The 288,358-nt window shown below is 38.0% G+C and overlaps 6 protein-coding genes across 11 annotated transcripts; 2 read left to right on the top strand and 4 right to left on the bottom strand.

The window, feature by feature from the left end:
• Positions 1–86,369: 86,369 nt before the first annotated feature.
• STK31 (serine/threonine kinase 31) lies at positions 86,370–133,076 on the bottom strand. 2 transcript variants are annotated; one of them, XM_088150685.1, is made up of 24 exons: positions 131,308–133,076; positions 131,179–131,231; positions 130,816–130,914; positions 124,043–124,117; positions 121,964–122,122; positions 119,581–119,933; positions 117,075–117,270; positions 116,161–116,276; positions 114,292–114,451; positions 112,787–112,909; positions 109,159–109,338; positions 107,869–107,985; positions 103,758–103,877; positions 103,323–103,454; positions 100,713–100,814; positions 99,310–99,390; positions 98,757–98,882; positions 97,825–97,950; positions 96,978–97,064; positions 95,374–95,523; positions 94,073–94,198; positions 93,472–93,540; positions 88,104–88,226; positions 86,370–87,819 (listed from the first exon to the last, which is right to left on the bottom strand). In XM_088150685.1, the coding sequence occupies exons 1-24, from the start codon at positions 131,336–131,338 to the stop codon at positions 87,799–87,801; spliced, it is 2,925 nt and encodes a 974-aa protein (XP_088006811.1). In that variant the 5' UTR covers positions 131,339–133,076; the 3' UTR covers positions 86,370–87,798. The 2 variants fall into 2 exon arrangements, with proteins under 2 accessions (XP_088006811.1, XP_007425777.3); XM_007425715.3 differs by having other exon boundaries at positions 88,104–88,335; positions 131,308–133,062.
• Positions 133,077–135,996: 2,920 nt separating this feature from the next.
• On the bottom strand, positions 135,997–151,024 carry FAM221A (family with sequence similarity 221 member A). The gene is made up of 7 exons (XM_007425717.3): positions 150,754–151,024; positions 144,059–144,232; positions 142,907–143,097; positions 141,754–141,960; positions 139,281–139,394; positions 139,108–139,196; positions 135,997–138,393 (listed from the first exon to the last, which is right to left on the bottom strand). Exons 1-7 carry the CDS (start codon positions 150,816–150,818, stop codon positions 138,322–138,324), a joined length of 912 nt encoding a protein of 303 aa, XP_007425779.3. The 5' UTR covers positions 150,819–151,024; the 3' UTR covers positions 135,997–138,321.
• A 3,641-nt stretch (positions 151,025–154,665) lies between these two features.
• On the bottom strand, positions 154,666–156,793 carry LOC103048146 (Fanconi anemia group F protein-like). The gene has a single exon (XM_007425714.4). It carries the CDS (start codon positions 156,791–156,793, stop codon positions 155,753–155,755), a length of 1,041 nt encoding a protein of 346 aa, XP_007425776.1. The 3' UTR covers positions 154,666–155,752.
• A 550-nt stretch (positions 156,794–157,343) lies between these two features.
• Positions 157,344–162,180, bottom strand: CCDC126 (coiled-coil domain containing 126). The gene is made up of 4 exons (XM_007425713.4): positions 161,789–162,180; positions 160,452–160,649; positions 158,213–158,591; positions 157,344–157,519 (listed from the first exon to the last, which is right to left on the bottom strand). Exons 3-4 carry the CDS (start codon positions 158,448–158,450, stop codon positions 157,344–157,346), a joined length of 414 nt encoding a protein of 137 aa, XP_007425775.1. The 5' UTR covers positions 158,451–158,591; positions 160,452–160,649; positions 161,789–162,180.
• A 4,221-nt stretch (positions 162,181–166,401) lies between these two features.
• On the top strand, positions 166,402–188,597 carry TRA2A (transformer 2 alpha homolog). Of its 5 annotated transcripts, none has more exons than XM_015887658.3 (8): positions 166,402–166,603; positions 174,628–174,761; positions 175,619–175,787; positions 176,533–176,721; positions 181,411–181,526; positions 183,892–183,999; positions 187,509–187,576; positions 187,760–188,597. In XM_015887658.3, exons 1-8 carry the CDS (start codon positions 166,568–166,570, stop codon positions 187,768–187,770), a joined length of 831 nt encoding a protein of 276 aa, XP_015743144.1. In that variant the 5' UTR covers positions 166,402–166,567; the 3' UTR covers positions 187,771–188,597. The 5 variants fall into 5 exon arrangements, with proteins under 5 accessions (XP_015743144.1, XP_015743143.1, XP_007425772.1 ...); XM_015887657.3 differs by having other exon boundaries at positions 183,889–183,999; XM_007425710.3 differs by having other exon boundaries at positions 166,403–166,603; positions 175,619–175,778.
• Positions 188,598–209,091: 20,494 nt separating this feature from the next.
• On the top strand, positions 209,092–288,107 carry IGF2BP3 (insulin like growth factor 2 mRNA binding protein 3). The gene is made up of 16 exons (XM_007425708.4): positions 209,092–209,155; positions 213,217–213,394; positions 215,091–215,151; positions 238,841–238,889; positions 250,551–250,602; positions 250,693–250,756; positions 260,267–260,551; positions 262,289–262,423; positions 263,891–264,013; positions 269,787–269,922; positions 271,012–271,143; positions 275,097–275,216; positions 278,460–278,534; positions 279,973–280,104; positions 284,763–284,876; positions 285,410–288,107. The coding sequence occupies exons 1-16, from the start codon at positions 209,126–209,128 to the stop codon at positions 285,515–285,517; spliced, it is 1,794 nt and encodes a 597-aa protein (XP_007425770.2). The 5' UTR covers positions 209,092–209,125; the 3' UTR covers positions 285,518–288,107.
• The last annotated feature ends 251 nt before the right edge of the window (positions 288,108–288,358 follow it).

Below are 288,358 nucleotides of genomic sequence, written 5' to 3'. Positions count from 1 at the left end.
TTTTTGGAAGAAAACTGCTTGATGTGTAATGCATCTAAAAGTAAAAAAAAAAAATCTTTTTTAAAGATATGTTCAGAGAAACACTCTCCACCTGTCAGACATGTCCTTGGCAAGATGGGGAAATTTTCAGAACAAAAAGTGGCCCTAACATCAATGGATGGGCAATAGGACTGGATCAAACTTTTAAGACTGAAGCAAATTCCTCTAGAAAAAGTATACTAAAATGTCTTGATGTGTTTGCCCTCAGAAGTTAAAAGATAGTTTTTGATCTTGTTGAATAGAACTAATAAGATCTATCAAGTCATGAAGAAAAGACTGCCACCATACAGCCATCCCCATCATGCTATCTTTTTTGGGATATACAATGTCAACATTTAACATAGTTATAGTGCAGAGAGGGTGTAAGAAATAGTAAGCCAAAAAAATTAAAAGCATAACGTCAGGAAAAAAAAAGGGAAGATAGCTAAAACTATCTATAACAAACTAATTGTAACAATACCATTTCCTGTATCTCTCCACACTTTTCTACCCTTGCAAACCATCATTTGCTTCCATTACAGCTGTATGCTACTTCATACATTGCCTTTTGTACTTTAAACTTCCTCCCTCCCTCCCTCTCTCTCTCTCTGGATTTAATAACTCCACCCAATCATTATTTTTCCTCTTCCCTTTCCTCTCAATCTGTTCACTCTTCATATATTTTTATTGTGATTTGATTCTTACTCATTTTCTCCGTATGACCAAACCATCTCAGCGTATTGCTTATTTTTGTATTCAATCCATATTCATTGAGCACCCATTCATCTTTCTCCTGTAGCTTCTTGCTTACCACCCACACTTCTTAAGTACTCCAATCTCACTGCATTCAATGTTCATGTTTCTCTAGCATACCCAACATTCTCTTCCATAAGTAGGCAGAAGCACTCTTCTGCACAGCCATTTCCAGTTCTTTTGACAAGCATTCATTGCCTCTTATAGTCCATTACATTTCAACCAGAAATACTGGTCTTGTTAAAATGGACAACCTCCCTTCTAAAGGTCCAGCTAGCTCACAAGTCTTTTGATAGACAATTCAATTAAGCAGGAAAAAAAAGCATATAAAAAGCAAAGGCAGCTAAATTTGATCACAAGAAAAAAATACCTAAAATCATATAGAGGCGATACTTCTATGAAGCCAAGTTTCATGTTTTTAAGAACCTCTTGCCTGATGAAGACTTTGTAGAAACTCAAAAGCTTGCAGACTACTTTGCAAATCTTCACTTATGCTATTTAAAATATTGAGGCCTATAGTTCAGGGGATATTTTTTTTCATTTACTTTGCAAACAATCACTGGCATCTCCAGTTTAAGCAGTCTGGTAAATGGTGGTGGGAAAGACCTCTACCAGACAGGGCTTAAATAGTTAGAAAGTGACCCTACACTGAATTAGGCTACGTTGCTACTTAGTTCAGCAATCTTTTTATGGGCAATTTCAGATAAATAGGTAATGTAATGATGACTTTCTGTCAGGCTGTTTGGCTTATTCCACATTTCAGAGAATTTTGGGATAAAGGTTATGATTACAAGAATTAGCCTGAAAATAGATATGTATACATGGGATGTGTATCTGTCTGCCTGTCTGTCTGTCTATCTCTGAAATGTAGCAAAAGAAAGGAGTAACTTTCATGGACTTACCACATTTCCAACATTCTTTGAAATATGGTGCAAGACATGTTCACATGCTCATACTCATCACCCCAGAGTTGCAATGGAAAGATTGTTTCCATTTATGAAATACCCAGTGGAGGCCAGAGCACTGGAAACTGATTGTTGTTGTTGTTCAGTTGTTAAGTTGTGTCTGACTCTTTGTGACCCCATGAACCATATCGCGCCAGGCCTTCCTGTCCTTCACTGCCTCCCTGAGTTTGCTCAGTTTCATGCTCATTGCTTCAGTGATGCTATCTAACCATCTCATCCTCTGCCGTCCCCTTCTCCTTTTGCCTTCAATCTTTCCCAGCATCAGGGTCTTTTCAAAAGAGTCCTCTCTTCGCATTAGGTGACCAAAGTACAGTATCTGAGCTTAAGCTTCATTATCAGTCCTTCCAATGAGCAGTCAGGGTTGATTTCCTTTAAGATTGACTGGTTTGACCTCCTAGCAGTCCAGGGAACTCTTAAGAGTCTTCTCCAGCACCACAGTTCAAAGGCATCAATTCTTCGGCGCTCAGCCTTCTTTATGGTCCAGCTCTCACAGCCATACATTACTACTGGAAAAACCATAGCTTTGATTATGCAGATCTTTGTTGGCAACGTGATGTCTCTGCTTTTTAAGATGCTGTCTAGGTTTGCCATAGCTTTCCTCCCAAGGAGCAAGCGTCTTTTAATTTTATGGGTGCAGTCTCCGTCTGTGGTGATCTTGGAGCCCAAATAAATGAAGTCAGGAAACTGATACATCATCCCAAATGTAATTTCCCACAGAGGTAGTTCACACTGCTGTGAAACACTGAATATTGAGTATTTAACCAATGCTTAAGCACATGAGTCAGCCCTTAGACAAAAAGGGAACTATGGTATGAATCACAGGACATAATCAATTTCAGTTTATTTTCACTACAATTTGGGTTTTCCAGATCAATCTAAGTCCATTCTGCATTAGTACATCAGGCATTTAGGTTCATTTCATCAGATTTTCAGCAAATTAGGTAGAACGCCCATGTCCATATCTACCGTGGTTGCTGCACTTAACATTCCCCAATACATGCCTTTCTATGTATAAACTCTCTGAATATATACCTTTTTACATGAAAGTTCCCCAAATGTACACTTTTATGTAGTATATAACATTTGTTTTTTAAAAAAATATTTTTGCACTGGATATTAGAAGAATCGGCGAATTACATGTCTGCCTGTGCATCCCTAATTATAGCCAATGCAGTTTGATCTGATAATTTTTAAAAAAGTATCAAATTTTTTAATCAAAATTTTCAAACTTAGCACCAGGACATCCCCCCAAACATTAATGCTATGCAACCCCTGACTTTAGCGTTAGGTTTGATGACTGTTTTTACTCTGTTTTTAATTGTGAGCCCGCAATCCTGGTATTTCCTGGTGGCCTCTCATCCAAGTATTAATCTGGCCCAGCATTGCTAACTGGGTCAAGCTGGGACCCAGTTAACTTTGTCTAATCTTTGCTCATCTAAAGGAGGTATTCTCCAGCTCAGGTTTCTTGAAGATAGTACTCAAAATACTTAACCCACAAAAAAAGTTTACATTTTATTATAAGTTTATATCTGTACATGTGAGTACATGTGACAATCTTCTCAATCCTGCTGGAAATTTTGTGACTTAAAAAAAAAACTTCTAAGAAACCCAGACGAGTGTCTACACTGGCTGTCTCATTATCAAAGAAACTTGCCCTCATCCATGTCATGTGAATGCATTCACCACCAGCTCACTGAGTCTGTGCACAGTTCTGATAAAGCACTCATTAGATTTACCCTTTTCAAATGTCAAAAGATCATGGACTGATCTATAATAGTATTTTCATTCTGTTGACATTAGTTTCTGTATTTCCACTTTACATTTCCTTGAAAATTATCCAATATACAGTTTAGTGCAATGGAAAATCTTGCTGCTCTCTTGCAATCATTGTTTAATTGCACATTCCAATAATAAGATCTGGCTTTCTCCTGGGAAGAAGGGGAAGGAAAACCATTAAAAAAAAAAACCAGCCATAGAACAAGTTAGAAATTAAAATCCTATTTATTCTGATGTAAAGATTTTGACCTGTTCAGGCTGTTCAGGCTCTGTTCCTGGAGGAGTGGGCCAGAGGGCGGGCCGTGCTTGCCACGCCTGTGGGCCTGGCAGTGGTTGTGGAGGCGGCCCTGCTGTGCACTGTGAGCTCTTCACTGCTGGCATCTCTCCCTCTGTGGACTTTTTTCTTTGATGGGGGTTTATCAGCAGCTGTGTTGGAGGGAGAATTGGGGGGGCCTTGGCTGGCTGCTGGACCGGTTGGGCTGGTGTTTTCCTGGCCAGTGGCCAGCAGTGGTGGAGGACTGGGCATTGCTTGCGGGTGGTCAGCAACACTGAGGGATTCCAGTCATGTGCCAATGATGGAGGTCCTCTGCCTGCTGCAGTGCTATGTGACCCTGACGGCTGCTGCTGGAAGCTGTGCCCTGGCAGCTCTCCATCTGAGAGGCCAACGAGGACACTGGGACTCTGGAGGTCCAGGTGGTGGAGAGGCAGAGGGGATAACAGTAGAGTGGCAGGCTACTGTGGACCATCCCTCCCTGCAGAGGCCATTTTGCCTTCCCTTCTGCTAGTCCCGGTGAGGAAGAAGATGGCAGGGCAATTGTTGACCCTCTCATCGTGGATTCCATCTATCAGCTAGGTGCCTATGACTGTGGACTGTGGGTTTCCCAGTGAAGACTAATTCTCCCCTCTGGGTGAGAACCAGAAGAGGGGATTGGTGGGGTTGAAGTGAATGGAAGGGAGCCCTTGACCAGCTGGTGAGAACAGCAGGGGAGGTGTGCCTGTGAGTGGGAGTATGTGTGTGTGTGTGTGTGTGTGTGTGGAGTGGGGGAGATGATCACTGGGTACCCTGATGGCACTGAGAGCTAGCGAAGCTAAAGTGCCTCAGGGTGCCTGGCTTTCCCTCCCTGGGATGGATGGAGTTCAGGACAGTGGGAGGTCCCTGGCCTTGGGAACTGGGGGGCCTAGATTGGGGATGGTGCTGACTTTGTGGGGATGGGGGTGGGCCAAAGTATTATGGTGGTGATGGGCATGGGGAAATATGGCAGGAGACAGGGGGTGGGCCATTCTTGGGGAACGTGGGACCAATGTCTTATCCCAGTTTCACATTCCAGCTCCTTGGTCTCAGCCCCTGTACCCAGTCAGCAGAACTTCAGAGGCCCTGGCTTTTGGCTGTGCCTTCTAAATGCCAGGTTGTCTGTCATAAGGCGTTCCTCATTTGTGATTTAATCGTTGATGAGAGGGCTGACCTGGCATGTATTACCAAGAACTCGCTGGGTCCAGAAGGTGGGGTGGCTCTTGGAGATATGCCCAGCTGGGTTTCAGTGAGACCTCAAGGCAGGGGTGGAGGTGTGGCGATTGTCATCCAAGAATCTGTTAATGGCTTTCAGGGGTGCTGCACCATAGGTCACTGGATATGAGACCCTGTTCATTAAGTTGGGGTTTAGGGATCAGTTGAGATTGTTGCTGTTGTATTAGCCTCCCTGCTACATAGCAACCTTCCTGCCTGAGCTTTTTGCCTCCATTTCTGGGTTGGCAGTGGAGTTCCCCCAACTTATGGTCTTGGGAGACTTCAATCTGCCTTCTCTAGGAGTGGGGTCTGAGGTGGCTCAGGAGTTCATGGCCACCATGGTGGCCATGGGCCTATCCCAGGTCATCCAGAGCCAAACACAGGACAGTGGCCACACACCAGATCTGGTGTACCTGTCAGAGTAGTGGCTATGTGATCTGAAATTTGGGGAGCTCTTGGTGTCTCCCTTATCATGGTCAGATCATGTCATGGGATTCTCTAGCACCACTATCCATTGCAGGGAGGCTGGACCCATTAGATCAGTCCACCCTTGGTGACTGATGGGCCCAGATGGGTTTCAGAGGGAGCTGGGGGATGTACCTGCTGGTCTGCTCCACAGTCAATCTGAAGCCTTGGTCACTGCTTGGAATAGGAGGACAGCTGAGGCTTTGGATTGGATTGTACCTATGCAACCTCTCTCCTCTCATGGATCCTGTCACTCCCCATGGTTCACAGAAGAGTTAAGGGAGATAAAATGAGAGAAGAGATTATCTACATCTCTTATCTATGTGAGGCCTCTGGGTGAACTCATTCATTGCCATGGGATGAGATATCATTAGTACATTGATGATACCCAATTATACATCTCTACCCCTGGCGAATTAAGTGATCACATGGACATCTTAATCTAGTGCCTGGAAACTCTGAGGGTCTGGATGGAGAACAACAGGCTACAGCTGAACCCTGGCAAGACTGAGTGGCTTTGGGTTTTGGGAACTTCGGTTCTAGGACTATGCCATCTTTGGTGCTGGATGGGGTTGCACTGAGCAATCTGGGGGTCCTCCTGGACTCACGACTCCTGCTTGAAGAGCAGGTGGCAGTCATGGCTAGGAGAGCCTTTGCGCAACTTTGTATTGTGCACCAGTTGCGCTCATTCCTAGATCAGGGGCTTTGCTCACAGTCACTCATACCCTAGTTACCTCCTGATTGGACTACTGTAATGTGCTCCACATGGGGCTGCCCTTGAAGAGTATCTGGAAACTTCAGCTGGTGCAATATGCAGGAGCATGGGCAGTTGTGTGTGTTTCTAGAACAACACATGTTACGCCTCTGCTCCACAAGCTGCATTTGTTACCAGTCTGTTTCCAGGCCCAATTCAAGGTGCTGGTTTTGACCTTTAAAGCCCTACATGGCATGGGGCCAGGTTATTTTAGGGTCTACCTCTCCCTGATTATATCAGCCCATCCCATCAGATCTGGCAGAAGAGGCATGCTACAGGTCCCGTCAGCTAGGGAGCTACAGTTGGTGGGTCCCAGGAGGCAGGCCTTCTCTGCCATGGCACCCTCTTTATGGAATATCCTCCCCCCCGCCCCCCAAAGTGAGGGTGGCTCCATCCCTACTGATTTTCCTGAAGTCCCTCAAAGCCTGGTTATGCCATCAGATCTGGGGGCTCCAGGAGACCAGTGAGATACTGAGGTGGCTCCGTTGTCATTAACATCTTCTGTTCTTTCTTAGCCTTGTGCTTTTTACATTTTTTAATATTAACTCTTCTATAGTTTTGTTGTACGCCACCCAGAGATACTTTTTCATGAGATAGGCAGCCATATTAATTTGCCGAATAAATAAAATAAAGAAATAAAATTAAATAAATAAATAATCTCATTCAATTATCACCAACCATAAAGCATCACAATAAGGCGTATGAGCATCGAAAGTAAAATGGGAAGAGGGGTTGTCTTTGGGCTTCTTTGATTGGCATGCAATTCCATATTCTGTGTGGGTGGACTGCAATCAGTCTGCAAAGTACAATTTGTTTGTGACTCTGTAAACATCATATCAATAGACAATTGTAAATGGCCAGTATATAGAGATAAGATAGACCTTGGCCACAAAAAGTTAAAAGCTTACCTTTCATTAATCATGAACACTGATGTGCATTATCATCTACTGCCCAGATGGCTTGCTCACAAAGAATAGGAATTAAAGTTAGTAAGGGGCTCATTTCTGTTCTGATGGCTAGATTCAGTAACGGAGATAATACGTAAAAGGGAACTTTCCAGTAACTTGCATTTCAGAGGAAACACTGATCAAGAGAAATTGTTCTGTCTTTGGCATGAAGAGGGGGAGAGAAATTATATTCTGTTAGAGTTAAAGACCATTTTGCTGATTACTATAGCATCCAAGTATTTGAGTAATTTGATATGAAAATCAAGAGAGGGAATTTTTGCAATTCAAATTTGGTAGAGCTTAGCCTCCAAAATGTAGTTGGCTATATAGAACCATAGACTCACAGAAAGCTTGCTCCAAGGCCAAAGTAGACATGACTTTTTCTAGATTTTTGCAGTCAATATGTATGTTTTTAAAAATGCAGATAGGGCTTGGGTAAAGACATATTTGAAAAAATTACAACAAGTAAAGGAAGGAATCAGATCCTTGGTATGCTAATAGTAACTTCAGAAGAATGATTTTCTTTGGGATGAAAGCACAGGAAGAAAGAATTAAACCAGTGTTTCTCAAACTTGTAAAATTAAGATGTGCGTAAGAACATTAAGATGTGTGGAGTTCAACTCCCAGAATTCCCCAGCCAGCATGAGATTGAGAAACACTGCTCTTGATGGTACATGGTAGGAACTTCTCTCATTCAATTATCATCTGATATTAACTGGATACAAAACAATATTCCTCCTTCCTATACTAAGAGTACTCAACATGGACTTTTTTTCAAGTGTGAACTCTCATAGCCATTTGTTCTCAGTCATTTATTTATTTATCCTTCCATATAATTACTATTCCTAAAAAATGCAAGTACTTATAAAGGATCTGGCCAGTTTTAAACAGATAGGGTTACTGTTTGGAAATTTTAAATTTTGTATGCATTATAGAGAAGAGAAGGTAAGGTTTGGCCATCCTACCTGGCATGAATATAATTTACTGTTAAGTTTTATCAGAATCTAAGGGATTATTACCAAACCCAATACTACTGTGAGATTAATATTACACAGTGATAGATATATAATCAAGAATATTCTTGTTCTTAAGTAGAAACTTTGAACAAATGTATATCTATTATTTGACTGTTTTGTGAATTCCTCTTTGTGCTCATTGAATAAAATATTGGCAAGATGACTGAATGACAGCCAGATGATAAAAATAAATAGAACATATACTGTTGTTACTGCATTAAATAACAAAAGCCATCCAATATTCCACTAGATAGATACTGTTCCAACTGTAAATTGATCTAGTGGTAACATTTGTATTTTATTAAAGATCACCGTCTAAAGGGCAGTTTCCTCCACATCAAACAACGAGTATTGCAAGAAACATTCATTCTAAATATTGTTTCAGCGGACAATATTTTAAGCAGCAAGAAACTCAAATCAATCTCAGAAAAATGATAAATGGTAGCTTTTCAACAGATTTCAGTTTGAAATTACCTGTGGGATTGATACAACAGATCTCAGTAATATCCTGTTTTCCTAAAAGCTCTAACTGGCTGTATCTAATACTGTATACTTTCTTAGATAAATACTGTCTTTATCAAAATACAGAGCAGACAAATATAAAATTTACCTGCAGTATAATATGTTTTCATCACAAGGCCACCAAATAGAGCACACTGCTTAAACTAAAAATGCTAACTGTTCAGTTTTTATTCTTCATTGCCCAAGAAGGAGTGCAGTTGGCAAGGGCAAGAATTAATGGTGAATGTTTTATCCCATTGTACTAAGCATGCAAAGATTATGGTGTCATTGCTCTTTATCCCCTAGTATTTGTTTTTCTCATGTGCTTGTTTAATGGACAGATGAAGAATCTGTGGATGTGTATAAGAAAAACACACAGATAAAACTGTTACCAGATAGTAGATAATATTTACAGGCAGTCCCCGGGTTAAGAACAAGTTCCATTCCTAAGCCTGTTTTTAACTCGAATTTGTATGTAAGCCAGAACTTGTACTTATGAATGGGCTGCTTATTACTAAAAATGTTGGACAGCGTTCTCCTTCCTTGAGCCGATGAACTGCTGAAGCCATGTGATGTTTTCATGAACCGTTGAAAACCACTGAAAACAGGCTGTATATTAAAAACATGCAGCTTCAGCAGTTGATGAAAACATTGCATGGCTTCAGCGGTTCTTTGGCTCAAGGAAGGAGAACACTGTATGCCATTTTTAGTAACGGGCAACCTGTTCATAAGTATGAGTTGTCTGTAAGTCAGACATTCTTAACCTGGGGAATGCCTGTATCTATTGTTTTGGGGCAAGGAGAAGAAAACCTTTTGAAAATTGCTATCATGATCTCTCTTGTATTGTTTGGATCACCTTATCCTATGATATTATTTGATCATCTATTCAATATTATTAGCAATTCCGTTCAGCAAGAACCCATGTTTTCTGGGAAGTGAAAACTATTGAACAAAGTCCAAAATGAATACAGTATGGCAGAAAATGCTCCTCTTGATGCCACTACACCAGAAAAAAGACATTTATTTTCCATAACATTTAATCCATGGGGTGTAGCGGTCGCCTCAGAGTTCTGGAGAACCTGCATGAGAGTGTCTTTGGGGGGCTGATAAGTGATTAAGGGTTTACCTATTAAAAATACACTATGAAAAATGTCATCATACTAACATACATCTGCTTGGCTAAGTGGAAAAAACCAGTAAGCTTCTCTTTTACTTCCTGCAGTTATGCCCAGTTTGGATGCCTGCACAAGTGTGAGACCCTGGCAATGGCCAGATTTGGCCTCTTGAAGCCACCACTGATGGGATGGCAACCGGAATTGACATGGTCCTTGGCTGCAACCACCTGGGGAGCCTCTCCCACTGATCAGCTGGCCATCAGGACACCACTTGTTTCCCCATTATTAAGGAACCAGGAATCTGCAGCAGGACCACAAGCAGGAAGGAGAAAGGTGCATTACTTCCTTCTTCCTTTCAGTGACTTGCTTTTCTACCTCATTTAAACACAAGGTATAAGAGTTATATGAAACTCTTATATTAAACACAACAGGTTATTTTGAATGTCTTCAAAACCCTGGGAGTACAATTTTGGGCACTGAACTCAATGAATCTCATTATAACACTTTGTAGCATAGACTTCCTTTTACATCTACTTCAACAAGTTAAGAATTGACCCTGAAGATACTCCATGGAGAGCACAGCTCTCTGCTAAATGTACATTACAGTATATAAATTGTAACCTTTCTATATTGTGTAGGTGGGGCTGCAAGCAAATTTACACACATTACCAACTTTGGTGGCAAGGCCCAGTTAGTCAGTTCTTTTTGTCAAAAGTTTCCAAATTAGGAAAAATCACCAACAATCTTTCATGTGGTTTATGGGTCACATTTCTTAAGGCATATACATTGATGCAATATAAAAAAAAAAAAAAATCAGATCCTATTGTTAGCTGCAAATTCTCAATAACAAAACAATAGAAAGCTATAGTACATGATTCACTGGATCAGTACTATTTAAAAATATGGAAATACTGGCTAAAAATTAATATTAAAATTAAAAATTACTACTGCAGTGAAAAATAAATGTATTCAAATCTGATTACTATTTCTTAGCTAAATTAATATTTTCCTAAATAGATTATTTTTGTACAAATGTCGTTCTGGATAGAAGAATGTTTAATTTGCTTGTCTTTCTCCATAAGACTCCTGAAAATCACATCTGTATTCATATAAATGAATGCATACACACACACATATATATGCATATATGTATATAAATACATGCTATATGCTTGAGTATATAAACATAGATAAATATACATACAAACACACATACAGTGACTTCACATGCAGCAAGTCAGATTTGTGCAGCAGTTTCCATCATTTGCATAACTGCATAATTACATTAGTGACGTAAATCACCGCAATGCCTATTTTCTGATTCAGTGGACTTTCCTTATTAATAACAGACACTTTTTCTCACAATACATGTGTGTATTGCTTTCTCTCATTCTCTCTCTCTCTCTCTCTGGATGTTCCCCACCTCCCACCCCTACTTTTTTTTCTTTACTTTTGTTTTAGTCTTTGGTTTATAGTATATTTTTTATTCTTAAAGTTATACATTGATTTTTTTTAATTAAAAAGCAAAAGAAAGAAATGCTGGGAAGGATGGAGGGGGATTTGAAATTGGGTGTATGCGTATAAAGAATATGAAATGAACTCCTTTGGGCCAAAAAAGTTATTCATCCATGATTTAGTAGAACTAATCATATGTTATGATGCTATGATGCTTTTAATTTTCTTTCTTGCCTTCTGTATTGCTGTTGATGTCATGGCATCTACAATGTTCTTATCCCTTGAAGTAGAGACAACAGGTATTAATGCTTTCAAAGCTGTCAGTCAAGAACTCTCTTGCTTTTGCAATGCAAATAAGTTTGCATTGACTAAGCAAAGGTATTCAACATCAGTGAATTATTTTCTATTTCAACCAGAGCTGCCTGAATTTCATCAGATGGATTGGATGCTGGGTCTGGTTGCTATTTAGAAGAAAGATTAGGAATCATAACAAGGATCCCATTAATTCTTAAGAGCATGAGGGAAAGATACAAGTGAATATCTATGACTTAGAGAAAGTATTATTTCAGTCTGAATCAATATTGGTTCTCGAAATAGCTATTTTTATTTATTCTTTGCTCAGTGACCTTCCACAGATTCAGCTTTTACATCTGAGTTTTTAAAAATATTTCATTTCAAAGCTGAAATGCAGAGTTTACTTAAATATCTACTCTTATCATATATTAAAAAAACCCTGCACTTTAATAACATTAGGACAAGGCCTCCAGTACCCGTAAAGTTGTTTTCATCTAGTAGGCAAATATATGCACAGTTTGGAAAGGGCCTGGAAGGAATCTGCAGGTAATTCAATGAACATCTTTTTTCAACATAACTTAGAGCTGAAAGAAAGCAAATTAAGTGCATGGAATTAAATCTAAGATTTTTTTTAAAAAATGTAGACAATAGAAAAAAATAGATGTTTAACTTGAAACTCTTAGCTCAAAAAGGGAAATTAACACTTTTTTAAGCCATTGATGGATTTTTGTTCCAATATAACTGCCCTTAGAATTGTCTCTTCTAGTCCTCTGGTGATGTGCGATCAAAATCTTTTAGCTACACTTTACAATGTTCTGCTTGGGAAATTACTTGGAAATGTGAAGTAGGATGACATTGAACAATAGGTCAGACCTGCTGAACTTCAATAGTAATGTAGCAAAATGAATTTCACCAGGTGTAGCTTCCTCTTTCTAACCACTGAAAAATTTAGAAGCTTTGTTTTCTCTGACATTTGTGGTATAGGTAGACTTCATTTAGTGACTGCCTCAGACGGCGACCATTCACAGTTACGACAGTGATGAAAAAGTAACTTTCTGACCAATCCTTGCATTTATGATCTTTGCAGGTCTGTAAAGCAAAGGAAAGCTGAAGTACGATTGTAAGCACAGTCACAGTTTTACTTAGTGACCGCTTTGATCAAATTTTCAGTCCAAATTGTGGTCGCTAAACAAGAACTACCTGTAAGATTATAGATCTTATTGGCTGATTAAAGCATTCCTATGATCTTTTACTGATGCTCAGTTATCTTGGACTGCCTATATAAGTTGTAAATCTTGCAGACTCACTAAAGTTAGAACTTCTCAAAGCCTCAGTAAAGCAAGCATCAGAAAAATTTATTCCTGAGTTAAGCGTTCTTTGTTTGATCTGCAGAAAAGACACACTGGCTGCTCCAGCAGTACATGGAATTGTTTTATTTCCATACCACCAATATATTTCAGCTTTTAAGGTCACGTTAAAGCTATTAGCAGCATTTCTTCTATGATTTTAGCTTTATCCAGTCAGATTTTAGGAGTCAGATGTGTTGTGTATGTATTCCCTTTTAAATTTTAAAACATCAGCCAATTTATTTTGTAGATCCAGTGAAACATCCTTTTTTAAGTCATTCTCTTGGTCTGTCACTTGTAAATCCACTTTCCATACCATCTCTATCTTGTCAGATAAAATTTGTTCTACATCTACATTTCTTCATAACATCTTTTGGACATAGTCTCTCCATAGGAGCAGACATCATTACTGACATTGTTGATACTGTGGCTACAGTTTTATGACTCTATTCCTCAAAAGTCTCCTTCAGTATTTTAATTGTTATAATGTTTTGCATCATTTTGTAGGCCTGTATGTTTTTTCTCTACCTAAAATGTTTAGTCCCCTCTAGTGCCCAGTTCTTAAAATCATTAAATTACTTATCTTTATTATGTCTTGCAAAAACCAAAACAGGATCTATTTCTTATGAGAAGTTTATTCTTTATAATTAATTCCAATTAATTCCTTATTGTAAAAGTTTCAATATTCCAAATTTATCTGGACCCTTAGTCCATTTATAGCTTTCTAAGAACAAAATCTTATTTAGCTTTTTGCTATTTATTTCAGATTCTTTAAATTCTTAAGCTTATGATTAAAATTTTCTTTCACTCAGAATTGAAGGCAAACTCACCTGGTGTTTTCAAACTTGTCATTCCAAAGGTCTAATAGTTTAGAAGTAGTTATTGAACAATTTCTGAAAGTGATTAGCAAGTGAGGTTAGCAAACTTAGTGTCCTTTCAAAGGTGCCTAGTGCGATTGCGAGCAAGATGGCTAATCCTGTTGTCTCCCAGGGCTCAAACCTGTGGGAGACCACTGTCCTGCAGTCTCCTTGCGAGAAGCAGCCATCCGGAGCACACGTGCACAACCTCCCATCCTCTCGTTGTCTGGAGAGGTTCTGAAGAGCTGGTCTACTCACCAGCTCTTTGTTCTTTGCTGTGATCATCGGCTCTGCTTTTGCAGAGATGTCTACCATTCTCCTCCAGAAGCCTGAAAAATGGTTACAGGATTGAAGAAAAGGAAGAATCCAGTTTAGTCCAGTAATGGGTCTATGAGTTCATGTCTGTATGTGTGTATTGTGTATATATAATCAGAAAAACTTGATTTACATGATTAAGTAGGTTATTACTTTAAATGTCTGAACAATCAAATAGCAAAAATAGTGTTTTGTCTAAAATGTAGCTGTTTACATTTACTTAATACATATCCATTTGTTTTGCTGGCTTAGTCATATCTTGTCATTCTATTGTATCAACTTTCATACTCTTTTGCTGTCTTTTGGCTTTTACATTATAATGGGGCTAAACATAATCACACACACATAAACTCACATGCCATGTCCTTCTTAGGAAGCCAGAGATGTTTAACAGCCGCCACAAGACTTTTTGTCCCTTCCTCTATGTTATAACAATGACATGTACTGTCTTGGGATTTCTTACCTCCTTTCATGTTTTGTAACCCTCTGGAATAAATATATTAAATACATAAATTAACTTTCCTTAGTAGTTAATTTTAAATTATAATTTAATATTGCAGCAATGCTACACTAGCTCCAGAATGGACCTCTGCCTCAAATACTTACAATTTGCTTTCATGATATGTTCTTGCCTGAGGCTTGGCTAACTCTGAACAGCTGGCATGTAGCAGTTTAAATGGTGTTTGTAGAAAGATACAAAACAAAAAAGCTGTGGAGGAATACAGATGTGTCCTTGAAGAAAATATGTGGCATCCATTAGGATAACATGAACTTAGCCCAGGAAAACAGGAAGGTGTGAGAAAGAAAGTCAAGACTACCTCCACCGTGGCTCTCTGTGGTATAAGAGGGAGGGAAGAAGAAATGCTGTCCGGCTTTTAAGATTCTGTTATGATAACTTATATCAATAAAGTACAGTTTTTTGTTTTTGTGGGGGTTTTTTTGGTGATATTTGTTTCCTGACCTGGTCTACTTTGAAGGGCTGACAAAGGGTTAGGATGTGTATGCTTTCTTTTTACAGTACTTGGAGTGTGGAACTCCTTGTTAAATTTATTATATCATACACGAAATTGTGTGTCGTCTTTCACTGGACAATGATGACAGAGTCTGTTGTAAAGAACAGGATGTTGTTCCATACATTTAGCACTAGAAGTGCATTATTCTTTTTCCTGCTGATAAAGTGCAAGTCCTGTTTTACAGCATAAATGCTAGTAGGAAGTAAACGCAGTGAAACACATAAAAGAACCATTCTGTAATTCTGCACTGCAATTAAAAGAAAAAGGAAACAGAAACATGAGGAGCAAAAGGACAATCTGAAAACAATGTTCATAATTTGATTATTGCTAATGATATTACCAACTATTTAAAAACACATAGTAGGAGCATCCATCCATTCTAAAACTAATGGAGAAAAATGCCACTATTAATGATCATAACAGGAGTGTGTCATTAATACTTTCATTACCATAGCAAAAGTACGCATCAAAAGACTAGATGCATTCTTTTTTTTAAAAAAATACAATTTTGTACTATGAAAAAATTTAAATATTAACAGACGGGAACTGTATTGTAAAAGGTAAGGTAATGATGATCGCACATCCAAAGAACAAAAATGTATGAGAAAAGATACATTTATCAGTAAGTGGCCACCATTCACAGAAAGGAAAACCATGTACCCCTTCTGCTGTATCTACATAAAGTATGCATTAGCTATTCCAAGAGTGATTCCCCTATTAGTGCCCTGGTGTTATACCAATCTACATAAATGTGCCAATCCAAGACCAGTGCTGTTTTCTTCTGTTCCCATGATGCCACAGGCTGTCCATAGGTCTTTGCAAGTTAAAGCAATTAACTTTGAAAGCAAATTAGCTCAGATATTTTTGCGGCATTTTCTCAACTGCAAGGTAAGAGCAGTTGCCTATTGGTGGGAATTCCAACCTCATCCCACTCCTGGGGTTTTCCCTTTCCCTCCAGAAGTTCGCGATGCCATCTTTGCACCCTTACAATTCAATCTGGAGGTTGGTTCTGTTCGTGTATTTTTTTCTTTGCTGCACACTAAATGTTGCAAAGTCTCTCTCTCTCACACACACACACGCACACGCACACGCACACATGGTAGCTAGAGAGATTTTCTCTCTCCCTCTCTCTCTCCTCTCTCTCATTCAGCCACTAGAAGCTGAGGACAGAATAATGGCGTGCCAGCCAACCTGAGAGGCTCTTCAGCACTCAGGAGATGAGGATAAAAGGATATCAGCATGAGTGCAATTGTAAGGTGGGGAAGACAGAATGATGGGCATTGGTGATTGTGTGGAAACGCCCTCAGTACTCTTCCCTAGTCAACTGTCAGCAGAATTATAACTGTTATTCTACATATCTAGTTATTGGTGTTTCTGCTGACAACATACAACCTCTGCCTGGAGTACAAATGCATGAAATGGTCGTCATTGTTCTTTAATCTATATGTGCAGCAATTAAAACACATATGCACAAATTATTGTGAAAGAGTAGTTTAAAAATAGACTATAGAGAGAACATAAGAATGCAGTACACTGGGAATTACCTCAGTATGATTCTAAGAAACAAGCAAGATGTCAATTTTGAAAACAGCAGCTGCTGTGGAAGCAGCCCTCTTTTGAAAATTACTGGATGCTGCTCTTTCCCCATCATTAGCCTGCTTGTAATAGATGGGGCAAAGGGACATCCTGAGGCAGAATGCCCTTCTGTATCTCAGAAGGAAGAAAGAGTACAGCAGAAACTGAGCCTAGCTTATGGGAAACCATTGGAGAACAAGCTCTCATTACTTAAGAAAGTGGCACCCATACAAGCATTCTAAAACTGTAGTTTGTATAAATAATACGTATTTTCTCTGAAAAAGCAGAATATAAATGTAATAAGTAAACCAATCAATGTTTATGTATTTATTTATTTATTAAATTTATATTCTGCCTTTTCTCTGAGAGCTCAAGGTGGCTTAGATGAGGATTTCCTGAATGTTATCATCACGAGAGACAAGTTGACTGAAAGAGCAACTGGCCCAGAGTTGCCCAGGAAGCTCTGCGATCAGGTTAGGATCTCCATACTAACACCACAACCCTGTAGAAAACCTATCCAACTTAAAAGGTAAGCTATAGCATATGTCTTCACTTAAGTATCATCACTGGAGGCAGATCTAATGGGTGGTAACCTTCCTTGTAAGGTCAAAAGACTAGCATGACCCACACATTCCAGGTTAGTTCTTATTTGTCTAAAGGGCTTGTAGACTGATTCCCCATACCCATTCTTCCACCATATCATTACAACCACTGGAAGAAATATCTTTGAGATGAATGTAATTTGGGGACAAAATTTTACTTTATTAGTTTTATTGATCAAGTACTGTGTGGATCAGTTATTAATAAGTAACTTGCCTTTAACTTGAAGTAGTTACATTTCCTGTAACTTGAAGTGAATACCTTTGAAGTGAACTTTATGTCTCACAAATATAAACAGTTCTTTAGTAATTTGTGCATAAACTTCCACCACCAGGGGTTCATTATAAAATCCACTTAAACCCCCTTCCTCCTAAGATCCAACAAGCCCTACCTGCTAACCTTCCAAATAGCCTTAAAAACCTCTTTTTCCCACAAGCACTGGGGTATTGTAAGGCTCCAGCCCAGAAAAGTTCCTTGTGGATGTGTGGGATATGGTATAATTAAGGGTGCTCGGAGTTTCTATGTTGCTGGGTTTTTTATGTTTTTTACTGTTTTTTAAAATTGTTTTAGTGTTCTTTGTAAGCCGCCCAGGGTTATGTTGCATAAGATTGGCAGCTATATACATTTTTAAAATAAATGAATAAATAAATACAAATGACATTAGTTGATTGTCATGGGACTAAACTAGGTTGTACAAACTTAATATACCCAATCCCTTTATTGAAAAGCATCATTAGTTGCCGCCTGACTCATCAACCCTCTTAAAATGGTTAAGATGGGGGGCAGAGAGAGGGCAGAAAGGTGAACTAATATTTAGGTGTTAGAGTGAAGAAAAATGGATCTATAACTATTATAATTCATCTCCATTTAAGAGGTTTGTAAAATGCTATTTTTGAAGAGTTATTTACTTATCTATTAATAAAACACATTTCTAGGGCTGTCTAGCTCTAGAATGATCGCTTACAATTTTACAAAGAAGCATCACACATCAAGAAAGGTGACAGTCATCCAGAGGGAATGATAAAAACCTTGTTTCCCATACAACTCCCAGCCTAAAGGACTGCCAACCACCTTCACCCAAGGCCTAGAGGAAAAATCAGGTTTTCAAGCCTTGTTTAAAGGCAGGCAGGGAAGGGGCAGTTTGAATCTCTGGCAAGCGTTCTGCTAGATGACATTGTTTGATTGATGGGACCCCAGGCATGCCAATTCTGCCTGATCGTACAGGTTAGGAAGAAAGCTTGGGAAACAGAGGGCCCCTCAGATAACTGGGCCACATCTCATATAGACCACTATAGTTGGTAACCAGCACCTTGAATTGCACCCAGAAACCTACCAGTAACCAATGAGCTCACAGAAGTGTTATATGAGCATAACAAGCTTGTTCATAACTGCTTATGCCATCGCATTCTGAACCAACTGCAGCTTCTGAGTTGTCTTCAAAGGCAGCCCCATGTAGGCTCCATTTCAACTGTCCACACCCAAGGTGACCAAACCATGAGTGATTGTAAGAAGGGCTTCCTGGTCTAGGAATAGGTGCAACTGACACACAAGATGGATCTGTACAAAAGCCTTTCTGGCCATAGCTGCCAACTGTTCCTTGAGCAGGAGCTGAGAGTCCCGGAAGACTCCCAGATCATGCACCAACCTGAGGGGAAAGTACAACTCCATTCAGGACCAAAGGTGGAAAGCTGCAACCCAACCAGATTCTCAGCAACATTTCATAAAAAAGGGAGTTGGAGACTGGACAAAAATTGTGCAGAATGGTTGGGTCTAATGATGGCCTCTTGAGGACAGGTCACATCACTGCCTCCTCCTTCGACCAGCAGAACTATCCTCTCCTTCACATTAATCTACAAGGGATTTCTAAGAATTCAGACAGGACAAATTATACTTTACATTCTTATTCATCAAAAGGGGCAATTACTTAAAAAAAAAAAAGTAGAAGCAGCTCATGCTGGGCTGATTTGCTGACAATTATAATTTCCATTTTTCAGATACCTTAATAATATTAATCCTGCATTTCAGTTACTTTTCTATTATAGTATGTCAAAACATAATGGTTAATGCAATGACCTTGTTTGCATCTGGGAAAGAAGATTGGATATTAGAAGTAAGTACATAGAGGAACGTTTCACATATGCATTTTCTCCAGATAATCACCATACTTATGATTCAGTCGTTTTACTCAGTTTTGTCAGGCTGACTTATTTGCTCTTTGATATGACATTTGTCTTACCAGAACCTCAAACTATAGCTCAGCAAACAGATGTACAGTCTTTGCCAGTAATCTCCCAGATATCTCAAATATAAAACTAGTGGAAGCCTTGGAAAGTTTTTTTTTTTAAGGAAATATTGAGAAATTATCATTTATTAGAATTTTCTGAAGGAAACATCTCTCTCTAATAAATAAACTCTGATCTAAGAACTGTTTGCTGTGTATAAGAGTAAAATAATATAGAAAATGGGAACTGAGTTATTGGTTTGTATAGTTTAAATTTAGTAAAATAGCCATAACATGTATCTTAATTTATTTGATATGGAAGAATTGATATTGTACATATAAACAATCTGTTTTAATAAGATCCAGAGATCCTAGCAACATGATCCATACTTTTAGCTACCTGTACTTATCAGGTAGGGAAAATAATTGGTCTCTTCCAAAAATCCTTTCCATATTTCTATTTATGTGACACAACACCAAACTATGTGTAGTTGGGTGGGTAAACCTATAGTATTGTTTCTAGAGTTTCCATGTGATGCACACAATGTCCTGTTGCTCCTGCCATGTGGTAAAGTTATATTCCAATAGAGTGTTCAATCAAAGTTCAATCAAAATTGTGATAAAATAAATGGCAGTTCTTGGCAGAGCTGCATCAAGCTTATGGATAATTTTCCATAAAACTCAACTGTCAGGCTGCAATTGTTTTTGAGTATAGAAGACTCGATCGCAAATCTGAAATATAGCAAATGAAAAATCCAACTTTACTGATTTTTTAATCAAAGGAGTAGCTCCCAATCTATTGAAATGTATTGTAGGTTGGTTCCAAAAGAAGAGAATATAGGTAGCTCAGGGTTGAACTGTGGTGTCCTTGGTGCTCTCTGAGCTTGGTTGTTTGCTTGCAGACATTTCAGTACCCAACTAGGTAACATCATCAGTGCAAATGAGTATGGGATTTGCTCCCTGTTTATATATAGTAGCTTCCCCTGGCAGGACTCCACAGTTCTGGGTTATACAGATATATTCTCTTCTATTGGAGGTATTGTAGTTGCCAGTCAGAGAAACTGAGATGGAATATTCTGATACTTTTTTCTAATGCTGGGGGAAAGCTCCAAGATCTAAATATGCACATTCCCTGAAATCTCACTATAGATATCTTAGCTCAAACCATAAAAGTAGATGTGATAATCTAGGAATCAGACAGCCACTTCTACATCAGTGTGGGGTCTGAGAACACCACAAACTGGGATGATTATGTGCAGGTAGACCACATCTCACTACATGAGATTCATGTGGAAGATAGTTCCAGGGATAGCAATGTCTTCTTCTGCATCTTCTTAACTCTTGAGGATGACTCATCAGACACTTAGTATTGCAGGAGACCAGCTTTCTGGCCCTATCCACAAGGGAAACCTCAGTACAAGAAAAAAAAAATCAAATGGCACCTGAAAAATCAATGATAGCCTCTCTAATTAACAGCAATTTCACTGAGAAGGGGCGGACCTGTTGGCAAAAACCTAATAGTAAGGCTACTTATATCTTGGGTAAAGAAACATTTTGGCCTCAAGGGGAAGATACAGGTTGGTTTTGTGGGTTCTCTATGTACATATGCATGTGCACATGTGTGTGCTCAGAGCCCCACCTCACTAGGAATGGGAACAGAAGTTTTGAATCAAATCTGGAAAACATGGATATGGAGTGCATTTGAAATGGGCTGGGAGTGGGAGGAGGACAACATCCTCCAATCCTGCACTCAAGATGGTCCATACTGGTGATGAGCCAACCAGAAAGCATGGAGTTGCCCTCAAAGCTGCTTTTTTCTAACTAGTGAGCAGGGAACAGTCCCTAAAAGGAAAGGCAAGCACTAGTAGATTGGGAGATTGCACAGGAGCCAGCCAGCCCACAGGGGAATGATCAGTCAGGTTTTGCAGTGGCCAAAGTCTGGGCGCCTTTGCTAACCCACTACAATCTGGATTGGAATTTCTGAAGTTGGTTTAAGAAACAGGAGCAGCACTGGAGACAAACAGCTTAGGCTGCAGTGTGGAATTGCCTTTATATGCTTGCTTCAAGATGATTGCTGGAATAGCATCATGCTCTACTCATTTTGGTGCCCTGTATTCAGTATGATTCTGTCATAATGTACGAACTGGATTCCAACCAACCTTCAATCTTATCTATTCTGTTCTTCATATGAAGAAGAAGATCAACAGAGCTTCCAGGACAGAGATCTCTAGCTGGGATATCCAAGTATGACTTGGAGCACTTCGGTGAAGGCCCTCAGCTTTAAAATGCATAGCCCTTCTTTTCATAATTATTCCCAATAATTTCATTTCTGGCTCATTTTTTGTTTCTTGAAACATTTTTGTCTTTAAGTAAGGCATACAATATTTTATGAAAGAGATAAATGACTAAGATTAGCTGTCCCTAACTAGAAAAAAAGAAATATATTCTTACATTTTCATGTTTGAACATTTTGACAGCATAGAGATTTTAATACATTAATTAATCTTACCAAGATTTTGAAAGGCTTGGGAAATCTTTACACTGTGCAAAAAACAGGAGAAAATTTCAAAAGTACAATGCCACTACCAAGAAGGCATTCTCCTGGACAGATTGGCATATATAACCCTCAACTTGTCTTCATTGTGGATAATTATCTGCATGGCTTTTCATTTTTAAAGCTGTCCATGTCTTTTTCATTTTGGAAATCTTCCATTGCTTTTACAGATTATTCCATTAACTAGTTTTATACCCATCTTCCTCCAAAAGTCGTGGGGATGGGGTCAGAAACATGGTCTTCATATCATCCAGGCCTATATTTTGACATCATTACATGAACGTAATTGCATTGCAATGTTGCATGCAAGTACAGGTAGCCCTTGCTTACCGAATGCTCATTCAGAGACCATTTGAAGTTACAATGATGCCGAAAAAGTAGATTTATGACTGGTCCTCAAACTTGTAGCCATCGCAACATCCCCATAGTCACATGATCACAATTCGGGTGCTTGGCAACCAGCGCACATTTATGATGGTTGCAGCATCTTGTGGTCACATGATCACCATTTACGACCTTCTCAGCCGAATTCTGACAAACAGAGTCAATGGGGAAGCTGGCAGGAAGTCACAAATAGCAGTCACATGATGTTGCACTTAACAACTGCAGGTGATTCGCTTAATGGCTGCAGTTGGAACTGACATCTTATGTCGAGGACGGTCACGTGATGTTTCATTTTACAACTATGTCGCTTAGTGATGGAGTTGCCAGTCCCTATTGCAGTCTGTAAGTGAGGACTACCTATATATGCAGGGTAGAGCTTGCATTGTAACTTCACAACACACTTTTTGCCATTTTGATGAAATGTTGGCTTTATGAGAATGACCCTGGAGCCAGGGTAGCTGTCAGCATCCCAAAGACTGTCGCACCCTTGCCTATATTAATTCCAGACTTCTCTGTGATGGATAAATATCCCAAGATTCAGTATTATTGAGCCAGATCTTGTGAGTCTTCAGGTTGAAAATGCCAAATTCTAAAGAATCTTGGCATTTTTGTGAGATTTTGGTAGGGCTGCCTAAGCTGTTGCATGAAATCCAGCAACAGTGCCTGGACCAGAACAGGTTGCCAACCTGTGTTTTGTCAGTGATATATCAAAAGGGATAACTCAACATTTTTATCTGTTCAGAATCAGTGGCCTGAACGATTTATAAACTGAGGTTCTCATTGTTCAGATATTTCTCCCTTATGTTCATTCTCCATACCAATTTTTCCAACAGAGGAGGCTGCAGAGAAGGTATAAGGAAAGCCCCACTACAGGAATTTTGCTTCAGTCATAAAGAAAGGGTGGTATTGGTGTCCATATAGTTTTCTGGCACAACAAATTCTCTCACTAGTTAGAAAATTGTGTGTGGAATTCATCAGTAATTACTATAGGTCTGATATGGCTGTATTTTCCTATCATCATGTAGATGAAATATTCTGACAATGTAAAGCTGGCCTCAAAGTTTTGGTGCATAGGGTAAAATAAGTTTCATTTTTCCTCCATGGCTGAATTCCAGTAACTTAATTGTCTTATTGTTGCCTTTCAGTATCATGCACAAATGAGCCATTGAGCTGTATACCTTCTATCCAGATCACCTGGTGTTCCGAGCCACATGTCGGTTTTGCTTTGTTGCTAGTGGGGCACAGAGGAAATTGATAACAGTCTTTAATTGGTACAGTATATGGATCATTTATTATATAATGCTAAAACAAGTTATCTGAAAACTGAAATTGGGGGTGGGGACTCTGCAATTGACGAAACAAGTCCACAGATTCCAGGGAAAAGTAAATTAGGGTCATTCATCCAAGAAAGACAAATTATCCTTTTTAGGAACCAACAATAGGGGAGTGGGATGTGCCCTCATGTTTTGTTTATAAGCTTTGTGCAGACATCTGGCTGGCCACCACTGAGAATAGGAAACTTGATCAGATGAAGATTTTGTCTGATTACTTCTTTTGTTCTTTTATCCAAAGTGTTCTTTCCCAAGCCTCTATTTTCCAAATATCCTGATCCACAAATTCCATAATTCCGAGCCAGCATCTTTTTTATATCTAGGCATTTGACTATAAGGAATTTCTCACTGAAACTTTCTTCATGTGTAAGACTGCAGAAATGCATAGTTTTATATGTTTCCAAGATTTTTCACAAGGTATGTTAAGTTCCATATTTTCTGGAAAAATATTTTGTCAGGAGAACACAAATCACCTTCCCATTCATTTTTTCTGTGAGCTGGAGTAAAAGAAGAAACCATTAAAAGGAAGATTTGGGACAACCCAGGTCAATAGTCAAAGATTTATTTCAGGTTCAACCTAACTGCTGCATTTTCAGAGAACCCTGGGAAGAAAGCACCTGACCATAGAGAAATAATTAAACCCACAATATCTTATTTATCTGAGTGCTCCTGGCAATCACCCACCAATGTCACTATATACTATATTTCCATCCATGCAGCATAAATATCTATATGAGAGAACTCATGTTGGCTTCTTAATACATGCTCATGTGCACTGGCTTGTATGGAAGCCTATGCACACATACTGGTGTAAGTATGGCTTTATTTCTGCACAGTTGTACTGAGTGCCTACAGGAGCTGGTGTCATTTGAGTGACATTAGAAGGGGAATTATTTGGAGTTTTCCCATAGTGAGCATTCTTGATTCATAACATTGAGCATTGAGCAGCTAGGATTGAAGAGGAAGAATGCTTGAACATGAACAGAACTGTTCATTCAATTTGGGAGATTTCTGAGGATTTCCAATAATCAAGAGATTTCTGCTTGTGTTCAACTCATACAAGTATACTGTAACTCCCACTGAGTCCTTGATGCTAGCAGAGAGATATCAGAATTTGAAGTGGCTAGTCCATGCCTTTTCAAAGGTGAAGTCTTCTGCAAGTTGAGTTTGACAGAGGCATGTCCTTTTCTTGGCATTAAAATGGAAGTGGTTTGTCATTGCCTTCTTCTGGAATTTTTTAATAAAAATTCTGGACTAACCTACCTAGTGGTCTGCTACCTAAGTAAAAAGCCAGGTTTCATCTGATTAGATTTTTGAGATCAGCTAGGGAATGTCACTTAGCCTTACATGCATTTATCTTGATTAAGCTAAATGACCAAACAGGGTTACTCTTTCCAAATAATCCAAATGAAATTAAGCTCTAAAAAGAAGAAATGTTGCAGTCTGCCATACTATTATTTATTTCATTTGTAGATAATTCCCAACATCCCTTAAACCTTACCAGCATTCTCCCTACCCTGTCCTGTTTATGGGGTATACAACAAGATCACTAACATATAGATTATACTTTTTTGTATATAATTAAACTGGGTTGGGTCATTTAATATCCATTCATTGACTTTCAATCCAGTAAAGCTCTGACCTCAGCAAACAGAGGTTCCAGTGAATCCCATCAGTTTTAGATTGTATAGATAAAGATTGTTTCAAGGGAGTCGGATTTAGTAGGGTTTGGGGCCTTTTTACTATGACATCTTATTTGAGGTGCAACCAACATATATTCATGAAAACAGTTACAACTGACTGGTCTGTTTGTCAGATACATTAGACTAATAAATTTATATTTTCAATTTTTCAATATAAGGTATGGCTGTGGGTTGGTGGTGACCAGTGATAAAAGCTTGGAGTTGCAGGACAGAATTTCAGTAAATTTACTGCAGCAATGAATGCTGACAATTTGTACCTTGTAGGCATCATTTCTGTGAATTGATTCTGATAATATCCTAGCAGCTGACTCGAAGAAGAAGAATATGCTTATGTACTCAATCTTCTCATATGAGCTATGGAAACTGAAAACAGTGAACTCTAGGGAGATTATGGCTCCCATTCCTTAAAAAGAAAATTCAGGGTTACCCAAGAACTCCTGGTATATCATCCAGACTGTAATCCTAAAGTTTCTTTAAATACTAACTCCTTCACATTACATACATTTAAGAGCAAATTGGAAGCTCCTTTGAGGTTTTATTACTATCCTTCAAGGTATTATCATTTCAAATTCAGAAACTTAAAGCTTGGCTCAGGATGTAACAATGATATTGATGCAAATCCAACTGATGCAAATCCAACTGATAGTAGAGCTGAGTGCTTACATCTGGGAAACAATAGACAAGAAGGCCACCAAATGAAAGCCACCACAAGAAGGTCACCAAATGATCTCTAGGGAAATGCGGGCGGGACAATATTTAACACACAATATGTGTTTTATGTGTGTTATGTGTTTGATGTGTTCTATGTTTTTATATTTTTAAAGCTGCACTGGGGTGGCATTTAATTTTGTTGTACAAGTAGTAGAATGACAATAAAAATTTCTATTCTATTTAGTAAAGGCCACCAAATGAAAGCCACCACAAGAAGGTCACCAAATGATCTCTAGGGAAATGCGGGCGGGACAATATTTAACACACAATATGTGTTTTATGTGTGTTATGTGTTTTATGCATTCTATGTTTTTATATTTTTAAAGCTGCACTGGGGTGGCATTTAATTTCGTTGTACAAATAGTACAATGACAATAAAAATTTCTATTCTATTTAGTAAATGGATTGGCATAGTCTGTTTGCTATGTTATTCACTTATTTATTTCATTTCTAAATTATCCAACTAATCTCAGTTCCCTGGGCATTCCAAAACTGATGATGATAATATTCATATGTAACATACATTGTTACATATGATCAGTTATTGTTGTCATTATTTGGAAGATATCTCTTTCTACAAGAAAATTATACTCATTTCCAAGTAAATAGGTTTAGTATCAGGGCAAAACCGTATTTTATAGGCCCGTGTAAGGTGCTGCATCTTGAACAAGTATCAGTAAATTGTGCATACCTCCTAGTTGGTGGTATGTGGACAATAGTATAGTGGTTTGCAAGCCACTAGGTTAGAGATTCTAGTTTGCATAGAATGGCATGTGTATTCTTGCGTATATAGCATGCCAGCTAAAGGTATCAAAACTGACTAGTACAGCCCATACCATTAGTAACAAATGCTGCATGCAACAGAGGTAAAACTAATGTTGATAATCTAGTCTACACTTTCTCTAGTACTAAAAAACTTTATGTGAAAGCCTTGATTAGCCAAATCATGATGGATAGTAGAATTAAGTATTTATGGCCTATCAGGTGACGATCATGGCATATGGAAGATTGTAATTTGAAATATAAGAGAAATAAATGGTAAAGAACATAAATTAATGAATGACACAAAAGAAAAAATAGTTATACTATGGGTCTGTGAAACTAAGAGAAAGGGGAAGGAGGTAATACAGGTAATCCTCGCTGAATGACAGCGACTGGGACCAGAATTCCCATCACTAAGTGATACAGCCATAAAGTGCAATGTCATGTGACTGCATTGCTTAGCAATGGCAATTCTGGCAGTCCCCGTTGCCACTGTTAAGCAAGGATTAGGGGTCATTAAGTGAGGATCTCACATGACCGCTACTTGCCACTTCCTGCCGGCTTCCAACAAGCAAAGTCAATAGGGAAGCCGTCAGGAAGTCACACGTCCCAGCAGCTCGCAAGCAGGCTGATGGGCAGGTATTATAAAGTGCAGGCGGGTGGGGGAGAGGGTGCTGTGGTGCCACGCAAGCACAGCCAGGCAGGAAGGAGGTGCAGTGGCAGTGTGCAAATGTGGGCAGACAGGGGAGGGGTTGCTGTGCAGTGCAGGAGGGTGCACAGTGCAGGTGTGTGCAGAGAATTAGGGTTAGGGCATGCACTACAGAGTGCTGGTGGGGGGGCAGGCACATGCTACTCTGTAGCCAGGTTTCTCAGAAGAAAAAGCAGTGGGAGCAGGAGCAACTTAGAGGAACAACTTGCAACCTTCCTGGCTTCCCCATTGACTTTGCTTGTGGGAAGCCGGCAGGGAGGTTGCAAATGGTGATCATGTGACTGCGAGTTGCTGCAACCATCATAAGTGCGAGTTGGTTGCCAAGTGCCCAGATCACGATCACGAGACCATGGGGGTGCTGGGATGGCTGGAACTTTGAGAACCGGCTACAAGTACCACTCGTTCAGCACCATCGTAACTTCAAACAGGTGCTGAATGAGTGGTCATTAACTGAGGACTACCTGTGGGCCTGGATGAAGGTGATTTGAACTTGTAGAATGGAACTGGTGAATAAATACAGGGCACTGAAGATATAGTAAGTTCAATTATGAATGAAAAGGTTAAAATGTATATTAGAAAATGTGAATTGGTGTTATTTAGATTGCTGTTAGTGCATCTGAAAGTACAATACTTAGGTTGATAATAGCTGCATGTTACTCTATAAAGTTTATAGAGTAACACGCAGCTATTATCAACCTATATATTGTAAAAAGTATAAAAAGTTGTAAAGAGTATAGTCCAAGAGAAAAAGAAACAGTTAAGATTAAAAGAAATGAAAAAATTCAAAGTGATTTTGATGGAAATAAAAAGTCGTTTTGGAAGTGGAAGGTGGCGGCTAAATGAGGAATTTAAAATAATTAAAAATAAGAGTAATGAAATGTTATGGGATGAAATTGCAATGAGTTTCAGTTTCAGTTTCATGACATTTCATCACTTTTAAATAAGGATAGGGTTTGCTGATGGAACGGCTGTGCAACTTTGATGTATATGTGAAGACTGCGTCTGTGCCTGACAATTAGAAAAATGCTATTATTGTTCTCCTATACAGAGGAAAGGGTAGCAAGAATGATAAAAGTAAATAGGCTTGAATTGTGGAATGCTTTCATAAATATGGAGTTAAAGGTCGGCTGCTGAATGTGTAAGAGCGGACTACCGCAACTTGCTCTACATGGGGCTGCCCTTGAAGAGCATTCAGAAGCTTCAGCTGTTACAGAATGCAGCTGCACAGGTTGTAAATGGTGTCAGCTATTCAGCACATGTAACACTACTGCTTTGGGGGCTGCATTGGTTGCCAGTGTGTTTCCGGGTGCAATTCAAGATGCTGGTTATCACCTTTAAAGCCCTTCATGGCTTAGGACCAGGTTACCTGAGGAACCATCTTCTCCCAGCTGTTTCTATCCGCCCAATCCAGTCCAGCAGGATGGGCATGCTCCGGGTCCTGTCAGGCAAGGAATGTCAACTGGCAGGGACCAGGAGATGTGCCTTTCTGCTGTAGCGCCTGCCCTCCAGAACATCCTCCCTCCTGAGATTAGGATGGCCCTGACTCTGTTGGCCTTTCAGAAGACCTTGAAGACCTGGGCCTGGGGTCCCAAGTGTGTGATGGGCCCTGCTTCCTGTCTATGTTGACACTGATGGATTATAATATCTCTTGGCTGCTATTTGTATTTAATTTCTTTTTTGCATTGTAACTGTTTTATTTTTATGATTGTTCACTGCCCAGAGTCACTGGTTTGATGGGTGGCTATACAAGTCAGATCAAATCAAATCAATCTATCAGTCAATAAGACTGAAATAAAGCATGTATGAAAGTGAATGGAATGCTAAGCAAACGATTTAATACCGAACAGAAAGACAAGGATGCATGTTGTCCCCTAGGTTTAATACATTTGTGGATATATATGTATATATGAGGAATGGTTGTGGTAATGTTAGTGGCATGAATATAGCTGCATTTTTCTGTGCACCTGTAGTTGTGTTGTTGTCTTGGTATTTCAGTGATTTACAGTGAATATTGAAAAGATTGTACAATGCAAAAAGCAGCATGCATATAAACATTAATGTATCACAGATCAGTATAGTTGACTTCTCCCTTTGGGCGAAGTCCCTTCTCCCTCCCATCTCACCAAAAGCGACTCTGGGCAGCATACAACAATCAGATAAAACAAATATAAAAACAGCATGAAAAATATAAAAACCACTCCCTTCTCCCAGGAAAAAAGGGCAACCAACTGCAAATAATACATAAATGGCAAAACTTTAGAGCAAGTAGATAAATCAATGTATTTGGGTAGTATGTTTAACGTTTATTAACTATGGGAAAAAATAGAAGCAGGAGTGGGTGGGTTGACACTGCTTTAAGAAACAGCTTTGAAGAGGTGCTTCATGTGATGTTTTATATAACCCTATTATTTTACTTCTCTGCTCATGAAGACGCTATGACCTAAATGAACTTAAAATGCAAAACTACACATTTATTTATTTATTTATTTATTTATTTATCTATTTATCTATCTATCAAATTTATATAGCCGCCCATCTCACCAAAAGCGACTCTGGGCAGCATACAACAATCAGATAAAACAAATATAAAAACAGCATGAAAAATATAAAAACCACATTAATAAATATCATAAAAACCAAGATATAAACCATAGGGGAGGGAGAATAAAAATGGCCCCCTCAGCAGTGGAGCCATCTAAGCAGATGGCTGAGATTCTCAGAATTCTCAGAACATTCTCAGAAGGGGGGGGGGGGGGTTAAAAAAAACAGGGTTGGCCAACATTTCAGGGATGTAGAAATAGTTGTAAAATTACAAGTGGAATGATTAGAAAATAGAAAAGAAAGGTTAGTTGAGTGTTTTCCACTCAGGGCAATCCTTCATCAAAACATTCCTTACCTTAATATAAGATGGACTATAAAGGGCAACATATGTCAGGGGATTGGATGGGAATTGATTCATTATTTCTGATGTTCTAGCATATTTTCCTTATTTTTTTAAATAGAATTCTTTCTTATACTTAAACAAATCAGTTTAAAATACACACAAACACACAAAGTATGTGCATTTTCTAAATCTCCAAGGCAAGATGACTCACTACATCACAACCAAAGTACAATTTCCTTTAGTACAAAAATAGTAAGTTTTCTATCCCTCAAAATCATTAGCAGAACATCAGAGAACATAGAGCAAAATATACAACATTAGTCATTTTTAATCTTTTTTTACAAGTATCCTTTATAAGGTTCCTAAGTGAACAAATTGTAATAATTTGTTATAAGAACAAATTGAATTCTCCTGCACCTTAGTGGCTGTTTTTGAAGACAGAGAAAACAGTGAAGGCAAATGGCCATGAATTGCTCAACAGTAATCTGCACTTATGCTTACATTTATATAAGATAAAAATAACAATAACAGTAATGGATGATACAGGTAGTCATCATTTAGTGACTGCCTCATTTAGTGACTGATTGCAGTTATGATGGTGATGAAAAAGTAACTTTCCAACCAATCCTTGCATTTACGACCTTTGCAGGTCTGTAAAGCAAAGGAAAGTTCGTAAGAACAGTCACGGTTTCACTTAGCAACCACTTCACCTAATGACCAAGTTGCTGGTCCCAATTGTGATCACTAAACAAGGACTACCTGTTACTCAGTTTTCCTGGCTTTGCTAGACTAAATTATGATCTATAGTTGGAAAGGCAACATTACCTTGACTGAGGCCTAAATGAATAGGTGTTAGAGATTTGAATTCATCAGGAGCCCTTGTAAAAAGGTAGGCTCCTGAAGATAAGCAGAGTGCTAAAAGAATACAAAGTCATAAGTAGCAGAAGTAGCATTAAAAAGAAAAAGTTCATAATATAGTTGCCTTAGATGCAGAGAATAGGCTTAGCTCAGCTGTCTGTGAATACTAAGAGATATTCATTATATTTAAAGTAAAAGTAGATTTATTAAGATATACATAGGATAGAAAATTTCTGTAAAAATTCTGTAGATTTCTACTGAAACTACATTATAAGTAGAGAAGAACTGAGAGAAAAACAGGAAGTTCCTTATGTCTCCTAAACACAGAGACTCATTCAATTATCAATAAGCCAGATGAGAAACAGACAGAGAGGTAACCTGTGAAGACTCTTCTTACCTCCTCCCCACCACTTCCAATTTACCCTAATGGTCCAAATAGGCTCATAGATGCAAAGAGATGATACCGTCTCCAACTGCAGCATCAAATTTCTTTTATTAGTTCAGCAATCTGGTACTGAAGTTGCCCTTCCACTTCATTTATTGAAGAATAGTAAATGTTCAGGCAGCACAGTTTTGACTTTGAAAAATCGTACTATTTTTAATGGCAGCTTTTTGCCAGTGGTTCTCTTTGCAAGGATTTTGTCTGTTTGTTCTATGCAGAGAGCAGAAGGGCATAAAACAGCAACAGATGCCATGTGTCATTTTGGAAAATGAGCTGAAGTAGCAATATTTATTAGCTCTTAATACTTGAGAAGACATGAAAGCAGAATTGTTGATGTCTCTTTTAGGTGGCCAGCTAAAAGACAGTGAGCAGTCTTTTTTAAATGAGAAGTCTTTCCTTAATGTAGTGTTTCTGAACCTTGTCAACTTTAAAATGTGTGGACTTCAACTCCCAAAATTCTCCAGCCAGCCTTGCTGGCTAGGGAATTCTGGGAGTTGAAGTCCACCCATCTTAAAGTTGACATGGTTGAGAAACACTGCCTTAATATTACCTATGCCACTCAGCTTCAATATATGATAGAATACATTGGAGTGGTTTAAGCTGGCATTGTAAATGCTGGTGGGACATGTTCCATCTCCTTCTCTTCATAATACAGGGAATCCATTTAAGATTCTTTTTAAGTACCTTTCCTTTAGCATTCCTGGTCCCAGAAGTAAGCTAAAAAACCATACTCTTACAAAATGATGCATAGCTGAAACCAATGATTTTTTTCTTTTAAAAGTCAAGATTGCAAATAAGTTCAAAACTCATTCAAAGTTTTTCTGATATGAAGATGTCTAACACTTTTCATTCACCAAGAAAATAAATTCCAAGATAGACAGATTAATAGATATTAGATATAATATTAAAAAGCATAGTGCCATATTCTGAGAGAACATCAGAAATAGAAGACATTGCACATGTCCTGATCAACTGTCAATTATATGCCTCAGTAAGGGCTCAATACTTACAGACACTACTTGACAGAACCATATATTGGGTCTCTAACAAAAGATTAAAAAAAAAAAAAAGACCCTGATGCTGGGAAAGATTGAAGGCAAAAGGAGAAGAGGACGGCAGAGGATGAGATGGTTAGATAGCATCACTGAAGCAATGAGCATGAAACTGAGCAAACTCAGGGAGGCAGTGAAGGACAGGAAGGCCTGGCGCAATATGGTTCATGGGGTCACGAAGAGTCAGACACGACTTAACGACTAAACAACAACAACAAACAAAAGATTATCCTATTTCCTTCAGGGCACAAACAAATATGTAGTCACTAGAACTGCTAAGATTATAGTCAGGGCTCTCCAACAGAGAACACGTTTTATAGAACACATTGGGGTTGCGTGCAAAGGTGATGAATTCACCTAAACACATACTGTTTTCAAATTTTAATATTCATCTTATATATCTGCATTCTATTTTATCTTATACTATTTTTGTTGTTGTTCAGTTGTTAAGTCGTGTCCGACTCTTTGTGACCCAATGAACCATATCGCACCAGGCCTTCCTGTCCTTCACTGCCTCCTTGAGTTTGCTCAGTTTCATGCTCATTGCTTCAGTGATGCTATCTAACCATCTCATCCTCTGCCATACTCTTCTCCTTTTGCCTTCAATCTTTCCCAGCATCAGAGTCTTTTCAAAAGAGTCCTCTCTTCACATTAGGGGACCGAAGTATCTGAGCTGGGGCTTCATTATCAATCCTTCCAATGAGCAATCAGGGTGGATTTCCTTTAAGATTGACTGGTTTGACCTCCTAGCAGTCCAGGGGACTCTTAAGAGTCTTCTCCAGCACCACAGTTCAAAGGCATCAATTCTTCGGCGCTCAGCCTTCTTTATGGTCCAGCTCTCACAGCCATACATTACTACTGGAAAAACCATAGCTTTGACTATGCGGATCTTTGTCGGCAAGGTGATGTCTCTGCTTTTTAAGATGCTATCTATTTTATCCTACTTTTTATCCTTACTTTATCTTACCTTACTATACTTTATTTTATCTCACCGTAGTCTATTTTATCTTATTTTATTGTACCCCACTTTACTTCATTTTATTGTATCTCACTGTGGCTGATGCCTATGCTTTGATATGGTCAGGTGACTAATCAATAAAGTATACTCCTACGACTACTACTGTAGAACACCTCCACTCCAATATCCAATGGGCCTCACTCTGCTGGCCTTTGGAAAGGCCCTGAAGACCTGGCTCTTCCCTTGGGCACAGATTGTTGTGTGAGCCATCAAAATGTGTTAATATGTGTTTTGTGAATTATTGTGTCCAGTGCTTTAGGTATTGTGTGTGTTTCTGCTGGTGTGTGGGGTTTATGTTAATGATGCATTTTGTTGTTGTTGTTTTTAATGTTGTTAGCTGACCAGAATCAGTTAACAAGTGGGCAGCCAGATATATTGAATAAATGAAAGCAATCCATAAAAATATTTAAGTTTGCCGATTGCTCCTCCAACTGACACTGATAGTGCATCTTCAGCACGGCCTTCAGTAGTGAGCAACATCATCTCCTGGTAGGATACTATGTCATTCTATTATGCCTGCTGCCTGGTAGTAAATTATAATCTTGGAATTATTCTTCTACCTAAATTATCCTTTTTAAAGCCTTATCGTGGCAGTAACACTTAAATGAGACTATCACCAAAAGCAAAGTGTGTGACAAAAACACCCAGCGCTGTTTTTAAGGTAAAAAAAAATACAGCTTGGTTTCAACTCATACAAAGGTAATAAGCTAACATTGATGTTTCAAAAGATTTTATGAGTGTGAGGAAATGTAAGGCTGATGATGAGTGAGCGAACAAATAAGAGAGGTTCCTTTCCCCCAATAAATGAAATACATTATCTTCTCTTCATTGCATTGATGCACCTGACAGTTAGATTTGGCACCTGCTCAGGGAGCTTTTCAGTTGTTGTTGTTGCTGTTGTTAATGCTACAGAAAAAAGCATCCTTTCCTACCTCTCCCCCAGCCTTATATCACACATTGAGAGTAATTTGAGGTGAAAGGAATGCAATCTGCAGTATTTTGTGTAATACTTTCAGGCAAGTCATTTAACTGATGACTTTTGTTTCAAACACAAAAGTCTGAACTCATGATGTGCATATGCAGCTGAAGTTCTTTCTCTTGATTCCAAGTAATGAGATCCCAACAGTCAATTCTAACGTAGCAGATTTGTGAATTTTTCTTTTAAAAATTTTCTAGGATGAAAGCTATGGAGGTGGGGAGAACCCACTGTGCTGCAGCTAGGAGAATACTGACATACATACTTCTGCCAAACTGAAGGCATCCATCAATCACACCCAACTGATTTTGCACAACCAATGCCTCAAACCCCAAAATTGTCAAGCAGATGAATCAACTGAGCTGTGAGTCACTTCTTATCATGCCAAGTTTAGGGTTCTATGACAGTGCATTAATTATCTGTTCAGAAGACAAAGAAAAAGGATAATATAATACCTCCTCCAAAATGAAGGAGGTCGTATACTTTTACAGGAGATTAGATGATGGAAAACAGAAAAACAGATTCCAGCCAGATCTGTGTGATAAAATCCAGCTCTTCTGATTTCTGGTAGGAAAGGCACGTGTGGGGGTGGGGGAAGGAGGTGGGGGAAAGGAACACGTGATGGTGGTGGTAAATGTTTTGGCATCAGGATGCCAAGATTTCAGGAGAGCTTGAAGAGTCCAAATATTAAGGGGAGGGGTGTTGGAAGGTGCAAGGTGTCAGCCCCCCTCTAGTTTTGCAAAGGGGCCCTTGGGAGAGGAGGTGGAAAAGGGGAGTGAGAAAGGAAAAGCTGGATTTGGGGAACAAGGTGCTGGTGGTGCAGGGAGAGGGGAGAAGGCCAACTGACCTGACTCAGTGTGCAGATGTCATCTGTGTCCCTACAATGCATTTTGCAGTTATCATTCATGACAGTTTGATACATCACTCAAAAAGTTACATGCCCTTAAAAAGTACCCCAAAATAGCCAAAAAACCCCGCAACCTAAAAAGGTCAAAGGTTTGCACAACTGATCCACAAAACTCAAGCTTGGCCCAGAATCGAGTATTTGTGCAACAAAAAACAAGCACAGGTTTCACATTAAAGAGGTAAGTTTTATTCTTTATTTTTAGTTTAAGAACACTGTTAATGCATATATACAAGCCTCCACATGAAACGAATATAATAATTTTGTAACTTCTGGTCTGTATTTGAGCCTGAATGTGCAGGGGTTCCCTGAGGCCTGAAAGATGTTTCAAGGGTTCCTCCAAGGTTGAGAAAAGCTGGTTTAGTGCATTGTATTGACCAGCCTCTGAAAGGACAGACAGATACACTACTGTATTTTAAAAACATGACCCAAGATATCATAATACAATTTTTTAATAATTTTCCCATTTTTTTAGAAATGACAAAACAAACAAAATAATATGTAAATAAATGCAATGGATGTGATAGCTTGGGAGCAAGTATTGGTATCTTCAAAAAAGAGAAAAAAAGATTGTGCAAACTATAAATTAGTCAGTCGGACGCTGACATCTGGGATCATTCCAGAGCAATCATAAAAAGATTGATCTGTAAGCACCTTGAAAGCAGCGTAGCAATTGCAAAACCCAGAATAATCAATTGAAATTATAAGATAGATTTCGATTGAACATTGGAAAAAACTCCCTAACACTGAGAGCAGTTCCATGGGGGACATATTACAACATGGGTGCAAAAATGTCTTCATATAAATGCTGTGACTTCATCAGAGGTTGGAAAGCAAGTATGTAATGGTGGCCTTTGCCTGATACATCATTTGTCATTTTGGCATCACTGTGATTTGCCGCAGACACTGCTGAGAAATTCAACGGTGGAGCCAATTACCCAGAGATGTGGTAGACTCCTATATTGGATGTGTTCAAGGAAAGACCTGACAGCCATCTGTTGGGAATGCTTTAATTCCAGTACTGAGAACAGGTTTGGGCACAAAGGCCTAAGTAACCTATTGCAATTCCATTCTTCTTTTTCTGGTGTCTTGAGTCAGCGTAATTTTCTTGGCAACATTTTCAGACATTCTATCCTAGGGATGAGAGAGAGCAACTGACTCAAAATCACCCAGCTGGCTTTATGGCCAAGGCAGGACTAGAACTCACAGTCTCCTGGTTTCTAGCCTGGTGCCTTTAACCACTACACCAAACTGGCTCTCCCATAATTCCATGACTAAGCCCAAATGCATTTTAAAAAAGGAGAGGCAAGGAAAGACAAGCTATGCTTGCAAGTGAACAATAATGGTCATATAACTTGGGAGGAGGGACAGATATTTTCCGTAATTAAAAAAGGGATGGGTTTGGCTCCAATCTTCATGCCTGGTGGAAGAAGCCTAGGGGATTGTTAGATAATAATATGCCTAATCATCTTTGTCACAGTCAGTCTATCAACACATTTCTGACCATGGCAGAGCCTAAACAAAAGCCTGTGCCTTGCATATTGGGTGAGGTTCTCATAGAGCAACAGGAAGATAGAAGACAAACTTCATGGGGCTCTGGATTTTGCATCAGCCAAAGCAATATGAACCAAAAGTGGCTTAATCTTCTATTTCCTCTCCATAATGAGTCTGTCCACATGAATATTTTCCTCTTCCTTCTACATTGCTATCTGCCACTTCAAGAAAGCACATGCGTGTGTGTGCACACAAACGCGTGCACAGACACACACACAACCTGTCTTGATTTAGAAAAGTTATTTCTCCCACACTCCAGCTGATCATTGCCCTGAAACAAGGGTAGCACTTTCATTTGTTGCTGTCAATCCAATAAACCAACTGGCCTTAGATTTGCCTTGGCCTCCTGTCACTTTTGTTTTAAGGGTCATTTTTCGCATGGCTATTTACCCAGTAGGCCTGTAACCCTGCAAAACAAAAACCTCCTCTAACCTGGTGCTGTTCAGGTGTGTGGGGACCGTAACAGCAGAATTTCCAGGCAACACATCTGAAGGGCATCAGTTGCAGAAGGCTTGTCCTGTAGTCAGGGTACAGGGTCCTTTCAGACTTGCAAGATTCTGTTAATGTAACCTTACAATAAAGATAGAGCGAGCACTCCTGGGTGTGCTTCTTGTCTGAACTACCTCGCAAGGCTGACATCAATCTTGCAAGTCTGAAAGTACCCTCCCATCCCTCACTTTTACTCTCCCGAAAACTAGGGAGGGACCCTTTTGAGATGCTTTTGCCACCCCTCTCCTTCAGACTCAAATTTCATTTATTAGACTGTGGTCTAGGCTACAGCTCTTCCTCCTATCTCCCAAGGTCATTCCCACATACCATTACACACTGTGAACTGCAGGGGTGTCTGCAGCATACGGTCAAAAAGATCAAGAGGGCAACCACAACAGTATGATCATAACTCTGCTTATGCAACACACATAAAGAATAGGAGGAGCTTTGATCACACCACTGTGGGTGCCCTCTTGACTTTTCTGACCACATTTTGTGGACACTCCTACCTGTGACGCCATCCGAAATGGTTGTTTGTCCCTCTGGTGGCAGAAGTGAGCAAATGCAGCTGGACACTGATCTGCACGCTTCGGATTGTCTGCAGTTCATGCAATACTTTCAGAGCGCATAGTGGCCTAGACAAAGCAGGTTGTGTTTGTTTCCCCCTCTGCTCCTGTAGGAGGACCAGCATTGTGCCAAGTACCGGCTGCTGCTTCGGATTTTTTAGTGAGTGTCTCAAAAAAAGAAAAAGAAAAAAAAGAAAGAGGTTTCTGGAGTTGTTTTTCTAAACAGATTTATCCGTGTTGTGGTAAGATGATAATGACAATGATGATATTTAGGTTGGTTGGTTTATACATTTATTTATTGATTTATACTTCAGTTTATATGGCCACCCCCTTGGCATACAATCAAGGTGGCATACATTTTCATTACATCCATATAAAAATGTCACAATGAATAAGTAATAAAAACAAAACAGGAAAACATAAGACAGAAAGTGCCAGGAAACATTCAACCCAAAGGATCATGCCTCCCCCTGACTCAGTGCCTGGGGATAAGACCCAGGTCTTTATTGCCCTTTGAAAAGTAGGCAGGATCAGAGCCAACCAAATCTCAGGGGGATGTACTTCCAAAGCCGGGGGGGGGGGGGACCATCACAGAAGGCATGTCTCTTGTTGGCAAAGATCAAAAAAGTAATAAGATTTGGCTGCATAAATAATGGCGTGTGCATATAACCTTGGGAGACAGGAGGGAAAGCCGCAGACTGGACAACCAGCATGTAAAGGATATCTCACCCCACGGAAGGAGGGAGGGTGTGGGAAACGTTTCATAAGGGACCCTCCCTAGTTTTCCAGAGAGAGAGAGTAGAAGGAAAGGAGGGGAGAAATTCTTTCAGTCTTGCAAGATTCTGTTAATGTAACCTAACAATAAAGAATAGAGCTAATACCTCTTGTGATGCTTCTTGTCTGGACTACCTCACAGGGCTAACATAAGATCAGGTTCTGCATAAGAAAGGGGAATGGGATGTAACATCTTTATTATTTTATATCCCATCTTTCTTCTGGGAGAATAAGGCAGTGCACTTGGGATCCCTCTGTGTACAGTATCTCATAATCACTGCCCTCTGACATAAGATGGGCTAAGGCAGTGTTGTCCAAACTTGGCCACTTTAAGATGAGTGGACTTCAACTCCCAGAATTCCCCAGCCAGCATAGAGTTGAAGTCCACTCATCTTAAAGTGGCCAAGTTTGCACAACACTGGGCTAAGGGTTTATGAGTGACCCATAGTCCCTCGGGGAGCCCCAAGTACCAGTCCAATGCAATTCATTTCTGGGATCCTTTTTTCATGCAGCAAACTGTACCGCACTGGAACATTTTAAAGATTTGTTTCCATTTTTAGTATTTCATACTTTTCTGTTCTTTTATACATCAGCGGTCAACAAGTAACTGTTCATTTAAGCTGGGAAAAATGAAAAGAAGGGGATTGTATATTATTAATATTTGATGTGACTTATTTATTTATATTTCAAATTTGTCACTGCCCATCTCACTGCAGAGTGACTCTGGGCAGTTTACAGTAAAAACAGAATAAATATTAATTAAAATAAATAAATATTAATTAATTAATTAATTAAAATATGCTAAAAAACAAACTTCCTATATGATACTTCCAAGAGGTTGATGTTAATTAGATGTTAATAAATTCAGGGAGCATCATCAAGGCGCCAGCCATCCTCAGGATCAATTGTATCTTTCCTCACCCCACGCAAGTTGGCAGAGCCAAGTCTTCAATTCCCTCCAAAACATTGGGAAGATAGGGGCCCACCTCACCTCTGGAGGGAGAGTATTCCATAGGGCAGGGGCAATGGCAGAGAAGGCTTTCCTCCTAGGAGCCACCAGTCAACATTCTCTCACTGATGGGATCTGCAACATGCCTTCTCTGCTGGACCAGGTGTAATGGGAGTGAGATGGTCCCTCAGGTAACCTGGACCCATGCCATGTAGGGCTTTAAAGGTGATAACCAACACCTTGAATTGGACCCGGAAACAAACTGGAACCCAATTCAGCTCCTGCAGCAAAGGTGTTACCTGTGCCATCCTTGGGGCACCAAAGATTGGCCACGTGGCCACATTTTGAACCAGCTGTAGCTTCCAGATACTCTTCAAGGGTAGCCCCATGTAGCATTGCAGTAGTCTAAATGAGAGATGATCAGGGCATGAGTGACAGACTGGAGGGACTCCTGATCAAGGAAGGGGTGTAACCGGTGCACAACACGAAATTGAGCAAAGACCCTCCTGGCCACAACTGCCACCTGCTCCTTGAGCAGGAGTTGTGAGTCCAGGAGGACCCCCAGATTATGCACTGAGTCTGCCTGGGGCAGTGCAACCCTGTTGAGAACCAAAGATAGTAAACCCCCAGATACAGAGGAGCCTTCAATCCACAGCTACTCTGTCTTACCAAGATTCAGCTGAAGTCTGTTGTTCCCCATCCAGACCCCTACAGCCTCCAGGCATCGCGAAAGGGTAGTTACGACATCACTCAAATTACCCAAGATGGAGATGTATAATTGGGTATTGTCATCATCACTACCCCATCATGCTACCACCAGAGATCATCCATGAGTGCGACCAATGCTGTTTCCGTCCCATATCCGGGCCTGAAACCTGACTAAAATGGGTCCAGATAATCCGTTTCATCACCCCTGGAGCTGCAATGCCACCACCTTCTCAACCATCTTCCCTAAAAAGGGGAGGTGGGAGACTGGATGAAAATTGTCCAGTACGGTGGGATCCAGGGATGGTTTCTTGAGGAGGGGATGTGCCAGCGCCTCTTTAAAGACGACTGGAAACACCCTCTCCCTCAAGGATGAATTCACCATCACCTGGACCCTCCCACATGTCACCTTCCAAGTGGCCTTGACCAGCTAGGAGGGGCATGGGTCTAGTTGACAAGTGGTGGCATTAACAGTCTGGAGGACCCTGTCCATATTACAGCATGACTTTGCCTTTTATATATGGCATGAAATATTAAAAGCTGAGATCATTTATATCATTTAAAATAGGAAAATCTGTTACAAAAATGGTCTAGGACTGTGTTTAATTGTGAATTGCAGAGTGACAGGAAAGAAAATATATTACTCAGCAACAAGATAGTTTATAGAAGATGCATTGATGGTTGCTTTATGAAGACTTTGTCCACTACAAAGATATATGGATTTGAAGAAAATAGTAAAATATTCACTTACTTACCTACATTTGTCTCATTTTCTGTGCTTAATATTGCAAGTCACTTTTTCGAATGAAAAATATTACAATGTTTCTCCAAGCCATTAGACCTTGGGACTGATTTTCCACAGAAATTGTTTACAGTTGATGACTATAATGCTTTGTTAAATTTATATGAAGCAGCCTTCAAGTCATGCTTAACTATGTTAAGACTTCTCTGTAACATTTTTCCCCAGTAAAATGATCATGATGATTCAAAAATTAGACATTCCCAAACTCTTCTCTCCAGCCTGAATGGTGGTCTTTCTGTGAGGCAAGGTCCATGAGATCTTTTTTCTTCAGATTTTAAGCTGGGTGCTTTCCCCAGTAACTTTCCCCAGTAGGTTTACAATCCTCAGCTTTATTTCAAGCTTTCATTGAGATAATGCCCAGTGCCACCATGGTCACAAAATGCTTTTCAACTCTACCGGAAAGGCTCTATATCAACTTTCCTGTCCTTTCCTTTCAAATGTTAGGTGTAAAATAACAAGCCAGTTTCCCAGGATCATATTCTCCCTTCTTGTCCTCCCAGTTTGCTCTGTTTACAAAAGATTTGTGTTGCGTTTATAGTAAACTATACAAATGGAGTATGAGGGTGTGTGGTATGGAAAGGAAAGCACTAACTATTTATTTGTATGATTTGTATCCCACCATTTGTCTATAAAGCACTAGCCTTTACTTTCTTTTGGTGGAGAAGGGTCACTGTCATAGTCCTGTCATAGTTTTTTTAAAGGGACTTTCTTTGCAAAAAAAAAGGAAAAAAAGCTATTGGGCTGATATTCTCAACTTGCTCAGCTAGCAGGAAGGGTGACCTATAGAGAGAGAACAAGGTGTTCCATGGATGGTCAGTTCTGGAATCAAAGTCTAAGATTCATTAGGATCTACCCACTGGTCCAGCTGAAATGAAGTGAGATCAGCTCTGATTAGTAAAGATCATAGACTGACCACCCTTGAATCATTTCCTCCTGAAGCTTTTCAATTGGTCAGGAAGCACTTGGAAACATTCACACAGAATATCTGTCTCCAAGGAAACACACAGAGATGGGTTCAAGGGCTATATCTGTACAGACAATATTTCATAGAATTAAACAAAACCACGCTTCCCTAAGCTATGCCCAATCTGGCAAGGAATTCAGGAAATTTAACCTATTTGGAGTGGCTGAGGTTGAGGATATCTGAACAAAACTGTTAAAACAGATTTAATATTATTATTCTGTAGTTTTAAGGTGTTCTGATAGGCTGTAAAGTGGCTTTGGGCATTTTGTAAATAGAAACTCTGAGAAATTATTTTTAATAAATAAATAACATTGGCAAATTTGTGTCTGTTGAAGTAATCCAAATGCCAGGAATAGAGAAGCCCCTTGTCTTCCAGCTCTCATTTCCAAATATTTCCTCCCATGTAGGAGCAGATGTCAATGACCATTGTATAGCAAGGAAGCCAAGGGTGCAGGATGGTTGAACCAAGGTTGTGAACCTGAGAATATCATAAGCTAATTAATGTTCTAGTTTACCTGATTTATAACAGCTCGAAATGTTCCTGTGAATCAACTGATTTCACTTATTTGGAAAGTGTTTATTTTACGTAGTTTTAGAAACTCTTTTCCTCTGAACACGTGTCAGAGTTAATGAGGCCTCATCTTTAAGCTTGATAGCGAAGCCTTTCTTGGTCCAAACAAAGCCCCTGCCAGGAAGGATGGTTGGCCTTAGAATAAAATCAGGCACAAAGAACAAAATGTTGAGCTTCACCAAATAGAGAAAACAAGAAAGCTCAGAGAACCCCAAGGACTCCACAGTTCAACCCTGAGCTACACATATGCATTTCTATTGGTACATTCAGTGTTGATTAGACAAAAATTCAGTGGCCTATAACCTTTTGGGGAGTTTCAAAATATTCACAAACCATGAGCTTTTTAGATTTTTTTTTAAGTGACTCAGGTTTGTATTTTTAAGTTCCACTATTAATGCTGCAACTCAGAAATGAAAGCTGGATCCAGACCTAGCCATGGGAGAGAGAGAGACAGAGAGAGAGAGATCCATTGAAATATATTTTAGTGGATCTGCTCTAGGCATGATTGGGGATCTTCCAGATGAATGCATTAAAGTACTATTTTCTGGCAGAAAAATATGCTGTCATAAACTGTACTATCAATCTCTGTTTTGCTATAGTAATGGTGCTGGCAAAGAATGCTACCCTTACACAAATGCTGCAGGCCAAGTTAAGGAAAGAAATTGATGGATTGCCCTTTCTTTCTCCTCCCATTGCTGGCAAGAAAACAACCACCAGTCACTCTACCTAAGACGCAGTGAGGTAGGGTGAGGTAAATGTCAGTGAGGGTTTAAAACAGTAGGTTTATCCATCTATCAAACTGCAGGCCCAGAGGAGCACGCAGGATGAAACGGGATGGATTGTACCTGATGCTGCTGCTCAGAATAGCCTTCTTCCACATCTGTAAACTATCAGCTGGGCTATTTCTGAATATGGGTCAAAAATATCCTAGCTGATAGGTTATAGGCACAGCAGAAGGGTATGGAATAACATAGGAGGCCATAATAATACCAAGTTCCATCCTTGAATGTTGTGGCATGAGAATGTCAATGCTGGCAGCAAGTGACCAAGAAATCCAATTCTGACCTCTTGGCTGGCAGCACCTAGTGCCACCAAAGTTTGAATGAAGTGGGCAAAATGGTGTCATCCCACAAATTATAAAAACAGTACAAAGTTATTGGCCACAGAAGTTAAAGGGGAAGAGAGAGAGAGAGAGAGAGAATCTGAATTGACAGCTCAGGAAATACAATGGCTTAAATACTCCCTATTACTAAATTGCAATTCTGATTGGGATTTTGCACCCCATATTCCCATGACTGTTGTTCAGTAAGGAAAAATAAAGGTGCAAATCCAACTATGAGATTTACATCACATTTAACTTGTCCCTAAACTATCTGCCTTGATTTATGTTACCTGTACTAGGATTTTATTTACTTGGCACAATTTCCTCCTTGGAAGCCTTGAAACAGGTGCTTTCCAAAGTGCTCCACATTCTCAATTAGATATACTCAGCCCCCCCGCACTTCCCATGGTAACTTAAGGCAAGCCACATGAATATGAAGCTGACAACTTTGTAGGAACACATAGTTCCTTCTTGCCAAGGAGCAGCCATAGGAAGCATTCCTGAGAGTCAAAATATTATTGAACTTAATAGGGCTTGCTATAACTCTGAATCAACACATATAGGGATTGTTATGCAACAGTTCAGATCTTACTGAAAGCTTCAAGCTGTATAAAGCTGAATGAATTCTCCATCAAATCAGTTTTATTCATTTGCAGGTGCTTTTAAAAGAGTCCTTGTCTCCTTTTTTCCTCTATGAGAATTCAGTTTCAGTTACAACCACCTAAGAAATTAAACTGATAGATCTTAGATCAAAAACTGAATGAATGTATCTATTCATGATTGCAGCTAGGCTTTGAATAGAAAGACTCATCTATGCATTAATAGCTTATCAACTTTTGTCACCACGTGCCTATCAAATGTATCAAATGGAAAATGTTATTCATAATCACAAAAAGGAATGTGAACGCTGAAAGTAGTGGTAGCCAGCCAGGTAAGAAAAGAAAGAAGGTGGAGGTGTAATACTTTTAATTAAATACACATTTACTGATAGATTAATTAAGTGCACATCTAATTAATGTATAGAAAAATCATGACCACCATAAATAGTTAATATTTTCCATGGGTTATCCAGTAAAAATGAAGAATGATGGGGATGAGGCTTGGATGGATGCCCAGACTAGATGAGTCCACCAACATTATACATAAATACATCTAATGTATTAAACTGAATGCCAACTTCTTCAAAAGGTAGTATACGTTGCAAGGCTTGGCTCCAGATTTGGAGAGGTCCTTGGCAAAAAGCCCTACTGCAGTCCCACAGCAGGCTTAGCCAATGGGGATAGCATCAAGAATTTCTACACTACAATTTGCTCCCCACAACCTTCATCATACCACTATTAAAATTCCTCATCATGCAAAATCACTTACAAGTCTTACAAAAAACTGAAATAGCACTGCCCAGGTCCTTCCTTTTAGGATATCGCTTTTCAGATTCCCACAACACTCCAAAAAAACACAATGGCTGTGGTTAATAAACCATGCCAAGTTCCTTGTGAGGGGCCCTACAGTTGATTCAAAACCTATCAAAGCAATCATTTAAAAATTCATTAAAATGAGATCGTGCAGTGGCTTTAAAAGTATCCTTTTAATATCTTCTATTTTAATACCCTCTATTCACAGAGATGAAACCATCAGTAAAAATGTAGGTGAACATGAGGAAAAAAGTTTTATTAGATGTGACAAGCCCTACACAATAAAAAATCTCATAGCCTCATAAAGACTAACACATATATTATTCTAGCCTACATCAAGCATGCCCACATCATGTGGAAGACCCCTTTGTAAACAATCACTATCTTTAAGCAATTTTATTGTCTGCAACACCTATATTTCATTTCCCTCTGACTCCTCTTTTACTATTCCCCCAACTATAGATGTGTGCATGTGTGCATGTGCCTCTGTGTGTATTCCTTCCTTAGGATAATACTCCATTAATCTGATTGTGCATACTGATTCATAAAAGTACATACAATTAATAATCTATTCATCTTTAAAGAACAACAAGACTCATTTTGCTACTTTGGATTAATACAGATACTTCCTTGAGAAACGGCCCATTAAACAGTGGGGAAGACTGGGCCTTTGGTTGAGTTAAGGAAAAAAAACTCCTACTTAATCACTGAAAGATATGCATTTCTAAAAAATACTAAAGGACTTCTCATGTAGGATAAGATAAGCGTTTCTGCTGCATGTGTAAAAATTTACGCCATGAGAAAAATCATGAAATGTGAGATTGTAATACATCTCAGTAAATGTGCAGAAAGTGTATATCCCACAGCTGTGATCTGCTACTGTTGTCCAGCCAGGATCCAAAATACTGTTTTGTGCGCACACATTTTTGAGAAGCTGTTTATAGCTTCTGCCTGCTGGAAGTAGCAGCATCTAGCCAAACTTAGCTGAGCCCCGAAAGATAAGCATGACTCGATCTGATTAATACTTGGATGGGAGATTACAAGGAAGTCTCAGAGCTGCAGGCTAGACTGGGAAGTCAATATTCTCTCAAAGAACATTGGCAAACCACTTTGGTATGACTGCCAGGGATGAATCCAAAAAGAAGCCAGGAGTTCAGCTTGACTTGAATTCAGCTTGTACCTGGACACTTCTAAACTCATCTTTCTTTCCAATATTTCATACTACACATGCAAGACTGTTGGGGTTTTTTGGGGTTTTTTGGGGTTTTTTTTTTGACAAATTATAGTAGTACCTATTTGTTAAGCAGGTACACACCAACCTTATTACTCTGTCGTTGGCCAGAAGTACTGGACTACATCTATTATCATTTTCAACAAACATCGTTCTGCAGGATGCTGGTGATAGAAGTTTTAGTCCAATACATCAGAGGATTCCAAACTTTGAAAGGCAGAAATACAACATCCTATTAAGCTTATTATTTCTATCTATTAGAACTGATTAATTCATACAGAATAGATGCTTTTAAGTTTTTATTCAGTATTTATTATGGGATTGAAAATGATGCATTACTACTCCTTTTCTCAGAAAAATTGTAAGCGTGTGTTGACTGTATTTAGATATGGCTGGCAGAGCTCCTTTACTGCTGCATTTCTTATATTTATTTCTGCTTCGTTGTGACCTGCTGTATATTTAACTAATCTGTTTATGTTGACTGATATATTGTATGCTCCCTATGACCAATTGCTTTGCATTAAAAGATGGGGGGAAAAAATTGTGGATAAACAAGGACTAGTTGGCTCCTAATGGGAGAACCCTTCCAGGCTTTATAAGGAAAAAAATAGATTAATTTCTGTCTCTATAACAACATTTTATATAACATGCTGCCAACTGAAAGCCTTTGAACAAAAGCCTGAAGCCGATCTATAAGCAGTATTTCACAAAGTAAGGAGTTCAAACTAATTTATTTATTGTACTACTGCTATAAAGAAATAAGACTCCTATAGTAGAAGGGGAACCAATTATTTGAATAAGAGCTGCCACACAAGAAAAAATGGTAAGCACTGCAACTCAGCATTGAAGACTTAGTCCATACAGTCTTGCCATAGCAACACCATCTAAAGCCTCCTTTTCACAGCGCTGCCTTCTTCTCAGCCCCAGCCGGTGAGAGAGAAGACTTCAGTTGTTCATATCTTTACCCATATCAATGTAATAACTTCTGCTTTGTTCCATCACCATCCAAGGTCATCCTTAATTAAGGTCTGTAAATCTGTTCCACTTCACCATCCAGTACCATGGAGCTCAAATCAGGGGATGAGTAGTGGGTGTGATCAGAGAAGTGTTTCAGGCTAATAAGGACACACCTGGATGTGAGGGCGATCTGGCTGCGACATCTGTCACTCCATTGATCACCAGGGTTGATTCGGCTGGTCTAGCTAGCTAGGCGGGTGTCCCCTTTCTCCCTCACCACTCCATGTGCGTCCCTCCCGAAGCTGCATGCTCGGTGGAAGAGGACAACCATCCCAGATAGCAGGACACACCTCTTGCCCTCTGGCCCCTAGTCAATCTCTTCTGCTGCCATTCTGCTATTTCCATCCCAAAGAGCTGGACCCCCTTTGGCATGTAGAATATCAAGAAAATTCTTTGGTGTATATTGTTGCCAAGAAAACTGCACAGACCTACACAAACCTGTCACCAGGATTCCAACTCAACTTAAATGTGATATGTTAAATGCATACCACAGATTGGAGTGGGAGCCACCTCTGTGTCAGTAGTCAACTGGATCGGTGCAATAGCAATAAAGCCGGCTAGTTAAGCATGAAACCCAGCTGGGTGACTTTGGGCAGTCACTCTCTCTCAGCCCAACTCACTTACAGGGCTGCTGTTGGGGGGAAAATAGGAGGACAAAGGAGTATTAAGTCAAGGACACGAGGAGTCTCCTTCTGTGAGATGGGCGGCTATATAAATATGATAAATAAATAAATAAATATGTTTGCTGCCTTGAATTATTTATGAAAATAATAAAGGCAGGGTACAAAAACATACCCGGCATTCCTACATGGCTGCACTTTCATGCACAACTTGAAAGATGCTCTGAGTTCAACACCTTTGCCCTTTTTGCTTTTCAGTTGCCTCCCATGTATTCCTCCTCAATATTTAAGTTGGCAAAGTCACAAATGGGCCACAACAAAAATGCAGCCAAGCTCCACCTTGAAGAGGTGAAATCTCTGTTGATCAGGGGATGCAAAGGGCATTTTGCATTTAAATTTAGCATTTAGATTAGATTGCATTCAGATTTAGACTGAATAGCTTGCAAGGTAATGTGTCCTTATATACATAGAGTGTCATTCAGCAGCAGACTTAAAATTCTGGCTTTGGCTATACAGTATTAACTACTGCAAGCATGAAATGAATACCCTTATGACTCACAAATCTAATGATTGCATTGGATGGTTCTAAGAGGCAAAGGAAAAGAAGTGAATACCTAAGTACTGAAAGTCCTTAATTTGTTCAGTAAATACTGTCCCTGTGTGTGGGTGCCTTCAAGAGAGTCTGCAAGACAAATCCTTGCAGTTTTCTTGGCAACATTTTCAGAAGTGGTTTGCCATTGCTTGCTTCCTGGGGCTGAGAGAGAGTGATTCCCTGCTCTTAGTTCAATACATTAACCACTAGACCAAACTGGATCTCATCATTAATTTAACTATCATTAATTTAAGCATGAGGATAGTTAAAATGTTTTTAGGAAAAAATAGCCCCTTTATTTTGAAGTGATTGATTTCTAATTTTTCTCTAAGACAGAAAGATGCCAGCACACAAAGGCATTTATGGCAACCAACTTCGAACTAAGAAAGAACAGCAGTATTGTCCACATAAAATAAAATAGAAATAGACAGGTGGGCTAAAATTGGAGAGTGAAATTCAGTTTTTGCAAGGGTAAATACTATTAACGTAAATGCTATGTTTTTCCTTTTGGAGTAGGAATAGGGGCAGTCAGTTCGCCATTGCTCCCACGTTAAATTTATGTAAGGGTGTTCTGGGGTAACAACATTACCAACTTGAGAGGGCAATAGTACATGGATGAAGCAGTAAATTAGTCCACAATCTCAGGAGATTGGATCAAAAGCCACCTCCAATCGATGAAGGCAGCATCGGGAGAGCCCCTAGGGAAAGTTTTCTGCCAGGTGATTTAAGATAGTACCTTGATTAATAGTTGAACATCCTGGTCTAAAACCTGCTTGTTTGCAGCTAAATTTTTCTCCTGGATCATCCAATCAACAAGTTTGTATTATTATTATTATTATTATTATTATTATTATTATTATTATTATTATTATTATTGTGGTTTTGTGCAAAGGTGCAACTAAGCTTTAGACAACCCTGGACAGAATCTGTGATTTGTGGGAAGATGTTTAGGATTTCCTGTACTTCCTTTGTAGCACTTATGGATCATTTTAAGAGCATTCAGTGTGTTTATAAATTGGATGGCAGCGCACACATATTTTGTTGTCCACCTATGTCAGAGATAACTTGTGGGTGAGGGATCTGACAGAGCTTGCTGGAACTAACTACTCTCCCTTAGATTAGGGATGAAAGTACTGATTAGAGGAAGGTGGTCAATGTCCAGATGAGGACCTACATTTGCACAGAAGACAGGAAGATTTTTAAACATTTATTTATTTGTTTATTTATAATATTTATATGCCCACTCATCTTATGTACCATAACTAATAATTTGTGATGCTGTATTATTTATTTTTATTTTTTGTGTATATGCCCTTGAGTCAGTGTTGACTCGTTTTGACTGCCTGGACAAGTCCCTGCAGTTTTCTTGGCAAGATTTTGGAAGTGGCTTGCCATTGCCTGTTTCCTAGGGCTGAGAAAGAGTGACTGGCCCAAGATCACCCCAGCTGGCTTTGTACCTAAAGTACAAGTAGAACTCATGGCTTCCCGGTTTCTAGCCTGATGCCTTAACCACTACACTAAACTGGCTCTCACTGTATGATTATCAGCATATAATCAAATGTTGCTGTCCCTATGCCACTCCAAAAAGTGAATTCTCCTTCTATATCTCCTGGGGTCACCCTATTTCCATAACGCCAATGTTCTAGTCACTCCAGCCCCCAATATTAACACTTTTATCTTTAGAATGTCCCAGAGATAGCCTAGGCAACCTTGTTGGAGGGGAAATTGATGCAAAAAAGGATTCATCATTGAAATTAACCTACCTAATTAAAATCACGAGCTAATATCATTTCTGAATTTGGGAACTGAACTATCAATTTGGACAGCCAGTCCTCAAGAAGGTCTCAGCAGAGATGTTTTGAGAGGTCAGCCTCTGTGAAGGAAGAGATAGTTGATTAGCAGAAAACATATGGGCCCAATTTTTAAGTTGATAACCAATGCTAAGATATCACAGGGAACAGGAAGAGAATTGTAGGCACAGAATGCGAAAGAAATTAGGATACTAACCCTAACAAATGTATCTGACTTTCTGGCTGGCTATTGCAGTGAGAAAAAAATGCAGAGTAGGTATCTAGTTCTAGGGGATTTTTGCCTCAATATGTCAGAATAAGAGTATGTCAAACCAGCACACAAAGGAGATAAAGGTGAGGTTCTAGGAAAGCAACCACTGCAGGATTAAAAAAAAAAAAATACACTCCATTCCTACTTGGATGCACTTTCATGCATAACTTGAAAAATGCTCTCAGAGCTCAACACCTTTGCCCTTTTTGCTTTTCAGTTGCCTCCCATGTTTTCCCTCCTCAATATTTAAGTTGGCAACTCAAGGCAGCAAACATACCTAATACTCCTTCCTCCTCCTCTTTTCCCCACAACAACAACCCTGTGAGGTGATCTGGGCTGAGAGAGAGGGACTGGCCCAAAGTCACCCATCCAGCTTTCATGCCTAAGGGAGGCCTAGAGAGCTCACAGTCTCCTGGTTTCTAGGCCAGCACCTAGAGATGCTGCACGAAAGTCATCAGGTTGATCCCGAAAGCTAAGTAAATCTTCTGTGCATGAATATCCATCGTCAAAGGAGGGAAAAGGTGGTATATGATTGCAATAGTTCACAGTTCCCCTTTGGATAAAGAAACTGAAGATTTATTTACAAATATGCAAACCTTTACTTACAGATGTACAGACTGAGCATCATCTATTCTTGCCACTTACACTATATTCCAGTCAGTCAGGAGAATTGCCAGCATGATCGGATTCAACACATCTCTTTGCACATGCCATTCAGCCTCCCTTCAAAACAATAAGGTTGAATTTTATTATTTGTTTGCACAGCACCGAAAACCAAACTGACTCTTCCTCATCTGATGGAGGGAATAATAAAGCCCTTTTCACAAGGAGGGGTGTGGTAGCACAGCTCCCACCCTCCCGTCCCTCCCCCGAGTCTTTCTATTCCCCATGCTTGGTCACCTTCTCCCCAAGAAACATTCCTTACTTTGAAAGAAACTGTAGTGATGAAATGAGGCAGACAGGGAGCAAGGAGCTATCTGGAGTACAGAACTTGCTCATTGGCTAGCCAATTGTCTATCCCCAAAAGCAGTCATGAAGGCACTTTTGCAGCAATAGAAAGTTCAGCAGAGAGGTGAGGCACCAAGTCATCACTGACTAACATCTGTGACTTTGTGGACCATCTCAGTTTCTATTGAGGCATATTGTCATCCCCTCTAGATAGACCAGACTAGGAAATCAACTCCATAGGAAACCTAAAACTACTTTGATTAAGAGTAGCTATAATAACAGAATCTTGCAAGCTGATTGTCGTGTGTCTCCTCCTCCTTCTTCTCATAGTTCAGTGAATTAGGAAGGCATCTCTCTGAGCTTTTGAATGTTATCTGGCCATTCTGGACTTAAAAACTGCTCCAGCCCCTTTTGCCTAGGCAACGGTTTCTGCATATCTCTGCCAAGATCATCTTCCTTCCTGTGGAGTCCTTGGTGCTCTCTGAGCTTGATTGTTTTCTTGCAGACGTTTCATTACCCAGCTAGGCAAGATCATCAGTGCAAGTGAGTGTGGGGTTTGCAGCCTGTTTATATATAGTAGCTTGCCCTGCCAGTTTTCTGGGGGTATGGTTTCCTCTTTGGTGGTTCCTTGATTAGAGTATTGTTTTCTTGATTAGAGTATTGACTAGAGTATTGTTATCTTCCTTACTCTCTACACATATCACCTAAGAATATGGGCCATGAACAATCTATTGTCAAGTCTTAAGAGCATTGCCTTAGAGCAGGGTTCTCAAACTCAAATGAATATGGGGGCCACATTACATAAAATGCACTAATCACATTCATACTAGCACACCCAAGCTCATACAAATGGTGACTTCACTGGCAATGTTCCCTCTAAACTGTGCACCTGCAAGGCCAGGCAACAACCGTCATATACCACACAGAAGCCATCATGCCTGCGCATGAGACTCAGTCTCCTGACAAAGCTCCACAAACGTGAATAGATAGTGGGGTAAGAAGAGGGTCGATGAAGAAAGGTACAAGGCAAAAAGGCAGAAAGGCAGGATAGTGGTGAACAGGGGCTCATAGAACCACCTTGGCAGAATTCAGGCTCTGGCAGAGTCTTACATTTCTGTTACTCTTAGTGAGCCAAAAAACTCAGTGGGGTGCATGTGGCCTGCAAGCCACATGTCTGAAACCCTTGCCTGAGAGCAACAGACTTCGATAATTCTGCTAACTGAAATTTTGAAGTCAAGAAGTATGCAACTGAAAGAGATCCTTAGCACACATCCCCAGTGTAAACCCAAGCAATGTGTAAAGATCTATGCTGAATCCACTGAAGTACAGTAATATATTAAAACACTGGATTGGGACTAAATCTTGGGCAGCTGGAGAGGTTTTATTGTTATATTTACTGATGAAAGCACAGACTGGTTTATATTCTGGATTTCCACAGTACTGAATATGAGTCCTTTCTTTGTGAACTTGACTAAAAATTCAAAACAGGCAGATGGGTTAACACTTTATTCTGATATTACTGAATCCACTAAGTAACTGCACGTTAATAATAGTGGCGTCTACACTGCTATAGTTAAAAAGGTGAAAACCTTCTGCAGAAGAGCCCGTTGATCATTCAGGTTCACCAAGGTCTCTCTTCATTGTCTACAAAATGACAGGCCTAAAACATGAAGTCATTTGATTTGATTCATTAAGACTTAAAAAAGAGAAAATAAAAGAAATAGGCAATTATCGTTAGATAACATGGCAACCACAAAGCTGGAAGGCATTAACCATAAATTAGCCAATTACGTATAACCTTTGCTTCATGAGTAGTTCAGTACTGCAGTAATGTGCTAGGAGATATTTAAGACATGAGGCCATATACATGCTCTTTAAAAAATCCATTATCTGGGAATAAATTACTCATTCCGATTACAAATGCAAGGAAGGCAGGTTTTTTAAATTGTTTGTTTTAGTAGGGCCCCCATGTAGGATTTCATGCTAACTAAATGAAAAGGGTCTCTTTTAAATAAGTAATCCTTGGGTGTAATTATTCTGCTTCACTTAGAAAACAGTAGGAAAATGTTTTCTTGGATGCCATATTGACACATGAGTAGGTTTCTTAAAATGTGACAAAACCAGGAAAGCAGAAAACCAGGAGCAGGCCCCAGAACAAAGCATGCAAATAATCAGCCCCTTTCTTTTGTTACAAAAGTATCCAGCTTCATCATGAATAATCACAGCTTTTGCTGTCAACCAGGATATTTCAAATGTTGTCATAGTTCCAGGTGTGAGTGTGTGGGGCAACCAGCAGGATTTTACCCTTTACCTTACAAAGCTTCTAAAAATGGAAGGAAAGGGAGTTGAGGGAAACAAACAGAATTACCTGCAGACTTTGAAAGGGCAGGATTAACGTGTAATGCTGCAGAATCTCTGACCACTTGGGTTTGCTTCCCCCGGACTAGAGCTACCATACCTGGGCTACAAAAATCTGGAAAAACACTACGGGACAGCAAAGAATTAACACTAAGAATTAACTAAGAACATCCAAATCAAGCTAAAACCCCTGTTAGAGTAGTGCTTCTCACCAATCAGATGTCCCTGGTGGTCTTGAAGACATAATTCTTTCCTGTTGTTGTTCCCCTGCAACTGATATTTGGGGATACGCATTCCCCAGCCTAGAAGTAATGTTGAATCTTTAAGACTAATAACCTTTAATAGACTCGTCCTCCACAAATTTAATCCAGTCTGCTTTTGAAGCCACCTCAGTCAGGGTTAATTTTGTTTCTACCACTCAAGGGTTAAGGACAAGCAGGAGGCACCATTATGGGGACACAGCAGAAAAAAGGTTGCCAAGGTACCTTTTTGCTGTTGTTATGTACAACTGGGGAAAGGCTTTTAGATTTACTTGTATCATAGTTCAAGCTTTTTATTTTGTTCTTTTCTTCATATGTGATGAAATGGACATTTTTACATTACCCCCAATTTCTCAGAACATTCTGAATGTTGATGTTACAGAGGAAAGCGAGAACCAAAATAATATTTTTCATAAAATACAGCCAAGTTCATCAGAACTGTAAGATGCCAATTCTACCATTCCTGAGTCATGTGCAAATTCTCTCTAATTATTTAACTAGCTTCAAAATAACTAAATAAACTATGTATGGATTCTCTAATAAGATATGCATTAAAGATTGTCATACAACCAAATATAATTTGAAAATATATATTTAAGGAATGTATATTGTTAGGTGATTAGGATGAGTTTACACAGAAGAGAGCTAATGGAGACAGCAGTACCGTTGGGGTCCCATTTTATTTTAATGACCTGGTGAAGTAGACAACTACTATTCTTGTTAGGGCAATGGCAGCTGATGTGTTTCCATGGGAACTAATTGTTAGATGATCTTCTTTAGGTCTTCTGAACAAAAGAGCAAAGGCAGTACCCTTCACCCCTGCCTTATATACCCACCGCCACCTTTTCTTCCATAATGCAATTCATATGTGTGTGAAAGAAGCCAAGGCAATATAATGTAGGTACCTTTCTTTTAATGAGACGGAGACAGAAGTGGGCAAACTTTGGACCAATTGTCACTTTGAGAATTTGAGAACATGTCATGATTGCTTTCACAAAATGTATAGTATGGGAAACTATTTGCCTAGTCACAAAGTTGCTGTTGCATTGGGTATGGCAGTCACAAAAGACTTAGTTACCAGAAGGTAAATTGTGAAGATATTCCTGTCCATCTGGTCCAGTTCACCAAGATACTGTTTAGCATCCCAGATCCTGTAGGAGGAGACCATTATTAGACTAGGTAGTCCAAAATCAGAAAATGTCAGTGGCATCTTTTAAAACTAACCATTTTTATTATAAGCCATAAGTTTTCATGACGATAAATCCTACATCAGTTAAACCACTCTACACATCTGATGAAGTGAGCTGATGTTCATGAAAGTGAATCTTTATAATAAAATGGTAATAAAAGGTGGTACCAGACTGTTTCTGATTTCTAGAATCTTGTCTTTTTTTTTCTAGGCGATCCTCAGGGGCAGGCATATGCTAGAAGCTGAGATTTCATCAAAATGCCAAATGTGCCTTGTGATGTTACAATGCAAGCTCTGCGCCTTATGTGTGCGCATTACGACAGGTATAGCATGCATTTTTTCATCCTCCCCACCCACCATGGACACCCATGGGCAGGTGAGAACATGCTCAGAGTTCTGGGCTGTAACTGCCCACCATTTGTAATGTCTAAAAATGCTTATGTGGGCTATGTAGGTAGAGACATTTAAAAAAAAATTAAAGATAACGCTAGAAGCTGGGCTTCTGATTTGCAGCATTTCCATTTTTTAATTAAAATGTTTTTTTAAAAAATAAAGTCAGATGGTAGGGAGTTTAGCAGGTGCCACAGGAAATGTTGGCAGGATATTGGTGCCCATGGCCATCATGTTGACAACTGCTGAACTAAGATAAAGGAAACAAAAAGTAGACCTTGCATTCTGTTAGCCAATAGCACTATCTCTGTGTTCAGACTGTTGGTAAATAAATTAAAATATTACAAAACAGCATAAGCTTCCTGTGATCTCTTATCAAATGAAGCCAAACTTCAGACCTGTGAAGCTACTCAAGAGGAGAAGGAAGGAAGGAGCTGCCCTAATTTACTGATATCTTTCTCCTACAGAAGGTGGTATAAGGCTCAAGAGGATCAATTACCTCTGACTTGATCCTAACAAAAGAAAAATATGGTAAACAAAATTGTAGTCGTGGGAATTTTGGGAGAAAGTAATCAAGTAATTCTAAAATGCCTGATAGACAAAGAAAAACTGAAGCTCAGTGGAGGTAGCTGAGCCTCCCTCCATCTTCTGAAGAAGAAAGTTGCCAATAAGATAGGCTTGTTGTATAAGATTGGGCTTTCTTTTCTCCTGCTTTGGTTTCTGTGCTCTTGTCTGAAATGTAGTCAAATGCATACTTGTAATTCAAGAAAGCAGATTTTAATGGCAAGAAACACTTATTCTGAACACAGCCCAAGATGGATAGGAGTTCTCTAAAAGAGAGATTCAAAAAGTATTATTGCAAACAGTTCTGCAGTTTCAGCAAGAGACACCTGAGGAAAGGAAGACAGAATAAGAAGCAGCCAATATGGGTTCACAAAAAGTTTGGTGAAAATCTGAACAGCAAAAGAGACACACAAAGGAGAGGATAAGAATAGGGATACCATAGGAGAGTTCTCAGGGTTATTTCTTGCTGCCATCTAGTGCACATCCAGAATTTTGCAGCCAAGGTATGGTAGTTCTGGGTAACAGGTTGGAAGAAAAGTACATATACATATATCATGGATTTGTAGAGGTGTTAGGTAAGTTAAAGAAGTCCTAGAATGGGTGAAGTATTAGATAAATGGAAGAGAGCAAATGTTCCTCTTTTCAAAATGAAGGGGGAAAGAAGTATTCAAGGATCTAGTGACCAGTGAGTCAATCACTGGGAAGGTTCCAGAGGTCATAAAATGACTGAACTGTAACCACCTTGAAAATACAGCAGTGATAACCAGAGGTCAGCATGGATTTGTCAAGGACAAGTCTTGCAAGGCTAATCTTATTTCATTTTTTGATCAAGTAACTACCTTAGTAGATTGTGAGACTATTTTGGAATAATTGCCTGACAAAGTACACTATGACAGTCTGATCAATAAGCATGAACCGGATAGCATGCCCATCAATTGTTTCTCATCCAGCTGGAGTGAGGTATCCAGTGGCTGCCACAGCGTTTAATCCTGGGTCCAGATTTCTTCCAATTTTCATTAATGGTTGGTTGATTGGTTGAAGAAATGGGCGAAATGCTTAGCAAAGCTGCAAATGGATGGGATTGTTAATCTCACAGGAGACAGAAATAAGATTCTAATATTTGATAAACTAAAGGGGTGGGATAGAAATAAGAGAATGAAATTTTAACAAAGTTTTTCACTTAGCAAAAAGAAATCGGAAATCACATATCAGCTGGCATTAATTTGGTAACAGTGAAAGGGATACTGAAATTGTATTTGATCACAGGCTGAATAAGTGTCTACAGAGTGATATGGCTGTTAAAATGACAGGTAATTTAGATTATATTGTTTCAAAATCATGGAAAGTTCCATTCTTCTCTGCATTGTTTAATCTGCTTAAAAACTGTCAAATTCTGGGTACCACATATTAATACAGATTCAAAGAAACTAGAACAAATGCAAAGAAGGGTAACAAGGATGCTGAGGGGACTGGAAATTAAGAGTTATGAGAAGAGGCTGACAGAATGAAGCATGCTTAGTTTTGAGGAAAAAATAACTGATACAGAATATGATGCCCTTTTCAAGTACCTGAGGGGTATCACTCAGAAGGTCAAGCCTCATAATCCTTCATCCCAAAGAGCAGGGTACAAATACTGATCTTAAATTACAGGATGGCAGATTCTTTTATGTACACACACACACACACAGACACATATACAGTATATATATATAATTTTTATTAAAGATTTTAAAAAATAAGATAAAAACTAATACAAACTAATATAAAGTAAGAAAAAAGAAAAAGAAAGAAATCAAAGAGAAAGCTAAAAGTGCAAGAAAGGGGAAAAAAGTAAAAGAAAAATTTTAAAAAGAAAAGAAAAAAGATACAAAGATATAGCTTCCGATCTTCTTTACAGCGGTTATAAGTACAATTATAAATGTACCTTTCATTCTATGGTTATAACATAACTCTCTTCTTTCTATAATCTATTCTGTCTAATAATTAAAACCATAAATCATAAGTTCATTTTTTTCTGTTTTACACAAAAAGTCCACATGGGTTTCTAGTCAGCAATAAACATAGATACTGTCTTTTCTCTGATCAAAGAAGTCAATTTAGCCATCTCAGCAAGTTCCATCATCTACAGGATGGCAGCTTCTGATGGGATGTTGGGGGAAAAGTCAGGTACTAACAGAAGGGGTGCGCACCCCTTCCTGGCTCTGTTCAGAAGCTGGACAGCTGTAGTTTTCTCATTGGCCTAAATGCTCTCTTTCAACACTGCAAGTCCTTGATTTTATTTTATGATTCTATGAACTTAGTTAAGTCCCACTCTTTGAAATGAGGCTTTTCCCCAGCTAGATGTATAACAGTCTCCTCAGCCTGATTCCCTGCTCCCTCTCCTTGTTAGGAATGATGGGATTTGAAGTCCAACACATCTAAAGAGCACCATATTGAAAAGGTGAATATATAGGATTGTATTTGAGGACTCAGTTTTTAAGTTTCTAGGTTGAATGATAACTCAATAGTACAAGACAACATACCAGATTACAATTGATGAGGTCGATTTACTTAGTTCAGCTATCACCAGTGAATTCCAAGATTCATCATTACATTTCATCTTTCTTACAACAAAAGCACAATTATTTGTACACTTCCCTGCTTTAAAAAAAAGTTATTTCTTTTTCTTACTCTAACAGCCAAAATTAATGTCATGAGCTAAATGGCTTCTCAGTCAAATTGATTGATATAATTAATACTATTTTGTTCCTCCAGAAATAAAGACAATTTTGACACAAAGGTTTTTAATTGGAAGCGTTCACGGGCATTCATGTGATTTGGAAGATGTAAAGAAAAGAAAGAATATCACTCTTATCCTAATTCAACTTTCCAAAAGGTAAGTTGGTGGTGATAATGAGGAGGAGGAGGAGGATGACGATGTTGATGATAACAAACTGTTACTAATTTTGGACAGGAGCCTATCCATGTTCATTCCAGAGTTATTTTTAGAAACCTAAATATTGGAAAGAGGGACTCTTAGAGGGATATGCAGATTAATGGGAACCCAGTCCATGTGTTTGCTTCATAGATTCATGCTTTATTCTATTTCATCAAATTTATCAAGAATCGCCTTTCTTAAAGTCTTCAAAAGCCATAGCTTTCTCTGTGCAACTTTCTTGACTACTCCAGTATACACTTTTTTTCTGTTCAACTACTGCTAATACAGGCATTCTTCTCAGCAGTTGTGCTTGTTATACAGTTTGTTTAAACATAGGCCTAGCATCCATTTTAAAATGCAGCTTTCTCAAAGGGACCATGATTAGTTATGCAACTTCCCCAGAAACAGGCTAATTTTTGCAGACTTTATTAACTCTGCAAAATGTCTCAGTTCATTTTTGTTGTTTATGCTCTAGCAGTGTCCACTTTGGCAAATTACAATGTTTTGAAATAAAATGTTTTATACCCATAAATATTTTATGAGCATTTCTGGAGTAGTGGTGAATTAGATATTCCTATGGAACTTGTGCAAAAAGTTTGGGAAATTCTATGTCTTTATCATATGTCATAAAATGTTAGCTCTGTTGGGAATAGTCACTAAAGAGAACAAGAAAATAAAATCTAAAAAGCTGGTGATTTATATGCTGACAGCAGCAAGAATGGTATAACAAAAAAACGGAAGCAGGGAATTTTATCCTGGATTAAGTGTTATAATAAGCTTTGATATATAGCAATGGCAGAAAACATAACCCATTTATTACATCTTTGTGTGGTAATGGAATATGGAAAATTTTGCTACTTTTCTTCAATCAAAAAAACTATGGCAAAGAACTGCTTGCTTAATATATAGAATACTCAGATATAGAAATATATGTGTTAAGTATAAAAATTTCTAGAGTTGGTAGATAATAGTTTAGAATAAAAATATTTTAAGATCTTAATAAGAGAGCCAGTTTGGTGTAGTAGTTAAGACATCAGGCTAGAAACTGGGAGACTGTGAGTTCTAGTCCCACCTTAGGCACAAAGCCAGCTGGGTGGCTTTGGGCCAGCTACTCCCTCTCAGCCCTAGAAAGGAGGCAATAGCAACCACTTCCAAAAAACCTTGCCCAGAAAACTGCAGAGTCTAGTCCAGGCAGTCACTGGGAGTCAATGCTGACTTGAAGGCTCACCAAAAAAAAGTTAATAAAGTCACCATGTATCAGCATTTTTGTATGCTATGAAACCTTGTTTTTTTTGTTTTGTAGATAATTCATAATTAATTTAAAAGACACTTACTACATCAAGTCAAAAATATGCCTGTAAGATGGCCTGAAGTAGAGAATGAAGCAGGTTGTTTCTCAACAACTGGCCCTTATAGACATACTATTCTGATGCTGGACATAACAAGAAAAAATTGTATCACTCAACCATGTGTTCTTTTATTTCTCCTATATCATTTGTACTTTTTAAAATAGTACACTAAAATACATTTTAACCATTATTTTAACTTGCCAAAGTTTTAACACATTGCAGATTTTGTAATATTTCACACAATAGCATCCATAAGGTAAGCTAGGGGGCAAATGAAGAAAGCAAAATTGTGCCAATGTAATGTAAGCTCCACCCCTTTTGTACTCACATTATGACATCATGACATTATGATACTTGTGAAATGGGAGGGAAGTTGCATCACAATGTTGCAACATGACTTTTGTTATTTTGACAAAAGGGGTGAATCCTGTGGACTCCTCTGATTTCACACAATACTTCAGCTTGTCCAAATTAAGTGTTTTTGACTAATAGCAAAATCAGATTTTGCACAATGCTGGCATTTGCTGCAGATGCGATATATACCAAAGGATAAGAGGTAGACATTGTGAGTAGAAAGATCTCACACCAATTAGCTCCTGACTGAAATATCTGATGGTGGAGATCTCCTGAATCAACTGTCAGATGCAAGCACAAATCAGTTTTTTATATATCGTACAATTATTGGAATGACAGAATAAAAAACATAAAGCAGGCTTGTCACTCCCAAATGAAAAAATATCTGCATTGACTACAACACACATTTCATAGAGTTTGCAAAATGCTGATAAGTAGGAGGTAAAACATGAATTAAATTCCTTCTCGTGTCAAATTTTCACAGCAATTTGGGGATAGCATGACTAAATGCCAAGTGATTCCTTGCCATTGGAAAACCATAGTGGTTTTGCCTTTAGGAAGCCTTGAATCTGACTATAGTTGAGCAAAGTGGTTTTGAAGGCTCCTTAGGTGACGAAAAAGGTACAGTGTCATTTGTGAGAAATTTATCCTGCTGGACCAACAAAAGGCAAGTGTGAGAAAGCTTCGTAAACAGTCAACTTCACAGTCCAAACAGCTGCTGGCATCCAGGTTTTCTGTGGAATCAGCCATTTGCCCCCATGAATCATTTTATACATGTAAGATTGCAAGTGCTCACATTTACAGTCTGTCATAGTATCTTTGGAGTGTAAAAGACTGTTGCAGAACAGCGGCAAGAAGATGCAGTCACTTACATTCAGAAAGGCTTGAAAAACCTTCCAGACTACTTATTCTTTTAACTTTCTTGGAGAATGAAAATGACACCTGAGGCAACCTGTGGCCTCTATTCAGGCCAACAGAGATTTGGCCCAGGGCCCCCTCATTTGCCGAAGAAAATTAAGAGCAAAGCAAGTTTCATCTACAGATTGCAGTGCAAGTGAAATCAATTGCACAGGCTAGTCTCAAGTGATCCAAAAGGGATCCATGGAGGAAATCTCAGTGGAGAAAACCGAAGTCGTGAAAACAAATCTGCTATAGCCTAGTATGCAATCTTCAAATGTAATCTGCTCTATCACTCTATACGCCTATTAAATTTAACGAATGTTTGAAGTCTGTTGTGAAAGAATGCGTTCAACAGAGGCAAATATTTTGTTAATATTATAGGTGCATACTTGGAGAAGGATTAACTTTTTCCTTTTCCACCTGTCTCTTTTTTAAAATTCTACTTTCTGCATGATACCCAGGGCAAAATGTGGCCTCAACTCAAAAAAGATTGTTTATCCTTTCCTAACTGATAAATGAAACAATTCCAAAAGGAACAAATTAAGTGATTTTTTTCAACTTTGTTTTATATTCATCTGTTTCCTGTATTACAGCATAATTATTGCTACTCGCCATTTAAAAATTGTAATTTATATGATGGCCTTGTACAGTCATTGTTTTTCCATTTCTTATAGACTTCATCAATGTCTAAGTTAAAAGCCATGCTTTACATGCCAAAAGTCTCTAGCATTCCAAATATGGCTAGAAAAGTTTCTTTCTTAGAGAGTCACTCTGAACCAGGGAGAGTAAAAGAAAGTCTAAATGGCAGTTGCAACCACATGATCAAAGTACTGCTCCTTTTTTACCTGCAAGGAACATAAGGGGCTTCAGTCATGCAGTCACAACCACTATCTTGACTTTTAGACCACCACCATCACCACCACTACCATCCACGGATGCCCCTATCTTGAACAAATCAATAGATTTGTCTTAATGCAGGGGAAGTGGAGGTTAAATGACAATGATGACTTGTCCCCTTCTGAAGCCTTAATATACAGATACAGATACAGATACAGATACAGATACAGATACAGATACAGATACAGATACAGATACAGATACAGATACAGATACAGATACAGATACAGATATGAGATAGATAGATAGATAGATAGATAGATAGATAGATAGATAGATAGATAGATAGATAGATAGACAGACAGACAGACAGACAGACAGACAGACAGACAGAGTGATAGAGTGATAGAGTGATAGAGTGATAGAGTGATAGAGTGATGGAATGGAATTATGAAGGCCGAGCTCAGGGAGACAAACATTTTCTTGATTGATGTCAGGCCTAGCCCAAGGAACTCCTAGAGACAATGCCAATTCAGTCCAGCTATGTTTATTAGCTACAACCTCTAGCAAGAATCTTCCCAGACTAAAACCCCAGTTCCCAAAGTCCTCCAGCCACAACAGTGTGAATTCCTCAGGGAGGTGCCAGTCTCATCCTCTTGATCCTCCCACGCGGTTCTGGCGAGCTAAGAAAATGTTTATCTCCCTGAGCTTGGCCTTCATAATTCCATTCCATCACAGATAGAGATAGAGATAGAGATAGAGATAGAGATAGAGATAGAGATAGAGATAGAGATAGAGATAGAGATAGAGATAGAGATAGAGATAGAGATAGATTCATCACATATATTCATATATATCAGGTTGAGAAGACCCAGATTCAGGTCCACACTAATCATGGAAGCTTGTTGAGCTGCTTTGGACCAATTGCTACCCAGTATACTTTACAGGGTTATAATACTGGGGATAAAATTGGAGAATGTGCTACTCTATATGCAGCTCTGAGCTACTGGGGAAATGTAGGATGTCAATATTATATCTATCTATCTATCTATCTATCTATCTATCTATCTATCTATCTATCTATCTATCACATTTATATATAAATACATGTAAAGTATCCTTCCCCAAACGTGTTGTGTTTCAACTCCCACACTAGCCAAATTTTTGAAGTTAAAATCTAACAGGACAAGAGCGTAGCAAATTTGGAGGCTCATAACACCCGTTAAATGTGCACATGTAAGAGCTCTGTAAGGAAACCAAAAAAAATGCACCCTTTAAAAGAAGCTTCCTAACGCCACTCAAAGGAAATGGTCTCCTTTATTCTGAAAGAGTTTATATAAGTTCTTTGTCTCTCTGTGTGGGGAGAAAAAAAAATAGCCCTCATTTATGGCTGTTCCAGATACAGTCTATCCGCCAAAGCAGTCCTTTGCTGAGAATATTTCACACACAATCTCAAGCAGCACCTGGAGCTAGCAAACAGCAGGCAGTTAAGTTACTAGTTTCTGTAGCAATAAAACTGACATTCCTGATGTCAGCAACACCAGTGCCTTTCTGCACAGATTAGCTCTGGAAACCTGATGTGGCTAAGGGCAATCAACGAGGTTGAATCAGACAGCAAGTTGTCTGCCTGCAGATATGGGTGTCAAGGCTGGCTGCTGTCACGTTTCACATCTAAGTATTTGCAGTGAAATAAGCAATTGAATCAGTCTCCAAACAACAAACTGTATCAGGAAAGGTACTGAGCCCAAGCCACAGAGATCCAAAAACTATGGCGCCAAGAAGGAAAAAAATTAATAAACTGCCCCAAATTGGGAAGACGTATAAATTAGAGTCACAAAGATTATAAGCTGCCACAGCCCTGAGCTTTTCCTGATCATAAATAATACATGTAATTGTGGAAATTAGTTTCCCCTTTTTTCTGAAAGCAATACTAATACCAAATAACTCTTATGTTCCAGAAAAATTGGCATACATTACATGAAAATGGATGCCCCCAGAGAGCGGGTAGCAGCTTCACTGTCTACTTAGTGAGTGGGAAAATAATTTTCATTAGCCCTCAGAGCACTCTAAATGCAGAGGCAGGATGTCACTGTTTATGCTCCCCCCGCCCCCATTATTAAAGATTTGTGTTAGCATTTATCCACAGTGCAAGTAGACCTAACCTTGGGAGAGAACAAGGTCATGCACACAACCCACTTCCCAACAACCACACATGGCCTGCTGTCTTAGAGAGTTCCACGTATTATAAGTGTTTTGAAATTTCCCATGTGAATTAATCCTGCCTTATCTAAGTTCCTGATTACAAAAGTTTTCAAAACCCAACTCAATGTGCTTACAAAATTATTTGAGCTCTTAAGAAAATCAAATTTTGCATCTGTTATTACTTGAACCACATTGTTGACTTGTTTTCCCAGAGACTTTGATTAACTTTATATATCCTGATGAGATGCCCACTGAGACAAAAAGAGATTCTACATAGTTAAGTGATGCAAGCTGTGTTTCAGAGTGCTAATCTGGTTGCCTGGGTTTATGAAACATACTGAAACTTTAACTAATTTCACACTTTAACCTAGTGTGCTGGGAGAACCCAACTGCAGCCTAAGGTGTGAGTTGCTTCTACCTTCCCCTCTCGATGTCCCAGAGAGGCCTTGATAATTTGAGATCACTGGTTATTTATTTATGTGTTTGTTACCTTTGCTTTGATGTATTTATATGCCACTATATTCTGTATGGACTCAAAATATTTACAATATTTTGTGGGAGCCAAGTGCAGCCATTTAGCAGCCTGTTAAATTTGTTTTACATAAAATAAGGCCCTCTGTACTCCCCATATTATGGAATCTGCACATAAGAAATAGAAAACTGCATATGTACATTTTCTATTTCTTATATTCATGGGGAAAAGGAAGGGTGGGAAAGCCCTAGCTGATAATGAAGGAGATGAGTATATCCAATCTGCTTTAGACCACAACATAACAATGGATTGTTTGACCATGCTTTGCTTCTGGTGATTGGGAAGTTCAGCCACACCCAGGGAAGGCCAGCTGTATATTAGGATCATATCAACTTACCATTGCATTTATTATTTTAGAGTTTATATTGCCTAGTTTTACTTTCTTAAAAAGCTGGCTTGCTTATTTTCAATTTCTCTACTACTTTAGCCTGAAGTTGATTGAATGTCTTGCTTGGATACAGATTTGATCCCGTCCACCTACATTATGGCATCTGTTCAAGCAAGACACTTTTAATGGGAGATGAAATGAAGCTTGCTAAAAAGTCCACAGTTAACTACAACTGACAATTTTTGGAATTGCAGTCCCATCACATCTGGAAGTTACAAAGATGAGGTAGCTCCCAAGTCTATTTCAACATTTAAGCGGGAATGTGAGATTGTCTATTATAACATCCCAACCGCCCAATTTACCACCCATCTTAAAACATTCTCCACTGTAAGAAAATATCCCTGTAACTCTCCCAGAAGATAAGAAATCTCAGCTTGCAAAATCCTACAAAATTTTCTATGAAAACTTTTTCCCATAGAAATTATTTTATTTTTCTTTCTATTATCTTATTTTTCTCTTTACAAGGTAGGATTGTTGCAGATGCAGGCATAAAGACACACAGATTCCTGAACACTTTGTGTTTTCAAATGTGCTGCCACTGAGAATCTTGAAAAAATAAATAGTATTTTAAAATGTATTAGCAGAACTATGTGACAACACAAGCAGGGAATATTAAAAATGTTCAGAGCTGTAGTATCCGAACAATAATATACTTGATCCAAATTAGATTTTGCAACAGCGAGAGCTACAAACTTTTTCTTCGGAGCAATAATCTTTCACAGTTGCAAGTGAGAAGGCAAAAGGGCATATCTATGTGGGCCTGCTGGCAAAATTATTCCCTGGCGCATTGTTACTGCTCCAAGGAATATACTCTTAATTTCTGGGAGAAGTCAAATGAGACACATTTCCAGTGTTTTATTTCACTTAAATTGCAGGTGCACCATGAGGTCCTAAATAAAACTAGTTACACAGAACATGGCATTAACATCCAAATAATTTCAATCTGGATTCAGTCTGTTTCATTTGCTATTTGAGCAATGCACGTATAGTTGCATAATAGCTGGCATTTCAGATGACTGAAGAGCATATAGTGTGGGTTGGATCCAGGCATAATCATAGTTAGCGTACACCCATAGGCCTACTTTGGCAAAGCCTTAATCCAAACCTGTGGATTTTATTTGAAAAGTGTAATTTTGTTACCCAGGAACATTAAAGTAAACTACATAATAAAATTACAAATTGGATTAACAGAGCAAAGCAAGGTCAAAATAACCATTTTAAATTCAGAGGACTCTGCTCATATGGCATATTGAATGGGTTGCCATATGCCAACCACTTTACAGCCATGATTACAAAAGACTACAGAATCTGTGACAACCAACTATCACCAGTCAATCTATATAGAACTTAATATAGGTTCAACAGTTCTATCAGAAGTAGTAAGAGTGGTCACAACTTCAATCTTTTTCCTTCCCAAGTGATCAGTGTTTGGCTCAAGGCTACACTTATGGTAGCAATGAAGGTACAGTCAAAAGGCTTTCAAATGGAAAAAGCTATTCAGTGAAAGCAAATACTGAATGATACATTCAGTACAGTCAATACAGTCAATACAGTCAAGATCTGAACTTCAAATATATAATTAATAGGGCCTGAATTGGTAGTAACTGACTAAATGATCTGAGTATAAATGGTAAATAACAATTCAGTGAAAATCTAAGTCCACATGTGTCAGCTGGAAATCATTAGGAAAGGGTTTGGGAAAACTGCTAATAGAGTAAATTTATGCTGCAAACGTACTTGGAATACTGTGAAAAAGTTCCAGTTACTGTATCTTGAAATGTATATTATATGGATGGAAAATATGCAGAAAAGGGCAGCCAAAATAATTAGGGGGTTACAGTAATTCCCATACAAGGAAAGATGATGACATTTCAGATTTTGCTTAGACTGAAAATGGGTAAGAAAAAATAAAATAGGAAAATAGAAAATCAATATGTGGTAGAAAATGTGGATAAATTTTCTTCCTAATTCCTGTTAAAATTAGGGTTATTCATAGGGGCTAAATGCAAGAAGATTTGGGACCAATGCATAGTTCAACCAAAGAATTCACGCCATCATATATGGTGATGTCCACCAATATCCACCAATATAGTTGGCAGCTTCAAAGCCATCTCACCCTTCCCATCCTTTTTCCACAGCTCCATCCTACTGTTTGATGCTCAAGGTTCCCACATGTACTATAGCAGAGGATCTTAGACACCATGATAATGTTGGTAAGATACTACCTAAATTCACTTCTCAAGTTTTAATTATGGATAAAGTGCATTATGTTGTTCTACTTTCTGCCTCTCATGACATGTTCAGTATCAATATGAACATTTTAATGCCTGACTATATGTATGACTCATACATATGAGTCATAGCAACTCAAGAATTGGGTAAACAAGTCCAGGAAAAAAAAAGCTGTAAGGGCCTGGATGGGGAGAAACCAGCTGTGACTTAACCCTAGCGGTTGTGGGCCTTTGGCCTCCCAGGGTCAGGAGAGTTGACATTTCTGATTTTGGATGGGACAACACTCCCCTGGACAGAATTGGTCCACAATTTAGAGGTCCTCCTAGACTTTGCAGCTTCTGCTGGAAAAGCAGGCAGTAGCTGTGGCCAGGGCAAACTTTGCATAAATTCATCTTATGCACCAGTTACTCCCATTCCTGAACTGGGAGGCCTTGCTCATGATCACTCATGCCTTAGTCACTTTCTGATTGGATTACTTCAGTGCACTCTACATAGGGTTACCCTTGAAGACCATCTGGAAGCTGTAACTGGTCCAGAATGCAATGGTGCAGTTTGCCCAAGTTACATCAGTGTTACTCCCAGTTGCTTTTCAGGTACAATTCAAGATGCTGCTTATTACCTTTAAAGCCCTACATGGCACAGGGCCAGGTTATCTGCAGGACCACCTCTCCCTGAGGGTATCTGCCCATTCCCTTAGGTCAGATAATATGGGTACACTCCAGGTCCTTCCCTTAAACATTATCATCTGATGGGACTTTGGAGGTACTCCTTCTCTGTAGTCACCCCAGCCCTTTGGAATAATCTCCCTCCTGAGATTCAATGGGCCCCTACCCTATTAACCTTCTGGAAGGCCATGAACACCTGGATCTTCCCCCAAGCATTGGGCTAAGATGGGGGTTGAGTCAGGAGGTTAATAGTTTGGTTGGTCTGGTGGCTGGTGGGCAGGGATAGGGTGTTTATTCTTGTTCTGGTTTTATTCTTGTTTTTATTAGTTGTTGAGAGCTGCCTAGGATCATTATGTGAGATAGGCAGCCATATAAGTTCTTTAAATAAATAAACAAACAAACAGCACAATCAGCCATCCTGGATTTCTCTGTTGTCCTGGAAACTTGCTAAATGAATTTTGTCTGGCTCTGGCTGATGCCAGTAATGTATGGCGAGGAATTTTGTCCATGTCTCTTAGCCCTGATGATAGGAAAGAGATGTAGTGCACTAGTGACACAACACTGGATGAACTACAAGCAAAAAAGCAGTACATACTGAGAGAAAAATGAAGTCATACCCTTAGGCAAGGAAAAATAAATGGCACAGTTTCTCTTGGATTTTTTTTAACATAATGAGGCCACACTTTCAGACAACTTCCTTGTAACCAGATATTCTAGCCTGATATTACCTGTTTAATTCTGCTATGCAGGAGTCACACAAAAATAAAGTAAGATGAATTTTTATACTATAGCCATTTCCTTCCTTCATTTCCTCTCCATACTTCTAGGGTTAATGTTCTTAGTTATACTAAGCAAACTTGCTAAAATGATCACACTGCAGTTGCCAGATTTACTCATAGTTGTCCATGTGATTCATTCTTAAGAGATGTCCAATGGAGAAAATCTTTCACAGCTTCAACGTTCACTTTTACTTTCATCAATAACTAAATAAGCCCAAGGCATGCGTCTCAGAGTCCACTGCCCCAGGTACCCCTTCCCCAGCAGCTTATCTGTACCATCTGGCCTGTGAGAATTTGGATGATCACTACATGACAGCAAAGTGGCCATTCAGATTTTTGCACCTCTAAATTACAAAAAGTTCTGAATAATGTTCTGCAATAGAACATTAATTTAAGCAATAACTAGTTCTGACAATAATTTGTTACCCTTCAAAATAAAAAAAAAATGAAGTTGTTATTAGCCAGAATGTACTAAGCAACAAAGGTTAAAAACAGTGAGTCACAAACAACAATGCCCGTAAGAGAGGATTCTGCTCTATAACCCCCTAAAATTTCAAGTAGGAATGATCTTTCTCATCACCTTGATACCACAAATACAGGAACCTGCTATACATAATTCAATTTAATTGTAGTTAAATCAAAACTTTGAGAAATGCAATGGCTTTGGAATATAAGACTGATTTTAAAAACCTCCCATATAAAGAATGTCCTTTTGAGTTGGATGGCATTTCTTGATAATAAAAATTAGAAAATTTGGTTCTGGTTGTTTCACTCAGTGAGCTGAAAATATAAGGAGAAATAGCTCGATATCCCTCTTGACTGTGGCTATTGAAAGTATGAGGGCTTAGAGAAGTTTTTTCCTTATTTAATTACATTCCCCTTTTTAATATTACTGATATGGTACACAGGTAATTAAAACAATTTTACAGGTTTTCCTAGCTAAGATATATCAATTGCAATCACCCATTGGCTGCACTTCTACTGTATTGATGTAATACAATTTCATGCTCAAAATACTACTGAACTAAATAGTCATATCTACATAAACAAAAATGGGAGAACAGTGCAGCCACAAACAATAATTGTGACATCAAGTTCTGTTAAAAAGGAATTAATAGAAGTTGAATTCTTCATGAAGTGCCTAAGAGCTAAAATACAAACTCACATCCCCCACCCCCCACTCCACCTGGACAAACTGGCTGTTTGAAGAGGTCAGAGGGCAATCTTGCAAGACACGGCTTTGGAACATGTGCGCAAAGCCTGTTTCCTGTCAGACACATTCCTAGCTTCCCTGGCCACTCTGCCTGTTCAAGCAGGAAAATATGAGTTTTGACTTAAACACCCTACTATGGGCCAAAAATTAACAGCTGATTTTCATTATCCAAGCCAAACTGGCTAGATTACCTTGATTAGAAACCATCTGTGTAATGCACAGAGAGTACAATGAAGAACAAATTACCATAATTAACTAGTATATGGGTATAACAACTTTGGCTTGACTTATACACATGTTTTATGTACATATGACTTATACCTACTTTCTTATTGCATTTTAACTTTCTGTAAGCCAGCCTGAGTTGTTTCAAGATAAGCAACCATTTTGACTGAAATAAATATGTGTTGCATTAAGATATACATTTATTGACTTGTAACAAGAAACTTTTATCCACAGAAATGATCACTGAGGCAATTGAATAATAACTTCTTGCTCCTTTCATCTCCATAATGATGTGATTTCTAACTGATGAAGTCTGTTCATCAAGTCAGGAAGGCAGCTAATCTTATAGAGCACAGAAAGGTTTAACTGCCCTTCTGATTTCATAGGCGAGGCCATGCTCAGCAATTACACAGCATATCACTCCAGGATTTCTAAAACATTCTGCATCCAGTTCCTAGCAATATAGTAAAATGGTGTAACAGAAAAAAAAACTGGAGAGTCTTGAGCATAAATTCAACAATGAGAAGTCCTCGTTCTACAGATCTTTCTCCTTTAAAAAAAGCCAAGCTATTTATCTCCAAAGATTGTCCTATGACTTGGGCACTGGTCTTTTCTTGAGAAACTACTGTATGTTCTCCCTCAGCTACTGGGCTACAGTAACTGTGAAGATTTTCCTGCATATCAAAAAAAAAAAAACCTTCTTAACGACTATAGTATGACTTGTGCTGCCAAAACATATGTGATCTTGTTAATACTATTCTACAGACATTCAAGATGCTTTAGTTTTTTTGTACAATTGCTCCTGTAGAGCAGACTCTCTCAAGCCTGGTAGAGTAATGAACTGATTTGTAAAATGAGTTATGATGTATAATATGCATATCTGCAGATAAAGTTGTACTGATAAAGTTAATGAATTAATATATTCAAATGAACACTATTTACAGCTCTCTCTTTCTAACCCTTATTATCTCAGACTTTGACAATATCACATTTGAGGTAGGAGGAGAGGTTCCAGTTTACTGAAGTTCCTTTGTTTTGCCTAGCATCAAGATTTATCTGAGAAAAATCACTAACAATTAACAGTCTTGAGTAGACCAAAAAAAAAAAAAAAGATGCTTATTAATAAAATACATGTTGGCTTTCAGCCAGAAAGTATGATGAATTACACACAAAACTATCTACAAGGATTTTCACCACACAATAATTGTCCAGTCACAATCGGGGAAGAAATACCATAATATGCTATCATTTCACAACAGTGAAACTAGCATATTGAACCAGGTGTGTGCTTTAACTATTATTAAAACTACTCCATGCTTAATATGTCATGCGAACACAGTCATATAGCAAGAAGCCATTACAAAAAGAGACATACAGAGAGGCAATATAAGTAGGGAAAGAGCAACATTCAGGTTTTACCTAATGCAGTGTTTCTTAAAGTGTGGTCTGAGGACCCCTGGGGGTCCCCCAAGACCCTCTCAGGGGTCCACAAAATCAAAATTATTTGCCAGATATTGAAGATATTTGCAAAAATTTAAAACAATGTCACTTTCCTCATTATTATTTTTATTTGTTAAAAAATAGGAATTTATGTTAATATCTACTGGGTTTAATATTGTTATTTTTGCATGAGTCAATAAATAAATATTCTATGAATGCATCAATTTAAATTTTTAATATGGTAAATATTGATAAATATAACCCATACACACAAAAGTTCTTTTGGGGTTCTCCATAATTTTTAAAAGTGGGAAGGGGTCCTGAGAGAAAAAAGTTTAAGAAACACTGGCCTAATGAAAATGCAGTACATGACTATACAAATGAGTCTGCAAACCCTTCAAAAAGTGGTTTTATTAGCATACTTTATCCATGGCTTAGCTACTATGATAATTCCTGTATAAGCATTAAAAAATATCTTGCTACTGTCGTTTAACTTTGTGCTGCATTGAAGCTGCATTGCCTACTGTTGTATTTCTGATTGCAATTCAAGATGCTGGTTAACACGTATAGGACCACCTAACCCAGATGGATTCTATCTGCCCAATCCAAGTGAACAAAAGTGCTTGCTGAAAGTCCCCTCCATCCAAAAGTCCCCACCATCCAAAAACCCTTCCTGGGGTCTTTTTTCCTCTGAAAGAGCTTGCCTCCAGAAGCAAGGAAGACTCTCGCTCTCATGGCTTTCCAGAATCTTATAAAAACATGGCTGTTTGAGAAGGCCTTTGGGAGCTGATTGGTGTGACATCACTGCAGTAGATGTAGACATGGTAGGAGGAGAGACATGTCAGTCCATGGTAGCCAAAAATCAGGAGTCTGCTAGCACCTTTTCTGACACATTTTATTAAAAGGCATCAGTTTTCATAAGGGATCTGGTGAAGTGGCTGCAGCTCATGAAAACTGATGCCTTTTAATAAAATGTGTTAGAAAAGGTGCAACCAGACTTGATTTTTGACACTCAATAATATACATTGAGTGTAACAGTTAGTATAATATAACGTCATTCCTTAGGTTTTAAGGTATTTTTATTGATTGGATTGGCTGTCTTATTCTTTGTACACATACACTCTTTGAAGACTGAAGCAGTTTATAAATTTTCTAAACCAAGAAGCAAATGATGAAAACATGTCCTTTCCTGTAATCATAAAACCTAAACTTTAAAGGCATTGGGCTGGCCACTGCTACAGTGATTCTTATGTTAAGGAACATTTGAATGCTTGAGAAGGAATATTCATGCTATGAATACTATGGCATAGGGCCTAGGTACTCGAGGGACCACCTGTCTCCCAAAATATCTGCCTGGACAATTCAATCCTGCAGGGTTGGTGCTATCCAGGTTCCTTTGATTAAACAATGTCATCTCTCAGGACTCTGAAAGCATGCCTTCTCTGTAGCAGTGCCTGCCCTCTGGAATGAGGTTCCCCCTGAGATCCAGATGGCCCCTACTTTGCTGTTGTGTAGAGGAGCCACGAAGACCTGGCTCTTCACTCAGGCTTCAGTGTCAGCCCTCCCAGGTAAACCAGACAGGAAATATGACTAGACGAGCTAATTCTACTTTATTATAAGGCTACAGTAACAGAATCTTGCAAGTCTGAAAATACAAATCTCCCACCCCCTATTTACCACCTGAGTAGTTAGGGCAGGTCCTTCCTAAGTTTCTTTCTCTGACCATTACTCTGTTGGGGACTCCTTTCTCTTTTACCTGATCATTCCCTAGGTGGCATCTCTTCCCCCCCATCTTCCAAGGTCTCCCTCACATTCCATCACCTTCAGCGAGGGAGAGTAAGACCCCTCACCTCATCTTTCTTGCCATCTTTTATCTTTATTGTTATATTTTATTGATTTTATTGTAAAATCCGCCTAGAGTCATTGAGAGTCAGGTGGCATACAAGTTTAATAAATTATTATTAAATTATTATTATTTTTATTCATAATATAGTTTAAAATTGTATCAGGCTTTCTACTGGCTACTCTGGTGAATCAACCTGGAATAGCCAGTATCCTTAATAAAGTTTTAAAAATAGAAAATAAAACACTTGTTTGGTGTTTTAATTTTCGAGTACTATATAGTTACTCACTTGATGGGAAATAAACAAAAACATGTTTACATTAATTGTTATATAAATAATAAATGTTTATAATAATAAATATATTTATAATAAAAGTATATAAAATAATAAAATAAAGATATTTATTATGTATAAAACATATACACACACTCATAATTACATATTATATAATATATGTAATCTCTAAGGCACTTAAAAATTTGGGTTTTATTTTTCTTACCATGGTGAGTTCAACAGCACAGTTTAATCAAATGGACAGCTCCCATCTTGAATTCACCACCCATTAGAATTCACAGGTACCTATGCTGAATAATTACAGCAATGTTACATGTTACTACGTATCCATTGGAAACTCTGGTGATGCAAAAATGCTGTTTAATTATATTTTTTCCTTCCCTTTTGTGAGTAGGCTACTCCTACTGGTTATTGATACTGCTTGTGCCTGTATCTAATCCTCTGGAAAAATTCATCTTACGTAACAAATTTATATTAGCATAAAGTTTTGAAGCTTAACTGACAGTGAAATAGCCTCACTTCATACATCTACCAGAGATTTCTATATGTAGCTCATACATCCAAAGTTGACTTGGTTCTTAGAACAGATAGAGCCAATGTTCCAGCTGGAAGATTAGATTCAGAGCATCAAAAGTCCTCTTGCTTTAATGTTTATCCAGAGCTGAGGGTTTCATTCAAGGCCATACCTCTTGAAGCATTTGAAACAAAGACTAGTTCATTTCATGCACTACTTAAGTGCATATATTATATTTAAAGGATCCAAAAACATCATCTAAACATCATAGTTTGCATCTGGTCTTCATTCACTTATTTACAAAAGTGTGAAACAACTGATCAAACTTTGGGAAACATAATTTAAAATTAGAAATGGGAGATAAAAAATGAATTGCTTCATTTCAATTTCAGTTATTATCAACAATATTTTTTCATACTAAACCAGCCTTCACAGTTAAAAAAAAAAATTAAGTATGAAAATTTAGATTCCCAGAATGTCATTAGATTCCCTTTGGATATCCTGTAATGCAAATATGACATGGAAAATATGTGCAACCTGTACCTCTTCTATTTCTACTTTGAAATATTCAGAAATAAGAAATAAGAAATTCATCTCACAGATGATTTACCTGTTGTTCTTACCTCTCTATCTGATGACACACAAATATAGAGCAAACAGGAATCATGTAAAAATTACACTGCAGAAGGTGGTGAAACTTATGACTCATCCAATTTCTATACTATTATATATCATGTAATATAATATAATTATATATTTATATAGGCTATTTGTGTGCTAAATTTACATCTTTTATACATTTCATTCCTGGAATAACAATTTATAGTTCACGTAAGTCAGTGTTTTTCAAATTTGGCAACTTTAAGATGTGTGGACTTGGGGTGTATCGGGTGCCCAGGGAGGGGTAGCACCTCTGGTGGAAGGGCCTGCCGTGCCTTTTTAGGGCTGCTTGTTCACCTTTGGTCCCCACCTGATGCTCAGCTCTCACCTGTGGCTCCAAGTAGCTGCAACATGTGCAGCGGCCACACCCCAGTAAACCATCTTGGCAGATAGGCCAAACCAGGTGAGGGTAGCCAACAGGTCTTCAACCTCAGAGAGGTAGGGGATTTGTCTATCTCAGCATGAAGTCTGGCCCTGGCAGATTGAACAGAGGAGACCAATCAACAGTCCAATGGTCAACAAGGCAGGCCCAGCAGACAAGACACTTAGACGTCCTGGTCATTGACTGCAGTAGGAGAGGTCTCCTGCTATAACGGTTGTCTGTGCCACTGGATTAAGGTCTTTTCTGCTGAGAGAGTGGGACTGACCCTGCGCAATGGAAAAACTCCATCACACACAGGTTTCTGTTGTGCAGTTCATGTCAGTCCAAACCTAATTTGTTAAGCTCTGCAACAATGGGGGAGTGGTGAAGCAACAGGTGGAGATGACCACTGGCAGTTGACGTCACAAACCTGCACATAGGCAGCCTTTGGACTACTGGTCATTTGTCTCTGTACCCAAGGCAGTAGAGACGTCGGCAGCATCCAGAGCAACTGGGCAGCCCTTTTTAGAATAGCACTGCCCACCCTCGCATGAAGAAGGGGTTAGAAAAGGTACCCTAAACATTGCCTGCCCACAATAACTGGCTAGCTAAGTGTGGCTGGCAGGTCACTTTCTTAGTGGTCAAGCATCAAGAAAAACAAATCAAAGAAAACTCATCTTTGGAGCCTGGAACATCCACACCTTGCTGAATAAAGACAAGGTGTCAAGACCTGAAAGATGAACAGCACTCATAGCAGCCGAACTTTGCCATTATCACATTGACATCACTGCACTCAGTGAGACCAGGCTTGCAGACAAGGGTTCATTACAGAATGCAGTGAGCAGATATACATTCTTTTGGAAAGGGAAACCACAGACTAACAATAGGACTCATGGAGTAGGTTTTGCAATCAAAACTGCTCTGCTGAAGAATATCTCTATTCTATCCACTGGAATAAATAAACGCATTATGAAGTTCCGCTTTCCTGTCGGCAAGTCCTGGCATATCACCATTGTCAGTGTCTATGTACCAACTCTCATGAGTCCAGATGAAGACAAGAAAGGTTTCTATGAGGACCTGGACCAGATTATTCAGGCAACCCCCACCAGCAACAAACTCATCATTTTGGGCAACTTCAATCCTAAAGTGAGGAAGACAGTGACAACTGGGACAGAGTCCTTGGGGGACATGGGGTGGGAAAACTAAACAGTAACGGCCTGCTGCTTCTGAGCAAGTGTGCCGAGCACAACCTGTGCATCACTAACACGATGTTCAGACTTGCAAACAAGTACAAAACAATCTAAATGCATCCCAGGTCCAAACACTGGCACCTACTTGATTATGTCATAGTACATCAGTGGGGCCTTAAAGACATCACCATCACCCAGGCCATGCAAGGTGCTGAGTGCAGGACAGATCACAGGCTGGTCCAGTCAGTCCTCAACCTGCACATAGTCCTTTTACATTGTAAGCAACCAAGGATGGTCAGAATGTCATTCAACAACAGCAGACTTGCAAGACCCAGGCCAAGTCCAACATTTTCAAGATATATGTAATGAAAAACTCTCCGGCAATTTACCACTCATGGGAACCTGTTCTGAAAAGTGAATGCAGTTTAAAGATGTCATCACGCAGACTGCAACAACTGTACTCAGATTGAAAACCTGGGTGCATCAAGACTGGTTTAATGAAAACCATGAGGCCATTTCAGCAGCCTTCCAGGCTAAGAACAAGGCCTATGCAGATTGGCAGAATAATCCATCATCTGTCTCAAAGAAAGACAACTTTAAGCACCTGCAATCCAAAGTACAGGCAGAATTGCAAAAAATGCAGGACGAGTTGTGGCAGAGAAAGGCTGAGCAGGTGGAACACTATGCAGACATGCATGCCATCAGAGAGTTCTTCAGTGCCATGAAGTCAGTTTATGATCCTTCTAAATCAAGATGCTCCCCCTTGCTGTCATCTGATGGGTCGAGCCTGATCAAAGACCAGGAAGGACTGAAAAACTGCTGGGCTGAACATTTTTCCAACCTACTCAATAGGCTGTCCACAGTTGACCCTAATGTCTTAAAGCAGATTCCTCATCTGCCAGTTTTGGATGTCCTAGACCTGCCTCCCTCTACTGATGAGATCAAGAAAGCAATGTCACAGATGAACTCAAATAAAGTAACAGGGCAGGATGGCATTCCTGATGAGATCTACAAAGCACTAGACCCAAACGCCTCACAGGCGTTCCAAGACATCCTGGAAGACATTTGGTTCACAGAGGAGATGCCTGATGACTTCCGTGATGCCCCCATCGTAGCACTCTATAAAAAGCAAATCTGACTGTGGAAACTACAGGAGTATCTCACTGCTGTCCATCGCAGGCAAGATTTTTGCCTACATTCTCCTGAACAGACTTGTCACTGTCTCAGAAAGAAAACTTCCAAAAGCTCAGTGTGTCTTTCGGCCAGAACGGAGTACAGCAGATATGATATTTGCCATCAGGCGAGTCCAGGAGAAGTGCATCAAACAGAACAAGCCTCTTTACTCTGACTTCATTGATCTGACAAAGGATCTGACGCTATACAGGGAGGCTCTCTGGATCGTCCTGAGATGTTATGGATGCCCAAGGAAATTCATGAAGTTGATTCAGCAGTTCCACAATGGAATGACAGGACAGGTCCTTTACAATGGTGATATGTCGGCTGCGTTTGCCATTTCCAATTGGGTAAAGCAGGATTGTGTGCTAGCTCCAGTCCTGTTCAATGTGTTCTTCACTTGCACATTATCACATGCTGTCCAAGGTTTGAAAGAGGTAGTGTATGTCAGGTACCGATTGGATGGCTCTCTCTTTGACCTTTGTTGCATGAATGCAGGGACAAAGCGCCTCCATACTGTCATTCAAGAAACCCTCTTTGCTAATGACTGTGCACTCCTGGCACACAAAGACAGTGATCTACAGTTGATGCTGAACAAATTCTCAGATGCTGCTATTCTCTTCAGCCTGACTATCAGCCTGAACAAGACTGAAGTACCTTACCAGCCCATGCCAAATACCAACCCCATAGAACCAAAAATCGCTGTTGATGACACTGAGCTGACAAATGTAAACAGCTTCAAATACTTGGGAAGCATCATCTTGAGCGATGGGTCTTTGGACAAAGAAATTGACTTCAGGATCAGCAAGGCCAGCCAGGCTCTGGGGTGGCTGTGTACTAGTGTGCTCGATCAACACAATGTCCATATCTCCACAAAGCTGAAAGTCTACAGAGCTGTGGTTATCCCTTCTCTCTGATATGGATGTGAGTCCTGGACTCTGTATCGACAACACATCAAACAACTGGAGAAATTTCACATGCATCCTTGGCATTCGTTGGCAAGGTTGTGACTCCAGCCTGGAGGTCTTGGATCACACAAAGTCCACCAGCATTGAGTCCCTGATTATCAGAGCCCAGATGTGGTGGGTGGGACACATAATCAGAATGGACGACCACCGTATGCCTCGACAATTGCACTGTGGTGAACTGGAGTCTGGGAAGAGACCTCAAGGTCATCCACGCAAGTGCTACAAAGATGTTGTGAAGGAAACCCTATGCCACTGTGACATCCAGCCAAGGGAACTAGAAGCTGAGGCTGCTGACAGAACCCATTGGTAAGCCCAGTGCTATGAAGCTTCCACTGGCTTTGAAGACAGGCACTGCCAAAACCTGATGGAAAATCACAAGTGGCGTCAAAGAATAACACCCACAGTTATTGCAACAATGGATTTCCAATGCCCCCATTGTGGTAGACTCTGCGCTTCCAGACTGGGACTGCAGAGCCACCTCCATGTTCACAGATGAACTGCACAACAGTATGTCTTCTTTGAACCTGAAGGACTAGTAGTAATAGTAATAGAAGGACTTCAACTCCCAGAATTCCCCAGCCAGCATGGGGAATTTGAAAAACACTGACATATGAAACAGCCACAAAACTAGTTTTGAGAGAAAAAAATTGCAGTTAAAAACATAATGCCCTCTTTCCAAAGCTATAATTCAAATTATGAAAATGTCAAGGCATAAAACTCAGATAAAACTGGTTCCTTTGTAAAATATCTTCAGTTACCTAGTTAGCTCTGATCACTATATTTAAGGAAAGGATTTATTTATTTAAAAAAAGAGGAAAAATAGCTGAAACTGTCCTTTTGATAATCATGACAATCCCTCATCATGATTTTTTTTTTTAAATAATACATGGGAAAGCTTTCCTAAATTACATTCCTAACACCATTCCTAAATTACGTTCATTTTTGCTGCTATTTATAGCAATTAAGGGATCACGGTGCATGCTGATAGCAGGATTTGGCTCAGATATTGATTTATAAAACAGCTTTATTTGAGCTAAGCTGCTAAAGGGCTCTCGCTCACAGTCTTGTTAAAGTGCTTTCCTCTAATCCTTGAGGTCACAGAAAAACATGCTGGACCACTTGGAATGACCTTTGTTGCAAGTCCTTTTCTGCCTCGGTAACAAGGGCAGAGGAGTGGCATCATCCTTATGGATTTACTGGAGGAGAAGATATGGAAAACCACTGGTGCCTTTGTTTCTCTCCATCAAAATTCACCAGCCACTAGGAAAAACAGCCTCCCATCGCTCTCCCTGGCATGGGCTGGGGCTTTGGCTGAAGGCAAGAACATAACAGGATGTGAGGAATTTGGAGTCAAGCGCTCTTTCAGTTTTCCACAGGTATCTGTAATGGAGGGGGTTTCAGAAGAGTCTAGATGCTACTTGTGACTACATAAACATGGCTGCCGTTTTGATTATTTTTTATTTATAACCTTCCCTGTGGACATTCCTGTTGGTTTTCCCTTTTGTATGGAAGCCATAGACTGGGGAAGAGTTTTCCTTTTTTTTTTTGGCCCATCATTTCCCATTTCTGAATTTTTCACCCAGTGCTGCTGTTTGCCTGCAAGAAGATGAGTCCAGATGACATAGAGACGTTCTGTAACGATGTTTCTCAACCTTGGCAACTTTAAAACTCCTGGACCTCAACTCCCAGAATTCCCCAGTCAGCATGCCGGGGACTTGAAGTCCACAAATCTTAAAGCGGAGAAAGTTGAGAAACACTGTTGTATAGGACACGATGGACACCAGGCAACAGGTAGCATGTATCTCCCCACTCCCCACCCCCCCCCAGCTACTTTTATTCATATTTCTCCCAAGCTGAATGGTGAAGGATGTGGACTGGGGGGTGGGGGGTAGAGTACACCTTTAAATAAACCCACCTGTAAAGATCACTTTGCAAATCTCAATCTGAAATAGCGCATCTCCCTCCCAACTGATCCCTTTTTCCCCTTGTATGTTCTTTTATTTCAGTTTAACATATGAATGAAAGGAGCGGGGAGGCTTTCTTTGCTGGAGCCCAGACACTAGCTGCCTTTGCTGCACAGTCAGCAAGCCAGCCCAGAAAGCAGGTTGCCATGAAAATGTCTCGGGAGGAAGGCTTCTCCCGGCATAGAGACGATTTGCTGCATTTGATATGGGGAGAGCAGAGCCTGGCCTTTTGTCCTTAGGGAGGTGATGGCAAGAGGCCTGTTCACCTGTCCAGCCTGTTTGCTCAGCGGGGCAGCTCACAGAGTAGAGAACCAAGCAAAGCTTTACATCCTTGGTATGTGCTGAGTGTGGCTTGATGGCTCGGTGTGGCTTGGTATGTGCTGCAGTGTGGTTTGGGCTGCCTCTGCAAGGCCAGGCCCATTCTGATCGTCTGCCCCAGATACCTTATGGACACAACTGATTTCCGGTGGGCATGACAATTGAGAGCCTGGTTTGCCACTGGCAAGAGGCAGCGTCTTGATCCCTTGACAAAATTGCTCCAGTTAGCCAGTCCTGGTTGGCTTCTTCATTTTTGGAGGACTACCAGGAGATGGAGGCAGAAGCAATTCGTAGAGTACAGGTGAATAAATGACACTGATCAACTATGCGTTAAGTGCCCATGTTTGGGCCTACTCCATGGCGATAAGAGAATCGAAGCATTCTTACTTATTTGGAGGGCTAATTCCCTTCTGGGTAAGAGTCACTACCTGGCTGCTGTGACCAGTTAGCACATTTTGCTGGTAAAGTTGGTTGCATTCAAGTCTGGATTCCATTTCCTCTTTTTAGTCTGTAACCTCCGAGGAAGCGGTAGGGTGCTCTCTAGGATGTCCTTGGCTACCCGCAGGCTGGATTGTTGCCCTTCCTTGCTCCTTTAGGCAACTAGTTCCCTGGATCTGGGAGTTAGTGAATGATTCATTGTGGGATGGGGCAATGCTAGCAGCCCTTCTCCTCCCTGCATCCTCTATCAAAAGGCCTTCCTTGAATCCAGTCTCCAACCTTCCCTTTTTGGCAAAGGTTGTTGAAACAATAGTTCAGGGTCAACTACAGAGTGCCTTAAAGGAAGCAAATTATGTGGACCCTTACCAATCAGGCTTCAGGCCTGGGCATGGGACAGAGACAACCTTGGTCACTCTAGTATATGACTTTTGTGAAGACCTGGATAAAGGGTTTGGGAATTGAGGCGCTATTCTGCAGTAGTTCTTTCCTTAGTGGGCATTTCCAGGTGTGTTAATAGGGAGGGAATGGCACTATGGTTGTGCAAGGGTGGGTTCTTTCCCACTGTTATTTAATATCTATATGAAGGCACTGGGTGAGGTCATCAAGTGGGTTGGGGTTTGGCATCATCAGTATGCCTTACTTCATGACTCCCAGGCCATGCTAGAAATGCTGTCAAACTCTTGTCCTGGTGCCTGGAAGCTACGATGGTCAGGATGGGACAGAACAGGCTAAAATTGAACCCTAGCAAGTTGGAGCTACTGTTTGTACATTACAGTTCCCCTAATGTCCCAATAGTGACTCTGGGTGGGGTTGCCTTACTCCTGAAGGAGCAAGTCTGTGACTTCGGGGTCCTCTTGAGTTCATGACTCCTACTGGAACAGCAGCAGAAGCTGTAGCCAGAGGGGTCTTTGCCCAGCTTTACCTGGTGTGGCTGTTGAAGCCTTCCTGGGATGTCCAACATAAGGATATTAACCATACTTTTTAAAACATCTGTAAATAGTCCAATAAAACTTTAAAAGTTTTTTTTTTGTTAAATTAACCTTATTTTTATTTTTTGTTAATAATTTTATTGATGTTTTTAATAAACATAGTAAAAACTAATACAAACTAAAGTTGAAAAAAACATTCAGAAGGTGCAGATAAAAGAAAAAAAATAGAAAAAAGGCAACAAAGGCAATAATAAAAAAGTGGCGTCTTCATCACATTCAGCATAAGCTAATATACTAACTTCTCGCCCTCTTTTAAAGTTACAAATAAAGAGCTCTTCTCCCCATAGCCTTTTATCTACTGTATACACAATCCAGAAATCATCATCTTTTCAATCTTAGTTCAGCAAAACGTCCATTAGGAGTTACCAGAAATATCAAACAAACAGGTTAAATATTCCAACTTGATATTCCTTCTTTTTGCTCTACACAATCTTGACCTTTAAATCATTCCTTTGCCACCGTGGGGTTTGATCTTTCATCATTCTTTGGCACTTAAAAGGAATCTTCAAAGCTTTCACCAGCCTCCTTTGTAAATCCCATAGAGGCATTGTCCAGAATTTGTTGCAGCTTTCCACCTCCAGGTCCTTTCTTTCTTTGTCTTTTATATTCCCATTTTGGTAATCTCAATTTTCTTGCCTTCCATGCCTTCAAACTCTATAATGTCTATCAGGTAAAAGCTTTTTAAAGTTTTTCTCATCTTCTAAAATTTTATCCATTGAAATCTGTACTCTTTCTGAGATATTAAGTATTACTATTTCAGTCCATATTTCAAAAAACACTAAGATAAGGTTATAGCCAGCTTAGCCATTTTAACTCTTTTCTGCCTGGTCCTTTAGTTCACTCTAGTGTCCATTTGCAAACTTCATCAAGCCTCAGCTCCTAATATGGTTTAGTTCCATTTCAGTCATTTCCCACAAGTATATTATTTAATTATATACTTGTTTTTCAAATCTTACAGCAAAAATAACCAGTATTCCAAATTTCTCTGGTCTCCCACTCTGTTTAAAAATTTCTTAAATCAAAATCTTTCTTTTTCTTTTTTCTTTTTGCCAAGTGTGTATTATTTTAAATTAAGTCTGTTTAAAATTTCTTAAATCCGAAGAAGGGTAAAACTTATCAGGTGTCAAATTAAGCTCGCCGTTTTGAAGGTCTCTAATATCCATAAAGTGATTAAATTGAACATTTCCAAATGTGATTAGAATGTGAGTTCAGCTAGCTTAGTGTCCTTATGAAAGGCTCCACCACTGAGAGCAAAGGTGTCATCTCCTTCGGCTCCTGGCACTTAAACCAGCAGGAGTCTGTTTTACAGACTCCTCGCAAGGAGCTGCCATTCAGAGCACTCATGGACGATCTCCCAATCTCTCCTTCTCTGGAGAAATTCGAAGGACTGGTCTACTCTCCAGCCTTTCATTCTTCACAGCAGTTGTCTCTCCTTGTTCGTGGAGACATCTTCAGTCAGCCATGACTCACACCGGAAGCCCCAAATGAACCTTGTTTTTAGATAAGAAAGAAATTTAATGCTGCCTAAGACATAAGATCTCTGGTTTTGTAATACAGACTTCAATTCTCTGTTCCACATTTCTTGTATATTATCCAGGTTTATTTATTTATAAATTTATTTATTGTTGGCAGTATTTAGCGATAAGCCTAGCTTCTGTGTATAATAGATTCAATGCCAGAGGGGATTTCGAAGCAGCCAAAGCATCTGGACCAAACAAAACAAACATAACAAATGCTTCAATTAAAATTATTGTTATTCAGTTGGTTTTGGTGAACCACGTCATTAATAATTAACTAATGAAGAGTAATTATCCCATTTTCTGCTCATGTTTTCCAAAGAAAGGTTTTTCCAACCACATTTATAGAAGACTTATTCCAGAGAATCAATTTCCAGTGAGACATTTTAATTACTTATCCAATGACAAATGTGTCTAAATGCTTTCAGTGTTGAGGATTGGTGAGAACTCCTACTACACTTAGAACCAATGCTGATGGGGAATTCTGGGAGTTGAAATCCCCACATCTTAAAGTTGTCAAGGTTGAGAAACCTGCCACAAAGTAACTTTCCAGTTGGGCCCATAATGGTAATGTTCGGTATTATTATTGTTTCAATATATTACAGAAGTTTTACAAATACACCCAGTGATTTAATTTAAATTCAAACCTTTTTTTCATATGGAAATTGGTATTTGACCATTTCACAGAATTTAATTATTTGCTTGTCAATGTGTTGAAAATATCTAAGTAAAATTGCATAGTTCCCTCATCAATCCTGATACTCATTAATCTGTACTATACAATCTGAAATATTCATATTTACCAAAGTATCAATAATAATGGGAATAATTATCATCATGGATATAATAGAGCTTGAATAAAAAAACAAAACCCAGTTTTTTACATATTTCTAAACATACCATTATTACCAACTGGTAAAATACTAAATTTGTTTCTATTTACTATACATCCAGAGTATGTACTGTATTGCTGTATTATCTCTGCAAGCCTGGGTAGAGATCTTTGATAAACATTAGAAAGACCCCAATATATTATCTGCCTTAACAACTCATGTTCAGTGCTGCCACTCTAATGTTCTGAAACATCACCAGGTTATTGTATTAAACATGTCAAAGGTTCCAGCATCAAAGCAAACACTAAGAAAGATTAGAGGCAACTTTGACAAGTACCACATTGCATTTTAATTACAAGGAAAATAATACCACTGGTGATTATCTGAGAGGAGGGATTGGAATAATAATTTTTATGCAATAAATAGTTTAATGGAAATACATTTTCCCCTATCCTAAATATATTCCAAAAATTTAATTTTCAGCATATGATTTCTGTACTCCTAATGCGCTGTCTATAGATAGAAATTATTCAGAGACTTGGAAGAAACTTGTATGCTGAAAAAGAATTGGGTGTTCCAATGCTAATCAGTACTCAATATTTCTTTCTCAAAAAGTTTTGCAATGACAGGAAAAATAACACGACAGATTTTTTTCTATTTCTGCAGCAAATATTTAATCATTAATTCAGTTTTGCCATATTATTGTTCAGTGACTGTATGCTTATTTCACTACTTCAGAGATTCGCAGCTTTTCTTACCACTGAGGTCTTTTAAGGTTTGTCATTGTCCCTGAAGTGCTAACAAGGACAAGGGAAACCTCTTGTCTTTCCACAAAATGAAACCCAAGTGGATAGGTTCCACATTGACAGAAGCAGGAAAATTCAGTTTCATGTTTACAAAGCAAGAAGACCTGCCACCCTATACAGGTTCATTATGATACCTAAGAGATCTAATATTTGACTAGCTAGTATGCCATATTTTATCTGACATCCAATTCATCCTAAGAGATTTAATTGTAATCTGCAAACTCTAATGTTATTAACTGCTCTGTATTAGTCCATAGAAAAAACTTTTACAAGTGCCTTACTCTATCATTCTGACCATAGAGCAGATTATTTTGAAAAAAAATGGAATAACCAAGATGCCTTTCCCATAGATATATGAGATGTTATGGGATATCATGACTAAAAATACTATTTATACTCAGTTTTTAAAAAAAGAATTAAGAATTCAGCAAAAATTGAATGACAGGTACAATCCTACAGCCTCCAGCTGAACAAAAGAATTACCTATTATATACTTAGAAATGGCTTATCACTTTCCACAAAATAAATTGTATTGTGAATGCTTTAAATAGCAATAGCCAGTTAACTTGAAATAGCGTCAAAAGCAGCATTTCACTATCTGCTCTTAAATTTGCCAATTCAGCTATGATGCTTAAAAGTCAAGACCACCATCTGGTGGCCAGTTGTAAACCTCACAGACACTGCAAAAGATCCACTTCTTATAAACTGATACCTATATAAATTTATGCTGAACTTCTCTCACCTAACTTCTTTTAATGTATAAATCATAATTTCTCCAAAACACCACAATGTATTTGCTTCAAAACTTTATTCAGGTAAGTTTAATACTATTGCTCCCAAAACAGTAAGGAATCAAACAGAATTACAAGTAATTGAGCAACATTTATGTCAAAGTACAAGCAACAAAACAATTCCAGTTAACAAATTATGGGAACTCTGGTCTTCCAATGTTAGTTTAAAGAACATAATTTTGGAATTCTCTACAGCAACAAGGGAAGCTTCAGTCTTGTATTTTGTGGTTCTGGAAGACAAGTGAAAAGAAGACTTGACAGCAGATAAATTTTAACATGCACAAAACTGAAGCTACAACTTAGGTCAAGCACTGATATTCCTCAATATATATCACACTTGTTTAAAAAAAGATATCAAATGCCAAAGCAGAAAACTTATGTATATAACCTTTCAAGATACAGTACATTTGTATCTTCTGCTGTTTTTAATATCACAAGACTGAAAAGGCTATCTTGGGACGTCCAGGTTATGCTGATCTTATTTAATGTGAATTTGCATTCTGATCATACTTACAACCATCTGAATCTCTATTCGATGAAGGTTCTCTCTTGTTGTCCTGCCTTTCATCAGACACAACAGCATCTTCTGTTCTCTTTTCTCCGTGGTCATATTCAGTGAGCTCACTTTCCAGTGGAACTGAAATCATGTCAGGTGACAAGAAGCAGTCAGCATTCAACATCTGTTCTGAAGTCATTCGATTATTACAGCAAAGGAGTTGTGAGAGCAGAGATTTAACTTTATTATCCTTGAAAAGGAAAGAAAAAGGTCAACATGAAACATCACTCAATCATAACGCCATCATTCAAATCAATACATAGGAATATTTGGTTTGCAGACAGCATCTCATTATGTGTCCTGAAGTCAAAACTATATACTGGGTGGTCCACTGTAGCGGAAGGGCAAAATTTGCAAGATAGCAGCTATGGCATCATGTTCACACACACCTTTGATCATGATGTCACATCTACCATCTTGAAACTTTGAGCCTGTCCTGCAGACTCCCCTACTGTACACACTGCTTTTAGGACAGTGTTGTCCAAACTTGGCCACTTTAAGATGAGTGGACTTCAACTCCCAGAATTCCCCAGCCAGCTTGGGGTGGGGAATTTTGGGAGTTGAACTCCACTCATCTTAAAGTGGCCAAGTTTGGACAACACTGTTTTAGGAAAACAAAGGCTGTTCACCCAGGCCTTTAGTGAGGGAGAGAGAGGGAAAGCCCTTGCTTCATTCCATCGGGTCTGTTGCGCTTGCCATCTTTTATCTTTTTCTTTTATGTTTTATTGATTTTATTGTAATTTCTTTGATTTTTTTGAGCCGCCCAGAGTCACTGAGAATCAGATGGCATACAAGTTTAATAAATTATTGTTGTTGTAAACTGCAAATTCAGAAAAAAAGTGCCATAGAGTAGAAACTCAGAACAATGAAAAAAGAGAACACCACTAATACAGAAACTATTTTTTGTATACCAAGCAGCTAAAAGAAAGAGTAAGCCTCAAGAAAGAGTAAACCTCAACTTGGTTGGGTATCCTATACAGTGACACTACCGAAAAAGCTCCACTCTTTGACTCTGCCTCCCACACTGAAAATACCCATAAGCAAGGCCTCAACTGCTGAAGTGAGCGCACAGGAAAATATAATACAAGGTTTTCAGATTTTGAACAACTTCCAGGAGAGAAAGAACGAACTTTCCATGGAGTAAAGGGGGAATGTTTGCTCTCACTTCCACTGCTGTAAAGCAACGTTTCTCAATCTTGGCAACTCTAAGAAGTGTGGACTTTAACTCCCAGAATCCCCAAACACCATGGCTGGCTGGGGAATTCTGGGAGTTGAAGTCCACACATCTTAGAGTTGCTAAGGTTAAGAAACACTGCTGTAAAGCTTAGGAAACAAGGAGGAACACCAAGCCCTTCTTTTTCTTCCCCAAACTCTCCACCAGGGAAAAACATGATAGTTTCTCACCACGAGTTGGGTATGTGCAGTGTATGGGAACTCAAGTACGGGAAACCCTGTAGACTTTACATAAGAAGCTTACAAGGAACTGCCCCTGAACTATTATCCATATACTTGTTAACACGTACGTTTATAAACCTTTCTTTTGGTAGGAAAGCAGCAGCTTTCTAATTATGGTTAAAATATCTTGTAAATAAGTGAACCAAGAGTCAAATACACACTGATAACCCCCATTTTAAGAAAGCAGATTATTACAAACTCCCAGTCATGGTTAACAAAGCAATGCTTAAATGAGTGTTTTGTTGGTAAGAACTGTCTTAAAATGAAGTAAACCTGAAAATCGCTATTTTTTGTCATTACTGGCTGTAGAATTCAAAGAACAGCCTACAATATTAAAAAAAAAATTAGCAGATAAATTGTTGGAGATATGTTTCAACTGCTTCTTTTTGGTACGTTAGAAGCTATTCAAAATTATAGAAAAATTGCCCCTTTTAAGTAACATAGTTGCTTTCAGTTGCTTTTGTTTATGCTACAGTTCACTGTCTATGAAACAACATGAATCTAAAAAAGGACAACTAAAAATTAACATGATTAGTAAAATCCTCTGGTGGGAGTAAAACATGCATTAAAAAACATTTTGTTGGAAGAAATGCAAAACAAACTATTTAAGCTATGAGGAAAAAAATCTAAATCCCATATTAAAGTAATACTTGCTCAAAAGTCACAAAATAAGTAAATATGTTTATCAGGCAAGAGGTTACAAAAAATCTATTAGTCCCAATAACTGGGACTAATATTATCAGGACAATGATTGGGACTAATATTTATTCTTATTGAAAGCACTGGTCCACCTAATTTGGAACTGGCTTTTGGCATCACGGAGGTACCAAGCACTGAATTTGAGAACACTGGGCACCAATGATATGCATTATACTAGCAAAACGTGGTCGTACTGTGAAGACAACTTGTGTTCACAATTCTGTGAATTCCATGTCAGGCAGACTGCAGATATTCACTCATCTCAGGCATGCAAACTATGCCTGCAGGAGAGATGATTATATTATCTGGCTCATGTGCAAACTCAGATTTCCTACCCAACCACCCCTTGCTAGACAGACAACTGGAGTTTCTTTTGAAACAAGGATAAGCTGCTAGACACAGGTGGGAAACAGTGGAGTTTAACATTTCCCCACAGACTCAGGAAAAAAAGAAATCCAGGTGAAGTGGAAGCAGGGGAATTCCTGTTTCAAAGGTCTTGTTTATTTCTCTAGAAAGAGGGTAGCATTTAGGCAGGATTATGCACATAGACCCTTGCGTTATTTTGATGTGTGTGTATGCTACAGTGGGGCAAAAAGTATTTAGTCAGCCACCAATTGTGCAAGTTCTCCCACTTAAAAAGATGAGAGAGGCCTGTAATTTTCATCATAGGTATACCTCAACTATGAGAGACAAAATGGGGGAAAAAATCCAGAAAATCACATTGTCTGATTTTTAAAGAATTTATTTGCAAATCATGGTGGAAAATAAGTATTTGGTCAATATCAAAAGTTCATCTCAATACTTTGTTATATATCCTTTGTTGGCAATGACAGAGGTCAAACGTTTTCTGTAAGTCTTCACAAGGTTTTCACACGCTGTTGCTGGTATTTTGGCCCATTCCTCCATGCAGATCTCCTCTAGAGCAGTGATCTTTTGGGGCTGTCGCTGGGCAACATGGACTTTCAACTCCCTCCAAAGGTTTTCCATGGGGTTGAGATCTGGAGACTGGCTAGGCCACTCCAGGACCTTGAAATGCTTCTTACGAAGCCACTCCTTCGTTGCCCGGGCGGTGTGTTTGGGATCATTGTCATGCTGAAAGACCCAGCCACGTTTCATCTTCAATGCCCTTGCTGATGGAAGGAGGTGTTCACTCAAAATCTCACGATACATGGCCCCATTCATTCTTTCCTTTACACGGATCAGTCGTCCTGGTCCCTTTGCAGAAAAACAGCCCCAAAGCATGATGTTTCCACCCCCATGCTTCACAGTAGGTATGGTGTTCTTTGGATGCAACTCAGCATTCTCTCTCCTCCAAACACGAGTTGAGTTTAGACCAAAACGTTCTATTTTGGTTTCATCTGACCATATGACATTCTCCCAATCCTCTTCTGGATCATCCAAATGCTCTCTAGCAAACTTCAGACAGGCCCAGACGTGTACTGGCTTAAGCAGGGGGACACGTCTGGCACTGCAGGATTTGAGTCCCTGGCAGCATAGTGTGTTACTGATGGTAGCCTTTGTTACTTTGGTCCCAGCTCTCTGCAGGTCATTCACTAGGTCCCCCCATGTGGTTCTGGGATTTCTGCTCACCATTCTTGTGATCATTTTGACCCCACAGGGTGAGATCTTGCATGGAGCCCCAGATCAAGGGAGATTATTGTATGTCTTCCATTTTCTAATTATTGCTCCCACACTTGATTTCTTCACACCAAGCTGCTTGCCTATTGCAGATTCAGTCTTCCCAACCTGGTGCAGGTCTACAATTTTGTTTCTGGTGTCCTTCAACAGCTCTTTGGTCTTGGCCATAGTGGAGTTTGGAGTGTGACTATTTGAGGTTGTGGACAGGTGTCTTTTATACTGATAACAAGGTCAAACAGGTGCCATTACTACAGGTAACAAGTGGAGGACAGAGGAGCCTCTTAAAGAAGTAGTTACAGGTCTGTGAGAGCCAGACATCTTGCTTGTTTGTAGGTGACCAAATACTTATTTTCCACCATGAATAAATAAATAATTCTTTAAAAATCAGACAATGTGATTTTCTGGATTTTTTCCCCCATTTTGTCTCTCATAGTTGAGGTATACCTATGATGAAAATTACAGGCCTCTCTCATCTTTTTAAGTGGGAGAACTTGCACAATTGGTGGCTGACTAAATACTTTTTTGCCCCACTGTACTTAAATATTATTTCATATATTTCTATAAATCAGGAAATAGCATATAATTCCAACAGTTGTCAGATATTTGGATTGTACTCCTGAGTCTAGCAATATGGACCTTAAGTAAGCATTTTCCTTGATGAGCTGGAATTTTGTAAGACCTAGAGTCAAATAGTAAAACAAGCAATTTCTTAGCAAAATCATAACATCTCTGCCTTATGATCTAACTGGAACATTATGTCCTATTTTACATTTTCAGTTTGTTTTTTAACCAAGCTACCAGTTGTTGCTTCCCCATAAATTGGGTAGCTCTAGAAGTTATATTCCTTTTTAGCTTTGGGCATTTATATTTTGATATTTAAATTTAAATAAGGTTTTTACATTTGATTTGTTTCTTTTTTTTTTAATAAATTTGATTTTGCTTATCTCTTGTAAGATTGGTCTACCCAGATTTATACTAATCTCCAAATCTCCAAAGGAGAGGCATACTAAGTCTGATACTACATGTAGAATCCCTATGAGTATTGATGGCCTTACCCCATGAGTTTTTCTAATCCCTTTTAAAGCAGAATAAACTTTGCATCGCCCAAGTTCTTGTGATATTAAAGGAAGAAAAAACATTCACTTTCCCAACAACATGCGTAATTTTGAATACCTCTGTTATTCCCCTCATTTGCTTGGCAACATTGTAACCTTTTCCCACTGAGTTGCTCCTATTTATTTTGGCTGCATTTCATTTTTCCAGAGCCAGTGCTTATGTGGCATACTCAAATTAGTTAGCAGTACTTGAACAATATGTAGCCCGTTGTCCTTAACACTTTACACTGATATTTCCATTTTCCTGGAGATCAGCAACAGGAAAATTTTAAAAAAGGTCTCGTATAAATAGTTGCTATACTTCACTTTATGCCACTTACACTGTTTAAATGTCTAAATTATTATTATTTAACATTCATTAAAAAAGCAGCCAATTCTGAATTAAACCTGAGATATTTCAGGTTGAAAAAAAAACATACCATATTAAGGCCATCCATTTGAGGAGTTCCATCTCTGTTTGTTTTCAATTCTTGCTTTCCAACAAATAGCTGCAATTTTAAAAGTTGACAAAATTACTCTCAAAGATCAATAAACTGAACACTGCAACTCCTCAAATGTTTTCTCCCCCCACCTACACTCCCTCAGCACTGAATTTCCTGCCTACTCTCCATTCCATACACCGCTTTTCTCTCCCTTCCTCTAGTTCTACTCTCCTATCTACTTTCCACTTCTTCTTTCCCTCTCCCAGTGTTCATCTCCTGTGCTAGACTTCTTAGGCATGTGCTAATTCCATTCAGAGCTCAGGATGGCTCAAAATGAACCATCCTAGCACAACCTGGTAAGATGACCAAACAATGTAACAAAAAACCACAGTAAACACAACCCTATTTAGGAGTTATGAAAACTGTAGCTATTTAACCTTCAGATTATTTATTTTATTATATTGACTGTCATCATTTTTTTAATGTTTTCCCTAAGGGGCACCTTATAAATCCTTTAGGCAAACACAAAGGTATCAAAACAGGAGCCAGATGCTTTATATTCGGATACAGAAATGCATGTGACTGAAGGCTTACATACCCAGTAAAGCAGGCAACCAAAAGCATACATATCTGAAGCTGGAGAAGGCGGCCGACCCTCTTTTAGTTCAGGAGAAGTTAAACTCAAGCCATTCAAAGTCACGGAATTTGACAAAGCACGCTGACTCTAGAAGTAAAACATTCCAGAACTTAGTACAGAAGCTTTGACTCCTCATCCTCACTCCTCATATTGAGGCCCTGATATGTGTCTGTTGGGGGGGGGGGAGTTATATTGTTATTAATTTGCATAGGCAAAAACCTCCCACCCCATTAGCAGTTTCCTCCATGCAAATAGCAGGTTAGAGGGAGTCCAGTATGGACTGGAACTGCAGCTGGGTGTGACAGTGGTAGGAAAGAGATAAATCCTTCCGAGGTCCACATTAGGGGCCCATCTTGTTTGAGTCTCCTATGCTGACCATTTCTGAAAGAAAAATAATGTCAAGGAGAAACTGCTTGATTAAAAGGTAGCATACAGCTTGAGCTTCCCATGCCAGAAACTCTGCACATTCTGCAGTGAGTTGCCATGTTTATATGCCACCTTATCTCTCAACCTATGGTCCCTATCTTTCCAAAATTCAGGAAGTTCTGTTAATGAGATCTGTGGTCCCACAGCTAAACTCATTATTCATATGCAAACATGAATAATGAGCATGTGGAGGATGCACACGTGCTACTCAAGACTTTGATTATAACGACAGCACAGTGGAAGGCAAAAGACATAGACAAAGACGATAATCTCCTCAAGAAGCACTCCCCCATTTAGTAATAATTACAACATTTGCAAAAGTACTGGTAATTTTGCTTGCAGCATTTTAGTAATCTTGAGTATTTTAAAAGTTGTTCTGCATACAGGACTAAACAACATAACACCAGACTGATATATGTATTTTAAGAGGGATTCCAATGTCAATACCTACTAGTTATTTTACACAGATAAACTGAGAGTAATTTATATTCTAAAAATAAGAAGATGTAGCAATATGTTTCTGTATGATCCAGATTTAATATGTTTAAGAATTGATTTAATTTTGTATTAATTTTATATGGATCTTTTTTCATTTTCAAATTTATTTTAATCACTGTAATGCATGCATTCTTTTATCATATTATCACTGATTAACTTATTCTGTGTTATACTTTACTAATAAGAAAAAACCAGCATAATACCAATATCAAAATACTATACTGAGTAACTCCTCAAATCCCTTGGATTTTATATAGCCTCAAAAAGTGGAAGTATTCATGCTATTAATTTACACTGTGCAAGTCCTGGTTATTTACAATGAAAACATTATTGTTTACCTCGGATTTTGTGAAATCAAAATCTCCAACAATTCCCTGTTCTCTGTTCATTGCAAATATGTTGTTTTCATGCAGCGATCCGTGAATTATATCAGCTCTGTGTAGTGCACACAGACCATGTGCTACTCCTTTCATTACTTTTAATGTTTCCTAGTTAAAGTGATTACAAAGAAGGTCCTATGAGATCAGACCCAAAATATTCCCAGAAGCATTTCAAAAATGCTCATTGCACATCCAATTAAAAAGCAAGAAAAAAACACTTTCAAAACTCCTGTCAAACTGGATTTATAATTTACCATGTAGGATTAACTTTCAATAAATTAATTAATCCAGATTGCAGAGTTAGATGTTTTGTCAACAGTTGTTTTAAAAGCAATGACTGAATTCCAAATGTTTGAACTATGCTGGAAGCCATACAACAGAATCCTTCTGTTAATTCCTCCATCATTCTTCTGGGGAAGGGGATCACCATTCTAATAACTAATGCTAATAACCAGACAAGGCATAACGTGGGAGTTCTAAGTATAACATTTCTGACATCTTTCTAATAGAAGAGAATATGTGTAGCTCAGGGTTGAACAGCAGAGGCCTTGACATCTTTCTATTCTCCAGAAAGCAATGGTGGGAAAGTATGAGGCAGGTTGTGGGAGAGAGGGCTAACTAGGATCAGCTTATCTAGGATCAGTTTTAGAGTATAAACATATATTAAATATGGGAAATTACACTCATCTTGCTCAGCTAACCAAGAAAGTCAAAACAGGAGTGGCTCCAACTTCTTCCTTCTTCTTGGCCAGAATACTTCTGTAGGCTTAGGACATCCTACACATGCACAGAACAGGCTTAGGGGAAAAATAGGAGGCGGGGCTGATGTGGGCTGGCATCTACTCTTTGACAGCCAGACATCTAAGTCTGAAGGGGGACAAACACTGTTTGGGATAAGCATTGGGCTAGGGATAAAGAGCAAGCGAGACAGCAAATTCAGTAAAGCCAGTCACAGAGGAAAAAAGCATCTTGTAAAGAACACCGAAAGCAAAGTGTGATATGGAACACACCCAGAACACTCACACAAATACATTCAAAGACTGAGAGAAAGGATAGAGAAAATTCTCTGAACATTCCATAAGTGACCAAAAGCAGTCAGTCAATCTACAGGGGCATTTGATATCTTTTTTCAGAATTACCAATGTGCCCACTGACTTAAAGAAGTTGAAGATATTTTGCACTAAATTTAACTTTCTAAAGGAAGCAAAAAAAAAAAATTTTTTTTAATGATATGAGCCAAAAAATACACACCAGGTATCTATGAAAATCCATAAAAATTGTTTCTGAAGCTTTCCAACTGTGAATACCCAATTTTAATGCCAACCATGAGCTATTTTCAGTTATATAGTTATGGAAGGCATAGATAATATGGCCTGCAAAAAAATGCATTCACTGATTAGAATACATTTCCCAAATCTAGTGGCCTCCAGATGTATTAAGACTATAATTCCCAGAATTCTCCAGCTAGCAGAACTAACAAAACTGGGGAGTGCCAGGATGAAAGGTTGGCTCAGAAATTGAGTAAGGTGGCTTCTTTTCACACCAACTATCACATTACTTACTTTTGGGGTTAAAGGTGTAGTCATCTGCAGTGTGCCCAGGCTTGCTCCAGCATAGTATGGAATCATTAGATATGCCACAGGATCAGACTTAACACATAAAACACAAAAGCAAAAGTATTATGTGCGGGAACAGAAAGCATCAAATGTCATGATACTGAAACACTTCCCTAATTGTGTTTTTATATCGTGTATATATAGTTAAAAAAGAGTCTTATCTTAAAGCAGGGAAAGGCCTTCCTATTAAAACTGTGAATGAGATCTTTGAACCATTCATTCATTCATTCATTCATTCATTCATTCATTCATTCATTCATTCATTCGTCACATTTATATAGCTGCCCATCTCACACAAAGTGACTCTGGGTGGCATACAACAATTAAATAAAATAACAAGTGGATAAAAACAAGCATTATAAAAAGATAAAAAGTTATTATTAAAATAAAAAATTATCACAAATTTTTAAAAATTTAGATTTTAAAATATACAAACCCCATGGAGAGAGCAGAATATCATTCATAGTGGAGTCATAGAAGAATGTCTCCAGTTCCCAAAGACCCCCAGGCCTGATAACACAACCAGGCCTTGAGAGATTTCCTAAACAACAGCAAGGAAGGGGCGAGCCTAACTTCAGGAGGGAGAATGTTCCACAAGGAGGGAGCCACAGCAGAGAAGGCCCGCCTCCTGGGACCCACCAAATGCAAGTCCTTGGCCGATGGAACACGTAAGATACCTTCCCTGCCAGATCTAATAGGACGGGCTGATGTAATCAGGGAGACACAGTCCCTCAAATAAAAACTCTTTATACAGAAACTACAAAGAAAAAATATACTTCAATTTACAACTTGCCTTGCCTAAAAACAGGAACATTAGCCGCATTAAACAAGATTCCTCCCTTAATTCTCTCCAAACTTTGTGATACTTCGCTGCTCTTTCTATTACTTCGGTTTCAGTATTCATATCCACAGTATATCCCTGACAAAGTAAATTCAGATGAGTAAAAAAGATGTACCTTGAAATATTTATTAAACTATTTCCCAGAATATGAAAAATAAAAAGAGAGCAATTTCTGCCAAACAACCTGTTTTTATTCTCTGAATTGTTCTGGGATATATTACATTTATATAATACATTTATCTAAGTGTTTGTGAATAATAAAGTATATAGCTCCCAATTTCCAAATGGTAATAATTGTATTCTAATAATATTGTGTTTCTCACTTTCAGAACAATGACAATCCCAAGGACAGATAAGAATAGGAAAGGAGTTTTATTTGGCCAGAAATGTAGCCTATAATCTAAACACACACACGTGTATTTTCTAGGTAGTTATCCAAGGACACAGATCATCTTCTCCATCCTAAACAGCTTTCCACCAAGATTGGGATACATGTCACCCTTCAGATGTTCCTAATTCCAGTCAGCTCAATAGGCAGGAATGGTGACAGTTGAATCCAGCAACAGCTAGAACTAGGAATAAACCCCCATCCTTATTTTAAGCTGCCATAATAATTAGCTTTTTAAAATGGTGTGGTTGTCAGAAATCTCAGCCAGCATGCTCCCTGAAAAGTGGATTTAGGCGGCCAATTTCTCTAAATTCAAAGGTCAAAACTAGAGAAATTCAGTTTGGCTACCAAGGAAAATGAACTTGAACTATAAATGTATTTTCCAGCTCCAAAACACACCCAGCCATTTTAATATTTCTTAAGCCTATTTAAAGGCTTGTCTTTTATTAAGAGTGGTTTTGAAAAAACAAGCAAGCAAACGAATCAGAAAGAATACCTTCAGGAGAACATTCTGTCCTTGAACTCTGGAGCAAGTCACAGGATGTTTTGTGCTTAGTTCCTTCATTGGCTCAGCATCTAGAAGATCACGTTCTAAACTGACAGTGAGAAGACCGCCCGAGTTCTGGAGAATACATGTATTAAACCAGCTTATTCTCAGTTTTGGATCACAGACCTGTATATAATATGGTATGTGTGCACCCCACTTCTAATGGTAAAAAGCTTTAAGTGTCACAGTATTATTTCAGAAGGCTTAGCATAACAGGCTGGCTATAAGACAATGGGCCACATTTAGTTTTGAAAAGATCCCTGCCTCTGATCACATTTCTGGAAGACACAGCACCACAGAATTTCATGTAGAAAGTGAAGCCAGCTCTGTTCCTCTTTGTTTTCCTGTTCTTCAGACTGCTTTCTTGCTACCCTTTATCTTGATCAACATTTCTGCCCATTACTTTTGTTTCTTGGGTTGCTACAACACATATAGAACTGCCAATTGCCTTTGTCAGAGATATATCGGCCAATCTTAATTTTGTAAACAATACAAACCTTACCATGTATTTCAAAATTCCTGCTTCGGGATGAAGGAGTGGCAGCTCAGGAAACCATTTTTGAACTAGATGATTAAGCTTTTCCTAAATTAGAGAAAAAGTCTGCAGTAACAATCACAGGATGAAAACAATACCCAGCAATATATTGGAAACATGTATTGATGTTTATTCTGTAGTATCACAATGGTGAATCTGCAATGAGCAGGTGAATATTCATGGACAATTAGTCTCCCCTTATCCTCCTCCTTCAATGCACAGCATTTAGCTACTTAGTATCAGCGGCTACTCTTTTGTTCCAGAGAAAGGGCATCATCATAGCTTCACTTGTGTCTTCATTCTTCTGACAGAGCAGCATCTCTAGTTGTTTACAGCTATTTTAACTAGGCATGTGATGAGAATTCAAAGCATGGATGATTGCACAATTAACCATCCTTGTCTGAAATCTTAAGAACAGAGATGAAGTAGAAACCCTATTTTAGTTGTATTTATAACATGATGGGGAACCACGAGCTGCTTCTTGGTGGTGAATGACAGACACATTCTCCCTACACCAAATCTAGCAACAGATTCCTAAGAAAAGAAGGAAAAAAATCCCTGAAGCTGTGGTAGTACCTCTCTCTCCTTTGTGCCCCAAATAAGGCTGTTTTTGAGAGACAAAAGAGCATGAGCACTGATCTTCAGCCAACCTCTCTAAAATGCATCTACTTTCCATCTACTGCCATATTAGAGTTCTGAAATAGGACACTAAAAAACCCAAACATTCTTGGGGTAAGCCAGAGACCAATTCTCTAATCTGCCCTATGGAACAGCCTCCGTCCTGAAATTCGGGTGGCCCTGACCTGCTAGCCTCCTGGAAGGCCTTGAAAACTTAACTTTTCTCTCAGGCATTCAGGCCAGGATGTTAGCTGAGTCCAGTAAGCGTGTTTTATGATGCATTCTATCTGAACTTTGCTTGGAGTCTCGGCTGCATTGTATTGCATTGTTTTAGTTCTATTTTGCTTTGTGCTTTCTGTATTCTTAGCTGCCCAGAGTCAGTAGGATGAGGTGGGTAGCCTCATAAATTCTTTAGGTAAATAAATTATTTAAGTAAGTCAATCTCTGGCCCTAAAAATATTGACTGAGATATTCAATTTTTCGTTACTGGAAATGTATTTAGAAGGAAGATGAACCAAAAATACACTTTTATTTCAGCTTTTTATCCATATTCATTTATAAATATGAAAAATATATATAACTTTACTCCACAAGTCTTTGGTTTATAAGACACACAGATGCCACACTTTTGCTTGAGAAGGAGACAGACATCTGTCTTAATTCCATAGGCATTAGACGATACATTACATAAAGTGAACATCTGGACCAGAAAACGACTTGCTTCAAAGGTGTTAACGTAACTGTATACTTACATATTCTTCTTGTTCCTTGTATATCTCCTGAAATATATTATCCCGTAGAGCAGTGATTTCTTCTTTTATTTTTGCCAGTTCAGACTCACTGTAATCATCAGACTGATTGCAGAAATTTAAAAATTACTACTTCAAAATATTAAAGAGTTATTTGCACCAGGTAATATTCCTATTATAAATTGAGTATACTGCTTATTTTCTTTCTTTTCACCTTCCATCCCCTCTTCTTGTATCTGAAATTGTGTTAATTTCTAATCACCATATCAAATCTGCCTTCTCTTCTTTCACCTGACCAAATTAATGCCAATTACTTTCAGGTTTTTTTCTTGTTTACATATTGAAAGTACTCTAGAGACAAATTAAAATGTGATTGTCAGAAAGGACACAGAGACTCAGTTTCTTGGCCAAATTGCCATTAATACATCTCTCTCATAAACAGAACCACCTATAGACAAGGATTAAGAAGCATTTTTATTCATCAGAACAAAGCATGGAAAGTGATAGTTCCATTATATGCTGCACTAATCAGACTGCACCTGGAATACTTTGTCCAGTTTGGCTCACCACAATTCGAGGAGGAAATGTGGAACTGGAAAGCGTTCAGAGAAGAGTAATGAAGATGGTGAAGGATTTAGAGCAGAGATCCCCAAACTTTCTTGGTTCATAGTGACCTTAGTGTCTCAATAATTTTTCATGGTGCCCCTAGGCCAAAAGAAGTATCTAATGGTTCCGTTTATTAAGTAATTAGGTCCAAATTTAAAATATCCTGCAGTACCCAGGGGCACACATTTGGGAACTGTGAACTTGGAGGCTAAATCCTATAAGGAATCGGTAAAAGAAGAGAAGACAGAGGGTAGATATGATAACTTTCAAATACCTGAAGAGCTGTCACAGGGAAAAGGATGTAGATTTATTCTCCTTAGGTCCTGAGGATACAACAAGAACCTACTAGAGAGGATCCAAACTCAAATCAGGAGAAATGTCCTGACTACAAGAGCAGTGGAACAACCTGTGTCCTGGGGTCATGGATGCCTTATCACTAGAGGCTTTCAATCAAAAGCTGGGCAGCCATTTCTCTGGATCGAATGAGGATTCCTAGCCTGGGTACAGGGTTGAACTAGAAAATCTCCATAGCAGCTTCCAACCCTATGATTCCATGATTCTAATTCATATGGCTACCAGCCACTATCCAATAAAAGGAGCTTTAATCAATGAGATTGAAGTCATCAAATTAAAAGGAAGGGGCAGTAAGTGGCACATTCACTACACTGAAGCTCAATGAAGCTTCTCAAGGGACAGAGGGTGCAAAAAGAGCTGGAAGAAATCCAGTCTCCTACATTAAGAAGTTGGTTATCCCAGATTTAAGGGATTACAAAGGGTTAATTCTATTTTGAGGGTTCTTCTATTTTTTCCCCTATCTAAAAAGTGCTTGTGCCCAACAATTTACAATTTGCATCAATTCAAAACAAACACAATCCAGAAACAAAAGAAGGCCATTTAAACACCACAAAATTAGGAAGAGAAGATAAAAATGGCACACAAAAAGCTTATGAGCTTCTGCAACTGAGATGAGTTTGGTTTTTTTTAAGTAAGCTCTTTAGAGGACAGATCATTGTAAACCATGGATAATTCTAACCTTACAGCTTCCAAATCTGCTAATTCCACTTACTCTGCTAAATTTACAATCTGGAACTCTCTCAATTAGTTGCAACCCAGCTTTTACAACTGCCAGCAGCATCAGCCAATATGGCTGTAGGTGATGGCAGCTGTAGTTAAACACATTTATTCATGTAAAATACTTTTACAAAGTCTTTCCAGCCACAAAGGCAGTGAACAGAAATTAGAATCTGAAAGCCAAAAGACTGGGAATGGCTATATTAATTCTACTGGACAGATTAATAGAGAATAAAGCTATCCCAAATTTTCAGGACTAGAGACATTAATGAGGCAAAAAAACTACTGTAGTTTTTGTTACTGTAACATGCCAGTGATTGATTTCCCACATGTGTCTCCCTGACCATTATAAGAAATAGGATGCTGAATCAAACAGGCCTTTGGATTAACCCTACAGGATGGTACCTCACTCCAACTAAAATTGTCCCAGGGTACTTATACAGCTCTGAGCACTTCTTTCTTATTCAGCACCTCCCTTCATGTTTCTTAAAGCCTGTGTGCTCCTCACAACCCTTTCATCCCAATTCTATAGTAACTGCACAATCAACATTTTATAGCTTTCCAATCTCATACTGTTTAATATATCCATTCTGGAGCTATGGTAAGCCACTGCAAAACAAATGGATTATCTGTTGTTTTTAACTGTATGTAATACGTGTAGAAATTGTATACTTTCTCAAATTACAATAATCAGGAGTGGGGAGCATTAGCACTGTGAAACACTTTGTGCAAATTAAATTGTTCCGAAATCTGCCATTTTTGTTTTAATATAAATCCCTTTAAGCTTTCATTTGGATTTTTGTGAATAAATTATGTCCATGACAATGATACTTCCTCAGAGCTAGAAAGTAACATTTTCTATGTCATCATCTACCAATTCTTATGGAAAATAAGAAATAATAATAATCTTAAAACATCAAAATAACATTGCCATACTTCTTCCAGGTTGTTTTTTTCTACCAATTTCCACCTCAGCTGAGCCTTTATACTTTTCATTCTCTTCTTAATCAGTAACAAATCATCAATGTTAGGAGTCATGTCCAGCCACTCCCCAATCTGTTTTTTGAACTGAAAAAAACACACTATTAGTGAGAAACAGATTTACAGAGACTGCAAAATGAAAAAAGCTCTTGTACTTTTGATAAATATTACTCCTTTTACACAAATTGCATTACAATGTAAGAATTAACATTTTCAGATCACATTTTTAAGCAGAACACACAGGCTAGGTTGTATTGTTCTATTTACATTACTAATTAGATGTGATTTTTTTCCTATTGAAGTTACTCAAAAAGATGCATAAATATCTTTTGTTGTTAATGACTTTCTACATTCTGAGCACATGGCAAAGAAGCAGGTAGACAAACTGACCTCACAACTTTCAAGATACTTTTGATAGATGGTATTTAAGAGATCTTGTTCTTGGTGGATCTTCTGCATAACCACACCATACACATTTAAGATGATTATTTTGTCTCTTTCATCTAGCTCCTGAAAGGAATCATAGAGTAACAATAAATACCTATAATTGCAAGGTTGCAAATGTTTGTTGATTTCAAAAATATGAAGGGCATTCTAAATGGCAAAATATGATGGGTTATCAAATTGTATTTGATAAAGTAGAAAGTACACTGTTCATAAAGAGAACACTCATAAATCTAAATAACTAAAAAACTTCCCATTTATAGCAATACAGCAGAAACATATTTTACACAATTTACGTTTGCGCTTCTTGATCAAACAGTCATTAATGGAAGAAGCCTACTTGCAGACCCTCTTGTCTGGATTACAACTCCTGGCTTCTGAGAACCAACTGCTGGGTCAGCTACTTCTGCTGAACAAGGCGGCTATGGAAACTGCCTCCAGGGAGAAATATCTCACTTATTGTAGGTTACAAGGCTGAGTGTGGCAAGATGAGTTCACGGAATGAATGCCAAGCATTCGCATCTTTGCAATGAAATCAGAGCAAAAGGGGAATGAGACCTTGTCCCTTTTTCAGCCTCAAAAGCTGCTGTGCAACTGTGTGAGTGGGGTGGTTGAGGATTAAAAGCCCAGAAAAATTAAAATATAATCAACCTCAATTCTACCTTAGCCTAGTTTGATCTTGGATTATGGAAGTGAAAGAGCAAGATTCAGCCCAATTTCAAATCTCACCAAAGCTTATTTGAAATAGTACAGTAGTCCTTGCTTAATGACCCTAATTGGGACAATTTCCGTCGCTAAGCAAAGCAGTAATTAGGCAAAACATCACATGATCGCACTGCTTAGTCCTGGTTGCGGTCGCTAGGTCTCATGCTTCTCCGCCCTGCCATACTTGCCTCCGCTTCAATTCCCCCCACTCGTCTATCTCCCCATCTCTGCCCTTTTGGCCATCTTACCCTCCACCGCCCTGCACTTGTGTGGCCTTTCCGAGGCCAGTCGCTGCCTTGCAAAGGGCCAGGCCAGGCACGCTTGTCAGCAGCAGGAAGAAGACAGCAAAGGTCAGCTGGGACAGTGGAGTGCAGGGCAGCCAAAAGGGCAGAGATTAGGGTTGGGGGGAGATAGGCAGATGGGTGGAGTTGAAGGGCATGCTGCGGTCATAAATGTAGGTGGGCTGCCAAACACCCGAATTTTGATCACATGGCAGTGGGGGCACTGCAACTGCTATAACTTTGAGGACCGGTCATAAATACCATTAGTTCAGTGCCGTCATAACGTCGGTCAATGAACAAATGGTCATTAAACGAGAACTACCTGTATGCTATGCTTTATTTCTACTGCTATTGTTAGCTTTATGGCTTTAGTATTTTATTACAAAAACAGTAATATATTCTTGCTATTGAATTAATACTGTGTTTTAATGTTTTGTAGATGCTGTCTTGGAAGGGAAGTTGCTCTAAAAGATGAATTGCACATATGTTAATAAAATAAAGAGAACTGAATGTGAGTAGTCCTTGACCCCTTTTTTCCCCAAGTTTGAAGAAAAATGGGGAAGCAAGTTGGAATCTTTTTCAAGAAACCAACAGGAACTTACTGTACATTAAATGACCTAGAGTTCAACCAAGTTCCTGAATCCACATAAATGTGATGACAGTACTTTCAAAATTCTCTTCTGCATGTCCCAAAAATCTCATTACAGTAAAAAAAATGCTATCAGTGTTCAGCACATCTGCTATTCCAGCTGTGCAGAGATCTGTCTCTGAATAGGAAAAGGTGCTTTGGAATGTAGGACTTGTCAGCATCTTCTTCAATCCAATGCATTTTTTCTGAGATTGTGCTGCAGCTGTGGAAGGCAGCCATGTGAGCCTGAGAGAAGATGCAGCTTCTTTAAAGAGTTGCCAACAACTGCTACATACTCTTCAAAACTGAATCACTGCGTTAGATATACTGAGATATTGAATGAAAAGGGTGAACTTAAAACTATGCAAGCGTTGGAAGAACAAGGTATAAAAATGAATTGGTTTTCATATTTGCAAATAGAATCTAGATTTGATAAAGATTTTAAAGCAGAAGGCATTTATGATAAGCTGACTGTTCTAGATAAAATTTTGATGGGTACTGATGAAAAGGTGATTAAAAAACTTTACGGACATTTACTAGAATTTAAAATGGAGGAAGAACAGGTTAAAGAAACAATTATTGCATGGGGGAAAAATTTTGGATATGGAATTGATTTAGAGAAGTGGCAAAAACTATGGTCTCAAAACTATAAAATGACAATGTCAACTGTATATAAAGAAAACTTGTATAAGATGTTTTACAGGTGGCATTTACCCCCAGCGAGGATCGCGAGAATGTGTAAGAACAAGTCCGATAAATGTTGGAAGTGTCATCAGATACCCAGCTCATATTACCATATGTGGTGGACATGTTCAGAAGCCAAAAGATATTGGATTAAAATCCACACATGGTTGGAAAAAATGACAAAACAACACATAGACTTTAAACCAGAGACATTTTTACTGGGAATTATACCGGAAACATACAGTAAAGAATGGAAATATCTGATTGTAAATGTTTTGACAGCGGCTAGAATTGTATTTGCTAGGAATTGGAAGAATGAAAAAATACCTATGCAGGAGGAAGTTATTAAGAAAATTATGGAATGTGCTGAGATGAGTAAATTGACATTTGAAATTAGAGAGCAAGAAGACAAACAATTTTATATGATATGGGATTTGTTTTATCAATGGTTGGATGAAAAGATACAGTAATGTAATAGATTAGGAAATTATATAATAGAAACTCAATAAACTGATATAAATTACTATATATATATATATATATATACATATATATATATATAATCAATGAACAAAAATGATACAAATCTTATAATGAAACCTGGTGTTATAGATAGACTAGTCACAAATGATTAATAATTGATAACTGATAAATATATAAATATACGTTGGATAGATAACATGAGAATCTATATAAATGGTGAGTGAAGACTATGAAAGGGTGGCACAAATGAATGGTAACTGGCTGACACACGGTTTAAGATGGAAGATGGTTTTTATGTTTTTTATGTTCTTGTTTGTTTATGTATGTTTGTGTTTGCTGTAAAAAATAAAAAACTTAAAAAAAAAACTGAATCACTGCATAACTCCTATATGGCGCCTCATGATACACAAATATTCAGTCCATGATTGGGAAGCAGTAAATCATGTGGCAGACATACTGTCTGGAAACAGCTATTGTAATGGGCTGTGAAAATAACCTTGGGAGACAGGAGAAGGAGGAGCCACAGCCTAGACTATTGTCAGACAAGAGATATCTCAGTTCACAGAAGGCATGGGAGTAGAGAAAGCATCTCAGAAGGGACTCTCCCTAGTTCTCTGGAAAGTAAAGGGGAGAATTGCTTTCAGACTTGCAAGATTCTCTTGTAACCTTTCAATAAAGGTAGTATTCATGGTTTTGGTTTCTTGTCTGAATGACCTTGAAGGGCTGACAACTATCTGAAATCAGATCTCATTTTAAAAAAACTGGGCAAAAGAGGTTTTTGTTTTTTTTTTTAAATCTGACTAAGAACTATTTTGGTCAAGTTGGCAATCAAAAAACCTTGCGTGCCTTCTTGAAAATGGAATCCAGAATGGAGGACATGTCCCTAGCCTGCCTGGTTCTTTCCATTCCCTGTTTGAGAACTAAATGGATACCAATCCTTATGTTTCTTTCAGCTGAGATTGTACCTCACACAGACCAGGGATCAGAGGACTTAGGAGATAGTTGCAAGCTCTGCCACTGCTCAAGGTTTAATCAGCCTGCAGGCCACCAGCTGTCACCTTCCATCCTTTGGACCTGTGACTACTCAGTTTCTTCACAGTAAAATATGATATGGAGAAAACTCTGATGGTGATAGTAAATCTTGGACACTGCTCATACTTACATTTCATGGAGAGTTTCAAGCAAGATATATCCTATCTGAAAAACATGAAACCTTTTAACATGAAATAGCAGAGTATTTTTACGTGAAAAGAAAAATATAGAAAAATTAGCTTACTGTTAGAAACATGTCCAATTCTTGTGAAATATCAAACTCAACATTCTTAAGAACTTCATCTATATTGCCAGCTACATCCTCTGATTTCAATAATACAGCTGATGCCATGTCAAAAAACTTGATGGGAAAAAAGACAAAAGGTGGTTATCTCTACTAATATGAATCAACTCTGCAAAGTAATTCCAGAAAGATTACTCAAAAAGTTAATACTGAATGAGAAAACTGCTGATGTTAAACTTGGTTCCGTTCTGCCTTGAGCAATCTCTATTTTTTTGAGCAAGTAAGCAAAAGAAGAAATAGCCAAATCCTCCAAAGATTACTATAACACAGGCTTGCACCTAAAGCCATCACACTCCAATGCAGCCTGTCAACACTCAAGTTGAGGAAGTTTTACTTGATTAATCCACCTCTATCACCTTAAGTTCTAATTTGCTTTTTTACAACCAAGAAAAAGGTCCTATCAACATGAGATCCCATGGATCAGAGAAACTTCCAAAAGTGCTATGTTACAGCTGTAGCACACTTATTCACTTCTAAGGACAAGAGGGGAACTGTATTCTGGTTGCTTTGTTAACTGGTACTTGTAAGAATAAGGTATAGCTCAAATGGCAGGAGACTCAATAAAACATGATCTGCCTCTGAGAACTGGATCCTGCTTTCCCCTTGATGTGTTTGGTCTGCATCATGTTTCCAGGCCAATGGAACAGGAGCTGAAATGCCTCAATTTCCTCTAAAATAGAGACCAAACCTCATGAAATGCTGTTCATTCATTTAATCAACTTAAGGATCAGCGTGATTCCATTTCATACTGTTAATCAGAGCTGAACATTACTCCCCACCAAGACATGAATGCAGCCCAGCTGTTGTTTTAAATTAAGACATGATACTAATTTCTTCCTAAGGACCACTACAAGAAAATTCTCATTTTTGTCCAAGAATTCTCAGTTCAAATAGTAATGGTTATTTCATAGGATGAAGTATTCAATTCTGGATCTTCCAATGTAATTTTTGCAAAAGCAACCATCATCTCCTTGTTTGGATTCAACTATAATATAGCAAAAAAAGAAGTTGGGTGTTTTTCTTCATTCTACTGCCTTAAATGAGATTCCTCCCAAGTCTCTATTAGCTACAGTGCAGAAAAGCTGCGAACTTACCTGATCCAAAATATCTAGAAAAAAATTAGACCAGGACCTCCAAACAGAGCTCTGATATAACTATAGTTTAGCCCCAAGTCATAATCTGAATGCAAAGCTTTTTTTTATACTTAAGATAATACAAAATCTTTTTTACCTGAATTATCTTGCTGAAACTTATTACAAGATTTTGCAAGGAAGCATCTGTAGCATTCCTAACCCGACTGAATTCCTCCAACCGAGCATTCTTCCACTCAAAGAACTTCTCAAACACTTCTTCTGAACTCTCTGCTTCATCAGCCTGACCATATGCAACCTCCAAAGATCCTTGCAACTTCTGAATATCAAAATAGATAACAAAGAAAATAATGTAAAAGCAATGAAGAAACACAAAACAATCACATAGTGTAAAACAAAACAAGGTGCTCTGGCTTTATGATGATTCTTCTAGTAACCATCTGGAGTAAAACTGGAAGCAGCAACCTGTAAGCAGTATTTGGCTCGCGGGCTGGATATTTCTCATTCCTATACATCAGGAGGAAAAAGAAGAATTCACGTTATGCAGTTTCTCTAGTTGAAACAGCCCCTCTAGATGCTTCTTGGTTGTAGATGGGAAACACAGAAAGGCTGCAGGTCCTGAGGTTGATTTGTTTTAAAAATTGCCAGTTCTAACACCGTAGCACAACATACACCAGACTGTCATGGATGTGAATGTCTTTGTTGTTGTTGTTCAGTCGTTAAGTCGTGTCCGACTCTTCGTGACCCCATGAACCTTATCGCGCCAGGCCTTCCTGTCCTTCACTGCCTCCCTGAGTTTGCTGAGTTTCATGCTCATTGCTTCAGTGATGCTATCTAACTATCTCATCCTCTGCCGTCCTCTTCTCCTTTTGCCTTCAATCTTTCCCAACATCAGGGTCTTTTCCAAGGAGTCCTCTTTCAGACCAAAGTATCTGAGCTTGAGCTTCATAATCAATCCTTCCAATGAGCAATCAGGGTTGATTTCCTTTAAGATTGACTGGTTTGACCTCCTAGCAGTCCAGGGGACTCTTAAGAGTCTTCTCCAGCACAGTTCAAAGGCATCAATTCTTCGGCGCTCAGCCTACTGCATAATATTTGAAATAATGGGAAGCAGAAGCAGATGTGATGATTATCTGCCGGAAAGATGCAGCAGCAGGAAATAAGAGAAACTATAGCAAGAGAGTCTCTGAAGTGGATAAAAAGGAACATGTAGGCAAGAAAGTGGAACTGTCTTTCATAACATCGATCTGGCCGATTTGATCCTGCAGGGTTGGCGTGCTCCAGGTTCCTTCAATTAAATAATGCCATCTCTCAGGAGCCCAGAAGTGTGCCTTCTCCATAGCAGAACCTGCCCTCTGGAATGAGGTTCCCCCCAAGATCCAGATAGCCCCCACTCTGCTGTTGTTTAGAAGAGTGTGAAGACCCGACTCTTCACCCAAGCCTTTGGCAGGTGGAAGTGAGACCCCCCGCTTCATTGTGCTTGCCTTCTTTTATCTTTATTAAGTTTTATTGATTTTATTGTAATTTCTTTGATTGTTGTGAGCTACCCAGAGTCGTTGAGAGTCAGGTGACATACAAGTTTAATAAATTATTGTTGATTGCACACTTAGCCGGATATTTAGACTGGATCTGGCATTTTTATCCACCTCTCAAGTCCTTCCCAAGGACCTGGGATAGGTAGATGTTGTCTGATGGTATTAAAGGTATTGTCGCAGGATGTAAGTTGTTTCAAGTAAAGGTGCCTTTTGCAATTGAAATAATAATAATAACAACAACAACAACTAGAAGTAGCACTATTTGACTTCTTACCATAAAAAAAGAACATTCCAAAATACAAAGGAAAAGTGGTAATTGAGTTGAAAAGAAACTGCCAGAAATTCTCCTTATTAAGTGGAGGACCCACAAGAGAATTCCACAACAAATAAAACAAGATTAGAGCAATTTATTATTTTTAAATATCCCTATTATAGACCCAGGACTATTAAGTGTCATTGAAGAGAATGAATTTCAACATTAGCATTCCTTGAAGACTTTTAACATTTTTCTTCCAAAGTGAATCTTTGCCAGTAACTAAATATCAAATAGAAACGAATCTATGCGAGATCTGTAAACGTTATTCCTTCTGAATTTAGACGTCCTACACAAACATTTTCATTTTTGCTTAGTTGTGTTCTACAGATCCCTAATAATCATTAGCAGTGCATATATTAAAACTTGTTGTTCATGCTGGAATTGCACTTTTATGATAGATTGACACATTTAATTCTCATGTTTATGTCTCATGGGGGTTTGGAAAACTGGCTCTGTTGGAGTCCAATAGAAGTTAGTCATTCCAGGAAGCAGTATAGCATAATCTTAATTCATCCTACATTAATGTTATTGTATTTTTTATTTTACAGCAGAAAACCAATAAAAGGCATATGCTGTTGTTTAAAAATATTAAAGCAAGGAAGTCAGACTTTCTGAAGCATTGGCAAGGGGACAAGAAAAATAACGAAATATGAAATTATTGTAAGTACATTTTTTGCAAGGTCATTCCGAGAAAGAATGAAAACAGAGACAATTGTCATTCTGAATGGTGACTGCAAGCATTAAATTCTTGAAAGGTCTTAATATGACGTTAGAGACCTATTTCAAAAGTTAATGGCAAATAGCAATTTGATTCTGCTGAAAATGAAGGGTTTACATCTACATCTCAGAGTTCAAGCTGTTAATAATATGGGACTTTTCTTTGTAATTTTACTTTTTTATGGAACATTACAAAGGTTTGGAAATACCTAGTAAAAAAGGCTTGGCAGGATGCCTACTCCTTTGCTGTGGCATATGGGAAAATGCTTGAAGACCGCCATCTTGTGGAGATGAATTAACATAACATTTGCGGTACTGTATTTGAGACAAATACAGAGACTTGTCCAGGTAGTCTCTGACAATTGGACATGACTGAACAGATTAAAAAAAACTTTTTTTTGAGACCAAACACTTTAGAAAGCCCTAAACACGTTGGGGAGTTGAAATTGTCACAAAACATTTTTACAGGTTACGATTTGTGGAATAAAATAGAAGTATATTGAGGTGGCTTGGTCACACTGAGAAAATGAGCAAAACTCAAAATGCAGAACAAATATATAAAAGAACAGCAAACTGATGAAGAAAAAAAGGCTGCAAAATTATGTTTGGTTGGAGTTGAATGAAATCATCAAAAAGAAAGAGAAGAACCAAACGCCATGTATGAAGCAGTGTATCAATACTAATTTACAATCTACCACTATTTAGATTTCCTTTTCTTTCTCTTTTTTTCTTAGCTTTAATTTCCTTTGCCTACTACTATTTATTCATTTTCTGCACTTTGCATTACATGGCATATCCCAAAGGAGAACAGCATAATTGCTGCGTACATACATATGCCCATACAGATGACCATTCTATATGTGGGAACAGGACCTACCCTATTTCATGTCACTTCCTAAATATTATTTTTAACATGACCTGCACAGATTGCTGAAACTGTTTAAAATTGTCTTAGAACATACTGGAAATTCTGTCAATATTCCAGATTAGAAACATTAGGAGCTTCTAAGGAGCCCTCAGAAGTTAATCTCAATATTAATGCCTGGAAAAGGAAGAAATGTCAGGATGATCCCATGACTGGCGGACATCTCAGGTTACTGTTTAAGCTACCACTTGTAATACAAAACTGTAATCTGATCTGGAGCGTGTCTTATAAAGGTAAAACAATGCACAGCTATACATGCCACTCTGGGCCCAACCTTCAAAGTATGTAAGCGCTCAGAAATCGGCAGATCATCCACTTCCACAACAAATTCTTCCACAGCTATGTACAATTTATGCTGCAATTCATTCCTCTGGAGAATCAAGCTTTGTACTTCATCCTGTGCAGAAGACAACACAAAATTGAGAAGGCTTTCTTCAGCAGAAACATAGGACAACCTATACCTCTGTAATTACCTCTATCAAATATGAAGACGAACTTAAGCCACAAGAAGAGACAACAACCCTCTACAGTGCGTTCAGATCTGCCTTCATGTTTTTGTACAACCTAATACGGTACTGACATTGATCCAAGGTATCAGTTTGCAGATACTTCTGCAGTTACAAATGTTATATATCATGTACACGTTTACAATATAAGCCAAATCAGATTGCAGATGGAAGCAACATCGGCCAAACTCTCAAAATGTTTGCAGTTAGACAAGTGACTAATGAGAGCAAGAGCATCTCCTTGGGAATTCTCAATGCTTTACTGTAGTTCACAGCAGCTCAAATAGCATGTCTTTTTTCTTTATCCACTCACATATGATAAACAATGGAGAAAATAGACATATTAATTGGTTTACATACATACATACATATAATAAATTATTTTATCTCTTGATTTAAAAAAAAACTATTTGTACTGTTTATTAAAAATTATGTCAAATATTTCACATTCAATTACTGGACTTTTCCCAAGCTACTTTATAGGACCTTCTGAGACCAACATCCTTTGTTTGTTTCTACATGAATCTACACAGCTTTTCAATCCAGATGCTGAGCTCTGGGAACAGAGAGAGAGAGAGAGAGAGAGAGAGAGAGAGAGAGAGAGAGAGAGAGAGAATGCCCACTCTCACATATTCATTGCAAGGAAGATGAGTTTACTGTCTGGTGCAAACAGTTTATTAACAATTTATGAATGAAATAATCTCTAAGTAATGAAAATGCAATAAGCATAACACAGCAATCATATAAAATTAATAAGTAAGATCAATAACACAAATAATAAAAAAGATAAGGATGCCTTGAATTTAAACTCAATTCCTAGTAACTACATCCAGGAAGATTATTCTAGTGAGTAGGACCAGTGACAGGAAATTTTTCATTTGAGTAGCAACCTGTACAATTTCTTAGATATGTGCGCTCTCTCTCTTTCTCTCTCCCACATATACACACACGGTCATTGTAGTCCAACATCTCTCTTTCTCAAGTTGAACTATACACAAGAGACCCCACTCAACTATCCCGCTGGAGAGGGAAGGGAAAAGTTGCAAGAATTTCTCACAGTGATGGCCTACAAGTTTCTTTCTCCTCTTCACAAAGTCTTTGGCCCTGTTACAGATTTAACATGGTTACATCATATATTATCAAATTATGGTCACATTTTAAGTTAAATCCTTGGGAATCCTTTTGCTAACAAGTATAAACAGCTATATCAACAAAATATAAAAGATCATCAGAGCTTATGACCTGGCATAAAACGGTATGGCCTATCACCTACCACATGTTTGCAAAGGCGTATTTCCTGTTGGGATATGTTATAATCTGCCCAAACCTTTTCCAGCTTTTCCAAGGACAGAGGGGCCTCAAGGCTCCCTTCGGTAACTACATTTACAGCTTCTGAAAGGTCTTCTCCAAAACGATCACCTGCATGACTTTGCCTGAATAAAAGATACTTAAAAATGAACATTTATAATGCTATATAATTAACTACAGGCCCACCGCTACAAATCTCTGAGACACACAGCTATTTTTACCCAATAAAAATATGCCCCTTAATATGCCAAAATATTATTCTATCTAGAATAAAAGAATACACAAGGGGAACAAAAGATCAAAACCTATCCTGTAGGAATACTACCATCAGACACATAACCAAACAATATGTTTAGGTAACTGTACTCTTTAAAAGATGAATCAGTGGCCCCTATTAAGTCAGGAAAACATAAAGCATAGCCCCAGGCTACATGCAGCCTTTGGAGCCCTCCTTCCCTCTCATTCTCCAGCCTTCTCTCCCTCCTGCACCTTCCCATCTCATTGCCTGCTGCCATGTTCCCCCTCATGTCCTTCCATCGCTTTCCCTCGCCCCAACCACCTACCCTGCTTCCTGCCTCCCCACCAGCTGCCAGGCTGCTACACTCTTTTCTGCTTCTGACATCTTCCTGTGTCCCCCTCCCTGCTTGGCTCTTCCACCCCAAGCCCTGCCTTTTTGTCCCTCTCTCTGGCTCCCCTTCCAACCTGTTCCACCTCCTCCGCCTCCTGACAAACCTTTCCTCTTCCTTCTCAGCTTCTCTACTCTTTCACTAGGCCAAACAACCGGGGGAGTCGGGGGGGGGGTCAAAGAAGTCAGGAAGGCAGCCACAACCCTACGACTGAAGCCCTGCCCTTTTTACATTGCAACTGACAGAAGTTGGTATTATAATCCACTTTTATAGAATCAAAAACACTGGCCTAAATAATGTATGTAGTTATATGACTTTTTGTGTTGGACAAACCCTATTATTTGTCATTTTGTGGAAAACCCTTTCCGCAGAGAGATTGGAAAAGCCTATTTTGTTGGAAATACTACATCTAGGACGCTTTAAACAACTTCCAGTTCAGAGAACTGATCTTCAAAAACCAAACTGGTTTAATGTTCCAGAGTTCTTTGAAACAATCTGTTCTTGAACTGTCAAATTTTGCATGACCATGACTGAAAAGCTGCCATTCTACTCAATTAACTGGAACCAATAGGCCACTTTCAGTATCACCCTGATCTACGTAACTCGAACCACAGTCCAATTTGTCTGATTTTAGTTTACATGTGAACTCAGCTACTGTGGCAATAAAGCATGGATTTATGCTTTGTATATGCACTGGCAACATCGTGCCTGTGGATATGAGGATAGGTGCAAAATTCCTGGATGCCGCCCTTGGCTTCCCGAAATTAAATATATTTGCTTTAAAAACAAATGGACAAAAATTGCAAAAATATGCAAGAGTACTAAATCTCATGAGATACCGGTGGTTCCTACAAAAACTCTTGAGATTTCAGCTGAGAACAAGCAAAATCATGGAACTGAGATGACAAAAATCTTGTGAAATGTTGGCAATTTTTACTTTTTAAATTAATTTTTGGGTGACTACAACATCACAAATAATTGCATGATTGCACCTAATAACCCCTAGCTTAGTGTGCTAAGTAATAGTAATATTATTTATATTTATCTGAATAGTAATATTTATTCCATAAACCATGAATAAACAAATCATAGGTTATTATAAGATTAAACCAATGTTTGAAAAAATCCAGGATTATTACTTTAGTAAACCTTAGATCAACTGAAAATTATCCTTTACAGAATATAGTCTGGAAACTTGCATAACATACCTTGCTTCTTTCAGTTTTTCAAAGCTGGCAGCCAAATTTTTCACTGTAGTTCCTACGTATGTGGGCAGAATATGTTCCATATAATCAAGAGTTTCCTTGTAAGCTTTCTTCTCTTTCTGCATTGGATAGCAATGAAAACATTAGCCCACTAATACTAGTTCTTTCAGGCCACCAATCTTTCACTGAAGAACTTCCCAGAACTAAGTGGATCTTTCATACAGGGACACCGATTTTTGTTTCAGACAGTTCAAAAACACAAAGGAAAACAGTTCCTAAATGTTCTAACTGGAAATGGTGCAGATGATGGCCCAATATGACTAGATAACAGGGTGAACAGCTTTTTGGCAGTCAGGGGCCACACTTAATATTACTGGGGAAGGGAAAGGTGAGCATGATAAAGCAAAGGGGGTGGAGCCATATCACACATCTGGGCAAGGCCAGCATTCTCCCAATGTAGATGAGGAGTTTGAGTTTTTCTTTGTTTTTAAGACCATGATAGGCCTGTTTTACAGCTTATGAGTTCAAGGGTTTCTGCCTCAAACAGTTAACAATGATAACTCCAATTTTTGGCAATTATAACCAGAAGGGCTGTTACTACAAGTGGTTGTGGGGTCTCCAACTGGTCATCTCTGATCTAAAGGGTACAAGGTTAAAGAATGCTACTCTAAAGAATTTCTTAAATTAGCTGGACCTCTGTTGTCTCAGGCACCTTCCTTTATCACCCATTAGATTTGGTCAGGCCCACAGAATCTACTGAAAGCAATTAAATACAACATATAAAGAGCATCTAGATCATTAAGTATCTACCTTCCTTTCCCCGTAAGGGGAAGGGCGAGCCTTCTCTACACCATTTCATTACTGTAAGACTGACAATTACATAACTCTGAGATGTAGCAACATTCTATTCATCCTACCTCCAGATCACAAGTCAGTTTCTGTACTTTTGATTCCAGTTCTTCACACTGATGGGAAAGAATTCGGTTTTCTTCTTGGAAAGTCTCTTTTTCCTCTTTTAGTTTCTCATTCTCCTCAAACAACTTCTGATCCTGTTTGATTTTTTCCAGGCTAATGTTTGACACCCTTTTAAACTCACAAGTGACCATTTTGTCTCTATTGGAACACACAGGCAAGATTCATCAAAGAAATTTTAGAAGTGTGTTTTAAAGAATTGTCCAAAATCTCTCAAGTACATCTTTACTAACTAGTAATTAATTGATCATTGATTTAACAAACCTGGGCAGAAGAAAAGCTTCTCTTTTCGCTCTGCCTCCTAAGAAAGTAAGGATAAGTTTTTCCAGTATGTTCCACTCCACTGCTAACCTAGAACAACTTTGAAAGCTGACTATACCCACCATTCCTAATGGGTTCAAAAGATTCACATCACACATCAACATCTGGACACTAATTAAGCTTCAAGTTCAATTCCTAGACTATATGGACACATCCTCATTGTTTTATTGACAACAATATGAAAGTTTGCTTTTGCCTTCTTTTGGGATTTTTTTCTCCTTTCAAGTCTAGTCTAGGCTTAGGATTTCCTGTAGTTGCCTATCCAAATACTACCCATACCTGACTCTGCTTAACTTTTTCAAGGTCATCTAGAAGCTGTAATTTGTTGTGATTGAGACAGACACAGAGCTGTCTTCTTTTTTGCTTGTTCTGTAACTTTGTTCAAAGCCATAGTCAATGTTACCTGGTTTTTATGGGGCTAGAATCAACGATTCTAGCAAATCAAAATGCAGCCACGCGGATTACATGTAACACTTTTCCTGCAGGAGCTGCATGTACATGTAACACTTTTCCTGCAGGAGCTGCATTGGATGCCAGTTTGCTTCCGGGTCCAATTCAAGGAGTTTGTTATCACTTTTAAAGCCCTACATGGCATGGGTCCAGGCTACCTGAGAGACCATCTCATCCCCATTACATCAACCGATCACACCTGGTCAGGCAGAGAGGGCATGCTGTGGATCTTGTCAGCAAAGGAATGTCAGCTGATGGGGCCCAGGAAGAGAGCCTTCTCTGCCGTTGCCCCCACCCTTTGGAATATTCTCTCCCCAGATGTGTGGCAGGCCCCTACTTTCCCGGCTTTCCAAAAAGATTTAAAGACCTGGCTCTGTCAGTGTGCATGGGGTGATATGGGCTCTACCCACCCCTGGGGGTGGCTAGCCCCCTGATGATGCTCCCTGAAATTACTTGCCAATTTTCTATCTTCTTGGAATTTATTTATTTTTAGGATTGTTTTTATGTTGTATTTTAATGATTTTTTATCTTGTTGTAAATCACCCAAAGTCTTTTCACGAGATGGGCGGTGACAAATTTGATGAATAAATAAATAAAACTAAATTAAAAAAAGAGTCTACAGGGGCCAAGGAGGGGATGGACAAATGATGAAATAATAGTGCTATAAGCTCTGTCCCTTTCGTATGTGTGTCATGACCCTGCACATACGTACAACAGATGGAGCTTCTGTTGCAGCAGTGCAATGCTGTAGACACCTCTTTGAATATGTATTTGTGACTATGTAACACAAACACTAATGAACCAAACATGAGCTTGCAAAAATAATACAGCTATTTGAGCTGGGCAGCACTTTGGAGCTAGCAGGAGAATGAATACAGCATTTGCAACATTTTAAAGCAGTCACCTTTTTCCATGCGGGGCTATTATGTGGTTTGTTTTACGTGGTTTTAACACAACATGTGAGCCCAACCATTGTGCTTTGTGAGCAATGGTTTATAGCTTCACTTATTGACTTTCTCATTGTTTTGTATACTTGGCGACTACATTTCAGGTCTACTGCTGCCAAAATGAAAAATGGGACTTCCGAAAAGATTAACTGGAGTTTTCAAGCACGTGTCTCAGGCACAGTTGTAGATGCAAGGTAATTTCAGATTACCTGTTTCATTTAACCTATATTAGAAGGTAGAACCTGGGCTTAAAACAGCCCATGGAAGCATTAACCTACTGAGAACACAATCACATTTCATTTACTGTAGCTTTGCATCTGAGTCTCATTTTCCTCTAAAGAGAAATCTGGGCTTTTTAAAGCAAGGGCTGGGCCATGCTTGGTCTTTCAGCACTCTGCTGGAGAGTATCTCCAAAAAGTAGGAAGGACCAAGGCAGAAGTCAACCTTTAATGAAATGAGAATCAAATTTAACATTCAGTTAAATTACCCAAATGCATGATAATATAATTAAATGTGTGAGGAGTAGCAACAATTTTCCCTTCTAGCAAGTTAAAAATTAAAACTGGGTAGCATCTTTTGAAGGGATGCTGTGTATTGTATCTATGGATCTCAGCACCCATAGATAGTCTACGGGCTCAGGTTGCCCACCTTTGCTCAAAGGAATCATTGTGTACACTTGCTCTTCACTGTTCTCAAACTACATTGCAGAAAACCCTTTCCCACTTTAACTTACTTGATCAAAGGAACATGATTTGTAGAGTTATTCTCATCTCTCCCATTTAGAAACACATCACCAAAGTTTCCTATTATTCTACTGCTTCCTAAAGAGTTGCCTCTCATTGCCCATGCTGGAGCTGAAGTTTTTGCATTCCTAGTTTGGTACAAAAAGGAATCCACTTTTGTCTCACAGGATTTGTTTTCTGTGGGAGATTTGTAAAGTTCAACAAAACCTTTCTTAGCCATTTCTTCCCCAACATCCAGGAGGCCATATTCTGCTTGGGCAACAATGGTGCCATCCTGATATATGGCTTTATGTTTTATCTTCATCTCTTTTTCAAATATTAAGCTATCCAGAAACTTCCTCCCCTGTAAAATGAAATTTAGAAGGCATTAGAGAAGTTGAAATACAGGTCTTACAATTAAAAAATCTCAGAGCTGATCAGGTGCTCTGCTGTAGTATATACTCTATAGATATTTATAACTATGGCACAGATAATGTTTTTAGCCAACAAACAGACACTCTCTAAGATCTCTGAATAATCTCTCCTGCCCTTATAGATGCAGAGAAGCTCCATAAATATAAACAGTAGATTATCCCTAGTAATATCTTAGAAGCTGAAAGATTTCTAAAGCCAGAAACTTGGCTTCATCATCCTGCACAAGTTTTACCAATTGGTTCCTAGCAAAAACTGCATTATTCATGTGAAAAACAAATTAAGCAAACAGGCAAGTTGCTTCCAGCATTTGGATCATTTTGATACTTATCATTCAGAGCCACATTCAGTCTGATATAGCACTATGTGCATTTAAACAAAGACTAGATCTCAAGTATATCCACTTCATTCTCTACGAAGTATTGCTTTCCACAGTTCTTGACTTGTCATTATATATGGACCAGAAATTGGGTGCCTTTAGCTAGCTGACTAATCTAAATGTCCACAGTACCTCCTTGCCTATTCATCTTTGACACCTTAATCATGCTTGGTAATTCTTTTATAGGTAAGCATGATATATATAAGTGAGGTAACCATAACTTCTGATCAAGACAAACTGTCCTATGCCTGACTGCCTGACCAATATTTTTTTCCTTTTCCCCCTTCACAGAATTTCCTCCCTTGCAGAGGGGAGAGATTGCTTAAACAAGTTATCTCTTCCTAAACTGCTTTTCTTCCCAGCACAGCACTTCTCTAAAAGGTGCTAACTGCAGGTTAACAAACACAGCTCTGTGGCCTTAATTAGTTAATTAGCATCCTCCAGGCTTGCCCTACTATCTGAAATTGGCAAGACCCTAATCAGTTTCACCCTAAAGGCCTTCTTTTGCCTCCTAAGCAGCCAGGAGCACCCTAAGCAAACAGCTGGCATTAAGGCATTCCTTTCAGTGTGTATTTCCCATTATGTGCCTGCTCACTCTCTTGTAATCTCTTCCTCTCCAATGAGTTTAAATATAAACATTAATTTCCCCTTGTTAATTATCCCAAAACCCAGGTGAGCATTCCAAGGGGCGGGGGAGTGGGGGGAAAGGGCTATAAGATTTACCCCTTTTTTTCAGCTTCCTTGAGAAATGAGTTCTGGAACACAAACCTTCCCCACCATTTGGGCTCACCCGGTTGTTTGTTGGGGTTGTATCCACCTGACGCTGTAAGTATTTAGGGGTGATTTCTTAATAAACTTTTTTCAAGATTTATTACTGTTCTAATGACTCCCTTAGCGTTCTCCTTCTTTGGTATCCATCCTGCAAATTCTAAATTGTGCCAACATGCAGATCAACAGAAACGCAAACCAACATTCAAAACCATAACTGTTTGTTACTGATTGCTTCTTCTTCCTGTTGTTCTATCCCTTTCATCTGGACATTTCTTCTCAGTTTCTTAGACTATGAGGATGAGTGATATCTTTGAGGATGCTGATTGTTGCTTTGCAGTCAGGGACACTGCTCCATTTATGATGTCCTGCCCAGCAATTCAGAAACTATCTAGAAGCTAAAGCCACCTTTATACAACCTTTGGGAGAATAAGAATGACACAGTCTGGTTTTCACCTTCTGCCTTGATATGAATGAAATTAAATGGGAGAGATTGGGGGAAAAATAAAAGCTGAATTCCCTCTGTTCAGGCCTCTCAACATGGAGTCAATCAGAAGTTTCGGGGGGCATGATTGTGCCATACTAAAACTAGGGGTTTTTCACAATCAGTAAAAGAGATAAAGAAGAGTGGGTAGCCCACTATGCAGACTTAAAATAGCAGGAATGCTATCAAGTAGAAGAACTAACACTGTTATTTTTCTTTGCAATTTTATATATAAACATTTTTCTATATATCCTTGCCACAGCTACCAAAAATGGAAACTGCATATGAAATTTGCATGCACAAACACAAGCACATGAAACATCTGGCTTACCTGGTCAAATTGATTTAAATCTTGATCAGCTGAAATCTGTAGTCCCCACAATTTATACTTTTTTGCCATACTAGGAAACTGCAAGTTTGCTGGGATCTCAACTATTTCTGATCTACTGAGGATCTCAGAGTTCCCGTAGTCAATGTATAATACTTGACACTGTAACAGCAAAAGATCAAAGATAGAAACAAACTGCCCTTTGAAGTGGCAGGATAGTGACACTCCACCCCATTCCCTCCCCTCTGAGCTTCTTATAACCGTTTTCCACACACTGGGATTCCCCAAGACCTCAAAGAAATGCCTTAATAAAGCTGTTTACACCATGTTGTGCTTCTACCAACTGTTTTATTTGAGGATTATCCTTACTGCTGCTCCTTGGGTTTGGGAAAAATAGGAAAATCTTCTTCCTTCCTGATTTCCCTAGATCGGGATATTATGTAAAATTCAGGAAACTTAGCATTGTAAATAACATGGTGCATTAGGAATCAGTTTTCAGTAAGCAAGCAATATGGATAAAGGAATGTTACAACAACAACAATTTATTAATGATAACTGTGCAACCAACCATAATAATAATGAGAATAATAATAATAATAATAATAATCCTCCAGTGAGGCACTACCTTGATGTGATTGTGGGGCTTGCATCCTCCGAGGAAGATGAGAGCTATGCCAGAAGTTAAACCATACCGGACAGGTCTGTTCAGAGAAGCCAGATGAAGAGTGTCTCTCCCATAAACAATATGGTCAGATGTAATTTACAGAAACCTATACCGGATTGGTTATCGCCCCGGTCAACAAGGACTGCGCTAGGTGTTCTAGTTCCTGGATATCTGTGACATGGGGACTACAGGACTCAGGACTGCTGGCTGAGCAACCAGGGCCAGCAACTGCAGAACTACTAGAAGAAAAGTTGTTTACCTGTCACAAATATACAAAGAAATAATGATCTGCTATATTGTTTATGGGAGAGACACTCTTTGTCTGGCCCCTCTGATGAGACCTGTCCAGTATGGTTGAACCTCTTAGCTCTCATCCTCCTCGGAGCACGCAAACCCCACAACCATGTCAAGGTAGTGATTATCATTATTATTATTATTATTGCCAGCAGCACAGCACAAATAAGAATGCCAGCCAATGGGGAAGCAGGAAGCAGTTTTGCCCAATGGGAAAGCACTGGCATTTCCCCAATGGGGAAGTACCAGAGAAGCTGAGCCAACCCCTGGTGCTTTCCCATTGGTCAAAACCACTTCCAATCTTCCCCATTCGCTTGCATTTTTATTTGAACCGCCCTGCTGGGCTGGGCAGCCATGTGTAGAAAGCATTCGCCCGGGGTAGCATGGCGGTTGCAGATCCAAAAAGGAGACAGTAAAGGCAGCGAGGCATTTCTTTGGCTGCGGCAGCTGGGCGCAAAAGGTGAAAGATTGGTGTGGGGAGCTGGAAGAGAAGGAAGCTGCATAAACAAATGCTTGCTGGGGTGGGTTGGGGTGGCTGAGGCTTCCAGGGATGGCTGAGGCTTCGTGCTGCAGCTCAGGAGCTTCTTGCAGACCCAGATCCGTGGCACGCCAAGAAGCCCGAGCCGCAGAGTTCTGGGGCTGCTTGCTGTCCTGTGACGCAGGGTGCAGGGTGGCCAAAAGGGGGGCAGATAGGCAGGAAGGGGGGGTTGAAGTGTCCCTGCGTTCGTAAATGTGGGTGGGCTGCCAAGTGCCTGAATTTTGATCACGTGACTGCAGGGCACTCCAACGGTCGTAACTTTGGGGCGTCATATATCCATTTTTCAGCACCATCATAACTTCTACAGAACTGCCTGTAGTTCTCCTTAATTATACACTTAAGTGTTGAGACAAACAGTTTGCATTCCCCATATTTAAATCCAACTTATCAGTTTTTAAAGTGCAGCACCAGAAGAAGGCAAAAGAAATTTGAACCCATTAGTGTGAATAGGATTATCAAGTAGGATACAAACTTAAACGCACTGCAACTTGCAAATCTCCATTTTTCTTGTCAACCCATTTATATATTTCCAAAATTATTAAAGAAATCAAGCTGAGCAGCTATTCAATCGAAAAATGATCCTTGCCTTTTCATCATTGATAACCTTGAGTACTTTACATCTGTACCAGCATTTATCTTCAGAAAAGCATCCTCCATATATCTGAGAATTAAAACAAATTTAGGTCAATTTGTAATTTTCCATGTATTTTTAAAAATCCCAACACTCCATTATGAATCATTTTGCCCAGAATATTGCAATTCAATGAATTACACAATACTGTAAAAATGCAGTCAACCTACTTTCTCTATTTTTGTAGCTACTGATATAGCTTTTCTTAAAGTAGCCTTTCATTTCAAAAGGGTTAATTAGCACTATTATTAGTAGCACTATGAAATAGAAAAAATTCTTGTTCATAGGGAAATTGTTTAGGCATGTTGCTCACAAAGTATACATGCAGAATGTATACAAATTCAACCATCCTAATAAAGCAAAGATAAACACTGCAACCAACAGGACAGAAATCAAGGTTACCAGCAATTTACCAAAGATATATCCAACAGTTTTACAGATGGCCACCACTTTTACCACACTTAATATCTTATTCTGATATTCTCATAAGTAGTTTGATTTGCATTCAGGGGCTCTGGGTTTATGATTCTTGAACCCAAACTCCATCCCAGTACCACCTGACAAAGCATAAAAGTTAGACTAGAGATTTGAATTTCCAGAAAGAAACAAAAGAAATCTGGGATGGAAAACTTTGTTTCTCTCTTAAAACTACAGAGAAAAAAATAACAATTTCAAATATTGGGGGGAAAATAGAAGTTACAGGTAACATCATAAAAATCATCTTTGCTCCTTTTGGAACAAAAAAAACATAAGTTTTTCCCTTTTATACAAAGAATAGTGTATGGAGATTTTTATGTATGACAATCCGCAGCAACAGGAAACAGGGCTGTGGAGTCAGAGTCAGAAGCAATTCTTTGGTTACTGGAGTCAGAGTCAGGATCAGTAAAAATGTACCAATTCCAACTCCTAATAAATTTAAATTGTATATAATATACAGTACTGTGCAAAAGTTTTAGGAAGGTATGAAAAAATGCTATAAAGTAAGAACGCTTTCAAAAATATATATTGTAATTGTTTATGTTTATCAATTTACAAAATGCAAAGTGAGCAAACAGAAGAAAAACCCAAATCAAATCAATATTTGGTGTGACCAACCTTTGCCTTCAAAACAGCATCAATCCTTCTAGGTACACTTGCACACAGTTTTTGAAGGAACTCGGCAGGTAGGTTGTTCCAAATATCTTGGAGAACTAATCACAGATCTCCTGTGGATGTAGGCTGCCTCAAATCCTTCTGTCTCTTCATGTAATTCCAGACAGATTCAATGATGTTGAGATCAGGGCTCTATGGAGGCCAAACCATCACTTCCGGACTCCTTGTTCTTCTTTACACTGAAGATAGTTCTTAATGATATTGGCTGTATGTTTGGGGTCGTTGTCCTGCTACAGAATAAATTTTGGGTCAATCAATGCCTCCCTGATGGTATGGCATGATGGATAAGTATCTGCCTGTATTTCTCAGCATTGAGGACACCACTGATCCTGACCAAATCTCCAACTCCATTTGCAGAAATGCAGCCCCAAATTTGCAAGGAACCTCCACCATGCCCCACTGTTGCCTGCAGACACTCATTCTTGTACTGGTCTCCAGCCCTTCAGTGAACAAACTGCCTCCTGCTACAGCCAAATATTTCAAATTTTGACTCATCAGTCCAGAGCACCTGCTGCCATTTTTCTGCACCCCAGTTCCTATGCTTTCGTGCATAGTTGAGTCACTTAGCCTTGTTTCCATGTCGGAGGTATGGCTCTTTGGCTGCAATTCTTCCATGAAGACCGCTTCCGGCCAGACTTCTCCGGACAATAGATAGGTGTACCTGGGTCCCACTGGTTTCCGCCAGTGATGATGGCACTGCTGGACATCTTCCGATGTCGAAGGGAAGTAAGCATGATGTGTCTTCCATCTGCTGCGTGAAGTTTCCTTGGCCGACCACTGCATCTATGGTCCTCAACGTTGCTCGTTTCTTTGTGCTTCTTCAAAAGAGCTTGAACAGCACATCTTGAAACCCCAGTCTACTTTGAAATTTTTGCCTGGGAGAGACCTTGCTGATGCAGTAGAACTACCTTGTGTCTTGTTGCTGCACTCAGTCTTGCCGTGGGGTATGACCTGTGACGTGAAACTGTCTTCCACAACCTCACCTTAGTAGCAGAGTTTGGCTGTTTCTCACCCAGTTTTAAGCTTCCTACACAGCTGTTTCTGTTTCAGTTAATGACTGTGTTTCAACCTACATATGACATTGATGATCATTAGCACCTGCTTGGTATAATTGGTTAATCATACACTCAACTCTAATCCTACAAGATCCCTGACTTTGTGCAAGTGTACAAAGTGTGCAAGTGTAAGAATTGATGCTGGTTTGAAGGCAAAGGGTAGTCACACCAAGTATTGATTTGATTTAGATTTTTCTTCTGTTCACTCACTTTGCATTTTGTAAATTGATAAACAATTACAATATAAATTTTTGAAAGCATTCTTACTTTACAGCATTTTTTCACACCTGCCTAAAACTTTTGCACAGTACTGTAAATATATTAAAATTTCTTATTTCATAGATAATAATTTGATTAACCTATTTTTTTCAGAATATATTTTAATTTCACGTTCTCTGCAAATTTCAAAATATAACATATTCTATGATATTTTTATTTTGCGATAGCAGCACCCTATGAAGAAAATCACAATGGCAAAAAGAGTGTCAACAAAGTTGGCTGTTTCTGAACATTTTATAATAACAACAGATGAGAAACATTATATATGTCAGTATATTATAGAAGATGATGATTCTGAAAAAACATGTAATGCAAAAATTAGTAGTTTTAGTGGTTCAGACAAAAATGCACCTACAACAGCATCAAATTTGAAAAGACACCTGCAGCATTTGCATCCTAAAGTGTTAGAAGCTGTGAATGAGAAAGAAAATAACAACATTCCATCTACTTCAAGGCTAAAGAAAGATCAGAACCCTACTAGAGGCCAAACACAACTAAGATTCTTTACATCTGACAAAGTTACCATAACAATGATGCCAGAAAAGTTCAAAAACCACATCACTGAAATGGCAGTGAAGTGTACCTCTATCCTTTTTTTCACAACCATCCTTTTTAGACTTAAATGGAGAAATGGCTAGAAAACTTGGAATTTCTCTAAAAAGAGAAAGCATAAGAGACTTATAATTGAAGAGGCCAAATGTAAGAAAGAACTTCGAAAAAGTTTGAAGGAACATTTTTTCTTCATTAAAATGGATGCATGCACATGTCAAGAGTCAATTATTTCGCTATTAATGTTAGATTTGTTGATGAAAGCAATAAAATAACTCGGACATTAAGAATAAAGGACACCCATGCACATCATACCAGCGAATATCTTCAAAAGTTAGTGGAAGATGTTTTGGAAGATTTTGAAATTAAAAGGGAACAGGTTCTATGTACTATAACAGATAATGCTTCAAATATGTTAAGCACAATTGAGAAAATGAATAAAGTTGACAAAGAAAGCACATAAATATTAGAAGATGAAGATCCATTCCTGCAAGTAATCCACAAACAGTACAAATAGAGGAGAGCAGTGAAACTCAAACTTTAGATGATACTGCTGAAGCAGCATCTAAGCTTATTACAATTCAACATACTGTATGTGTTGTGCTGTTACATACACTGCAACTAGCAATAAGAGATGGACTGAAAGATCATCATGCAGCTACTCTCATTGGCAAGTTGAGGCAAGTAGCTGTTGCCGCCAGGACCCCTAAAACAGATGCTACTCTGCAGAGACGTACTGGAAAAGGAGCCATTCTGGATGAAGCAACATGCTGGGGAAGCACTTATTTGATGATAAAGTGTTTGCTTGAACTAAGACTTTCTTGAAGATCTGGACAACATAAATGTTTCACTAACTGAAAGCCAGTGGGTGCAAGTGACAGATTTAGAAAGTCTATTTTCTCACCCTCTTACTGTCACCAAGAAGTTGCAATCTGAGGATTTAACACCTGGTAAATTCTTGCTGCAGTGGAAAAGCTTGTATCTCCTGAACAAAAGAAGAGGATTAATTGCTGATGGCATTGTATCTTCAATGAAGAAAAGGAAGGGTCTCTTGCTGGATAATCAAATCCTGTTAGCTACTATTTACATTGATCCAATGAACCAACTTTTATTGAGCAATGACTAAGTCGCTACAGGAAAACAGGCACTCTATGAAGTAGCAGTTTGCATGAAAGAGTTACAAGTACTACCGGAAACACCTGAACCACTGGAAGAAGCTAGAAGCATTGGTAACTCAGAATCATCCTCTTCAAATGAAGAATTAAGAGTTTGAAGCCTACTTGGACAGAATGGAATGTTCAAAGTGACACCACTTAAGCATGGAAAAACAAACAATAAATCTCCAAAGAAAGAAATTTCAGCAAGAATTTTTTTAAGGATTAAAGGAAGTGGAAAAGTAAGACTGCTCATCAAAACTGGCTATAGAAGAAGCCATCTTGTTTATCCAGAGGTTATTAGTAATATAGCTAGAACTGCAACAGCAACGCCACCCACCCAAGTCAAGTGTTGAAAGACTGTTTTCAGCGCTGAAAATAGTCAAATCAGATTTAAGGGCTTCTGTGAGGGAAGATTTGGCAGAAGCAATTCTGTTTCTAAGAACAATATGTTAGTCTTCAACAATCTTCTACAATATAATTTTTATTTCATTAAATGTAATGTTTTATATTCAAGCAATACTTTAATCTTGAAAAAGAAAGTTTATGTTACTTATGTACCTAATTGAGTTCATTTCTTTTAAAGCGGTCATTTGTTAAGTTGCTTTAGGTGTTCAATTGTTTTTTACTTTTTTGTAGTTTTGACTTTGAATTCTTTTTAGTAATATCAAGATATACTTTAGATTTTTGAAAGTTGTTCCTGATTTTCTTTTCTAGCTTCTTTCTTTTATATCCTATTACTTTATACTCTATAGTCTTTTGATGAAAATATAACCTCACTGTTTTTATTTTTTAGCTTTTATCCTTTGTTTAAACTATAAGATTACTGAATGTTTGTAATTTATTTAATAAATAAAATTTTAAAAAACAGAATGTCTTAGCTATAGCCTTTAGACCCAAGCTTTAACAGGTTAGGGTTCTGATTCATGTTGGCAGTGATGAAATGCCTTGTATGTTGTGTGCTTACAGTCGATATAGGAAATATATAATTAGTATATTCATAATTTATTTCCTATATCGATATATAATTAAAGGAGTCAGAGTCACCATGAATAAAGGAGTTGGAGTCAAAGGTTTTAATGTGCTGACTCCACAGCCCTGATAGAAAATTTTAATTCTTATATACGGGCCAACATCCAGGACCCATTCCCAGCATGCTTAACCACAAAACAGTTAAAGCACAAACACACTGCTGTGAGCAGCCAAAAAGATGTTGCTTCCACACCATCCATCTATTCATGGTTTTGTAAAAATTAAGCAAATTGCCCAAACTCAAGATGATATCATACTAAGCCACCAATTTTTATTACAGATAGTCCTCACTTAGCAACCACAATTGGGACCAGCAACTTGGTCGCTAAGTGCCATGGTCACTAAGCACAAAATCACATGACCACAATGGGCTTATAACCTTACTTCCCCTTTGGTTAAGCAAAGCTCCACAGTTGCTAACCAAAAAAAAATCATATGATCATGAGTTACGATTTTACTTCTGCCTTCTCTGTTAACTCTGCTTGTCACAACTCTGTTGTTGAAGCATGCAAATAGCAAACATGTGATGATGATCATAAATGTGAGGACTGGTCACAAAGTTATTTTTTTAGCACAGCTGTAACTTCAGTCGCTGCACAAGACAGTCGGTAAGTGAGGACTACCAGTACACACTGTTGTAATACTTCTACAGTAACTAGAAATAAAGTACAGTACATCCTTCTTTTAGATAGCCACATATCCATCGTTTGTCAACTGTTTGCAAGCTACTCCTCTTTGTCCACTAGCAGGAGGAATGAGTGAAGCTTACCAATCACCAACATGGCATATTCAGCAATTAACTATTTTATGGTTAAATGTGGTATGCCAATATCATCAGTGTTGTACTTAAAAATATTTACTCGGCATTTCTACCATGATGTGATGGAATGGTTTGATGAAGGCCGCACTCGGGGAGATAAGCATTTCCTTAGCCCCCAGCAGGAGCATGGGAAGGTTAAGAAGATGAGACTGGCACCACCCTAAGGAATTCACGGTGTTTTGGGTTGCTGGCTTGGGAAGTTTAGATTCAGTCTGGAGAGATTCTGTCTTGGAGGTGGAAGCTAATAAATGCAACAGAACTATATCTGTACTGTCTCGTGGAGTTCTTTGGGCTGAACCTGACACATAAGCAACTCCAAGTGTCTGACAAATATAAATGAAAACAGCACTTGAATACATTTTAAAACAATTAAAGGACCAGATTCACATATTGGATTACACCATGACTTGTAGAACAAGGCACAATTAACTGATTCACACAATGGGCTGAGCCATAAGAAAAATAATTTTATAATTTAGCATGAAGTACAAACCTAGCCAATATTTACAAGCACTGAAAGCAGAGGTGCAAGACAGGAATATATTATTGCACTACATCTCTTCAAAAGCTCACACAATTTACTTCAAAAATCTTCCTAGGAGTGTATGTTAAAATATAAAAATTCAAATGATCCCTGCAAGAAGTTTTTATGTTTACATAAGCAAAGAAACTATGTATATAACCTACCTTGCTAAAATCAGGATTGCCATAAACTGGGGTGGCTTGAGGACAGATCTTAGCTAGAGCACAGCTAGTCTTCAAGATTTCATTATGCCTATTAATGTTCTAAACAACACACATTGAAATCCAAATCAATATTCACATTCAAGATTTTTACACCACATAATCGATGACAAATACTAAAGTGATTCAAACTTAAAATATGCTATGTGTAGAGTTTTATGAAGCATTCTTAGAAAAAATTGATTTTACCAAAGTTAAGCATCAAAAATTTCTATTTTAGATAATATATCTCCCTCAGGCACTAATTATCTTAATCTCATCATAATTAAGAGGGCTATTCGTTATTCCCCACAACTCTGACCTTACCTGTGCCCAAAAGGTTACAGCATCTTCTATGTGACAGCCAACTACACTTTCGACTGTAGGAGAAAAAAAAAGTCAAATCATTTTGAGTGTTAGTGTTAAAAAAAAACTTTATCCTCTTAATATGTGTACCTTTATTATTATATGCTGAATCTTCTTCCATGTTGACAGAACCTAAAATACGGAAGCAATCTTTGGTTAGAATAATAGCCTATTTATGATTGGTCACACAGCCAGATGTTTATTATTATTGTTGTTGTAATTATCTGAAGCAGTTTAATCACCATCACACATACCTTTTCTGTGCAAGAAAGAAAAAAAACACAGGAAACCAGGGATTGTCTGCCTGCCACTTTCTTAGAACAAAAACAGTGCTGATGGAAACTATTTCCCCTTCTCAAAACTTGTAGATTAGGCTCACATATCATACTAAGACACAGTGAGATGGGTTTAATTTAGGCTTAGTAAGATGTATGAACCCAGCTACTGGGGTTCACAAATAATGGCTTAGGGACTCATGCAATGGCAAACTCAGCCTATTTTGTCTTATTCAAAAGGCCCTGGATAAGTAATTCATAGCTTAATGTGATGTGTCGTAAGCTACTATTGTAACAACTAGTAGTAATACACAAAGCGTTTATCTCATGGCCACATGGAAGCAAAATATCACTTGTTTTTTAAGTTTTGGCATAGTGTTGTCTTACTAAAAGCTTTTGTTTTTCTAATTAGAGCACCACTGTTTTTGTCAGATGTTCCTGCCTTTTATTTGCCACTCTTGACCAGCCTTCCTCAACATAGTTCCTTCCAGATGCACTTAGAATCTAAATCTAAAGTCCACACAACTTAAAGTTGCCAAGTTTGAAAAACACTGGTCTAAACTGAAAAGCCATGAAGTTTTTCATCTTTCCATATAGGGAAGGTGCTTCATATTCCTAATCATTTATATTTCTATTTCCAGGTCTACTGTATTCACTCTGAGATGCAACAACTAACAGTTTTTGAACAGTATTATTCCAAATGCAGTCACACCTTAGATTTTATACAAGAGCACTATAACCTTGTCAGAGTTGTTTTCAATCCTTTTCCTAACCAGCCCTAATACTGAGGGAAGTTACATTTGTATGACACACTTACTCATGGTTAACACAATCATAATTCACTTAATTAACCCAACTCTCTCGGTCCGAATGACCTCCTAAGCTACAAATTAATCATACAACACGCTAAGCTAAAATATAGTCAGCTATTTTATGATTTAGTGATTGTGTTCCTGCAATAAATTTAATTTGAATACTCAATAAACTGATTTTCCGAGCTGGCAATACACTGAGCCATAAACTAAACAAATAGGCTGGGCTTGCTCCACTTGTAAAGACACAAAAGTTAAAGCAAGGTTAAAAGTAACAAGCTTGGCATGTTGTACAAATGGAACTCTGCTTAAGATGTTGGCTTAGGAGCAGAGAGACCCAAATTCACAGTCAGTCACAGCCTTGAAAGTTCAGTCAAGAACTTTGAGCCAACTGCTATCTCACAGTTATGAGGAGAAATCAGAGGAAGGAGTTTTAGTCATCAAACTTATTTATTTTATTAAACTTATATGCTGCCTGACTACCAATGACTTTGGGTAGCTCACAACAATCACAACAAGGACATTACAATAAAACCAATTAAAAGGAAGGGAAAAAAAGATAAAAAATGGCAAGAACAAGAGACTGGATGGAAACGAAGCAGGAGGTCTCGCTCTCCCTCACCAAAGGCCTGGGTGAAGAGCCAGGTCTTCATGGATTTTCTAAACAACAGCAGAGTGGGGACCATCCAGATCTCGAAGGGAAATCTTGCTCCAAGGGCAGGTGCTGCTACAGAGAAGATGTGCTCCTGGGATCCCAGTAGATGATACTGTTTAATCAAAGGAACCCAAAGCATGCAACTCTGCCAGATCAGATCAAACAGGCAGATATTATCAGAGTTCCATGTACTGTCTTGAGCTTCTGGAGGAAAGATGGGATATGAATCTAACAAAGAGTAAATATCTGCAAGGAGAAAAGCATCTAGGTGGTGTGGAGCAGAGGCTACTGAGACATGAACATGTATAAAGGAAGTTCATGTCTTCTCATCATTACGTTGCTTGAAAAAGTAAAGTGACTGTTTTTATTTCAATCAAATCAAAGTTTAAATAAAGGGACCTGTAAATATGAGTATTTTGTCCCTCAAATCCAGCTACAAACAATGAAGAAAATGATCTGAGATTCTGAGCCTTATTGGCCACCCACCAAACTATACAACTCTAAAGAGGTAAGATTGGTTTTACAAGATTTCTAAGATTACCAAGGCAAGCAGTTCAAACTGCATCTCTAAGGAAGAAGTATGGGTCTGGGAAAAAACTTATGCCCAGAGGGTCCTAGAGATGCTACCAATCCCTAAACCATAGAGCAATGTTTCTCAACCTTGGCAACATTAAAGATGGATGGACCAATTCCCAGAATTCCCCAGCCAGCATGTTGGCTAGGGAATTCTGGGAGTTGAAGTCCACTTATCTTAATGTTGCCAAGATTGAGAAACACTGCCATAGAGGGCTAAATAAGCCAATGCTGTGAATAAAAAGCAGCTTCCTAAATTTATCCTGCTACTTTAAATTACTGCTTGTGGCAGGCACACTGAAACAGTTTTTGACCCTAAGGGACAACCTTTCACCAATGACTGAAAATGGGGACCACCTTAGTTGCAAACCATGTAATGCCATGGAAGTCATCTGAAATCTGTTGACATCATCTTTTTTTCCAGCCTTGGAAATGCTGATCCCCATCTCACCTGCTTCATTCTTAACACAATCTTCCATGTACAAGATCACTACTTATTTTATTTCCATAGTATAATTGCTACAATTGACAATCAAGTAACTGATTTATTAGATTTAAAGACTGATTTTCATTCAGGTGCTCAAGGCAGTGTATGCAACACTCCCTTCACCTGTTTTTCCTACAACAATCCTGTGAGGTAGGTTGGGCTGAAAAAGGATGATTAGTGAGCTTCTGTGGCTGAGGCTAGATTATAACCTGGGTCTCCCTGCTCTTAATTCAAGACTTCAACCACTACACTACATCTTGATCTACTACAACTCATCTACAGATTCATCAGTGGCCAGATCTACTTTTAGCCACCCTGTCCTAAAAATTACCCCAACCTACTTCAATTTAAAGCTAACTATCCAGAGAATTACCATCTTATTTTCTATGGATACAAGAGTCACAGAGGTAAAGACAAATCCTGCCTAGCTTCTATTTCACTAATCTAAAAACAATATAAATTTGGGATGAATGCTGCAAGAATGAAAATGGTAAAGTTAATCCCAGAACATTGAATAAGGTAAAGTTGCAAAATTTCCACTTCAGTTTTACGTCATTTTTTAACTCAGGGTACTACACCTGCATCATCCCAATTGCCTATCTTAATATAATTAACAATATTAATAAATTATTAAGATGGTAGCCTTGACCTATTCCACATGGTTGTGCTGCAGATATCCCAGGAGATGCGCTTCCTGAAATTTAGTGCTAATAGGCATTTCGTGTAATCTTTGTAAGGAACACACCCACACTTCCTTGAACCAAGTTAACTCAACTACCTGGCTTTTCAGCACACACTAAACCATAAACTTACGCCGGTTGAGGCCCCCGACTTACTAGCCAACTGACCACGTTTTTGTTTAACCACACATAAAAGTTAAATACTACAGTATTTATTAACGGAGTCCACTTTCCAGCAAGAGTCGGTGCGACAGATAGCCGGCCTCTTCGCGCTCCTTTTCTTACAACGCGTCGATTCAGAGAAGGCCCTTAAGGTCCCAGCTTTTTAAAATCATATTCCACCATTAGCGAATCAGTTGAAATTGCTTTTTGGGATTTTTTTCCTCCTCGCGCGCTCCCTTTCCCTGCCTCGGAGACCCAGCCAACGTTCTGTTTCGATAACTGGGCCAATTAAGATCTCGAAGAGATAACAGGAAGGCGACAGAACGCGGCCTGCAACGGGAGAGCGAGGCGCACGCACCGCACAGCCCAAGTCGCGCTCTTGACACAGCCACGTGACAGCCTCAACCAGTCTAAACCTGCGCGGGAGATTAACGACCAAAGAGCTGTTGTCAGATCTGCACAAACTTGCGGGTTTTGTGTGCGTGACCGCACGTCCTGGGTCTATTAATATTTTCAAGTTGAGACACATTTACATTAACGTTTAGTTAAGCCTGCTGTATTCGAGGGTCCCCGCGCACAAAGTGACCACTGCTAAGACTACAAGCGTAATGCAGGCGGGGGCTGTAGGGGGTGGCAATTGGGATTTAATACAGACCCAACAAAATACGCAAAGCCTCAGCTTGGAAGATTGCAAGTCTTGCACATTTAAGAGGCGACTAGGTAGGTAGAGAATTGCACGTGCATTTTGAACACAATCCTAGTAGTAAGACTCCTAACGTATTCAAAAGTTAGCGTGCTTATATTTGTTTTTAAAGAGTCGGATCCTATGTACAGTATAATGAAATGGGCTGAAACCCCTTAAGACAATGGAGTTTTGTATTACGATGAGTCTTTATCTTCACTTTCAAAATAATCCCAATAGTTTATTTTGCTTTTGTGGCAAGATGGTGTGTAAAACCACCCAGAGTCACTGGGAGTTGGGCAGCATATAAATTTATTAATATTATTACTGCATTGCACCAGCATACAAAGAGGGAACTGCAAAGCTAAAAAGCAGGATACATACACAAGATTAGAAAGCATCCATCAGCAATAAGGGCCTATCTGCACATCCTACTTGTCCTGGTGTTCTACTTGCTCCACTTTTCTCCAGAATAGGCACCCAACCCCAGCCCACCGTGAAGGCAGATCTGCCCCTCTTGCTTTGCTCCATGTTGAAAGTAGTGTTTTCCCACATCTGCCAGAAGCTGCTCTGACCATCTGTGCCCTTCATTTCTTTGTGGTCAAATGCCTCCACCCCAATTGGGTACTATATGCTATGATGGGCATGCCCCCTCCCCTCTGGTCACTACATTGTGTATGTTTCATCCTCGGTAGCTGAATTTCCTGACTCCCTTTAGACAGAATCTTCCTAGGTAAAACTGCCTCTTTTTCCCATACTCACAAAGTGTTGTGCAGAGTTTGCCAGTGCTTGTTGAAAAGGTGGGTCCTTTTTTTCTTTTTAAACTAGTCTCACATAAATGCAGTTCAGAGATCCCTTTTCACTTGGGTTACAGGCTACTTTTTAATCAGCAGGCAGAAGTAGCAAAGCTAGCCTGCAAGCTTTCAGGATCGTAATGCCTACAATCGCCATGATTTCCAATGCAGCCCTGGTGCCACCAAAACAAAACTAGTTGGGAATAGTTGAAACTGCCAGGTATTTGGCAGGCAGGCAGGCAGGCAGGCATTTAACAGGAGAGCAAACCATGTAAAATATAGAAGGATTTATCCAGTAAAAGTTTGTTTAGCCTCTTTATTTCAGCCTCAGTGGAATCATCCCAATTCAGCTGGGGATTTGAAGATTTCTGGACATAGAGGTATTAAGATTCCCCCATACTGTACACACATTCCAGTGAACTGGGAAACCTTGGCAGTGAAATCGATGAGAGTTTGCCAGTTTTCTCTTGTAGCTCAAGTGACAAGAATGGGATATGTGGTTTTCTGCACAAGCAGAGCATTAAAATGCTCATTACAAGCAACCAGCTCCTGCAGTGAGCTAGACTACATGACTTCTAAGGCCCTTCCAACGCTGATTCTATAACTGGTGGACTTTATTTGCTGTGGAAACCACATCTCCAAAGACCCACAAAAAAGAAAGTGATTGCTGTTTGCTTTCCTGGCATGGGTAGATGGGGTAAAGAAGCAGGAGAATCTACTGATCAGGGGCTGTGGTAACTCTCTTCTGGAAAGGAAACCTGACCAGTGTAATTGCCAAAACTTCAAATCTGGACAGTGACTTTTTTAGGAAGCTTCATTTCCAGCTAGTATCATTCTGGCAGACAAGAACCCTAAACCTGCTGTGCAGAATTGCCCTAAGAAGGAACTCTACAGTGAGTGTAAAGATACCTTTTTTACACATTAGCCAAATAAAAGGTAAGACAAGCAGTTTATATAATCTTGTGAAGCCAGGCTAATAGTTAAGCCAAAAAAACCCTGATGTTTCTATTGTATTTTTGTTAAGTTCAGACTTACAACCTAATTGTGTGCACTGTCACTGGAAAATTTTATTGAAACAGTTCACCTGTTTCCCTCAAACACTGAATATGCATCTCTCATTTTACAGGGGCAAACGATAGAGCCATTTACATATATTAATGCCATCTGCTATCCATTCACAGCGTACAGTGTCAGTTTCTGCTTTTTGAATAGAAGTTTATGGGATAGTCTAAAAAGGCTAATTAGTGACATATGCATTACCAATCCTCTTACATTTTCTTCTCTCTCCCCCATTTCAAAAAGATTGTTGAGAGGAAGAAGAGAAATGGTATGTATTTTTAAGAAGTCTCATCTAGAAAGTCCTCATCAACAAATGATGAGAAATGCTCTGACTTTTAAAATGCTTAGTCCATAACAAAAGTGAAGTATTGTTATAAGAAATTAAGGTCCATTTTCAGTTATCATCTATAGTAAGCGATAGGCTATTAAAAAAAACAAGACAGATATATGTGGTCCAATCCAATGCATATACAATAATCTGTCAACCACATGTTTGCTGCATTACTTTTAGGTAAATCAGTTCAACTGTAATGAATATTCATTTTTCCTTATTACTATCAACATTTTAAAATCTTGAAATACAGAAAACAAAACCACTCTTTTCATAAAATGCAAATGTATATAGATGATAAAATTCTTTCAAAGATGATAAAACTCTTCCGAAGAGATATTTCTCAGTGTTCACAGTAGTCTTCTGCAATGAAACCTACAGTTTTTCCATTGCTGATTTTTGAATATGCAAAATTAGAATAGCATTATTTTGCTTCAGTGCCTGAAAAAAGGCACACTATCATATTATTTTAACTGTGGTAAATATAACAAAATTGATATGGAAAAATAAACATACTATAGTCACTGAATATATATAGAGGATAGAGAAATATAGAGATATGCTTATAAATGACAATAAAATACGTATTTTGTATTATTGATGATCTTGAGTCTTCGGTGGTATAGGACCTTTTCCTTTCTGTTCTCTTGCCTTCTCTTGTTTCAACTGTAATGAAAAAAATCCATATAAAATCACATGAAACATGGTCTACTTGTTTTCTGCAAACTACATTTCATCTAGTCCCATTATTGCTAGTTTTTCTTATCCTACAGCATCAGAAATTTCCTTTGCTGGATACTATGTTACATTTTTCTATTGCTTTTCATTATCACATAATTGCTTATTATTGTTGTGCAATCCTTTGGATTTGATTTAAGAGGTGCTTTAGAATGCATGGAAGTATGAAACAGTAAGTCAGCAGTTCAGTAAAGCAGCTTTGTCTGTTTCCAAAATTGTGTGGGTGTAGTCAAAGTCTCCCTGCATCTCATTCCAGAGCAACTCTTCAAAACAGAATGAGAAGGACTGCACAGCCTCATTACTTAAATGGTACTGTTTTGAATTTCTATAATTATAAATAGGCAGAAATAGAAGATGGACGATTCAATTTCAGATATGATAAAAGATAACTGTAGCAATAGGTGGAAAACAAAGTCACTCATCTTCAATATAAATTGCACAAACAGCCTTTTTTGTTTTTATATGTCAAGATAGTCCTGATATTTTCTTCTAAGTACATTTGATTTTCAGATGTCACTATAATACCCCAACATTTTTTTTTAATTATCAACACATTAATATGTGTCATAAGTGCCATTCAACAAATTATTTTTAATTGGAAATAAATGCCTTTGTTTTAAATAATGTATGCTGTGGGCTTACCCGTGTCTGATACTGTCTTTCAAAGTAAGCCATGTCATCTTCTTCAGTTTGCCTTAAACTGGAAGCCTGCATTGCTGTACTTGTACCTCCTTAAAAGTAACATTTTTATTAGATTTTAAAATACACTTAAAATCTATTCAGTTAGATAATATAAGAAGTTTTAAAATCATTACCATCTGTTAACTGGAATCCTGCCTGCATGGAACTGGAAGGACCTTGGAATGCTTTTAAAAATGGATTATCCATGTTGGTTACAGGAGCTTCTAAGAATTGAGCGGAAGGTGCTCCTTAAAATTAAACAAGCATTAACAAATTAAAATATTACAGCCAATGAATAAAATCTAGCTTAAAACATTTGTTCAGTGAGACTATCAAAGATATAGAAGAGCATTTCTATTAGATGATGGCATACTAGAAGATGAACAAATGAATAAATTGATAGTATGGATAAAATAGTGTAATCAAGGTCAGAATTGACATTCATCAAAAGGGTTAATTCTATCTTCTTCAGCTTCCATCAGAATAAAAAATGTTAATTATACTGGATGTATTATAAACATCCTATCATTGGTTAAACTGTCAGCAAGAAATGCTTGAAAACAACCACTGTTAGTAAGGTTAATAATCACAGCAAACTGTTTACATGCTGCAATTCACTTCCTTTAGTTTGTCCCCCAAATATTAATATAAACCTCCAGCTTAAGATAATACTCCATATACCAGATGAAGTGGATTCCAATCCACAGAACTTTTTAACATAATAGAATATTTATATTATATATAATATTTGTAATATATGTGATTTCTTAAACTTTAAGGTACATTTCTTAAACTTTAAGGTACAAGACTCCATTTTTGTTACAAAATGAACACTGCTATTCATTTGGAAATAATTATGAAATAGGTCTGAAGACCAGTTATTAAGCTGTGATTAAACTGAAAAACAATCATAAAAATATTAACAGGAGCAACAATTAAAAATGTACGGTAAGGTAGCTTTCTTACATATCTATAGAACAGATGAAATATGAGAAGGATAATTTTTTTCTGTGTCAGGACCTATCTGAAATGTACTGATAAGTTACAGATAAAGTAAAAGCACAGTTTAGTGAACAGGTAGAAGGAGAGCCCACCAAATCCAAAGACAGAAAAAGAGGGGAAAATATAACACAGTGCAGTGGGGAGAGAGACAAGATAGCTCCCTCTTACACTGGAGACTGAACAAAGAGGTTATTCAGATGATGCACAAAAAGTTGGATGAGAATAGAAGCCTGGATGGTGAAAAGGAATTGCCACCACAGCTGCTGATTTCCCAGGCTGGCATATCCCACCAGCATGCTTGATCTTTCCTCCCTCCTCTAAACTGCTGCCCCAACACAGTATATCCCACCAGCCTGCTGACTGGATTGATATTCCCAGTATCATCCTTCTTGCCCTCCCCTTACCTCACCAAGAACTCAAACATAAGCTTCATCCAACAAGGAAGTGCTGGTCAGAGCAGAGCCAGGGTGGGTAAAAGGAATACCTATTGTTGCTTATTTTCTACCATGTGCCTCCTCTACCCTTACCTAGATATCTGAACTGACTTCAGAAATGGCCTTGTCCATCATTTTGAAGTGCTGCATCCAAAATTCATTAAATCATGGCTTTATTATTATTTTATAATTCAAAATAGTTCATTTGCAATACATTTAATTGTATTTAATTAAAAAATAGACAATAAACACATTATAATACCTTCAGGACAACAATTTAGGACAGCAATTTAAAAATGTAAACCTAAAAGCTTCTTCCACTTCATACTTTTGTAAAATTTGAAATAGTTTTAGGAGCACAAAGAAAAAGAAGATATGACTGATCTTCATAGGAATGTCATAGACAGAGGTATTCTAATAAAGGCCTGTTGCCAACTATAAATGACACTCCATAATACACAGAAGATAAACAAAACAGAGCCTAATCAAATATCAGTTTCCATAGTGACAGACCGTTTCCATTAAACACAGGCTGAAAGGGTTTGAAAGTCAAGCACTTCTATGTTCAAATTAGGCCTAGACAAGTATTAAGAGCCAGAATGGTGGTGCAAAATGAGGTTTAATACGGTTATAGAGCTGGAGGAGGCAGCAATCTAGATCAAGCCCCTGCTGGATGCAGAATTACAACTATTTCAAATTCATCAAGAAGAAGAATTTTGCACCTACTAGAATTCCAGGTGATCTTCAAGATAACTCTGCATAAAATCAAAATAAGTATGGCAATTCCCATTTATTCCTCCCAAAAAGTCCAAGCATATTTGTACTAAAACTATAAGCTTTGATGGGCCACACAGTTCAAATACAGGGTATAAAACTAGATTCCATAATCAGACATCATTACGTGAAACACGGCACTTATTTTTTTAGACATGTACAGTAATTAAGCTATCACAATGGTGCTACTAAACTTGTATTTGTGTTTTTAAGTCATTGTTTATTATTTGTTGGATGTATATCCCCCACCCCATCCCGGTTTCCTCCAGGAGTTCAAGGCAAAATATATAACACTCCCACTGCTTATCTTCCCCCAAACTTCATAGGGTAAGTTGGCCAAGAGGTACAAAAGCAATCATGTATAAACTCAAAAAACAATATTTCATTTCATCCTTACCTAGTCCACTATCATCAAGTCTCATGTAGCCTTCTGCTAGGGAACTAAAACCTGTTAGTCCCCCCATTGCAGCATAAGGGACATCTTGCCCAACTGGCTTTCCTTGGGCTAAACGTTCCTCTTTTGTTTCCACTATTGTTTCATGAGAATATGCTGGCTGGCCACATCCACAAGTAAAGCAACTGTGAAACCCTGCACATTTGGAACCTAATGCAAAACATATTTTGAAAAAGTCACAATTACATGTTTGACAGGTTTCCACTCAATGTCACTTTTGCTTGCGATGGCCTTGGTGATACAAACAATGGCTACAGCTGAAACCTTTTAATATGCATATATGCATTATTTAAATAGGACAGACATGAGGAAAAAATGTAAGAATTAGAAGATAATCATTTCTACATCTGGGATCATAAACATTACTCATGACAGTATTCTTTGTTTAGATAATAATTTGCAGTTGGGGACTAATTCTACAACGAGTTGTCTGATAGTAGAAACAGTCTTATTGCATATGCTTGAAAAAGATCACATTGAGGCTCTCCTATCTGGAAGCAGGACAAATTTGAATATTGCATATTATGATACAAATTAACCAGATTTAAAGTCATTATTTATTTATTTATTTAGCATATTTGTATGCCACTGCAGTCAAAATTTACTCTCTGCAGCTCACATAAAAATACGATATAAAACAAACCCCATATAAAAATTATGACACCACAAAAAGAGAGAATAAAAGATGGTGACAACTCAAATCAGGGAGAGGCTCTCCAGAAAGCTCAGTCTTTAGAAGCTTGCAGAGAACCAACGAAGAGGAACCAGTCAGATCTCCACAGGGAGACTATTCCACAATATTGGTGCTGCAACAGAAAAGCAGCACCTCTTTGCCTCAGCCCCCTGAACCTCCAAAAGTGTGGGATTTGCAACAGTTTCTCCCTACTAGATCTAATCAGGCAGGCTAAAGTTGGCTGGAAAAATATTTAGTGTTAAATTAGTTTCCTAATTGCAGAATTTGAAATGTTTTAATCATTCCCAAAGCAACAGATATGCATTGTTGTTATACTGAGATAGTATTTAAAGAAAGATATCTGTGAATTGGATAGTAGTTACCCTTAAATATGAATTACTTATTTAACCAAAGAACACTTACACACGTTGCATGGAAATCCAGTTGCTGGACTATGCTGATCTGCAAAGTGCTTACATCTACAGCGGATGGACTGAGTACCATTAAGAGGAACAAAATTATAAGATTTACACGGGCATCGGCTCACTCTACAAGGTACAGAAATAGGGCGTTCTTTTGGAATCACTTCAAAGTCTGTTTTGTGTTGTTTATATCTAGGAAAAGTAAAACAAAAATGCAGACACACTGTTTGGTTACTACTCACTTATTAGAATATGTAGTAATCCTTTTATTATTCAAAGACATTCAATTATTCTATAAAAGAGGCAAGGCTAATACACTTTGGCAGAATCTGCTAGTCAATCAGTATTTCAAAATCTCCACTCTTGTCCTGGATTTGGAAAAAATATACATCAATTTTTTAACTGATCCCTTGGATTGCTCAGTTTTCTACATGTGTTGGGGCAGAGAGTTGCTAGAAATATTGAGGCCTCCAGAGTATGGACCTCTGAATGAATCCTTCCCAGTAGAATTATTTGGAATGAACTTTTTCCTGGTTTGAACCTTAATCCAAATAAGAAAGTCAGAGCTTCTCAGTACAACACTACATTCATTTTATTTATCAGTAATTAACATAGTAAGAAAACAACCAAAGTCATGAATTTTGTTATGTTGAAAAAGCCAAAAGTGAATGTGGAGATTGAACAGATCTGCACATTTCCAAGACAAAAGGTTTCCTTTCTAACTTCACAAAAGGAAAATGAGCTGTCAAAAATTTGCCTTCTCTTGGCTTATATTTGTGAATCCAACCAAGGACAGAGGAACACATGTACTATATTTTTGTGCAAAAGAGTTGTACTGAGAGTCTGATAGCACAAACCAGCAGACTCAGGAGTACAGTTATGTATTAACCCAAAGGTAAAATAACCCAGATTTTAAGACAATACCCATTTTCCTCTGGTAAGATTAGGCAGAAAAAAAAATCTGCCTCAATTATTGCATTATCAGCAAATCTAAACCCACTCTTCTGTTTTAAAGATAAAAATTATTTGGAGAATTAGTCTTCCTTCTGAGCAAATGCCATATTATGGATACATAACATATATGACTATTAAGAAACAAGTTATCTGGTCAAGTTGATTGCATCATCATTGGTACAGATATAGAATGCCTTACCTGTGAGAACAAAAACAGGGTGTTTCTGGACCCACGAGTTTACAGTCCATGCCAGTTGGTGATCTCCAGCTCACATACAATCTATTTTGCAACCGAATTGGTAATACTCGTTTCTTGTATTGTTCGTATTCTTCAGGGGTAAACAGTTTCCCACCATCATCTTCTCCTACAATTCTGCAAAAGTGTTGATTTCTGTAATACTTTTCATTACATATTTAATTACAATTGAAACCAACAACCCTTTAATAATAAACACGTAGAAAACAGGGTGAAATTGTTATGTCATAAGAGAAAGGAGAGAGAATCTTGGAACCAAAATGTGAATATGTGGGAATTCTGATTCTAAAAAGAAGTAGGTGAATATCTAAAAACTACTATGATCCTAAACATAATTTTATTTATTTATTTATCGGATTTGTCACCGCCCATTTCATCAAAAGACTCTGGGCGGTTTACAAAACAATTAAAATCAATTAAAATTACAAAATTACATAAATAAATAAATAATAAAAAGATCCAAAATAATTGGCAATCACTCAGGGAGCGTCATCGAGGCGCCAGCCACCCCCAGGATTGGGTAGAGTTGTTATCCCCCCCCACAAGCTGGCAGAGCCAGGTCTTCAATTTTTTCCAGAAGGCTGGTGGGGTACAGGCCTGCCACACCTCAGGGGGCAGAATGTTCCAAAGGGCGGGAGCAACAGCAGAGAAGGCTCTCCTCCTGGGCCCCACCAGTCAATATTCTCTCACTGACAGGACCCGCAACATGCCCTGCCTGACCGGGTGGGACGGGTTGATGTGACAAGGGTAAGACGGTCCCTCAGGTAACCTGAACCCATGCCGTGTAGGGCTTTAAAGGTGATAACCAACATTTTGAATTGGACCTGGAAGCAGACTGGGACCCAATGCAGCTCGCAGAGCAGAGGCGTTACATGGGCCCTCCTTGGGGCACTCAAAATTATTCTCGCGGCCACATTTTGGACCCGCTGTAGCTTCTGGATACTCTTCAAAGGTAGCCCCATGTAGAGCGCATTGCAATAGTCTAGCCGAGAGATGACCAGGGCATGAGTGACTGACCAGAGAGCCTCCTGATCCAGGAAGGGGCGTAACTAGCATACCACACGAAGGTGGGCAAAGGCTCTCCTGGACACAACTGCCACCTGCTCCTCAAGCAGGAGCCGTGAGTCTAGGAGGATCCCCAGATTATCCACTGGGTCTGTCTGGGGCAATGCTACCCCATCCAGCACCAAAGATGACAACATCCTGGATACAGAGGAGCCATTAACCCACAGCCACTCCATCTTATGAGGGTTCAGTTGAAGCCTGTTGCACCCCATCCAGACCCCCACAGCCTCCAGGCACCACAAAAGGGTGGTCACGGCATCACTTGCCTCACCCGGGATGGAGATGTATAACTGGGTATCATCAGCATATTGATGATACTTCATCTCATGGTGGCGGATGATCTCACCCAGTGGTTTCATGTAGATGTTAAAAAGGAGCGGAGAGAGTACTGAACCCTGGGGCACCCCACAAAGGAGGGGCCATGAGCTGGACCTCTCGCCCCCAATCAACACCAATTGGGATCGACCTTGGAAGTAGGAAGAGAACCAGTGCAAAATTGTGCTGCCCACTTCCAACTCCCCAAGTCGACCCAAAAGGATACCATGGTCGATGGTATCGAAAGCCACTGAGAGGTCAAGAAGAGCAAGGATGGATGCACTACCCCCATCCCACTCCCGCCAGAGATCCATGAGTGTGACCAATGCCATTTCCATCTGGGATCCGGGCCTGAAACCTGACTGAAAGGGGTCCAGATAATCCATTTCCTCTAGGATCCTCTGGAGCTGCAACGCCACCACCTTCTCAATCACCTTCCCTAAAAAGGGGAGGTGGGAGACCAAACAAAAATTGTGCAGTATGGTGGGATCCAGTGATGGCTTCTTGAGGAGGGGGTACACCAGCACCTTAAAGGCAGCTGGAAACACCCCCTCCCTCAAGGATGAATTCACCATTGCCTGGACCCACCCACATGTAACTTCCCAGGTAGTTTTAACTAGCCAGGAAGGACATGGATCTAGTTGACAGGTGGTGGCACTGACTGTCTGGAGGGCCCTGTCCACTTCTTCAGGTTCAACAGGATCAAACTGTTCCCAGATAACAGGGTAAGAACATACCCTGGGCATCTCTGTAGACCATGCCTCACACTTGGTATCCAACTGGAGCTGGATCCAGTGGATAATTGGCTGTGATTACATAATATACCTGGGTAACTTATCAGTGGTGTTCTCAACCCAATTTTTAGGGTTTACATAATTTTATTAAAATTATAATTACAACAGTAAAAACGAATACAAACTAAAAGAAAAAGAAAAAGAGTAGAAGGTTTATGGTATGAGCTTAGGGTTTGTGGCTACTTTGTGACTCACTTATTGTGCATGGAGAAATTTCCAATCTAGGTATTGTACAGGATTATCTGTGTTCAAGAATTTTTCTGTCTACATTTTCTTTTGAAAGGAGGAAACGTTTAAATTCCTATACATGCCATCCTTTATCCAAGGGACACACAGATTAGCATATTATTTTCTTTTTTTAAATAGTAATTTTATTAAAGATTATAATTACAACAGTAAAAATGAATACAAACTAAAAAAAAGAAAAAGAGTAGAAGGTGCAGAAAAAAACAAAAAAGGGAAAAAATAGAAAGAGAAATAGAAAAGAAATAATAATAATAAAGAAAAAAATATATATAAAGAAGTGACTTCCCACATTCATCACAAGTATAAACAATTTTAGTAACGTAACACCTTCTCTTAAAATAAACAAATGATCTCTTCTTCCCATATCCCATCTCTTATCTATAAACAAATCCATAAAGCACCGTCATTTCAGTCCTGATGTTAGCAAAAGTCCATTAAGATTACCAGAGATAACATATCTATTTTAACCTTGATCAAATAAACCAACTTTATATTCCTTCCTTTTACTTCTAACAATCTTAATATTTAGTCTCTTGTCATTTAACTTGATTTCTTTTCTTTTGTCCCTTCTCACAAAATTCTTCAAAATGTTTAACAAGCTTCTTTTGTAAATCCAATATGGGAAAATTATCCAGGTCACTCTCTTGGTTTGTATATCCCTTTTAATTATTAAGACATCAGTCGGATTCTTTTGTATGTCAAGTGTAATATCTTTTTCTGTGTCATTCTTGTAGAAATCCACTTTCAACTCAGTCTCGATCTTGTCAGACAGAACTTGCTCCTCTTCCATAACATCTTTTAGACACTTAAAATTAACTTCTGGGTTCATTGTTCAAAAATATCCTTCAGTATGTCCAATGTTAAAATATTTTGCTTCATTCTGTAAGTTGAGTTTAAGTGTTCTTCTTTAATTATAACATTAGTTCCCTTTAGTATCCAATTTTTAAAATCTTATTATGTTTCAAAACAAAAACATTTTCCCACAGGAAGGATTCTTTATAATTAATTCCAAAATCTTATTTCAAAATTATCTGGACCCTTAGTCTATTTGTGACTTTCTAAAATCAAACTTTTAATCAACCTTATGCTGTTTATTCAAAAAAAAAAAAAATTAAGTTCTGAATTTTGTAGTTAAAACTTCTTTTGCTAAGGATTGAAGAAAACTCACCCGGTGCTATAAAATTTGTCAATCCAAAGGTTCCTAAGAGCTGAAAGCAGTTAATAAGCAATTTCTGAAAGTGATTAGAAAAGGAAATATGCGAACTTAGTGTCCTTTCAAAGACACTGACCACAGTTTGAGCAAGGTGGTTATTCTCTCATCTCCCAGAGCTCTAAACCTGCAAGGAGCAGCTGTCAGGAGCACTTGTAGGTAATCTTAAGTCTTCTCCTTGTCCAGAGAGGAATTATTGAAGAACTGGTCTATTCACTGGCTCTTCATTCTGTCATGGTCATTGGCTCTGCTTTTTGCAGAGCCTTCTTTGGTCCACCATTTCTTCCCCAGAAGTCCGGCATATTATTTTCTTACTTCCTACCCATACAACAAGAGCGAAATTGTCTAGGTAGAAGGGAAGAAAATGGCATGGAACAACAGTTGGTGATCTCTGGACAAAGGATAAGCTATAAACCATGTTGTGTTCACATAAAAAGCTAACCCATGATTTATGGAATTAATTCAGATGGCTGTGGGCACACAATACACTGAATCATAAATTAACCATAGTGGCTGGATTCTCATAACACACTGTGCCACAAGTTAGCCAACTACATTTTAGCTTGGCATGTTCTGGAAACTCGAACAAGAAGTCTAGAGCAGTAGCACTGGAATAGTGCAAACATTCAGCTTGAGTTGCCCTCCAGATAAAAATCAATGGAAATGTATATAATTACAAAATGGGAAGGAGGCAAATCAAATTCAGTTAAACAGACAAAAATAAAAACAGCAGTGTACACATAATTTAGAAAGACTTTAAAATATCTACAAAATAAGCACAGGGACCAATAACACCAACCAACCACCACTTTTCTCATTCCATATTCCCAGTATTAATACAGATATTGGTCACCTTAAAATAGAGCTCCTATGGCTCTAGTGTGAAGTGTGTATTCAGTCAATGAATAAAAGCACAGACTAAACAAGAATCAGAGGGCAAACTTCTAAGTGCATACTGTATAGCAAAACACACTTTGAATTCACCTCCAGATGTTCATGCACAATGTGAGAAGAGCTCAGCATGGACCAGAACATTAGCAATATTGTACATGTGCCTCCCTCTGATGTTCCTCAGCATTCTCAGCAAATTTATAAATATGATTGCTGCTGGGCAATATATACAGTTTTGGACAATGAGAATAAACTGCAGATTAGCTATCTGAAATATTTTCCTTGTCAGAATGAAACCATCCTTTTAGATGCTATATAAAAATGTCCACAGTTAACTTTCCTTTTAATCAGCAGTGGATAATGTCACCAAACCTGCTCTCTAGACAAGCCATTCTTGGCAATCACAAGACACTCACTTGGGAGTGGAGGAGCAGAGATGGGAAACATGCTGCATGAAGGTTTTAAATGACCTTCTCAGCTCATTTAAAAGTTCAAATTTACATATCGTTTTCACATCAGGATGAGGCCCCAAATATGGGTAAATGATTAACCCAGTCAGACTCTGCAAACAGTCGAAAATGCAGGGCTGTCCCAGTTAAATAAGGAGCAGCCATTTTGATTGGGATATCAGCCTCCTTATCAGATTGTTCTTGGGTGGGTGGTATTTGCTAATGGCAATGAGTGGTGTGTAATGGCCAACAGACATTATGTGTATATATGTAGTAGCTAGAAGCAACTTACCAAACTGCTTTGGGTAGCATCATGGAAATGGTGAAGGGCTGGCCATACGGCACGACAAACAGATAAGTGCTGGATAATAACAATCCTCAATTGGATACCAATTGACCCCAAATGCCCCAAGCAACACTGGATAGATGATATAACTCAATTCAAAGGGGTTAACTAGAAACAACTTGCAGAGTGTTAAAACATTTGGAAAGCAGTTGAAAAGGCCTTCATCCTGCAGTAGATTTATCTGGGTTGATCATACTGAGTTGCCAAATTGGAATCAGAACCACCTCACCTTTTCTGCCCCCAATTCACCCTCACTCTTCTGCACCTTAAGAGCTGAAAGGGAGAGTTTTGTGGGGGCTGTTCTAGCTCCTGACTCTTACCTCCTAAGACTAGAAGAGTTAACCTTTTCTACTCAATTCAGACCAAGCAGCCTGACTTAGGGCAGGTAACAGTTTTGGGGGGCCTGACTGGAGCAGGAAATGGGCCTTGGAAGTGACCCAATTAAGCACCTTGTGTAAATATGGTCTCATAGTATGCTAGGCTTAGATGTGGTCAGCTAGTTTCTGGCTCCAGTGTATTGTCCAAACCCAACTCATAACAGCTTGTTTATGATACACTGTATTACAGATCCAAGTCAGTGGATTCAATACACTACCGTTAACTAGAGGTTAGTGTTTTGCATGAACACAGCCAAAATGCTGAAGCCAAAAGGCCAGAGGGGAGTGGAAATTCTCTGTTGGAAAGCAGGTCTTAATCTTCAGATCTTCCTTTGAGTCTTGGCTGCTAAAGAACAGCATCTTTCTTTGTGGTTTCAATAGATATGTATGTATTAGCGTTATTGATGTTGTTTTAACTGCTGGTTGGGAGCCACCTAGAGTTCAGTATAAGATAGGTGGCTATATAAATGTTTTAAATAAATGAATAAATCTTTTACCCAGCAGCGAAGAAACGCTTTCTACGTATGCTCAGGCGACACCTTTTATTTCTGTATATGGCCCAAGACCGGTGGTTTTCTACTACTAACTCCTGGTGAGCTGCCTCATGGTTTGCTGAATCAATTAGGTTGGCTGGAACCGCACAAACCAGTCAACCCCATTTTAGCCAATCCGTAAGATTTGTTCCTGGTTCAATACGGGGACCGAAGTTGGCTGCACAATTATAGCCAGGCTACCGGATCTGGCGTGCAGAAATCCGGACGACCACCAGACCGCAGCGCGCGTCTCCAAGCGCATTCCAAACAAACGCGGGTCTTTTGAGACACGCATCTACCATCAAAAAGCCGCGAGGAATGGAGAAGCCTCTTCCGTCCAGGGCACCCGAGCGATGGCTTTCCCAGCCCCTCCTCGGTGGATGAAAAGCGGCCGCCAGGTTGGCTTCCTTACCTCTTATATTCCAAATAGTCGTCTATGGCGGCGGCGGCCCCGGGCTGAAATGTCAGCCACTCCATGACCTCGGGGACGCCCTACCGGCTCTCCCCGCCGACTGGGCAGCGGAGATGCTGTTTCACAGATCCCGCAAAGTCTTTCCGGACGAACGCGAGACGCGCGGCGCGGCGCGGCGCGGAGCAAAGGCCTCGCGGGAGAGGGAGGTGGCTCCCCGTCAGGAGGAGCGGCTGGGCCGCAGCGTCGCTCAGGAGGACTCTGCCGTTGCTTGGAGGCGACGGCTCTAGGTTGCCTCCGCGCGCCTGCCTTGGTTTTTCGATAGGTTCCGTTGAAACCGCCGCTCTTCCGTTGCTACGTGACACCCTTATTACAGTTTTAACCTCTTTGTGGTACGGTACTATACGGGCATCAGTAAAGAAATACGTGAAGATAGGGCACCCTCCCTCCTGAAACAGGCTGAGTTTGCACAGCCCCCAGAGCCACAAACTTCACGGTGCCCAGTGAACCCAGCCAGGGTAGTTAGTGCTTCAGTGCATCATATTAACTCCACCCCAGATGGTTGATTCATGTATTATATGAACTGTCTATGTATTATAGAAACTGAGAGCCAGTTTGGTGTAGTGATTAAGGTGCTGGCCTAGAAACCAGGAGACTGTGAGTTCTAGGCCTGCCTTAGGCACGAAAGCAGCTGGGTGACTTTGGGCCAGTCCCTCTCTCTCAGCCCAACCCACCTCACAGGGTTGTTGTTGCGGGGAAAGTAGGAGGCAGGAGGATTAGGTATGTTCCCTGCCTTGAGTTTGTTTGTTTTTTTTTAATTTATTTATATATATATATATATGAAAAATCTGATATTATTTATAGGCCATTCTAATCTGTTAGGATTCTGGGTGGCTTACAGAGTACAACCATAAAAACCACAGATGGTGCCATCCAAAGAAAGTTAACAAATATCAGTTAAAAGACCAAAACGTCTCACAAGAGGTCTACCACCCATTCTAACTCAGGGCCTGGGGACAGAGCCACATTTTAAGGGCTTGTTTGGACAGGGCGGGGACTATATGAATCTTGGGTGGAATGATGTTCCAAAGGGCAGGCATGACGAAGAAGACCCAATTCTGGGTCCCACCAGGTAGCCTTGTTTAATTGATGGGACTCAGAGCATACCAGTTCTGTCAGATTGTGTGTGTGGCTCAAAGGAATAAACCTACGTGCAGTTAATGTCACTGGAAGACAGTCTCATTGTTGATGGAAAATTAGCAGCAGGTCCAATTCAAACCCTTACAGGGGCTTCAACTCTCTGAAAAAAACTTGCTCAAGGTAAGTACCCTGCTCCACCCTCAGATTTTTGGATCCCAATGATTTAGCAGCATTCCCAGTCTCACACTCAGGTGGGTGCTTGCAGTTGTTTTTTCATGCATTCATTCTGGCCGCTCAGGAAATAAGGAGACAATGTATTGAGTATTGATATGGAATAATTATTATCTATTACACTGGTCTCCCAGTACTTATGCAAATATTCCGAATAATTATCACTTTTTGAAGAACTTCTCTGCATGTTCTGATAAAGCTGCACCAATCCAGTATCATCCAGCAGCTAATACTGTTACCTGGAATTTTAGGCTTCATTATTAGCTTTTTAATAAAGGTGATATTAGCATTTTAGCATGGCATCCCTGCTTCCTTTTAAAGTTCAGGAAACCATGTTTTCTTTTTAACCAAAGCCATTTCTTCTTTTGATATGCAAGAACTAGCCTTTCCAGCAACTAAAAAATAGTTACCGTATTCTAGAAGTTCTTGAATACACTTGTAAGTATTTAGAAAGATACAAATTCACTTGGGAAAAGGGGTGATGTAACCCATAAATTTGCCACTTGTGGAATGTTATCTAGGATCAGTGTTTTCTATGGTTTAATTTTCATATCTAATTAATGTCTCCTATTGTTTGATTTGTTGCTTTCTGACACATCACATATACTGAACATACTGAACAATAAAACATATTATTTGTTTCTGTACCCTATATAAAGACTGGACCCCCCCCTTAATAAACACTTTTTGCTTGGCCTGAAGTACTTGAGATTCATGCTATCAGGCAGGGCAAAAAAGCCATTTTGCAAAGTTAGCCTCTCCCCCAAATTCAGGGATCAAGTTTTGTTTTGTTTTTTAAATCGGCTTCATGCAAACTCAGATGCCTGAGTTTCTAGGCAATAATACCATCTACAATTAAAACTGTTTCATTCAATGGACATTTCCAGAGGGACAAAGTTCCCAATGCATTACACTGTATTAAGGAGCTATTCTGTCTTTTCTTTAACAGATTTTTTTTTCTGATTGTAAAAGAACATACAGGAGCAATACAAATGGTACATTACTGTTCAGATAGGTACTTAGCGATCCCCTATTTCAGACAATAAGAAGTCCATGTATGCTTCAAAAGTAACTTGGAAGAAGCACCTTGGAATTCACAAAAGCCTGAGCACAGCACCTTTGCTATTCATTAAAGCAGCTACCTCTTTATTCAGGTTTCCATGAGCCTAACAAAAAAGACAAGTCAATATATTAAAGTAGTCACATTGTCAATGTGACTTTCAAAGCATCCACATTTTTTTTTCAGGCTCATGTGGAAAAAGATGTGGCTGCTATAAACAATGCAGATAGCGCTTGCTTAATGACTATTCGTTCAGCAACCATCTGAAGTTACAACGATGCTGAACAAGTTAGTTATGACTGGTCCTCAAAGTTACAGTTGTTGTAGTGCCCCTGCAGTCACATGATCAAAATTTGGTTGATTAGCAGTCTGCTCTCATTAACAACCGTAGTGTGCACTTCAACTCCCCCCACCCAGCTATCTCCCCCATCTCTGTCCTTTTGACTACCCTGCACTCTGCCACCTACTCCTACCACCCCCTTTTGACCTTTGCCATAATCTTTCTTCAGCCACTGACAAGTCATAACCAGCCAAGGCAGCTGCTTGGCCTCCGTGAGGCTTCTGGGAGGCCTTACAGGGCCTCGTGAAGGGCCAGCAGCTGCCTTGGACAGGTGTACCTTAGCAGCGGGAGGAAGACAACAGTGAAGGGAGGCGGAGGGTGGCAGGGGTAGGTAGCAGGGCAGACAAAAGGGCAGAGATAAGGGGGAGATAGGCCGGTGAGGGGAGTTAAAGCAGAGGCAAGCCTGGCAGGGCAGGAGAAGCATGAGGTCCTGGCTTAACAACCCCAACTGGGACCACAGGAACTGCCATCGCTAAGAGGTGTGATCACATGTTTTGCCTAATGACCACTTTGCTTAGCGATGGAAATTCCAGTCCCAATTAGGGTCATTAAGCGAGGACTACTTTGTAACAGAGAAATGCTGTGTTACCTTGCCTGAGTTCAGAAGGATTTCTTTCAAATCATTTTTGAACCATGCACAACTGTAATAAACGCAATATTAAGTCTATACATGTATATTCTACTGAATTCAGCTAGGTTTATTCCTCAATAAATGCAGAGATTTGTACTGAGGTACACTTAGAACTAAATAGGCATAGGATCATTCTAGTGTTGGTTTTTTGTTCCTTAGAGGCAGTGGTGACTCCTGACAACTGCCTGGGTAGTCCCTGCAGTTTTCTTGGCAAGATTTTGGAAGCGGTTTGCCATTGCCTCCTTCCCAGGGCTGGGAGAGAATGACTAGCCCAAGGTCACCCAGCTGGCTTTGTGCCTCAAGCCAGACTAGGACTCACAGTCTCCCAGTTTCTAGCCTGATGCCTTAACCACTACACCAAATTTTGTCTCTGGTTTTCTTTACCAGATAAAACACTGAAGCTATACTAGTTAAAATAACTCGACCTAAGTTATTTTACAGGATTACAATTTTAAAAAATCTAATTAAAACATTTGAAAAAGCAAGTGAAAGGATCAACTAGGGACTCATTGCTTGTACCATATATACATCACTTTATTTTTTAACCTTTCCTATAGATACTAAAGTCATCTGAAGGGAACATCATTTGAGACTGTATATCTAGAACCACAAATCTTGCTCTTTTTCTAAATAAATGTTTTTTAAAACCACACAGCATATTTTAAGCAAAAATAGAACCACCCTTTTAGAAATCATTCCATATAGGTGCAAAATCCAAACTGGCACTTCATTATATAATTTATGATGCAGAATGTACACTGTTATATAGTGCACCTTCACCACAACTCTCTGCTGTAAGGCTAACATGGATATAAGGCAATGCTGATCTCTGTTCCCATTTACTTTCAAGTTCATTTGAAAAGAATCTGGTTATAAAACCACAGTCATTGCTGTTTCACAAGAACAGACTGCACCCCTTTAGCACAGATTTTCAGTAAACATCAAAATGCCTTGCTTCCCATCATCAAAGTTCAACCCCTTCCTCATTTTGTTTCAGGAATAACTTAAGAGACAGTGTGCCCCATGTATTATAGGTTGTAAAATATATTAAATAGGAAAGCAATGAATAAAAAGCTAATAGTGCTCAATATCCAATTAGTGTGATTCTATCACTTAGGCTGTATCTTCAGTTACTAAATACATGTATTAAATGTTTCTGGAACAGCTATATACATTACAATTTATTTTTTAATCAACTAACTGCTCTAGTTCTGTAGCAAGATTGCACTTTGGCACATTGCTACTTTAGGTTTTCACAAATGTAACTATTCTTAAAACATTCTTTCTCAAGCTACTTCACAGTGCAAATAAAAGACACTCTTTGGACCACCATTTTAGGATGGAATAAATCTCAATTGGAACAAAAATCAGCCAGCTAATTTTAAAATATTTAACCTATATATACTTAACAGCACTCACTTTAAAGGCATTCTTTCTTCACTATGGATTAGTAAACCAGATCATAAGATCAAGCTAGTTTCCCCAAGTTTACATTTATTTAGCTATTAAATCTATATCTTTTTGTAACTATCATAGAATTTTACACTTGCTTTGTATAATACCTATGCTTTTTTCATTCAACATTTTTAGTGACTGTGAGTTAAACTTTACAGGAGATAATAAATCTCCCAGGTTTCCTTTCAAAAGCAGGCATCTCCATATCCAGTAAAAGATCAGTCCAAATGCTCAGACCTCGGACTTCGAAGTCCCCATCCTGGGCTTTAAGCTGTCTTAGGCGAGTCTGGACTGCGCTGCCCAGAGGCTCTGGCACCTGATAAAGGCAACGGATACGGTCCTGCATCTCCTGCCAAGGTACTTCATCTTCTTTTAGACCACTAGTTTGCCATTCCCCATGCAGAGGATCATAACTGAGGCAGCTTCCCCAGGCTGAGAGGAAACTCAAATAAGAAGCAAGTAATTCAGGATAATGGGCACAAAGTGAAGCCAAACACTGGGGAGACAGAAAGCGGCAGAATGATGACAGACGAGCTGGGTCTCCGAGGAGCAACCAAGGGAGGAGCAACACCCTGGCCTCCACTTCCCAACCAGGCTCCACCAGTGCTGCAGCCACTGTTCTATAGAGGACAGGACCGCAGGGCAAACAGTCCAACAAGGCTGAGGAAGATCGGCCTTGGTCCCCATCACCTCCTCCATCATCTCGTAGCTGCGAAAGCAGCAGCTGAGCCTGGACTCTCACTGGCAGGCCTTCCCATTGCTTAACACCAGCTGTTTCTTTTACAGGAGGTTCCAAGTGACCAAGGAGAAGTTGGGAGGCAGCTCTACGTCTTGCTAGTAGACTGATGAAGGGCTCCTCCCCACCAGTTGCTGGGATCAAGAAGCTACAGAAAAGGCTGTGGCGGGTGGTAGAGGGCAATGCCCGATTCTCCAGCAGTGCCAACCCCAGCAGCTCTGGGCAGCGCCTCAACTGACTTAACCTGACTAGACCTTTTTTTTTCAGCTGTCGCTTCAAAGCTTCCCGGAGGCTTGGCTGAGCCTGAAGATGGCTGTGGAGTTGCTGGAAGAAGCGGCCCCAATTTAGAGCTTGCATTAAAGTTGGGGGATCCCAACTTTGTACCAGTTGTGAGCGGGAGGCTGCCAAAAGGCTAGGCAGCTGCTCAGTTTTCAAGAGCAGCATCTCCATGAGACAGAGCAAAATTCCTTGTTTCTACCAAATGGCAACCTCTGAAGAAAATATTTAGTTTTTGCTAAGTTGTCACTCTCTAGAAGTATTGTTTGGTTTGTGATTGCTCTAAGAAAGATCTGGGTTTCATACCGGAAATTGCTGGTTGACGTGTTGCTGTCTGTATGGTTTGCGATTTATCAATTCCTTGGTTCCTCTTTTTCTTCCTATTGTGTTAGTCCTCCTTTTCTTTTGTTTTTGAGGGTTTTTTTTGGGTAGTTTGATCTCTGATTGTGTGTATGTGTGTGTGTGTATCTATACGTTTATGTACGTTACCTACTTACCTTTCTACAGTAGCTTTACTACCAGTGTAACTTTTTAAAAGATACAGTGCAATGTTGCTTTATTAAAGAGCTATCTTAACACAAAGGTTTTAGATAAAGAAGCTGGGTCTGTATGTGTTCGCTTTACTGTTGCAACAGGATGCAGACTGCCTTTAGCCAACTGTGCTTCTCTTCTGAAGAAGAATTAGATGCAAAGTAGCTCCAGCTACACAAAGTGACTTTGACTATTATCTTTGCTTGTTTGGTGCATTTACTCGTTTGCTTGTAGTAGATGGCAGCAAGTTCCCATTTGTAGTGTTTGTTGTTGAACCATTTACAACCATGTAATCAACCTTGTTTTCCAGTTTGACCAAGCGTTGCAAGATGTCATCTAGAAGAACTGCAATTGTTCTTTTCAGATCAGCTAGAGAAAAAAAAAGACTCAAAAAGTGACACTGCTCAGATAAAATTTCATGTGACAAAATAGTTTTCTCATTGTGGAAAAAATCCAGAATATGCAAACTTTTTAAATACACTACTCTATTTTTCAGTTCTAACTTTTTGATTATTTAGCCTGAAAAGCAAACAAACACTACATTCCTTAGAGCTCAACACTGTACCTTCATTTGTAACAAATTAAGAACACTAAATAAACCCTATAAATGTAGAGTTGCCTATATAAACAATTGACTTACCTAATATGCTCTATAAACACTCCAGTTATACATAATATACTGAAAACCATTCTATATATGTAAACAGTGGAAAAAATGCACATATTTCAATTTCCCCCAAATCCTCCATTGTTTAAAAATTTCCAGAAATTTTTACATTTCTGGTATTATTTAGACAATAAACTTATAATATTCAAGGCAAATGTTTTTAGACATATCATATCCAATGTCAGTATATCAGCTCTTTAATATTAAAAGCAGTCTAATTTTTTTTAGAAATGAAAACTATTATATACTTCAGTAGAACACAGAAAATGTAACAAACATTAGTTCTACTTTATAAATATAAAACTCCTTATGCTAATTTTACAATAATGTTGCTTTATATATTTTGTAAAACTAAGCTGAGGATTATTTTACAGAGATAGTTTATTTAGGCTTACCATATCCTGCCATTGCAACTCCATTATCACCATTTATTACATTCTTGTTTTCTTCTGCCAGGGCTCTAACATATCTTTTACTTAAGTCAAGTATTTGTTCACGCAATTCAGCACTGCTCTGTTGCCTTGGATGCTGAAAGGTGTAGCGCAGTAACATTATGCCCCAGATAAAACCAAAAACTAGCAACAATAAACTCAATTTCTGGGACACATTTTTTCTAGAAAATGCAAAAAACATTTCTGAGCAGGCTAAATATGTCAGCAGAAGGTAGTAAGTCTGAAGTCACAGTATCTTCATGGTAAGCTGTTTTGCAAAACATCTTCACAGCATGTTTATCCTTCGTGGCAGACCATTTTGTCTAATTTTTCCATTTGTTTCCTGAAATTTTTTATCAAAAAAGTTGTGTCAAAATTGTTCATTTTTTATTAACTACCATATTGATTTGGAATGTGTTATATAATTTAGAGAATTATTACAGAAACTCTCTGAAATGAATGCTGAGGATGCATGCAACTTAAGAACAAGTATCTGGTGACTTTCCAAACTATAATTCTATAGGACAGCAATACAGCACAAACTGGAAATCTGTGGTACAAATTGCCATTCACCTATGAACTATTTGGTGCCTTCATGTAAGGCTTAATCTCCTTACTTCAACTTTACATCTGTACTATGACAACAATACCACATTATCTTAAAAGATTGTTATAAAAATAGTTATTAAATACTAACCATTTCAGAAAAAGCATCAGCGATTAAGGTGGAAAGCAAGGACATTTCATCCACCCTGCAGATAAACCATTTCTCTCTCTCTCTCTCTCTCTCTAAACCATACCCGGCTGATAATTAGTTAAGGTACAGTATGAAATCTAAAGAAATTATGTCTAAGCTTGTTTATTAACCCTTTTTCATTCTCTGTCATGTCTTTTAAATTGAAAGCTTGCTGTCAAGGATTGCCTTTTTTTCCACTGTCTGAACAGAAGGATAAAAAGGCTATACAGGTAGTCCTCGCTTAATGACCATTCATTCAGCGAGTGTTCAAAGTTACAACGGTGCTGAATGAATGGTAGTTACGACTGGTTCACAAAGGTACAGGTTGCAGTGCCCCTTGTGATGGAATGGAATTATGAAGGCCAGACTCAGGGAGAAAAACGTTTTCTTTCATCTCCTGAGGTGCGAGGGAAAGACGATGAGACTGGCACCTCCTTGAGGAATTCACAATGTTGTGGCTGGCATTACTTGGGAACTGGGGTTTCAGTCTGGGAAGATTCTTGCTAGAGGTTGTAGCTAATAAACATTGCTGGACTGAATTTACATGGTCTCTTGGAGTTCCTTGGGCTAGGCCTGACACCCCTGCAGTCACGATCAAAATTTGGGTGCTTAGCAGTCCTCCCGCATTTATGACCCCAGAGTGCACTTTGACTCCCCCCACCTGCCTATATCCCCCCCCATCTTTGCCCTTTTGGCCACCCTGAACTCTGCCATCGCCACCTACCCCGTCCGCCCCCAGCTGACATTTGCCATCTTTTTCCTCTCACTGCTGACGAAGTGTGCCTGGCCAAGGCAGCTGCTGGCCCTTTGCAAGGCCTCGCAAACAGCCAGCAGCTGCCTCAGCTAGGCACACCTCGTCAGCAGCAGGAAAAGACGATGGTGAAGGTCAGCTGGAGCTGGTAAGGGGTGGCAGGGGTAGACAGCAGAGTACAGGGCAGCCAGAAATGAGGGGAGTTGAAGTGGCAGTGAACATGGCAGAGCAGAAGCATGAGGTCCTTGCCTAATGACAGCACGGTCCTCACCTAACAACCACAACCAGGACTACTGGAACTGCCGTCACTAAGCAGTGCAGTCACATGATATTTCACCTAACAACTGCTTCGCTTAGTGATGGAACTTCCAGTCCCAATTAGGGTCATTAAGCAAGGACTAACTGTAAACAAACCAGGTGGAAGCCAGAAATGAGAAATCTGTGACTTTCCCAAAGGCTTTGCATTTCAGACCCTAAAGCCCCAGGGGAGCTGGTTAACAGTGAGAGGAAACAAAAGCTGAAGTCTAGTCTACATCCAGACTCTAGAGAATAAGCCCTATCAGGACTTTTGAATGAACATATCTAAGAAGTACAGCCAGGGTTTTATCTGTCACTTTTCCACTGTGGATTAATCTATTAATTTAAATAAAGCTTGCATATTGTGAACATACAAAGTAAGTACTTTTCAAGGTAATAAAGAAATTAGGAAAACTTACCATTTTACAATTCTGCTACTTTACTTAGAGCAGTCCTCATATGACCAATATATTCCAAGTCAACATTTGCATCCATGCTCAGCTCAATATCATTTTGAGTAATCTAGCTTGTCAACCTAACACATTTCTTATTTTTCAGAATAAAGAGCAGCACAGTTTGCTATTCAAATTATAACCATTTAGGAGCAGGAGAAACATCTGAGAAAAAAGAATAAAAAAATAAAGTTCATTCAGGTTATTACTGTTATAAATGTAGGCATGAGAAGAAACTTTAAACAACACATTGATACTTCAAACATAGATCCTGTGATTCTCTATATAACCAAAAAAAAAAAAAAGCATTTTGAAAACAATATTAGAGATGCCAAAACTTCAGAAATCATGTGTTCCAAACTGCCCAAACTCCACCGTATAGCTACTTATAAGGAGCAATTCTTTCATAATTCTTCTGTGCTTTCTTCAGTAAAATACAAGCAAGAAAAAATGAGGACTATATGTAAAGTCCAGAATTACACAAAGCTCTTCAGCAGGCAATCTTTGACTCTTAAATTTCCTTTATGAGATTCTCTCAAAAAAGCCAATAAATTTATTACTGCCTTATAATAGCATTTATATATTATCAAGTTACTTATTACTGGCCTAGTGATATTTGTATGTTATCAAATTAAATAGAAAAGACCTTTCTAATGGGCATAATAGCATCAACAGAAAGATACCAATTTTCCTATTTATAATCAAATAGAAAATTATTTTATGCAGAAGTAAGTCCCATTAAATTGAAAGATTTAAAATTTGCCACCAGGTTAGTGTGCATTTAAATTCACATGTCCTGTTGAGATCATAGAAATCACAAAGTTAACTTCTGCCATCACATATTTCCAATCAAGTTACATTCAATTTCTTACACAGAATGTTTTAAAAAATATTACCCTGTAAGATTAAATCTAGCAGGAGAAAGCAGTCTTTCAAAAAAAAAAAAAACCCTTCATAACCTATATTTATTTCAAATTTTGCAATACAGCTAAACTGGGGGGAAGCTTGATTGATGGCACAAGATGATTTAAGGAGCAAGGAAATAAAAGATTAAGATAATACCTTATTTCAGGAACGCTTCAATCGAGAGGCATAGCCAGAACGTGCAAAATCGCTATGGTACTTAAGAAAACAAAGACTGTGGTTGTGTGTGTGCACGCAACGTGCTTATCATGATCTACTTAACCCCATTTTATTGGATCGCATGTTGATCCGTAAACTAGCCACACGAGCTGGGCTCGCGCAACACACTAGGTTAGAACGTGGCTTGCTCGTTTCTGTGTCAGTACTTCGTGCGAACATACCTCGGTACACGCCCCGAATCGTGCCTCAGAAACACAGATGTTTTTCACCAAGCGACTCACACAAATCCATTCGTCGCCTCCCAGATTTCTCTTTCTCCATGGGTTTTACGGCGAAGAAAAAGCTGGTCGTGGGCAATCCCCAAAGGACAAACCTTGTCCGCCCTTCCGGCACTCGATCTCTTTCTCCCCCTCTTCCCGATCGTGTTCTCCAAGCCCAAGTGTGAGCCTCCAAGTTACCACCGAACCTCGCACATCCTGCCTGTGGTGCCAACGCAGAGCAAGCGTCCCCTAACCCCCAGCCTAGTTCCGCTCATTTTAGGCAGTACCTCCTGACTGCGCAGCACAGAGAGGGAAAACAGAGCAATTGAATCGCATCCAGGCCGCACTTCCGGCTGCCGGTGGAAAGAGGGTAAAATTACCATATGCGGGGTGGAGCAATGAAGGCAACACATTCAAAATGTTCGTTTCGGCTTTCGTTCTGGTTCTAATTTCGAAAGCACGTTGTTTTATTATTATTTTTTGCAGAACACTAACTGAATTTACACTGAATTCTAACTTAGTTTTTATTTTTTGTTGAAATTTTAGCAACTTGCTGTACTTTCAACGTTTTTTATACCATATATTATGAACTTTAAAAAAAAAAAGCACGTCAAAGGTGGAACAAGTTACCCAGAAAGACGAACTGCACTTAATCTAATGCGTTCAAGTGGAGACTCTACAGCCACGTGTCTGGGATGCTTACATTTGGATTCCTGTATGAAGAGGGGAGTTGGACTTGATAGTAAATGACCTCTTCCCTTTCCATGCTTCGGTGGTATCCGTATAAAATGTGTGTAACGTGACTGAATGCAGAGTTCATTAGATTTTATCTCACCTCACTGTAGTTCTTGTTCACATGAGACACTGAACCACAAACTAACCATCCACATTTTAGTCTACCATGTTGTGCAAACCCAGCTTGTGTGTGTTAGTTTATGGTTCAGTGGACTGTGCAAACTTAGAGAATTGGATTGCAAAACTGGTTAACTAGCCTGAAGTGAACTTAACTGAGCTTGGACCATAAATAAATTACATTCATAAAATATTTGCTCCTGGGTTTTCCTGGAACGTCAACATTAGTAGTGAGGCAGGTAAAGATACTCTCTTCTGAGATAAGTTTTAATCTTTTAACTAATACCTCTTTTGCCAGCATTCCTAGAAGTTATGAGGGGAGTATGAGGAATCCGAACTAAGATCAAGGCTATGAGCAGCAAGCCAATTCAGTCTGATTTTCTCTGATGCACGTTCCAAGTCATCCTTATACACCAGTGTTCTGGCTGCATAATCTTGGTAAGAGGAGTCTGGAGTTCCCAGCAGCTATGCAATTTGCCAATCCTCACACCTGTAGTTTAGCAATATCTTAAGAACCATTGATTCCTCACCCTTGTTCATACACTCAGAACAACCCAACTGCTATCCACAAAAACCTAACTGATCTTTCTTTTGAAATGAATTTACATTATGGTATTATTTAAAATACAAACTATTTGTTACCTTTCTTCTAGGCCAAGAAATATTTGCAGGCATTTGAAAAAAAAAATAATACTATGCAATGCAGTCAAAGTCTTGTACCAATTCCTGGGACAAGAGTGCAAGGTTTTTTAATGGATTATAAAATGCTTGGACTTGGTTATGCTGTTATCCTATTATTCTGTTTTTAAGTATGTTTGTTGCATTTTGTTCTCCTTTGTTTTTATACTTCTATCCAATTGTAAGCTGTCCAGAGTCACTTGGTGGTTGGGTGGTCATATAAATCAAATGAAAATAAATATTGTATTTACCCAGCAAATTGTCATTTACTTAATAAAACCTATTTATGGAAACCCTGATTTAGCATCTTGTGTAAACATAATCATTGATTTCAGTTCTTTACAATATGGTTATCTGCATCTTCAAAGCTCCCTTATGGATCTACTAGCAGTCTTGTCTTCTCTTGTTGTGGAAATTAATTACATAGCAACACCAATGAAAAGACATCTAGCTTACTATTGATGCTATTCATTTCCTTCCAAATCTGTTCTCAGCGGATGAGTTCAGCTGTTCATTGTTTCTTAGAACAACTGCTTTGTTAACCCTTAAGTCCACTTAAGAGTTCACATGAACTAAAGAGCATCTCAACCCCCCCCCCTTTCAAAATTGTAAAACAGTTACATAGGCTTGTGCAGCATGGCTATTTCAGAAGCTATTGCTAGCTGTCTCTGCGTGAATGTGCCAACAACAGCAGATGTAGCAATTCAAAAATAAGTGCATCCCCAGATATTATGAAGAACTTGTTTTAAAAGTTTTGCACAGCCCCAATTCTGCCACAGCAGTGTCACAGACCTCATCTGACTGACACTTGAACTACATCTTAGCCTCGTTAGTGGTGCCTTTTACAGAATTCAGAGGAAAATCCTGATCAATATGCAGTATTCAACCATATAATGAAATAAGAACTAAAATCTCTGCAGGGTCCATGTGACCTTTCTGTTCTTCAGCAATTGAACTATACTTATGACTCGTGTAAGTCCTTTTAAATACTTTCTGTAACCTGCAGCTTCTATATCTAATTATGATGATGCAAAAATTACCTGTGGTACAATGATATCATGCAAATGCTGCTCATATGTACCTATGCCCTAACCTCAGATGCCAGTATGGGCATTTGCATTACAATTTCATCACTTGTCCCCTTTCACCCCCTTATAGATGTCCCCATGTCTGTAACATAGTGTGTGACATTTCCTTATATTAAAATGGATTTTGTATTACATTCATTAATGTACAGTGGCATACAGAATAAAATCATTAAAATTTAGTCAAATCAGGACCTTCCATGAGCATTGAGAACAGTCTGAAGAGATGACAGAAGTTCCAATGCTATCCGAGATTATTTCATCTTATGAATTCTGAAAAAGTGGATAGGATTCTTGGAAGTATGAACATTGCCTACGTGGCCTCAACCATTGGCCCAAATGGCTCCTGCAGGAAGCCAGTAGGCATGTGACTGGCTGGAACAGGAAGACTGAGAGAGGGGGTGATCCATGCTACCTTGAAAGAAATGTGGAGCACCCATTCTTGGAGGCCATCCTTAGATCCAGTTGGGTTGCATAACTATTGCCTAGTCTCCAACCTTCCCTTTATGGGGGAACTAGAACAGATAGAAATTATTTTATGCTGCCTTAGGTAAAGATAGGGGACAAGATGAAGGCAACAACATTGGTTGGGGATATCTCCAAGTTATGACTAGGTGCACCAGGAGAAAGGCCCCAAAACTTCAATGGAAAAAAGAATACTGGCACAGCTAAGTCAGAAAGAAATTCCAAAGTGGTAGCTGTTTTAGTCTTATGCAAGAAAAGAAAGGGAGAGAGATTTACAGTTCCTTTAAGAATACTCAATGTTATGAAATCCTAATTTTGTGTGGACTGGTCCTTGCACATCACAGTTTAAGTACATACAGTGGTAGGAAATGGAGGAAAAAATGTGGTGGCAAGAATTGACTGGGTGGATAGGAGACACAGAGATGAAAAATTAGGGATTGTAAAGCAGTGGCATGTGGCCTTAGGTCTATTTAGAAAATAACAAAGTATCTTATAGTCCACCAAAGACCATAAATGTCCTTATTTCATGAGCTTTATCCTCTAAAGAGGTTTACTGCATGTTGGATTTGTAGCTTGGAAGAAGAGAATATATGAGGGGTAAATATAACATTGAAAATGATCAAATGGAAGGTTATAATATTTGATATGTTCTATTTCTTGTTGAATGATTAATAATCATGTGCTAAGAAGTCTTGATCCATATTCAAACCATGAGAAATAATGCTGAACCTTTTGATGAATGACAGTTCTGTTCTCTAATGTGAGCAATAGTTGATCGGTTAACAACGCCCAGCTATCCAATTCTCAGAGTAACTGAGATGCACAAGCTTTGGCTTGTGGCATAAAGTAACATTGCAGTATAATGAAAATGAAACAATTGCATTCACTAAGCCATAATATGGCTTGTTTGCTTTTACTTACAGGAATATATGAACCAAGACATTGTGGCTTGCAAGCTACAGTTTATGACATGAAAATTGTTGTGGTTTATTCAGAAAACCATGATTAAGCACACCATGGCTCAGATACTGTGTGAACTCAGCCAATTTATTTCTAGGATTTCAGAGGTAAAGATATGTCTACTTATTCCATTTCTACAGACAGAACAGTTGGAAAGACAGCTGCAGGCAATTTTGATTACAAGAGTATACAAGCCTACATTAGAATAAAGCCGACTGAATACAGAAGGATTTATTTTTAATTATGTCTACACAGACTGAAGTTACATATACCGACATCTCAATGCAAATTTCAGGTGGAAGTCCAGAAGAACAAGACCACAAAACAAAAACAAAAACAAAAACAAAAACAAAAATTATTACACAATTGCAAACCCCGTTATGAATGCCTGGAGAAATCCAGCACGCGCTGAAGGCTAGACCTAGTGAACTGCGCCTGCGCCACTCGCCCTGCTTGCTCTGTTGTTCCTTGTGGCGTCAACGCCCACATTGTGGCTTATCTGGGCGTGGCACCGAGAAGTCCCGCCCCTTCCCTCAGTGTCGGGCGCAGACCTTAGTGACTAAGGCGCCATTTTGCGTTGCCGCCGCCACAGCAGACAAGTTAGGTAATTGGAGGCAGTGGCAGGAGAAAGTCGGGGCTCGGCGCTCCTCCCTTGGATTCCCGCTTGTTTGGCCACCTGCCGCCTTAGACACGCGCCAGCATGAGCGACGTGGAGGAGAATAACTTCGAGGGGAGGGTGAGTAGTGAGCGGTTCTGTCCGGGCCGAGGTGTCGGAGGCCTGGCCTGGCCCTGAGGGCAAGAAGTGGGCGAAGAGGAAAAACGAGCCTCCGAGTCGGGCGCTGAGCGGGGCGGAGTCATCCCGAGAGACTTCGTTGTTCCTTGCCAAAATGGTTCCTTCATCTGAGGTGGGGCTACGCTGCATCCCGCCCGCAGGGACCGCGCTCTCGTTGGCTGTTTCGACTTGGCCCTGCTTTCCTCCTTCCGGACCAGGATCCTCGGACTTACAAACCGTGATCCCAACTCCTCTTTTGGCGCCTTCCCTCACCCCTTTACAGTACTGGGTTTGAGTTCTAGCGCCCCCTCGCTTTTTTTAACCGTTTGCCCAGTTCCTAGTTTTTTCCCATTTCGGGGTTCTTTCATTTTGCCTTAAGCCCTCTTTTTCACTTTAATAAATAACATTCCCCCCACAACAAATCCAAATAGAAAGTATGCTGGGCTGGTGGGAAGGGACCCTACACAGTCATGGAAATCGGGTGGGCCGGCGATAAAGTCGTCTTGACCTGGGAGAGAGTTGAGGCCCATTTCTAATAATAATATGACGAAAATGGCGACAGGGTTTTTTCAGGTAAAAATGCCGTTAAGCTTCCAGCGTGATTTATTAGTTTTACACCGGAAGACAGAGTCAACTTTTTGTTACCATAAGGTATTAAGGTATGGTAATAGTGGATATTGTCTGCATCATTGTGGGTAGTAATGGTGAAAAGAGTTAATTAGAAGCTACTTGCCACTATGCCAATTCTATTTTTGCACTATCTTAAATAACTTCTCAGGTCATTATTTAATTGTTAAAAGGAATTTTTAAATTTTCTATAGAAAGTATAGCAGTGTGTTTTTAAATATGCTGTCTGAGAAGAGTTACAGTTTTTTTAGGTTTAGCTTTATTATCTGTGTGTGTGTGTGCGTGTTCTATTTTTATTACAGTGTGAACAAACTTAAGTGGAGATAATTTCATCCCCCTCCTACCATATGAATTGGGAAAAATCATTTTTAAAAAGATGTATTTTGTAATTATTTTTCTCAAAAGTACTGATAGAAGTGTGTGATTACAGTGGAAATCTTATCCTTGGCTAGAACATCTTATTTCAAGATTAATTATTTATAATTAATAATCAGTTGCCCTTAGTAATGATGTTTCATAAAGCTTATTATTCTCACTCATATGTTAAATCTTGAAAAACAGCCAGACCAAATGTGAGGCTGTGAAGATAAGGGCTTTCAATATATTGAGGTTATAGTTGGATTTCCTATGTAAAAGTTCAAGAATACCTTCTTAGTATTGAAGCAGTATCTGGAAGTTGTGAAGAAGTGAAAGAAATGAAACAATCTGAAACCAGGCAAGATAGAAGCGTATGCTGTATTGTAGACTGTGTGAAGGAATAAATTGCCCAGTATCACTAGATTAAGATCTGGGTGCAGTTGCATCCTGCTTTGTTTCTTCATAAGTAGTTCCTTATGTTATTGGAGTAGGGTGCTTTTTGTTTTTTGCTGAGGTGCACTTCTCTTAGGAAGATGAGTCTTCTGCATTAGCCACCTCTGAATTTCTTGGCCTAGTTCAGGGTACATATACTTGCCTTTAAAGTCCAGTGGCCTAGGAACAATATAAAGACTGTATTTTATATCTTCATAATACCCATATTTATAAGATTCAGGATTAGCAACGTAGTAGCTTGGACCACAGCTTTCACTATAGTTATCCCAGGACTCAGAAATGACCTGAGTGAGATTAGAAAACAGTGTGTCCTTGTGTTCATGTGATGCATTTTGGGTGGGGGAGATAGATTGAAAGTCCTTTTTGCATTTTCATTTAGTTGAATTTCTTACATGATTATAAATATTTTTAATATTAACTGTTTTTGAGCTCAGTCAAGTGTGATATGGGGAAATAGCTTAGTATTACTGGAACATTCAAGTAGATTGTTCAGTTTTGTTGGTGGAAGCTAACATACAGCAGGGGCAAAGTGAATAGAATCTGTTTATATAGAGACAAGTGGGAGAGATAAGAATGGATCTGTGAGATTTTTTAAAATTTACTGTGAGATTTCAGTATATCAGTATCTGCACTAATTTGCTTTTCTCAGAATAGAAAAACCAGCTCCTGTAATAGAAGTAGATACAGAATGTTTGAGGCCACCTAGCCTGAGCTGCATAAATTGTATTTTTTAAGTTTTGATGCTTTGGGATTCAGGTTTTGTACTGTTATTGAATTGCTAATGGAATAAAAAAATTGACAGGCTTTCATAACAAAAAGTTAAATAGCTTGGAAATTCTACCTTCCCTCTATCCATTAGTTATGTAAGTATTTTATAACCCCTGCAATTTTCCTAGAAGAAAAGGAAGCTGCAGAAGACCAGCTGATCTGGGTTTCCTGAAGTTCATCTGGCAATCTGGCTTTTGAGTGATCAAAGTAACTACCCTTCCCCTTAGGTTTAGACCAGAGGAAGGATCCCCATAAAGTTGAGTGATTCACACCTATCTCTTAAGCTTCAAGAGTCTGGAGAAATACTGAGTCACTCACTGCACTTTTGAGAAGTTAACATAGTCCCTATGATAAATGTGGCAACCCATGAGCTGCATTGGGTACCAGTTTGCTACCTTTAAAGCCCTACATGGCATGGGGCCAGGCTACCTGAGGGACTGCCTCGCCCCCACAATGTCAACCCGTCCCACCCGATCTCACAGAGAGGGCATGCTCCAGACCCCCTCGGCATAGGAACTCCGATTAGCGGGGTCCAGAAGGCGGGCCTTCTCTGCTGTACCCCCCACCCTTTGGAACATCTTGCCCCCAGAGATGAGACAGGCCCCCTCACTCCCGGCCTTTCGGAGGGATTTGAAGACTTGGCTCTGCCATCTGGCCTGGGGCGGGGAGGGAGGTTGTCAGAAATGAGGTTGGCTAGCCCCTTAGTGGCCTGGTGTGGCCTCCATCGGCCTCTTGGATTTTTTATCTTTTTTCTATCTCTGTGGTTCTTTTTATAACTTTTAATTATGTATTTATGGTTTTAATTTGATGTAAACCGCTCAGAGTCCCCCATTGTGGGGAGATGGGCGGGGACATGTCTACTAAATAAATAAATAAAATAAATCTAAATTTTGTAGTCTCCCTATAGAAATTGTCTTATTTGATAAATATACTGATGAACATTCTTCAATATTTGTGATTTTTGTATACATCATTTCAGTTTTTTCTATTGAAGAGGTGCAAAAAATGCAGTCCTGGAACTGCATGGGGTGTATCAATATCCTTTTTTGTGACCTTAACAGTCCCCAAGAATAGATTGTTAGAAATGGCCCTTTTTAAGTTTTGAGGGGTTGAAAACCAAATTTGATTGCCTTAAGCTTTGCAAAGGCTTAAGACATTTTCACTTCTTAAATTCCCAACTCTTCTGAGAAAATGGATTCTACCCCACCCACTTTTGGAGTGGGCTTCTGAATGTGCTGCACAAGACTTCTGTGGCCCCCAAGAAATACTCATGGAATTCTTCCTCAGGCAGAAAAAACAATACAGGTAGTCCCCGGGTTAAGAATGCCCAGATTACAGATGACCCATAGTTGAGACTACTGAGGCAAAATTCGAGTTAAATACCCAATGATTCGAGTTAAACGCACAATGGTTCAAGTTTATTACACAATACTATTTATACAGTATTATTCAATAATACTGTTCCGGCTTACATATAAATTCAACTTAAGGACAGATCTTGGGAATGGAACTTGTTCTTAAACTGGGGACTACCTGTAGTACCTTGACAAGAATTTCAAGGATTGAATATTCAGATGTATTTTACTGTACATATTGCATACAGGTATTTCCATTAAATCTTGGCAACTTTGGAAACATTTGGGGAAAAGGTTAAAGTAAATTGCTGTGTAAAGTTTGAAAAACTGCAAATATTTAGATGTTCAATACTTGGTGGTTTAAAAGCAAGGACTATTCATATAATAGGGGCTGCCTTCTAATGTTAATATGCTTTTGATGTTGACCTTGATTAATCTCAAAGTTTACAAGGATAGGGGCCAACCTGAGAAATCCCAAGGTTGTACAGATCTGGAAATTGAAAAAAATCCAGAAAGAGTCCATAGGAAATCACATATTATTGCCTCTGTCCCTACCCTGGATATGTTCATAAGGTCACCTGGAATCAAGCTTGACTGAAAGGAGACTTTATCCTGGTTTGAATGTTTGATGTTACCTATGCTGTGTTGCAGCATTCAGCAGTGCTACCCAGCTTATGAATTTCCTTTCAATTCTTCTGAAAATACTGGTCAGTTGCCAAAAAGAGACCCTATTTTAAAATCACATTTTTGGAGCTAAATTGGCAAGATCTATTTTCATAGGAAGGGTTTCCTTTAATATTACTTTCCATATCCAAGGCTCACTATGAACACTGAAGAAAGACTATGGAACAAAGTTAGAAAAGTATTTTTAAGCCTACGTTGTGTAAGTTTAAATCTACATCATGCATGTTTAATATAAATGCCTATTTTAATACAACTTTGGAAAACATAGACAAGTAAGCTGTATTGCTTTGATGCTATTCCCACTTAAATCTTTTTAAAGTTGTGTTCTGACCCATGCATTCAGAAATAGTGTGGTTTTAATCCAGGGATGTTCGTTTAAAGTTACATGGTTACTGGATCTTTCACATAAAAGTCTTTCCAAATTAAAAATATACATGTGCACCAACTTTATTGGCCACATCTATGTTCACATTTTTAGAATAGGAGAGAATACAGGAAATAACTGAAAAAGAGTCATATGTGTATCAGTGATACTTCATTTATTTCAAAGGCATATGCTACGAGTATTGTGTCTAAGACCATTCTGAATGCACAAGAATAATGTTACTTTTTAAAACTATTCTGGCTATTTTATCTATAGGCTTAATAATCACTTTGGTTTGCTGAATTTGAAATTTGTTAAAATAAATAATAAAGCACATTCCCATTTTTATGGGTTTTAAATACAGTGTAGGCAGTCTTATTTGCAGTCCTGAAAGATTTCAGGATCTGATAAATCATTATTCTTTTTCATTAATAGTTACTGAGCATACTGTACTATTCTTATTAGAGTTCATAGTATCTTAATTTGGCTATTTCTGTAACATGCAGTTGTCAAAAATTTTCCTGTCTTATTCAAATCTTAACAACAATGGTTGAATGTTCATGAATTAATCAACAACAAATATCATGGCTCATGTAGAATGGCTCATTATGTAGACATTAGAAGCTATTATAAAAACTTTTCCTGGGAGCTTCAGGAGAAAAAAAGGCATTTGGAAAGGGATTAAAAAATATGTGATATTAATTGAATCTTGTTTTCTGCTTCATGTACAACATACGATGTTTAGAGAACAGATATTAACACATTCTTATGCCTTCTAGATTTAGTGGTGCGTTCTTTCAGATTGATATAAGATTGCAACTACAGAAATATCCATGCCTCGGTTTTTTATAAGCAAAATAATAAATATACCTAATATTTAAAATCTGTAGTTGACTTCTGTGTGATATCTAATCTAAACATATAGAATAGCAGACAAAATAAAATATACTATTGGATTGAAATGGTCCCAATTTTAAACCCTATATACATTATAGAAATCTGAACATTTGAATGTTCTATAGCATAGACCAGAATTACAATACTGTATATTACTTATTTGATTTATATCCTACTTTTCTATTCAAGTACTCTGCACTATCAATGAGAATCAAAATATAGTGCAAAAAATAGATATTTTAAAAATTAATGTTAAAATTAACAATTGAAGGCCTGGTAGTAAAATGTTGCCATTTATGGCTTCATCAGTGTTACTAAACTGCAGTCCATAAAACTTCAGTCATGTAAGAATGTAAATAATCTCTGTGAATAAAGTCCAGTTGAATGAATAAACAGAAATATATTCTGTTTTTCAGGCAGTTTGCTATTTAGATATAAATGTAGAAATATTTCTTGAAATTGTTTGACATATCAGTCTAGTAAATCTAAATTATTTGTTAGTCATTATAGGAGGTGATTTCATTTGTTACACAGACACATTGTAGAATTGTGAGTTGCTAAATTAATGTGACACTCCACGATTTATTTCATTCCTGTTGTATGTAGTTGTAGAAGCCTTCTAGTTGGGCAGCTTGGATCAGAAGCTCTTTGTCAAAAAAGAGTAATTCCTTTCAGTAGGTTGTCTAGCATTATCTTTGATCTTGTGCATTTTCCATTGTTATATTTCTTCCTACCCATTCTTCCCACATTACAAGTCTTTACTTTCAGAAGTGGTTCTGAATTACATGATATTTAACTTCATTGTGGGAAAGTATGGTAAAGAAATAGTTAAAACTTGAATTTTACAAAAGCCACCAAGCATTTGCAGATCCTTACCTAAAGCAGTGCAAAATATTGTTTGAGATATTTGCAACTTTATTTAATATTTTTAAAATGTTGGGAAATGGGTCAGAAATTAGTTAATAAAATGAACATTTTTAATTCCCAAAGGAAAATCAGGTTTATTGAGGTCCGCTTTTGAGTTAAATAAATTTGAGAGTAATTCCTGATTGGTTCCTTAGTTTGAGAGAACAAATAATCACCTCATTTAGATACTCTAGTACACTTGCTCTTTCTATATTACCTTGCCTGATATATTTCTTCTGATGGAGTACAAAATAGACATCCTAGTTGGATAGTTAACCCATTAGCAGCACCATTAAACTGTATTTAACTTCTATTATTGAACAGATAGTTTAGCTTTATTTCTTTATTATACAAATATTTTGTAATTTTTGAATAAAATAATTACACTTAGTGATAGACATGAATCATGGGATCTATAAATCTGAGGTAGCATCTATGGCCAGGATCCAAAGAAGTAAATCAAATTTGCATTTTCAGTACAGATTTGGGACTTGAACAACCATCACTTATGATACTTAGTATGTATTTTGAAACTGAGTTTGTAGTAAAACATGAGATCCTGCTGTTTAAAAAAGTAGGAGTCAAAACACTTTATTGTTTGTGTTCTTGGATATGCCATTGTAGGTCTTTGAATCTTTGCCTATAAGTCTACTTCATTTTTTAAACTTCAAGCAAGTGTAATACTTAAGTGTGTGTGTCTGTGTGTATGTGTAGATATATAGATATAGATATATTACAGACTTGAAAAGTTACTGAAGTTAGGGAGCAGAATAGGTGTAGAATATTTGGGAAATGCTGCAAGGGAATCAGTGGACTCATTATTAGAGCCTATATGATTATATCAGTTACAAGATTTTTTTTAATTGCTTTTATAAATTAGTTATTTGCATTTCAACCTGCTGGCTATTCCATTTTAGTAGATAAAATTCTGAAACTCCAGCAGGGTTTTATAATCCCCACATGCTTAAATATACTAAATGTTCTTTTTCCATTAAGGTTAATGTTCGTGAAGAAATGGAAGAGTTTTTTCCAAGAATGTGGAAGATAAATCAAGATAAAAGAAGGCTAATGAAAAGTGTTAAAGATCAGAAAATTAAAATTGAATGGGGGAAAAAATTGAACAGAAGATTGGTCAGATAGAAGCACTTGAATATTTTTAAGGCTATAATGAATTGTTTGAATTGGGGAAGAATACACGAAGTATGAAAAATGAAAAACTCAATGAAGAATGAAGAAAAGTAGAAAGCAAGAGTGAAGTAGAATTAAAAGAATCTGGAAGAATGAATGGGTCCTAGGTTAAGTAAATGTATGGTTTATGTTCCAGTGTCTGTATGATCAAGTTGTAGATGAATTTGCATGATTACTTAGTTAATAGAGCATTGGTCATCTGGTTCAAGTAGGGAATTATTTGAGGAAATCGCACAATGTTAACAGTGGGTTAAAGAGAATCTTGTCCTGGAGGGTATTGCCTAACCATTTATTTTTCAGGCACAATCAATAAAATATAGTTACTTTTAACATAAGAAGGTAGGCATTTGTGCAACCAATACCATTTGTAATACTGCTTCTTTTGTTAGGAGTCACGCTCCCAGTCAAAATCTCCAGCTGGGAGTCCTGCTCGTGTAAAATCTGAGAGCAGGTCAGGATCTCGTAGCCCATCAAGAGCTTCTAAACATTCTGAATCACACTCTCGATCAAGATCAAAATCCAGGTATGTGTATGTTATCTGTTAAAAACTTGAATGTATTAAACTTTACTTGTATGCTTGTTCATTGGACCTTTCAGTGGAAAATTTAGACATTATAGAAATAAGATTTTTAATTGTCAGGGCTTGAAAAATGTTGTCCAGAAACTTCATAGGTAATCATATAATGGCAAAAATAAAAAGATTGGAGAACATTTTGACATTTTTGAAGCCCATCTGAATAGTTGTACTATGCATGTTACCATGCAGTTGTGGTAATGTGCTTTAACAATATGCAAGCATGCACATGCAAATGTAGAAATAGATGTAAGCCCTAATTTAATTTCATCTGCTACATGTAGTTATGAAAAATACAAAAATGTTCCTATAAGAATAGAAAAAAGACTTTATTTGAACAGAAGTTCAAAGGTCCCCATGACAGATTGTGTTCCAAATAAAAATACACGAATTTCGTCTCATTTTCCACCTCCTAGAATGGGGTAGCAGCAGTCATGTAGGTTAGGGAGTCTTTCTGCAGTTTACTGCTCCAATTTAGAATGTTAAGACCTGTAGTAATATTTCATTTCCTTGCCTTTAAAAAAAAAGAACAAATCTATTTTAGGGTAAGTGAGGGCTAGAATTTCTTTGGGGGTTTTTCCTCCATATGCAATTCCAGCATGTCAGTCAAGGTACAGATCTTACCCTGAAAAAGGTTGCCTGTAAGTTTTGAAAGACAATGGACTTCATGTCCTAAATTTTGACCTGTTGATACATAAATGCCTTTCTTTTCAGTTTTTTAAACTCTTAAAAGTTATTAATAACTTTTAATATTAATTTTGATCTATTGCAGTTCTTATATGGAACTATATTTTTACCATTTAAAGGTCTAGATCCAGAAGACATTCTCATAGGCGATACACTCGCTCTAGATCCCATTCTCACAGGCGGCGATCACGAAGTAGATCATATACCCCAGAATATCGGCGTCGAAGGAGCCGCAGCCACTCTCCAATGTCTAATCGAAGAAGGCACACTGGCAGCAGAGTATGTAGTGTAAGCTTGTAGGAAAATTATGATCCTTTTCATTAATTTAAGTTGGTTGGCTATAACAGAGATTCTGTAGTCAAGAAAAAATGAGAAGCCTTGACATTTTCTACTTTCTAGGCCTAGTGGCATTCATTCTAGCTACCAGCAATATAAGAAGTTCCCCAAAAAGTAAATGTGTGTTTTGCTAGCTAAACTTGTTCCTTATTCTTCTTGTTTGCAATAAGATGTGGGATGGGGGGCGGGGGGTGGAGAGAAGTGGTAGTTTGGTGGAAGGAGTTAAGGAACCAAAGCAGCTTACTTCTAAAGTTTCTGCTGGGAAATTTATACCTAATAACATTCAATAATTTCTTAACAATTATACTAATATTTCTTTAGAGAGTTGGGTTGGCCATGCAAAATAAAAGTTTAAAGCCTTTCCTTGTGAGGAGATATTTAGATAGCATAATTTAAACTACATTGTATCTTGTTTAAAATTGGAACTCTGATGAAGTGAGGCAGTTTGATACAGGTCACAGTAGATTCCTTTCCTTGTGCCTCTCTAATAATTTTAATGAAACACTCACCTTGAAGAAATTTGATACAGTGATGGATTAAACAAAGCATACTTCTATTCCCTTTATATGCTGCTCAAAATATGCAGCTTCATGAATTAGTTTGCTGTCTCTGTTCCTGGGGTAAGAGGGTAGGTATTAATGAAGTAAAGCAGTTACCAATACTAAGATATTTAATAGTTTAATTTGGTACATTTTAGGCTAATCCGGATCCTAATACATGCCTTGGAGTGTTTGGCCTCAGCTTATATACTACTGAGAGGGATCTTCGTGAAGTCTTTTCCCGTTATGGACCATTGAGTGGAGTCAATGTGGTGTATGATCAACGGACTGGGCGATCAAGAGGATTTGCTTTTGTTTACTTTGAAAGAATAGATGATTCTAAAGAGGTAAAGCATTTTTTTTTCTGAATATGTTAGATTTTTTGCAAAGGTGCTTGTTGACACTGAAACTACTTGATAAATGTAAATGTTTAACTTCTGTAATCATATATATAATTTTACATAACTCTGTATTGAATGAAATAAATGGCTTTTGATGACTTTAACTATAGTTTAGCTTACATAGGATCTTAAATATATGGTTAAAATTGATTATAGTTTATTGAAAATACAGCCTCATATATCAGATTTCATTGTTTTATCCAATTAAAGCTAATAACTATTCTGAAGAGCAAAGAATGCATCCTTGATGTGGTCAGTATGCTCCATATACTTTCTAGATGATGGGATGTGGGCAACCATACATTTGTTTGCCAGGTAGTCTCTAGTTTAGAGATGCTACCTTGCATATCATAGCATGAGCATGCTTGGGGTAAAACTGGGCTTTGGTTTTGCTTCTGACATTCTGTCCAAAATATGCCAGTATTGACCAGTGCTTGTTATTAGCAAGGAATGTAGCACAGGAACAAGTAAGGCTGGTAACTTTGTTTGCATCTTCTCTATTGTAAAAGTGTTACTGAAAAGTCTTGAATGATCAGAACTATGATGTGCAACACAGTTCAATATCTCTGGATCTGTTATGGTGACAACCATGGCATGTGAAAGAATGGTAAATTATGAGCATGAATTAAATGAGAGAAAAATAGATTGTATATCTGAAATTAAGAGAAAGGGGAAGGATGCAATAGAGCTGAATGAAGGTCTGATTCTGTGAGAGGAATTGATGAATATATGCAGGGAAGTAAAGATGTAGGCTTAGTTGTGAGTAAAAGGGCTAATATGTATGCCTGAAAGTATGAATAGGTGTTATTGATGTTGTAGGTATGTATTCATAGGTTATTGCTAATGGGAGAACTAGATATGAGTACAGTACTGGGGAAAATACTTTATTTCTGTGTAATACTTTGTGGAATCCTTGATGCTCTCTGAGCTTGGTTGTTTGTAGACATTTCATTACCCAACTAGATAACATCAGTGTGAGTTAGTGTGGGGTTTGCTCCCTGTTTATATACAGTAGCTTGCCCTGCCAGTTTTCTTCCAAAACTGTTCCGAACATTTCCAAAAAGTGGCAGGGCAAACTAATGTATATAAACAGGGAGCAAACCGACACTCAAACTGATGATGTTATCTAGTTGGGTAATGAAACATCTGCAAACAAACAACCCTGAGTTACATTATTCTGTTCTGTTGGAATACTTTCAGTGAATGTAATAATGAAGAAAAATAATTCTGCTAGATGGCATGAATGGATTGCTGAGAATGAGACAAAAAAGTACAGAAAAAGTGATTCGGAGACCACAAAAGAAGAATTCTGACTGCTGAATATTTGCTCAGAAGAAATGTTGTTTGTTTTGAATAAATGATTGAAGTCATATGAACCTATGGCAAAATAATGTATATCTAAACCATGATTTTACTAATTGTTCATAACGAAAGAGTATTAGAGAAAGTTACAAGGGTGTTGGGAAGTACTGAATGTGGTACAGATAATATCAGAACCAAATCTACATTTTGCACAAAACCATATTACAGCTGGTATAGTTTTATTTTAGTGCAGTGGTAAACCTTGTTATTTGTAAGTGTGCATAGTTTAGTGGTATGTGTGAACTTGGTCTGTATGTCATATTTTTTTAAAAAAGTAAAATGCAATCGTTAATACAATGTGTTAACTCATATAAATCTGTTTCAGCAACTTCATTTTAAACCAAATATATAATTGTTAATCTAGCTAGGTAGCAGCATCCAGCTAACCTTTGTTGATCTCAAAAGGCTAAAGCAGTCTTTGGCCTGGTTAGCATTTGCATGGGAAATTACAAAAAAACCTAGAGCTATAGGTTAGATGGGGAAGCTTAAAAAAGAAACAAATAATAACATTCCTTTTTATAATGTTGTGAAGAAGCCAACATAGATATCTTAATGAAGACACCAGGAACTGAGCTTAACTAGAAGAAGACTTTACTTTTATGTTTATTATTGCTAAGATCTTTTGGAAGATTAGGAAGAAATTGTGTGAATATATGTTCTTTGCCCTCTTGCCCAAAAAATTCTCTCTTAAATATAATTAAAATCTATATATCTATATAAAAACTATAGTTAAAATCTAATTAAAGCCAGTTGGACAGCTTTTGAAACTAAGTGCTTGAGAAAGGAGGGGTATGGTAAACTTCTGAATTGATAAGACATTATTTGTTCATCTGTTAGGTGAAATTTTAAAAGATTCAGTTATTGAGTCATTCGTTTGAAACAGTTTGATGATTCCTGAGACTTTAATATTCTGCTTAATCTTTCCATTGATATTATAGAGTGTGTATTAAATCCCTAGAGCTAAGAATTATGTTGGTATCAAATCCAGGTTTCAGGTGGTTTTTATGTTTTTTGCTATTCTGCAAAGTCAGGTTTTCAGATATCACTATAAATCTAGATAGTGGAGAGTCTATGGTACATTATTTTCAGGATTCGGATTCTGGTAATATGTGTGTTTTTTAAAAATATTTTTACTCTAATTACACTTAATAATATTTCTGTGAAAGGCGAAAGATTTATATGATCTGAAGAGAAACCAGTATATATGCAACTTTGGATGAAAAAGCCAAATAATTTTATGTTTGTAATATTGATACCCTAAATTGTAATTAACGTTGATAGATTTTTTTTCCTCTTTTCTATTCTTAGTATTCTAAGCTATCTAAATAATAGAATGTTAATAACTTTAAGCATATTATACAAACATCAATGTATTGAAACAACACAATGTACTAAGACATGTAACAACATAATAAAAAGGCAAAAATAATATTTCTGTGAAATAAAAAGAATCACTAGGTGGCAATGTAGTCTACAGTTAATGTGATTTTAAAGTACATTAAGTGTTCAGTTTTCCTGTCATTTTGTTTCAAGCTATAAATAATGCAGAATTAGCTTTTTCTGCATATCAATTTAACCCCTAAATTCTCTATTTTCCCTCTTAAAAATATACTCTAAATTAAATAATAATCCACTAAAACAGATTTGAGTTGAATGCATAATTGTTATCAATGCGCAACTGGGCAATTCTGTCTTATGCAAGGACATTCTGAGTAAACATTCTGAGTGTTCTATCATAGAAGCAGTAATTCTCTATGGAATAGCATTAGATATTTTTCTAACAGAAAATATTTGATAGCAACCAGGCATTTTCCTCATTAATGAAAGTTATCAATTTTTAAGTGTAAACATGTTACTTGGTTCTTAAGCTAAACAGTTAACATTAGTTTGCATGATTAAGAATATTTTGAAAAGTAATTTAGTGACTTGATACAAAGCAACGGTAACCGCAAGTTTCAACATCCGTGATTCTGTAAGAAATGGTACCTGATGTAGAATCAGTCTCGTGAAATGTTAATTGAGCATGTTTTGTAAAAGATATTTTAATAGTTAAAATAGTAAAAGGGAAAAAAAGTTTACATATTATAGTCATAATAGACCTAGAATAAAACGAAGCAATATGGGAAAACTCTCTAGGGATACATTCTCTCCTTCCATAACAAATGTCTAAATTTGCCTTACTACATAATGTGTAATATATATGGGAGCCATTTTTGTTTAAATTTGGTTAGACTTCTGTTATGTATATATAGTGTCAATTTTGCCATTGCTGCATGTTGTCCATTTTTAGTCTCCTAATCTGATATTGTAAGTGAAGTTTCTCTTTTCCAGTGCTGTGCCAAATTTGTCCTTGGAGCTGTCAGTGTATATCTTAGTAAATTGTGATATTTTTCATTTATGTTTTCTAGGATTATACCCAATAAAAATATATGTGGATTAAGTTCAAATTTTATTTTTAGGATTTTTTGAATATTTTGATGTATTTCTTTCTAGCACTTTTGAGGGTTTTTTGTTTTTTTTTTACATAGCCACCACAATTGAGCATGTTTCATGTAATGACTGAGTAGAGAAGATAGTAGTTAGAAAGTCACATAAACAGGGATCTGTTCTATAAAAAAAATAAGATATGGTTAATGGATCCATGAGGAAAGTAAAGGGTGGAAGTGGATTATTGGGGGGGGTTTATTAGATATTTAGTTTTGTACTTGTAGGTTTGTGTTTTTGTATGTTTATATATTGGGTTTTTTATGTTCATTTTATGTGTAGAATTTTAATAAAGTTTATATAGATAAAATAACAGGGATTTATTCTAGAAGAACTGACTGTAACTGAAGTTTCAATTATACTCAGTTCTAGAATAAATCCCTGTAAATGAAATGGAAGTAGACAGGGAAATCACGAAATGGTAGCTGACTCTGCGAGAAGCCACATTGCTACATGCCCCTGATCATCCCTTCCTCTTGTGGCTCTGAAGTTAATCATAAAAGAATTTGCTTTATTTCAGAGAAAATAGCTGCCTATTTATCTTTTTTGCCTTGCTTAGAAACAAAGTGTCAGGGATGCATTAGCATCTTCCTGCGTTGGTTTAAAAAGGCTCATGTTTAAGTAACCTTAGTGCCCCAGGAAATTGAAGTTGTTTTAAGTTTTCCTTTAGAGAGAAAAAGCCTGCTTTAATTAGTAGAAGATTAATAACTACAGGTGTGCTAATTTTGTGTATTGTGAATAAACATTAATTTCTCATTATAAGAGAAAGACTTTTTATCTTCCTTGTAGGCAATGGAACATGCAAATGGAATGGAGCTGGATGGTAGAAGAATCCGGGTGGATTACTCTATCACAAAAAGAGCACACACACCCACCCCTGGTATCTATATGGGCAGGCCAACTCAGTAAGATATTTATTCTTTTTATTTCAAGATTGTCTTAGCCCTATTATTATGAGAAATCCATTTGCCATGGGAATTTAAGTGAAGCGTTCAGTTCCTTTAAACATGTTCTAGTCTAATGACGGCTTTATTTCAGGATATTCTTTCTACAAATATATTCATGGACTGATATTTTAAGTGTGACCTCAGAGCCCAATGAATAGGAGTAAACAGACACACAGACTTACTTTATTCCAAGCTCAGAACAACCTACCTCATTAGAGTATTCCATCAGAATGTTTCAAAAGGATTGTGTTCTGATACAACATAATTCCAAATAGTTCCATTATTCTGCTATAGGGAACCAATGGAACTCAAAATAAGCCCAGTGTTCCTTTTTATGTTTTGGTCCTAGGTCTCCAGAAGTAGGTATAATTGTACTCTGTGCTGAGTACTTCCTGAAGAATAAATAAATGCTTTTAAAATTACCATAACAATTAATGGAAGCAAGAGTTCTGTACACTTTTGGAGCCTTCCTTTACAAATAGCCTCAGAACCTACTCCAGTTAAGAAGCTTTCACTTCCGGACAGGCCATGAACAATGTAACAGCAAAAATATAGTTTCCTAACAATTGATTTGAGCTTGCTTAATGCACATGTACAGTGCACATGTAACCTGCCTGCCAAGTTTAACAAAGTACCATAGTTTCTGTATATAGTATCCTGGAGTTGAAAAGTAAAGCGCACAGTGCAGAGTTTTGTACTTGCCAACCTGCCAGAAAAATGCTCTCCTCTCTTCACTACATCCAACCAAGGGCTGCAGAGATAGTGTATATGTCTGCTGTAGTATCAACTAGTATTTATTTGCTTAGTTACTTGATTACTGTATTTGTTAACTGGCCCAAGAGTTATAACTCTGGGTGGTGTACAACAGAATAAATGAAATGAATCAAGTTCTACGAACTACAGGTAGTCCTCACCTAACAACCACAACTGGGACTGGAATCTAGATCATTGAGTTAAGCAAGACACCACATGACTGCTTCGCTCAACGACTACAATCCAGGCACTCCCGGTTACAGTCGTTAAGCAATCTCCCAGGGCATTAAGCCGCTCCGTGCGGAAATCCTCCCGGCAGACAGCTTTTTGAGAGCGAAAGAGCTGCCTGCTGGACAGGAGCTGAAATTCTCCCAGCAGCAGCCCTTTCACTCTCAAACATTCCTAAAGCCAACCAAACGGTTTGCCCTCCCTTCCGTGGGCAGAGGGGAAATCCTTTGTGGGGCTGGAGGAATGGTGTTCAAGATCTTCAGGATTTGAGCTCCGTTCCTGCACACCGCTGAGAGGGAGAGGAAACTCAGCTCCTGAAGATTTGAGCTCCATTTCTGCACACTGCTGAGAGGGGAGGGGAAACCTGTGGTGGATAACAACAGAGAGCAAGGCTATCAGGAAGGAGGGGGTGGATTCCAGGAAGGGAAAGGAGACAAAAGACAACACAGTCTGCAGGGGGAGAGTGGGAACCATAAGAGGTTCAGGATAGCCACTCCCTAGAATCTCCCAAGGTGTGTCATCTAGTTGCAGTAGTATAGATTTAGTCTGGCGAGATTCTGTCTATATGGTGTAAGCAAATAAAGAACTTAACTGGACTGTTTCACCATTCTTAGGCTGGGCCTGACAAAACTTCTCAGCGGTGTGCAGGAATGGAGCTCAAATCCTGAAGATGTGAGCTCCATTCCTGCACACTGCTGAGAAGTTTCCCTCCATCCCCTCCATTTGCAACCTTCCCTGCATTGACTTTCTGGGGAATGCAGCAGAGAAGATTGCAAATGATGATCACGGGGCGCTTGGCAACCAGTCATAAATGCGAGCCAGTTGCCAAGCACCCAAAAGGTGGCCACGTGACCGTGGGGGGTGTGGCATGATGTTTTCCAACAGCCAGAAGTCCTTTAGGGGATGTAAAGTGCCCTTTCTGAGCTGTCATAACTTCGAACAATCATTAAACGAACGGTCGTTAAGTGAGGGCTACTTGCATAGAATAACAGTCAATTAGAAACACTGTAGAAATGTATACATAGAGAGGAATTACCATGTACCAGTCAGCTGGAGTTGAAAGGTTGCTAGAAAAGGAAGCTTTTCAATGATCTTCCTGAACCATATTCATTTATTTTTTCCTGAGCTCAGAACAAGACTCAGGAGCACATTTTGCGAATGGTTTTGGTGTATCTAATGCCAGTTTGAATAGCTGCTGAAGTTAAGTCACTTGTCAATCTCATTGGTTCCTTCATTGGGAGACTATGTAATATAGAATATGTATTGTCTTGATCCTTGAGACAAAATCTTAAAATGTATAGCTCTCTGCATAACTTGTCTGGTCTCTTTCTTATAAAAGCAGTGGAGGTGGAGGTGGCGGTGGAGGAACTGGCCGACGCCGTGACTCCTATTACGACAGGGGATATGACAGAGGATATGACAGATATGAAGAATATGATTATCGCTACAGGTAAATATTCAAATTAGATGTGGAAGTTGTGGAGAACTTTAATATAAGCAATACATTCTGATACACACAGAGGTGCTTAAAAATTTGTGAATCCTTTTGAATGTTCAATATTTCTGCATAAATATAACCTAAGACATGAACTGTTCTGCACACAAGTCCTAAAACTAGATTAAAAAAAACCCAATTAAATAAATGAGTTAAAAATATACCTGTTCATTGATTTAATGCAGAAAATGATCCTAAGCTACATATTTGTGCATGGTATGTGAACCTTTGCTTTCAGTAATTGGTGTGCTTCCCTTGGGCAGCAATAACTGCAACTAAATGTTTCTGATAATTGTGGATCAGTCCTGCAGATAGGCTTGGAGGAATTTTAGCCCATTCCTCCTTAAAGAACAGTTTCAGCTCATGCTTGTTGGTGGGCTTCCTCACATGAACTGCCTGCTTCAGTTCCTTCCACAACATTTCTGTAGGATTAAGGTCAGAACTTTGACTTGGCCATTCCAAAACATTAGCTTTCTTCTGCTTTAACCATTCTTTGGTTGTATGACTTGTATGTTTTCATTTGTTGTCTTGCTGCATGACCCACTTTCTCTTGAGCTTCAGTTCACGGACAGATACCCTGACATTTTCCTGTAGAATTTGCTAGTGCAATTCAGAATTCATAGTTCCATCAACAATGGCAAGCCATCCTGGTCCAGCAGCAGCAAAGCAGGCCCAAAACACACCATGTTTCACAGATGGGATAAGGTTCTTATGCTGGAATGCAGTGTTTGCCTTTTGCCAAACACAACACTTTTCTTTCAAGCCAAACAATTCTATTTTGGTCTCATTCGTCCACAGAACATTCTTCCAATAGGCTTTGGGTTTATCCACACTGTCTTTGACAAACTCTCAACAGGCAGTAGTGTTCTTTTTGGAAAGTAGTGGCTTTCTCCTTGCAAACCTGCCATGCATGCCATTGTTGTTCAGTTTTCTCCCGATGGTGGTCTCATGAACACTGACATTTGCCTTTAATTCCTTAGATGTTACCCTGGAGTTCTTTGAGACTTCCGGGAGTATTACATGCCTTGCTCTTGGTTAATTGACTTACCTGGGGAGAGTAACAATGGTGTTGAATTGCTTCCATTTGTACACGATCTGCCTGACAGTGGATTGGTAGAGTCCAAACTCTTTGGAAATAGTTTTGTAATCTTTTCCAGCCTGATGAGCATCAACAACTCTTTTTCGGAGGTCCTCAGAAATCTCTTGTTCGAGCTATGACACACTTCCACATACCTGTGTTGGGAAGATCAGACTTTGATAATGAATAACTGAATTCTGTTCTTTAAATAAGGCAGGCCCTCCCACACTCACATCTGATTATCATCCCATCTGACTCCAATTTCCCCTTCAAATGAACTGATAATCCTGGAAGTTCATATGCCTTTGCCACCACACACAAATATGTAGCTTTGGATCATTTTTCTCAATAAATAAATGAACAAGCATAATGTTTTTGACTCATTTCTTTAATTGGCTTTATCTGACTTCAGGACTTGTATAGAGAATATCACCTTTTAGGTCATCTTTATGCAGAAATACTGAAAATTCAAAGGGGTTCACAAACTTTTAAGCACGACTATATTTTATAGGCTTAAGATGTTTGTCTTCAGTGGTGTCTTCACACAACTACTTATGTTTTGCTTAGTTGATTTATTTAGGGTATTTATAGCAGGGATAGGCAATCCATGAGCCACATGTGCCCCCCAGCTTCCCATTTGTGGACACCAGACCACCCTGAAAGTGGGCTACTAAATTTGGGAGACAAATGCTCAATTGTTAGCACTACAGAGTTAAAGTGAGGAATAGAAGTGTATGGCCTGCATAAGCAAAACCCCACAAATTTTCCTCAAAAAGTGTGAAAAATACGCCAAAAATGTTCAAGCCTACCTCTTCCAGGACATTACCAGAAAGTGTTTTGCAGCATCTGGAAAACTAAGTTACTTTATTTATAACCTGGTTTTCTATTTGTATTATAAGCAGATCGTCACAAATCAATGTTTTAGCCATTTTATTTAGCTGCTTTTAGTATGGTATATTGAATATTTTTAAAATACTCAGTATACCACAATAAAAGCAGTCAAATAAAATAGCTAGGGAGAAAAACAGGCAGCATAAAAATGAATATTGTGCTGAATATTTCATGAGGGTGAAGTCACAGGAGAATGAATGAAATTTCGAAATTTGGGTTGGGGGAAATGGGAAGTCATCTTACTTTGTACCCAACAGATATGTAAACCTATTTTCCTTTATTATCATTTTTAAAATCCAAACTGGTAACAACATGTAATTTTTCTTTTCCACTTTCTGTTCTTTGTTCCTTGTTAGAAAATAATCAGCCGGTCAAGCATAGTCAGTTCATTATTTCTAACAAAAAATAAGAGAGAAGTCTTATATCACTGCAAGTACATTTTTTGAAGAAAAAATAGATTTATCAGACACTATCAGAGTAAAGTGACCTTGTTTATTTCCAATGAAAGAGGCAAAAGAAGCAGGGTTTTTTTCCCACACAAATTTCTGTGAGTGCCACACCCCTGATTCTGCCTGATATTTAAAAAGGAAAAGAAAAACCAGGATCGTAGGAGTGGATTATTGAATTATGATTCAATGTAAAGTCTTAATTGGAGCCTTACAAAAATAGTTAATACTAGTTTATTATAATATTCTTCCATCCATTTAACTGCATCACTCTAAAATCAGAGGAAAGGTATACAATATGAGAAATAAGTAATAATAAAATAGAAATGGAAGAAAATTGGTTTGGGAGGAAAATGTCCTAGAGAGTGCTTGGATGGCAAATAGGCCAATTTGGAACTCAACTTTTGCACAAAAATATGTTGCCATGATAACCTACACCTTGGGATGTTATCTAAAAATAGAATATGCATTTGCACTAAACAGATAATATGTGTAGAGTGTTGTTACACAAACCCATGCAGTTAGTCCTCGCTACCGATTGTAGTTGTGATCAGCAACTGTCCCTAAGCGACATGGTTGTTAAGTGAAATCATCACGTGACTGCACCAGACTTAAAACATCAGTTCCACTGTGGTTGTTAAGCGAATCACTGCAGATTGTTAAGCAACATCTTGTGACTCTGATTTCCTGCCAGCTTCCCAGTTGACCTTGCTTTTTGGAAGCTGGCTGTGAAGGTCTCAAATGGTGATCACGGGACACTGCAGCTGTCATAAATGCATGCCAGTTGCGACGTGCCCGAATTGCAGTCATGTGATCGTGGGGATACTGCATTTGAACAGTCACCAAATGAGGCAGACAGTAAGTGTGGACTACCTATATATGTATGCGTGTATACAACACAACTCTGTTCTTCCACATTGTAAGCCCTATAATTGGTCTGTTAATGAATATCTTCAGTCCTCATTAATGAATATATCTGTGAACTGTTAAATTATATGATCATGGGAATGACCCACTGTCAACAGAAATATTTTGCATTTTCTTCAAAGGAGGCGATCACCTTCACCATACTACAGTCGTTACAGATCAAGATCAAGATCTCGTTCCTACAGCCCAAGTAAGCATAACTATATTAACTGTACAGAAAAATAAGCATACTCATAGAATAGTGAGACATTTTAAGAGTAACATAGGGAATGTCAATGCAATGCACTATGCTGGAAGGAGGGAGAACTAACTTAATGTAGAAGCTGATGTGGAAGTATGAATTTATAGTTACATTATTTTTTTTTTCTTTCAGGGCGTTACTGAAGAAGAGAAGCCAGTTACAGAGCAAATAGCATTTTTAAACAGCATGTTCCAATCCTAGCTTTTCCTGTAGGTCCCCTACAGTTATCCTATACCCAGTTAAAATATCCCTGGTTCATTTAGATGTATTTTCTTTTGAAATACCCATTTTCATCTCTTCTTACTGTAATATTCCAGGTGTAATTGTTGTAGTTTTATGTACTTAAATATCTTTAAACAAAAATTAATGGGAATCCCAGAGTGGTAAAACATTTTGTAATTCATGCTTTTGTTCATTTTTTAAACAAGTGGATTTTTGTTGAACCTCATGGGAATGGAGAAAGAACTGGTATGTGTTAATGCTTGCATGTTGTATTTTCAGTAGAAAGCTACTATTTTAATAGCCTCTCATCATTCTGGTTTCAAAAAAAAGTGTTGTCCTGTTTGTTCAGTTATAGCACAATTTGATATGCAATCTTAAACCAGAATTTTCCTGTATCTTCAGTTTAATAATTAAAACAATATTGGCTTGGAAGGACTACCCCTTGGAGGGAAAGAAAAATCTTGTACCCTACACAGTCTGTTTAGTGGTGCTTGATAAAATAATCTCAGTACTAATCAGAGTAAATTGAAATTTGATTTAAATTCCAAGCTGAGCTGCAAAGAATTCCTCCTCCTTTTACTACCCCATAATGAGGGCAAGCCTAACTGACTAAATATAAGAAATACTTGATCTGATCACACAAATCTGTATGATACAGAAATTAAGATGAAGCAGGTTCTATTTAGTAGTATGATCTGAAATTCTTATTACTTGACTTCTCAAAATAAATGTAAATTGTACAAATACAGCTGTTCAGTATTTGTTAGAGTTCTTGGATTTGGAGCTAGGAATGGGTAAAGTAATGCAAAGTAACAACACAACAAGGAATTAGACATGTTGATATGCTGAAGGCAAAATCCTTGTGTCTATCATTTAACTCTACATTCCAAGGAAAGATCCAGCTAGGTAACCATCATCAGTGCTGGTGAGTGTGGGGTTTGCTCCCTATTTATTACAGTAACTTACCCTGCCAGTGTTGCTGGGAGCCTCGTTTTTTCCTTGGTAGTTCTTTGATTACATTTACACACCATTCAAAAGACAGAATAAAAAAGCTAAAAAGGGAACAAAAAGACCAGAACACATCCTTTCCAGTAGCCAACATCCAGATAAGGAGGGATTAACAGACAGACAAGCAGAAAACAATACCCTAATCAAGAAACTACCAAGGAGAAAACCACACCCCCACCAACACTGGCAGGGCAAGCTATTGTATATAAATATGGAGTTAGCCTCATATTTATCAGCACTCATAATGTTACTTAGGTAATGAAATGTCTGCAAACAAACAACCAAACTCAGAGAGCACCAAGGACTCCACAGAATTCAGTAGTTTTGCTTGACTGCGGTCTAACATTTAATTCCAAAAGCACCCATACTAAAGGAATGAAAAACAAAAACATCCAGAACTTGTAGTATCTGCTATTGTACAAATATATAGGAACAAAGTGTACCATTTACCTTTCTTTCACAAACATATATAGCTCAGAAGCTTAATTTAAATACTAATACAACCCATGTTTTACCAGTATAACTTCTAAAGTGATATTCAGATGACCAAGGAAGGTAAAAAATGTTACAATCATAACAGTAGGCACCCCACAAGATTTCTGCTTTAATTTTTTTGAATTTTATTTGCTGAAAAGATTCCATTTCATTTGCAATTAAGTGCTTGCTTTACTGTTCTGTTCAAAATTAGGTAGTCCTTTTCTGCCTTAACTGCTACCTGCAATACAATATACAGTCAGGTCCAGAAATATTGGGACATTGACACAATTCTAACATCTTTGGCTCTATACACCACCACAATGGATTTGGAATGAAACAAACACAATGTGTTTTAACTGCAGACTGTCAGCTTTAATTTGAGGGTATGTACATCCAACTCAGGTGAACGGTGTAGGAATTACAACAGTTTGCATATGTGCCTCCCACTTGTTAAGGGACCAAAAGTAATGGGACAGAATAATAATCATAAATCAAACTTTCCCTTTTTAATACTTGGTTGCAAATCTGTTGCAGTAAATCACAGCCTGAAGTCTGGAACGCATAGACATCACCAGACGCTGGGTTTCATCCCTGGTGATGCTCTGCCAGGCCTCTACTGCAACTGTCTTCAGTTCCTGCTTGTTCTTGGGGCATTTTCCCTTCAGTTTTGTCTTCAGCAAGTGAAATGCATGCTCAATGGGATTCAGGTCAGGTGATTGACTTGGCCATTGCATAACATTCCACTTCTGTCCCTTCAAAAACTCTTTGGTTGCTTTTGCAGTATGCTTTGGGTCATTGTCCATCTGTACTGTGAAGCGCCGTCCAATGAGTTCTGCAGCATTTGGCTGAATGTGAGCAGATAATATTGCCCGAAACACTGCAGAATTCATCCTGCTGCTTTTGTCAGCAGTCACATCATCAATAAATACAAGAGAACCAGTTCCATTGGCAGCCATACATGCCCACGCCATGACACTACCACCACCATGCTTCACTGATGAGGTGGTATGCTTAGGATCATGAGCAGTTCCTTTCCTTCTCCATACTCTTCTCTTCCCATCACTGGTACAAGTTGATCTTGGTCTCATCTGTCCATAGGATGTTGTTCCAGAACTCTGAAGGCTTTTTTAGATGTTGTTTGGCAAACTCTAATCTGGCCTTCCTGTCTTTGAGGCTCACCAATGGTTTACATCTTGTGGTGAACCCTCTGTATTCACTCTGGTGAAGTCTTTTGATTGTTGACTTTGACACACATACACCTACCTCCTGGAGAGTGTTCTTGATCTGGCCAACTGTTGTGAAGGGTGTTTTCTTCACCAGGGAAAGAATTCTTCGGTCATCCACCACAGTTGTTTTCCGTTGTCTCCCGGGTCTTTTGGTGTTGCTGAGCTCACCGGTGCGTTCCTTCTTTTTGAGAATGTTCCAAACAGTTGTTTTGGCCACGCCTAATGTTCTTGCTATCTCTCTGATGGGTTTGTTTTGTTTCTTCAGCCTAATGATGGCTTGCTTCACTGATAGTGACAGCTCTTTGGGTCTCATCTTGAGAGTTGACAGCAACAGATTCCAAATGCAAATAGCACACTTGAAATGAACTCTGGGTCTTTTATCTGCACATTGTAATTGGGGTACTGAGGGAATATCACACACCTGGCCATGGAACAGCTGAGAAGCCAATTGTCCCATTACTTTTGGTCCCTTAACAGGTGGGGGGCACATATGCAACCTGTTGTAATTCCTACACCGTTCACCTGAGTTGGATGTACATACCCTCAAATTAAAGCTGACAGTCTGCCGGTAAAGCACATTGCGTTTGTTTCATTCCAAATCCATTGTGGTGGTGTATAGAGCCAAAGATGTTAGAATTGTGTCGATGTCCCAATATTTCTGGACCTGACTGTATTTCATTTAAGTCCTTTTACTTGTCCTTACCATCCAAACCAGTCTGTGTGGATGTCCAAACATTTAGCAAAGTGAAATAGGGGTTATAACAAGAACCTATAGAACCTTAAAGTGTTTGCAATATATGTAAATTGTTTCATAGTCTATTTCATCTGAAATTTACAGAAGTGATCAAAAATCTTGTCGCCTGTAAGGTGGATGAAAATTCTAAGAGAAGTTGTGTTCAATCTCTTGCAACAGACTAAACCATAAAGTTAAAAATGCTCTAAGCTACACTTTTGCCAAAATACATTGTGGGACCCATCTATCTTGAAGTATTACCCAAGTGCCATCATTCTGTATCATTTGAAAGAATCTGTTGAATTGCAATCTTCATATAATTGTTATAGCTTCTCTTGGAGGATTTCACTATTTTGTATTTTTGCACCTCAGGTATGATATCAGTGTATGATATTTCAAATGAGACACGTGAAAATTACATGTATAGATGAATTGAAAATCATGGCAAGTGCATATTTAACAGAAAGGATACCTCATGAATTTATTTGCATAAAATTCTACATATTTCATAATTCAGTCTGACTAAATACACAGGTTGCTGAGGCTTGGTCTTATGGCCATGTTAGCTTAAATTCCTAAAATAAGAGTTAATGAAAGATAATCTGTATAGCAAGGATGGGAACATTAAAGACAGATGGTTATTTTATGATGGTATGCTATGTGCAGAAGCACATTCTAATAGTTACTTCTCTCAACACACATTTATTTCTTGCAATAAATAAACACATATGCCATGTGCTGCCTTTCTACTTGCATATTGTAATTTCTCCATTTTCTTCAGTAAATATTCTACCAAGGTACAGAAATTAATTTATTTGCTCTAGTTTTTCACAATTTTAATATCTGGCAAACATTCCAGTTTTATTTATGTTTATAATATTTGTAACCTGTCTTGTTCTGAAGATTCTGTATGGTATACCAGAGATCAACCCCACCCAAGACGAATGCCCACAATTGATTAGGAATTGTGGAATAAGGTTGTCTTAGCACTTTATGGAATTCAAAGAGGGAGGGAGTTAAAGGAACCTCTGTGGCAATCAAGTTGCTAAGCACAGGGGCTTACAACAGAACATCTGCCATCTTGTTCGTACCACATGTGCTTCTTGTGCAATGGGGACTTTCAACAGGACATCTCAAGATGTCTGGATTGGGTAGACAGATTCAGTTTTGCCTAATGTATCCTGGTGCTGTGCTGTAAAAGGCTTTGTAAGTAATAACACTTATTTGGGTCTGGGTAATAGGGCTGTCAGGTAGGAAAAGTATTTCTTCCAGCATTCCCTCACTATACCAATAGAAGAGAACATATGTCACTCAGGGTTGAACTGTGGAGTCCTTGGGGTTCTCATCCCAAATCATTTCATCACACTTACTTTCAATTTTATTCATTCTGCTGGTGACCCTCTTCACCTTTATTTCCATCAAAATCACTGCATTTTCTCTGCCTTTTTCTCTCTACCCACAATATGCCTTTTTCTTAACTGCATTTTTTGCAGCAGTCATTCTCTTATATGCATTTTTCCTCATCCACAACAGCTTCCCACTTCGTTCTACCAAGCAGCCATGTTTCCTATTAGCAGAACCCCACACAATAGTGTGGCACTCTGTAGCATAATTTTTACTCTGTTCCAGACATATATCAATCTTCTTTAATTACAGCTATTTTGGACAGCCACAAACCAATGGATCATTGAACAAAACCCAGAGTTTTCGGTCAAGGCATACAAGACCAGGCTCAAATTATCCTATTTCAGACCCATTATGCAATGACCTAGCTCTCTAGAGAAGGCTCTTAATGCTGGGAAAGGTGGAAGGAAAGAAGATAACCAGCAGCAAGGTGGATGGACTCAGTTACAGTGGTGATGACTATAACTTGGAAGACCTAAAAGACTAGGATAGGAATAGATCATCATGGGAGAAAATCTCTGTGGTCACTAAGAGTCAACAATGGCACAATCTATCAATCAACTTTTCATTCTGTTGAAAGATTTATATTCCGATACTTTTCATACAGAATTTGCACTTTCTCTTCATGTAATAATTCTTTTGTGTTTTTTCTTCCAAGATCCATTCTTGACACTACCAAAGGGTGGTCTAATCCACATCCAGACCTCCCATCCATATTGCATCTGAATCTTTCACACATAAGAGAGTTTGCAGCAATATTTAGATCAGTCCTCCTCAACCTTGGCAACTCTAAGATGTGTGGACTTCAACTCCCAGAATTCCCCAGCCAGCATGCTGGTTGGGGAATTCTGGGAGTTGCAGTCCACACATCTTAAAGTTGCCAAGGTTGAGAAAGATTGATCTAAATATTGTTGCAAACTCCCTTATGTGTGAAAGATTCAGACACTAGTCTGAGGTAGTAAACCAGTTGAAAATTCTCTAGAATCTGTATACTACTAAAACTCTTGTGTCTGTAACCTTCAACTGAGCGAAACTCTGTGTCATAGGGCAACAATTTTTGAACCAAGGTGCTGAAATGGGCTAACTTACAGAATACATCCAAAATCTGGGACCCCTGACTCCCATGGGATTGAAATTTGGGAAATTGTGGCTGCTTCAGCAGTCAGCCCAGGTCACGTGATCATCATGGGTGAATCCTCAACCTCTTTCCTGCCTCCCTCTGTCTCCTGCACCCAATCAGCTGGCAACAGGGCCCAATGGGCAACTGGCTGCTTTGGAAATGAAGCAGAAATTTGAAATCTCTTAATGGCAGTCAGCACTGAAGGAAGGATGAGGGAGTGACTCAGATGCCTGCTGGCAAGGTAGGGCTTGCTGGGGGTACCAGTGGTCGACAGGTGAGCCCTTGTCCTTCCTCAAGGGAGGACGCCCTTGGGGACATGTCAGAATGGGGAGCAGGGGTGCAGTTTTCCTCATGGTCCATGGCTCCCTTGGTTCCACCTCCCGCCAACAAAGTGGCAGGCAGTTCTGTGGGTCAGTTGCGGTGGCGGCGGTGACTTCAGCAGGGCTCTCCTGAGGGTTGTGTGGGGAGGGCAAACAGTGCAAGTCTATATGTGGAAAGGGAGGGAAAGAAGGAAGGGGAGGGAGGGAAGGAAGTGGAGGGAGAGAAAGGAGGAGGGAGGGAGGGAAAAGGAGGGAAGAGGGAGGGAAGGCAGGCAGGCAGGAAGTGGAAGGAAGGAAGGGAAAGGGGGAGAGGGAGACTGAGGGAGGGTAGAGAAGGAAGGAAGAGGGAGGGAGGGAGGGAAGGAAGGAAGGAAGGGAGAAGAAGGGAGGAAAAGAGGGAGGAGGGGGAGGGAGGGAAGGAAAATGAAGGAGTGAGAGAAGGAAGGAAAGGGAGGGAGGGAGGAAAAGGAGGGAGTGGGAGGGAGGAAGGGGAGGGAGGGAGGGAAAGAAGGAAGAGCAAAGGAAGGAAGGGAGGGAGGGACGGAGTGAGGGAGAGAAGGGAGGAAGGGAAAGGGAGGGAAGGCAGGCAGGAAGTGAGAGGGAGGGAGGACGGAAGGGAAAAGGAGGGAGGGACTGAGGGGGAAGGAAGGAAGGAGCGGGAGGGAGGGAGGGACCAAGGGAAAGGGGAGGGAGGAAGGAAGGGAAAGGGAGGGAGGGAAAGAAGGAAGAGCAAGGGAAGAAGGAAGGGGAAGGGAGGAAGGGAAGGCAGGCAGGCAGGAAGTAAGAGGGAAGGAGGAAGGAAGGAAGGGAAAGGGAGGGAAAAAAGGAAGGGAGAGGGAGGGAAGGGAGGAAGGGAAGGCAGGCAGGAAGTGAGCGGGAAGGAAGGAAGGAAGGAAGGGAAAGGGAGGGAAGAAAGGAAGGGGGAGGGAGGGAAGGAAGGAAGGCAGGAAGGAAAGAAGGGGGAGGGAGGGAAGGAAGGCAGGAAGGAAGGAAGGAAGATTTCTGACATTCCCTGCCAGTTTCCCACTAGCAAAGTCAATGGGGAAACCAGCAGCAAGTCATACGTCACTCATACTCCCACTGCTTTTTTGCCCTTGGTCATTCTGTTTCTCTGTTTAAGTAAAGAAATATCTCTGAAACAATGACCCAATGAGTCATGTAGTGGAAATATAAAGTTGTACATTCTTTACCCTAGAATTACCAAGTTATAGCTTTATTCACTGATTTGTTAACATTCCTGTTTCTTACTGAATACCATTCTGTTCTATAAAATATAGTCTTGTTCATAAAATTTATTGTGAGATAAATATTTGCTGTTGTTAGTGTTAGCCTTAACTTTTAGCTTATTTTATCCAGCTTTTTAATATGTTTATTTCAACAGTAATCTGTGGAAAGGAGATACTGCAAGCAGGCAGTCTAATGTACTGCTGTACATTATCTGTTGGAAGCTGGCCTCCTCAAGCTTGAAATGTTAGCATATCTAAGTAAAAGAAAATAATACACTTTCATTTTAGACAGAATGAATGTCATTCTACTGTTGCCACTAACCAAAGTAGAAAGAAACTACAGGTACTGTCAGATTTTGGGGAAGCTGGGCAAGGAATGGAAGAGAGAGCAAACACAAAATATCAAGGGATAGTGGGCAAGTCAGATGACAGCTTATCTCATAAATGGCAACTTTGCGCAGGTGGAAGGACATCTAGGAAGAAGCGTTTAAAATCACTCAAAGACATGTCTTTAATCCACTACAAATAAGACTGGGAAATTTCTCTCAGTTTCCAAGATTCTGTATTTCAGACTAGCATTAAAGATACTTTACTGAAATATGTGTAGTTTTTGTTTCCTTGAACTTGCCCAGCTCTGTGGGGCTTGAGAAATAACCATAGCTCGTGCAAAGGCAGTATGTAATCTTCAGGACATAGTATTTTTCTTTGCTTCTCTTTACAAGGTCCTGTGTATTCTGTTTTGTATTCAAAACATGTGCAAATAATTGTCAATTTTTATATTTTCAAAGGAAAACAAATAATTGCTTCCTTGGTATTCTTTCCAACACAACAGAATGTTATGAAGACATTATATAAAGAAGCTTGGGACTTTGATAGTCCACCTGCCATCAGTAAGATAAATCTTTATAAACAAAACAGAACTAGACCAGATTTGGTGTGGAGAGAAGCCAGCAAAATGATGACTGCGTTCAAAAAGGGGCTGGAGTTGGTTGGAGACTGTGGAGAAAAATATTCTGCAAAACAAAAACAAAAAAATCTCCAGTGCATCCATATGGGAAAGGCAGTTGGTGGAATCTCAGAAATTGTCTCCTCCAGTCTAAACTCCCTTCCAGGTCACATGATGCAGAGCTGAGTCCCAACCTGTGCACACTCCCATTTCACAAAATATACAACACGAGGTGAAAGCATGAGCACATGTACATCCAAGTGCAACACAGATGCATCCACTCTGGCCAGACCCTCAAGCACACACAGGCAACACGTGCCCTTGCTTAGGCCCTGGGGAGAAAGTACATACCTACGCACACAGATGTGGATGTAATACTGTTTCATTACACAGAAGAAAATACAGATGCCTCTTATGGCCACAGCTGGTAACGCAATTGGAAAGAATTCCAGGAGCCATTCTTAGCATGCTTTCCCTAACTTGCCTTTAATGCAACTAACAGGATCTTTTCATCACCGCTAAATGTCTTTTTAATGCCAAAAACATTCCATCCTTGCAGGTTAGGCTGCTGTGCTGAGCAGCCCTTCCCTTTCCCAACATCAACATCTGCCAAACCTCTGATAATCCATGTGATTTCAGAGACATTCAAGGCTTTTGTATACAGCTGGATGTGCAAGAGTCCCTCCTTACAACTATCCACACTGTGTTTGGACACCAGAGAGGGGCTCGTTCACAACCCAACACATGAGAAAGGATTCGAAGAGGTATACAGGCAAATCTACATTGGGTGACAAATCTCTTTTCACAATATGTAATGCTTCTTCAGAGGAAGCTGTGTGTTAAGAAATTTTGAGAAAATATAAGTCTGGAAATAATTGTGAGAGACTGATACTCTTCAATTAAGCCATTTTATTACTGCCAATAATTGGTAGACGATTTGCTATCTTGAAGTAACCAAACCCTTGAGCCCCCGAATTTCAGTTGTTGCAAGCTATTGAGTAGTGATGTGGCAATGAAGTGTTGTACACCTTCATTACTCCTCTTCCAAAAGAAAACCTGAAAATCTCAGACCAGTCTGCTTCAAGAGTATGAAGCTGAAGTCCTCCTTGCTGCAGCCCTTTGCCACCATCTGTACCCCCACCAAAACGATTTAATGCATAGCCCTGGCTGCTAAAAGACACCGATCCCTGATTTGTAAGGATACAATGAACCAATCCAGTAGAGATGTTTAAACAAGGTTATAGGGTCAGTAGGCATGCTAGCTGTATTCTGAACAACCAGGTTTTTCTCAAGTGTCTGCTTCTAACTTTTATCCTTGCAAATTTATAGCACAGCTGCTATTGTTGAGGGCAGTACTTTTTTCTCCAGTCAGCATTCTGGTTGCAGTAACAATGGGGAGGGGTGGGAGATAAATCTTTTTTTATACATTTTTTCTAAAAATAGAGGGATTGGGTTTGATATGCTCCAGAAAGGTAACTAAAAGCAAGGCAGAGAAAAGTTGTAGCAAGGTGACGGGGACAGCGAGAAGGTCCAGTGGCAGCAAACTCATTATGACTCTGGATGTTACCCAAAACCCCAGCAGCTGAATGAGAAAATCTTTGCATGTTAGGTTCTAGCAACTTCTTGGTGTATTAATTTCCTTTGTTAAAGCAACATTACCTATGAATCGAGTTTTCCAGCAAACAGGTGATTCAAACTCAGAAAATCTGTTGCTTTTGCATTCATGTACTTTTGTAGCTGTACCTTCCATTAGCAAACAAGTACAATTATCGGAGTTCAAAGCTGGCATAGCTGCATGCTCCATGACACCTGGCAGTTGCAGCTTCTACATATTTTCTTGTTTTCAGAGAGTTATTTCAGGTATTGGGACCAGAAAAGTAGCCATAAGTCAGCAACATCTTAATGACGCAGCATTATGGAATATACTATTTCTAAAATTTAGAATATAGTTGTATTTAATAATATAAATATATACATAAATTATTCAAATGTTTAAACATTTTACACGTAAATCCAGTGATAAAATAACCCTAAGAAGGAAATCATTATTTTCCATATTGAAGACAGGAGAACTTTGGCTGAGATAGAGGCTGTTTGATAGATTCATGGGAGAAAGGACTATTGAACTAAGAGTTTGCTGGTTTCGTAGCTCATACTGATTTCCTGGGAACTAAGTACAGCAGTTCACAACATGCCTGCCCTAGAAAGATTCAACAGTGTGCTTGTCTTTAACATGCCACAAGGCAGTCCTAGTTCTGTCTGTCCCATCACATTTTCACATTACGTAGGCTGTTTTTGTTGGTGTCTGCCAGACATATCTGACTAAATGGTAAAGCCACCTCTGGTTTTGTGCTGTTAAGAAAACAATTGCAAAAAGCTCAACAGCAAGAGCTCTGTTACAAGATATACACATACACACACCCAAGCAAGGTTGGTCTGCTAGGAAAAGTATACCATAGATCATCCAAAGAAGGTGGAAAGGGTTAAGGTGCCGACTGTGAAGTTCTGGGAGCTAAAGTCCATACATCTTAAAGTTGCTGAGGTTGAGAAGCACTGCTCTAGCAAATGGACCTATTGCCTGGGTATCCCCAGCACTAAGTTTCTTCTCTTCCAATATTAACATGTACATCAACTTCACGAAAATAAAAAGGTTTGATTTGTGTGTTTCAGTAAATGACATTGTTTTTTCATCTCTGTTCTGGGACAATTTAGGATGGATTGTACTTTGTACTAATAGGTCATCAGTCCTCAAATCTTATCTCTTCCGAGATACTCAGTTGGGAGGGATATGTGTGAAGGAGAGAGAGAGAGGGAGGGAACTATCTTACCTTAACCAGTTTTTTTCAGAGCTTCTTTCACAAGTTTTTTTTCCCCCTGGGACAACTAAGCTTTGTCACTGTGTTTTTCTATTGTGGACTCCTATCCATGAACTGTGAAATGAGCAAGAACACATCTGTTTTTAAATAAACCTCTTGTATTTGAATAGTCTGCACTAACTAATATTTTGAGTTCCACAATAGTTTCTGTACCTAAAGCAGAGAAAATATATGAAAACCATCTATTTGGGGCAGGAGATTCATCTTGGAGTGCAGAACAAAGCAGCACACATAGAAGAGCAGTGATAAATTGGCAGCAGAAGCTCCACGGGACTTTACCCTTTTGGAATTTCAGAAGGCCATCAAGACCTGATGGTTGCAGAAAGTCTTTAGGGACTGAAGTAAAAATAGCTCCCCTACAGATTGTGATTGCTTGTATTGGAAAAATTTCCTGACATATTAGTGGTTCCTTTTAATCAAGGTTACAGAGATGAAGCGTTTGCTTCTTAAGATTTGGGTATGACTGAAGCCTAGCCTATAAGCTTGTGTAACACATATGTATATACATATATACATACATACAGTACATGGGAACAGAATGCTGGAACAGCTAGCATTTGGTCTAATATAACAGGATTTTTCAGATACTGCAAATTGCCCTACTCTTGTAAGGAACAGCATTAGAATGATACCTCATTCTAATGCTTTTCATTACAGAGCAGGGCAGTTTGGGAGTAGGCTATTAATTCTGATGCTTAAAATTTATAATTTTATGTAGCATTTTTTTAAAAAAAAATCACAGCCAGTATTTGGCTTCCACCATAGAGACCATTCAGAAAGAATGTACTGCCGTAACATAGTACAGATAGGATGTCCCAGAAGTCATAGTGCATAAAAGCTTAAAACTTCACTAAGACTTTTAGGACACCCTGTACATTATATTAAAATGGTTAAGTATTTCCAGTTTCAAGGAACAGGTATCAGGTTACCAAAATTAAAATGAGGATTAGTTTGCAACAGAATTTTAAAATTAGACGGGGCCAAAGAGTGAAGAAAAACATACACAGATGAATTCACCAAAGCAAAACAAAAACAAAACAAAACACTCCATTAAATTATCTCCACCTAAAGCCTATAGAAATAAAAATATATTCAATAGATGATGGAAGGTCTAGGGAGTTTGGGTCTGTGGCAAGGAAATCTATTGTCTGGGTGCAACTTTCAAGTTTTCTGCCTCATGTCCTGCCCCTTTTATGAGTTTAACTCAACATGGCATAGAGCTTCACCTACAGATCTTAAGGAACAGACAGGTTTGTATGATAAATCCCCACTGCTAAATTGACACTTCTTGTTTCTATTAGTGATGCTCATTATTTTCTGAGCTTCATTTTTAAAATTCCCCATGGAATGAACTTGAGAAATTAATTTGATATGCACAGTCCATAAAGGACGCATTTTTAAAATGTACAGGGATGATCTTAGCTCTTTTCTGGAAAGTCTTGAATATATGGCATATTTCTATAAAGATGTCTACTCTCCTGCTGTGATTGAAACACAGTGCCCCCATGACAGCTGACAGGCTTGAGATAGTTATATCTGCTCTTGTGTTACTAAAAATAACTTTATCTGCCTTATTCAACAATTCATTTTCGTCTAACTTAAGTTCCACAATATTGAGTTTATGGTAGGTTTTTTAAATGAGGTAATTTTGAAAGTATGCACTACAAAAATTCACAAATTCCAACAACTATTATATGTGGAATACACATGACTAGTAATGAATTATCTTGACTTAAACAATTCTTTCAGACTGAAGTTTGAATTTGACCTTTTGATTTATAAAACACTTTATACACATTTCCTTAGTGTTTTTTTATCACATCATAAAATAGGATGGAATTATCGTCTTAGAATATAACTCCAGGCAAAGGCCTACAAAAATAGCCATTTTCCTAAAGCTACCAAGCAAATTTCTACATGTGCTGAGATTTAAATTTGAGATTTCACAGTTTAACAATTGAAATGTTCAGACAGAAATTGCACCAATTTTATTTGGTTATTTGTAGTCTAGATCCTTCAGACTGCAAATTTCTATTACAATATACTTTAAATTGAAGTCAGTGGGATTTATTTCTTTATAAACATTTAGTCAGATTCTTCAGCTCTCAAGAGAAAGATTTCAAACACAGAATTTTAAGTCTTCAAATAACATACTACAACCAATTGGGAAGCAGATAAAGTGCACCAAATGTAATTATTTTCTTATTAATTTTGTTTCCTGTGATGCTATGATTATGAATGTAATACCACCATAGGACACTGAAGATTACTTTTTGTCTGGAAACTCCCAAGGGAATTCTGTCTCCCTAAAACCAAATTTCCCACTATCCTTAGATTATCCGTTGGATTGGCTTTAAAACACTTAATCTATTTTATAGGCTTATAAATGTCATTATATGTGCTGAATTTTAGCATTAAGTGTAGTTTCAATTCAGCCTCCATTCAAGGGTGAGCGATTTAAATCTCTAAAGGAAGAACTGTGGTTTTATAGATCATATAAAGACATTATGGTTACAAAAACTATATAAACTACTTTTTTAATGGTTAGGAATTTATCACCATACATCTATCACAGAGCAAGTGATAGCTGTTTCATATAGCATATTAACTTCAAAATACACTACCTATTAAATGTGATGTTAAATTCTCTAAAACACAGGAGAGCCAATCAACTCCTCAGGGAACATAATTGACTTTGATTTTAGTCTTACCACTATACAGTATGCATGTTTTTGCTACAGGCTAGAAACTAACTGTATCTTCTCTGAAGAATTAATCTATTTCAAAGACCTATAATGAGGCAAAAGATTTCAAATGTTATTAAGCATTTCCTTTGGAAAGAACAACCTGATATTCCAATACTGGTAAACAGACACAGAGATTTATAAAATTATACATAATATATATATTAAACTTGCATGCATTTTCCATTATCTCTCTGGTAAAACTATTGAAAAAAAAAGTATGGCTATTTGATTATTGTCTGAGCAAGATTAAGCTTTTAATTAATTCTTATTTATCTTTTTTTACTTATTCATTTTTGGCCTCATGGAAAGTGTGTTTTATTTGTAGGGTTTTCAGGAAAGTTTTAAATTTGCTCTGCATTAAATTAACTATTCCCATTCAGGTTTGCAATTATTCATTGCTGACACTGAAAGAGAGTTAAACATATGAGAAAAGTCTTTGTCCCTACTTATTTACCACTACTGCAGAGCTGATTTGCAACAGATTACTGGCTGTAGTTTATTTCTTTCAATTTATATAGCTGTCCACCTCATTGTCATCTCTAGGCAACCAACAGTTAAAAACACAAGGTAACAAAAAACCACATAATTGGCAGCTAAAACCACAAATAATCACCAATATAACCATTTGCCATACATTCCAACTCCCATACTTGGTTACATAGCCAAGTCTTCAAGGTCTTACAAAAGACCAAAGATCTTTGAGGCTAATCTAATCTCCAGGGGGATAATGTTCTAAAGAGCAGGTGCCACAACAGAAAAGGCTCTCTCCCTTAATTTAACCCTAAAAACTACAGCAGGTTTAAATTCCTGGAATCATCTGGAAAATACCTTTTGATAGTTGCAGATTTCTGACATAAAATTAGTAAATAGTATTTGTATCTAGTTCATTAATGTTCTCGTTTAAACCTTATTCAAAGAAAACAGAAAATATGAAGCAAAGTAGGTAACCTGGCAACACATTCATAGAAGACACAATGCATCTATGTGGAGCCATGCAATTCTGCAATCATGCAAATCACCAGACAATCCAGTTTCATGTCCTGTTTGATTTTTCCTACATGGCCACATGACTGTTTATTAATTCTTTCTATAACCTTACTATAGAAATTTACCTAATTCAAACTATTTTAAATACTTATATGTTGATATTTTACTAGAATTCAGGACAGCTTACAATAGAAATAGGAATAGAAAAGGAGTATTTTAAGTTGCATGACACACTATTTTAAATATGTTAGTGTAGAATACATAGTTACCATCTCTTAATTATGGAAGAACTCTTCCCTGTTATTAAAAAGAAATTTAGAATTGTCTTTTTGGATCAAAGTCTAGTATTCAATACCATCTTTTATCTTTATGTTTTGATTTTGATTGTTGTGAGCTGCCCAGAGTAATTGAGAGTTGGGCAGCATGGTGCTCTTCAATATATCCACCGGTTGGGTGACAATGGCCACAATAAGAAAATATATACTGGATTGGAAAAGACTGTATTTGGTCTGTTATTAATTTGCCCTTGCTATAAAATATTAAATAATGATTATGACCACTTATTTTTATTAGAGCCAAGCGTCTTTAAAACAGTGTTTTAAGACTTCTCCCTTGGAAACATCTTGTCCTCCCAATCTCTAAACATTATTTAAATGTAATGTTTACTTACTGAAGAGGTATGGATAGAGCTCCAAAAGCTCATAGATCATATGGTATATCTTGGTTAGTGTTAATAAAAACATTGCATTGCTTTTGTAACATAAAAGTAATTTCATTTATAAAATCCTCAAGGGTTAGCATTGCTTATCAGTCTGGACAATATATTTTACTTGTTCAGCCACAAGATTTCAGTAGAGGTAGAACTTCATACAGATAAAGCATGGAACTGTGTCTCTCCATCTCAAGTTCCAAAGTTATAGTTTTATATGTTTCTTTATGTAATCCAACTGTATGAAGTTTGAAGATTGGTATGCTGAATTATAAATGGTGAAATCATCATATAACATTTACAGCAGTGTCATAAACACTTCATTTGTGAAAACATTTTTTAAGATTAAAATCAGCAAAGCACTTGCCCCCAAATAATAAAGTTGGGAGTTTCCCCTATGTATCTATATCTATATTCATTGCACTACTAAACCATTGTCATTTGAATGGCCTCAACAGCTAGATGACCTTTAAAGCCTCAGATGAAGTTTTCCTTGATATGAATAAATATGAAGGGAATGAAAAAGAATGAATGAAAACTAAAGCTACTAATTTCTTTCAGTTTTAACATTTTTATAATAGAGATTGAACAGGTATGGTTCCCCCTTGCTTATTCATGCTGGGGAAACAAACTTTTGCTAGTATTTAAGAGAAAGGCTCAAGAGTATTCTCGAGGGACAAAGTAATTACCCATACCCAAGAAAGTTTTAAAAAGTCTAGTACATTAAATGTGAATTTCTAAACCATGTTTGAAAACTGATTGGCTCCTTCTAGTCTTTATCCATTAAAAAAAAGTGAAAATTGATTTGTTCCTTGATATTAGCCCCCACCTTTATTGTTTCTTCATGTTCTGCATGTCTTCACATGTCCCAGACAGACTATACTAACAAACTACAGCGTATATTCCACATAAAATCAGAGCCTGGCCAAATAAAGGAACACAGAATTCAGCCATCCTAAATTAGTAATTTTCTATATTCATACATTTTTGTTCTATTGTTAAGGGCACAAATTATTTTGATGCTGTTTAAAGACATTTTTAACTGCAACACGTCATGAAATGTTTGATCATTCCAGTTTAAATCCTACATCAGACTAGCTACTCTATCCAGCTACAGCTCATGAAAGTTTATGCCTTTTAATAAATTGTGTTTTATTAAAGGTGCTATCATACTCCTGAAGTTTTTGCCACCATAGATTAATCTGGTTCTCCTACAATGAACAAAAAGTATTGTTTAAAACAAAACAGCTTTTAAGACCAACCATTTCCATTTCCAGCAGCAAAAGAAATTATTGTGCCCTGTCGGCACAGACACTTTATCAGAAAACTTCAATAATATAAAGGAAGAAGGTTTAAGCTCCGGTTTAAAAACCAGTTCCACTAGGAGCATAGGGGAATAGGATTTTTACTTTAACTAAACTGCCCATTTAAAGGAAGCAGGTCTTCCAATATACCATTTATATATCTACCAATCTATATATAACTTTATTAAATATTAGATCTAGCTTACAATCTTGATGCTGACTACCCCTTTGGCAGCATTTTAAACAAGATAGGAACCTTGTTAGGGTTTTTTTTTTAAATTGCAATTTTACAAATCTGCTGAAACAAAACAGAATTTCTTTGTTACTCCATTATAGTATTTTAAATTGCATTCCGAGAAGTCACTATCCACGCTTGAAAAATATTATTTTACAGATCCCATGTCAAAGCAAGAGAATGTAATTGTTTAGCTAAATCTAAAATTCATATACTGTATCCCAGGTAAATAATCTATATACAAATTTACTTTTAAGAATAATAGATTAGATATTTTACATCAATCTGTACCAAAATATATTGTCCTAATTTTCACAATTAATAAAATATCTTAATTGCAGATGTATAGAATTTACAAAATTTAGATTACATAGAAACACTGGGGAATGGGAGGATGGGAATACATGTTTTAGAATTTAAACATTTGCATCTATGTTAAGTGTAATAAAGTGCTAGAAAATGCCAGCCAAGCATATACTATACTGAGAAACTCCAGAGAGCAAAACCTATAATCTGAAATCTGGACAACTGTTTTCAGAAAATTCTAGCTACATGGGCTCATCCATCTGTCAACAAATTTGAATTACATGCTAGTAATATTTTACATTTGATAACCCAAGTAAATCAATAATACTTAGCTTTTACATTGCCAAGGTCAAGGTTAACAAATGTATTGTCATCTTTCTGGTTTTAATTATTTTTTTTCCTACCTAAATTCATTCCATTTAAAATGAGAGAATAAATGAAAAAGAAAGCTAAATTAAACGAATTTAAGAAGAACTTTAGAGGGATGTATTTGAAATTGATAAAAATAAAAAGCTTGTATTCCATCTGGTAATTCAGTTTTAAGTGATCAAGCGAGGAACTAAATAAAACAATTATGACTTACTTTATACACTCTCAGGTACAAACTTCAGGTGATAACAAGGACAAAATTCATTTGAAATGTATTTATATCTTTTCATTAAGTACATAGAACATCCTTGACTACAAAACTAGTTGTTATATAACCCAAAGTCGCATCCAGTTCCAAACTCCAGGTAAATGCCTATCATAAAGCAAGAGAAAAACTGCATTCCCATGCATACTTACTATTTACAATGGTTGAACTTGTTTCTAAATAACTTGTATAAGATTGTGTTGTTAGCCTTACCTTTTCTAGAAATAAATTGGGAAATCATGACTTAACTGTTCACAAAACCTATGCAACTAATTTGGTCAGAATCTGATCCACTGTCTTAAAACTGCAATTCTACAGGTGTATGTCCTACTGAACTCAGTGGATCTTGTTTCCAAGTAAATAGGGATCTTGCTTCCAAGTAAATATGGTTAGAGCTTCAATATACTGCAATAGTAGAAAATTATGTAGCAATAAACTCTAGTATCTCAAATTATCTCTCTTCCTTTACTAAACAATGCAATACTACCTTAAAATTTTAGTGATCCAGTACACACATTATTCTTTACCTAACTGTATGAACAATTTTTTGAAAAAGCATAACAAATGATCATATCACTTTTTATTCCCAAAAGTATTAAAATATTTGCTGAAGATTGCTTCTTAGCCACCAAGACAAAATATGCCTCTAACAACTTAATTCCAGTCAGCTATTAAAGAAATATTCACTGTGCAGTCCTGAATCTTCTTTTGACAGCATACCCCACTGAATAGAATTGGAGATAGTTCTGAGTAAATCTTCACAGGATTTCCTGCATAACTACAATCTTAAAAATATTTAAAATTTACCAAAGACAATGAAATTTACTTATTATACTTGGAATAGCAAAGGAATGTGGTTCTTAATCATAGTGGTGAGCAGATTCACTACAGTGGGATTGTCATTTCATTGTGTTGCATTATATATCTTCCCCCTTTGCAAAACAATTTATTCACATATAAAGCAAACTAACATTGATGTTATTCAAATGCAAAATAAAATTACGTTTAATTTCCAAATAGCTGTATTGTCTGCAGCAACTGTGAAAAAAATGTTAATTTATAAATTTCCATAAAACCTCTACACATTTCAAAAGCTATACAAACAGAAATACTACTCATAACATGTAAATGATCAGCCTACTTCAATGTTATCTAAGTTTTACAATATTTCTAAATGATTTTACAATAATCTTGTTCATTATAAATAATATTCACAAGTTATGTTTTCATTTCTTCCTGCAGTCTCATAACATGAATTTGGTTTCATCTTAATAGCTACTGTTTCCAATATTTTATTATTTTTGTGACATGCAAACAAAGTTCAAAAACCAAATTTATTACACACAATTTTATTTTACCATTTAGTACCCAAACTGAGTAAAACAGAGGTTATCAACAAACAAAACTTGGTATTAAACCATGAAATAATCTTCTGTGTAAATACAAACCTTTCCTGGGTTCTGAGAATATCAGTTTGTTTCCTATAAATGGCTTTAATTCCCATTTATGTTAAAAATAAATCAATATTTGAGTATATAAAGTACTTAACACATTTAATTTCTATATTTAATAAAATATAAAAATATCTGTGTTTTTTTGCTTAGACTCCCCCCAAAATAGCCTGCTTATATAGCCCAAAATAAAAATTAGAAAATGTTCATAGTTTAAGCAAACATGTTATGGTTAGAGAATATATTATACATTTATCTAATGCTCTATGTTTATATTGATCCAAAATTAGCATTAGGAATCACCAAGGTTCTATCTTTTCTTTTCCTTCTGGCAAACTTTCAGCATACCTTTGATAGTTAAGAGGACAGCAAAAACTTAACACAGGTGAAATACAGATGCAGCCTGGCAAAGTCTGTTTCTTTCCTTGCAAAAGGTACAGAAACCTCACAACGAAAGAGCAGTACCTTCTTTGAACTATTATTAAATAAGCAGCAGTAAATATTCAGTTGCACCATTCTTCTGAATATTAGAAATGCATTTGAAATCCCCACTTTCTCAGTTTAAATAACAAAATAACAAAGTAGTTTTGACTTCTTTCTAGTCTTTCAATTATCTGTGAAAGTCGAATATGTTTTGTTAGAATGAACCCAGAGTATTTCTGCATCTTTAGTGATCTCATTTCCCTTCTCCACCATTAACGTTTTCCTGACGATTTTGCCTATGAACTTCTTTTTTAACGAGGCATTTATAGATTCACAATAATCAATTCTAAAGAAAAAGAAGACAATTTGCACTGAATTCAGGACTCATGAAACGTTTCTGGGCTTTGTTTACATAGTATTCTTGATTACAAATACATTAACAGGCGATTCGGCTCTTTGACGCTCGCGACTCAAGTACTATTTAGATGAATCCTACCGAATGTTAGTTAATACCTTAAAAAGCGAGGTACAAAGTCCATACAACTCAGTATGAAGTCCCCCGCTATGAAAATGCCGAGAAGTCTTGCGAAGGAACAACTACAGATTGGTGTAACATTACAACCAACCATTAAGCCCCGAGAAAACCTCTCCTCCGCCAGCCATCAGGGAGTGCAAAGACGGCACTGCAGGAAACCCGCAGACTACAAACACCGGTTGCATTTCTCTTCCAGCAGTTCGTTCGTTCCCCCCCACCCCCCGCTTTTCTTAAAAGGAGGCACAAAGGAGACTTTACCTTTATTAGCATAAAAGGGGTGAGCATCCAAACCACCCTACAAACCACCACCCTATCAAACAAAAGAAATCCCAAGTATGAAAGGGCGCGACTGCGCGAGGCGAGACGGGCGAGTTTCGCGCCACAGCCAGAAGAGCAGCAAGGACTGCCCAAGAAGCCCGTGAATGGAGAGAAGCGGGAGCGAATCAGAGAGCTGGTGGCGCCAGCGCGACCGACATTGAGCACTGTGATAGGTAGAGGCATCGACCAATAGGACGCGTCCCTGTTACACACAGCAAGAATCAGATCCCAGAGCTCACGCGCGGCTTACTACGATTACTACGGCTACTCCCCTGCAGCTCGCGCTGGCTGATGAATTGTAACCGCGCGTTACGTGACGAGGTTGGCTGAGACCTTTCCCACCCCTTCATTTCCTTTTCCCGGGGGGGGGAGGGGACTTTGTAGTTTGCTTTCACCTAAAGGCGCAAACCGAAAAGTAAATCAGTAGTTAGAAGGAGAGGAGGGGGAGAACACACCTTATTTTTAACATCATCTCTCTTTCTATCCGCTCGCGGCTAATTTCTGACAAATTGGGGGAGCATGAAGCCGAGGTCCGTACGGTTTGCATTTAAGGCTTTCTCTAGTTTTGTCTCTCATAGTAAGCTGCGTAGAGCTCAAAGGCCCTTAATTTTAAATAGACTCGCATAGGATTTTGCTCTGTGAGACCAACACCGGGAAAAGAACAGATGTTCACATGTGAATCAGCAGCGGATACTTTTGAGTCGATTAAATGTATCTATGACCTGCTATGGAAAGTAATACGTTATGCTAAATTCAGGCTGGAGGCGGAGAGGAAAATAAGGAAGGGGAGGGAAAGGAAAACTGACCAATGAGAGTTTTTCCAACATTTGGAGAGTTCTGCTTTTGGGTAACCTTCCCCCCCCCCCGAATCCCTGTAATTTCAGGAATCCATTTTCTCCTGTTTTCCTTGCTTACGCTGAAATGCGGGGCTTTTTTATTACTCTTCTGTCTTCGCCCCAACAGTTATCAACTATAAACAGTTTTACCGGATTGCTAGAAGTACCATGAACAATAGCCATATTAAAATGCACATCCAGAGAACTTAATTCTGCTAAAATAGGTCAAAGTTCATTACTTCTCAGTTCTTCAAAACAGAAAAAAAACACCTTTTCCAACCGCAAGTGCAGTTACTTTGTGTGTGTAAATTTAGCAGTTGATAGTGTAACTCAACCTTTCAGAATACTTTTAAATATCCTACCTCAGTTTTGCTGCTTTCAAGTGGCAAATAGAGCGTTTCAAAACTGATTCTTAAAAGAATCGTTACCTTTTTATATTGCATCAGTTTTAGGATTAAGCTTCATTAGTACCAAGTATAAAAACAATTAGATACATATTTCTAATATAAAAGCTTGCAGTTAGATTTTTAAAAAGTCAGAATGGAAAACCCTGGGCATGTTTTAATTTAGTCATTCCATTGTAATTTCAATAACCATGTATCTTATTAACAGTGAACTCTTTAAAATCAACTGAGCATAGGACACTTGTAAATACTTTGAAACATTAATCTATAAATTGGCATTTTAGTTGCAAATTATGTTAATTAACAAATATTTGAGATGTAGATTGTAACTTGTAATTTGAAGGAGCTAAAAGTACAATAAATTGCTTAGAAATTGGATCTTAACTTTCATCATTTTATATTCCCAGGTACCATTTTAATATGGTAAAATCCAGTTTGATCCCTATTTCTATTACAAAAATTACTTATTTCAAGGAACATTTGAGGTACTTGTTTTAGAAAATAATTAGTGGGTCTTACCATGTTTAAGTTTCATAGATTTCAAAACCCACTCAAATATTCTATAGAATAGCTGATTTCATAAATGTCTGATTAAACATTAACTTAAATATGTCTTATGTTTAGTTCCTTTTCAGTTAAGATATTAAATGGAATTGACATAAAACACTTGAAACTATGTTAATTTTTGTCTCACATTCATAGAAACACAGTTGCATACATATTATTTTATAAATTAATTGTAACCAAAATTACAAGTTTGGAAATATTACTGAGACTAAGCTCCTATTTTAACTTGCTTTCAAAAAATTCTCTTTTCCTTGCTTAGAATATTAATCAAAAAGCTATTATAGAAAAATGTAACATTCAAGAAGACCAATGTTCAACCAATTTTTTACTGGAAGTTGATCTATGGTATTTCTTCATACCTAAAACCTTGTTTCAAAACAAAAAGAATTTTAGTTAACATAATAAATATTATAAAGCTGTTTATGAATGATATTGCTAAAATATAGCAATTTATACATACGAGATTTGTTTCTTAAATATCTTTCTGATACAAGTGCTATCAGAACTATTAGAACTATGAAGTGTTACCAGTTTTCCTTTAGTATACATTCATATATTTGATAATTTATTTTGACAAAGGCATAGTCATAACAAAAGCATTAACTGAAAAGTATTTGGAGTATTTCTGCAGACTAAAAACCACATTGTTTACCTGCTAGCGTCCTAGCTGCAAACATGTATGATAATGCGTATTACTCCTATTTTCTGCATATTTTCACAAAAATATAGCACAGAGATTGTCACTGTAAACTAAATAAAATACTGAACCGTTTTAATCTACCCATTATAACCACTTCCTCCATCTGGGCAGAATAAATGAACCCTTTCAAACCAAAGGGAATTCTTAAAACCTACTGGATTCCTAGCTATGAAATACAGTGCTGGCTTTCATTTCCATACTCTGTCTTCATCTCCAGGCTTCATTTTGTTTGCCCTGGAACCAGGCTCCACACATTCTACTCCCTCCCTCCCCCCCAAACCCACCATTGTGCACTTACAAATGTTGAATATTATGAATGGTTCCTTGAACCAAAGGGGGGAGGAGAATGGGGGTAGATGGATTCCTCTGTGCTATGGTAATTGTAGGGCTATGTTGTCTAATCACTCCCATTTTCTGAGCCAGAAATCACCATTACTAAATTTAAAATAATGGAGGAAGGAAACAGCTTGGGAAGGGGGAGATGTCCAGAGGAGCACGTTCTCCTCTGCCCCTGCGCACTCCCACTTTTTAATCACCCTCCAACTGGCCTCCACCCCTTTGTCCTCCGATTCATAATGTTGAGCTCTAGAATCGATGCAACGAACGCTCATCAAACTGCCAGAAACATTACTATGCAGGAAGGAAAGGGGTGGGTGGGAGCTGTTTCAAGGAGACGGCCGTTCCTCCTCCTCCTCCTCCTCCTCCCGCCCTCTACGAGACCCCTTGGTCTTTCTCTGGCGTGTAGCCAATTGCGAACAAGACAGTAGACTGAGCCACCAAACGCGAAATCGCAGACAAAAGTGGTAGTGGCGCAGCGCTCATGGATTAGCGTGGAAGGCCAGCGCTGCGATCAGCGTTTTGCCCTTTTTATCCCACGCGGGTTCCCTCGGACCTATAACTCCCTAAGCAGGGCCGGGCGCACTTTGGAGAACCCCAGAGACTGCGGGGAAAGCGAATGGGTGGCCTTTGTATCACACTTGGCCTTCTTCCTGCTCTCTCCCTTTCCCCCAGATTAAAGGTTGGGAGAATTTCGCCTCTCTTGGCCCTCTGTAGATTACACAGTTGTCCCGATCCAGGCGAGGGAGCTTCTGAGCCTCGAAAGGCAGAGAAACTTGCCATACACGAGACGGTTCGGGTACAGAGCAACTAAATCTGCAGGAGAAAGTAGTAAACAGGGGGAGGGGAAAGAGCACGCGGTCAGGTCTCCAAGCCCATCAAATCTCGCTCTTCAAAAACAAACAAACAAAAAACTTGGCCCTGCACAGCCAAAGCCAGTTTGGCTTCTACTCCTTTGTGCCTGCCTAAGCTTAAATCTGCTGTTATCTAATTGAGGCGTTAGTATTCCTCACGTGAGAAGTTGATTGGTAGTATGAACACGTGGCTCATTCAAAAAGCCGGACTATTCAAGTGATTTTTCTTCCCCCTCTTCCCTCCCTCTCTTTTTGGGAGAGGCGGTGCCTGCGTTCGCGTATTGTAACATTTTCATACTCCGCCTGCTGCTTGCAAGGGGGCTTGGGGGCAAGACAAAAAAGTAGTTTCCCCCCCTTTCTCCTCCCTTTCCTTTTTTTTTTTAAACCGCCATCGCAGTTCCAAACGCGTCGTGATTTCTACTGTAGCTTCGGATAGCGCAGCGAACATTCAGTATTTGGTCACAGGCTTTTTTTTTTTTTTTTTACTCTGAAGCGGGAGGGAGGGGTGGGTGGGAGACGGACGGATACAGGCTGCAGTTGTAAGTCCTCTTTTTTTTTTTGCACCCGCCTTCTCTTATTTTGACTCCAAGAATCATTTGAGGGGGTGTGTTTTTTTGTTGTTGCTTCAAGTCAGCCTGTGCATGTTTTTTTAATTATCGTTAAGCAAAGGTCTATTTTTAATTAGAAGATGAACAAGCTGTACATCGGGAACCTGGGCGAAAACGTGTGCCCTTTGGACCTGGAAAGTCTCTTTAAAGAGTCCAAGATCCCTTTCACCGGTCAGTTTCTTGTGAAGACGGGATACGCTTTTGTGGATTGCCCCGATGAGAACTGGGCTATGAAGGCCATCGAGGCACTTTCAGGTGGGTGATAGTCCCCTCTGGCATCCCAGCCTTAGCTTTCCGTACCCTCATTTCAGGGCGCCATCCGCTGCCTTCCTCTGCTCCAACAACCCCCCTGGTAGTAATTCTCTCTGCCCCACCCCTCTGCGTGTTGCCCTCGTCATTTTGCTTTAAAATTCCTAGTCTCGGATTATAATCGCTCAGATTGTCCCGAAGGGTCTCCCCAAGGAGTTTTTCGGCCCGGGGTGCGGGGTTCGGGTGTGCTAGGCTGCACTTATTCTGAAGGACTTCAGCCGCGCTGCTCGGGCCCCCGGGAGAGCACTGCTTAGATTGGCTCGAGGAGGTCGCTTCTCCCTCCTCGCAACTCCCGGGCACGCTGTCAGGTAACGCACGAATGGCTGGGGTTCAAGCCTTTCGAAAAAAGCATTGCGATAGGAATTACAAGGCCGCTGGGCTCGGAGAATCTGCTGCTCTCTCTCCCCCCCCCCGCTAAAAAAAAATAAAATTTCAAATGTGTTGGAAAAAACGGCGTGAGGAAGAGGGAGCGAAGGCGCGCTAAACGTCGCCCACAGCAGTGGAAAGGGAGGCGCGAGTGCAGAAACGCACACGCCAGGGCCCAACTGGAAGCCACCTATTTCGTGGCGTAGGGACTCCCGCTCGGCTACAAACGCTCGCACACGGCGTATCGTGGCTTCCCCACGGCTGGGAGATGTAAGTTTCCAGTTGCCCGTAGGGCAGGTGGAAATGGGGGCACGAGCCTTTCCATGGACCCAACGTGCCGCGCTGCAAGCCTTGCTAGTAACGCAAAGCGCGCGCGCCCGGAGATTCTCGCTGGCCTCTCTAAATTACGCCCCCCCCTCACTTGTTTCGAATCGGTGAGGGGGGACTTCCCGCGTGTGGGGCTGCTGATTCCCTCTCACACCAGAAGCCAAACTTTGACTGTTTAAAACAAAAACAACAAAGGGCTCCTCCTCCTCGGCGTCCTGCCTCTTTCAGGAGAGAGGTCGAGGCCTGAAAGCCCAATTCGCCACTGCTCCTGGGTGTCATTTATTTCGCTTTTCCTTTGGCTCTCAGGCACTCACTGAGCATCTCGACCTCTCAGCTTCTACATCCTGTTTTTGTGTGAAAGACAACTTGGCGGGCTAAACGGGGGAGGCTGGTTAAGCTGAATGATTTCATTTGAGTCCTGTTTTTGCTCTCCTCCACCTCCGAGTTGGGGGGGCCTTTGCTTCAGCCGGTGACGGTAGGAGTAGGCATAAGTAAGAAGACATGAGGGGTGTATTTCCAGGAAAAAACGCGTGGGGAGCGCGCTCGTTTTTCACTGAAACCAGCAGTTCCTGTTTCCTCGTGACAAGTTATTAGAGGCCTGCTCCTTTCGTCAAGGGAGCCATACATATGTATGTGTCTTTGTGCAGTTTACGTTTCTGCATATCATTTTGGAAAGTAGCATAGGTTAAATAATGAAGCATCTACCTTAAATATGGAAAGTCTTTTAATACTAGTTTGACCATTTATCTTGGGAATTGACCTCTTTGGAAGATACCTTTGTGACTTGTGGCTGTCATTCCACTATCCTGCAACTTTTTAAAAACATACAAAGAGTTGCATTTGTGTTGTTCTGCATCATTACAGATTCAGTTCATAAGGGCATTAGAAGGTTTGTTGGGGTGGGAGAGCATGTAATTCATTCTATAATGAGTTGTGTTACTGTTTGCAGGTAAAGTGGAGCTGCATGGTAAACTCATAGAAGTTGAACATTCAGTTCCCAAAAGACAAAGGTAATTTATTATATATGCATAATAGTTTAATGTCTAAATTGAAAATTGCATTATTTATAAGAGATTGAAAAAGTACTTTAATCTGAAATTAATAATTATATTTTGTGAGAAGCCATCAGAGCTGTGATTGTATAGAAATTTGTTACAGTTTATAAGTAAGTTGAAATATTTAAATATTTTGTAATGCAATTAATTTCAAAGAAATAGTTTTAATATTAAGAATTAGCATGTTGAAATTTAAAAAGGTATATAAAGTTTGTCATTTTCCAAGTTTGGTGATCTGAAATTGGAGAGGGTAATTTATTTTGTAGAATGATCACGGTCATATGTTGAAGTTGAGGTATTTTCTTATCAAAATATATTCTTATAGAGTAGAATGGCATTTAAACTTTTTATGGCAAGATACAATTTATGCATAATTAACTTTTTGTGAACTTTGTGAAGTGAGTATTTAGCAGCAGTTTTTATGGACTTGATATGTTTGAATCTACGTATTAGAGCAACTTAAGAGTTCCTTGGGACAAGTACATCTGTCTTCATTTCCTGAATGATCAGGTCATAAAGTATTCCCAGTTTTTAAAGAACACAAATTTAGTATGTTAGTTGTTAATCTTTTTAGGATTATAAAGCTAGTTATGGATATTGTCTAAATGAAATAAAATGTTTTTAAAGACCTCTAGAGAAAGTTTGAGGCCTATAAATTAGACTTTTAGTATTTGATTTTGGGAATTAAAATATACAAAGCTTATTTGAAGAATTTTAGTTGGAAATGTGTTTTAAGGGGTAGGGAGTAGACAGCAAATACTGGTGTCATTTGGCATAATTGCTATACGTTAAATCTACTGGCATTTATTTTGGTATGCTTACTGAATATTTGTGCTTTCATGTTTCATTTGTAACCTAACTAGTGGCATCCATTATGTATAAGCTTATTTAACAGATCATTAAAAATTAAAAAACTAGTTCCTATGTATACACTATAGATTTTGAACATATATATCATAAATAAATTAAGATACAGATTTCACATTGATATAATACAAAGGAGTGCAATAGCTGTGTGTATCATGAAAATATCATACTTTACAAAATGAAAAATTATACTTAGTTTATAATACATTATTTTGTTCCTATCAAGCAATAGTAAAAACATGCTAAAATATTGAAAATTTCTTTGATATGTTTTCACTTTTCTTCAGTGTGTTATTGCTTTGAACCTGAATATGTAGAAAAACTGTACCAAGCATCTAGTTGAGAAACAACAGATGCAAATATGTTTATTTTATTTTATTTGTAAATTTGACTGCTCTTCATGGAGCAGATTTTTGCTAAAATTATTTAAAATGCCACCAATGATTAAAATATTTTTGAAAACATGATATAAATGTTTAATAGAATAGAGGATGCATATGTATAATCTGATATGTAGGCCAGGTTAAAATACAGGCTATAGTCCTATGCACATTTGGAAATAAATTCTGTTGAACTCAGCAAGTCTTCCCAGTGAATCATGCATTTGGTTGTAAATAATAGACTCTGTTTATACACTTCATAAGTGTACAATCTTATTTAAGTAAGAAACTAACATTCTCTGAGAAGGAACACTCTGCTTGCTAGTAGCTTTTCTTTTATAACTTCTTTTTTAAAAAGATCTTTGCATAAAGATCTGTGTAGGTAATTGAATATCCATATGGCAGAATATAAGTTTAGTCAATTTTTTAGAAATTCTAAGTTAGCATTCTCTCTCCTCCCTTTCCTTTTCCACTTCTGTTTCTTAATAGAAGATGTATATAGTTGGTACCAATTGATCTGGGTCTGATTTGGTTGGATAAATATTTCAGTTGGGTTAGAAAAAAATTCAATACATCATTTGACAACTACATTTAATAAGAAAAAATGGAAACATACATTAAACTGTATTTATTAAAACAAATATTTATTGGTGAAGTAAAAGTTCTGAACTATTTAGGGATAGGTCTACTTCAGTATAAATATTCTAGTTCAAGTTTTGCTGTTCCAGGTATTTCTCCTTCACTTAGCTTGGTGAGACCAAGGGTATATTGTTAATCCATATATTCTCATATTAATGATTTCAGTAGCCCTTATAAATATAAATTACATTTGTAGGGCCAGTTATTGCAAGAAGTACCCTGTTTTTCTATTTAAAAAAAGTTTAAGGAGTCCCTGCGTTCCAGCAGTTTGAACTTCTAAATTAAAAAAAGGTTGCATCAATACTTACAGAATCAACCTTTATATCTTCTGTGAAAGGCAATATGGAACTTTAGTGCTCTCGAATGCTCATTGAAGTCCTGAGATAGACAAATAGTAAATTGTGGTGGGGTGGGAATGGTCTGCATATTCCAAATAGGAGACTAAAAGAGGGAACAGTGAGGAGATGGAGAAGAACAAACTGTTTACAATGACTGTATTCAGGTGATTTCTGACTTACTATAGAAACTTCAAAGGAACACATGAATGTAATGTTTTTGCATTCATAACCTCATGGATAATAGAAAATATCTTACTCTATTATGGAAGTTTATGTTACTTCATTCAGAATTTGGAAGTGACATTGTAACAATGCTGCCTCTTAGCCACATGTTGGAAAAGAATGTGGAATATTCTTAGCTATGATTTTCAGTTCCCACAAAAGGAAAACTATAAAACAAGTTCACGCATGCATATTGGAAATCTTTGTATGCACGCCTTTTAGATAGTATTTAGTTTGCTTCAACAGCTGTTACCTTGTTGGGTGATATACATACCAGAGACTGATTATTCAAATAACACTGATGTCATTTGAATAGTTTAGCTTTGGAGTGGAACCTGATTCTTGCTGGCTAGGGCTACATTATATTGAGTCAGTCCTTGAGGAGTATGAGTATTATTTAATCCTTGCAAGTTACACGGTCCTGACATTTATCCCTAAAATTAGAATCTTCTTGAAAGTTCTATTCTTGTTTTGAGGAGAGATGCTAATCTATTTTAGGGTGTGTATGTGTATTGGGGTTTTTTGGGGAGTATGTGTATGTTAAGATTAACTATGTATCTGTAGTTTAGTTTGTAAAGACTGATCAGTAGAAGCACATCATAATGTTCAGCAGTCTTTTTGTCTCCCAAGGCCATGCATAGCAGTGCCTGGTATATTATGAGCTGTTCCTGCACATTGAAGCAAACTTATAAACAATCTTCCAACTCTTACAGTTTAGGTATCAAGATTTTCTTTCCTGTGTCTCAAAATTTTATAAACTTCTCTCCCTCACCCAAGTCCCCAAATGTTGACTGATGATAGGAGGAAGCTATTCTGAGTGCCAGTAAATTGAAAAGCTTTGTGCCTTAGAAAGTTGGAAGAGGAAGATGGCTCAGGAGATGAGACTCTTTTCTTGTTGACCTCTTAATTTAAATTGTTTTTCATAGTAATTATGTCAAGTGTTTTGTGGACCAAAAACAATTATAATAAGGAGAGAAGAGTTGTCCTCATCCACCATTCCATTCTGAAATAATTATATGACAGGCTTAAATTTGGTGATGAAAAATAAAGCAACTTCAGTACTTGTATAAACCACTTAAAAGGTATAGATAGGCCATAGGTTGCCATATACATACTATATTCAAATCTGATTTCTGCACAAAATATGGATGTCGGATTTACTGAATACAAAAAAGGAAAATAGTTTAAATTCACTCTGAGTAAGTTTTTTAAAATTTATGGGCGAGAAAAATATTGAAAATCTAATTACTATTAAAAAGAAAAGGAAGTTCTTAAGAAATTCAGTTCTATGAGAGGTGATGATATTAAAGATTAGTCCTATGTGTAGTCTCCCCATCTTTACTTTTTGACTTTCATATTATATTAGTCTTTATGTTCTATAATAACCATATCATTGCATTAAAAAGTATATAAAGTATGTCTTAGAGGATAGCACTACCTAGCTGACAGTGGATGATCTCAATAGCTAAGTTTCATTGGCTGTGGTTAGTGCTTGGATGGGGGATTGTCAAGGAATTCAACGGTGGTTAGCTATTGAAAAACTGTTTTGGAAGAGAGTAATAGTAAACTACTTGGATAGCACAGCCAAGAAAACTGCCTGGATGCAGTTACCAGTGTCAAGCCCATCTTTTCTTTTTACTTTATAATGTGTATCATTGGGCCTTATAAAAGTAAGCAGTTGAAAGTCTCCCAATACTGGTATCATGTCTTCATAGGAATACAGTGGAATCGTTTTTTGAAATAGAATATAAGATATACAGTATACTGCACTTGGAAAATAATTTAATCAGTATCTGTATATGCTGATATAGAGTTTAAAGATGGACTTACAGTATGCTTAGAAGGAAAAGGTAGTTAACATTTATCCCATACTTCCTATAATGAAGCAGAGACAAATACAGCTGAACCAGTTCTATCATTAGTACAGTCAACTAACTTAGAGTTCCAAAGAGCAGCTATATCCTGTAAAACAGAATTATTTTCTTTCCATTTAAGCCCATTGTACCATATATTGTAAGCTTGCTGTTCTTTTTCAGAGTTAACAATTGTTTATCCTGTAGAATGCCATTCCAAGTAAACAAAGAAAACCTTCATTTTTTAAAATCATTTTAATTCCTTAATCATTTTTTGTGTTCTTTCTAATCTTTTGAAAAAATGGAATCTAAAACGGAAACTGATTTCAATATTGGTATTCTTTAGAATAGGATGTTTTTGCTAACATGAAATGGAATTTTAAATGTTAACTCAGCCTTGTAAGTTAACCTCAAGAGGTGGCTTCAGCGCACTGCCCTCTTTAATACCAGTAGGCTACAGGGGTGGCTAGGAGGGGGTGTTTCTAGTATGTCTACCTGCTCCTGCCTTGTGGCTATGAATACAAAAGTAGGGAAAGAACTGGATCAGGCTTTGGTTGCATATGTGTATTAACATTGTATAGATGTTCTGTAGCTGCCCAAGGGTGTGCATTTGTGTCTTTCCTGGGTCTGAGGAAACAAGATATGACAGTTCCCATACAGTACTAAATTTCACTAGTGGGGTTAACCTAGCAGAGTGGTCAGTATTTAGTCACCTGTTTGTTAAAATATTTTTCAGATAGATTCAAAGCAATTCATGTAACAAAAAAAATACTTAAAAACCCAGTGATATAGCAGCATGAGAATTGCCATAGAAAATGACAATGTTTATAAAAATACCAAGGGCAAAACTATTGTTACTGATGAGTAATCATTGGGAAACAGATTTTGAGGTATTTTGTGTATTTATTAATCAAATTTGTATGGCCACCCATCTCACAAAAAGCGACTCTGGGCAGTGTACAACAATCCGATAAAACAACACCTATATAAAACACTCAGTATAAAAATATAAGAATATTAAAAGATAAAAAATGAAATATACAAACCCTAGGCAAAGAGAATAAGAATAGCCATCTCAACAATTGAGCCATCTAAGATTATAGTAGTAGGATTGGTAAAATACATGAAACTGCTGTGGCAATGAAACTGTATGTACATGGTTTGGAATTGCTATTTTCAACTTTGGACCTCTGATAAAATGTTGTTGAAGGAGAGAACAAGAACATTATGAGGGGAAACTGAAATGAGACAGCCATTTTACCCTCCTATTCTTCTCCACTGCCCAGCTCCCATCACCCACCTCAGCTGCTCCTTTGTTTGGCAAAGGAATTGAAGTAACAGCTGTCCAGTTCTTCTGAATGAAGGGTAAATGTATGAACTTCCCCTCTCCCCCTCCTAGATTTGGCCTCAGAACCAGCACAGTGGTTCATATTGGGAATGAACACATTAAGGATACATAAATCTACTTATGTAAGGGCATTCAAAAATGGTTTGCTGGTTTCAACTTTATAATATTCCTAGGAAAAGTTCTAGCGTAAAATAGTTTTGGGATGTGCACATTTTCTAGAATCAATTTCTCTTAGTTTGTAAGTTGGGATTTCCCTTACCATTTGAAGGATCCTAAGTGTATGGACAAAAGACTAAGTTTGGTAAGGTGCTGCTTAGCAGCTGGCTGTCCCCATCTAGGCTTGGAAGCTAAGCAGGATCACACCTGGTTAGTGCTTGGATCGGAAACAACTAAGGAATGCTAGGTTTTAGGTTAGGCTGAAAAAACTGTAATGGCAAACCACTTCAGTAGAACTGCTAAGACACTGCATAAATGTGTCCATGTATTTACCAGGAGTTAAATTTGACTTAATAATTTACTTTTATATTCTATGAAACCATTTCTTCCTTAGGTTCCAAATTGGCAGAAAGCAAGAAATAAGTTGTCAGTTTCAGCAGCAGATTGATAGCTTGGGCTCTGTGATTCCATGTGGTCAGTGGGCATAAGCAGACATTTATTTATTTTGGCTTTGGATGAGGCTGGCATGCAAGAATCTCTTTTCCTAGTCCTGTTTGATATCCTACTACCTATATATAGAGTAGCTCCCATTCCCTAATATAGGATGTGATGACCATACAGTACCATGTGCACTTCTGCTTCTCCCATCCTAAAAAGGATACTCAAATGTAGAAATTAAACTGAAATTGCTTCCTTGTAAATAAATGTTATATCCTTAGGGAGAATGGAAGTGAAGTAGAGAATGGCACCTTTTTTTTGGAATAGACTTCCTTTACATATTAGATTTTTCCCTCTCTGTACAGGTTTTTCAAAATGTAGTGAAGACAGATTTATTCAGGTGGGACTTTGGTGGTTGATGGTCATCTTGATGGAGGGGTTCCTTGATTTTGATATGAGTTTCATTTATTGTTTTTAGGTTTACTGAGGGTGGTTTTACTGTGGATATTTTAGCTTTTAATGTTTATTGTTTGTATTTTTATATATGCTGCTTTTATTGATGTAAGCTGTTGTGAGTCCATCTGGATTTGGCAGCATATAATTTTAATACAAAAATGAATAAGAGGGATTAAGGAAAGATTATTAAAATTCCTATGTTCAGGGATAATCATACACAACTATCTCCATAGTGAGTTTCCCATGATAACTTGCCTGAAAATCAGACTGGGCTGGACTTTAGGAAATCTGTTTTTCTCTCTTTTTGAAATACCTGTTTTTCATTGTTGTTGTTTTACATACAGGTAATTTATAACTTTCTACTAGTAGATTTATGTAATCCTTTGTGTTTGAACCAAGATATTTGGTTTTATGCTAATGATTCAAAAGGAAAGAACAACTTTAATTGTAATCAAACTACTGAAGGTATCCTTGTTACCTTTTTCCAGCAAAACCAACCCTAACCCTGTGGCACTTTAAAGACTCACATTTATATCCAAGTCAGTGAATCCAAAGGCCTGTATTCATCCCTTGGATGAAAAAATAGCCTTAAAGCTATCAACCTACAAATTTCTATAACATATATCATACTGATTATATCACCAGTTGACTGATTTGAGTATTGAATTGAGTATATTATAGACATATAAACAGTATATAGTAATTTCTATACATTAACTCTTTATTTGCAGCTACACGTCTTTTAAGTGAAGTAAACAGTGTTAAATAGGCCCAATACAGATTCTGGACTACTTTTCCTCAGTGATTAAACCTAAACTGTGTCTGCCCCAGTATTTTCCACATACTAGGAAAGGACACCAAAGTAGATATACAAGGAATATTTCAGCATTAATATTGCTTTACAGATGACTGAAGTATTTGTCCCAGTAGAATGGTTCCGTTGAGCTTACTGTGAAATATTTTAGGTACACATGAGAAATCTTATGTTAAACTGGGGGAAGAAAGAGGTCTTCCGTTTTCAGAACTAAGAATTCTAATTAGCAAAAAGCTACATGGAGAGCTTCATGTGAGTATTTTTGATATGATGGAGCTTGTGCATTTGCAATTAGCTAGAACATTTCTTGAAGAATTTTTCAATAAAAAGAATCATTAAGCTTCATTGTAACATTGGTTTTCCTTTTCAGTCAAATAAAATATGTAATCTTGAATAAAGTATTTTTCTTTAGCTTTACTGTAAGACTACAATGCATAGTGTACATTCAGAGAAAATATGATTTCTTGTGTTGTTTTTTAATGTATTAGTGAATCACGAATTTTATCTCCCAGTAGAAAAAACAAACATGAAATGTAGGAAAGGCATTCTATAAATCACTGGGGAGAAAAAGAAAGTTACAATGTACTAGTTAAAATGTTGAAGAAAATATGTAGTGTCTCAAGATGTTTTTAGAGAATTTTTTCATACCAAACTCACTTAAAATCTTTCCCTGTATCCTTTAGACTCAGTTTTTTCCTCTCATATTGGCATTACCACTTTCAGTTAACATATTCTTTTCTTTCTGCAGTCCAGCTCAGTGCTTTATATTCAGTGAGTCTGAAATAGCATTTACTTGACAGTCATAAAGAATATCCTGATAAGGTTTTTGCAATAATCGTAGTTTTTGGCTTAAATGCATACAGCATGTCTTGTTTTTCACATTACAGTGCCTCCTTATAGCCACTTGACAAGGGAGGGGGAATGTTGTGGGGAGCAGGCTTTGTCCTATCATGGTAATCTACTAGCAGGGCATGCAGAAGCAATCTCTATATATGCTTTCTTCTGAGAAGCTCCAGTGTGCACCCATGACTATTTCCATGTAGATACATCATAAATATAATTATGCAAAACTATTCTGTGATAGTATTTTATAATATAAATTGACCTTAAATTTCCTTTTGAAATATACCAAATAATTCTTTTTTTGGTATTTTCTTTTAAGATTTTTTTTCTAATCTGCAAATTGTATTTGTATGTACAAATGACTGGGTTTTGTATTCTTATGAAGAAAAATCTAGTCTTTTTGACTGTATGTCCCTTTGGCTGAGCTTTCTAAAAAAATGCTACTGAGTTTTTAGCATAATGATCACCAAGATATCTTTTTATGCACTTTCACAATATACTTCTAAACTGATGTTCGTAATTGAGATCTGTACTGGATGTATGTATCAGATGAGATAGATAACTCCTGAAATTCTGGAAAAAGTAGTAGTCAGAAAATTAGCATATAGTGAGTAAAATTGAATCAAACCTTTATCCTTAATATAGTGCTTTATTTTTGTTTGTAGAAAATGGAACGGAATACAAAAAATGGGAAAGTTATACAAAATGGCTTCTCATCAGAAATGTGTGTTGGGTAGTCCCCTCTAACATTTTATGATTCTATTAGAATTAGCAGCATAAGTAGATGAGGTCTTACTTGTTCAGGAATTAAAAATATAATTATTGTTAAGGAAATTTATTAGATATTTTCTTAAACAGATTTTCTGGTAAATGAAAGGTACATATGAGGAGTGATGCTCATACAACAGTTAGGAACTGGGTACCACTTATGAAATTGCATCAATTAAAATTGTATAATGAGTTTTATTTCATCTGTAGAGAGAAAAACATTTACAATTTGAAGAGCAGTTCATTTTTTATTTAAAAGATTTATATGCCTTTTTAGAATACATAATCTCAAAATGAACAACAAAAATTACTGTAATAAAATATCAGAAGTATAATATAATAAGACCAATATTAAAAAACAGTAGTGAGTAATGAAAACAAAAAGCCAAATGTGGCATAATTGTTAAGTTCATTGAGTGACTTTGGCCAGTTATGCTCTCTCAGATCAACCCATCCAATAGTTGTGGGGAAAACGGGTGTACATGCCACCTTGAGTTCCTGGTGGAAAGGTGGGATTAAAATCAAGCGAAATTAAATATAATCTTATTAGCAGTTCAGATTTCAAATAGCATTTCATGCAGGAGAGCTCACAAGACAGGTATTACAGACAGGTGCTGATTTTGAAGAACCTTTTGGAGATTGAGTTGAAAGGACTGCACTGCCCTAGTTGTAAGTCTCTGTTTCTGAAAACATATTGCAGCGGCCCAGAATTGCTTGGTGTGCTATGCAAACTTGGTTATCACATTACTGTTATACAAAGCAGAATAAGGTTGCACTAAATTATATTTGTTCTGGGATTGAACCATTATTTTTAAAAATAATTTGTTATTTTTATTCTAACAAGTAGCTTCTGTCTGCCAGGTAGTTTAAAAATAATTGTGATCTAAAACATTTCATTGCCTTTCCAGTCTGCAGTAGTATAAATCTTTGCAGTATATAAAATATGAGATACATTCAATAATATATATCAAATTCAACCTTACAATAGATCAGAGATAATATATTTCTAACCAATAGCCTATAATGTCTTTAATTACTATCCTTTTGTCTTTTAAAGAACTCCATAGGAGAAAAAATCAGTAAGAATGGCAGCATATACAGGTAGTCCTTGACTTATGACCATTCATTTAATGACTGCTCAAAGTTACAATGGCATTGAAAAAAGTGACTTACGACCGGTCCTTGCACTTATGACTGCTGCAGCATCCCCAGGGTCATGTGATCAAAATTTGGACACTTGGCAACTGGCATGTATTTACAATGGTTGCAGCATCCTGGGGTCACAGGATTGCCACTTGCAATCTTCCCAGGGGGCTTGTGACAAGCAAAGTTAATGTGGGAAGCTGGATTTGCTTAACAACTGCGTGATTCACTTAACAACCATGGCAAAAAGGTCGTAAAATCAGGTGTGGCTCACTTAACAGCTGCATCGCTTAGCAACAAAAGTTCTGATCCCAATTGTGGTCGTAAGTAGAGGACTTCTTGTAAAAACATTGCAGGTTGTAGTTTTAAATAAAGGAGAAAACAATTTCTGAAGTTTGATTTCAGAGGTTTTCCGGTTTAGTGCAAAGTGCGGGTTAAGATGTTAGATACAGTACAGTTACATTTACTATGAACTTACTGTTAAAGAACTAATTGAAGATTTCAGTAAGTACCATTCTAGATACAAGCTGACTAACCAGAAATACATATGTGTTTGATTAATTAAATAATGACTGTATGTTTTTAATAGTTTTAGTTAAGATTCTGTTTTTTTTAAAAAAATAGTTTATATTGTTATGAATTAGGTAATCTTATCTGTATGAAGAATTTGCCATATTTGTGTTATAAAGTTCTTAAAATATAGGTAACTTGGCAAGTTAAGACTTGACAGGAAATAAATTGCCTCTATCAGATACCTGCTTAGTTCTTTCAACCAATGTTTATCTAACAAAAGACACAAGTATTTTGTTTTAAAATATAATAATTTAAAACCTCAATAGTTACAAAATAGGAACAGAAACCAAGTCGTCCCATTGATTTCTATACAAGTAACCTAAATTATGTTTAAATCCTTCCTATTTGAAGTTATGAAGACCTGAAAAAAGAGGAAAAAAAATATAAGGGGACTTCCTAATTTTCCATGTTTTTGTATGGGCCTTTATACCTCTGTTCTTTTTCATCAGTGGAATTTAACACTTCTTTATGTTGACTGTGTTATGTTATAGAATAGCCATATTATAGGATAGCCTGGTAATTTGGAATATATTAAACATTAGCGATAAAATTCAGCAAAATAGTTAAACTGAAGCATTTTAGATTAAGAATATTGACATACGGATTATTAATATCTTTATTGGAGCAGCTCTAGTCTTCCAGAGAGTAGAATCAATCACCTGCTTACTGTAAGTTCAGGAATTAAGCTCTAGTTTAAAATTGTTTCATTGTAGCTGCTGCAGTCTTGAATCTGTTAACCAGTACAATACTTTTGTAGCCTGGCTAGTATACAGGTACATCAAGGCCAAAGTGATGATAATGTGTCAGGAAGCAGAAGCAAAATTACTCAGTTATGATTGTATCAAAAACAGCAAATTTGAACCTTTTGCTAGGAACAAGCATGCCCCTGTGAAAAGGTTCAAAATGGCAGTATAAATATTAAACTGTCAGCAACGTTAGATGGATCAGACCAGGAAATCAACTCCATTAGAAGGGTAAAACTATTGAGATTGGCTATTATAACAATCTTGTAAGTTTGATTGTGCTATACCTCCTCCTCCTTTTTTAGTTTAGCGAATTAGAAAGGCATCTGTCTGAGCTACTTCTGAATGTTATCTGGCTATTTTGGACTTTAAAAATGCTTCAGCCCTTTTGCCTCGATCCTGCATATCTCAGACAAATTCATCTTCCTTACTCTGCGTAAGTAGTGATTTTGCTGGGCAGTCCAGTGCAAATCTTGTTGCTTATACTTTCTCTGGGGAAAATAGTTCAAAACATCTTTTTTAATTGAGTCTAAAACTGATGGCATGAAGTGGGAAATGTGATCTATGTATACAGTGCTTCTATAAGGTTGAAAGAAAGATTACATGTATGTGCTTGTAGGTGCAAAGAAGATTGTGTATTTGTACTCTTTAGGTCTATACTTAAGTTTAACATAAATAGGATTGAATTCAAATGTAAATGTTTATGAATCAATGTGGTACTGTCCATACATAATTACTTATTATGCCAGAACGCATTTATAAGGATTATGTAAAATTAAACCATACGATGTTGGTGTTAAAAGGTTTTAAACTAACAAGAAGCAATATAGCTGTAAGTGGATTGCAAGTCCAAATTCTTATATTTTTATACTGTTTTATATATGTGTTGTTTCATTGGATTGTTGTATTCCGCCCAGAGTGAGATGGGCAGCCATACAATTGTGATTAATAAATAAATAAATTAGGGTGCAGAACCTTACTCAAATTTTAATCTCAAGAGGTATCCATCTAACAGTAGTTTTAGAGATGTGCATTGTTCTGAATTGTACTTGGATTTTCAAACAACTGAGAGTGCATAGGTATCATCCCCAAAGTCTCAATTTACTATACCCAAGTAGGGCATTCACCAGTAGGAAGACTGTCCTGAGAGTTATGCTCAGTTACTTACTTAGAAATTTCCATCTTATCTTTAAACTAAAAAGAGGGACAGAATGCAAAAGTACACAAATATTCTATATTTTGCTGTTTCCATGTTTTAATTTAGTATGAACTCAGCATGGTATCAAAAAGAATCCCTGATAACTATGAGATGGATAGATGAAATATTTTCTGAGTGCTTTGAAAAAAAGGTTTATAGCCTTCTCCTTTATATTTCTTATCTAATCCACTTTTAAAGTCACCTAAGTTACTGGTTACTATTATAATTTTAAGAAGTGAAATCTATAGCTTAATGATGCAATGTGCAAAGAAGTACCAGTTTTTGTCTGAACAACATTTTGGAGTTTTTTGGTAATAAAAATTTGGAATAGGTCATACTTCTTCCCAACTCCTAGTCTGTGATCTTGGTTTGCAGGCTAGCTTGAATTAAAAAAACACAATTTCTTATTGTAAACTAATATCAGAAAAGGGAATTGCAGTGGGGATGCATGAAAGGGTGAATACACAATCTCAGCCCCCACTTTGCTTTTTCATATACTGTACTGTAATGTCAATCCATAGTTTATCTTTGGATCAGAATTCTCTCACTAGAAATCTACTCTGTTTTAGACATTTCTGATGTGTGGTTTGAATATTGCTAGGGATTTGGGCTGTTGTCTGACTTTTTTAGCACTGCTTTCTCACTGACTCATACATAGATAGCTATGGAGAAAGATTAAATTAAAAATGATTCATCTTACAATAAGGACAGAGAATTAACTAATGCTCTTTTCTAGTAATCCAAATCACAGACTTTATGATTGGAAAAGCACCTCCTGATCAGAAAATGCATACCTTCTTTGTGACTTTAAAAAAAAAACTTGTTTTCAGGAGTCCATTACAGCTGTTCCTCTTATATTAACATTTTCTTAGCACTCTGTTTTTGCTATCCTGTTCAGGGACTGCATTGGTTATACTCATGAGAAATGTTTTATAAAGGTGGCTTTAGGCCTAGAAACAAAGATAGTTGGGGATGACCCTTGGAAAATGAGGTTGATAGTTGTTCTAATACCATTTTCAGTTACTTTAAATATAATGCTCAGGATAATCCTTGCTTGAAACAAACATAGCCGTATGGTTTTTTGTTTTGTTTTGTTTTGTTTTGTTTTTTTGCAACAGCCATTTGGGCATTTTCTACTGATACTGCTAAAGACCCTGTAATATAAAACCATACTGAAAACTTAGTGCTTTTGTTTTAATGATCATATTCTCATAGGTCTTGGGTATGCAAGCTATATGCTGAAACAGCCTATAGATCCTACATAGCAATACACTAAACCTTTTGGAGGACAAAACTTAAATACATTTTTCAGAAAGCTAGATTTTTGTTCATGAAATTGGAGCCAGGATTATGTGTTTTTAAGGAAAACCAAACAGCAAAAATATGATAAATATGATGTATTAAATAAAACATCTGGTCATGGATCATGATAAAGGCTTTGATTTGATTTAATAAATAAATCAGTTCTTCCTCTTAATTAATGTAAATTGGTCCCATGGATGATACATGTAGCTGGATTATAGAGGATGGGTGATAGTTTTTCAGGATTTCTTTTTTTAAAAAATTTGCTAGGACCCTTGTGGCTTATGTGGAGTTTATGCTTTAAGGAAGAGATGGAAGGCTGCAGGTTATGTATATTTTTCTAGTAATTTTCCATGGGAAGGAAAAGGAAAATGAACACATTAATTTCTAGATTGAATTAATATACTTAAGAAGATGGGGGACTCCAAATGTCTCACCAAAAAAAAAAAAAAGAAAAGGAGCCACATATTTTTTATCCTCCCCTTCTTTCACACATCCCTACTTATTGAGGCCTCAGCTGCCAAAGAGTTCCCTGGAGAATGAACTTGTATATAACCTGGCATTAGTTTTATTTATTTAATTCTATTTTGCTGCTGCCTGGCTCCAGAACAACCCTGGGCAGCTCAATATAAAAACAAGACAAATACAATAAATAAGAAATGCAACAGGGAAAATAACAGAATGATGATCCTGACACTAAGCACAACACAGATACAACAAATATCAAACACCTCTTTGCTTTGTATTCTGCATTTTAATTATTGTTAGACATTTGAGTGCTTGGTTCAGTTGAAACATAGGATATAAATTAGTATTTCACTGTAAACTCTATTTTTCTGCTTTTTTACCTGTGCAGTGGATACTTACTAGTCAGATTCAGATTGTTAGTTAATTGACTGATTGATTATATGCCATTAAGTCAGTGTTGACTCCTAGTGACCACATGGATAGATTTTCTCCATAACAATCTGTCTCTAACTTGGTCCTTCAGGTCTTCCAGTGGTGCACTTACTGCCACTGTTAATGCAGTCCATCCACCTTGTTGCTAGCTTTCTTCTTCTCTTTCCTTCCTCCATTCTCAGCATCAGAACCTTCCCCAGAGAACTAGATCTTTGCATAATGGGTCTGAAATAGGATAATTTGAGTCTGGTCATTTGTGCCTCAATTGAGAACTTTGGGTTAATTTGTTTGATGATCCATTGATTTGTTTTCTTAGCTGTCCATGGTATTCTCAGGCATTTTCTTCAACACCAAATTTCAAAAGCATCAGTTCTTCAAAGTCCAACTTTTGCTTTCTAGAGTGTCACAAGAAATACCATTGCCTGTACTATTCTGGTCTTTGTGGGTATAGACATGTCCTGACATCTGAATACCTTTTCCAAGGCCTTCATGGCTGCTCTATCAAGTGCTAGTCTGTGGCATATTTTTTGACTGCTTTTCCTTTTATTGTTGATGGTTGATCCTAAAAGGCAGAAGCTATCTACCACTTCAGTATCTTCATTGTCAATTCTAAGGCAGGTTGAGGTACCTGTCGTCATGAGTTTGATCTTCTTTATATTTAATGTTAGTCCCATTTTTTGCACGGTGCTCCTTGACTTTTATTACTAGACCTTGCAGATCTTTTGCATTTTTGGCTATCAAAGTAGTGTCATTAGCATAGCACAGGTTATTGATGTTTTCTTCCTTCACTTTTAAAATCACACTCATCTTCTTCCAATCCAGCTTCCCTTAATATATATTCAGCATATAGGTTGAATAAATAAAAGGAGAGTATATAGCCTTGTCTCACTCTTTGTCAACCTGGAGCCAATCTATTTCACCTCATTCTGTCCACATTGTGGCTTGCTGACTTGTATATAAATTTCACATGAGGGCAATGAGATGTTCTCGGATTCCCATATTTCTAAGTACATTCCTCAGTTGACATGATTAACACAATCAAAGACCTTTCTATAATCAGTGAAGTACATACTGATTTCTTTTGGGTATTTGTTAGCTTTCTTAGTTATCCATATTGTATCAATAATAATGTCTCATGTTCCTCGCTCTTTTCTAAAGCCAGCTTAAGAGAGTGAGTTTAATGTAGAATTTTGTAGTAATTGACAATTTAATATTCACTAACTCTCATTCTTATTGGGAGCTAGGTGCAACGAGCTAAGCCTGAGCCTAACATATATATGTATGATACAATTAGGATCACTCAAAAGGTATTTATATTTACCTGAAATAAAGATTATCTTAATTTAAGATTATTCTCCTTTCTCCAAAAAGGAACAATTGATTGAAAAGAATTAAGAACAGAAACAAAAATCTTGGAGAATTCCTTTCCTCAATAAATAAGTGTATGCAGCATCTTTGAATTACATTTCCAAAATGATAATTTGTATTAATTGAATTAATAGCTGGTATTTAATATATGGTGCCTGTAAGATCCTCTGTTTATAAAATCAGTTGATCCCTCATCTGCATGTACGATTCATTTTGCCTTTCATACAAATCACTCTAGCACCAGGAATGCACAAGTTTCCCCTTCTCCCTTCAAAACAGCAAAAAAAGAAGAGGAAAAAAGGATAGAGATGGAATTACTATGTATTATTACTATTTATTAAACATATATGTCAGCCAACTTCCAGTGACTCTGGGCGGTTACAAAAGCCTGGGCAAACATCCAGATCTTCAAGGCACTTTGAAATATTGGCAGGGTGGAAGCCATCCAGATCTCAGGAGAAATCTCATTCCTTTTTTTTTTTTTAATATTTTTATTAAAGTTTATATATATAAAAACTAATACAGAACTAAGAAACCCCATTCCTGAAGGGAGGCACTGCTACAGAGAAGGCACACTTCTGGGGTCCTGATAGATAGCATTGTTTAATTGAAGGACCCCAAAGTGCACCAACTCTGCCAGATTGAATCAGCTCGGTAGATACTATGGGAAACAGACAGCCCCTTAAATAGCCAGGTCCTATGCCGTGTAGGGCTTTATAGGTAACAACCAGCACCTTGAATCGCACCCAAAAGCAAACTGACAACCACTGCAGCTTGCAAAACAGAGGTGTTAAATGGGCATACTGAGGCATGCCCATCACTGCCTGTGCCACTGCATTCTTGGCCAGGTGAAGCTTCCAGGTGGTCTTCAAAGGCAGCTTCAAGTAGAGTGCATTTCAGTAGTCAGTCCATGAGGTGACCAGGGTGCAAGTGATTGCCTGAAGGGCCCCCCTTACCTAGAAATGAAGGGAAGTAGTAGTTGCACTAGGAAGAAAAGAAAAAACTTGGAGATGCAGATAGAGAGAGAGAAAGGTAACAGGACAGGGAACAAAGAAAGACAAGAGAAACCCTGTTTTAGGCTTATTTTTTAAAAAGAGTTAAATTCACTAGAAAAATAGCTTATTCCAAGTGAAGGCTAATCTTTTAGCCTTTGGAGAAGTTCAGCAGTTGTCTGTTGCCATTTGCAGTTCAGCCTATTCATTTGTTTTCAACAGTGTCATCTTAGCAAAAGAGAACATCCCTCCCCCTATTCACAGGTAATGTATTGGGGAGGGGACTTTTCAAGTTAGCCACAGTATTTTACACAGAATATAAAATAAGCAGAACCCTTTGCAGTACTATATTTCAAAGACTGAATTCCAACGGTTTGCTTTTGACGTATCTAAGAATGTGAGAAAAATATTTTGAAATAAAATATGGATTTAAAATACTTGTTAATAAAATATGTATAGATGTTTGGATAATACAGATAGTCCTTGCTTAGCAACCACAATTCAGACTGGCGAAATCATCGCTAAGTGGAAAATCGTGACTGCGAGTGGGCTTACAATCTTATTTTCCCTTCAGTTGTTAAGCAAAGCGATGTCACTAAATGAACCACAACTGGGCTTAATATTTTGCAGTATTGTATTAACTTGCTTGTCGCAAGCAAAAATGTGCGTCAGTTGTGAAGCATGTGAATGACGATCATGTGACTGAGGGACGCTGCAATGGTTGTAGATGCAAGGATTGGTCGCAAAGTTATTTTTTTTAGCACCATCGTAACTTCGAATGGTCACTGCATGAGGCAGTCAGTACAGTGCTTTCTGCAGTGGAAATAAACAATGCAGAGTTGTTATCTTGGGTGTGTGTATGTATGTGTATATATATAAATAAAAATCAGGATAAAATGTTAAAAAATCAGTGAATTGCAAAATTCTATCTAAAATTATTAAGAACATTTTCCTGATTAAGATGTGCTTTCTGATACACTTCATTACTGAAACTGGTAGGAAAATGCAAAAATATATTTAGATATTGTTCTAAGCTTTACAGATTAATTGAATTTCCTTTTTTATGCACATTTCAGAATTATCGAATTACATGTGTAATTTTTAATAGAAGTGTGAGCAATATTTTGAAGTCCTGGTACAGTTGTGCTAAATGCACATGTTTATTGAAAGTTTGAAAAAGTACATGGCTGAAGGACTATAAAGATTGAATGTTGTGAAAAAGAATGGAGAAGTTAGCGAATCCTGAAGAGCTTCCTTTCTTATACTTTCTTCTATTCCCTTCTTCTTCATTTTTCATCTTTAATTTTCATGACAGAAGACATGTTTTTGGTGACCTCAGTATGGAACAGTGTGACTGGTAGGTTTAGATTTAGATCCCTGCCAGTATGTTTCAAAAGGCAACATAATTAATTCCGATCCATGTGCCTAAGGGGAGTTAGGGCTTCTGTTTCTCAAATAGCAGTGCACTGTGCACACAGGAAGTCACTTTTGAAATTGAATCAAAAGCATTTGTGTTACAGCATAGTGAGAATAAAAAAAATTAAATCCCACAGGGCGTGCCTTGGGCATGTCTAAAGTAGCTCTTTGGATTCCATCCAAGTTGTACTGGCCATAATTCAGCAAACAAAAAGGCTTGCATGTTCCCACTATGATTTTATGTTTTATTTTTTAAAATTAAAACTTAAAGGGGGGGAGTAGCTATCCAGAACTGAAACTAAAAGGCTAATAAAGAGGATGTGAAATTTTAAAAATTATTGTACAGAATTTATCTTCACTGTTTTAAGCATAGTATGTCAACAGAACTGTACACACAGATACTTCAGAAGGAGCATTTCATAGCATCTCTCTCTTTTTAAAAATATTTTAACTGCTGGGTATACTGTTTGCTCTTTCTGGGAAATAAGACTGGTCTTGTTCTTCAGTGTATGTTTTTAATGTAAGGATTTTTGTCCCAGTATTTTTCTTATACAACACTCTCAATTTACAGCAGTGAAAATTAATGATAAAGTATAAGAAATTTAAGTAAACTACTACTATGATAAAACAGAAAGATTCACAAATGAGCAAAGACATCACAAACTATATTGTTCAAATTGATAAGATAAAGCATGAAGACTTAAAAAAAAGTATCTACTGAAATATATTAAAAAGTTGGACAGCTGAGCTTCCCAAAAGGTGAGTCTTCTGAGATGGACTTTTCTCTTGTCTGCATTTGTAATAATTAACTCTTAAGAAAAGTTTTTTTCACCAGATATAAGGGCATGGGCAGGCAAATGCAGAAGGAGGTGATCCAACTGGGTCCATGTCGTTTAGGACTTCACAGTTAATCACAGATGCTTTGAATTGTGCTCAGAAGACATACATTCAGTGCAGCTGTTTCAGGAAAACAGGTGATTCCATGACAGAAAAGGATAATGCAATCCCATTGTTGCCATCACATTCTGGACCAGGAAGTTTCAGAGAATAGTTCAGTAGTAGCTCAGTATAACTCACATTATCCGTGTAAATGTAACTAAGGCATGTGTCACCACAGCTACATTTGGCTTTTTCAGAAATACAATGGTGCTTAAAAGTTTGTGAACCCTTTTGAATTTTTAGTATTCAAAATTCAAAAGGATTCACAAACTTTTAAACACCATGTAGATTCAGTTGGTACGGCAGCCTAAACATGGCAAAGGTATACCTGGCTACAGTTATACCTGAGCAATCAGATGCAGTTGCAAACCAACAGAAGCACAAACTGCTAACTTCCTCCTTTAATAAAGATATTATCATATCCAAAGCATCTTGAATTCCTGTTCCAGAGCCCCATTTCTGTTCCGTTGCTGACAGTGACATCAGGAAATAAAAATACAGCCAGAGAAGTCAGGAATCTTTTTGATCCAAATGTTTTGGGGAGGGATTGATTTAGTCCTTCTATTGTCTCCTTTGAATAGGATAGAAAATAGAGATGCTATTGAATATAATAAATTAATGAAAACCCATTCCTAGATGAGGTCTAGAAATGTTATGAAGATATTGAAAAAACCAAGAAGCAAAGCAGAACTGTGTGAAACCCTGTGTATCAGCTCCCAAGAAGACATCCAGAAGTCTCACAGTGACACCTTTTCAAACCTATCCATAAAGAAGGGCTTTGCTAAATTACCTTCCATAGAATGAATGATAAAATCATCAATGTGTATTAAGAATGACTATACATCTGCAGTCATTTTGGGGTTAGGTTTAAACTGTCATTGGGTATAGTCTCACTAAAATACACCAAAATTAGAAAAGTTTCTGACTTCTGTATTCATTTGGTACAAGTATTTAAGAGTGCTATAATTTAAGGTTCTAAAAACTCAGTACAGAGTTGTTTGGATAAGCTGTTTTGCCAAGTATTCTTTGAATACGCAAATAAGACATTGTGTATTCAGAGAAGAAAGAAAAAAAATTTCAGTGTTTTTCAATCATGAATTAATTTTTCAATGTATAAAATCAAGCCTAAAATGTTTATATGAAAGTGGCTGATTATAAGTGAATAAAATAATTGAAAGTGCATTATTATAACAAAGCTTCTATTGGATATTTATCAATGGTATAAATTAATGGAGATAGTGAAATATCATATATTAAAAAATCCTTCACTTCTCAAACCACAATACCTGTTATCTCAGTCAGTATTAATTAGTTTGGTGCCCTTAAGTCTGGTCTGACTCCTGATGACTGGATGGACAAATGCCTTCCATCTTGACTTGTCCATGTGACAATTCACAGCTCTTCCAGGGGCATTTCCAGTGGTACCATTGATCATCTCTCTTATCTGTAGTTTTTGCTCTTTACTTCCCTCAAGCTTCCCAAACAGTTCTTTTTTGTACTCCATCTACTCAGATCACATGCCCAAAAGAATGTGAGTTTTTGCTTGCTAACAATTGTCTTGGGAGCAGTCAGTCTTTATTTCCTTCAGGACTGAAACATTGGTTGTTCTTGCAGTCTATGGTACTCTTAGTAACCATCTTCAAGCCATAATTCAAAGCTGTCTCTCTTCTTTCACCTTTCTCAGTGTCCATTTTTCACAGCCATACATTATTGCTCGGAAGACCATTGTTTTGAACTATTCTGTTTTTTGTTATCATAGAAGTATCCTTATCCTTTGTCACCTTATCTAGGTTTGTCACTAGCTTCCTCCCTTGTACTAATCTCTTATTTTACCTCTTCAGCATGCTATCCAGCTTGTATCTGTTCTTGAACACAAGAAAACAAAAGTGTCTGGCCCTAAATTTCATCATCAACTGAATCCACTGAGTAAGCATACTTTATACTATTTAGAGAATTGGATTTGTCCTTCAGTTCTATGAAGAAAAAACCCCATTCATTCTTATTCTTTTGAAAGTCCAGTCCTCTGCATTAACTTTTCTTGGAAGTAACAACTAACTTTGAAGAAAGATACAGATACTCAGCTGACTCACAAATACCTGTCCTGAGCAACAATACTTGCAAATCCCAAGGCTTTGTACATAAAAAGTAAGCTTCAGAAGGTAGTAGGACTACTCACAAGCACTAAGTCACTCAACCTTTACCAAGTTGCAGAGCAAATATAGAAGTGCTGCCTCAGAAATGCAGAAGTCTTTGATGACAAAGCCTGTCTAGATATACGGAGCCACTTTGGAGTTCACTTAAGGCTTTTAAACAGTACAGACTAGTGAAGCTGCTCCAGAAATTAATGAAAGCATTGCAAGTGCTTAAAATCAAGAAGCTTTCCAGAGATTAATGACGTTCTCTGAAGTGCTTTTTCTGTTTGCCAGGTGTTTAGAAATGACCCAGTCAAGGAAAATAAAACTTTTTTATTATTCAGGCTATGAATTGTATTTAAGCCAACTGAGAATTGATAGTTCCCCAGGGGCTGTACCGTAGCAGATATTTTAACTAGATTTTCACCTTCCCCTCTGGACTATCTGCCATCAGCAGACCTACAGGAAGGATTCCAAGAGAGAGGGAACAGCCAAGAAAATATTAGGGTGTTCTCTGCTTGCCTTATACAAAAGAGCTAGATGACTTTTTACATGTTAACAATGTTATTTGATATTATTTTGATGTTATATTGTGTCTTGAAAGATGTACATAAATTTTATTTCATTGCCTGCTACATTCCAGAATAGCATAGAACAAAATCTCAAATACTGGGTTTGTTTGTTTTTTCAGATGAACTGTTAATGTGAGATAAACTGTTGTAAAAACTTAAGTTCCATGCAATTAATATAGCTAGCTGGAATTGCTTTATTTTTGCTTTGTTGAAATGTTGATGCTTACTTTTCCTCACATTTATAGTTAGAACTATCTTCAACATTGTTGTTTTATGTATCTCAGATACATAAGAAGAAGAAAGAAAATATTAGACTAGCAAAGATAAGTACTGAAAGCATAGAACTTAATACTGGGCATATCTTCTAAGAACTTTCTCAGCAGTGTTTCTTTAATGATAATTCTAGGTTTCTTAAGAAGTTACTGGACTTTATGTAATAGAAAATGGAACATATACCTAACTGAATTTCAACTTAAAATATTTTTCCAGGTTCTTTATTTCAAAGCATTGATATCTATTATATGCAGTGTGTTCTGCCTTTATGTGTATTTTATGTATGACTTAGAAATGCATTTATTTCTTGGGTGGTGCTGTAATGTGATTTAGCTCCACGTTCTTGAAGGTCCCAAGGGTTATGTGGGGCATGAGTTTTTTTTTAGTGTAGTTAATTTCATTTTTGATGAAAGGGGCCAAGAGGTGAGGGAAAAAAGGGCTTGGCTGGTATGGAGGATATTGTAAGATCTTGATGTACTATTGCAAACAAAAAGCTTTCATGACTGGAGGCTGATGTGTCTTTAAAACAGAAATGAAAATGTAATAGCCAATCAAAATCTGAGAGGCATAGAATCTTAGAAATTTAAGTGCTAATTAAATCAATGTCATTGTTAGAATTAACAGAATTTCACACATGAAAATCATTTGGGGAGGTTAAACTTTGGGAATAACTTTTACAAGTGTAAAAAGCAGTTAATTGCATATCTAAACAATATGCATGTGGAGATTATATTGAAGCAAATACGTTTCTAGTGTCAAGAAATGCTTCAGTAAAACACTATGAAAAGCAGTATCTTAGAACACAGTCTATTCTTTTGAATATTTTTTGAAGAAGATTGAAATAATTATCATTTGCTACCATTAGATTTTTTTTCACATATTGTTTGTAATATTCAGTCGTGTTTTAACTTTGTATATTAAATAGCAATCTTTCTTTTTCTCTCCCCCTTCCCTCCCACCTCTGTCACTAGGAGTCGAAAACTTCAAATCCGAAATATCCCGCCACACTTGCAGTGGGAGGTAGGCATTCAGCTTTAAATTTTCAACCTGTTAAGAGGATAAACTGGTGGTATGTTTTTCACCTTTTGCCTTTTACCTTGCCTCTTCTCTCGCTTCTTTCCCTTCTAAATCACCTAACAGATGTAAATGATTGACAAGAACAATTTTTGTTCTTGAGACATTAATTTGCAAATTTGAAAAACAGAGGCTTCCAAGTATTTCTTGCAACTGCCCTCAATTGTGGGCAATTGGAGCTAAATGTTTTCATAGTTTTACAGTACAATCTTAGGTGAATAGTAGCTTCCTGGTTCATTTACTTTTCTCTTCGAAGGCTCATCAGTGCTTTTCTGATCTCTATAAACATTAACATTATGATAGCTATTATAAATGAAAGCTTTTCATATAATTAATCTTTTGTCTCTAATTATTTTTAAAGCACCATGCTGGAGATTCTATAAAATTTAGGTAGCAATGTATAGATTATCACAAGAATATGAGAAAACCTTTTTATTTGTCCCTCTTTATCTTGCTGTAGTTAGAGATAGGTTCTCCCAGATATAATTTGTAAAATTCATATTTGCTTTGGCTGAATAATTTATTTGGAGTATTTTTGGATGCTGAAGAGCTGCTGAAGTCTTTTGGTATATTTTATTTAGCAAAAATAGTATTTATTTACATTTTCAGGGAGACTTAGAATGTAACTAATACAAATGATAATAGAATGACATCTTAGTTGTATCAATAAAAATAAAATATTTTTATTGCCTGGGGAAAAATTATAATTTTTCATTTAATGGTGGTAACACACTGGAGCAGTTGCTGTAAAAGCCTTCTTGGAGAAGGAAGGTAAAAGTAGTTGCCATAGTGGGAAAGGCAGTTAAATGAAAGAAGGTTCATAAAATAAAGTTAGTGTACAGACGGACTGATGTGGGAATAGACAGGTAAGTACCCACAGATGATGCCTGCAGCTATTAAGTAGGTTAACACTTTCATGCAGAAATGTGATTTGTTGTTGACAGATTATTTTTAGAATGCATTAAATTGGGAGAGAAATTGTGTGTGTATATATACATTTCATAAGTATACACACACTCTTTAAATAACTGGTTATAAAACCACAAATTAAAATATTTACTGAATCTTACATATTTGAAATAAATACACTACAAATCATGATTTATACATAATATACTTTAAATATGGTGTGTTGAACAAACCCGGGACTATGAACACCAACCAGGTTTCTTTGCTTTGTGATTGGTTTCCTGGACAAGACTTCAACATCCCCCAATTGAACATAAGTACCCAAGGTCATGAACTGTTTTGATACAATTAGCTCTGGAGCAGGAATACTTCCTGCTTCAGGGAGTTTGCAGTCCAGTTCATATGTATGATGCTAGTAATCAGTATGGACAAATTAGTTACAGTGTTGCTTAAAAGTTTGTGAACTTTTGAATTTTCAGTATTTTGAATTTTCAATATTTCTGCATAAATATGTCCTAGAACAACTATTTTCCATACAAGTCCTGAAACTAGATAAAGAGAATCCAGTAAACATATGAGTCAAAAATAATATACTTGTACATTGATTTATTGAGGAAAATGATCCAAAGCTTCATATTTCTGTGTGACAAAAGTATGTGAATCTTTGCTTTTAGTAACTAGTGTGAGCCCCTTAGGCAGCAGTAAATGCAACTAAATGTTTTTGATAACTGTGGATCAGCCCTGCACATTGGCTTGGAGGGATTTTAGCTCATTCTTCCTCACAGAACAACTTCAACTCATGGATGTTGGCAGGCTTCCTGGCATGAACTGTCCACTTCAGGTCCTTCCACAATATTTCTATAGGATTAAGGTCAGGACTTTAACTTGGCCAGTCCAGAACATTTCTTCTGCTTTAACCAGGGGCTGGCTTCGCACTGTGAAGAAGGGAAGAAAAAGGCTGCTTGCATCTCTTTTCCCGCTCTTTGCAGTGCAAAGCCCTCTTTGCAGCTCCTGGGAGGGGTGGGGCTGGCTTCATGCTGCAACGAAGGGGAAAAGAGACGAAAGTGGCCTTTTTCTTCTTCGCAGCGTGAAGCCAGCCCACCCCTCCCAGGAGCCACAAAAAGGGCTTTGCACTGTAAAGAAGGGGAAAAGAGGGCTGAAAGTAGCCTTTCCCCCCCCTTCTTCACAGCACTCCCTCTCATCCCTGGGGGCTGGCTGAAAAAGCTCCATGCCAAAATCCAAGCAGGATTTTCAGCCCTGGAAGATTTTCAGCCATAGAATGGAGAAGCTTCAGAAGCCTCTCAACTTGGGCTGAAAATCCAAGCAGTTCTTAGGCCCTTGACCCGTACTGCACCCCTGCGCAACCTCACCGATCCTCCCATGCACCCCCACTCACTCCCACCCCCACCCAGCAGAGCCTCGGGCTTGCAACTTCCTGCCGGCTTCCCCGCTGACTTGATTGTGGGAAGCCGGCAGGAAGTTGCCTCGCCTAACGACCAGGGCATTCACTTAACAATGGCAACTGGGACTGATGGGATTGGGGTTGCTAAGTGAAGTGGTCACGTGATAATTCACTTAACGACAATATTGGTTAATGACCTGAATTCCAGTCCCAATTGCAGGCGTTAAGTGAGGACTACCTGTACAACTTGTATGTTTTGGGCGGTTCTCTTGCTTTACAACCCACTTTCTGTTTACAGACAGATATCCTGACATTTTCCTGTAAAATTTGCTGGTATAATTCAGAATTCATAGTTCCATCAACCAGCCGTTCTGGTCCAGAGATAGCAAAGCAGGCCCAAACCATGATACTGCCACCACCATGTTTCACAGATGGGAAAAAGTTCTTATGCTAGAATATAGCATACAGTACTGTATTTTTGCCTGGGAGAGACCTTGCTGATGCAGTAGAACTACCTTGTGTCTTGTTGCTGCACCCAGTCTTGCCATGGTGTATGACCTGTGACAAACTGTCTTCCACAACCTCACCTTAGTAGCAGAGTTTGGCTGTTCCTCACCCAGTTTTAAGCCTCCTACACAGCTGTTTCTGTTTCAGTTAATGACTGTGTTTCAACCTACATATGAAATTGATGATTATTAGCACCTGCTTGGTATAATTGGTTAATCATACACCTGACTCTAATCCTACAAGATCCCTGACTTTGTGCAAGTGTACAAAGTGTGCAAGTGTAAGAATTGATGCTGGTTTGAACGCAAAGGGTAGTCACACCAAGTATTGATTTGATTTAGATTTTTCTTCTGTTCGCTCACTTTGCATTTTGTAAATTGATAAACATAAACAATTACAATATATATTTTTGAAAGCATTCTTACTTTACAGCATTTTTTCACACCTACCTAAAACTTTTGCCCAGTACTATATAATGTTTTTCATTCAAGCCAGAAAGTTCTGTTTTGGTCTTATCTGTCCGCAGAACATTCTTCCAGTAGCCTTAGGGCTTATCCTCGTGGTCTTTCACAAACTGTAGATGGGCAGCAATATTCTTTTTAGAAAGTAGTGGCTTTCTCCTTGCAACCCTGCCAGGCCCACCATCATTGTTCAGTGTTCTCCTGATGGTGGTCTTATGAACACTGACAATTGCCCATGCAAGAGAGACCTTTAATTCCTTAGACGTTACCCTGGGCTTCTTTGAGGGGTCCTGGAGTATTACAGGTGTTGCTCTTGGTTGGTTAACCATTCCTGGGTAGGGTAACAATGGTGTGAATGGCCTCCATTTGTACATGATCTGCCTGGCAGTAGACTGGTGGAGTCCAAACTCTTTGGAAATAGTTTTGTAACTTTTTCCAGCCTGGTGAGCATCAACTGTTTTTTGGAGGTCCTCAGAAATCTCCTTTGTTTGAGCCATGACACGCTTCCACATATCTATGTTGTGGAGAGCAGACTTTGATAGTGAATGCCCAGAATTCTGTTCTTTAAGGCAGGACCTCCCACATTCACATCTGATTATCATCCTGTTGATTGAAATACTTGACTCTAATTTCTCATTCAAATGAACTGATAATCCTAGAAGTTTATATACTTTTGCCGCATACAAATATGTAGCTTTAGATCATTTTTTTCAGTAAATCAATGAACAAGTATACTGTTTTTAATTCATTTGTTTAATTGAGTTAACTTTATCTAGTTTTAGGACTTGTGTGGAGAGTAGATCATGTTTTAGGTCATCTTTATGCCGAAATATTGAAAATTCAAAAGGGTTCAAAACTTTTAAGCACCACAGTATTTTTGATATTAAATGCATATTGTTTTAGCACAACTTTGGAAAACAGAGACAATTAAGCTATATTGCCTTGATGCTCTTTCCACAATACTAACAAACCCAGTAGATACTGAATATGGATACTAATTAAAATAACACCATTTGTAGCATTAACCACTTGGTGTGCTTTGCTGTGTAATATAAGCTTATACATGCCTTTTCAGATATAAGACGATTTTTCTGCTGTCAATATGCATGTGTACAAATGTATACAAATCAGTCTTTTTTTTTTATTATTTAAAGGTGCCTGACTTTATAAAAACAAAATACAGTGAAAACAGTAACAGGAATATAATTGAACAGAGGACCAGAGTTTTCATCTATATTTGTTTGCTTGTCCACAGTGCCTCAACTTGTTATGCAGGAAGTCTCCAGCATTTTAGAGCAGTGGCTGGAGTCATTTGCAATTCTGATAAAACAGGGTCAATACACGTGGTTTCTTCGGTTTTGGTTTAGTGTGGTGTTTGACTCCAGCCATTATGGTTTGCAGGCAGTCAGTGAATCCAGCCATCATGGCTTTTTGAACAAATCATGATTTAACATGTATATAGCTAGTCTTTGAATCCTTAGGACTATTAAGATAATCTTGTCTTCCTGCTTCATACCAATCAGTCATGGAATTGGCAAGTCTCAAATAGCAAGCTAAATTTCTGATTTTTGTAGTATATTTGGTATAATAGAGGAAAGTGATGTATTGAGTTGCCAGTGTCTATGAAACACAAATGTTTAATTAAAGATTATTGGGATAACAAGTTATCTGTTGTGATTATACATATAATCACATTTACGCTTTGTAGCCATTTCTCAGGTTTTCCCCTGTTTCCCTGTATCTCTAGATAGCATGCCCCTTGGAGTAAGTATCTGTCAGATCTGGTGGGGTGTTTTTTTGTGAAGTGAAACAGATAAGAGTGGCACTATTTACATCTTAAATCATACACGTTTTTTCTCCTTGGTGCATCTGCTTTAGCATAGCAAGCTAAATGGTTTTTTTAATTGCAAAATGAAAAGAAAATATGTTTGTAGCATAAACAAATATGAAGTTGAAGGGTGCTAATTTTTTAAAAGCCTCCAGTGGAAGGCCACTTGGAATCAAACACATTCTGCAGATCAAAGCAGTGCTTTATTCTCATTAATTATATTGTCTCTCCATAGCTTGTTTCTTGGTTATTCAAGCTGTTTCTGTTTCTCCAGTCTTTTTCCATGGACGCTATATAGGAACTTCAGCGAATTCCCATTTCCCTGATATATTTGATTATATTGAAAAAATAGTTGCTTAAAGTTAGAAGTATTATTTCATAATATTTCACTGATTTCAAAAATCTTGGAAATACAAATGCATGATTTGCTGTCTTCCATTATATCCTACTAATAATTCCATGAAATTTGTAAGTCCAGAAAAACTTACATAATGAGCTTTGTGACTGAATGGGAATTTGAATGCAGGGTTTCCAAGCCCCGATTCAGCAATTTAACCACAATTTGATTATCCCTACAGTGTTCATGATTTCTTAATTTTGCTAATGCGTTCATCTTTTTATACAGTATTTTCTGTTTCTCAAAATGGAAACTGGCTGACCTCCAAATAAACCTCAACTAGTTTGAGAAGGCAAAAATCCGTTATCCCAAATAAGTGCAAAATCTTCAGTCACTGCTAACTATTTTCTAATATAACATCATATAACAGTAGAGAAACTATTGGTGGAAGGAAACTGTTTCATCCCATGTCAGTTTCTCTGAACTTTTTAAAATTGGTACTGGAAAACTCTTTATCTTGTGCTGGCAGTAACTGCATAAATCTAAAGTGCTGAATATATGGAAGGGAATATTGAGAATAGGTGTATTGAATGCTGCTCCAGAGCAGTGAAATGTTGTGGGATAGTGACAGACACCTGGAAGCCAGGGATAATTGATAGTCAGCAGTACCAAACTGCTTGATTGTTTAATTAAGCCTCTAAAAGCAGAGACAAGTAACTGCTTTTCTGCCGCTTGTTGTGATTTATTATTTGTATCATTATTATTCATTAGCCAAAAGAAGGCAAAGCAATGATGTGATATCACACAGTGAGTGAAGCTTTTTAGAAACAAAAATAGCAGTGCAGGTTTCTGGAGGTCTGTTTGCTGTGACTAACCAAAGGCTTAATTTTTTAGTTTTCTGTTAGAAAACAGAAGTCTTGCCACCAACTTTCAGTAGTACAGTGTTGGGTGCCACACATCACAGATACAGATCAGGGCTACTTGTGGTCCAAATATTGCCTGTCCCAATGCTAAGGCTTGCTCCCTTATGATATTATATCCTTGAAATATTGTAAATTAAGTCATCAAGAATTATCAGTAGTATCTGTTAACACTGATAGTTATGCATTTTATGTGAATGAACTAGCTTTTTCTTTTCTGCTTGACAACCTGTTCTGTGTCAGCCAAAAGTTATTTTTTATTATGAAAGAAGCTGATCTGCATATCAGATAGAGTAGTTCTTTTTTGTAATGAACATAGCTATTTATACAGATGTCTAGTTTCTAAACATACACGTGTTACATATATGAGCCATTCTATCAAAACTTTGCAACATGGGCCAACTGTTCTATTTTTCATGGTCATCAGCCCTGAGACTGATTCCTGCAACACTCTATCACCGGGAGCTTTCTACTATTTTACAAACATGCCTAATAAGTATTTTTAGAAGTTCTTTTCCCATTCGTAATGTTTAGACTGCTCTCTAGTCTAATACAAATTTTTTAAGAATGCTATTGTAAAAAAATATCAGTTCATTTCTTTAAAAAAAAATCTGTCAGAAATCTCCAATACATCTTAATAGTGTAGATACAAGTACACTTTTGACTCTAGATCTTACTTTGAACATTAGTCTGTACTGTAATTTTAAAGGTAATATGTAATCTATATACCATTGATATATTGGCTGCATAAATGAAAAAAAGTGAAGACTTTTTCATAAATATTTACTCTTTTTTGGATTTTCTGAATATTTGTATGTCTTTGCACTGAATCTTATGGGAACTTCATGTGGATCCTACTGATTTATACAGGGAATCTGAATGAATAAATACACCAAAATGTAGTGATTATTTCATTTCTTATATTACAAAAATCATCCAGCAAGTGATATGCCTGTATGTAAAATGGCTGTCCCCTAGTATTCTGTGAAAAGGATAACTAAGATCAGTTTCATTAAACAATCAGGGCTGATTAGAGTCAACTCTACCATATGTAAATCTAACAAACTTTGGCTTCCTTCTTCTCAATGAAGTTTTCAGTACATAGATTCTAGAAGTACATCATACCCAGCTCAGAAGAGATTTCTATATAAAAAAGTAATTATTGTCTATCAGTTTGGAAAAGATTACAAAACCATTTATAAAGTTACTGAGTTTTGATCTCCATTTGGAGACATAGTCCTTGAAATGGAGAAGATTTGGAATGCTGGTGAATCTTCCCCAAAGTGGCTATAGCGTAAAGTTGTCCAAGAAATCAGAAAAAGACCCAGAGTAACTTCCAGGGATTTATAGGCTTAACTTACTTTAGCTAAAATCAGTGTTCATGTTTCCATAATCAGAATGTGTGGGATAAAAATTAGATTCATGGAAAGTAGCAAGATGGAAACCATGCTAAGAAAATTGCTCCTTGTTTGAAGTTTGATAATAAGTACCTGGATTTGCGGAGGGGTCAAAAGTGGGACATTTAAAGCTACGTAGATATCATTATGACTGGTAGAAACCGGGGACTGCATTTCATAATGAGAACCTCCCAGTGGTCAAGCAGGAAGGTGATAGTAATATGGGTTGGGAATGCTTTACTGCCTTAGGATCTGGATGACTTGCCATCATTGAAGGAAGCACAAAGTCTTCTTTGTATCAGAAGAATTTTACAGAAGAATATTCGACCACCTGCCCATAAGCTGAAGTGCATCAGGATCTTGCAGCAAGAATTATCCTGAGCATACTAGCTAGTTTTCATGAAGAAATTAAGTATTTTGGAATGTCAAATCCTAGTCCAGGCCCAAACTCTATAATAAAGTTGTAGCAGGACCTGAAATGAGTACTGTAGTTCATGCTAGAAATGTTCAGATTTTACTAAGATAAAGCAGTTTGTCATGGAGGAAGGGTCCCAAATTCCTAAAGAGGCATGTGAGAAACTAATCTCTGACTACAGGAAGCATTTGACTGCAATTACTGGGCTAAAATTTAATGGTAGTGCAATTAGTTACTGAATCTAAAGAGTGATTACTTTTTCATGCTGGCATATTGCACGTTAGGTTACTTCATTTGTAAAATAAATGGAACATACACTAAACTTTGGTGTTACTTGTTCATTCAGTTTCTTTATGTAGGACCCACATGAAGACACAGTGGCAAAGATACTCAAAAACTGAGAAAATCCAAAAGGGCTGTTACATTTTCACAGAACTGCATGTTGGATTTCAATGCTTAAGATATTAATACAGTATTTGCTTAGTTGGCTCTTTGTTTGAGATTATTGTGGCTTTTGAGTGGGTATAGGGTAACGCTGTTTATAACACTGTTTGACTTGGCTTTTAGTATCTGATGAATGAAAGCCTATAGTGTAAGACTGCAGCTTTTTGTGTGCAAGAAAGGCATCTGTGTTATAACAAGAGGAGGAGACCCCAATTAGACAAATGCTGGAATTCCTGCATAAAAAAGGAATACATTATTTTCTAGCTAGAGTAAATATTTATACAAATAAACTTTTCTTTTCAGCTGCTCATCAGGATTGCTATCGCACTACCAGCTTGGCTAGAAATTCTGTTCTCATTGCCCAACAAGGCTGCACGTGGAGATTGAGAGGCAGATGAGCAATTTAGACAAAACGGGTTTGTCTTTAAAGTAAAGCTAGAGGCTTTTAGGAATAAAAAGTAAAATGTATAGCACTTGATAAAATTAAATAGGAATTGGGAGCTGTTGTAAAAGTAAGAAAAGCCTACTATGTAAGGAAGCTAGAATGCAAAAGCTAGTATTTCTGATGCTTTTCTTGGATTTATTCATGTGTATTGATTTAAAATGTGAATTATTTTAGAGTGTGAGGCCAGAATTATTAACATTATGGTGAGAGATTTAGATTGTAAATGCCTTGGTTATTTTTCTTGTTTGTTTTGTTTCTGTATTAAATCTATAGTCATTTTGCCTTTATAGAATGCTGCTTATATTGGATATCATTTTCACATTTACTGAGGAAAAGTATGTCTATCTTGTAAGCTCAGTGCACTCAGTTCCTTTTTTTTTCACAAAGAGAAAACATAAGAACTATGATGGAATAAGCCAATATCAGACATAGGATTAATATTAAAGGGAAAGTGTACTTCATTGTATTACAGACTGATTCAAGAATAATGGTTGGATACAGGTTTAAATTTGCATCCCATTGATTTTTGTGGGTTTGCTCTAAACATGAATTAAGTGTTCGTCCAACCCACTGTTTTTCCTTTGAAGGAGTGACTTACAATACTGCAACTTAACAAGTAGGTATATGATTTTTCATTTCCTCTGCACAAAAAAGAATTTAGCCTAAAAGTATGTTTATTGCATTTAATGTTTTAATAATCAGCTTCTAGGCATCAGTAGAGAAGCTAATGCTGCTTTTCATAGCTTAAAAAAAGAGGGTGGGGATAAATAATCCAACAGTGTCCCTTCAAGAGGTTTCTTTCTGCATAAACCCTACTTGTTGCTTGTATCAGACTAGGTTGCACTTGTAAAAAAGAGAGTGAGGTGAGTGGTTATTTGAAATGAATGAAGAAAACCTAATCTTATCTCAGAGGACTGTTCTCCCTCCCTCCCTCCCTCCCTCCCTCCCTCCCTCCCTCCCTCTGTATGTTAAGTATTTAAATCATGGTAAAATTGCTAGCTATTGTAATTTTAAAAACATATTTCTTACAACTACTGATTAGGTGCTGTCTGACTTGAAAAGTTACATTCCAGAATATGCAAGGAATATTTCGGTCTAATGAAGTAAAATAATAATAATAATAATTCACTTGGTTGTTGCTTCCCCCTTCCTCTGGGGGTGGGGTAGTTTTAAGTACACTAAATAAAAAAAATTCCAATTCATGTTACTTGACAATAAACATTCCTATAAATATTATAATTAATTGTAAACACCTCTATATTTATTTTAAAACATGTATTTGTAAATTCTTGACTGTAAGAAAAGCACTTAAAATATTTTTAATATTTCATTTATTTGAGTCAACCTTTTTCCTTAATAAGCATGGTTTTATTTTGATTTTGGGGGAGTTTATAGTAACTAGAAAGCCTGTTTCAATGTGTGCAGATTTAAGTCTCAAAGATATTTTTTCCTGCGGTAATTTCACTGTGAAGAAATATAAATTAAATGGTCTGTATTCAATTGTATATAATGTGGTATGGCAGTTTATGGTGACATCTTTGCAATCTCTTTAATTATGCTTAAATCTTGAGTAGGATAAAGTTTTATTCAGTATACATTTAAAACAAAATGAACCACGATGAACACTTTTATAGATATAGTCTAATCCTATATATGTCTACTCAGAAGTAACTCTTAGGTAAATCCATATAAGAATTTGTGATTATTGTAATTTAACAAATTCACAGTGAGAGTGTGTATAGATTTATATAGTTAAACTATAGATTTTAAAACATGAGAAGAGAAATTACAGGAGAAATCCTTGTATACAGGTAGTCCTCGACTTATGACCATTCGTTTAACAACCATTCAAAGTTATGACGGCACTGAAAAGAGTGACTTACGGTCAGTCCTCACACTTACAATCGTTGCAGCGTCCCCTCAGTCACATGATCAAAATTCAGGCACTTGGCAACCAGCATGGATTTACGACAGTTACAGCGTTCTGGGGTCATGTGATTGCCATTTGCAACCTTCCCAAGAGGCTTCTGACAAGCAAAGTCAGTGGGGGAAGCCAGATTCGCTTAAGGACCACAGTGATTCACTTAATGACCGTGGCAAAAGTGAAATCAGGCACGACCCACTTAACCACATTGTTTAGCGATGGAAGTTCCAGTCCCAATTGTGGTCGTAAGTCAAGGACTACCTGTATATATAATAAAACTAGCCTAGTCAATGTAATACATTTATTTCTCATCTGAATCTTTCTTCATTCAAGCTACTGAGAATTTTCTGACACTATATATGCTACTGGTTTTCACAGATTTGCTATTAAATAATTTATTTAATTGCTAGTGAGCAAGTTGAATGTGGAAGTTTCACATTCAGAAAAAAATATATGAAACTTTAGAAAAGTATTGGAGAAACCTGTGTCACTAATTTTGTAAAAAGTAAACATAATTAGTTTTTTTGTTTGTATTTTTTACACATCTTGCTGAAAGCTATATTTTCTTGTAGAACTCCTATATAAAGTTTACAGTTGTAATTTGTTTCTTTTTAATAGGTCCTGGACAGTTTGCTAGCACAATATGGAACTGTGGAAAACTGTGAGCAAGGTAGTGTAACATTAAAAATAGTTTATTTAAAGGAAATTAAAAAAGCAAGTTTTAATTTTTTTTTCCTATATATCCTTTTTTTTGTTCTAGTGAATACTGACACAGAGACTGCAGTAGTAAATGTAACATACGCCAATAAGGACCAGGCCAGGCAGTAAGTCCTTATTTATTTTTTGAGTTTTTTTTCCTGCTTTAAAATATTTTTTCTCTTATGTATTAATATTTGATACAGTCTCTTATTTGGCATTTTGTTTTATATTTACTTTTTAAAATAATCAAAATACTAAGGCTACAGTCTTCATCCAGCTGCTTGTAAGTAAGCCATGTTGAACTTAGTTGGATTACCTTTTGGGTAGGAACATATTTAGTTGTACTGCAGAGTTGCAGTTGTAAATATATATGAGGGAGTAAGATGATTTAACATACAACAGCTCTCTCATCCATCTCTGTATTCAGTTTCCTGAATTCTTCAGCCAGATTTCCTCTTGAGAAAAGTTGATCCATATAACTGGAAAATGCCCAGATTGAAGAAAGCTATAGAAGGATTTGAATCTAAGTGAACACTCATAGAATTACGTTCTAATAGTATGAAAAATCAAACTATAGGAAGATGAAAATTTATAATCGCTTAAAGGGATTGGATTTGTCTGAATTGGAAGCATTTCTTGTGGTTCATATACTACATACATACCACACACACACTCATATTCCAGCTTGACCCACATTTAGCCCTGTATCTACTGTACTTTTTTTTTTTTTTAGGTACAAGTCTTTTCAGTTTCTAGTTAACGTATTTCAGGATTGCAGAATTGAAAGTAATGAAATCTTCATTTGAACATTCAGTGATGGTTTATTAGATTTATAAGGCCACCTTATCAAAAAAGACTCAAAGTGGCATATAAAATTAAAAACATCATAAAAGCATTCAGATACCAAAATACCAACATATTAGGGAAATATGCAAACTAGAAAATCCAACCACTCATTATCAGTGGGTTTGTTATTCTAGGTCTGCAGTGGTCTATTGAAAATTTGATAAAAATTTATATTTTAAAAGTTCCTCTCACACAGATGCACACGCAGTAACAGACGAGACTAGACTGCCATTAAGTATAGCAGATTATATCGTTTTGGGTAAAATTATCACAGTTGAAAATTGGCTACCATTCTAATAGAAGCAAATTCTATAGTAGTAGGCATCAGTAAAAGTTCTGTCTACATGCCCTACCCTTTTCAAACTTGCTAAACAGTCAAGAGTATGCTCTTAAAATCACAGTGCCATATGCATGTGAGAAGTCAGATTTTCTGGTATGTAGGGCTTCAGCTGTTGCACACATAGCCACACCTAGTCAATGTTCGTTGTTGTTCAGTCTGATCTTCAAAATGCTGACCTGGATCAGACCTGGTTGATGAGAAACTACCATGAAATTCCAGGACTGCAGACTAGACTGGGAAGTTGAAAAAAACATCCTCGAAGAAGGCAATAGTAAACCAGTTCTGAAAGTTACCTGGACATGTCCATAAAATCACCAGGATTCACACTCAGGAAAAAAGAGAGTGTATGCTATCTAAAGCTTTATTTTAAAAACTGTTTAAAGACTAATTTGTGCCCTAAATGCTGGTGTTTTAACATATGTTTCAGTACATAACCTTTATAATATAAAAGTATTATTGGTGATAAACAGTTGCAGAAAGGGTATACTAACTTTTTAAAAAATGTGATACTGACCTAACACGGCATCAAAGAATACCATAAAATTACAAACATGGTTGTCTGGAGATAGCCATACAATTTCAGTACTTGGATGTGTTTTATCACCAATTTTACTAGTTGTGTTTTGGTATTCTCCGCATCTGCTTGGAAAATCTGGTGTCATACCACTACAAAGTGAAAATATCAAGATGGAATTCTGTGCCACCTAGTGGCTAACTGCAATTAATAATCTAGTTTCTTTCTTCTTCTGTGTACACTACACATTTACACTTGTTTTCCTCAACTGTTTGGTGATATTGACAATTTTCAAAAGGCCTTCATTGAACTAATGTTCCTAGAATCGTCTACTGTAAAGGTTGGATAAACAATGTAGTATCAGATAATTTCCATACAAGAAACGGTTCACTTGTTTAAAAAGTTAAAAGATTTTTTTAATAGAATGTCTCTTTCAGTACACATGTCTCTCACAAGGGTGCAATTTTGAAGTAAACTGATCTTCACATCATGTTCCATCCCTCTTCTACCTCTTGTCTGTTGTCTCTAGGAATATATGTGGGGATGGGGTGTGCACGCGCAGGTGGAATTAAAGCTCTAATAAAATGTTCAAAGATACTGTGATGTATTACCTTGCTATGATTTTAAAGTCAGAAGAACCATTTTCCTAAATTCACATCATGTGAGAAAGTTGAATTAGTTGATAGGAGGCGGGTTAGTTAATTTTCTAATATATTGTGACATTATCTTTTGAATGTTACAAATTGGTCAGTACTAACCAATTGACAATTTCAATTAATTTATACAGTATTGTAATTAGATATTTGCCTGGGTGAGTAACGCTTGCCTCCAGGCTGCCAGGTGCAGCCCCTGAACAGCTGCATGTGAGTAGAAAAAGGGGGAAAGAGCAAGTTTGCCAAGACAGATTGGCTGCTTGCCCTATAGAAGAAGCAAAATAAGGATGCTCTCCCTGCTGTATTAGCCCTCTCATCTGAAGTGAGTTTGGTAGGGCTGAAGGATTGCTGTTATAATATATTGCTGTACTGATTCTAAAATGAGTTATGGAGGGTGCAGGAATTCTTTTGTTAGGAAGACAAATGGTTTAAATCAGGAACTCAATGAGAAGCCTGTGTTTAAGTTGAGAAATGTTGGATTCGGTATTTTAAAAGTATGTTGGTTTCTCTAAAACTTGGTCATTTGGGGAAGGCAGAGAAGGAAAAACGTCCCCTTCCTTTTCATGCAGAATTTGTAGTTTAGATTAAAAGGTAAAGGTTTAAGAGTAGTTATTTTCCTTCAAAGGCCAGCCTTAAACGTTATTGATTTCAAATTTATGTTTATGCTGTTACTGAGGTAGATGGGATTAAGTGTTTATATTTGTAGGATTGTGCTATTCATTCAGTGACCTACTCTATAGAAGTGTCAGGTAGATTTACAAAAGCCCCATGAGAAATTTGTCAATTTAAATCCACAGTTGTATAGATAAGCAGGATTTTTCTGTGTCATTTGTTGGAAATCAGTGATTATTTCATTCCACTTCATTCTGATAAATTTGAATATGGAGGCACAGTGGAAAATGTAATGAGTTATCCCCACTGGTAAATTGATGGTCATTCTAGATTTGACAGATTATGATGAAAGATATGTAGGTATGTATGTATAGGATGATACCTGTATGTAAGCATGTGAAACTCCATATCAAGTCATATTTAGCCTAAATTCTAACCTGGTTTATTGAATTTAACTAGAAGTATCTCATAATGTCCTTTGAAAAAAAGTGTTATAGACTAATAACTTCTATAGTGTCCCGTCCCCCCCCCCCCGGACATTTGGCTGAGATCAAGTATGACCTTATTTACAAAGCTACCGAAGATTCATTATAACTATGTTCATTGAGTATTATCCACTGTAAGAATTCCCAGAGCAACTACTTAAGTTTCTTTAAAGTGCTTAGATGAGTTCAACTTAAAAATTCGGCAACAAATTATTTATTTATTTATTTATTAAATTTCTCACCCACCCATCTCCCCCCGATGGGGGAACTCTGGACGACTCACAACAAACATTAAAAACATAAATATATATAAATACATAAAACATCAGTTAAAAGCATTACTAAAAAAAAGGGAAGGAGAGTCCAAGAAGATAAAAAATCTGAGGCTGAAGACAGGAGGCCTCTATGGGGCTAGCCATCCCCATGCTTGAGGTATTCCCTCCCCACCCCAGGCCAAGTGGCAGAACCAGGTCTTCAAAGCCCTATGGAAGGCCAGCAGTGAGGGGGCCAATCGCACCTCTGGGGCAGAATGTTCCAGAGAGTGGGGGCTACCTCAGAGAAGGCCCACCTTCTGGGTCCCGCTAATCAAAGTTCTTTTACTGAGGGGGTCCGAAGCATGCCCTCTCTGTGTGATTGGGTGGGACGGGTTGAAGTCATAGGGGAGAGGTGGTCCCTTAGGTAACCTGGTCCCATGCCATGTAGGGCTTTAAAGGTGATAACCAACACCTTGAATTGGACCTGGAAGCAAACTGGTACCCAGTGCAGCTCGCGGAGCAGTGGCGTTACATGGGCCCTCCTTGGGGCTCCAAAAATAGTCCGCGTGGCTGCATTCTGGACCAACTGTAGCTTCCGGATACTCTTCAAAGGTGGCCCCATGTAGAGCGCATTGCAGTAGTCTATCTGGGAGATAACAAGGGCATGAGTGACTGTTCGAAGGGCATCCCAATCCAGGAAAGGGCATAACTGATGTACAACCGAAGTTGTGCAAAGGCCCTTCTTGCCACGGCTGCCACCTGCTCTTCAAGCAGGAGCCGTGAGTCTAGGAGGACCCCCAGATTACGCACTGGGTCTGTCTGGGGCAGTGCTACCCCATCCAGCACCAGAGAAGACAAAGTCTCGGACACAGAGGAGCCTTTAAGCCACAGCCACTCCATCTTACCAGGGTTCAGCCGAAGCCTGTTGTTCCCCATCCAGACCCTTACAGCCTCCAGGCACCGCGAAAGGGCAGCCACGGCATCACTTACTTCACCTGGGATGGAGATGTATAGCTGCATATCATCAGCATACTGATGATACCTCATCCCACGATGACGGATGATCTTACCCAGCGGTTTCACGTAGATGTTGAAAAGGAGCGGGGAGAGAACTGAACCCTGCGGCACCCCACAAAGGAGGGGCCGAGGATGGGATCTCTCGCTCCCTATCACCACCGATTGGGATCGGCCCTGGAGAAAGGAGGTGAACCAGCACAAGACCATGCCGCCCACGCCCAATGCCCTCCCAACAGGATACCGTGGTCAACGGTATTGAAAGCCGCTGAGAGATCAAGGAGAGCAAGGATGGTCGCACTTCCAGCATCCCATTCCTGCCAGAGGTCATCCATAAGCGCGACCAGTGCCGTTTCCGTTCCATAACCGGGCCTGAAACCTGACTGGAAGGGATCCAGATTATCCGTTTCCTCCAGAACCCTTTGGAGCTGTGATGCCACCACTTTCTCAACCACCTTCCCCAAAAAGGGGAGGTGGGAGACTGGATGAAAATTGTCCAGCACCGTAGGATCCAGGGAGGGTTTCTTGAGGGGGGGGTACACCAATGCCTCGTTAAAAGCAGCTGGAAACACTCCCTCCTGCATTATACCGATTTAAATTATACTAATCAAGTGTGGATTACTTTATTAAAGTTCCTTAATTTAATGAAATTAACGGTTATTTGTCTTTCTGGATCTGTTTTTATTTGCTTTCAAATTGATATATGTTAGAAAATATTTGCTACTCTCTGGATGAGAGAAATACTAGCTGCAAAGCAAGTGTATGAGCTATGTTTTGAAATACAATTTTTCTTTCATATATGAAAATTGCATATACGTTTACCTCAGGTAATATAAGAAATCAACTTGGATTTCAACATAATGCAGTTTGCCATGCCTACGCTTGTTGTGTTCAGTGAGCTTGGGGTACCAAAATTTGCATAACGCAAAACTTTTGGTTATTTACTTGAAGAAAAGTTTGTGTGGTGTGGCATAATATCTTACAGTCATGTGAAAAAGTAAGTATACCCCATGTAAAGGGTTTTTTTTAAGCATATGTGGACATAGTGTTTTATTTACATTCAAGCAATATATAAAGTTGATTAATTAAAGAGAAAAAATGACTTTGCAATAATTTATTCAACAAAAAACAGATGTGCCATATCCTTCTGTGGAAAAAGTAAGTACAGTACACCCTTGGCTCTAATACCTAATATTGCCCCCTTTGGCAGAAACAGCCTCAAGTAGGTGTTTCTTATAACTGTTTACTAGTCTCTGATATTGAGTGGGAGGAATTTTTTCCCACTCCTACATGCACAATTTTTTAAGCTCTGCAATATTTGAGGGGTTTCTTGCACGTACAGCCCATTGCAAATCACTCCACAGTATCTTGATGGGATTGAGATCCAGGCTTTGACTTGGCCATTCCAGAACCTTCCATTTCTTCTCTTCTTTTTTTTTTCAGCCATTCCTTGGTGGATTTACTGGAGTGTTTAGGTCATTGTCATGTTGCAAGATACACTTTAGTTTGAGCTTCAGTCTTCTTGACAGATGGCCTCACATTATTCTCAAGCACCCTCTGGTACAATGTAGAATTCATAGTAGATTCGGTGATGGTGAGCTGCCAAGGCCCTGATGCCGCAAAGCAGCCCCAAACCATAATATTTCCACTACCGTGCTTTATAGTTGGTATCATGTTCTTCAGGTGAAATCTGTTTTTGGTTTTCACCAAACATGTCTTCTGGTATAGTGGCCAAATAACTCTTATATTTGCCTCATCTGTCCAGGGCACATTGTTCCAGAAGTCTTGGTTTTTGCCTAGGTGTTCATGAGCAAACTTTAGTCTTGCCCTGGTGTGCTTTCTGGACAGCAGAGATCTCCTAGCACATCTTCCATGTAGATCTAATTCATGCAGCTTCTTTCTAATGGTAGACTCATGCATTTTGACTCACTCAGTAATGGTGAGAGTTACCTGTAGGTCACATGATGAAATTTTGGGGTTCTTAGAAACTTCTTTCAACACCTTGCATTCTGCTTTTGGACTGAACTTGCTGGGACAGCCTGGTCTGGACAAATTAGCAGTTGTTTGAAATCTCCAGATGATTTTGTGGACTCATAGGCATCTATAACCATTTTGGAGGGCTCAGAGAGCTCTTTCCATCTAGGCATGATATCACACACATCAATAAGGAGCAAATCAAAGTAAATGTCTGAAGTTTAAATAAGACAGGTTCCTCCCAGATCCTCTTTAACAATGTTCTAAATATTTACACCTGATCTGATACACCTGATTCTAATTTTAGATATTTGAGGTAGTGATAAATGTGGAGGGTACTTATTTTTTGCACATGCTAAATTTCAATTCATATTTATTTAAATTAATGGACTACAAAATGTAAATGGTGCATGATATTTGTTATATCCTCTTTATCAGTATTGTTGAAATGAAAATCAAATATCTGTATGTTGAAATACATTGAAAAAGTAAAAAAATTCAATGGGGTGTACTTTTTTCACATGACTGTTTAATGCCAGCAGTGCTCAGCCTGGAATACTTTAAAATGCCATTTTTATATGAAAAGCCTGTATTTTGTATAGAAACTTTTGTAAGGAGGAAAAGTATTTTTAGCATGTTTTCCTTATTGATATTATAATTTAAGTGCTTTAAAGTATTTCCTGTACTACACTGGATGTTACACAAATGGGATTTGTATTCTCTGTATGGGTGTATTTATTACAATTTGCTGTGATTTGATGTTGGAATTCTCAGATAGTTTAATAAGATTATCTGGGGAAATAAAAAACATCTATTTGCAAATGTTGGAGTGTTATACAGGTAGTCCTTGGGTTACGACGGCAATTGGAACCGGGATTGCCATCGCTAAGGAATGCTGTCATAATGCACAACATCACGTGACCTCCTCACTTAGTGCTGGCAATCCCAGCAGACTTGGTTGCCATTGTAACCCCAGAACTCATGGGTCATTAAGTGGGAAGAGGCAGGAGTCCCAGGTAAGGAACATAGGGGTGGGTGCCACAGGCAGCTGCTAGAGAGCATGGGCAGGCTGGTGGAGGTCATGGCTGGGTGGGTACCACAGGCAGGTGCTGTGGAGTGTGGGCGGGGGGTGCTATGGAATACAAGATCCCTGGGATCTCATACTCCATAGCGGGCTTCTCAGGAGAAAAAGCTGTAGAAGCACTTACTGGGATGCCATGTGACTTTCCCTGCCGGCTTCCCCACTGATTTTGCTTGTGGGAAGCCAGCAGGGAAGGTTGCAAATGGCAATGATGTCATGTGGCTTGCTGAGACATTGTAATCGTGGGCTGGGCACCCGATGGCCTGGATTGTGATCATGTGACTGTGGAGACACTGCAGTGGCCAGAATTTCGAGGACTGGTCATAAGTCCATTTTTTTCAGCACTGCCTTAACTCTGAAGGTCAATGAATGGATGGATGTAAGCCGAGGACTACCTGTATGTCACATAAATTAAGTAACTGACATTTAAAATAAGTAGAGTATAAGAATTTTAATAGAATTAAATTTGGATAAAAAGTACATTCATTAGCATATTAATTCACAGTGGTATCTTTCTCCAGTACTTAGTGAGATGGGCAGTGACAAGATAGATAGATAGATAGATAGATAGATAGATAGATAGATAGATAGATAGATAGATAGATAGATAGATAGATAGAATAATCAATTGGCCTGAGAAAAACTGTTCATTAAATATCACTGCATAGAAGTAAGTTGTGCTTTTGATTATATCGTTTTCTAGTAAAAATATATACTTCTGGTCTGGTTCTGCATAATAAGACAATATATATTTAATAGCTCAACTATTAGGAGGCAATAAAACCTTCAGATTTAGAGTCTAAAGAGTCATATAAAATTAAGGAAAAAGAAAACACAGGAAGATGAAAGAATGACAATTCAAATCTAGATAACTAACTTATAGTAGTCCTCATTTAATGACCGCAGTTGGGACCGACAACTCCATTGCTAAGTGACACAGTTGTTAAGTGAAACATCACAGGACCATACCTGACTTATGACTTGAGTTCTGCTGCAGTCATAAAGCAAATCACACTCATTAAGCGCAATGTCATATGACTGCAACCTGCAACTTATTGCCAGCTTCCGCATTGACTTCGCTTGTTGGAAGCCAGCCGTGAAGGTTCCAAATGGCGATCACGTGACTGCGGGACTCTGCAACTGTCATAAATAAGTGTCGATTGCCAAGTGCCTGACTTGTGACCACAGGGACATTGCAACCATCATAATTTCAAGGACCAGTCGTTAATCTATTTTTTCAGCGCAATCATAAATTCAAATGATCACTAAACAGGGTAGTTGTTAACTGGGGACTACCTGTACTTAGAATTTGAATTTCTTGGGTATGCTGCAGAAAAGGATCCAGCCAAGAGTCTAGTTCTTCCCTCCATGCTTCGTAGTGTCATAAATTAGGGCTAGATTTCATCCTCTTACGTTGTAAGAGGATGGAATCTAGCCCTACATCCAGCAATAAGCAGCTTTAAGATTCCAGCCAATCATGCCTTCATTTATCTGAAGGCTCTTTTTGCCAACCCATTAAGAGAAAAGAGTTAAATGTGGCTCTTCAAAAGCCAGCACTCAAAAGACCTCCCAGCTGGAGTACTGTGAGATGCTGACTCCCAAAGTACTTTTTGCCCTAGGGAAACATGACAAAGGCAGAACTTCAGAGAAGCTCTGCTTCAAGTTGCTATCATTGCATTTCAAGGCATTTCCCCATGAGCAATGAAGGAGATAATACTTTAGGCATGGAGAGAAGGGCCTTATTAAGATCTCATGAGCTAGATGGGGCAGCTTACTGCTCCAAATGAAATGCCATAATTGATTGTCTTCCTGTTCTGCAGCTTCATCTTCCAATAACTTACTTCCTTTGTAAACTTATACAGAGCAATAGAAAAATTGAACGGATTCCAGCTTGAGAACTATTCGTTAAAAGTTGCGTATATTCCTGATGAAATGGCAGCCCAACCACCACCTCAGCAGCATCCTCAGGGGAGACGGGGATTTGGGCAGAGAGGTCCCCCTAGACAAGGTTCACCAGGTGCAGCAACGAGGCAGAAACCACAGTCTGATATTCCGTTACGGATGCTTGTTCCAACCCAGTTCGTAGGAGCTATTATTGGAAAAGAAGGGGCCACCATCAGAAACATCACAAAGCAGACACAGTCAAAGTAAGTTGCTATATGAACTTTATACGTTTTAAAGCATCATATTTCCTGAATGTCTGTTAGTGAAATAACTCTAGTTTTTAATTGGGAAAGAAGAATCTGACTTCATATCATCTTGCTTTATGATTCAGTTGAACAGAGATGGTGCCAACTGGGTACATTTCAGTAATGCTGTTAAGAGTTCTTGAAGCATATTTTTACATTTTAAGAATCCAGACAAACATTGGAACCTGTCACATTTCTTTACATAGTCTTGCATCTATAGTACCCCAGTCTAGATATTAAGGAGGCAGATACTCAAGAGGATGGGAGGGAAGAGAAGGGATAAACAATTCATTCTTGGGCCAGTACATCATGGTTAGAAAGACTGTGTTGTTACTGATTTGGGCACATCTGACATTTTTGTCCATTTGTTCTTTTATTTAAAAATGAGTTATTTAACTTAATAATGCTTGATAAATGATTATTTTAAATCTGGAATATAGATTTTAATAAACTTCATTGAGGTAGGGGTTTTAAAACTTATTTTTAAAGTACGTTCAATACAACATTTCAATATATAATTTCACTTCTTTTAAAACAGTCATTTTTAAACTGCTGTAGGATGAAACCAAGTTCAGGTAGAATACTGAAACTTAGTCAATTTGTGAACTGAAAATGGGAGGGAGGAATTTGTATGAATGGGAGAAACATGGATGTCTGTAGGATGCTTCCAGTTATCACAACTATAATTTAGCAGAATGGAATCTGAATAAGGCCAATATGGTGTAATATTTTTGCATTAAAGAAAGACTGTCCAGTGACATCTTTGTATTTCAGCCCTGTACGGTCCCTTGTTGAAACAAATAACATTGAACTCTGTTTTTTTCTAGTTAGTATTCACTGATGCAAGTTTTTGCATTTTATTGCTTATTTTGACATCCATTTTTGGAGTGAGTTTTTAGGATTCTTTTGAAGCCAAGCATAGCATTCTTTTTTTCACTGAACCAAAATGTGTTCTACAGTTACATAGAACTGTAGGTCTGAGAGGTGGCAATGAGTTAATGTATTTCTAGAGGTGCAGTACTACAAACATTGAGATGGGTGGCAGGCAATTGACAAAGGTTTGACTTTCTATGTTGGCACTACAAAGAGAGAAGAGAATTTGAAATTTTGAAGCCCCAAAGGAAAATATAGGAAGTCATAGATACTGTCTGTATATGTTGATAAGTGACATTGATCAAATCACTTCTAAATTTTAGTTCGGGTGAGCAGATCTTATAATAGTGGGTGAATATGACTTATTGTGACTGATCTTAAAAAAGCTAAGCACAGTGGGCCACTGGAAAGTCCCAGGGCTGCTAGATTGGGAAGCTGGAAAAAAAAAATCCCAGAATAAGGTAGTGGCAAATCATTGGCATGGAATCAAGCTTAATTTGAGAGGGACTTTGTCTACAATTTGGTTAGATAAAAAAAATGTACAGATTACTCTCTTTAGGACTCGGTCTAATCCCTCAGAGGAGCTTTTTGGTCTGTAACAGCCTTTTGTATGCATGTTCATTTTGTGGCAGATGCAAAGTAAATGAGGCTAGACAACAAGACCACATGGATTGAACTGAATGCATCACTTGATATTAATGAGAATGCGTAGCCATAATCTGATAGCCAGTTATGACATTTGGATTAGGTTCTGTAGGTTTATTTGCGCAGAACTCAGTTTTTGAAAATCACAAACATTTTTACATTGTTTTCTCTTCTCAGAATTGATATTCATCGCAAAGAAAATGCAGGAGCTGCTGAGAAACCAATCACAATCCATTCTACCCCAGAAGGGTGCTCAACTGCTTGTAAAATTATCATGGAAATAATGCAAAAGGAAGCTCAAGACACTAAATTGTGAGTAAAAGTGTTTTAGTAAGTCTCTCTCTTTTTTAGAACACCTTAAATAAATACTTAACTATGGCAAACAAATTATATATAAAGCCAGTTTGGAATATTACGTCTTAATCCTGTTCATACGTGTAATACAAAACGGTTGAAGAAAAGAGTTAGCAGATAGTTCTAAAACAGGAAGATAAGTTACCTAATTTTTAAGCATGTTTTGTACAGTTAAAATATATCTATAGAGATAGATGTTAATACTTATATAGGAAAATGGATGACAGAATTTCAAGTGAATTTCTAACATTTCAAAATAGCAAATGAAATATATATAAGCAAAGAGTCCTTCCCAATATATTTAGCAATCATAATGTAAACAGTATCCAAAAGGCATCTTCACTATTATATAAATTGAACAATAACAATTGAAACATGATGGAAGTGTAAGGTAACAGTTGAAGCCACTGCAAATTTTTAATGAGAAAGCAATTTTAAATGGTCTAGTTTTCTTGTGTTACTGAGCGTTTCATAGGAGGTTTAAAGTCAAATTAGCCTAGGAAATAATTTTGCTTTCTCCAGTCTATAAGTCCTAAAGTAACCATAGTATGGTGCTTTCATTCCTAACTTCTCTGATAACACAGTACTACAGGGGATAAGTTATGATCAAGGAGCTCATATAGTCATTGTAGGACAGCACTAAACACATTCAGTTCTCCCCCAAACTGTGATAAATTGGTGTCCTAGACAGATTATGAGTACTGAATATAAAAGTCACAAGCTATTATTAGAGATAGGAAATAATACAATATGAAGAAAAACTGATAGAGGTTTTTCTTCCTAGAGATACAAGGAATCTGTGACTGTGAAGTATGAATAAATTTTGCTTTAGAATCTAAGTATGAAAAAACCCAATCTGATTAAAATAGCAAAATCAGTATATTTTCAGTGAACACATAATTTCTTTAAAATTAAGCCTTATTTCAAACATATTCCTGGATACAAAACCAATTCTTCAGTCCAGAGCCTTCTAAATATCAGGGGGTTACTGTTTGACTATTGCAAATTGACCTGTTTCATATGGAATAAAGTTTAATTGATATAAAAAACGCTTATTTGAGTCTTTCTGAAGTATCTAGATTGCCTTAGAATCCATTTGTAGTCTTAATGAGGAACTTAGTACTCTAAATAAACCTGCACTTAAAAAAGGTGAAATTATATAAGCTGGAGATGGCAATTGTTTTTTAATGATCATGTAGACAGTGTAAAGGTAAATGTACTAAAAGCAATTCGGAAATGATGGGCTTAAAGCTTCAACTATTAATTATTCTTCAGGAAACTTAATTTTCCATGATGGTTTGGGAGTTTCTTGATTATATAATGAACTAACTGAACCTGATCATGGAAAAATGACTTAGCTTCTTAATTTCTGATTGATCAACTATGTGACTTTTTAGTTCATACAAATCTCTGGACTGTTTACAGCACAGAAGAAATTCCCTTGAAGATACTGGCACATAATAATTTTGTTGGCCGGCTCATTGGCAAAGAGGGACGGAATTTGAAAAAAATTGAACAGGATACCGACACTAAAATCACAATATCTCCGTAAGCATTTAGTGTTTTAAAGATTTTTCTTAAAGAAAATATTTATTACTGGATGTTCATTTTTCTTCTCTAGATATCAACTTGAATGTTTATAAAGCCAGAAGAGCCAATTCTTAAATCAAGCAAATCTACTATTCATGTGATAAAATGAACTTTAAGGAAGTATATAACAAGTCAGTCTTAAAATGATATATTTACTAGAACTACTAATTGCCAGCAGGGTTTTATGGAAAAAAGTATTAACTGCATTCATAGAGTTGCTAATTTCAATAGGTTATGGCTATATGATGATCAGTATATTTTCTTTGCATAGAAATGTGATCTATTACCCTATTTATTAACTTATTTTTGTATACATAAGTATGAAGACTATGACATATACATTAGTGTCTCAGGTATGTCGCAGTTTATAAGGTCCCTTTGACATGCAGTTGAACATACTGCATCTGAAAAATGTTATGAAATTCCTGAGAGATGTTAATGTTTCCAATGCATTCTGTTGTCTCTAAATTTGAATAGCATTTCATAACATACTCATTTGTATATTATCAAGTTTTGTTTTTTTATTAGTCCAATAAGGATGTTATTACTACTACTAATATGGATGTTGTCTTGGCACTGGTTTGGTTTCTGAAGCTTTCAATCTTGGGTAACTTCAACCTCCATGCTCTGGGGAAGGATCCTGTGTACTATGTGAATTCATAGCCTCCATGGGGATTATGGGTGCATTGCAAGTAATTGTAGCCCTAAAACTCATGGGAAGGCACAGTGGACCTGGTTTTACTTCAGAGCAGATGAGGTGTTACTTGGGGATGGAGGACACTGACATCTGTTTTTTACTGTGGTCAGATCACTTCCTTGTCAAATTACAGATAAAAAGACCTGGACTTCTGCATGGATGGCAGGCCCTTTAGGATAGCCTGCTGCATATGCCTAATGGATCCAGAAAGATTTCAGAAGGCACTTTGGGGTTTTCCTGGCTACCTGGCAAACAGTTCTATCAGGCATCTAGTCAGTTTCTGGAACTTAAGGAAGACATGTGCTGGATGAAGTTCCAATAAGGCCTCTTCCCACTTTTTGATTTCACGCAGCTGCTTAGTTTCCAGGGAGCTGAGGAAGTGAAACGTCTGAAAAGATACCCAGTGTGATGGAAGAAAACCAGAAGTGGATGTGATGGAGTAGTGATCAGAGCTCACCCTTGAGCTTTCATGGCAGTGATAAGAGTGGCAAAACATCAGTAGTTCTCCATGCTTATTGCATCTGCATATTCTTGTTGGATGACCCTGTTTATAGTTATTTGGACCTTTTTAGGGAAAGAAAAGCAAGCAAAGCACCTTCAGGTTCAAACAGAAGAATTTGTGGATTTCTTGGCAGATAGAGTTGCTCATATCTACTCTAGGCTGGTCATCAGAGATAGAGGTACAGATGGTCCTCATTTAGCAACCACAGTAGCGACTGGCAACTCGGTTGCTAAGTGAAGAGGTTGCTAAGTGAGAAATCACGTGACCACGATTGTGCTTTCAGGCTCAAAACTGACAAGAGTAATCAGTTTCACACCTTAAGCTTTTTTTGCCTCCTAATCACTCCCTCGCCTTTTGGAATGTTTACCCCATGCTGGATAATTAACAAGAAGGGAATTAATGTTTGTATTTACATTCATTGGAGAGGAAAGGATTAGATGAGAGCAAGCAGGGACACAGTGGGGAATACACGTCAAAAGCAATGCGCCAGCAGCCACAAGCGCACTTGGCAAACAAGGGGGGGCAGAGGAGAGATTGCCTACAGAAATCACTTGGCGGGGCCCTTCTTTTCTGGGGGGAGGGGAGAAAAGGGGCTGTGGTTGGCAAGTGAGAAAGCACTAGAGCAACATGGGCATCAATGGGGATGGGGGGAAGAGAGGCACGTGGGTGTTTCCTTTCTCTTGCTTTGCAGACCAGGACAGGGGTGGTGCATTTGCACAGGAGGGGATCAGCAAGGGGAGAAGGGGACATCCCCAGCCCAGTATGGGTACTGGAAGGCGGGGACGGGGAAGCCGTGAAGGATGGGGCTTCTTGAGGGCCTTGTTGCACAAAGCCGCCTCACCACTCAGTTCTACTTGGGGCTGCATGTAACAGGGCCCTCGGTGAAGCCCTGTCCTTAACTGGTTTCTCCTCCCCGCCTTCCAGTGCCCATACTCTTTCTCCTCTCCCCAAGGTAGTTTGTGATATGGGGACCTGGACTCTCAGCTGCTCCTTAATCAGCAGGCTTGTCTGATGGTAAATATGGATCAGATTTTAAACAGCTTTTTAATTTAGGCTGTGCAAAACATTCCAGCCGTGGAACAGCTACTTTTGGGTGGTCTGTACCCAAGGATAAGAGTAAGGAAAAAGCAAAGCCAAGAGCAGCACATATTAGTAGTTAAGCAGAAGGAAATAAAACTGAGGAAGGAGCAAATAAGCCTGCTAGGTATGCCACATTTTAATTCAGGCCTGTTGGTGACTAGGGAAAAGGAAGATGCTGGCAAAATTGGAGGATGGGCTGGTGCACAAGCTGTGTTGAAGATGATTAAGTGGGAAGACGGACAAAGCCTTGTCCTACTCACCGTGCTATAATTTGTCTCAGCCAAAGCCCAGAACAACCGAATAGTGTTGAATTGAATGGACTGGCCAAACTTCTAAATCAAAACTATTCCATTCACAAAATGATTTTTTACCATGTCATGTGCATCTATGCTTGTAATTGTTTACAATTTTAAAATAATTATTAATTGCCTCTTTAATATGTTTATTTCAGTACTGTGTTTTTTTGATCAACCACTATGAAACTACAATGATTGATGGTATTCAAATATATATAAATCTCATGTAAGAGAAAATAACAGCTGCTATTTTTCTTCAGTGATACCGAACTTTGATTCAGTTTGACTATGGCTCAAAATTCAAAATTATCTTTAAGGCCTTGTCATTTATGAGTCCTTTTATAGTTTTACAGAATGGAGCTGATGAATGAGATTTCATCTTTATTTCCCAAATTCATGTCTTGCTTTCCTTAGAAGAAGTCTTATTCCCCCAGTGCAGTCTGTATCTAGGCTCTAGCGAGCTCAGTAGAGAAGTATTTGGTACCAGTTTAAAAGAACATAGTGTAACTTTCTTAGACTGTCTTCAGCCATGATCCCATGTGTTGTGAAGTGCCTGCAATGTTATCATGACCTCGCAATACAAGGCTAATCAATAGAGGTATTGTATCTGCATTATCCAGTCTACTCATTAATGAAGAGAGAACTCATTCCATCCAGAGTTCTGTATCTGGTTTTGAGAAGATACCGTCCCCCATTCCTGATATGCTTATCATGCAATTAAAAGACTTATTTTCTATCAGAAAAATGAACAGTTTGTGAAACTGTTTTTCTCAATACAGGGAATAGGCAGAGAAGGAATGCTGCATTTCTTGTTTGGGTGAGGTAGAGTATTTCCCTCTGAGGAAAAAGACATCTTAGCTGCCAAGGCAACAAAAATGTATTTGAATGCCTCCTGTTCGAGTGTGAGCAGGAATCAGGATTGAGAGCCAAGCATTTCTCTAGTCGCTCTGTTTCACTGAGTATTCATGGTTTAAGTCCAAGGAGAGGAATGTCAGAGGTTGCTGGTAGCTCATAGGGAACAGTATTTTAAGTTTGCCAGTAGGGATTCTTCAGATTCTTCAGTGTAATTGTGTCTCAAAGAAATGGCTGTTTTCTGAATGTATACTATCCATAGTTTCTGTTACTGAGATTTCACACAGGTCATAGAGCCCTTCCTCACTCTACCCTTAAGTTCCTTAGGGTCAGTGTTTTGTCTTGACATAGTGACATTGGCTCAGAGAATTGGAGATGGAATCTATGTTTTTACACCAAGTGTAGGTAATCTGACTAAGAACAAAATGGCTGTTCAGACACACCTGTTCATACTTTTATGTTAAAGATGGTGTCCTTCTTGGATATTAACTTTGTCTTCCTTGCTTCTGTCCTGATACTTGAGAGAAGGAAGGATTGGATGCTTATGCAAGGATCCAAATTGTACCAGGGAGTTGGTGGGGAAGAAATATATTTTGTTTTAGACAACCCTTGGCTTCATTTTGTTGCTGTTTGAGTTGAAAAGATGTGTATTTTTGTAATATCTAATATAACAATTAGGTCAGAAAGTACATTGTGCTCACCAGTGAAGAATAACTTGAACTAAAGGAATCTGCAAACATCCATGTCTACAGGATGGATGTCTGAGACATCAACTCTAGCATCCCTTATGGGACATATGTAAGGCCAGACTATGTGCAAATGTTTCTCAAATCTTTCTTACATAATTATATATAATTCTATAGCATGTTCTAGTAGTAGATATCCATACCCAGGATAAGAGGCAACGTTTTCCAACGTTTTTGAAAGAAAGGAGGTCAACCTATTTTCACTGATCTCAGTTTTGTTTGCTCCTGCAAATAATAAAGAGATCATCTTCTTTTATTACAGTCCTCCACCTCAGAATCCAGAAAAAATAGTTTGTTTTGTTCTCCATTTCTCTGCATTGTTCCTCTTATGTTTCTTTGTTGGAGTTGTCGGATAATAAAAGAAAACACTTCAGTGTAGTTTTCTTAATTTTTTTTATGGCACCCAATGGACTACAGCTCTCAAACTGGGTGGGAACTCCCTCCCACCTCCTGAGGCAGGAAGTCTAGTAGATCAGCTTTGCTTCCAAGTACATGGGAGGAGGAACTCTCCATGACACATTCTGCAGTAAGTCCAGTATTCTGTGGTAGACTCCAAAGGGATGCTGAAATGATTTAAACTAAACATTTTAAAGGTCTGCATCTGAAAAGCCAGGGGAGTCGCAGGTTTTCCCCCTCACATAAGTCAATAGCACAGAGAACAGTTGATCCTCACTTTTGTGAAGGTGGGTTTTTTTTAAACAGAAAAGTTGTAGCAGGTAGCATCGTTTGAATTACCAATATGCTGTAGTTAAAATATATTTTGTGTCCAGTCTGTTTTAATAATTGTTGTGTGTGTCTGTGTGTGTTAGGAACATGATTAGGAGCCATATATTTGCTGGAAGAGGAAAAGTAATAAAATTACTAATGTGTCTTACTGTCAAAAGTCTCATATGTTTTGATTTTTTAAAAATTGTATAAATTTCTGGATTTGTTCAATTTTGCCAGTATAATTGCTGATAATAATAATGAATTGAACAGTGAAGCCCTTTGTCCCTGGAACAGCTGTAATAGTACATATAGCTTTAAAAAATGTTAAACACTGAGCAGTATGATGATACAAATTAAATATGTGGCTTTTAATATACAAAGATACAGAACTGCATTTCCACTTAACAATTATTTGTTATTTAACAATCAGATTTAGAACAGTGGAAACTTAATTGTTGAACATTATCCTCTGGAGGTAGAAGACCTTGAAAGCGAGGCCACATCCTACTGGGTTGTTGCATAGCATATGCTTGTCTTCCCAACCAATCCATGTCTCTAGTAAGACATGACTCAAGATACAAACCATATTTTGTTGAATGACTGGCATTCTAGTTGGACCTAACTATATTACTCACAAAGATGGATTGGCTGATGGTCAAGCATTTTTGAATCTGGGGTTACACAAATGATACATCCAGGAACTGCCTATGCTGAAGTTTTATCTACTGCTTATCTGAAGAATTGTAAATACTTTCTGAGTATAACTTTATTTGAAGAATAATTATTTTCAGTTTCAGCTTCATATATTAGCTATTGCATGCATAACAGTTCACCTCTTTCTGCTATGAAGATTGCAGGACTTGACACTATATAATCCAGAACGAACCATTACAGTTAAAGGCAGTATTGAAACATGTGCCAAGGCTGAGGAAGAAATAATGAAGAAAATCAGGGAGTCATATGAAAATGATATTGCTGCTATGAATGTAAGTGCATTTCTTATGGTGGGTGTAAGTTTGCTATTATTTTATTCAGTATTTATCCAAATAATTACAGTAGGGCTGAATCTCACCATCCGTTTCAGGAAAAAAAATTGTTTATACATGTTTTGTCCTTTCTGTTGGAAAAACTAATAAAATGCATACATATTAAAGAAATGCAAACAGGCACCATCCAGCTTTCCCCATTCATAGTAGGAGAGTGCAGCCAGTTGTCTTAGAAAACACTTGCCTGCACAGTCATAAGTAGGATTTTATGTATTCCTGATTACATTGTAAAGGTGTCAATTCAGTAGGCCTAATACATTCTTTGAAAATGATTTGAAAGAGGTTATTTGAACATGTGTGTGTATGAGTGCAGCATTTCTTTAAAGTAGCCATTCTTTTTTTCAGGCTAATACCTGCTTGAATGAGTCACATTAATGCATTGACTCATGATACTTTAATAGTGGTCCAGAATAGCTTGTTAGGTGTTCTGTGATGAGAAGTGCATTCTGCTGTTGATCATTGTGATTGAAAGGTGCACTAAACCATTATATAGGATGATGATAAAATGAACAGAAAACTTCATTGTCAGGTGACTTCATGATAATTTCAACTATTTTAAGAAGACAGTTTCTATTTCTCCTTAATGAATATTGTAGTAATCTCTCTTCATGTGTTTAACTGTCTGTGAAGGTAAGGTTGTAGGAGATAGGACATGCAGTTTTGAAGGTACAATTGTAGGAATATAGTGGAAATATTTCATTAAATGTGTTACTGAGATGAGATTTGGGGGTGTTCTGTAGTGCTTCATTATGCCTTTTTAAACTGGCTTGCTGTAATACCATCAGCTGAGGTACAGTATAGCATTATTTCATAGAATCAATCAATAGTTGCTTCTAGCAAAATAGTAGTATATATTGTTATATATAAGTTGATACAAGATTCTGACATTAATTTTTAAATTAATTAGCTACATGAAGTTTTACTCTAGTTAAATTGTTTAAATTTTGACTGCTGAACAAGAAAGAATCCCTTATGTAAGATATTGTTTTTATTACATTGCTGAACTAATGATCTTTCATGTCATTCCAGCTTCAAGCACATTTAATTCCAGGGTTAAATCTGAATGCCTTGGGTTTATTCCCACCTTCTTCTTCAGGGATACCACCTCCCACAGTGGGTGTTGCTTCAGCCGCTGCTGCCTCTTCATATCCTCCATTTGGGGTAATTCTTTGTATACTTTGGACAGTAGGTTATAACTGTTGCCCATATATATATTGGAAGACTGATACATTGGTATCCCTGATTTAGTAGGAATGTTTAGCATGACTTTTGATGATGTTGTAGTGTTGAATTAGAATAGCATAACATGAAGGGAATGAAAATTCACACAGTATTTGGATAGATAACCTTTTATGTTAGATTAGAGAGGAATATATACATCCAGTGAGAATATGACCAGCTGTGTCCCTGGAAACCAGAAATAGATGTAGAATTCTGGGGGTGATGAGTGGTTCTCATCCATATTCATGGATTGTTAAAGAATATCTGAAAATTATAAAGTCTGTCATTGTCCTGATACTGGAATTTACTACAATTATTTTTCACTATTGTCTAGCCATATTTCTCTGTCCATATATTGCATATTGAAGCTGTTTATTTAAAACAATGTTTATATGTCTCTCCCCCTCAACTTCATTTAATTCTAGTATTTGTGGGAGAGAGAGAGAGATGGCAAAATATATATCTGATCTAACAAGAGTTCCTGGAAAGCAGTCTCAGTGGTGACATGGCATTATGGCAAGAATGTTATGATTCACTGCATCTTGTATAAGGTGTTTTTTGTTTGAGATTACATTGTGCTCTCATTCATTTCTTTTGGGAGATAGATTTCCAGTAAACAAATGATTTGGGTTAAAGAAAACACAGGAAGCTGTCTTACGCTGAAGAAGATGAGTTAATCTAGTTTATGTGGCCTTCTCTAGTCTTCCTGAATCTGGGTACACTCAAGATGCATGAACTTTAATTTCCAGAATTCTCTGGTCAGCATGGCTACTGTTTAAAATTACTATTGGCAGCTTTCTAGGTTTCAGACAGGGGTATTTCCTACCTTAGTTACAGCGGTATTTTCTAGAGGCCAGGAACTGAACCAAAGATTTCTTTATGTGAAGGGTAAATCACTGAACTATTGTTAGCATCTATATAGGTTTTGTTAGAGACGATGCAGAAAGTGTCACTCTATATGTGATTATACTTCCTTTAATTTTCATTTCTTTATATAAATTCTTTCAATGAGGTATTTTTAAGAAGGTTATTGTTTCTGTTGTTAGTCTTTAAGCAGGTTTTTCTAAATCAGTTTTCTTGGCTGTAAAGACTGACTACTTTTTCCTCTTTACCATATACTTATTAAAAAGAGATAATAACTACAGTGGAACCTCGGTTTACGAACTTAATTCGTTCCGTGACTCTGGTCGTGACCCGAATTGGTCGCGACCCGAAGCAAATTTTCCCATAAGGTTCAATGGAATTACCATTAATCCGTTCTGGCGTGGAGGACAGGGAGGCGGCTATTGCTTGGAGGGAGAGTCCCCCGCCCTACGACCACGTGTCAGGGGTGGAAAATGGCCGCGGATCCACGTGTCAGGGGTGGAAAATGGCCGCGGATCCACGTGTCAGGGGTGGAAAATGGCTACGGACCACGTGTCAGGGGGCGGAAAATGGCCGCGGACCACGTGTCGGGCGGAAAAATGGCCGCGGACCACGTGTCAGGCGGAAAATGGCCGCGGACCACGTGTCGGGCGGGAAAATGGCCGCGGACCACGTGTCGGGCGGAAAATGGCCGCGGACCACGTGTCACGGGCGGGAAAATGGCTGCGGACTGGGTCACGGGAGGGAAAATGGCCGCGGACCCTGTTCGTAACCCGAAGCGGAGTTCGCGAACCGAAGCAAAATTTTGCAGCCGGAGCTGGTCGTCACCCGAAAAGTTCGTGAACAGAAGCGTTCGTAACCCAAGGTTCCACTGTATATGTTTAAATGCTAAATACTAAACATTAAGACAGTAAACCTGAGTTTAGTCGTTTCAGAGCCTTAAACTATTCATCACAATTTAATAAATAAATAAAATTTAGTACATGCCAATCATTGGCCATGTTATTCATTAGTTTATATGTATCAAGTTAAAGAGGATTTGTTTTCTGGACACTATTAAAGCTTTTTCTCTGTATCTCAGCATTTAGTATAACTGAGATTCATAAACAGACAAGCAACATTTAATTTTCTTCACTGTATAAATTATTTTGGGATTTGTCATTTGAAGCTAGAATGATAGTTTCATATAAGTTCACAAAGTATAGTAGTTTAATAGGATGAGATTGTAGGCAGGAAGGTAACATAAATGGATCCATGATAGAAAAGTGCTGAGAGTCAGTAGTGAAATTCATTTAAGGTGACAGAATAATGTGGATGCCTTTTAACATATTTACAATTGTAGATGCTCCTGCTAAACAATATAAAAAGTACTTATTGCAGCACCTGATTTTCAAGAGAGAATGGAGGAGCACTTAGAGCGAATTCAAATGTTGTCAGCACAAGTTTGTTCAGTTTTTTATGTGTATTTTGTATGCATTTTGATTTCTAAATATAACTGATGCAAATTTATTTAGGAACGATTTGAGTTCAATAACAATATGAAATAAAAGATGAGTTCATTGCATATTAGATACAGATACTTCTTTGCATTCAGTTACTAGAAATAGCTGAAAAGCCATTGTGTTTTAAGATACATAGTTTTTATGAGGGTGATATTGACAAAGATGTCAGAGCCGCAGTCAAGCAACATAAATGGCTATTTCAAAGATAGAGTAGCTCAGTGATACAGCTGCCCTTACAAATCTGTTTTGGAACTGATTTAAACAATATTGTTTCAAGTGACCATTGGATCAGTAGTAGGTTCGGATCTATATATAGTTTGCAGTGCATTATGTGTGGGATATTTTTGTAATAAATGTTTCTCTCAGACTACAGGGCCATTACTACCAACTGCCATGCATGAACCTAGACTTTAGATATTTTAAGACAATATTTATTGTATTTTTAATTATATTCCTTAAATTGCTTGTAAGCTGCTTTGGGAACTTCCTGAAGACAGATATAAATAATTTTAATACTAATGACATTCTAATTCCAGGAACAGGAATTAGATTTATTATATGATAATCAGTGATCACAATGATAGGATAGTTTGGGGAGTAGCTTTGGTGATTAATCTAGACAGCCAAGAATAGATAAATAAAATTTTGGAATTAACTGAGAAACGTATTAGTTCCAGGATTATATTTGTTATTTATTCTGGCCTGCTTGGGTCACTTTCCCACATATCTACCAAACCTTAACAGATAGTGGTAGAACATTTACAGCTGTTTCACTATAATATAGATGAACAAGTTCCTTTTGAAAAACTTGTAAATTAATAAAACATGTATTTTAAGTGTATTTAAATGCGCCAAAAGTGGTCTTAATTAAATTTTATAATAAAAATCAGATTTCATTATAGAATAAAATCCTTAAACCTAAATATATTTCATGGTTAAATGTACTTGACTAGAAACTGCAAAATTATGGGTTTTAGTTCTATCCTAGGCATGAAGCCATCTGGGTGACTTTGGGTCACTTATTGTCTCTTAGTCGCAGGAAAAAGACAATGGCAAGCCACTTGCAAAAAACATTGCCAAGAAAATTGCATGGATTTGTCTATATAGTCACCAAGAGTCAAGTCACCAAATAATAAAATAAAAAAAGAAATTTTGTTTAATGTTATTCTCAGTATTGAATTGTTGCCTATAGAATCCAAGTGTAACTCTATCCTATCTTAAGGGGCTTCTGTGGTTTGCATTTTTTCCTCCTGTGAAGTCCCCTCTGCCCTCTCCTCACAATTTTTTTGAAAGTTAGGGGAGCTGTTCAAAAGTACCACTAGGTCTACAGAAAGCAGGAAGGATAAGCAAAGATCAGTTGACTATTTTTTCTTGGATCCAGTGACATTCATTTTACTTTATTTTTTACAAAGCAGTTTATTTGATAAGGAATATCTGCTTGCAGCTTTCAACTTTGTAGTTACACCCTTAGTGCTACTTCTTGGGTTGTTCATAGCTGCCTGTGTTTTCTTTTCTTTCCCATTCCAGCAACAACCAGAGTCTGAGACAGTTCACCTGTTCATCCCAGCCTTAGCAGTGGGAGCCATTATTGGCAAGCAAGGGCAACACATCAAGCAGCTTTCTCGTTTTGCAGGCGCATCTATTAAGGTAACATTAAACTGATCAACTTTAAATACTATAGTCTTCTTGACTGTTACAGCAGGTTTCTACAGGCATTGTTCTGTGGCTACCTTAGACACCATGCCTTGAATATCAAGCAGTAACTGGTACCTTGTGTTTATAGAATGGATATTCCTGGCTCATTCAGAGACAAGATAATTACAATAACATTTTTAAAAGTTATTTGAGAGGTGAAATAGAAGCTGTAAAAAAACCCCAAACCCTCCTTGGTGGTCGTGACAATTAGACAGTTATCTAAGTGTTCTTAGAATGGCTTAAACCTTTAGGCCATGTTTTTGAACTGGAGCTTAATTGTTCCTGCAATGCTTTAAATGTTTAATTCAAAACAAGAAAACCAAATGGTTTACTATTTGAGAAGCCCACTTGTCTAGACTTCAGTTCATTTCATGTATTTCAAGATCAGACATGTCTGATCTTTGCTGCATAAAGAAAAGCCAGTACAGCAGCAGCATCGCAGAAAGCATTTAGTTTTCAGGAGATGGAAGATGCTGGATAGAAATAATACTTTTCTCTTCACAATCAAATAATTCCTTTCCAGTAATTTCCAGTTGCCACATAATGGATCTCTGATAGCAGGATACTTACGTACACGTTTAATTCAAAACAAAAATACATATTTGATCCAGATGAAGGAAGTACTTTAAAGAGAAAGACTGTTACTAACAGCAGTACCCACATAAAAAAAAATTAATATTTTTATTTTAAAGAAATGTTTAAGAATAAAAACAATACAAATTTTGAAAGAGAAAAGTAAGGAAAGTAAAGAAGAGTAATAAGTATATGAAAAAAGTACAAAGAAATAGAAAAGAGAAAGAAAAAAGAAAAGTGGCTTCTGGTCTTCTTAATAGCAGTTACAAGTACATTTATATTTTACCCTTTCTCTCTAAGGTTACAACATAATTTCCTTCTTTCCATAGTCTACCCTTTCTAATCATCAAACCTATAAATTGCAAGTTCATTTTTTTCTTTTTTCAGCAAAAAGTCCATAAGGGATTTACAGTCACTAATAAATGTAGTCATTGTCCTTTCTCTAATCAAACTAGTCAATTTTGCCATCTCTCCTAATTCTGTCATCCTCATCAGCCATTCCTCAATTGTGGGTATTTCAGAGTCTTTCTGTTTTTGTGCATATAATCTCACAGCAGTTATATATAAAAACAATCTTCCATAACTCTTTTCTAACTGTCTATCCATTAGTCCCAACAAGAAGAGTTCTGGTTTCAATTGAATATTAATCTTTAAAATTCTTTGTATCACTGTATGTATTTGAACCCAAAATTTTCTGGCTTTTTTGCAAGTCTACCAGGCATAATAAAATGTGAAGATCACGCCTTTCTGTTTGAGCTTGTTAGTTAGGGGGAAAAACACTCTTTTTGTTTGAGCAGTATTCTAATCAGGATTTCTTTAGGTACAATCACATCTGCATTATTAATCTTTAGTCTAGTAGTAAAATGCTGCTGCAAAACTTGGCTCTAGTCTTCTTCCCGACAAAGTGCACAAGAATATCCCTTGGTAGATTTCTTAATTTTGAGAATTGCATATTGATTCTATACGCTTTGTCAGTTTCTGCCTCCATATCATCATCCCATTCCAAAACATTTGTTAAAGATTGAACAACCTTTTCTCTGATGTCTTCTTCAGGATCCTCTGGACTGCTCTAAGTCTCAAGCAAAATTCTTTCAATTCCAGTAATGCCAGATTGTCTAAGTCCTTTTCCATCTCTCTATTTATTATTTCTGTTTTGCTTTCTAAAATTTCCACTTTGCCTTAATTTGTTTAACTTCTGCTCTAAGTTGTCCTATAGATTCTTCAATTTTTGGGGGTAACTTTTGTCTCTTTCCATTTTACAAACCTTTCTTCCATTCTCACTTCAAAAGCAACCAGCTCACTTTTAATAGATTTGACAGATTTGGATACTTGTTTCCCCATCTCTTCAAACATCTTTGGTAATATTTCTGGAGTAATTCCCTTTTCTGTTGGTTGCTCTAACAATCCTCTCCTTCCCTCACCAAGCCTCGCAGCTTTTCTGATGGTCACCATTATTTTATTGATAATCCAGAAGTAAAAGTAAATCATTACGAAGATTAAAGTAAAAGGCAAGCTTCTCCTCCCCCCCCCCTTCGCCTTTCCTATACAAATAGTCCACATTTTAAGAAAGAGTTCCGTTCCCAAGGTCTGACCTTAAGTTGAATTTGTATGTAAGCCATAATAGTATTATTGTATAATACTTATAAGTAGTATTGTGTAATGAACTCGAACCATTGTGTATTTAACTCAAATCACTGCGTATTTAACTTGAATTTTGCTGCAATACACTCATTTCTTAACTATGGGTCATCTGTAACCTGGGCGTTCTTAACCCAGGGACTACCTGTTCCTTTAAGGCTTTCGTCCAATCTATCTTTCTGTCACAGAAATGTCACATTCGATCTCATATTATACTTATCTCCTTGTTTTGTAAATTCTGCCAATTGTCTTTTCCCTTTGATGTCAAACAATCAACATTCCCATGAAGGTTTGGTCTATTTATTTAATTAATTCCAAATAGCACCAAAAGCACTTTTGCCAAAATATTAATCTTTCAAATTTGTACAGTCCCCTTTATCTATTTATAACTTTTAGTCAAAATCTTGTTAAGCTCTTTGCTGTTATTTTAAAGTTTTAAAAAAATATTATTTTCCACTTTGCTTTAGTTTCTGTAATTTGGGAAGAAGGCTGACTCACCAAGAGGTTGTTTTCAAAGACCTCTTTTCAACTGTAAATTGATTGTATCCGAAAGTGAGGATTTGGTGGAACTTAGTGTCCTTTAAAAGGCTGCAGCTTGCATGTGCGAGCGCCCTGTTTCTCCATTGACCCCCTGCTTCTCTACTCAATGAGAAAACCACAGGACATCCATCCTGCAGTCTCCTCACAAGGAGCAGCAAAGTGCAAGTGGGCAATCTCTCAGTCTCTCCTTTATCTGGAAAGACCGAGCCAGATAATCACTGCTGGCCGCCATTCACTGCCACAGTGCCATCTCCGCTCCTTTGGAGATGTCTAGTCCACCGTAGAACCTAACTTGGAAGCTCACCCTCATAAAAAGATTTTTAACCAATGTGTTCTAGGGTTGAAATAACAAGTGTATTTTCTTTCTTAAAATGCTTATTACATTAGAGTCCGTGGGGCAGAGGAGGATCTAATAATCTCTTAAATATGTCACTTGTGTTCTAGATTGCACCTGCTGAAGGACCAGATGCCAAACTGAGAATGGTGATAATTACTGGACCACCAGAGGCCCAGTTCAAGGTATCATTTTAAAGTATCTAATGCTGAATGTTTTGGGGTTTTTTTGTTTTGTTTTGTTTTGTTTGATTTTGGGGTAATTGGAGATACATTACTAAAGTCTATATCTAATTCTTCAATCTTTCTGGGAATATTGTTTTATATTCAAATAAGTTGTAGTTTTAGGTAAATAATAGAATATGGAGAGGACGGGTTAAACTTCTGTGCAGTTGTCCATGTCTAATTTTTATAAACATGTACTAATTACTTGGTTACAAATGTAAGCCGGAAAAATATGTCAGCTTTAAAAAACGTTGCCCCGACAAGAGAAATAAGTAGTATTTACAGCACTCAGCAGGAAATGACAGTGTAGAGCAGGGATATGCAAATAACATGTCACCTTATTCCCCTGTTTTGCAGTCCTCAGTGCCCCCCAAAATCATACAACCAAACTTTTGTGACAAACCTCCAAAAATGTGATTTCATTTCACTTCTAGGTCATGAGATGGGGGAAGGAAAACTTTCTCTAGCCCTTGGCCATCAGAATGGTCTCACCTGCTGAGAAGTTTTCCTACACCTGGGTTACAGAAACAATGCTTCCATGTAACCATAGCACTCTGAATACTCAAAAAAGCTGTGGAACTGCTACATTTCTGAACATAGTTTCAACATTTTACTGTTTGAATTAGATAATCAGATACTGTTAAGCTGCTTATAAATACAAAAATGCTGCACAGTGAACTGTCATTGTGATTTTTAAAGCTGTAAATGTTTGAGAATAATTGGAGAGTTTAATTATGTTAAAAGATGACACCAGTGCCAAATTGCACAGTTTGACTGAGTTAAATAAAGGCCTTATAAATCCTTTAACGCAGTAGTGAGATAAGAACAATTTTTCTACATTTCAGGCAGTTGCCTGAGGCAAACAATGCTTTGGAATTATTTAAAGTTTTGGATAAGAGAGGTTATATTGTGCATGGAGCAAAATGCACCCATATTTCTTCACTTATGGCCAACTTGTAATAATATTTTTTACTGGATCTTTTGCTGCATCGTTCAAATAGGAGATATATCTTCCAAAAAAGTGATTAAAAAAAAGTCTTGAGAGGCATATTCTATTGATCGCTGCCATTGGCTGCATGCAAGTTAATCTCTGACAAATTAACACAGCAAATCAGTTTCAATGTTTCTGATGCTCTTTTAAGACCCAGTGATGCTTGAACAACTATTAACCATCCTTCTAGGAAATTATGTTCTAATATGCTTGAGTTAGTAGTTTTGATATTAAATTATTCAGTTGATGAAAAAAATCAATTTAAGATTTCTGCTTGGGATTTATTTCTGCTGTTTTTCTGCTATTCTGATAGTAGAAAATGAGCATGGTGGAAGAATCACAGAAATTCAGTCTATATACTACCTTCTGTAATTTAGTGTTGGACAAGTTTTGCTTTTTATTTTAAAGGCCCAAGGGAGAATCTATGGGAAACTTAAGGAAGAAAATTTCTTTGGACCTAAAGAAGAAGTGAAACTTGAAGCTCATATAAAAGTGCCATCCTATGCTGCTGGTAGAGTTATTGGTAAAGGTGGCAAAACGGCAAGTATTAAAACGTGAAAAAAATATTTTACCAGATTATCTTATAAAAGAAGTGTCTGATTTGAGGCCCAGGAATGTATATAGATTCTTTGAGCCTCTCTCCCAAAACTAGGTAGCAAACTTGCTTGCTTGTTTATGTACTTATTACTTTCTAGCTTTCTATTTATGTCCTGCCCAGCTTTATACATTCTGGGTAACTAAATCCAAATAAAGTAACATGAAATAATAATAATCATATCATAAATATAATAATAATAATATAAAACAAAATATGACAGAAACGCATATGAAGGTTAAAAAAAAATCCACACCAAAACTTTTAATGTCAAAATGCTCTCTTAAATAGTCAGACCTTTGTGGTTCTGTGGAAAAATAGGACTGTGTGGACTATACTGATTTCAGGAGATAACACATTTTGCTGGGATGAAAAAGGAATTGAAAAAATGTTTCTAGGTCCACATACATACACCCCCTGCCCCCCCACTTGAGCTCTCAAGGAAGGCAACCCAGAATGTCCTTCATGGATGCCTTGAACAGAAACGATCGAGTTCCTCTGGAATAGGTGGTCCCGTAAGTAGCCTGGACAAAAGCAATGTAGGCATTAAAAAATAATAGCAACCAACTTGAATTGTACCCAGAAGCAAACTGGCAGGTAATGTAGTACCTATAGTATCGGCATAGCACTATTCTGGCTATCTACTCCATTTATGCAGCAGTTGAAGTTTCCAAGTACAACAGGTGGTCCTCAGTTCACCACCACTCATTCAGTGACCAAAGTTACAATGGCACTGAACAAATGGTGGTTACGACCAGTCCTTGAAGTCCCAGCACCTCTGTGGTCAGGTGATCATGATCTGGGTGTTTGGCAACTGGCTCACACTTATGACAGTTGCAGCATCCTGCAGTCACGTGATCGCGATTTGTGACCTTCCCTGCCATATTCCCACAAGCACATTCAGTAGGGAAGCTGGCAAGGAAGTTTGCAAAATGCTTGCATAAGTTGCCCCCGCCTGCATACCTTTCCCGAGCCTTGCGGTGCTTGTACCACACCTTGCTACTTGCGCACCTTCCCCACCTGGCAGCAACCACCCCAAGCCTTGCTGCGCTTGCACTGTGCCTCCCCCACCACTCGCACACCCTATCCCACCTGGCAGCAGCAACCCCAAGCCGCACTGCGCTTGCGCCACACCTTTCCTGCCAGTCCTGCACCCTTTCCCACTCGGCAGTCGCCACCCCAAGCTCCGCTGTGCTCGTTCCACGCCTTCCTGGCCACCCATACACCCCCTCACTCCTCCCACCTGGCAGCAGCCACTTACCCACCTGCTCGCGAGCATCCTGGAACTTGCAACTTCCTGCCGGTTCCCCCACTGACTTTGGTTATTGGAAGCCGGCAGGAAGTTGCAAGGAGGTACTTGCTTAACGATGACAAGGGAGACAGCCATCACTAAGTGATGTGGTCACGTGATATCATGCTTTACAACTGCATTGCTTAGTGATGGAAATTCCGGTCCCAATTGCTGTTGTAACTCGAGGGCTACCTGTAGTCCTCAAGGGCAGCCCCTAGTAAAGTAGATTGAAGTAGTCCAACTTCAAAGTAATAAGGGTGTAAGTGACTGTTGCTAAGGCCTCCTGCTCTGAAAAGGGCTACTGCAGGAATACCAGCCAAAGCTCTACCTGCTGAAGGAGACACAAGTCCAGGAAGACCCGCAAGCTACTGACCTGCTTCTTCATGGGGAGTGCAGCCCCATCCAGAGTTAGTGTAAGGGCCAACAGAGAATCAGCTGGTTGCTCTGTCTTGTCTTGTCCAGCAACTTATAGCACCTTGGGATCTTCAGATAGACCAGGCAGCAGACTTCTCTGTTGTCATCCTGTACTTTGGAACATCTTGTACTGTAGAAGGTTTTGAGAAGCTTCTTCCCTCCTGAGATTTCATAAAGGTGTTACAGCAACACAATTCCTTTTAATTGGGCTTTAATGTTTCTGGGGGCCATCCATGGAATTTCAGTGATGTTGTTATTCTGGTTTGTTCGTTTGTTTGATTTTTTTATTTTATTGTATGCTATCCAGAGTCTGTGGGTTGGGATAGATGAAGGAAGGAAGGAGTAAGTAAATGAGTAAGTGTATTGTCGAAGGCTTTCACGGCCGGCATACGATGGCTGGTGTGGGTCTTCCGGGCTGTGTGGCCGTGTTCTTGAAGTTTTGTTTCCTAACGTTTCGCCAGCACCTGTAACCGGCATCTTCAGAGTGCAGGAGCACAGACAGGAGCAGTTCTCTCTGTGCCCAGGGTGATGTGACCCTTTTGTGGGTATTTATAGAGATCTGGGGGGAAGGGGGATTGGGGGTGTGTGGGGGGTTGAGTTACTGAGTGGCTGCTTGTTTTGGTGTCAGCATCTGTGTGTATCTTCCTGGGGATTAGGCAGGGCTTTTTCTTCTATTGAATTGTTAACGAGGGGCTGCTGGGGGTGATTAGCAAGTTCATTGTGTGAACTGTTCACATGTCCTGGTGGTTGAGCTGAGTTCGTTGACCTTTTGCAGGCTGTATTTTTCAGGATTGGTAGCCAGGTTTTGTTGATTTTTAGACTCTCCTCTTTTTTATTGAAACTGTGCTGGTGTTTGTGAATCTCAATGGCTTCCCGGTATAGCCTGGTATAGCGGCTGTTGGTGTTGTCCAGTATCTCTGTGTTTTCAAATAGGATTTTGTGTCCAGTGTGCTTGAGAGCATGTTCAGCTACTGCAGATTTTTCTGGTTGCTGTAGTCTGCAGTGCCTTTCGTGTTCTTTTATCCTAGTATGGATGCTGCGTTTTGTGGTCCCGATGTATACTTGCCCGCAACTGCATGGTATGCGGTATACTCCTGCGGCGGTGAGGGGATCCCTTTTGTCTTTTGCTGATTTTAGCAGTTCTTGTACTTTTCTGGTGGGTCTGAAGATTGTTTTGAAATTGTGTTTTTCCATCAGTTTTCCCATGCGGTCTGTGACCCCTTTGATATAGGGCAGAAATACTTTGTTGGTGGGTGGCTGTTTTTCTTCTTCAGTCGCATGTTGCTTTCTTGGTTTGATGGCTCTTTTTATTTCATTTTTGGAGTAGCCATTCGCTTGTAGGACCCAATTAAGGTGGTTAAGTTCAGAGTTTAGGAATTGGGTTTCGCAGATCCGATTGGCACGATCCATGAGGGTTTTGATAATGCCTCTTTTCTGACGTGGGTGGTGGTTGGAGTTTTTGTGTAGGTACCGGTCTGTGTGGGTGGGTTTTCTGTAGACTTTGTGTCCTAATTTGAGGTCTGGTTTGCGTATGACCAACGTGTCTAGAAATGGAAGTTGGCCGTCCACTTCTTTTTCCATGGTGAATTGTATATTGGGGTGGACGCTGTTTAGGTGGTTCAGGAACTTCTCTAGGTCTTCTTCATCCTGACTCCAAATTGCAAAGGTGTCATCCACAAATCGGAACCAGACTGTTAGGGTAGCGGGTGCGGTTTCTAAAGCCCGTTTTTCAAAATGTTCCATGTAGAAATTTGCTACGACTGGGCTCAGGAGGCTTCCCATGGCGACACCGTCCATCTGTTCGTAGTACTCATTATCCCATAGGAAGTAACTGTTGTTACTTGTTGTTAGGCAGTGCTGAAATAAGGCTGTTATGTCTTCTGGGAAGATCTGTTTGATGAGTGCCAGGGTGTCCCTCACTGGTACCTTGATGAACAGGGAGACCACGTCAAAGCTGACCAGTTTGTCCGTGGGGTTGAGTTTCAGGGTGCTGATTTTGTCGATGAAATGTCCTGAGTCTCTGATGTGGGCTGGAGTCTGTCCAACGTGGGTCTGTAGAAGGGTGGCCAGATGTTTGGATAATTCATATGTCGGGGAGCCAATGGCGCTTACGATGGGTCTGAGTGGGATCGAGTCTTTGTGGATTTTGGGGAGTCTGTATAGTCTGGGTGTATAAGTTCACACAGGTGCTGGCGAAACGTTAGGAAACAAAACTTCAAGAACACGGCCACACAGCCCAGAAGACCCACACCAGCCATCAGATGAGTAAGTGCTGGTAATTGTGGCAATTCCAGAGAGTTACAGCTCTAGGATCATCATCCTGCTCAGCAGCACAGTAACAGCAACTGTTTGTTAGCTCTTCAGTGAAGCAACAGCTGTACCTAATAATAGTAATTATAATGGCAGGGGAGAACGTAACACTCCTTTGCTGCACTCCTCCACTACTGACTCACCCTGCTTACAATTATTCTTCCTTAACCTCAAGGCAGTTGCAGAAATCCCTTTCCTTCCACATCTTGTACATCCTTCCTTTCTCCTTCTCCCCTGCCACTCAAACCAATCAATCTACCTTTATAAATCCCTAGTCATTCTCCACAAATCTGGTTTCCTTCCCTACCTTTCTTCAGCTGCCAGCACACATTTTTTTAAACTTTGTTTTACCCTTTAAAAAATAGTCCCCTTCACCTGGACATCATCCACTCAAAAGTAATTCCTAATGAAACACATAGTGTGAAAGGTTGTATACATTGGGAATAATTTTATTAACTATTTTAATGTAATTCATGTTTAAACAAATTTATTATTCTCCTGAGTATACCCGTATGTCACTCATAGTGTCGGTCTCAGCTATAAGACTTGATAAGCCAATACAATGATTTTACTATTTTTTTTAAACAGGTAAATGAGCTTCAGAATTTAACAAGTGCAGAAGTTGTTGTTCCTCGTGACCAGACACCAGATGAAAATGATCAGGTGGTTGTGAAAATTACTGGTCATTTCTACGCATGCCAGGTTGGTGGATGTTTCTGCTTGAAATAGAATTCTTTAACTTTTTCATTGTTTAATAATTGTAACCCCAAAAGGAACATGGCCTTTCCCACTGAACCCATCTGTTATAATAACTTTTGTATTTCCTTTCCAAGTACATATGAGAAAAGGCTTTTTTTTTCTTTTTAACTAGTAATCTGTGCGTAAATGCCAATGACTTATCTGGGTTATTTTAAATTATGAAAATCTTTCTTCCCCCCCCCCACTTCTAAACTTTGGGCTAGCATAAGCTCATTTTGACCATTTGGTTTTGTACAAGCTTCTTATTTAGTTTGCTTCTTTTTTATTTACTAATTTTTCTGTTAGTTGTCCAAAAAGGTGGATTAAATCATTGTAACAGTAATTGTCATTCCTGGTCAGGCATTGCAGAGAGCAGATGTGCTATGTGTTGTGCAGTTAAGGGTTACATAGTCTCAAATGTATTTGAAAAATGGAATGGGGATTAGGAGAGAAAAAGGCATGAAATTCTCTGATGACATTTTCTCTCTGTCTTATAGCTTGCCCAGCGAAAAATTCAGGAAATACTGGCTCAGGTAAGAAGGCAGCAGCAGCAACAGCAACAGAAGTCAGCACCAAGTGGACAGCCTCAGCAGAGAAGAAAATAAAGGTTTAGTAAAAGACCCTTCAGAGACAGATGCCAAACCAAAGAGAAAGAGAGACTAAACTGTAATGGACAGGGTATGGGCACCTGTTGGAATGATATGCAAAAGTTTCACCAAGCCAGTCAGTTTGTTTGAGGACCAGCCGCAGTTGGCATACTGTCTCTGAGAATGTATTCTTTAGGCTCTCTTACTTTTGAAACCCAGCTTTAAACTAAGGACCCCTTCACTTTCCTTTTGTTCTATTCTCACAGTTTAACATAAACTTGCTAGTCTTCTTTTATTGTTCTTACTATTCCCCAGCAATTTTAGACATTGATTTAATGAAGCTTTCTCTTTTGAGTTCACTGGTTTAAAAAGTAAAGGCATTGCTCTTCTATTCCACTTGTAAAAGAAGCAGAGATAATGGAAGGGTGGGATTTGGGGATGGGACTGGAGTTTAGAACAAGGGCATTGACAAAGAGGTTAAGCGTTATTCCCAATGTTAACCAAGTGGCTTTTTTTTTTAACGTTTGGGTGCATTTTTACACAATACTGCCATGTATAAACTAAGAGAGGTTTCAGTGGTGTTGGCCAGGCATGAAAAGATGAATATGCATTTTACTAAACTACCTCAGGCATTTAATACCTCAAATAAGAAATTATTCCTTTTTTGCCTTTTTTTTTTTTTGCTTTTTTTGTATTTTGTATACTTTATAAAGCTAATAGTTCTTGAGCATTTTATTTTTTTAAAAAATGATAAATTTGATCAGCCAACAGCCTAGGAGTGCTACAGAATTTATTGAGATGGAACAAATGTAGATGGCTTCTAGCTGTTGGCTGACAGGAGTGAGATGGAAAAAAAAATAGCCTCAGATTATATCTGAGGGTGTCAACACAATCATTTGTTTGTGGGGGGGTAGGGAATCAGTGAATGTTCAAATGATAACCTAAACAAATGCCAACATACTCATTGCAGCAATGCCATTATTTTTCTTTTAAGATGGGATGAAAAAAATTGATGGTACTTTGTTGGGAACAGAACAAGGAAGTGATGGCAAGAGGCTGGGACTTGTGGGTAAATTTTAGGAAGTCTTTTAGAGACTGGACATTTTTTCTTGTATTACTTGATTGAATGCATGAACCCTTTGTGCCTTTGACCATCACTATCTACCTACTAATGCTAAAACATTTGCAGCCCATTTATATGTTGTCGTTCTGTTTCAAAGAGCAAGCTTCATCTTCAGTTTGGTAATATGCTTGATCTGTTAGAGCAGTTTGGAGGCATGGGTTCTCTGCTCTCCAGCAGATTGCTTCATACTCTTTTCAGTTACCATTGTATTGGGTGAGGGAGGCAAGATCAAACATTGTTTGATGATCCCATTTAAAGGTAATGAAAGGCTAAGTTTACATATCCGCTATTAAGGGCCACACTAAGCCACTTCGAAGGTTTTTTTAAATAAAAATGAATTCATACAACCTCAAGCTTGGCTTACAAACAAGATACAGCAGCATTTATGCACATTCTGCAACAACCACGAAACAAGAACATGTACTAAAAGGCAGGGATCACAGGAAATTTACCATTTTTTCTTTAATTTCAGAATGTAATTTGAATCATGATTGTGGTAATATGCATTCAAGTTTCTACATAAACTTCAGTCTACCTCAGTTTTAACAATGTGGCAACACATGGTGCATAAAGACTGCTGTGCGTGTGCATGCCTCCCTGGGTGCACGAGCCATGCTATTACCTCGGACCCTTTTGTTTGTGATGTTTCTGTGCATGAGAAGATTGGAACTGCTATGCTGCACTGTTTGGAGGGGCACAATTAGCAAAAACAAGTTTGTTTCACCATTTTGTTGATCTACCTCTTAGATTGATAAGAAAATAGAGGCATTTCTACATAGAATAGATCATTTTCCCAAAGAACGTTGTTGTACAGATTAGATAACTTTTTTGGAAAAAAAAATCTGTTCTTTTTTTTTTTTTTTTTTACTGCATCTTTTCTTTACTAATTGGGTTAAAAACACAAATGTATGTTGTAGTTTAGCAGAAGGAAAGAAAAACAAGTTTCTTGGGGTTTTGGGGGGGGACAGTACTTTACCTAAACTTTAGGAGATTTTTTTTTCTTACAATGAACTTACAATTACTGAAGTAAGAGAAGGACGTAGTGATTTTTTAAAATCTGAGTCCAGTATTCTTAATATTGGGAAAGATTGATATGATTGTTTTCCTTAACAGCTTTATTTTACAAAATAAGTACTACATTTACACCATCTGACATAAATATTGTCATTTCTCTTTAAATTTGTAGACTTTAGTGTGGTAAAATCATGTCTTTTACTTTCAATTGAGACATGACAATATGGAGTATTTCATATAGCTAGGAAGTGATTCTTTAAATGACTTCAGTATTCAATAAAATATTTATCATTTTTCCTCTGTAATGTGCCCCCTATGCAGCTTCACTTGCCAGATGCCTCTGAATGGAATAAAGAGTTTAACTCCTATTATCAGACAAATGTGTGTTTGTTTTGTTTGGTAAGAGTGAGGGGTTAGCAACCTTTTCAAAAAATAAAAACTAAAAAATGTGGAGATCTTATGAGCTTATGTCCATTTTTTAAATGTACTATTTTATATATGGATGGCATGGGAGCTGTGATGGAAATCCCTGCCTGAACAGAACAATTAACATGGCAATTAACTGACTTGTAGTTCCAATATATGTTTTATATTTAGTCTTATTTATAAGATCCCTAGAGAAGAGGTGTACTAGTACTACAATGCTGAGTACGCATGACACACAGCTGCAAGATTCTGAAGTTTGCTGCATCAGGAAGAGTAAGAATTGAAACTGATAGTGT

This window comes from Python bivittatus, unplaced genomic scaffold (assembly GCF_059951505.1).
Source record: "Python bivittatus isolate LINGU-HERP-01145 unplaced genomic scaffold, Pbiv_v1 ctg000610_np1212, whole genome shotgun sequence".
Taxonomy (NCBI): Eukaryota; Metazoa; Chordata; class Lepidosauria; order Squamata; family Pythonidae; genus Python; species Python bivittatus.
Note: the sequence above shows the minus strand (reverse complement) of the source record. Positions and strands in the feature narration are given on the sequence as shown.

Coding starts and splice junctions, on each gene's coding strand:
- FAM221A (XM_007425717.3), bottom strand. CDS start 150,818: ATGGAGTGGCTGACATTTCAGCCCGGGGCCGCCGCCGCCATAGACGAC. Junction 144,233..150,753: donor GACTATTTGGAATATAAGAG/GTAAGGAAGCCA, acceptor ACACTTTTGCAG/AATTGTAGGAGAAGATGATG. Junction 143,098..144,058: donor CCCTGTTTTTGTTCTCACAG/GTAAGGCATTCT, acceptor TACTTTTCCTAG/ATATAAACAACACAAAACAG.
- IGF2BP3 (XM_007425708.4), top strand. CDS start 209,126: ATGAATTGTAACCGCGCGTTACGTGACGAG. Junction 209,156..213,216: donor ACCGCGCGTTACGTGACGAG/GTTGGCTGAGAC, acceptor ATTTTTAATTAG/AAGATGAACAAGCTGTACAT. Junction 250,603..250,692: donor TGTGGAAAACTGTGAGCAAG/GTAGTGTAACAT, acceptor TTTTTGTTCTAG/TGAATACTGACACAGAGACT.
- TRA2A (XM_015887657.3), top strand. CDS start 166,568: ATGAGCGACGTGGAGGAGAATAACTTCGAGGGGAGG. Junction 181,527..183,888: donor TATATGGGCAGGCCAACTCA/GTAAGATATTTA, acceptor TTCTTATAAAAG/CAGTGGAGGTGGAGGTGGCG. Junction 184,000..187,508: donor GAATATGATTATCGCTACAG/GTAAATATTCAA, acceptor TTTTCTTCAAAG/GAGGCGATCACCTTCACCAT.
- CCDC126 (XM_007425713.4), bottom strand. CDS start 158,450: ATGTTTTTTGCATTTTCTAGAAAAAATGTGTCCCAGAAATTGAGTTTA. Junction 157,520..158,212: donor AGTTGCAATGGCAGGATATG/GTAAGCCTAAAT, acceptor TTTTTTCTCTAG/CTGATCTGAAAAGAACAATT.
- STK31 (XM_007425715.3), bottom strand. CDS start 131,338: ATGGAAGAAGATTCAGCATATAATAATAAAG. Junction 116,277..117,074: donor AACTGACTTGTGATCTGGAG/GTAGGATGAATA, acceptor TATCCAATGCAG/AAAGAGAAGAAAGCTTACAA. Junction 103,455..103,757: donor AGTATCTTGAAAGTTGTGAG/GTCAGTTTGTCT, acceptor TGTTTTTTTCAG/TTCAAAAAACAGATTGGGGA.
- LOC103048146 (XM_007425714.4), bottom strand. CDS start 156,793: ATGGAGATGCTGCTCTTGAAAACTGAGCAGCTGCCTAGCCTTTTGGCA.